Source organism: Schistocerca cancellata, chromosome 5 (assembly GCF_023864275.1).
Source record: "Schistocerca cancellata isolate TAMUIC-IGC-003103 chromosome 5, iqSchCanc2.1, whole genome shotgun sequence".
Classification (NCBI taxonomy): Eukaryota; Metazoa; Arthropoda; class Insecta; order Orthoptera; family Acrididae; genus Schistocerca; species Schistocerca cancellata.
The window spans coordinates 465641224-465929581 of NC_064630.1; the positions used below are offsets into that span (position 1 = coordinate 465641224).

At 40.6% G+C, this 288358-nt stretch overlaps 1 protein-coding gene across 1 annotated transcript; it reads right to left on the reverse strand.

Moving 5' to 3' along the window:
- Nucleotides 1-6254: 6254 nt before the first annotated feature.
- LOC126188156 (glutamyl-tRNA(Gln) amidotransferase subunit B, mitochondrial) lies at nt 6255-136714 on the reverse strand. Its single transcript, XM_049929667.1, has 10 exons — nt 136475-136714; nt 80402-80549; nt 80208-80321; nt 73417-73589; nt 53697-53845; nt 52108-52343; nt 33685-33885; nt 22227-22363; nt 21943-22066; nt 6255-6787 (listed from the first exon to the last, which is right to left on the reverse strand). Exons 1-10 carry the CDS (start codon nt 136588-136590, stop codon nt 6566-6568), a joined length of 1620 nt encoding a protein of 539 aa, XP_049785624.1. The 5' UTR covers nt 136591-136714; the 3' UTR covers nt 6255-6565.
- Nucleotides 136715-288358: the final 151644 nt, after the last annotated feature.

The following is a 288358-nucleotide window of genomic DNA, read 5'->3' on the forward strand; positions in this document are numbered from 1 at the left end:
TTTTGGCTTGATTTGAACTTCATTTGTACCAACTGTACTGAACTTTTGTATAAATTCCTCACACACTTCTTTTGGATCATTTATTTCTTCACCATTATCTTTTAATGTTATGTCGCTGTGTTCACAGGAATTCTTTCTTTATGATTATTTTCCAGGCAGTTTTACTGATACAGCTAGAGTTCCTTATTTCAGAGGTATACTTCTGTGCTTTTAGGTTAATCAAGGACTCTCTGTATGTTTTTCTGAGCAGTTTATATTTTGTTGAGAAATATTGTAGTTTCGTAGCTCTAAAAAGTTTATAGCAATCTTTCATTTTCTCCCTCAGTTCAGTAATTTCAGAAGGGAGATTCTTAGCTTTATGGTTTACAGCTTTATTTACTTTTTTAACTAAGGACAGGTTTCATGTAAAGTGTTACTGAATAACTTACAGAAATATTCCCATTTTTCATTCACTTCAATTGCATTGTAGGTACACTGGTTCCCATTTTTCATTCCCTAGTGCCATCTTAAGTTTAGAATAATTAAATTTTCTTTTATATATATAACTGTATCACTTTCAGTTACATCTATGTTCCCTACATCGATTTCCATAGTAAGGGCTCTGCGATCACAAATTTAGTTTTCTAAGGTGTTTACATTTACTTTCTCTTTTCCTACATTTGTGAGAACATGGTCAATACATGTCTTCATATTTGCAGTGACTCTTGTAGGTTCTGAGTTCATTTGTTTAAAGTTATAACACTGTAATACATCCATATAGCACAAATAATTAACACTATTATTTAATGAGTCTATGTTGATGTCTCCAACAAGCAATTAAGTGTTTTTTTATACACTGCTGTCCCCTCCAAAAAGTCCTTTAGGCAATTTAGAAACTCTTCTGTGTTACTTCCAGGTGGCCTATACAGTGCTGCTATAATAAGGCTGTTGTTTCCATACTTTAGGTTTACTGCTCCAACCTCAAATACCATTTCAGTACTCAGATCATCTATCCATTTCACTTTTTCACATTTTACACCATTTCTACTATAAATGCCTACCCCACCACTTTTTTATGTCTTTCTGCAGTACAAGTTTATAAGTTTGTAATTTTTTAGCCTCTAACCATATGATTCCTCTTCCTTGCATCCCAATTCACTCACTAGGAAGTGGTGTGGCTTACTTTCATTTAGGTAAACATTCCGCTGCTCTATTTTATTAGTTACATACTGGACATTCTGATATGCAAGGGTTAATTTATTATGCTTTCCTCTAAAAAAACATCATTGTTTACTTTGTGACTGAGAATTTCGTTTAATTCGTCTTTTTCTTTGATAATTTCCCATATTTTGTCACACAAGAATTTTTTGCCTTCAAAATTTAGGTTCATACCATGTCTGGTATGTAGGCTTCTGTTCAGTTGGCCTATATCTAATATTTTACATTTGCCAAAACGAGCACACATTTGTTTCATTTTAATGTTTGTTTTTTGAATCAACTTATTTACACATGAATTGTGCATGAGATCATACCTGTGAGGCAGCATTGTAATAATGGTGTTTCGTGATTTATTTGCTTCTAGGAAGTTTTCCAGGCCTGCTAGGCTCTCTTTCTCACGGAGATTCTGGTTCTCATTTCCTCTATACAGCCGCTTTGGATGTTATCAAGATTCCCAAATACTGGAATGACTGAACCTGTTCTAATACCACTCCATCATGTGATAAATTAATTGTGTCATCTTTTTTTCTAATCCTCATCACTTTGGTCTTGCCAATGCTTACTTTCATTCCAAACTCTTTACCCACACTCACAATACTCTCCATCACTACCTGGAGCTCCTCCTCTGTTTCTGCTCGCAAAGTCATATCATCAGTGTACTTGGTTTTCATTCTTTCTCCTCCCACTATTAGTCCTTTTCATTTTTCACAGCCTTATTGGTTACCTTTTCAGTATTGTGAGACTCTAAGAAAACTATGGCGAGCCATCGAAAACAGGAGGCGAGGAATTCTTCTGGGAGGAACTGTGTTTCTTCACAACAATACCCATCTCAAGAATTATGGGATCTATTTGGATGGGAAATTTTTGATCATCCACCCTTTGATCCGGATGTTACTCCTAGCTATTTCCACCTTTACGCTAAGCTGAAAAAGTTCATGGAAAGTAAACATTTTGGGAGTGGTAAAAAGTTGGAGAATGCAGTGACCACCTGATTTTATGAACTGGTGGCAGAAGGGTACTAAGAGGGAAGTCTGAAGCTCAGGCTCAAAAGGAGCTTCATGTATGTAATAGAATTATTCTTTCCAATGAATATTGTGGTTTCCATTTTGTGTAACTAACTAGTCTTTATTTTCTGTATGGCCTTCATACTTCAGGGTTGGAATCTACTCACTGGGAGAACACTGAACAAAATGTGTTATGTATGAACACATCAGAAACTAAGTACTTTTTTTTTACTTATTAAATACATTCTTTCACTGCTGAGCTGAGAAATTTATTTTTTACCCTTGTGTTCACATCCCACTTTTAACCACTGACATGGATGCACTACCAGTTGAGTCCAGAAAGTTGTCCTGTTCGGCTGCAAGGCAGTGAAGAAATGCGCGGGAAGCATCAACTTGTTGCCGCATGTGGTCCTCAGTCAGCATGCATGGCACCCATCTTGCACACACCTCCTGGTAATTCAAAGTTTCCGTTAAAATTCTGTGAGTGGTGCTTCGGGAAACCTCAGGAACTAACGTGCAGAGGTTATCCAGGGTGATCCAACAATCCTCACGCATGCTTTGCTCAACCTTCAACACTGTCTCCTCAGAAATTGACGGTCTCCCGCTCCTTTGTTTGTCATGAATTTCAGTCCAACCAGCTGCAAACTCTCTACACCACTTACAAACATTTTTGACTCCATTCACGACTCGCCACTTCCGTCAATTGGCGACAGATCTCAATCGGCGCAGTGCCCTTTGCATTCAAAAACCGAATAACTGCGTGCAGTTCACACTTGGCGGTAACATCCAATGGGAGCTCCATTCTCAAGAAGCTAAGCCAAGACTGAGCGCCTCAGCGCGGCGTGCGCATGCTTACACACAGCACATGAAGCACTCTTCATAACATTGTCACCAACTGCCACACAAACAGAGTTCTGTACTTATAAAAAAATAGGAGGCCTTACTTTTGAGATTACCCTCATATCACTGTGAAAAATATTGACCTTTGCTCCCTAAACACCCTGTATAATAACAACAGTGCTTTTGTTTTAGCACTACCTCATACACATTTTACAGAACTGGAAAACAAATGTTGGCGATAATTTTGGACCACATAGTCCCAGTGGCAAGGTAGTAAAGTGAACCATTGTCAGGGTTAACTGGATCTCTCAGTTAAATAAATAAATTTCAGCATCCAATACACTGCAAAAATGCTAAAATACACATTTAAGATTATATTTATGAATAAAATAAACATGGAAATAGTGAAGTTAGTAAACATTGAATTAAGTGACATCAATCTGGAACCTTTGCTCCCTAAACACCCTGTATAATAACAACAGTGCTTTTGTTTTAGCAGTACCTCATACACATTTTACAGAACTGGAAAAAAAAAACTTTGGCATTAATTTTGGACCACATAGTACCAGTGGCAAGGTAAAGTGAACCATTGTCAGGGTTAACTGGATCTCTCAGTTAAATAATTAAATTTCAGCATCCAATACACAGCAAAAATGCTAAAATACACATTTAATATTATATTTATGAATAAAATAAACATGGAAATAGTGAAGTTAGTAAACATTGAATTCAGTGACTTCAATCTGGAACCATCTCTTATTCTGAGAGTGAGTCACAGATCTATGTACTGGATTGGGTAGTTTCACAATTATTTCATTTGAAGCAAATGTGGTACCTTCATCTGCAGCTTCAAATTTTGTAATAATTGAAACAACTCTTATAAAATTTAACATCACAGGCATCATCATACACTTTAATCGCTTGAGCAACATTAATTACAATGACTCACAGGTGTTTTCCTTTGTACTTTAATTACAATAATGCCCTTTCTTTACAGTTTAATCATATTCATTACCATCTGTGTACAAATCAGCACCTTGGTAATCAATGTACTGGAAGTGATCAGAATCTTCTGAGTTACTGCTGCTCTTTTCCAATATTTGCTATTCTTTGTAACTGTTTTGACCTTTCGTCTTTTGATGTGTCTCTAACTGTTGTTTAACAGCTGTACTGGTATAGGTAGTTGATTTTCCTTTCTTTCTATCTCTTGTTGTTTCTCTTTCACCAGTCTTAGGACATGGACAAACTTGCACAGGATATCTAATTTTTTCATTTTTTTTTTTTTATTTCTTATGGCTGATGCTCAAGTTTCTTCAACTGCCATCTGCACATGTGCTTGTATCTTCTCCATGTGAGTCATCTGCTGTTTGCTGCTGAACAGCTATAAGTCTGCCCATTACAAAAGATGACAAAAAATCTATGTTAATACATTTGAGGTGAAAGGTGAAACTAAAGAGTTTCAAGATATTATACACTATAAATGCAAAGGATATGCTACACATACAAGGCTTGCACTGTTGTATACAGTAATTGTTGGTGCATTAGCTGTTGTTCCTTTGAAATTACTAATGAGATCAGTGCAGGAAATGTTATATTTAGCCTTTACAGGTCCAAATACAGGTCATCCTAGAATATTGCTCAATTGTGTGGGATTCATATCATATAAAACTAATAGAGGATATTAAAAGCATACAGGGAAGGGCAACATGAATAGTTATGGACTTCAGGGTTTGTTTGACCAATGGGAGAGTATCACAGAGATGCTGAAGGACCTGAACTGGCAAGTGCTTGAAGATAGATTCTAACTATCATGAGAAATCCTATTACAAATATTTAAAAACCAGTTTTAAATGGCGAATCAAGGATGTACTACAAAGCCATATGTATTGCTCCCATAGTGATCACAAGATCAAGATTAGACTAATTATGGTGCACACAGAGGCATTTAAACAATCATTCTTCCTACACACCACATGTAAACAGAATGGGAAGAATCTGATTGGTACAGCAGAAAGTACCCTCTGCCATGCACTTTATTATCTTTCGCATAGAATGGATGCAGATGTAGAAATCTAAGGCCTTGATTTTGTGACCACAATGTAAAAGGAAGGTTAAGAAAACAGTGGCATTATCTTTAGCATAGTTCAAGGAAGCAATCCGAAAGTGTGATTCATGATTGTACAGAATTATTAATTTCAGTTTTTCCTTTGTTGGCTGCTCATGTTTCACACAATGGCTTAACACAGACATGAACAGTTCACTTACCATTAATCCACTTGGACTGGCTCCTACATCTCTTCCAGGTGGGGTACTTTGAGGCAAGTTGTGTCATAAAGAAAAAAAAGTGGTACTACTTTTCTTGCAGCTGCTACAATATCTGTTATAGCTACAAAAACACCTCACAAAGGGTCATTATCTAAGCTACTTGTTTCTTCTCTAAGATAAGACAGACATTCAGTAATCAACTTGTACAGATACATACATGTATTTTTATTAATGAGGTATGTTGAGAAAATATGACACAGTGATAATTGTCATCAGATTTTTAATTGAAATCTTTAGAAAAAACAAAATTACAGATAAGTTTACAGCATTCACCGCATACTGTACAAATCTGAAAGTAAACACACACATACACATACATAAATATTATTTAATTCTAATACTCTTGATCACAATAAAATGTAATTACAACTTGATGATTACCGGTTTCAGTTGACACAACCATCCCCAAAGCTATAGAAATAAACAGAAAAATTCCCTTTCAGATAACATGGAAACCCACCAGTACTTAAAGACATATATTTTTATAAAGACATTAAAACAAACAAAAATAGGAAAAAACATAGCACACTTACACTAGAATGATATTCTGTCGTTAACGCTGTACTGAGGTGGCAGTCTGAGTGTAATCATGATATGATTTTTTTTAACATATGTTTTATTACTTTTATAGTCCGCCCCAGTAGCTGAGTGGTCAACGTGACGGATTGCCGTCCTCCGGGCCCGGGTTCGATTCCCGGCTGGGTCGGAGATTTTCTCCGCTCAGGGACTGGGTGTTGTGTTGTGTTCATCATCATTTCATCCCCATCCGGCGTGCAGGTCGCCCAATGTGGCGCCGAATGTAATAAGACCTGCGCCAAGGCGGCCGGACCTGCCCCGCGAGGGGCCTCCCGGCCAATGACGCCAAACGCTCATTTCCATTTCATTTCCATTACTTTTATAAAAATTTAAATTTTTTAACGATATTGTTAGGTTTCCACATTAACAGAAAGACAATATTTCTGTTTATTTCAATAGATCTGCGGATTGTTGCTAGTCAACTGAAACTGGTAATCACCAGGTTGTAATTACGTTTTACTGTGATCAAGACTATTAAAATTTATTTGAAATAACACAGATCGCTGTGTCTCCATCATCCAACGATGTAAGTTCTTACAAACATACACCTAATTGGAAGTAAAAACACTCTCTCTCTCTCTCTCTCTCTCTCTCTCTCTCTCTCTCTCTCTGTTATAGAAACCCTACTCCTTGTCTAGCATTGTCTTAAGCTGTTGTTCTACTAGGGACATTTTAACTCTTTCATTTGTTGACCTTGCAGCTTCTCCTAATAAAGCTTTCAGTACTTTCTTCTTTCCATTTTTGTACTGTTTTACTAATTTAGGATTTTTTAATATCACATCTCTGCAAATCTTGTTGATTTCATCTGGATGTATTATCTGACTCCAATGATTTAAGTTGACAATCTGAAAGAAAAAATACTGTTTTCAAAAAAATACCCTAAAGAGCTGGGAACACACCAGTATATACATATATTTCATATTAATAAACCATGAGACACAGGAAAATTTAAAACTAAACTGAGTACAAAGTTTAGTTTTTCCCCTCTGTCAAGGTAGTAAACACTGCCTTGTCAAATTCTCAGAGATAAATACAGGCTAACAATGTACAACTACTGCTGATACAACCACATAAAAATAAATATGAGTAAGTCTTATATTTTGGAACGACAGGTTCTTTAACAGCAGAGGAAAGAGGAAATGGTTGAAGATGGGACAGGTTAGGCCAAGATGAATTCAATTTGTGTCACAAAGGTAGGCAAAGATGTTTTCTTCAGGTTACCTGCCCTTGAAGGTTATGTAATGTGTAAAAGTTATGTCCTTCTTAAACATCTATTTACAGAATAAAATGTTCTCACTTTTGGGAGCCTCATATTACATATCTCTCTTTACACAAATGATATTGGATTGAATTCTCCAATACCATACGTGCAATGCACATCCCCGTTAAACTGCAACTGACAATGCTGTCTAACAGGTCTGCATTTTGTTCTTTAAGGAACAAGTTACTCATAAAATTTAATAGTGTAAAGTACACTCTTCATTCTGTTGAAAACACCAGTGTGCAGTTCCTCAATTTTCAAAATATAAACTGTTGTTGTGACACGATAGTGCACATATTTTAGCAGAATGATGTCAGTAGGTACAGACAGTGGACTCTTTTGAGGCACAAATGATTGCTATAGGAATGAGTTCAATTTGGACAAGATCATACAGCCATTAACAGTAAAGGTAGGCTGTGAAAGGAACAGATGATAGTTGGCCAGACAGGTAGATAAATGACCACTGATGTACTAGTGAAAACCACTCTGTCCAGAGCTGCTATTGTAGAATCGATTTGTTATGATCACATGAGCTGACAGCAAGAACAGCCAACTTCAAGGGAAGTCTTACAGAAGGCATTTCAGTCAAATCTCGTAGAAGTTCACAGCAATGCTTGTCGAAGATAGGACATTAGAGAGGTTATAAAGGGATGACATTATGGCACATCTGAAACAAAGTAAAAACTAAAGTCATCAGAATTGTTGTATCTCTCATCACTACCTCTACCAGGTTGTCCACTGCTCCGTCATAGAGGTATGTCAATGTCCCTATATCAAGGCGAGGCCAAGAGTGATGAGAACTTCAGTGGCTGTCTCCAGATGTCACCAGTGCTGATCACATCATTTTGCCACATCTAATCACAAGTGCTAATCACATGCAACAATGACATCACCCTGCTTACAGATTCAATGCGTGGAGCAACCATCATTGCCTGCAGCATCAGCCAAGAGTACAGATTTACTGAAGTGATCAGTTCTGTTTTATACCTCATGGCTCAGTTCACCAGCAATCTAGCAGAGCTCATCATCAGTGGACCCAAGTGTTCAGGATTCCCCAACAACCAGCAGTTTATCATTGGAAGCCAGGAGCCTGTCTTCACTAGTTCTCAGTCAGAGGGCATCAACTACATAGACCAGAGCTCACATTAGCAAAAGTCAGAAGAGCGCTGCCACTGGGACAGAACTTACCACCCACAAGTACACCACCAGCAGAAATAGGGATCACTAAAGCCTGGGCAGTGACACAGTAACTTGTCTCTGGATGGTTGTCTATTTCTGGAAGTGACTGTTCATCTATGGAATTTAGTTCTGCAGCCTGGACAGATTCACAGGTGTTTTATCTGAACTGGATGTATGTTATGTGAGTGTTGCAATAAAAAAATGTTCATGTACTTGTTCTAATTATTTATGAGTAGTGGTTTTGCAGAATGCATACACCAAGAACATAGTTACAACCACTCCAACCACCTAAAAATGCTTGAGCTAAGTCAGAGACTAAAGCAGCAGGATCTATGTTCTCATGCATATAAAAGTGATGATGCATGACCAGATGGGCTGTGGAGAGCTACCTGTGGATTGATGAGCACAGGGAACTGAGGGTCAATAACTCATCAGATTGGAAAGTGAAATCTAAAAACATCAGTATCAGCTGACATACAGAATACACTATACAGTCTGAGAGAACTGTTGCTATCACTACCAGTTTTGCCAATATTTTTATGAACACTGATATTTCTGTGACCAAGCCTGTGACACAGTAATTACATGTGTTGCTCGTAAGCTGAAACTTTGACACAGACTAGAAATATTGCAGACAAACTTCACATTTAAGTAACTTCACACATATGCAGTGATAATAGTCACATTACTACCTCATCTTGTTTTTCTTATTTTTCCTTTTAAAATAATTTAAATGTACTCTGCGTCACTACATCCAGTGCAATTTGATGCCCAGCAAATAATGAATAAGAAGAAAAATTGACACCTAAATATAATATACCGCAATACTGAACTGTTTGTTTTGGCTTTGTGCCATGTTTTTCTGAGCTCACACGATTTGTAAAATCACAGCCTTTCGTGGTGAACATGGACATCATACAGCTTTGCTATACATGTCCACGATATAAAATGAATACCCAATCCAGCATCTGCATCAGTAGAAGGATCCTTCAATACAGTTGATAGCAAACTTTTTGTCCCAAACATGCCATTAGGTTTTCTTTATGGAAAGGAAACATTACCAACTTACAGGCTTGAAATTGCAGTGACAAACAAATCCTTAACTAAATCTGTAAGATAGTATCAAACCCACAACAAAGAAATGGTTCTTCCATATTTGGCAGCTGATGGAGAAGGACAACTACCACTCCTTCTTCAGTTTATTGTTGGGACTAGATCAACAGGCACTTTAAATATTTTAGGTAATAATCTTCACGTCTGGATGTTCTCTTGTTTATCACTTACCACTGCTTTTTTATTAGCAGTACTCAAAACAACTTCTCAAAGAAAAGTGGCAAATAGAGAAATGCCATGAATATCATGTATCAGTATGCTCTGATTCCATAAGTGTTTTGTAGGCACTCTAGTAGCTGTACTGAGCAGAAAAATCACTCCAAAGCATCTGGGACATTTTCTTCCTTTTGCAGCCACTGGGCTATGTGATGCCATTCTGCTGGATGCCAGGCCACTAGGGACTGATAGAAAATGATACGGCAGATAGAGCAGCCAAAGAGGCATGGGTGATATGTATATCTCACTATGCGAACACCTCTACAAACTATGATATCACTGCTGAGGAGACGTTGTGTATCAAGACACAAAGCACTTTAAGGGATTTTCTGCAAGTGGGCAGTTATTTAAATCATGTGGAAAGCTGAATTTGTGCTGGACCGAGATTCGAACCCTGGTCTCCTGCTTACTAGGCAGATGTGCTGACCACTGTGCCATCTACACACAATGATCATCACAACTGCATGGATTACCCTAGCATGCCTACCATCAGACCAAAATTCTCAACTTATCCACACACTACTAATGTATTATCCTTATTACTCACAGTCTTTAGCCAATTCCCCTAAGAGTTTGAGCCTGCTATGCATCCGCACTCAAGGGATCATCAGCTGTCCTCACCTTACTTATGTATATATATGTGGTGTGTCAATCGAGGATGCCAACAATACATCAACATACCAGAAATATTAGTATTCATACATCTGCGTCTACACCCATTTTCTGCAAACTATTGTGAAGTGCACGGCTTAGTGTAAATGCCACTATACCTGTGGCGATGATAGTTCATGTCGGCCATGAAACTTAATATCTGTGACCTCTAAGTGCTCTGTCGAGTCTCCATCTTAACTTTACTTTAGTCAGTTCTTTGCCATACTTCATTCTGTATGGACGCAGTGTCAAGTGTAAATATATACGAGCTATATTAAAAACAAAGATTCCATGACTTACCAAACGGGAAAGCGTTGGTAGATAGACACAATAAAAAAAACACACAAACACATACACAAAATTTCAAGCTTTTGCAACCAACGGTTGCTTCGTCAGGAAAGAGGGTAGGAGAGGGAAAGACGAAAGGATGTGGGAATTAAGTTTTCTATATCCCAATTACTGATCCCATTCCCATAGTGGTGACCCTGCAGTTCGTTCATGTTTCGTGTCTTCTGCACCGGTGTTTATGCAACAGGTTATATGCACTACACAATGACAACAATGCCTTGTTTGAAGATGTGGAAGCACAACTCCGCTCATCGAGTTTCGTCGTTTCTTCGACAATGGCTTATTCATTATTTACGCACAGTGATTCACGTTCTTAACCAACGCCATGTGCTAACCTCATTAGTTTTCAATGGTCGTCAACTACGCTGATAGAGCGTACAATGGACTCAGGCTTCGTGTCACCGGATTATGCCCATCCGACAATGAAATGTGAATTGAACAACAGTTTAAATTGTGTCTCTTCAAATCGAGTGTTTCAAGAACAAAGTGATCCCCACTTGAACACTTGTTTAGCAATCCATCAGGGCCATGTGGAACGCCACCATTACTACAAACTGTGACGGATCCATTCCGCGCATGTGGTGTTCCAGTTGTGTCCAATTTACATGCACAATTCAGTGTTTCGCGTAACATGGACCCCTTACCTCGCCTCACTGGCCCACCGCATGCACTACAGGCATGTTATGCATCAGATAGTCTCCATGCAGGTGGCATTCTCAATCCCTCCCACCCCCTCTCACTTGGGGGGATCCCCGTTTCCGGTCACTCAACTGCCTGCCGCTCCCACAGCACCACCACTGCCTGCCTCACTATTCTCTCGCCCTGTTCCAGAAGTGGGTCATTTCCTTCCAGCACTCATCACTCACGGTCCAGTTTCCAGGCTCCCCTCGTGTGCCATCCATCTGCCTGTTTCCAAAGTACCGTTCGTGCCAGCCGTGCCCTGTTTTCATGACACACAGTCAACTATGCCAGCTGCCGCTACTACAGATTCGCTTGCCTACCATGCCGGCCTCTGACTTAACCGCAGTTCAGCCACTACCCCAGGAGACACCGAAGCCACCGTCGTCATCCCCTCCGGCTGCCCGCTGAAGCTACCGCCCTTATGTGAGGACAGCCCGGTATCGTGGTTCGTGCTCATCGAGCATCTGTTCGAGTTACATCACGTGTCTGACGACAACTCAAAGTTTCTCTGCCTCGTCACAACCCTCCATGACCACTCGGATTTGATTTGTGACCTGCTCCTTTCGCCGCCGCCTGCACCAAAATACGAGTTTGCAAAGAAGACTATAATGGAACGACTTGCCTGCTCACCACAAGAGTTAATAATGAAGATTTTCTATGTGGAGCACCTGGGGGAATGCACCCCCTCCAAACTCTGGCGCCGCCTTCGATTGCTCATGAACAAGCATACCACGCTTGATGCCACGCTATGGGCTGTGTGGTCTGCCAAACTACCTACCGGTCTACAGATCAATCTGTTACCACATACATTCAAGTCCATCAGCTCCCACCTACGCATCACTGACCAGTTGTATTTGCTGCTGCAGCAACATCAGCGAGTTCATTCCACACCGTTTGTCGGCACAGCTGCCCCCGCATACTGAGCTTCAGCTGGCAGTGGCAGGGCTCGCTCCGCCATCACCTCATCTACTTCTCCTGGCAATGTCGGCTCTCTCTCTCTCCACTATCTGAGCACTCCAGGATCGCCTACGCACCTTACATACTGGTCTATTTTCTGGAACATATCAACGAGGACTAGACGCCCCCGCTGTCGCAGTCTCCATCTCCTCCTCACCCTGCTCACCCTTTCTGCTGGTAGCACAAGGTGTTCGGCGACAATGCCAAGAAGTGCAGGTTGTCATAAAACACCCAAATTCCGACCGCAGGTACTAAGAGACGCCAAGTCCATTGGAGAACATAACAGGCGTCCTCTTACATTACACTCCATTCGTTCGTCCACCCGGCCGAGTGGTCATCTCTATGTGCCTGAAATTGCATCAGGTCTAGCTTTTCTGGTCGACACTGGTTCTGACGTGTCGATCATACCTACTTCAATGGCTCCACCCGCTTCTTCACAGACGAAGACACTTCTACGATCTGTCAATGCATTGACGTTACCTACCTCAGGCTCAGTAAAGGTTATGGTGACCCCATCTCCTTCTCTATGTTATGCGTGGACATTCTACATTGCTGACATCGATGAACCAATCCTCAGTATGGATTTTTTGTCTCATTATGAACTATCTCCGAATGCCATACAGGGTTCAGTGCTCCACCATCCTACGAACACTCACATACTGTGCACCCGCACCTATGTCCAACGCTCTGTTTCCACTGCAACATACAATATCATATACGAGTGCTCCGCCCTCATGGGCAACATTGTGACCTGCATTACCGACCTACTCTCAGAATATGACTCGGCAATGCAACTCTGCCAGGACAACAAGCAGCTGAAACAATGTATCACATCCACTTACAGCGAGCTCGTTGTGGCTCATACCTCACTTCTGTGCAGTCCACAGTGCCACCCCCTAAACAAGATTGCTAGGTCAAGCCCAGCTCGAACTGTACCAGGTTAGTCCACAAAGTTTACTTGCGTGTGACGTTCCAACCCCCCATCGCGCTCACCTCATTCAGTGCCGTGTGTTTCAAACAGTGCTGCTAATGACAGTCACACGCACATTGCGACCACGCCCACCTCTCGGACAGCTACCGCGCATGTTGATAAACATTCCCCCTCTTTCACTCACCAGCCACATGACCCAGTGGCCATTGTGGCCCCAAGTGCAACACCAGCGCTGCTTTCGCCCGTGCTGGTTGTCCAGTGCAAGGTTAACTGCAGAGAGTTGCCGCCAGTTCCCCTTTGCTCGGCACTGTGCATGAACCTACTCCCTCCACACAAGTGCACGCCGCGCTCCTGGAAGAGACATGTGACTTTCGTGCTACATTTCCCCACTCGTGCTAACGGCTATGCCTCATTGCCCCTTACTTGTCCGAAGACTCGGCACTGGGACTCTCATGTGCAGTTCTCAGTTTCTTCCGTCACTGATGGAACAACACACAAGATAGTTACCACTGCCGGCCCTCCTATTAGGCATAAGGTTCTATGCCTCAACCCTATCAAGTTGCGTGCGGCCCGGAAGCAGATTAATGAACGTTTGGCAACAGGTGTTCTGCAACCAATCCACCTCGTCCCCAAACACGATGGATGTTTTCAAATGTGTGGCAATTACAGGTGCTTAAATGCTTGTACTGTCATAGACAATTACCCAGTGCCGAACATCAATGACTTCACTCATATGTAACTGGGTGCCACAATTTTCAGTGTTATTGACAGTAAATGTGCCTACCACCAGATTCCCTTGGCGCTGGAAGACATTCTTAAGACGGCTATTGTCACGCCGCTTGGTTTAGTCCAATACCACTTCATGCTGTTCGGCCTAAAGAACGCGGCGCAAACATGGCAACGTTTCATTGACTCTATTTTGCGACAGTTCGAGTTTTGCTTTGCTTATCTGGATAACATTCTCATTTTCAGCAGCTCAGCAGAGGAAGATGAAAATCATCTGTCTACAGTCCTCCAGACCTCGAACTCCAATGGTGTCGAGGTCAGCAAAGGCAAGTTTCAGTTGCGCCAGGTGTCAGTCTCCTTCCTAGGTTACACTGTCTCCGCTGACGGAATACAGCCTCCCAAATCTCATGTGCAGGCTATCACGTCTCTGCCGCCACCGGCTACTTACAAAGAGCTACGCCATTTCCATGGCACCATCAATTACTATTGTCGACATCTGCGTTCCGCCGCTGCTGTTCAGGCACCCCTGGCGGACACGCTATCAGGCAAACAAACTTCCGGTATCAAACCCATTTCTTGGACTGCTCCAATGCTAGAGGCCTTCAAGGCTCTTAAGACTTCTTTAGCTCATGCTGTGACACACGCCAACCCCGAACCCTCAGCCAAGTTATTCATCACTACGGACACCAGCGACATCATGGTGGGGGCAGTGTTGCAACAATGCAAGGGTGACACAGTGTCTCCCCTCCATTTCTTCTCTAAGAAACTATCTACGGCACAGAGAAAATATTCTGCATTCGATAGAGAGCTCCTTGCTGTTTACAAGGTTATCAAACATTTCTGCCCTGATGTCGAGGGACATTCGTTTTTCGTCCTCACCAATCACAAACCACTGGCAGAAGCATTCTGCAACCCACCCCCTTGACGTTACCGCCACTTTGACCTCATTTCTCAATTCACAACAGATGTCCATTACATCACAGGTGCACATAATGTCGCTGTGGATTTCTCCTCGCTGATCAATGCTGTTTCCCACATCACTGATCTTTCCGATCTGGCCTCCCTGCAAGCTTCTGATGAAGATTCTCAGGCTCTCCTACAAGACCCATAAACATCACTTGTTTGCACAAAGGCTAAATTTCCTGACATTTCCGACGAGGTGTGGTGTGATTCTTCAACCAGCACCCTATGCCCTTTGCTCCCACCCGGGCTGCGCTGACAGGTTTTTGACGCCCTGCATAACCTAGCCCACCCGGGTGTTCAAGCCACCACATGTCTCGTGTCAGAACATTTTGCTTGGAAGAATATCAAACAGGACTGTCAAACCTGGGCACACAGCTGCATCCCTTGCCAGTGCAACAAGATCAGCTGCCACACCTCCCCGCCTCTGGACAAGTTTGACATTTCCGCAGGACGAATTCGTCACATACATATTGATCTGATCAGGCCTCTTCCTCCTTTGGAGGGCCAGAGATATATCTTATCAACTATCAACTGTCTGTCTCACTGGGTCGAGGCTGTCCCTCTCCCTAACATTACTGCCAAGACGGTAGCCAAGGCTTTCATTGGCTTGTGGATCGCTCGTTTTGGGTGCCCGACCACTATCATCACCGATCAGCGTCGACAGTTCGAATCCTCCCTTTTCACCGTCCCTTGCAATATCTGTGGTATTAAAAAAATACACGCTACCGCCTATCACCCACAAAACAATGGGTTGGTGGAAAGATGACACTGCACCCTCAAGATGGCCCTTCAATGCCTCTCCCGTGGGTGCTACTTGGTCTACGCTCGACCTATAAACCTGACCTACAGGAGACTATATCCGAATTTGTTTTTGGTGAGAATCCGGTCCTACCGGGGGGAACTTATTCTTCCTCAGGTTAGCAAGGATCTTCCCCCCTCACCATATTTCATTAGTTGGATGTGACGCATTTTCAACAAATGCGTTTGCACCCGCCCATCAGTCACACACCACGCGAGACTTATGTTCCCACCACACTCTCCGACTGCTCCCACGTCATGCTGCATGATAATGCGGTTAGGCAGCCCCTTCAATTTCCTCATCTTGGCCCCTACAAGGTCCTGTGGCATGGGAACATGACTTTTGATATCATAATTAAGGACTGCACACAGACAGTTTCTCTGCATCGCCTGAAACCGGCTTTCATTTACCCTGATGGTCTCAGACTGCCACAGTTGGACTCGGTAGACGATCCATCCTTGATCGAGAGTGATCCATCCTTGATCGAGAATGAAGATGTGCTCTCATCAACCTCACCGCACACCTCTTCCACCGAAGACTGTTCGCCACCATTCGCTGGTTTCCCGACCTCACCCTGCGCAGGTTTTGTGCCCTCACCCACAACATCAGAGACACACACACACCTACTATCAGTTTTTTCTGCAGCGTGCCGCCGCACCGAGTGAACGATATTTCTATAGTGATTTTTGATGACTGAGTGCTCATTCTTTTGACAAATATCGAGGTCCCGTCATCGGACGGTCCCTTACGTGTCAACATTGCACACAACTTCACACTCCCGCACAAGTCTGACCGAGCATCTCTACGTGCTTTCATTTTTATGGATGGCTTGATCAACTTAAGGGCCACACACGCTTCCACCACACCGTCGACTGCCCTGCCCGCTTACTCCCGGGCTGGCCGCCGTCACATCCAGCCACGGTGGCTGACTGACTACGAAGTGGACCTGCCTTTAGCCGCTCCACTTGCACAACCCACCTCGTTTGAAATGGAAGTACCTGTGGTGCGCCTGCCTACGCGCACGATTCCCACCAATGTCGACGCCCACACGCCCTCACCATTGGACATCTGTAGTACTCCTTCTTTTACGTCATCACACTTTTCTTCAATCTCTTCATCATCTGCAGAGCTAGCTGGCATATAAATTTGTACTACTGTCGTAGTCATGGGCTTCATGTATATCTTGGCTACAATAATGCGTTCACTATGCTTACCCGCGCTTCTATTTTTTTATTCATTATTAAACCTACTCCTGCATTACCCATATTTGATATTGTATATATAACCCTGTATTCAGCTGACCAGAAGTCTTGTTTCTCCTGTCACTGAATGTCACTAATTCCCACTATATCTAACTTTAACCTATTCATTTCCCTTTTTAAATTTTCTAACCTACCTACCCAATTACAGAATCTGACATTCCACACTCCGATCCGTAGAATGCCAGTTTTGTTTCTCCTGATAATGATGTTATCCTGACTAGTCCCCACCTGGAGATCAGAATGGGGGCTATTTTACCTCTGGAATATTTCACCCATGAGGACGCCATCATCATTTAACCATACAGTAAAGCTGCATGCCCTCGGGAAAAATTATGGCTGTAGTTTCCCCTTGCTTTCAGCCATTCGCAGTGCCAGCACACCAAGGCCATTGGCTTCCATCATATTAAGGAGGAGCTCACCAACTGCAGCATCATCGATAGAACCGACTGTGGTCCTTTAGTGCAGAGGTGAGTGGAGGGTCTGAATCAGAGGCCCAGGGGGTTCTGTGATGTGTAGGCTGCAAATCCCTTGACTTGTGCCATTGGGTGGTGGGTTACCGGGTTCCACTTAATAGGTCAGGAGTCCACCGCATACAGGAAGCACCCACACAGGTAGTGGGGCTGTGTGGAAGGGACCGGGCAGTTTTTTAGGTTAGAGGGTCTCGGGAAACCACAGAAAGGGTGTCCATCTAAAAGGGGGCAGGTAAAACACAGTATGGTAGTTGTAGCAACAATCAGTATTGTGATTGTAAATTGTTGTAGCTGTGTTGGGAAAGAACCAGAGCTCCAAGCCCTAATAGAAAGTACTGAAGCTCAAATAGTTACAGGTATGGAAATCTGACTAAAGCCTGAAATAAGTTCAGCTGAAATATTTTCAAATGACCTAACAATGTTCAGAAAGGATAGATTAAATACAGTTGGTAGTGGAGTATTTATTGCTCTCACAAGCAGTTTACCTTGTAGTGAAATTGAAGCAAATAATTCCTGCGAAATAGTATGGGGTAGAGGTTTTACTTGACAAAGGGACTAAACTATTAACTGGATCATTTTAGTGACCCCCAGCTCAGAAGATATAGTTGCTGAACAGTTCGAAGAAAACTTAAGTCTCATTTGAAATAGGTACCCCACTCGTACAATTATAGTCAGTGGCGACTTCAATCTACCCTCAATATGCTGGAAAAATTATACGTTTAAATCCAGCGGCAGGCATAAAATGTCATCCAAAATTGCACTGAATGCTTTCACAGAAAATTATTTTGAACAATAGGTTCATGATCTCACTCGAAGCGTAAATGGTTGTGAAAGCATACTTGATCTCTTAGTAAGAAATAATGCTGGACAAATAGGGAGTATCAAAAAGAAGTGCAAAGTACATCTTTTTTTAAAAAAAGCTGATAAAAATGCTCTTAATGCCTTTTTAAGAGGCAGTCCCCAATCCTTCTGATTGATCACGTAAGCATAGAAAAGGTGTGAATGATTTCAAAGAGATAGTATGGGGGGGGGGGGGGGGGGGACATAGCATCCCAAATTTAAAAGAATGCAAAATCCCCAAGATTGTCAAACTTTTGCAGAAGTTCAAAGTATAGCGTGTGCTTCAATTCTGGTCTTACATAAAACACACCAGTGGCAAGACGCAATCAATACCTTCATTGCGCACTAACAACGGTGAAGTCACTGATGACTGTGCCACTAAAGCAGAGTTATTAAACACAGTTTTCTGAAACTCCTTCACAAGAACAACTGCCAAGATGAGAAACATAGAAGTAGATATCCTGAGTGCAGCAATGCAGCCTAAAGCACTTAATAAAGGCAAGGCCTCTGATCCAGATTTTGTACCAGTCAGGTTCATCTACATCTACATCTACATGTCTACTCTGCAATTCACATTTAAGTTCTTGGCAGAGGGTTCATCGAACTACAATCATACTATCTCTCTACCATTCCACTCCCGAACAGCGCACGGGAAAAACAAACATCCAAGCCTTTCTGTTCGAGCTCTGATTTCTCTTATTTTATTTTGATGATTATTCCTACCTATGTAGGTTGGGCTCAACAAAATATTTTCGCATTCGGAAGAGAAAGTTGGTGACTGAAACTTCGTAAATAGATCTCGCCGCGACGAAAAACGTCTTTGCTTTAATGACTTCCATCCCAGCTCGCATATCATATCCGCCACACTCTCTCCCCTATTACGTGATAATACAAAACGAGCTGCCTTTTTTGCACCCTTTCGATGTCCTCCATCAATCCCACCTGGTAAGGATCCCACGCCGCGCAGCAATATTCTAACAGAGGACGAACGAGTGTAGTGTAAGCTGTCTCTTTAGTAGACTTGTTGCATCTTCTAAGTGTCCTGCCAATGAAACGCAACCTTTGGCTCGCCTTCCCCACAATATTATCTATGTGGTCTTTCCAACTGAAGTTGTTCGTAATTTTAACACCCAGGTACTTAGTTGAATTGACAGCCTTGAGAATTGTACTATTTATCGAGTAATCGAATTCCAACGGATTTCTTTTGGAACTCATGTGGATCACCTCACACTTTTCATTATTTAGCGTCAACTGCCACCTGCCACACCATACAGCAATCTTTTCTAAATCGCTTTGCAACTGATACTGGTCTTTGGATGACCTTACTAGACGGTAAATTACAGCATCATCTGCGAAAAACCTAAGAGAACTGCTCAAGAGGTCCCAGGACGCTTCCCTGGGGAACACCTGATATCACTTCAGTTTTACTCAATGATTTGCCGTCTATTACTACGAACTGAGACCTTCCTGACAGGAAATCATGAATCCAGTTGCACAAGTGAGACGATACCCCATAGGCCCGCAGCTTGATTAGAAGTCGCTTGTGAGGAACCGTGTCAAAAACTTTCCGGAAATCTAGAAATATGGAATCAACTTGAGATCCCCTGTCGATAGCGGCCATTACTTTGTGCGAATAAAGAGCTAGCTGCGTTGCACAAGAACGATGTTTTCTGAAACCATGCTGATTACGTATCAATAGATCGTTCCCTTTGAGGTGATTCATAATGTTTGAATACATTATATGCTCCAAAACCCTACTGCAAACCGACGTCAATGATATAGGTCCTTTCAGAGTATGCTGATACAGTAGCTCTATGTTTAGCAATTGTATAAAATTGCTCGCTCATAGAAAGATTTGTACCTAAAGACAAGAAAATGTCACACCAATACCCAAAATGGGAAATAGGAGTAATTCACTGACTTACAGGCCCACATCACTGATGTCAATTTGCAGTATGGTTTTGGAACATATACTGTGTTCGAACATTATGAATTACCTCAAAGAAAATGATTTATTGACACAAAGTCAGCACGGATTCAGAAAATATCATTCTTGTGAAACATAACTAGCTCTTTATACCCATGAAGTAATGAGTGCTATTGACGGGGGATGTCAAATTGATTCCATATTTTTAGATTTCCAGAAGGCTTTCAACACCATTCCTCACAAGCGTCTTCTAACCAAACTGCTTGCCTATGCAATATCGCCTCAGTTGTGTGACTGGATTCATGATTTCCTGTAAGAAAGGTCACAGTTTGTAGTAATAGATGAAAAGTCATCAACTAAAACAGAAGTAATAACCGGTTCTCCCCAACGAAGTGTTATAGGCACTCTTCTTTTGTAATGGATTCCTAAAAAGATGTTGCTGTGGCCAAAATTAATGTTTTGTCATACTTAATTGAATGTCCATTCGAGACACAATGTTTTTTGGAGGTATGTGAATGATACTTTCATAGTGTGGCACCAAGGAGAAGACAAGTTAATGGAGTTTTTACAATCTCTTAACTCCATTCATGAGGCAATCTCTTAACTCCATTCATGAGAACATTCAGTTTATCATGGAATTAGAGAAATATGGTTGTCTCCCATTCCTGGATGTTTTGATTAGATGGAAGACTGATGGCTCTCTGGGACATTCTGTTTACCAGAAGCCCACTGACACTGATGTACAAGTTACCATCACCCATCCCAAACCATGAGTGTGCTTAAAACCCTTGTACATAGGGGCCATACAGTGTCGGATGCAGATAGTTCACCTAAAAAGCTTGCACATTTCAGGACGCTGTTCACATACAATGGATACTCAACCTGGTAAATTATCAGGGCATTCTCAGCTAAAACCAAGAACCGGGATGTGGATAAAGAGGAGAATGCACCAGCAAAGTCCCTAGCTTCTCTTCCCTTCGTTGGTAATATTTCCTTCATAATAGCAAGAATCCTTAGTAATTTTCATGTGAAAGTGCTTTCCCGCCCACTATCTAAGATTTCAGACCTGTTGGGATCAGTGAAGGATAATTTGTTATTGTGGAAAGCAGGAATTTAGAAAATACCTTATCAGTTTGGTATGGCCTATATAGGACAAACAACACGCACAGTTGAAGAACGTTGCACTCGCCTTCTGCAACCCAGCAAGTCTGCAATTGACATTCAATGGAATATGGCAAATCTTTAATTTTGGCCACTGCAATGTCTTTTTGGGATTCCATTATAAAAGAATCCACTGACATACGCATTGCAGAAAATCTAATAAACCATGACAGTGGCTACCAGCTGGATAATGCATGGAACCCTGGCAATGCCAAAGATAGCTGATCCTTGCAATTCCACCAGCAAGGGCACTGCCGCTGGGCAGTGTTGTCTTTCTGTCACCATGAGTCTGACGCATGTGTGTCAATACTATCAGTGTCCTGTATAAGGTGGAGTGGAGAATATCTTCACCAATCTTCAATGGCTCACCTGAAGATGACTGGCAGCTGTTCAGTTGAAACATCATGGGGTAAAGTTTACAATGACAGCTACAATCCTGAAAACCTTTCAAACAAATTTTTATTGGTTGCTAAGATGTATGATCAATGAGAGAAATGTATTAGCAATATCTTTACCTCACTTGGACTGTTTGCTGGACCACTAAGAAGTTCTTCTAGAACTTTCTTTGCCACTTGTAAGTTAATAACATCATTCTGAAGCATATCTATTAGTTCTCCTAGGAAACCTGCTGGTACTTGGCTGTAAACAAAAGACATGGTTCTCTATGACATGTACAAAGCATTATTAACAAAACTAGCAGATTACACCTATTTACAAAATGTGGCTGCTTTATGTGACTTCTTTGTAACTAGAAGAGCTTACAGTTAAAAGTTCAGTGAAGTATAAAAAATTTCCTCACCAATTATCCAGATTCACATCCTTTTTGTTTAAAGCAGTAAGAAAATCCATTATAAGAATCTTTGCAACTCTCTGTGGGTTTCTACTAGGATTTTGTTTCATGATGTCTTCAAAATATTGCAATAATTTGCCTTCTCTCTGAAAATTAAACATTTACTTTGCATTATTAATAATCAATATTGAGGCCATTCTGAGAAAACAACAAAATCCTGTGGTAAAAAGCAAAAACATGCAAATATAGCAACACAAAATGGACATATGAGGAGTAGTCATGAAGCTTTAATCATCACCTGAAAAATATTAAGCTGCAACCATGGAACTTGGTGATGTTGAGTCTTTCCCTACATATTCACCCTTCAATGCAAAAATTTTTTATCTGTGATGGATGACTTGGACTGGATGTAGACGTCTGCATTTTAGCTGTTCAGGTAATGGTCCACCTTGAAAATTGAGCTGTCATCCTAAAACTGCTTGCAATGCAATGGTTTCTTTATCTTAGGAAAGAGGAAGAAATCACAGGAAAACATGTCATGAGGGGCCAATTTCGATATCCTAAAGGAGCAGCATTTGTTACTGTGTCCTTTGCCGACATATTCATGGAGCAGAAACACCCCCAGAAATGATTCATCAGGAAATTTTGAAAGTGTATTCCCCTGACAGTTTGCTCTATACAAGCCCATCCTGTTAGCACTACATGATGGCATTCCTCAAACATACTCAGCATCACTCTACCCGATGATGGTTGGTTCTTCACCTTTCCCTGCAATGGTTCCATTGCTCTTTTCTTTTCTTTTCTTTTCTTTTCATCATAATTACACACCCAACGACAGGTCAAGGGTGATTAGGCAGCTCAAGAAGTCACCTGATTTGGCTCCAACACAATTTTTCATTGCTGTCTCTGTTCAGTGGGTTTTATGAATGGATATGAGCAGAAACAGAACCCAGTGGCCAGCAATGATTATCTAAATGTCATGCAAGATGTTGAAAGCTGATCCATGGCTGATTTTCACTTTTTTCACTATTGTCTGAAGTGTGGTATGTTGGTCTTTGAGCACCAGGACCTCCATTCCTCTCCAGTTGTCAGTTTTTCACAAAAACATCTATATGATTACTCTCCAGTTCACAAATAAGTGCCTGGCAAAGGGTTCACTGAACCACCTTCAGACTATCTCTCTACCATTTCACTCTCAAACGGCACACTGGAAAACTGAACACTTAAATCTCCCTGTGCAGGCTCTGATTTCTCTTGTTTTATTGCTATGGTCATTTCTCCCTTTGCAGGCTAGCATCAAAAATATTTTTTTTGCATTCAGAGGAGAAATTTTGTGACAGAAATTTTGTCAAAAGATCTGACTGCAATAAAAGACACCTTTCTTCTAATGACTGCAATCCCAATTTGTGTATCATACTCATGATATTCTACCCCCTATTTTGCAAAAAAATACAAAATGAGCTACCCTTGTTGAACTTTTTTGGATCCCTTACCATTGGTCAAAGCCTTCTTCAGAAAAGAAAATACATGCACTCCAGAAGAGGACAGACACCCAGTCTCTTTAGCAGACCTGTTGCATCTTCTAAGTGTTCTGCCAATAAAACACAGAGTTTGGTTCACCTTCCCCATAACATTATTTACATGCTCATTCCAATTTAAATTGTTCATAATTGTAATCTCTAAGTGTTTAATTGAATAAACAATCTTCAGATTTCCAACAATGGAGAATCCTGGCTGGAATATCAACAATATTATGCAAAGGCTAGCTGATTACTCACTGTAAAGATGACACGTTGAGCTGCAGACAGGCACAATGGAAAGAGTGTTACACATTTACGTTTTGGCTAAAGCCTTCTTCAGAAAACACCCCCCCCCCCCCCACACACACACAGAGAGAGAGAGAGAGAGAGAGAGAGAGAGAGAGAGAGAGAGAGAGAGAGAGAGAGAGAGAGAGAGAGAACCGCTATGTCCGGCAGCTCTGACCAGAATGAAACTGTCACATTGAATGAAAACAGCAATCTGGAGTGGGGCAGAGAAGAGGAAGGGATAGCAGGGCATAGGTTGGGGCAAAGATGAGGGCTGTCAGGCAGAACGTGCAGGGTCTAGTTGTCCCCGTCACCTCATTGCCCCACAATCTCCTGAAGCTGCATCTGACTATCTTGTCATGCTGGCATCTAGCCCTGCATGCTCTGTCAAACAGTGCTCTTCTCTACCCACAATTGTACCCTGCTGTCCCTCCCCCTTCTCTGCCCCACTCTAGATTGCTGCTTTTGTTTGATGTGACTGCTGTACTACAGTTGGAGCTGCCAGAGATAGCAGTCAGGTGTGCATGAGGTGTGCCTGCTTGTGTGAATGTGTTGTCACATTTAGTGAGCGGTCTAGATGCTCAAAGACATTGGAGACTGGAGAAAGTCTTTCCACTCAGCTAACATGGAGATGGCTGTCTGGAAGGTTGAAAGAGTTATGGAACTTGGTCTGGAAATAAGCAAAGACAAGATGTGAATAACTATAAAATTTAATTGTTTATCTGGATAATGACTTGAAGAAAAGTACACTACTCCTGACTGCAAAATTCCCTGGAGGGAGGTATGTGGCTAAGTATGAGCATGAGCAGAGACAGAGAGAATACTACAAGTCCTGGCCCCTGGTGTGACCTACACAGACATTCCTCCTAGACCACTGTCTGTACTAAACTGTCTTGTGGGTGACATTGCACCTGCCTTTTATCTGTGCAGCAGGCTGCATCACCCCTTCCACACTGGTGCTTTCGGCCACTGCCCTTTGGGGTCTAGTATACGACTATATATGGTCCCCAACAACACCCTGCTGCACCTCGCAGTTTCTCCATGTGAGCTCACGTGATACCCCGTTAGTCGATGTAACATTGCTGACCACTGCCCAAGCCACTGCCTTCCAGGGGTATCACCTTTGTACTCCGAGTACTTTCTAGAAAAACTTATTCTTTCTGACTTCTGTTAGTTGCATTTTCTAAGTAAGCAACACTTCTCCTTCTTAGGGAAAAATTTCATTAATGGGAAAACATACACATTTGCTTTGCAATAGTGTTCAAATGAGACACATAATTGCTTTACAACTGACCATGACAGAAATACGTATAAATCAATCTTTCACTGTAAGAGAAACATTTACATTTTTACATTCCACCCTCAATATCATTGTTACATATTCTAAAACCTGGACTAAAAATAAATTTTATTTTACAATGCAAGACATTTTGTATTATCTTACCAATTCTCTTTTCTGGTTCGATGAGTATCTATATTACTTTACAATCAACTTTACAATGAACTACACTTGATACACTGATGTACACTTCATAACATAATAACAATTTTAGACTTAAAGGAGAAAACATTTTACACTAGTTTTCCACACTTTCTACCACTATTACCATTCTTCAGAATTTGTCCATTTTTAGCTTAATACTTTGGTAAACACCACTTCTAACTCTACTTCTAACATGTCTAGCAGGTACTAGAGATCTGTGAAAAATTGTCTCTTCACTGTCTCTGGAAGTGCTTCTCGTAGGACAGTACCTGATTCTATCTCTCTCTGAGCACTGCACTGATTTAAGATAGTGTTTTTAACACATTAACACATTTTTCTGCAACAATCATTACCAATTGTTTTGCACACAAATTTAAAACAGTCTCAGAAACATTTACAATACCTGTAAAGACAACATAACATCACTATAACTACTACTCAAGAGCCCTTGAAACTCTAGAAAGAGAAATAACGAGAAGTTGCTGAAGGCTCATGGTATTCAACCTCACTTTGTGCCTCAGCCAACATATGTCCTGCTGCAGTTATGTCATCTAACTGCCTAATTGCAAGTTGTATTCACAGCTCCAGCCTATGTTCACTTATATTCGTCCTCTCATTATTCACTATGCAGCTAACTATTTCCATGCAAAAGTTGGGCACAGTATCACTACTGGGAATATTTGTTCATTTTAAATGTATCAAAATCTGAGTTGTATACCCATGACATTTACTTAAAATTTTTATCTTACCTTTGCCTCGGAGCATGATATCTATGAGACTTCTGTGATGACAGATGATGGTAAAGCCTTTGTCTACTGAGGGAAAAACAGCCATTCACTATTACTTACTGGTGCCCACAGACTTTCATTGAACACAGTCAGATTCTGCACACAATTCTTCAGAACTTCTCACACTGTTTCCACCATCTTAACCTCAAACTTCTTATGATCACAAGTGAACAATAGTATCAATCTCTACTTTCGTATTCTAAGCCTCTGATCTACGGTCTTACACTCTAACTGCTCGTTATTTAACTCTGCATATTGATGTTTCACGTCATTATTTATCAGTACCTCTTTCCCTGGGGCAATACACATAAATATATGCCTCATTCTGTCCCCTTCTGATGGTAATGGTAGTGTTTTGTAGAGGTTATACACATCATTCTCTATTAGTGGGACATTTAACACGTAACTTGTAACCATTTGTCAGTACTGTTCTCAAATTCTAGAATGTGTCAGCTTAATTGCTTCATTCCATGCATGGTAATTTCTTCATTTTTTGCTATGGAGCTTACCATTTGATTGAAACTAGTCAAGGGTGCTTCAACTATTGTCACTTGCTCTGTAGTAAGTTGTAGCAGTTGCTTCTGTTCCTTAGAAGAGGAATACCTAGCTTTGTCTTAAAGTACATGGCATCATTTTCATCTAGTGTTCCTAACAAAGTCTTACTGACCTCGCCCACAAAGTTTAAGATTCCTAATTTCTTTATGCATAATTAATGCCTTGCGAACTGTCCTTTTAGCCCCTGTGTCTTTTCAATTTTTCCTGCTTTAAAGTGATACATATGTTCTGCACTTCTGTGCACTGCTGCACTTGTAGTACATGATTCCAACTAGAAAAACTCCTTCAGCCTGCAGGCATGAACTGTGAGGTGTTTATTTCATTTCAGACAGATTACAACATTAGGCCCCTTGTTTGTACCACCATGTATGGACCTCACCATTGTGTATCTAACTTACATGATCTGCCAACCGAGCAAGGTGGTGCAATGGGCAGCACACTGAACTCGCATTTGGGAGGATGGCGGTTCAATCCCATGTCCGGCCATCCTGATTTAGGTTTTCTGTGATTTCCCTAAATCGCTTCAGGCAAATGCCAGGATGGTTCCTTTTAAAGGGCACAGCTGACTTCCTTCCCTAATCCGATGAGACTGGTGACCTCACAGTTTGGTCTCCTCCCCTAAATCAACCCAATCCATGATCCACCTCGTTGTACACTCCCATCAAACAACAGAACCTTACCTCCACAGTAAAACTCCTTTCGATTCTGAGCCCTATCACCGTATTCCTTATTTTTTATTTTACATGTGCATTCTGTGTTCTTGCACATTGTTGCATTTCTTGCATGCCCTTCCGTAGCTCTACCACATAATCATCACAATTATACCTCACTCCAGCCAGATCTTTATGTAGTGCAGTATGACCCTGCTTTTATGTTCCCAGAATTAACATTTTCGTGCCGTTTATGACATTTTTTATCATTCCCGTCAAATTTCCTATGTCCACATTGTTAATTTGTGCCTCCTTTTGCATCAAAATATTTATAATTTTCCCACGATTTACGCATTACAAAAAAGTGTTTGTGGAGAAAAAAATGATGCTGGCATGATGTTGGCCATCTAGTAGTGTTTATAAATACTACGTGGTTAAGTTTCTTTAGACCAGAGCATTATACTTAGTGGATTTGAACCAGTAAACGTGTAATAGTTGCAACAATTCGTGCCGTGTCTCCCGCCGCTACCAAGCTCTACTTGGCATTGTGGCTGATGGAAGTAACTAGGTTCATTTGAATAAATATACACTCCTGGAAATGGAAAAAAAGAACACATTGACACCGGTGTGTCAGACCCACCATACTTGCTCCGGACACTGCGAGAGGGCTGTACAAGCAATGATCACACGCACGGCACAGCAGACACACCAGGAACCGCGGTGTTGGCCGTCGAATGGCGCTAGCTGCGCAGCATTTGTGCACCGCCGCCGTCAGTGTCAGCCAGTTTGCCGTGGCATACGGAGCTCCATCGCAGTCTTTAACACTGGTAGCATGCCGCGACAGCGTGGACATGAACCATATGTGCAGTTGACGTACTTTGAGCGAGGGCATATATTGGGCATGCGGGAGGCCGGGTGGACGTACCGCCGAATTGCTCAACACGTGGGGCGTGAGGTCTCCACAGTACATCGATGTTGTCGCCAGTGGTCGGCGGAAGGTGCACGTGCCCGTCGACCTGGGACCGGACCGCAGCGACGCACGGATGCACGCCAAGACCGTAGGATCCTACGCAGTGCTGTAGGGGACCGCACCGCCACTTCCCAGCAAATTAGGGACACTGTTGCTCCTGGGGAATCGGCGAGGACCATTCGTAACCGTCTCCATGAAGCTGGGCTACGGTCCCGCACACCGTTAGGCCGTCTTCCGCTCACGCCCCAACATCGTGCAGCCCGCCTCCAGTGGTGTCGTGACAGGCGTGAATGGAGGGACGAATGGAGACGTGTCGTCTTCAGCGATGAGAGTTGCTTCTGCCTTGGTGCCAATGATGGTCGTATGCGTGTTTGGCGCCGTACAGGTGAGTGCCACAATCAGGACTGCATACGACCGAGGCACACAGGGCCAACACCCGGCATCATGGTGTGGGGAGCGATCTCCTACACTGGCCGTACACCACTGGTGATCATCGAGGGGACACTGAATAGTGCACGGTACATCCAAACCGTCATCGAACCCATCGTTCTACCATTCCTAGACCGGCAAGAGAACTTGCTGTTCCAACAGGACAATGCACGTCCGCATGTATCCCGTGCCACCCAACGTGCTCTAGAAGGTGTAAGTCAACTACCCTGGCCAGCAAGATCTCCGGATCTGTCCCCCATTGAGCATGTTTGGGACTGGATGAAGCGTCGTCTCACGCGGTCTGCACGTCCAGCACGAACGCTGGTCCAACTGAGGCGCCAGGTGGAAATGGCATGGCAAGCCGTTCCACAGGACTACATCCAGCATCTCTACGATCGTCTCCATGGGAGAATAGCAGCCTGCATTGCTGCGAAAGGTGGATATACACTGTACTAGTGCCGACATTGTGCATGCTCTGTTGCCTGTGTCTATGTGCCTATGGTTCTGTCAGTGTGATCATGTGATGTATCTGACCCCAGGAACGTGTCAATAAAGTTTCCCCTTCCTGGGACAATGAATTCACGGTGTTCTTATTTCAATTTCCAGGAGTGTATTATGAGCAATCACAACAGTCGTTTCCAAACTGTCTCTACTGCACAAACGCATTTTCGTAATTGTTGTGATCATCGTGTCACCTTTGTCGAATCATATTTAACAATTTTCAGCATCTGGCCACTTGTAGCACTAGTTGACACCCTCATTCACTTTTGCATTGCTCTAATGATTTTACTTTTTAGTATAAACACAGTCCGGGTTATGCAAGTTTTTCATGCTGAGCAAAATGTGTTTCGAGAATTTATTCCCTTTGTCAAGTGCAGTATTTAAGTATGTATTTTTTTACGATGTTACAAAAACAGTGTAAGTGATAATTTGTGAGTGAGTTGTTTTCTACATAACTGAGGAGGCACAGAACCTGATAACCTCAAAAAGGAGACTACAGGAGAGACACAAAACAACAACAACAAAAATGTGTGTGAAATCTTATGGGACTTAACTGCTAAGGTGCAAAACAACACATATAAATTCAACACAAAATATATATCTGCATATTTGCCCTTGACAACAAGAAAAAATTCTCGAAACATGCCCTGCTAAGTGTAAAAAAATATGTAACTAGTGCAGTATTTCAGTATTTAAATAAAGGATGACAGCTGCAGGCTTTGAAAAACATCGATTATGATGTATGAAACTGAGTTAAATGTTCCTATTTCCCGGACAGTCATCAGTTCCAGTAACATCAGCAGTTTTTATTCAATAATAAACCTTTATTAGATAATAAACAAGTCCCTGACAAGTCTTTTGATGCCTGTTATGTACATACATCACACATAAAGTGCGAAAATGCAAGGGAGTATCCTATACACAACTTTTACAGCTTAAAACATTATTTCCCACATTTTACATTTTCCTGCATTTTACACCATTTTTTTTGAGGCCCCTTGATAAGTGTAAAAGTGGGGTTTCACTGTATTCCTGAAATGTTGCATGTTCTTCCATACAACAATTCATGTGATATATAACCTGTTGCACTATTTGGTGTTGTATTATACAAAAAAACTGCAAATGGAATCCAACTGTCCCAGTTTGTCTGTGCTCTATTTACATAGTGTCGCAACATCTCCATTAATGTTTTATGCAACCTATCTAATGCTCCATTAGCTTGAGGATAGTAACTTGTCTGTATCTTCTCGATACAAGGCAGTTTACATACTCTTTTCTTAGTCTCATTCATGAAATAATTTCCCTTATCACTTAACAATACTGACAGTATTCCATACCTCAGTATAATGTCCTCAACTAGCACCCTCACTACTGTACTGGCATCTTGCCTTCTCCTGCTTCCATGAACTTCATCAGTGCTTCCTGTAATGTAGGATATACTTGTTCCCTTATCCGTCTGGTTTAATGGACCTACTACATCAAAGTCACACCTTTCGAAAACATGCTCAGTTTTTTTTGTGATCTATAGAGGCATCTTTATGTGTTTCCAAGTGAGCTTATTCTTTTGACAACTTTCACGTTACTGGATATATTCTTCCACATCTTTCTCCACACTGTTCCGTACTCAGTACTTCTTTATTCGCCCATAGGTTCTTCCTATTCCTTGGTGTCATCCAGTGAGAGAGACATGGAACTGTTTTCATACCGCAGTTTTTAAGTCACACTTATTTCTTCTGTCTTTCCTGACTCAGCTGTCTCTTGTTTCTGAATATACTTTTCTATCATGCAGTTTTCACTTTCCTGAATAATATATTTTACTGTTCTAGGATCAGCTGTTTTCGTGTTGCATCTCCTTGCCACTTGCTCATGTGTGCAACCAGTCCCACTGTTGTTGCCTGCCTTGGGTCCCTAACCCATGCCACAGCTTTCGTTTCCACTGTTTCTTGACATAGGCTACTGTCACCTTCCCATCACACACCAGCTGCCCCTATCTCTTTCTCTCATGAGAGGGTGTTGGGGACTTGATTTTGTTTGCCACTCTTGTACAGGATCTGATAGTCATATCCTCCAGCTTTTACCTAAATTTCATCTATCCTGATAACAGATTGGGTATACAACCTACCCATATTAGGCAGGAACTTTCTCCCAAATAAACACAGTCTAAAATATTTCACTGCCCAACAAATAGACAACATCTTCCTCTCAATCATACTGTACCCTCTTTCTGCCTTGTTCAGCATCCTTAACATGTATGTGACAGGTAAGTTGCTTTCTATTTTTCCATGACTTAAAACTGTTCAAATACTTCACTGGCTAACATCTGTGGTAATTCTGAAGTCCTTTTCAAAGTCTGGGTACTGTAGTATAAGCAGACTGATCAGCTTCTCTTTTAAATGCTGAAAAGTGTTTTCTTGCTCCACAACCCAGGTGTAAGGCACTTCTTTCTCTAATAATTCATGTAGCGACTTTGCAATTTTTCTGAAGTTGCTTATAGAATGTCGGCAATATCCCACACAGTGGATACTCCTTTATCACCTTGACCTTCTGTGGATCTGGTCTCAAGCCCTAGGCCAATAAAATATGACCCATGTACCACACTTACTTTCGTAAAAGCTGACACTTGTCGACTTGTTGCTTTAAACTACAGAGTGTAAGCCTTTTGAATACCTCATTCAGCTGCACATTATGTTCCTTTAAGAAGGAGCCAAACATTACCATGTCACACATATAGATCGACAATTTGTCACCTTGTAGCCCCGTCAAAGCCAAGTTCATTAACTTGTGAAATGTACTATGAGCTGTTTTAAGACCCATGGGCATTCGTTTGCACTTGTAATGTCCATATGGCATACTGAAATCCTGTTCGTCTAATAAGACTTGATAATAGCCCTTCAATAAGTCGAGGGTTGAGAAGTACTTTGGCTTCCATAGACCATCAAGAATTTTGTCTATTCTTAACAATAGATACACTGAATTTAGGCAGATCTCATTAAGTCTCCTATAGTCTGTGACTATTTGCCAGTTTTGCTTCCCACTGGCATCCATCTTTTTCAGAATTAAGATCAAGGAAAAATTCCTACCACTTTTACTTGGTACTATAATGTCATCCTCTAACATCTTTTCTATTTCCTGCTGGAGCACTTTTATTGCTTTCAGTATTCTGTAGGGTCTCGAACATATCACCCTACCTTCTGCTTCATGTAGCAATTTAATGTCATGCCTGATACTATTGTTGTTAAGATAATATCTTTCCAGGCAAGTGGGAAACATCACTATATATTGTGCATAGTTCTATGATTTCTGCTTTCTCTTCAGCATTCAAATGACTCATGCAGATGTTCTCCTTTAGTACACTTATTCTTGATTGCATCTGTGGCTTATTTTTACTGACACAGTTCACACTGAACAATTACCACAACCATGTCCACTCCAGAACTGCTTCTGCTACCACCCGTGGGCAGTCTACTGACTCACTTTCTCTGTAGTGTTCAGCACATTCGTCAGGCTTTCTCCTGATTCTAATTTTACTAATTTCTCAAGTAAATACATGCTCTTGGTGATATCCTGTTTCATTTATTTGACACACCCATTTCTCCTGGAGTCTTATTGTTATTGTTGAAACAATCTGTTTGCACTTTTTTGCTTCTCTCTGGCATCACCTGTTGCTTGCCTCTGTTGCATACCTATAGTTAACGAGTTTCTGTCACTATTTGCTCTTGTCTTTCCACATGTTTCTCACTTTGTGCTTAAGAGACTCACTTTGTGCTTAAGTGTATCTCCCAAGAGCCTTGCATTTTCTTTGAATGTACTATGCAGAGTTCACCCTTTAACTCTGTCTTCATTTCCATCCATGCCTTTCACTCTGTGTCTGAGGTTTCTCTGAAAGAGCCTTCCCTTTCTTGTAACTGCATAACTGTTTATAAATTATCAGCAAGAATGTGAGCTCTGCACAGTGCAGATTGCTATTAGAAGTTAGAAACTTGCTAATACGGTTATGCAGCTACAAGAAAGAGAACGCTCTTTCAGAGAAACCTCAGATACAGAGTGAAAGACATGTACAGAAATGAAGAGAGAGTCACAGTGTGAACTCTGCAGTTGAAATATCACACACACACACACACACACACACACACACACACACCCAAACAAGTATTAAATAACACATAATTATTATTCAATTCTCTCTATGAAGCATGAGTAAGTATACAGTCCTTATTTTGTATGCCTATATTTGCAGTCGCATGGATACAATATAGTGTCTTTGCATATTGTGATACATCACTTACCACTAGTATAAAAACTGTCTCCAGTGATAATGCATAGTTCTGAATTAATTTATTTCGTGTTTCTTCAGGCATCTCGGGAAGTTCCTTCCTTAGTTGTTCCACATTTACCAGTTCACGACTGTCAACATTCTCTGGCAGAGGCTTATCATCTATCAACAGCCAGAGAGGTGGTAAATTGGGTTCAGGCATATAACGATAATCCTGCATACAAAAAAGAGAAAAATTAAATAATACCTGTGCACAAGGGCAGCAACAACATTTCCAATGAGTTATAAGAATGTGAACCTCCTGGAAGAAAAGTAATAAACGATGTTTAATTCACATTAGGGCCTATGTAGAATTGAAACGGTGGACATTAAAATTTGAATCTACATTTGTACTGTGCATTACATTCAGATAGTGAATAGGTTAGGCAACTTTCTGCACTCTATTAAAAGATCATGAATTCCTCTAATTTATTATCTACAGCACACTGGAAGTCAAGTATGTCTGTAACTTTATCTTTAATGAAGTAAATGGTTGGAATACCAACATACGTTGCATTAGAAAATCCCATTTACTTATTGATGCTGACTAGTTATGGACTTGCATCCATTATCAAACCATCCTATTGGAACAGAATTATAACAGTTGGTATAATAGTAAAAACAGTACAGCAGGAGTGTGACAACAGTTCATGTTGCAAAATTATACAAACAAGGTTACACACCATCTTTTTAAACGATGGAATATAGCACTGTACGAATGCGTGGAATAACCACAGCAAACAGTCCAAATGGTAATGCAGATACTTCAGCATACAGCAGACAAGATGTAATGAGCAATGGGAAGATAACTAGTGCTGAAGATCACTAGCAGCTACAAAGTAATAGTGCCATATGCCACTAGTGGCAATGTGCGCATGAGAGAAAATGTTTATTATCTAATAAAAGTCCTAATACTGTAATAATATCATTACAAATTATGTGATAATTGTAATATACTGAAACCACCAACAAGGCAAGCAATCCATGCTCAGTCAAAATAATAACAGACTGCATAAGATATAGCACCACATGTGGCATAATTTGCAAGTATATACTCATGTTACACCATAAATCACCAATAGGCAAAACGGATATTCAAAGTATGTACTATGATAAATGAACATTACAAAATAACAAACTGCTTGAAAAAATAGCACCACATGGAGCATAGTTTGAAGTATGTATCCAAGTTACACTACAAAATGCTCAAAGGTGAAACACATTTCAAATTTATGATAAAATAAACAATGAGAAATAATAAAATATATAATTGTCTCCATGTGTTTATACAGGCTTATGATGTCATCAATGGCATGACATGCAGTACGATAACATTTGTAAGATTTACATCCACCACATTTCTCATCATTGCACAATTTTTTTAATGAAATAAAATAGTAAAAATTATTAGCCTACTAGTAATCAATAGAGGCTACTATAATTGTGATCTTGTCACTGTGGTGGCCAGGGGAGATGTGACAATTCATCCTTGTGCTCACAAAACCAGTCTTACGTGATACAATTGGAGTGAACAGGAGCCCTATTGTCTTGGAACACAGCATCACCACTGAGAAACAAATATTGTACCATGGGGTGGACCTAATCAACCAAAACTGGTCACATAATCGCTGGCAGCAATGTGAACTTGCTTAATAACCATGGTACCCATGGAATACTACGATAAGGCTGCCCAATCATCACCAAATACCCACCATGTTTCACTCATGGGATGTAACCTAGGCCAGAAATTGAAAACAGTGTGAAACAAGACTCATCCAACCAAATAACTTCCTCACATACTCCGAAGTTCAGGTTTTATGGCTTCAAAACAATGTTTTCCTGATACAGGCATCTGCATCACTGATGAGTGGTTTTGAAATTCCAGCTTGTCTGCAATTTCCTGCTTATAAAACCTTCTTCATATTTTTTGGTGCTGACAGGGTTTATGAGAGTGAAATTCAGTTCTGCAGTGAATTTTGCAGCTGACATCTTCATATTTTTGTCACAATCCTCTTCAATGACTGTCTGTCATGATCATTCAGACACATACTTTTGTCCACTTTGTGAGTTAGCAGGTGATGCAGACTTACCTATGTTTGTTTATTTGTCCATTTTAGTACATTGTTTATACATGTGATATAGGACAATGGTAAACCTAGTTAATTTACAATGCAGTAGTCATTTTGACTATATTGTTGACATAATCAAAATGCATAATAATGTAGGTTAATGTACAACATTGCTTCTACATACGATAATAGCAGTTATTAAGTGAGCTGACATGATAAGCACAACGTAAATTATATTATGAATTGACAATTAGTACAATTTGGTAAATGAGGTTTACTTATTACGATGTTGCCTAAATCCAGACAAACTCTGCTAGATGGAGCAGATAAGCCATTATTAGCATCTCACTAGACAGTGAATTAACATAACTTAGTTCCAGTAAGATGAATGTACAGGAATTATGGGCAAAGTAAGCAAACTGTACATTGTGGTCTGGAGAGTAATGTGCCTAGTAAGTGTATAAAGGATGTAAAAAACCCACCTTGATTTAATACCGAAATTTGGCACATAATGAGGAAACAGAGGTTGTTCTGCTCTCGATTCAAAAGGGAATTCATAAATGATGACAAGCTAAGGTTAGTTGAGATGCAGCTGCGAAAACATTCATGCGCAAAGCATACCATCATCAGATCTTAGCAAAGGATTTGGCAGAAAATCTGAGAAAATTCTTGTTGTACGTAAAATCGCTAAGCAGGCCTAAGGCTTCCATTCAGTCCCTTGTTGACCAGTCTGGTGTAGCAGTTGAAGATAGCAAAACAAAAGATGAAGTTTTAGATTTCACATTCAAGAAATCACACACAGGAGAATCGTACCAACATACCGTCATTTGACCACCAGGCAGACTCCCGTATGGACGACAATGTAGTAAGCATACCTGGCATAAAGAAATAACTGAAAGATTTGTAAGCAAGTAAATCCCAGTTCAATTTTACAAAGAGTACTCCATGGCATTCGCCCCTTACCTACCTTGTCTATTGTGAATCTCTCAACCAGTGCTAAGTCCTAAGCGACTGGAAAAAAAGCACAGGTGACTCCAGTATATAACAAAGATAAAAAAACAGACCCACTAAATTACAGACCAATATCCTTAACTTCTGTTTGCTGCAGAATCCTTGAACATACTCTCAGTTCAAATACAATATACTTTCTTGAGAATGAGAAGCTTATGTACACAAATCACCATGGTTTTAGGAAACATCACTCATGCGAAACTCAGCTTGCTCTTTTCTCACATGATGTATTGAGAACTATGAATGACAGGCAACAGATAGATTCCATAATCCTAGATTTCTGGAAAGCATTGGCATGGTGTCCCATTGCAGGTTCTTAACAAAGGTATGAGCAAATGGAATAAGTTCACAGATATGTGAGGGGCTCAAAGACTTCTTTAATAATAGAACCCAGTCTCAACTGCAAGTGTTCATCAGAGATAAGGGTATAATCAGGAGTGCCCCAGGGGAGTGTGATAGGACTGCTGTCATTCTCTATATACATGAATGGTTTAACTGAAAGGCTAGGCAGCAATCTTCGGTTGTTTGCTGATGATGCTGTGTTGTATGGTAAGGTATCAAAGTTGGGTGGCTGTAGGAAGATACAAGACGACTTAGACAAAATTTCCAGTTGGTGTCATGAATAGCAGCTGGCCCTAAATGTGAAAAAATATAAGTTAATGCAGATGCGTAGGAAGATCAAACCCATATTGTTCAAATACAGCATTATTAGTATCCTGCTTGATCCAGTCAAGTTGTTTAAATGTCTGGGCACAATGTTGCAAAGTGATATGGGGTGCAACAATCATGGGAGACCTGTGGCAGGGAAGGCGAATGGTCAACTTTGATTTATTGGGAGAATTCTTGGAAAGAGTGGGTCATCTGTAAAGGAGACCACATATAGGGCATTGGTGTGACTTATTCTTAAATATTGCTCGAGTTTTGGGATCCATACCAGGTTGTATTGAAGGAAGACTTCGAAGCAATTCAGAGGTGGGCTGCTAGATTTGTTACCAGCACATTCGAAACAGCACTAAGTGTTATGGAGATGATTTGGGAACTCAAATGGGAATCCCTGAAGGGAAACCGGTGTTCTTTTCAAGAAATACTATTGAGAAAATTTAGAGAACTGGCATTTGAAGCTGACTGCCAAACAATTCTACTGCCGTCAATACACATTGCGTGTAAGGACCACGAAGATAAGAAATGAGAAATTAGGGCTCATACAGAAGCATACAGATAGTCATTTTTCCCTTGCTCCATTTGCAGGTGGAAAAGAAAGGACTCAGGGTACCCACCACAATGCACCGTATGGTGGCTTGTGGATTATCTATGTGGATGTAGATGTACTGAATGTTAGAATAAATGTTGCAATCTTTTCAGTCTTTTCCAATGTGCCATTGACTCTCCCCATATAGTTCTGCACTTGCATGACATCCATATTTTCCCATTCGTTTCATTACTCCTCATGGTACATCTCTATTATATCAAAGCTGGTAACCACATCTTTACAGAAATTAAGGGTCTTATGCAATCCTTCCACAACAGAGTGGTCACCTAAGACCTATCATCCCAGTAGCTTAGATAGCTGGTACGATGTGACAGGTGCAATTAGAAGTGTTCCATTATGAAGTTGTTTAACACTTTTTAAGAACCCAGCAAAGCCCTCCAAAACCTTGTAAATATACACTGATCAGCCAGAACATTATGAACACCAACCTACTATCAATATAAATCCGTCCAGGCAACAGCAGTGTCACCTGGCAAGAAATGACTGCTAGTCAGACACATGCACAGTGCATTTAGTGAGCGTGCTGTCCATGTATAAATGAGGAAGGCATACAATCTATCCAAGTTTGACTGAGGGCATATTGTGATGGCCTGGAGGCTCAGCACGGTCATTTTGGAAACTGCAAGACTTTTCAGTTCTTTGAGGAATGCTGTGGTGAGTGTCATCAGCACATAGTAAAACCAAGGTGAAACCTGTCCAAACATCATGGGGTTAGGTGGCCACCTGTCATTACAGATATCAGATATTGTAGGCTGGGCAGACTGGTGACTGGTAACACAGGCCAGGTGGTGAACTGTGGTGGAACTACTATCAGACTTTAATGCTGGGCAGAGTGCAAGTGAGTGTGAACACTCAGTGCACCAAACATTCCTAATGATGGGCCTCTGCAGCCAATGACCCATGCTTGTGCTAATGTTAACACCACGACGTCTGCAATTATGACTGAACTTGCGACATGACCAATGACACCAGATATTGGTGCAGTGGCAAGGCATTCCATGCTCTTATGAATCCAGATACTTTCCTTCATCATGGCAATGGAAGGGTACAAATCTGTCATCTTCTAAGGGAACAGCTCCTTGACACCTGTAATGCAGGACAGAGACAAGTTGGCGGCAGTTTTATTATGCTCTGGGGAACATTTGCATTCAGCACCCATGAGTCCAGTGGAGCTCATGCAAGGCACCATGATGGCCAAGGAGTATCGTACAGTGGTTGCAGACCATGTACACCCCCTCATGTCAATCATGTTTCTCGATGGCAGTGGCATTTTTCAACAAGATAATGCACCATATCACAAGGCTAGGAGTCTGATGGAGTTGTTCGAGGTACACAGTGGTGTGTTCCAATCGATATGCTAGCCCTCCAACTCACCACATCTGAACCCAATCAATTACATATGGAATGTGAATGAACGTGGTATCAGAGTTCATAGTCCCCTCTCCCCTTGATTTACAGGAATTAGGTGACTTATGTGTGCAGATGTGGTACCAAGTCCCCCCCAGTGACCTATCAAGGCCTCATTGCTCCCATGTTATGATGCATCACTTCTGTTATTCATGCCAAATGTGGACATACCGGCTATTAGGTAGATAGTCATAATATTCTGGCTGATCAGTGTAGAAAGGGAGACCTTGTCAATGGTTCATTCTGCTGTCTTGATCACAATGAAAGTGTTATGGCATACTAGTGCCCTGTTATTATAATTCTGATACATTTTCTCAGGCAGACTGACTATATTTGCTGGGTGGGTGTAGGTACTACCTGATGGTACACTCATCCCATCACAAGTAGATGTGAATTGAGGTCACTCCGTAGGGATCCCACGCACTGTTAGAGAAACAAATGTCAAGTCAGACAGAGCCCCGGATGCCTGAACAAGCCTTATACAACTGGAGGCAGCAGGTGTCCCACAGGTTGCCCTCTAGAGACTGATTTACCTCAACAGCCATTCACCTCATCAGCACTTAGCACACATTGAGGTTGAGAGGTTTTTATAGAGGACTTCCCTCGCAGTCCAGTTAGTGACGTCAATGTCCCCATTCCCTGAAACACACACAGTGTTTCAGTGCTACACATAACAATGGTCTCTGAAGTACACCAAGAGTTCATGGTCGAAGAGGTCTGGTGGCAATGACCAGCCCAGATTCAAGGAATCCAGGGTTGCTGTACCTGCACCCAACCATTGCCAGTAGAACTCTCTATGAAAAAACACAGCCTTCTCTGCCCTAAGTTGTGGGACATTCTTTGTCATGTCCATCTGCTGAGGTCTGTCCAGCTTGGGTGACCCAGCCAGTAGCTATGTCACTGCCGGCATAACCCTCAGTATCACTGAGCAAGCAAAACGTCCTGCCAGCTCTAATGGTGCCTACAGTAAGGCGATGTCTCCCAGGACGGTGAGTGTAGAGTCCCAAGATCTCTTAAGAGGCTTCTGCTACATACTTCATAATCATAATATTTTTATTGCATAATTTATGCAATAAACAAATTGCTAAATCTTTGTTATCATAATATCCCCACTGCAAACCTGTGTACAGCAAACAAATTTTACCCATAGCTACTTTGCTCCACAAGATTATGCCTTAGGCTGATACTGAGTGAAGGCATGCAAAGCTCATAGCAAGCTAGGTGCTCTGTCTGTAGGTCAACACAAGGAGAAAGTCTTCTAAGGACAAAGCACATATACCTGAGCATTTCAGTCCACTCACCAATGCACTGGCACTATATCAATTTGTTACCATCTGGAAGCCTAAGAATTCCACACATAAAGTTTCATTCAGAGTGTGCCAATTGATCTTTACTCCTGGTACCAGCAAGTCATTTTATTTGTTTGGAATATCACAATATAAGTATTAATAGTGGAAGGAGTGAACGTAACAACTCACCATATAGTTGAAGCATTGAGTCACTGACAGGCAAATAGACAAGAACAAAACATTGCTAAAGTGTCAGACAAAAGCAAAGGGTTTTATTGACAGACTGAAGCAAAGAAGGAATATTTATGGTTTAACATCCCATCACCTATGACCCACAAGGTCATTTAGAGACAGATCGTGAAGACCAGGATAGGGAAGGGTAGAGAACAGAATTGGCTGTGCCCTTTACAAGGGAACTAACACAGCATTTGCCTGGAGCAATTCAGGGAAATCACAGAAAACCTGGATTTGAGTGGCTGGGCAGGGATTTGAACCATCATTTACCTAAAGGTGTGTCCAGTGTGCTATCTACTGCTGCATTCTATGAAGGAATAACAATCAACAAGCTGTCTGTCTGTATGAATGGCCACCGACAAACTGTGGCCAAAAAACAATTGGACCACCCTGTTGCTGAACACGCTGCCAAACACGATATCCCTTATCTCAATGACTGCTTCACAGCCTGTGCCATATGGATCCTTCCCACCAACACCAGCTTTTCTGAACTGCGCAGGTGGGAACTTTCCTACGTTCCCGTAACCCTCCTGCCCTCAACCTTCGTTAGTCACTGTCCTCACCCATCCAGCCCCTTCCATGTTCTCATTCCAGCACTACGCACCCATCATTTCACCACCACACCCAGTCTTTTTATTTCTCTCCTTTCCACTACTTACCCCCTTCCCCCTCTGCACCTTCTCTCCCGCCCTCCATCTAAACTGCAACACTTGACTGTCCACCACTCCCACCATACTATCCCTCCCCCTCTCTGCCCCAGCCTCCTCTTTACCCCCACACAGTTGCCACTCCCATCATGCCGCTGCTCACAATGTGGTTTCAGTTCTCTGAGACTGCAGAGGTGTGTGCAAGTTACGTTTGCGTGAGTGTGTGTGCGCATGTGTGTGTGTACTGCTGACAAAGGCCTTTATGGCCAAAAGCTACAATTGTGTGAATCTCTTTGTTGTGCCTATCGCGACTCAGCAGCTCCGCTATATGAAGAGTAGTAACTTTCCTTCTCTGGTATTGATACATTGCATCCTGGATTTTCCATTGTTTGATTCACAAACATAAAAGTAGCATTAAATGGGTGAATATAACATATGGAGACCCACAAGATCATTAACCCGAATAAATAAGCTTTCAGTGACTTTTGCTGGTGATTCTAAATGTTTGTTGATGACACAAAATACTGATCAAGGTCCCAACTCATCCCTACCAGATGCAGCTTACGTGGTAGTAGACCAGGCTGTAAATGGTTTACAGCTCACAGTTTGAATCTTAACCCCACAAGGACTCACATTTATGTGATTTCAAACAAGCAAAAAAGGCCTCTATTTATTATTTACTTATTTAATTTTTCCATGTGATCTGATATTACAGTGTGTGCTACCCAGATGTGAGACAAGACATGTTAATACACTCCTGGAAATGGAAAAAAGAACACATTGACACCGGTGTGTCAGACCCACCATACTTGCTCCGGACACTGCGAGAGGGCTGTACAAGCAATGATCACACGCACGGCACAGCAGACACACCAGGAACCGCGGTGTTGGCCGTCGAATGGCGCTAGCTGCGCAGCATTTGTGCACCGCCGCCGTCAGTGTCAGCCAGTTTGCCGTGGCATACGGAGCTCCATGGCAGTCTTTAACACTGGTAGCATGCCGCGACAGCGTGGACGTGAACCGTATGTGCAGTTGACAGACTTTGAGCGAGGGCATACAGTGGACATGCGGGAGGCCGGGTGGACGTACCGCCGAATTGCTCAACATGTGGGGCGTGAGGTCTCCACAGTACATCGATGTTGTCGCCAGTGGTCGGCGGAAGGTGCACGTGCCCATCGACCTGGGACCGGACCGCAGCGACGCACGGATGCACGCCAAGACCGTAGGATCCTACGCAGTGCCGTAGGGGACCGCACCGCCACTTCCCAGCAAATTAGGGACACTGTTGCTCCTGGGGTATCGGCGAGGACCATTCGCAACCGTCTCCATGAAGCTGGGCTACGGTCCCGCACACCGTTAGGCCGTCTTCCGCTCACGCCCCAACATCGTGCAACCCGCCTCCAGTGGTGTCGCGACAGGCGTGAATGGAGGGACGAATGGAGACGTGTCGTCTTCAGCGATGAGAGTCGCTTCTGCCTTGGTGCCAATGATGGTCGTATGCGTGTTTGGCACCGTGCAGGTGAGCGCCACAATCAGGACTGCATACGACCGAGGCACACAGGGCCAACACCCGGCATCATGGTGTGGGGAGTGATCTCCTACACTGGCCGTACACCACTGGTGATCATCGAGGGGACACTGAATAGTGCACGGTACATCCAAACCGTCATCGAACCCATCGTTCTACCATTCCTAGACCGGCAAGGGAACTTGCTGTTCCAACAGGACAATGCACGTCCGCGTGTATCCCGTGCCACCCAACGTGCTCTAGAAGGTGTAAGTCAACTACCCTGGCCAGCAAGATCTCCGGATCTGTCCCCCATTGAGCATGTTTGGGACTGGATGAAGCGTCGTCTCACGCGGTCTGCACGTCCAGCACGAACGCTGGTCCAACTGAGGCGCCAGGTGGAAATGGCATGGCAAGCCGTTCCACAGGACTACATCCAGCATCTCTACGATCGTCTCCATGGGAGAATAGCAGCCTGCATTGCTGCGAAAGGTGGATATACACTGTACTAGTGCCGACATTGTGCATGCTCTGTTGCCTGTGTCTATGTGCCTGTGGTTCTGTCAGTGTGATCATGTGATGTATCTGACCCCAGGAATGTGTCAATAAAGTTTCCCCCTCCTGGGACAATGAATTCACGGTGTTCTTATTTCAATTTCCAGGAGTCTATTTACAATGGACAGATTATGGTCTACAATACACTGCAACAAATTTAAATAAGCTTTGCATTGCTGAATAGTTTATGTGTTAACTTAAACATAATCAGCACATTTACTGTTATAGGTATTTGTTTTTAGAGAGTAGAAACAGTGGCACAGCAAATAAACTTATCAGAATACCATCATCAGATATAGAAGTTAACCCTGTGTAAAATTCCTTGGGGTCCAGTTGCACAATAAGTTAAATTGAATCAACACAAAGAAAAACTAATTAAGTAACTCACTTCAGGATGTTTTGGCCTTATAATTTATAATTTCTTATTGTTATAAGAGAAGGAAACATTCCACAAAGGAAAAATATACCTAAAAACAAAGATGATGTGACTTACCAAATGAAAGTGCTGGCAGGTCGACAGACACACAAACGAACACAAACATACACACAAAATTCTAGCTTTCGCAACCAACGGTTGCCTCATCAGGAAAGAGGGAAGGAGAGGGAAAGACGAAAGGATTTGGGTTTTAAGGGAGAGGGTAAGGAGTCATTCCAATCCCGGGAGCGGAAAGACTTACCTTAGGGGGAAAAAAGGACAGGTATATACTCGCACACACACACATATCCATCCGCATATACACAGACACAAGCAAACATTTGTAAAGGCAAAGAGTTTGGGCAGAGATGTCAGTCGAGGCGGAAGTATAGAGGCAAAGATGATGTTGAAAGACAGGTGAGGTATGAGCGGCGGCAAATTGAAATTAGAAATTAGCGGAGATTGAGGCCTGGCGGATAGCGAGAAGAGAGGATATGTTGAAGGGCAAGTTCCCATCTCTGGAGTTCTGACAGGTTGGTGTTAGTGGGAAGTATCCAGATAACCCGGATGGTGTAACACTGCGCCAAGATGTGCTGGTCGTGCACCAAGGCATGTTTAGCCACAGGGTGATCCTCATTACCAACAAACACTGTCTGCCTGTGTCCATTCATGCGAATGGACAGTTTGTTGCTGGTCACTCCCACATAGAATGCATCACAGTGTAGGCAGGTCAGTTGGTAGATCACGTGGGTGCTTTCACACGTGGCTCTGCCTTTGATTGTGTACACCTTCCGGGTTACAGGACTGGAGTAGGTGGTGGTGGGAGGGTGCATGGGACAGGTTTTACACCGGGGGCGGTTACAAGGGTAGGAGCCAGAGGGTAGGGAAGGTGGCTTGGGGATTTCATAGGGATGAACTAAGAGGTTTTCTCAGGCTTGTCTGACATTTGGCATAACCCCCAAAGGCCTCACACTTAAAGTTCCCATCTCTGGCTGCAACCCTTCTTTCCATCAGTCCCTATACCAGTTCCAAACTGAACAATCCATTGCCCTCACCCACCTAATTCACCTACACATCAACTCCGCCAATGAACACACCCGTCAACTCCTATCCTTAATAAAAGTCCTCAATCTTTCCTCTCCCACATCCACACCGGCTATTCAGAGCATCCTCCCACAGGCCAACCGCCAATTAGAACACCATGCCACCCTTCACCTCAAAAAACTATCCAATCTCCTGGTTTCCCACCTCCGGAAAGGCAACTCACTCACCCTTCACAACCTTTCCAGCAAACCTCAACCACCTCTCATTGCACACAAACCCAGTCTCTCCCATCTACTCAATCTCCCACTTCCAGCTCCACTCCCTCCAAAACCTCAAAATTCTGATCAAAACAATCTGGCACCACAACACCCTAATTCAGTAGTTAACCTTTCCTCCAAACCTCTCTCCCAATCCGAAACCTCTGTCCTATCGAAAGGCCTCACCTTCAGCCCCACTCCCAGATTCAACCAAACAGCCCTCGTAAAAGATTTACTGTCCTACACTCGTACTCTCTGCTGGAAGTATCACTTTGCCACGAAGAAAAATGATCCTAATCCTACCCCTAATGATCCAACTCCCCAAGACACTATCCAAATTGAACCCTGCCTGGAACAGTTCCGTCCTCCGTCACAGCGGGACCCACCTCCTCTTCCTCAATACACCCTCTCCAAACCTTCCAGGAATTTCTGACTTCCAGCCTTGCCTCTCAATCCTTCTTAAAAAACCTTAATCCTACTCCCAACATCACCACTGCTGAAGCCCAGGCTATCCGTGATCTGAAGGCTGACCGGTCCATCGTCATTCTTCCGGCGGACAAGGGTTCCACGACCATGGTACTTGATCGTCGGGAGTATGTGGCTGAGGGACTGCGTCAGCTTTCAGACAACACCACATACAAAGTTTGCCAAGGTAATCCCATTCCTGATGTCCAGGCAGAGCTTCAAGGAATCCTCAGAACCTTAGGCCCCCTACAAAACCTTTCACCTGACTCCATCAACCTCCTGACCCCACCGACACCCCGCACCCCTACCTTCTACCTTCTTCCTAAAATTCACAAACCCAATCATCCCGGCCGCCCCATTGTAGCTGGTTACCAAGCCCCCACAGAACGTATCTCTGCCTACATAGATCAACACCTTCAACCCATTACATGCAGCCTCCCATCCTTCATCAAAGACACCAACCACTTTCTCGAACGCCTGGAATCCTTACCCAATCCGTTACCCCCAGAAACCATCCTTGTAACCATTGATGCCACTTCCTTATACACAAATATCCCGCACGTCCAGGGCCTCGCTGCGATGGAGCACTTCCTTTCACGCCGATCACCTGCCACCCTACCTAAAACCTCTTTCCTCATTACCTTAGCCAGCTTCATCCTGACCCACAACTTCTTCACTTTTGAAAACCAGACATACCAACAATTAAAGGGAACAGCCATGGGTACCAGGATGGCCCCCTCGTACGCCAACCTATTCATGGGTCGCTTAGAGGAAGCCTTCTTGGTTACCCAGGCCTGCCAACCCAAAGTTTGGTACAGATTTATTGATGACATCTTCATGATCTGGACTCACAGTGAAGAAGAACTCCAGAATTTCCTCTCCAACCTCAACTCCTTTGGTTCCATCAGATTCACCTGGTCCTACTCCAAATCCCATGCCACTTTCCTTGATGTTGACCTTCACCTGTCCAATGGCCAGCTTCACACGTCCGTCCACATCAAACCCACCAACAAGCAACAGTACCTCCATTACGACAGCTGCCACCCATTCCACATCAAACGGTCCCTTCCCTACAGCCTAGGTCTTCGTGGCAAATGAATCTGTTCCAGTCCGGAATCCCTGAAGCTTTACACCAACAACCTGACAACAGCTTTCGCATCCCGCAACTACCCTCCCGACCTGGTACAGAAGCAAATAACCAGAGCCACTTCCTCATCCTCTCAAACCCAGAACCTCCCACAGAAGAACCACAAAAGTGCCCCACTTGTGACAGGATACTTTCCGGGACTGGATCAGATTCTGAATGTGGCTCTCCAGCAGGGATACGACTTCCTCAAATCCTGCCCTGAAATGAGATCCATCCTTCATGAAATCCTCCCCACTCCACCAAGAGTGTCTTTCCGCCGTCCACCTAACCTTCGTAACCTCTTAGTTCATCCCTATGAAATCCCCAAGCCACCTTCCCTACCCTCTGGCTCCTACCCTTGTAACCGCCCCCGGTGTAAAACCTGTCCCATGCACCCTCCCACCACCACCTACTCCAGTCCTGTAACCCGGAAGGTGTACACAATCAAAGGCAGAGCCACGTGTGAAAGCACCCACGTGATCTACCAACTGACCTGCCTACACTGTGATGCATTCTATGTGGGAATGACCAGCAACAAACTGTCCATTCGCATGAATGGACACAGGCAGACAGTGTTTGTTGGTAATGAGGATCACCCTGTGGCTAAACATGCCTTGGTGCACGACCAGCACATCTTGGCGCAGTGTTACACCGTCCGGGTTATCTGGATACTTCCCACTAACACCAACCTGTCAGAACTCCGGAGATGGGAACTTGCCCTTCAACATATCCTCTCTTCTCGCTATCCGCCAGGCCTCAATCTCCGCTAATTTCTAATTTCAATTTGCCGCCACTCATACCTCATCTGTCTTTCAACATCATCTTTGCCTCTATACTTCCACCTCGACTGACATCTCTGCCCAAACTCTTTGCCTTTACAAATGTTTGCTTGTGTCTGTGTATATGCGGATGGATATGTGTGTGTGTGCGAGTATATACCTGTCCTTTTTTCCCCCTAAGGTAAGTCTTTCCACTCCCGGGATTGGAATGACTCCTTACCCTCTCCCTTAAAACCCAAATCCTTTCGTCTTTCCCTCTCCTTCCCTCTTTCCTGATGAGGCAACCGTTGGTTGCGAAAGCTAGAATTTTGTGTGTATGTTTGTGTTCGTTTGTGTGTCTGTCGACCTGCCAGCACTTTCATTTGGTAAGTCACATCATCTTTGTTTTTAGGTATATAATTTCTTATTGTGTTGACATAAAGACAAGTTTTGAATATTCTGCACATATTTACTCTTACTTAAAGTAAATGAGGTGTTTATTCAGAAGATGTGAGCAGTAATATTATTCTGTACATCTTGCAGGAACCTTTTTAAGGATCTTAAGAGTACTTATGCTCACTTTCCAATAAATATACTCCTTAGTTTTTGTTGTTGTTGATAATATAAATCAGTTTAAGGTGAACTGTGATCTATGCAGTTGCAATACAAGATACAAAAATAATTTTTATGTAGACATCACTCCTCATCTAGCTTTCAGAGTGGAGTTATGTACTCCGGTGTAAAGCTGCTGTCTAACAGAAAGCAATACATCTGGAATCTCTACCGGTTAAAAAAAGAAATAAAACCATATCTCATAAGCACTCTTTCAACACATTATCTGAATATCTTGATTCATGGCTTGAAAAGTTCTGTTATGTACATGACAAATAGCAGTGTTTGTTGTAAAGCTATGTGATAAGTAGTGATGTACTGTCAACAAGACCCACTATCTCACTATTTAACAATGTGTGCAACTATTTTCTTCAAAAATAATGTTATCCTGTAAAAATTAAGCACTTAACAGGAGATAAACAGCAGCTATGTAGTAAAACTGAAGTGGAAGACGCTCTTTTCAAAGCAGCAGCTTCCTTACTAACTTACTTGATTAAATTTAGCTTTTTTCTAAATCTAAATTTAAATTTAAATAGCATTAAGCATTGTAGTGATAATTTATTGTTAGTAAGGTTTACAGATCAGGTTTCTATGATTTCTTTGTCTTATGTTAATGTACAGGGTAGTTATATTTAAACTTTTGCTGCTTGATAGGGACCCTCATGAAAAATGTGTGACCTTAGGACAATGAAAATTCATGGAAACATTTGTAAGGACAAGCAGAAGAGAAATAAAAAATAAGCAATTGAAAGAAACACATTATTATTTCCACATGAGAGTGTAACATTTGTTAACTGCATACCATGTTTATGTTACAGATTACAAATGTTGCTCAATGCGATGACTATCTCCATCTGCAACAGCCTGGATACCGTTTCACAATTGTACACAGCATTTTTCAAATGGTGAGCCATGGATTGTTCAGCTGTCATTACACAGCTCATGTAGTGTTTGAAGATCACACATTGTGTTCACCATTTTCAGCTATGGTAACAAGAACTTCTTTGACAATTTGTGACACAATTATCCTTCGGCCTCTCCCAGGAGCAATTCCCAAATCACCTGTTAATTTGAACTTCCAAATCATGTTCTTCAACCCAGGTGCAGAAAGAGGGGCTCTTCATATTTCTTTAATGTGTTGATACTCATGAATAGCAATAGCATTACTGCTTTTGTTTTGACAAAACAGCTTCACAAGTAAAGCTCTGCTCACCTTGTCCAGACCCATGACGACAGTCTGCAAGTGTAATGCACACTGATGCTTATGTTTCAACCTTACATCGCCATGCCAGTACCAAGCCCTAAAAGGAAGTCATGACAATTTAACTCCTAACATCACACAGCCTGCAGCTGACAGATTGAACATCATTCCTAAAAAGTTGGGTACAGTATGTAGTTTTCTGCCTACACTGCCTCAAGTAGCAAAAGTTTAATTATAATCACCCTGTACACCCTGATGTGTTCCACATCTCTGAAGGTCCTTCCTCTTGATGTTATCTACGGAACATGATGACTATATGGATTTATGCAGCATTCTTGTTCTCAAGTTGTTTCACATTTTTGTTGTGCCACAAGCATCTATGTTTTGGCTCAATAACTCTAGAAATATTGTACCTTATCTGTTTTTATCATCAAGTACCCTGTTGCGCAATTAATTTATTCATTCTCCCTAGAAATTCTACGAACACTTAAAGGACTCAAATTTTATGACAACGTATGCTTTAATGGGTTTAAAGATGAAACAGAAACAAGTCATGAGTGTTTGAAACAAAAGAGAAACATCAAATCAGCTGAAAAGAGAAATGAAAATATTACTATAGATTTTGTGAATCAGAATGAGGAGCCAGACTCGATTCCATGTGACAAAGTTGATGGCAGAAGAAAACACAAATTATGAATTGGCCGTTTGCTGGACTGGAAACAAAATACTAGCAATGCTTCCGGAATGAATACAACTACATACAAGTCCAACTCCAGCTACGGGTATCTCCAGTGACAGCTACAAAATTCAAGGCATACAAATAAAATTTTCACACCTTTGTCATTTCCTAAACCAGCTTTCTATTAAAAGTCTTATAATGGCCTGACTTTACAGCCAGTAAGTGGTAGCACAACTGATGAAGTAGTGTGAAGTATATACACACTACTATTAAATATTATGAACAATAAGAATACATAACAAAGATTTAATATGATTACATCCTCCAATGATTCCTTTTGCTTTCTTTAATTTCTTTCAAATTCTCGTAAGAGGAAAATGAACTTTGTTAACAGTAGGAAAACAATGGCTGATTGATATTATAAGGGGAGTCAAATGAAAATAAGACTGTCAGAAAAAAGAAAGTAAACTGTTTATTATTTTGAAAGTAATTGCTATAACTGTTACATTTAGCCTGCTGTGAGACAAAATGGTCAATGCCTTCATGAAAAAATGTTTCTGATTGCCTGCAGAAACAACATTGTACCCAAGCAAACAACTTCACCTGAAGCAAATCAACACCCACAAACATCTTTCTTCAGGGCCCCAAAAATATGGAAATCACATGGGGAGAGATTGAGACTGTGTGGAGGATGTGTAGGCCTTCACAGCAAAACTTCTGCAATGTAGTCAAAACAATTTGCCAACAAAATGCCTGCCCACTAGCTGCCAACAGTGTTTCATGTACAATGCAGAAGATTGCTGGGAAGCCCTTACACACTCTCCACACAGTCCCAATCTCTCCCCATGTGATTTCCATATTTTCAGAGGCCATCAGTTTGCTTCAGACGAAGAGATGCATGCCTGTGTATTATCCTGGTTCTGTAGGCAACTGCAAACATTTTCCCAAGAAAGCAGTGATTATTTTGTATCACAATGGGAGAAATGTATTCACAGTAGTGGTGACTACTTTTGAAATAATAAACAGTTTACTTACTTTTTTCCACATGTCTCATTTTCATTTGCGAAGCCCTTATAATAATCAGTAGATAGTAAGAAAAATGTGTCACCATATTATTACAACAACATATTTATTCATTCAGATTAAAAAAAATTTTAAAAATATGACAAATCCTCTTCTTTCATAATGCTACCCTCATCAGTAACTAAAACAAAATATTTCTCACTAATTGTGGTACAATTTTTCCTTCTACGGAAAATGATGTAATACAAGAGAATTTGCAAGCAAATTACATCTTCTTTCTCTTGCTTCTTTTTTCTGAGCCTTTGTTCCACTTCTATGCAAGGTCAGCAAGATTGTGAAATGGATTTGGTATGATTAATTTTAAGGGTGGCCAGATGTCCTTCCTGTTGCTACTGCATTACCCAAGAAGGGAATATGTGCATCACAACTATCTGCATACAGTGTTATCCATGTGAAAGAGTGTGAATGTTTTCTAAATGTTTATGAATTATGTGAGGTGGAACTTGGGTACCAGCCAATATTCACCTAGTTGGATGGGGGAAACCATCTAAAAACCATATTCAGAATGGCCGGCACACCGGTCCTCATTGTAAATTCCCCAAAGGGATTTGATCCAGGGCCGGCACACCTGTCCAAGTCCTGGCAGTGGTGTGCTAACAAATGCGGCTACTTGTGCAGGTCTGCAAGCAACTGACATAAAAATTAACAATATTAACAGTTACAAACCATTTAAAATGTATATAATTTGGTAGGAAAAACCCTGACTCTGATTATATCAGCATTTTTCAATGCCAGATATGATAAGATCCTTATGAAATGAAGAGGTACCTGTACTTGCTCCTTGTCCCTCATTGACACAGTCTGTTTACTTTCTGCATCCCATGCACGTGTTTCATTCACAATTGTGTGCCCATTTTCCAATTCTCTTCTCTGACGATCTATTTCATATTTAATTGCATTGGCCACAGCTCTAACACTTCCAATGTTTTTAATTTCAGTACGAACACCCAATGGTTCACCACTTTGATGCAGAGACACATTTGCATCAACTCGTAAGGCACCCTCTGTTAGAGAATGAAGCTTTTTATTACACAGTTATTTCAACCATATGCAAATATTTATATCAGAAATGCAAGAGGATCATTTACGTATGGGTGGTTAGAACATGAGCAAACAAATAAAGGCTCAGAAAAGATGTGTAAAAGTACAAAGCAAGGTCAAATGAAACACACAAGGATCATATTAACAATAAAAACATACAATGGACATTAACACCAAAGATTCAAATTCCACAGTTACTTCAAATTCCTGTCTGGAAAGTGCCTTAATTTGAGATTCTGAGAGAAGCTGCTAGATGCAGATGAGTGAAATTTAATGTGTTTTTGTAGTTCCTGCACATGTGTACTTGTTTATGTTTCCACATAAAACTTGTGGCAATTAGAAATTTTTGAAGGGTATTATTAGTCGAAGCATTTGCCTTAGAACCAAGGGAAACCACCTCAAATTTTATCAGAGCTGGGGGACTGGAGCTATTTTGAATTTTTTTCTGGGTCACATTATGTCTCAGATAAAAATACAAATACCTAGTGTGTATAACTGTATGCATAAGAAAGTTATGTCAATGATTTGTCCAATATGAGTAGTGTCTTTAATGTCAACAAAATGCATTCTTCAGTGGTGATGATGATGAGGATGATAATGTGTTGGTGTGAACATTTGACAGCGAAATCTTCAGTGCATGATTCATTCAGACTCATTCAGTGTCATATCTCGAGCTAATGTGTATTTGATGTGATTAAATTTACTATAAAAGTATAATTCACCTTGAAAAAAAAAAACTGTAAAATTACAAAGAGGCCATATAGTAAGCAAGAACTTACCTTCAAGAACACACATAAAAGTAGAAAAAACTATCCAAGCTTTTGGACTGTTAGTTTCTTCCTCAGGTATGAAAGAGGGATAGATTGGAGAGGGTTAGACAGGAGTAACATGTCCCTCAGACCTCAGATTGACATGGACATACCTGTTGACAGGACGAGGGAAAAGAAGGATCATTGCAATGGAGACATGCGTGCGTATGGTGCCCCACCCCCCTCCCCGCCCCCCTTACACACACACACACACACACACACACACACACACACACACACACACACAGAGAGAGAGAGAGAGAGAGAGAGAGAGAGAGAGATAGTATGGCATATTTCATATTTACAACAGAGAATAATTGATTGATTAAACATATTGTTTTATTTTCTTGGACAATTATCACAAAAGCTTTGGAAGAAAAATAAAAGATGTAAAAGACAGCCAATAACAGACTAACAGTGCTCTTATTTTTATTATTAACTTGGTAATTCCCTTAGATATTAGTTTTGCACTTCAGAATGTGTCTGTAAAATCTTTACATTTTGTACCTTCCATCTTGCAGGAGCAAGTTCCTAGCCGCTGCAGTATTAGTACTAGTTCCTGGACTAGTGCAGCTGCCTCTTCACCATCATTAAGGTCTGGTTCAAATACTATTTCCATTAATGGTAACCCTGCTCGATTCAGGTCCACTAAACTCCTGAAACAGCACATTTTTCACATTGTACATAATTAGCGAATGAGAAAAGAAAAATACAAAGCATTTAAGATGAACTGTGAAATTCACAACCACAATAGTAGATGTAAAAATAGTTTCCATACACACTGTGTGCCCTTGTTTAGCATTTAGAGTGAAGTTTTATCTTCTGGCATAAAAGTTTATTGCATGCTGCAGATGGGAATGAGGCATGAAAATGGAAATACCCAAATGTTCAAAACCAAAGCAAAATAGCACATTATTTGCCACTACTGCTACTACAACCTATAAGTATATTTGGACTAAAGGATAAAACCTAGTCAGCACTTAAGATCATATGGAACACGTTTTCCTTCCATATCCAGACAGCTGACTATGATTTCTGAAAGCAGTAGTATTACATAACTGCTTAGTACAAAGTAGGAAATAAAACCAGCAGCTAAGAAATAGAAGAGGAGACTGGCTTTTTATCAGAGTAGCTGTTTTTGTTCTAATGCACATTAACATACCAAAATCCATAAGTAAGTCTCATTCCAACAGCCTTGCCACAGTAACAACACCAGTTTTTGTCAGTTAAGCACTAGCATGATGACATTTATGGAACATTATGTGTGAAAGAATGATATGTGTGAATGAATGATAGTCTAGATTAACTACATAGTCAGAAATAGTTCTTTTCATTATGGATCTACATAATATGATGAATGAATGAGTAATTTGCTTCAGTTTTTCAGTCGTAAGACTTCCTTTCATACATACTTGTGAAGTGCACATTGAATTAAAGATGGTGTGGTATGCAATTTCTTGTTTGGCTTGTAGACTGGGGTGATATGTGAATGTAATGTTAGTTACTATTTATTGTCTACATCCAGATCTACATATACATGGATACTCTGCAAATCATATTTAAGTGCCTGGCAGAAGGCTCATCAAACCACCTTCACAATTTAGTTTCAGGGTGCTAATACTTGAAGGGAGCCGTGTCATGATCATAGCATGCAAGGTTTGAAAGTACTTATGAGGTGGGGAGAGGGGGGGGGGGGAAGAAACCAGATATAGTAAGAGTATCTGTCTGTGAACTAGATTTGTGGAACGAACCAAGAGAGGTAGTATAATAATAAGGACCTAGGTGGTAGACTTATTGTACATCCGGATTATACTGGACAGTCCTAGTTTTTTGTTGGCGTCCAGAGTAATGCTCAGGTTGTAAAAATGTATGGAGTTTGAGGCTTTTATGATTGATGGGTGTTTATTTATTTTAGAACTATATGTTCAAAATTGCTGTTTTAAACATTCTCTCTTAGATGACCTTGGGGCAAGCACTGATATCAATGAAAGACCCATGGCCACTGGTTCTGCCACAACTTTTTGGTCATAGCATGCAAGGTTTGAAAGTACTTATGAGGGGCGGGGGGGGGGGGGGGGGGGGGGAGGAAAAGAAACCAGATATAGTATAGAGTATCTGTCTGTGAACTAGATTTGTGGAAACAAACCAAGAGAGGTAGTATAATAATAAGGACCTAGGGGGTAGACTTATTGTACATCCGGATTATACTGGACAGTCCTAGTTTTTTGTTGGCGTCCAGAGTAATGTCCAGGTTGCAAAAATGTATGGAGTTTGAGGGTTTTATGATTGATGGGTGTTTATTTATTTTAGAACTATACATTCAAAATTGCAGTTTTAAACATTCTCTCTTAGATGACCTTGGGGCAAGCACTGATATCAATGAAAGAGCCATGGCCACTGGTTCTGCCACAACTTTTCACTTAATTATTTGGAAATATGGCAGGTGCAAGATATTTATATTGTTTCATGTATGAAGTAACTCGTCTACATGGTTTTTATCATGTTATCTCTATTCGTTTTTTGTGTCATCATTTAGCAGGACAAAAGAAAGTGTGTATGAGTGTGTTTAATGTAACCTGCAACAGGAATATAACTTCCTCATTGAGAATTTTATATTTTTTTCTGAAAAAAAGTCCTGCCCCATGAAAAATATAACTGAATAAATAAAGTTTCAGTAAAATGTTAAGACTTTCAGTAATTTCAAAAATATGTTCTCAGTTGAAGTCAAAGAAACATTGAAGTATGTCCTGTGATGAATTAAAAAAATGATAATATGTCCTGGGTTGGATCCAAAAAAAATGGTAAGCCTAACTAGGAGCAGTATCTTTGACTACCAATCATAAGTCCCTGGGCCGTAAGTACAAAACTTACCACTACTTACATTTTAAATAAAAATCATTAGGAACGATGGCAATGGACTTCTAGTATAAGGAGTCTTCATCATTCGAGCAATGGTCGTGTCAAAGAAGGCAGAGGTGCAAACAGAGATTCAGTACACCATTTTTGGTTGGGGTGAGAAACTGCTCCTAAAGACAGAAGAATTACTAACAGTCAACAGGGCAGGATAATGCAGAAGGTAATGCAAACTACTGCATTAAAGGCACCTAATGTTTATTCACAGACATGGGCTGTAATTGAGAAAAGTTTCATGATGATCTTACTGGCATAAGGTCCCAGATTAGTCTTCCATTCTGCTCTCTGAAGAAGTACTGACAAGAGGGCAGTGACCATGAGAAAAATGTAGGAAAAAAAATCAACAAAAGGATAACACTCTACCAGTCAGAATGAGAATCATCAGAAGTTTGAATATGGTAGGGAAGCTATAAAATCTGAAAAGGGAACACATAGGCTCAATCTAGCAATATCAGGAGTCATTTAAGTGAAATGGAAACAACATAAGTAGCTTTGGTCAGATAAATATAGGGTTAATATCAACAGCATCGGATAATGGTATAAAAGAAGTATGATGGGTTAGGAATAGGAAGATAGGGCAAAGAGTGAGTTGCCATAACCAGTTCAGACACAGCATTTTTGTCGTCAAAATAGATGGCAAACCAATGCTAGCAATGATAGATTAGGTATACACGAATACATCACAAGCAGAAAATTAAGAAATAGAGGAAACCATACAAGGGCACTGAACAGCTGACTCAGTACATAAATGAAGATAAAAATATTTGGTTGGTGCATAGGTTTGTAGCGTTTTTTCATAAGATTAATAAACACAAAAGATACACACAACAGGGACTTCAATCATCAATAATATATTCTCTTTCATTATTTACAGCAGTCTACCAATACTGGGGTTAATTCTTGATTCCACAATTGTAGAAATGACATGATTTTGAGATGAGGAACTCATCGAGCCATGTTTGGAGCACATTTTCATCTAGAAAGGAAGTTATTCGATAGAGAGTGGAAAGGTGTAAATCTGCAGGCTCAAGTTCAAGTGAAAAAGGTGGGTGCAGAATGGCTTTCCAACCGAACTCCTGTATAGTGTTTTTTGTCAGTTTAGCAGAATGCGGGTGGACTAATCTTGGAGGAACATCACTTCATGCAGTCTTCCTAGGTGTTGTTCTTGGATTGCATCTGCAAGATGTCTCATTTGATGATGTTAAATGTCTCCAGTGACGATTACACCTCAGGGAAGCAATCTGTAGTACACCACACCGTTGTAGCTCCACCAGATGCCTAACATTATCTTTTGTGGATGCGTGCAGATCTTTGTATGAGGAGTTGCTGATTTTTTTGGGCTCAATCATTCCTTTCCTTTCTTTATGTTAGCATTAAGACATCATTTCTCATCACCAGTAATGATACAGGATAGGAATGGGTGGTGTTTCTTATGAGCAAACTGATGATGCACAAGCTGAGATGCACATTTGGCCACTAGCTGACTTCTGTGATTTTGGCTTAGAGCACGCTGTATCCATACACATAATTTTTGAATCTTCCCCACTGCATGCAAAGGATGCATGATGGCGGAATGATTACAGTTCATTGCATTTGCCAGTTCTTGAGAACAACATGAATCATTGTGGATTAATGCATTTAAACAATCTTCATCAAATCCCAAAAGTCTTCACAAATGTGGAGAGTCACTAAACAATCCTCCTTAAAATGAGAAAAACATTTTCTTGCTGTGCTCTGTCCAACAGCGTTATCCCCATGCACAAAGCAAATGCTTCTGGCTGCCTCCACTGTTATCATCCCTCTACTGAAATCAAACAGAAGAATATGTCAGAAATGTTCTGATTTCTCCACTTATCACTCCATTTTCTAGCAGCCACTGCTCAATTCACTATCTCCAAATGACAAAATGACAACATGTAAACTCAAACAGCAACAGTGAACTACAAATAAAAAAATTACAATCGATAAATAAATCCATAACAAATAGAAAACCAACGCGCAAAACAAAAACCTAAAAACTTATGCACCAACCTAAATTGGCAGCCCTGCAGCCAGTCAACTAGCACGAGTTTTGGTGTTCCCGTAAAGATAAGTCATTTTAAATTATAAAAACAAATAGTTTAGTACTAATTATGTGATAAATAGGTGTGTTAGTGTGCCTTTAAAGTGTACCATTAAAGGTTTCATTTTTCTTTAACTAATATAGCAGAAAAAACAAAAAGATCATAGAGTCGTATTTTCTGTTTATGCTTTGCCGCAGCAAATCTATAGAATTTCGTTTAGTGTTCTTTGCTCTCTCCAGCAATTTAACTGTAGTGTACCTCTTCAGTATTTAACTCACATTTCCGCAAAGTAGCATAAAGTTTAAGTTGTTGTTTCAGAAACTTTGCACTGTTGTCTTTGTTTACACACAGTCGCGTGTAGGCCAAATTTTTGGAACCATATTTTCGTGTTTATCTGTAATTTAACTGACTTATTCTTAATAAACTATTACATTTATCATGAGTGAAAAGTGCTTGACTTGCCGTAGAATTGTTAGGTTGGGGCTTTGGTGTGACGGGTGCTGTAGTTTTTTCCATGTGAGTAACTGTAGTGGTGTGGGAATAGGGGAAGTAAATGAGACTCATCAGTGGTTTTGTAGGATATATAGTAGTGATAGGAAGATACTAGAGCAGGAGGGGAAAATTGCTGCCCTTCAGGCTGAGTTAGACAAGGCCAGGGGAGATCTTGACAGGTTAAGGAGGGAGAAAGGTAAAGAGAGGTGGGAAGTGGCAACAGGCAACAGGAGGAACAGGCCTAGAACTTCGTCTGACAGCTTCATGGTGAATGTAGAAAATAGATTTGACCTGTTGATTCCGTTAGAAGCTGGTGAGCCTCAAGCAGTTGCAGGTGTAGACAGGGCACAACAAACTTTCAGCAGCAAATTGAAAAGTAAGAATGTAGGGAAATCAGTAAAGAGAAAGAAAGTGTTGTTGTTAGGTAGTTCCCATGGAAGAGGTGTTAGCCAACTTTTGCAGGATGAACTAGGATCAGAATACCAGGTCACCAATTTTTTTAAACCTAGTGCTGGTTTGGAGCAGGTAACAGAGGATTTACGTTCACTCTGCAAAGATTTACTAAGGAAGACAATGTGGTTATAGTGGGTGGGGCAGGTAATAGTATTGACAGAGATCCTGGATACAGTATAGAGTGTGATCTGGCAAAGATTGCATTAGCATCAAAGCATACTAGTGTTGAGTTTGTATCTGTTCTTGGGTACCATGACCGACCTCATTTGAACTCTTCTGTCAAGAGAGTTAATTTGGAGTTGGAACGGCTAGTTATGTCGGGTGCAGGGCCACACATTGGTGTGGTTCCTGTTGATTCTCTCAATAGGTGTGATTATACTAGGTATGCCCTTCACCTCAACAGGAAAGGGAAGGGCAAACTGGCTGGGAAAATAGCAGGAAAGTTAAAGAGGGGAGGCACTGTTGTGAGTGATAAAATGCCAGTGTTATAGGGTTCAGAAAAGATCCTTTTTTAGGGTAGGGAGGACAGAAAGAAAAAAACATAATTCTAGCTTATTACATCAGCATAAACAGCTATTGGTTAAGAATTTTCAACAGTCAGCAGATATTTCAACTCTACCCAATTTTAAATATAATAGAGGGAAACATACCACGTGGGAAAAATGTCTGCTTGTGTCTGTGTATGTGCGGATGGATATGTGTGTGTGTGTGCAAGTGTATACCTGTCCTTTTTTCCCCCTAAGGTAAGTCTTTCCGCTCCCAGGATTGGAATGACTCCTTACCCTCTCCCTTAAAACCCACATCCTTTCGTCTTTCCCTCTCCTTCCCTCTTTCCTGACGAAGCAACCGTTTGTTGCGAAAGCTTGAATTTTGTGTGTATGTTTGTGTTTGTTTGTGTGTCTATCGACCTGCCAGTGCTTTTGTTTGGTAAGTCTACCCAATTTTAACTCAGTCAATGTGAAATGTCAGCTATCTTTCGAGGACTGAGAAATAAAATTAATGAATTAATTATCTGCATAGATGAATTAGAGTCTTCAAACCCAGCTGACATAATCTCCCTCTCTGAACATCATGTGACCACTGGTACAGAACTTTTAAGTCTTACAGGGTTTAGGTTAGCATTTCACTTTTGTAGAGCAGAAATGGAGAAAGGAGGAGTTGCCACATTTATCAGGAACTGTCATTAATTTAAGAACATAGACATTCATAAATTTTGTCTAGAACAGCACATGGAAGCATATGCAAAAGAAGTAGAATTTCACAAAAAGTCCTTCATAATATTAAGTGTATATCGAACACCTGCAGGAAACTTCAATCTGTTCATAAACCACTTTGAAGCTGTACTGGCCCATTTAACAACCAAAAACAAAGAAATAGTGGTTGCTGGTGATTTCAATGTAGATTTCCTTAAAGACTTTCCCAATAAGAACTTATTTGAGTTAGTAACACTATCATTCAACTTAATTCCCACTGTAAAGTTCCCCACTAGGGTAGCCAATTGCTCACAAACAGCCATTGATAATATCTTTATAGAAAAGTCCAATGAACAAAATTATATTACAAAACCAATAGTCAATGGTCTCTCAGACCATGACATGCAGTTCCTTCTGTTAAATGTTAATACTGGACAGGATATAAAATCTTTTAAATCTGAGCTCAAGAGCTTAATCAATAAGCCAAAAATTGATTATTTTAAGACACTCCTCAGAGACATTCACTGGAATGATGTTCACAGTGCTCATGGCATGAATGAAAAACATAACACTTTTGCTAATAAAGTGCTTACCTTATTTGAACACTGTTTTTGTCCCAAAACTATCCAAGGTTAAAGCAAAGTCTACAAAGAAGCCATGGATTACTCAAGGAATAGGGGTATCTTGTAAAACAAAAAGAAAACTGTATCTGTCAATCCAAAACAGTTCTGATGTTGATGCTATAGCACATTACATGAAATACGGCAAAATATTAAAGACTGTAATACGGACATTAAAGCAAATATATTACAAGGAAAAGATAGTCATATCAGATAACAAAGTAAAGTCTATATGGGATACAGTGAAGGAGGAGACTGCTAGAACCAGACATGAAGAGGGATAAATAGCATTACAAGTAAATGATACATTGGTGACAGATGTGTATAGTGCTGCAGAACTTTTTAACAAAATTTTATAACTGTTACTGAAAAGATGGGGTTGTCAGGTTCTGTAGATGCTGCTATGGAATACCTCAGACCAGACATTTCAAGTGACTTCCATAATATGAATTTGACCCTCACTACCCCAGCAGAAATAATTTCCATCATAAAAATCTTTAAAATCAAAAACATCTAGTGGGATGATGAAATATCAACAAAGTTAATTAAAGAATGTGATTCTGAGTTAAGTAACATATTAAGCTATCTGTGTAACCACTCATTTATCAGTGGAATATTTCCTGAATGGTTGAAATATGCTGAAGTTAAGCCATTGTTTAAGAAGGGACATCAAACTTCCACCCAACTTCACTTATGCCAGAATTCTCAAAAATTTTAGAAAAAGTAATGTACAATCGACTTTATAACCATCTTATCTCAAATAACATACTGTCAAAGTCACAGTTCGGATTTCTAAAGGGTTCTATTGAGAAGGCTATCTACACTTACAGTGAAAATGTGCTTCATTCATTAGACAAAAAATTGCAGGCAACTGGTAAATTTTGTGATCTGTTAAAGGCATGTGACTGTGTAAATCACAATATCTTTTTAAGTAAATTAGAATATTATGGTGTAACAGGAAAAGCTGCAAAATGGTTCAAATCTTATATCTCTGGCAGGAAACAAAGGGTGTTATCAGGAAAGAGACATGTATTAAGATATCAGGCATCATCCAACTGGGAACTAATTACATGTGGGGTTCCACAAGGTCCCATTTTAGGGCCCTTCCTTTTTCTTGTGTATATCAATGACCTTTCATCACTACCATTACCAGATGCCAAGTTCGTTTTGTTTGCCAATGATACAAACATTGCAATATATAGCAAATCAAGTGTAGTCTTAGAAAGATCAGCTAATGAAATATTTGTGGACATTAATCACTGATTCCTAGCCAACTCTTTATCACTAAACTTTGAAAAAACATACACATGCAGTTCAGAACTTGTAAGGAGTGTCCCACGAGTATATGCCTAACAGATGATGACAAGCAGATAGAAGAAGTGGACAGTGTTAAATTCTTGGGATTACAGATTGATAACAAATTCAACTGGGAGGAGCACACCACAGAACTGCTGAAGCATCTTAACAAATCTCTTTTTGCAATGTAAACTGTGTCAGACATAAGGGATATAAAAATGAAAAAGCTGGCATACTATGCTTACTTTCATTCCATAATGTCATATGGGATTATTTTTTGGGGTAATTCATCCAGCCAAGCTAAAGTTTTCCAGGCACAAAAATGTGCAGTCTACTGCTTCCCAATATATTTATTCCTTCATGAAATTTGTCATTAAAAATATATCGCTTTTTCAAACCAACAGCTCAATTCAAGGAATCAGCACTAGAAATAAGAATAATCATCACAATAATTTAAAGTCACTTACTCTTGTACAAAAAGGTGTGCATTATTCAGGAACACACACTTTCAATAACTTGCCAGCAGCCATAAAAAGCTTAACAATCAATGAAATTCAGTTTAAGAGAAGCCTAAAGGATTTATTGGTGGCCAACTCCTTCTACTCTATTGATGAATTTCTCAGTAGAACCAACTGGTTTTTTGTGCGTCTCTCTCTCTCTCTCTCTCTCTCTCTCCCTCGCCCCCCCCCCCCCCCCTCTCACACTCTCCTCACTCACAGCACAATTTCAGTGCAGTAATGTGTTCATTGTAAATAAGTGTGCGTGCATGTGTGTGTGTGTGTGTGTGTGTGTGTGTGTGTGTAAATACAATCTAACTTCCGCACCATTTCAGTGCAGTAATGTGTTCATTGTAAATAAGTATTATAATAGTTCTATTACATGTTTATTACCTTATAAATAAAAAAAAAATTTATTTTTAATTCAGTGCTCTAGTGTTTTGTATTGAGCAAGCAGTAAAGGTAACAAAAGAAAAGTTCGGAGTAGGTATTAAAATCCATGGAGAAGAAATAAAAACTTTGAGGTTCGCCGATGACATTGTAATTCTGTCAAAGACAGCAAAGGACTTGGAAGAGCAGTTGATCGGAATGGACAGTGTTTTGAAAGGAGGGTATAAGATGAACATTAACAAAAGCAAAACAAGGATAATGAAATGTAGTCGAATTAAGTCGGGTGATGCTGAGGGAATTAGATTAGGAAATGAGACACTTAAAGTAGTAAAGGAGTTTTGCGATTTGGGGAGCAAAATAACTGGTGATGGTCGAAGTAGAGAGGATATAAAATGTAGACTGGCAATGGCAAGAAAAGCGTTTCTGAAGAAGAAATATTTGTTAACATCGAGTATTGATTTAAATGTCAGGAAGTCGTTTCTGAAAGTATCTGTATGGATTGTAGCCATGTATGGAAGTGAAACATGGATGATAAATAGTTTGGACAAGAAGTGAATAGAAGCTTTCAAAATTTGGTGCTACAGAAGAATGCTGAAGGTTAGATGGGTAGATCACATAACTAATGAGGAGGTATTGAATAGAATTGGGGAGAAGAGAAGTTTGTGGCACAACTTGACCAGAAGAAGGGATCGGTTGGTGTTCTGAGGCATCAAGGGATCACCAATTTAGTATTGGTGGGCAGTGTGGAGGGTAAAAATCATAGAGGGAGACCAAGAGATGAATACACTAAGCAGAATCAGAAAGATGTAGGCTGCAGTACGTACTGGGAGATGAAGAAGCTTGCACAGGGTAGAGTAGCATGGAGAGCTGCATCAAACCAGTCTCAGGACTGAAGACCACAACAACAAAGTGTTTGTAAAATGATTCTTTCATATAGTGTTCATTAAAAAAAAAAAAAGATCAACTGGGATGAAAGTAAATCTAATCTAATGTAATAATCATGGGAGACTGCAATGCTGTAGTAGAGGAAGGGGTAGAAGACCAAGATACAAGAGAATATGGACTTAGTTGAGGGAATGAGAGAGAAGAAAAACTCTTTGAGTGCTGCAGTAAGTTTCAGGGTAACAGTAAATTATTGTTCAAGAGGCCAGGAGACTTGGGAAGACACATAACAGTAAGAGATTCTGAAATCAGATATTGGAGTCTAAGGTATAGCTAGGAGCAGATATATACTTAGATCACAGTTACATAATGATTAAGAGTAGGCTGAAGTTTACGAGTACTGTCAGGAAAAATCATAATGTGAAGAGGTGGGGTACTGAGATACTGAGGACTAATGGTGTGTATTTGAAATCCTCTGATGCTGTATATTCTGTGAGAATGAAAACCACAGTCCCATCAGTTCTGTTTTAGAGGAATGGACATCCACTAATAGAGCAATCACAGAAGTTGGACTGACACTGAAAGCACAAAGAAGGTAATTGCGAAGAAACTTTGGGTGACAGGAGAAATATTTCAACTTATCAATGGAATATAAGCGGCACAAGTTTGCAGGGAGCAAACTGTCATTGGTAAATGGAGAAAGCTTTTACAGCTAAGACCACTAGTATTTTTATTTTATTTCACAATGATTAGCTTAGAAAGAATCTTGTTGTCATCATCACATCTTCAGAAAATTTTTATTAACAACCATATATTGCAGCAAGAAAGTATGCTCATTATACTGGTGGTATGTATGCATGGTTGGTTCAAATGGCTCTGAGCACTATGCGACTTAACTTCTGAGGTCATCAGTCACCTAGAACTTAGAACTAATTAAACCTAACTAACCTAAGGACATCACACACTTCCATGCCCGAGTCAGGATTCGAATCTGCGACCATAGCGGTCGCTCGGCTCCAGACTGCAGCGCCTAAAACTGCACTGCCACTCCGGCCGGCTGTATGCATGTTAATAAGAATTTTTGGAAGATCCAATGACAGCAAGATTGTGTTGAATCCAGTTATTGTGAAATAAAATAAAAATACCAAGTGATCTCGGCAGCAAAAGATAATCGATGAAAGAAGGAAATCCATGAAATGTTCATGAAAAGAAAGGAATATGGCAATGTAAGCCATTTAGAAATAAAATCAATAGAAAATACAGGGGAGCTAAAGCAAATTGCCTGCAAAAATGTGAAAAAAAACTAAAAGCAAAAGGTAATTTGAAAGACAGATTCAGCATCTAGAAGAGTTAAAATACATTTTATGAGACAAAATGCAAAGCTATCAGCAACCAGAGTGCAAAGCTGTTTAACTGTTAAACACAGATGAGAAAGACAATAGGTGGAAAGAAGACATTCAGGGTCTCTAAGAGTCAGAGGAAGTGTCTGACATAATATCAGTCAGAGACTGGTGACAACACAACCGCAGCCCCAGCCCCTACCTCAGCCAAAAAAACGGGGATACTTCTGGAAGGATGAGAATTTGAATCGCATTCCTCCTTAATGTGAGTCCAGTGGTTTAACCACTGAGTCATCATGCTCAGTGTTGATTACAAGAATTGAAGGCATTAATTATTTTAAAATGAGTATGTCTTCTGAAAGTAGAGGGGGGAATGTTTCAAGTGTAAAAATTGACAATTGTGTGATTGTAAGTACTGTTCTACAGGTTTAACATCTACTGAAGTGCAGTACTGGCAGACAGTAAGGCAAAGGGTGGTCTCCCTGGAAACATACAAGTGAAGAGAGCAAGGAAAAATACCAGCAAATGTGTTACTTGAATCATTCAAGAAAAATTCAAGGGAAGTGCCATATTTTTGTCTTCAGTTCTATCTACGGAAACTGTTCAGAAACATGGAATTGACATGTTTTTGGAAAGCTTGCCATGTTTTTCGAAAGCATGACAATATCAATGAATGCATTTGGAGAGTGTACGGACTGGCAGTTGTGGCACTGAAAACAGAGCAGGTGACTTGGGACGTACAGCTCTGATCTCATGCATTGTGTCACACTAGAATCTTGCCTTAGGCATTCTCTGGCATTCTGTTACTTCTTGGAATGCTAGGTTTGCAAGGCATGGAGGTTCTGTATACTTTTGGAAAGTAGGAAAGAGGTATTGAAAGACCGAGCCTGTGAGGCAGTGAATGAGAAGTGCCTGTGAGAGTGTAACTTATGAAAGGTGTATGGGTCTGTGTGCAAGATTTGGTCCAGTATGCAGCTTTAATTTGTCAGGAACTTTCATAACAGTAAACACTTTACAACAGAATGAAAGAATCATTCAGTGTAAATACTGTCAACACATTGGAACTATGTAATCAGTTGACTATCTACCAATTTCAGACATGTTCTTTCTTAAGTCAATCAACAATAAGAGAATCCAACCAAGTTCCTTTGGGAATATCTCTGAGCTATCCTGCGTCTAACTTTTTACTAAGAAACTGAATAAAGATTATCTACATCTACCTCTACATGATAACTCTGCAATTCACATTTAAGTGCTTGGCAGAGGGTTCATCGAACCACAATCATACTATATCTCTACCATTCCACTCCTGAACAGTGCGCGGGAAAAACGAACACCTAAACCTTTATGTTCGAGCTCTGATTTCTCTTATTTTATTTTGATGATCATTCCTAACTATGTAGGTTGGGCTCAACAAAATATTTTTGCATTCGGAAGAGAAAGTTGGTGACTAAAATTTCGTAAATAGATCTCGCCGCGACGAAAAACGTCTTTGCTTTAATGACTTCCATCCCAACTCGCGTATCATATCTGCCACACTCTCTCCCCTATTATGTGATAATACAAAACGAGCTGCCCTTCTTTTTGCACCCTTTCGATGTCCTCCGTCAATCCCACCTGGTAAGGATCCCACACCGCGCAGCAATATTCTAACAGAGGACGAACGGTGTAGTGTAAGCTGTCTCTTTAGTGGACTTGTTGCATCTTCTAAGTGTCCTGCCAATGAAATGCAACCTTTGGCTCGCCTTCCCCACAATATTATCTATGTGGTCTTTCCAACTAAAGTTGTTCGTAATTTTAACACCCAGGTACTACGTTGAATTGACAGCCTTGAGAATTGTACTATTTATCGAGTAATCAAATTCCAACGGATTTCTTTTGGAACTCATGTGGATCACCTCACACTTTTCGTTATTTAGCGTCAACTGCCACCTGACACACCATACAGCAATCTTTTCTAAATCGCTTTGCAACTGATACTGGTCTTTGGATGACCTTACTAGACGGTAAATTACAGCATCATCTGCGAACAACCTAAAACAACTGCTCAGATTGTCACCCAGGTCATTTATATAGATCAGGAACAGCATAGGACGCTTCCCTGGGGAACACCTGATATCACTTCAGTTTTACCCTATGATTTGCCGTCTATTACTACGAACTGCGACCTTCCTGACAGGAAATCACGAATCCAGTCGCACAACTGAGACGATACCCCATAGGCCCGCAGCTTGATTAGAAGTCGCTTGTGAGGAACAGTGTCAAAAGCTTTCCGGAAATCTAGAAATACAGAATCAACTTGAGATCCCCTGTCGATAGCGGCCATTACTTCGTGCGAATAAAGAGCTAGCTGCGTTGCACAAGAGCGATGTTTCCTGAAACCATGCTGATTACGTATCAATAGATCGTCCCCTTCGAGGTGATTCATAATGTTTGAATACAGTATATGCTCCAAAACCCTACTGCAAACCGACATAAATGATATAGGTCTGTAGTTCGATGGATTACTCCTACTACCCTTCTTAAACACTGGTGCTACCTGCGCAATTTTCCAATCTGTAGGTACAGATCTATCGGTGAGAGAGTGGTTGTATATGATTGCTAAGTAGGGGGCTATTATATCAGCATAATCTGAAAGGAACCTAATCGGTATACAATCTGGACCTGAAGACTTGCCCGTATCAAGCGATTTGAGTTGCTTCGCAACCCCTAAGGTATCTACTTCTAAGAAACTCATGCTAGCAGCTGTTCATGTTTCAAATTCTGGAATATTCCATTTGTCTTCCCTGGTGAAGAAATTTTGGAAAACTGCGTTCAATAACTCTGCTGTAGCGGCACAGCGGTAACAGTAACATCGGCAGTGCGCAGCAAAGGTACTGACTGCGTCTTGCCGCTTGTGTACTTTACATACGACCAGAATTTCTTCGGATTTTCTACCAAATTTCGAGACAATGTTTCGTTGTGGGACCTGTTAAAGGCATCTCGCATTGAAGTCCATGCCAAATTTCACGCGTCTGTAAATTTTAGCCAATCTTCGGGATTTCACGTTCTTCTGAACTTTGCATGCTTTTTCCGTTGCCTCTGCAACAGCGTTCAGACCTGTTTTGTGTACCATGGGGGATCAGTTCCATCTCTTACCAATTTATGAGGTATGAATCTCTCAATTGCTGTTGCTACTATATCTTTGAATTTGAGCCACATCTCTTGCTTGGGTAGCTCAGTTGGTAGAGCACTTACCCGCTAAAGGCAAAGGTCCCAAGTTCGAGTCTCGGTCAGGCACACAGTTTTAATCTGCCAGGAAGTTTCATATCAGCACACACTCTGCTGCAGAGTGAAAATCTCATTCAGAATCATCCTCGTGCCACAGTGAGGGCCATAGGTCTGTCGCCGCTTCCTTCACCTCCACCCTCGGCACCTGTTCCGGCACCCTCATCACGTGTCCTGGCCTCCCTGGGTCAGACCCACTCCTCCTTGTGGAAGTCATCATCTCTTTCCTCTCCTGGGTCCAGCACCCTGACGCATGCTGCTCGCCCTTCCCGTTGATGCTTTACTGCACTTCCACCACCAACTGAGCCTTCACCATTGGGCTCTTCGGCACTGGCAACCCTGGTGTCCCCATCTGAGCACCCTGTGGCCATCACCCTCAGCACACTTCTGCCACATCAAGTGCCAAACATCAAGATGCTGGTAGCACCCTTATTGCTGGTCATCCATTATGGTCTTTGAGGGGGCCGGGGCCACATGGATGTATCATTTATCACCACAATGCCTGCATCAGAGGAGCACTCTTTCCCCAAGAGGAGAGGAGTGTACAACCCTTTACACAACACTTGGATACACGCCATGGCAGGTGTGCTACACTTGAAACAGTCTGGCCACTGAAGGCCACCTGCCGTGGATTGCAAGGCTAGTGCACATGGCAAGACATCCACAGTACTACCGACTGGAGCCCTCCTCCATATAAAGATAGTGCAGCTTCTCAGATTGTACTATAGCTTATTGCACTGCTTCTACATTTGTTGTTTACTTGAATATGAATCAATAAACTTTTGTTCTTAGAGGCCAAATAATTGGTTGTGTCTAGTGTTACACCTCAACTACAGGCAGACAACATCTAGTGACAGATCTGTCTTATTCTTCAGACTGTCTTATTCTTCAGACTTGCTGAGAGCTAAAACTTTTACGTAACAGCTGTACTAGGAAAACATGTATCAAGTGCAGAACATCCATAAGTGAATATTTTATCTCACAAATAAAATAAAAATAATTATTTTGTCATTAGTTCAAGAAATTCTACAAGGAAGTGTGACTGGTAATATTAAACAATGATAACAAATCAAACATTTAGCAGTATTAATCAAGTCCCTTGCATCTGACTCCACTGATATGACACTAAGGATGAAAGAGAGGATGTGATTTGTGACACTGCCATACACAGACACTCAAACTGAGAGCAAGAAAGTATCCAAACTGAATACTATTAAGGCAGTCCCTTCACCTATTATCCTTCATAACATGTCTCATTGGTTTACACACAAACAAATTAATGATATCTTAGAAAATTGTATATTTATGGTGGAGAAGTATTTTTATTAAACAAGCAACAAAAAATTTCTGTAGCTTCAGTACAACTCAAAACATATTTCAGTGAAACACAATGAAGTGATTAAGGTTTTTTCACTTCATTAGACTCAGCCTCAAAGACTGAGGTCATCAGTCAGAAATTTGCAATGTCACACTCAAAATGATTGAACTATTTTATGATAATTCTAAATAAAGACAGTAGGTTAAAAAGGGGTTTCTGTGCCCTCTGCACCAAGGAGAGTTTTCAGTTTTGCCAATGACAATCACTTTTTGCTCTATTATAAATAACTGCTTGAAATAATTCTGCTCAAACTGATGACATAAGTGTTTTATAGAGATATGCCCCAAGCATTCTTTGGAGACTTGATAACTGAATATTAACCATAAATCTCTTCGAACAGTTACTTTTACCAGCAAGATACAGTACTCTTTAACGACTTTGTGCCAGACAATACCCATTAATAAACATTACTGTCTGATATTGTGATAGAGACTGCCCACCACAAGATTGAATGTCACCTGGTGGCACCCTGAGCAAGTGAAGTGACCTGGTAAGGAAAGTACAGGGTGGTCCAAAAGTCTGGAAACACCCTCATAAAATTCAAATGGAGTAGCAAACAAGGAAACAGAGTCCCTACACAAGAGGAATGGGAAGGGGGAAACTTTATAGGCTATGTCAGCAACATGGCGGCCATCTTGAAAGCCGCCATCTTGGATTCAACTCCAAAACTTCAAATGGGAATGTGGACATGTGACATATCAAACACATAGAGAATTTCACCAGAAAAACAATGCCGTTGTTATTTTAAACATAGATTTATTCATTCTCGGATTATAGCCAGTTACATGTGGCAGCGGTGGGACGCTCGGCAGCATTTGTGTTATGTGCCGAAGAGACATTACACTGATGTTACACAGTCCCGAGAGACCACCCACAGTCATAGGAATTGCTCGATATGTTGTCCATTATGTTGGATTGTTAATGCTGTCCTCCGAACCCAGTCCTGACGAACTTTGACCAACACATCTGGCTGAATTTGACCACACGCATCAACAATGTGCTGCTTTAGATGATGCAAATCCCATATTTTCACAGAATAAACCAGTGCTTTGACATGACCACAAAGATAAAAGTCCAAAGGAATCAAATCTGGTGAACGTGGTGGCCCTCCACAGCACCCCTATGACCAGTCCACTTTTGAGGGAACTGCACATCCAGGTATGCTCGCACATTGTGCTCATAATGTGGTGGGGTGGTGGGGCTCCATCATGCTGGAAGAATTCCGGAAATGTCCCAACCTCCATTAACAATGAGGGAAACATTTCTTCATCCAATAACCTCAGATAGCCGTTGGCTGTTGATGTACCATCAATTAAAAAAGGTCCAACAACTTTGGCACCCCACACACCACACCAGACCATCACTTTTTGTGAGTCGACAGTTTTGGAAGCATCAATCCAGTGTGGATTTGTGTCGGACCAGTATCTGTGATTCTGCTTGTTCACTTCACCATTGATAAAGAAATTGGCTTCATCACTGAACAGCACCTGATAGGAGAAACGTGGGTTTATCTGCAGCTGCTGTGGCACCCATTCTGCGAACTGTAGCTGACGATCTGGGTCATCCTTGTTCAGGTGTTCGAGCAGCTGAATTTTGTATGGGTGCCATTTGTGCTGCGATAAAATTCGCAGTATGGAGGTACGGCTAACCCCACATTCATGTGACATGCGACGAGTACTTCGTTGCAGACTCTTGCTAAATGATGCCAACACACTCACTGTTATTGCTTCATCAGTGGCAGATTTTGGTCTTCCAGCCTTAGGGTTATCTGTGACAGAACCTGTTGCTCGGAATTTGGCCAAAAGCTTGGCAACTTCGCTGTGAGTGATGGGCTGTCTGGTTGGGTGACAACTGTTTAAATCCTCAGCAATGACCTGTGTGGTTCTATCTCCTGGTATCAAGATGATTTCAATGCGTTCTTCATGTGTTAAGGACATTTTGTAACCTGTAAATAAGGAAACAATGATTAAAACGTTAGCATGAGTAAATGATACCTAACAGTTAAACACATGTAACATATCAGGCATGGGATAGTCACTTTGCACTGTTTCAGACTTCATTTTATGACTTCTCAGTACGTAATACTCAAGCTGCCGAGCGTCCGCACGTAATTGGCTATAACCTGAGAATGAATAAAGCTATGTTTAAAATAACAACGGAATTGTTTTTCTGGTGAAATTCTCTATTTATCTGATATGTCACATGACTACATTCCCATTTGAAACTTTGGAGTTGAATCCAAGATGGCGGCCATGTCAAGGGTCTTGAAAAGTATGCGGAAGTCTGTATACGACGGGCTAAATTAAAAGAACTAGTAGTGTATATAAAAGGGGTGATTAAACCAAACAATTGGTAGAAATTTTCATTTTTTACTGTCAAAACCCCCTCCCCCATAAGTTGCTTAAAATCCTTCCCAAAGGGGGAGCAATCTGGCAACACTGTTAAGTATAGTGCCTATTAAAACTACACATGATCATGTGCACTCCTTGCTGCTCTCTGCGAGATATACTGCATTTAACACAAATTTCCTTTAGTTTTGCTACATTTTTATTTTGTTGCCAGATAGCTACCAGTTACAGTTTTGCAGAAATTGTCTATTAAATTGGTCAGACTATGCCACTGTGTTTAGGACAGCACAGATCATACCACAAATTTGTTGAGGTTATGTTATAATACTTAGTATCAACAGTTTTTATTTCATAACAATTTTAATACTTTTCATGTTCTTACCTTCCTGTTTTGGAAACATTTCTCTTCCACTGATAAGGATGCCTCTTCCTTTTCCAGAAGGGACTGTCACACAAAATCACTTATCTTCTTCAAAACACTCACACCAATATGTCAACAATATGTCAACAAGCAACCTGCTGATCAGCTGAACTGTGCTTGCCGGCATATATTTCAAAAGTGCACTGGCTGCGTGAGCTTCACTGTTGCATATGTGTTTGCTACAGTGCAACCAACCTAACTCTGAATGTGAAAAATATCTCTTCTAATTATAACAAACTGAAATGTAGCTTTTACTGTCTAGATTGGTAAATCTGATGCCAGTTGGTGTGTTTTTCATCTGGACATGGCATGGTGACCACCATGCCTGTTGAACTTGGCGGGTTATGTAAGCTTTGGACATTTAGTGGGCTTTGCACCTTAAGACAATGTGCAGTTAACAGCTTTTGAAACTGAACACAATTTTCTACAACAGTTTCCAATGGCCTATAGTGGGCTTTGCACCCTGAAACCTATTCCCTCATGTAGGTGCTGAAAAAATCTATGTGACAGTAAGCCCATCTCAAAATCAACAAAAAATGCATTTAGCGGCTTTTGCATTTGGGTTACTCTGAGGATGTGAGTGAGAGATATGGGAGGGGGGGGGGGGAAGAGGGGGGAGGGGGGAGGGAAGGGTGAGGAGGAGGATGAAAACAGATTAATGGCTTTTGTGATACCTGTTCAAAATCTCATCATGAAGAGATTTTCCACTATCTTGTTCAAGCTGCAGCTGATGTATCCTTGCTGTTTTCTTATAAGGCTTCTTATGCACACCTTGGGTAAAAACATGGAAATCTATTTGCCCACCTTCAGCTAGTGGAAGGCGTTGTTGCGTAATTTGGTAGCCAGCCTGAAAATAGAAATGATGCAAATAAGGCAGACAAATGGAAAGGGCAGATGAGGGAGCCTTTTTTGTTATATACTCTTTGTTCTTTTTACACTCAACTACAGGTGAAATAGATGTGACTACTATAATTTTTTTTAATAAATGATGTAAACAGCTAATTGGTTCCATAAAGTTTATAGTAATAAATATTGACCAGGTTTAAATACCACTAGGGCTATCTTCTACAGAAGGAATAATTACATTAAAAATATAAGCATTCATTATGAGCTAAGAAGATCAGGTCAAAGAACAGAAATCATAGATTAAGTCCTTCATGGATCTATGATATCTGTTATTTGCCTTGAGCATTTTAGTTCATAACGTACGCTTATAATTTTAACATAATGTACGTTATGTGTCTTTATTACTTACTTCTGAAGAATATACCCCTTGTAGATCAAAGTTCAGCTGAGTAAATGTGGCTGCCAAGCAAAACAGGTAGTCTGTGACCACATTTTCCACATCTCAGATGTGTCTGACGTCGGTGGTAACTTGAAAGATCAGGTCGAGATGGTGAAAGCACCTGGTGTGGCATTAACAGAGGGGTTTTTGATCACATATGCAAGAGGCTTGTGGTCAGTGTAAATGGTTAGAGGGTGTTCTTGAATGTCATCCTGGAAACAGCGGACCACCTCATTTATGGCCAAGAGCTCTCTACCAAGAGTTGACCACTTCTTCTGAATATTGCTCAGTTCCGAGAGAAGAAATGCAGCAACTGCTTTACACCAGTGATCTCTTGTTGCAGTACTGTGCCCATCGCATGGTCACTGGTGTCTGCGATGATCATGAGGTGTGCATCCAGTGATGGAAGGGTGAGGGTGATAGCCTGTGTGAGGTCGGATTTAATTTTGTCGAGGGCCATTTGCATTTCAGGCATCCATTTCAGGCGTCATCATTTGTTGGTGGTGTTCTTGCCGTGTGGTGGCTCAGTAAGAGGCAAGAGTGTTTCAGCAGCATGTGGGAGATGGTGCCTGTAAAAATTGATGTCTCTGAGGAAATGTTGTAGTTCTTGATAGTCCAAGGACAGAGGAAGGAGGCGGATCTGTTCCCTTTTTTCTGGCGTGGGGCATATCCTCAAAGTGTCAAATAAATGTCCAACGAGGGTGACACAGGGTTGCCATAGTTGGCATTTATCGTTATTAATCATGAAACCGCGTGCTGCTAACTTGTACAACATGGTGCATAAATGAATCTCATGTTCACTGCAAGTCTGCGAGAAAATTATCGCGTCATGTAGGTAAGCATAGCAGAAGGACATGTTAAATAGAAAGCCATCAATAAACCTCTGCCAGGCCTCGGCCAACTTTTTTAACTAAAACAGCATAAATAAAAAATCAAACAGACCAAACGATGTGGTTATTGCAGGTTTAATATACGCTCGTCAGCCACAGAAGTCTGTAAATAGCACCTTTTACAGTCAACAACACTGAATACAGTGGCACCAGAAACTTCATGTGTGAAGTCTTGTAAGTTTGGTATAGGGTGGCTGTCTGTTATAGCCCGGCTCTTGAGATACCGATAATTGCCACAGAATCACCTAGTATTATCCCTTTTGTGGACAAGTTTGATAACAGAAGCCCAGGCACTGTCAGATGGTCATACAATACCAATACTAACACACAAGAGTTCATCCACGTTGGCTTTTGTCGCTTTGAGTTTGTGCGGAGGTAGGTGGTGAGGGTGACGGCGGACCAGTAGGCCAGGAGTGGTGTTGATGCAATGAATTGCCCCGTCATGGACGGTACCAACAGTTTGTGGCCGGAAGGGCTGGCATGAAGTGTGAGCTGAGGGCATAGCAATAGTGTTATTATAACACCATTGTCAATGGATGACTCAGGCACAGAGGCACTATCAATAACATTGAGTGTGGTCAGGCGATCACAATTACGTAATGGGACTTGACTGACCTGTTTTGAGGCCAACGTAATGTCTTCATCATCAGGCAGTGGGTGCAGACATTGCAGAATTGTGAGTTTCTGTTAAGCCGCATGAAGCTCACTAGATGTCTCGGCGATGCACGAGCAGAGTAGGTCGTTGGTCACTAGCATATACAAGTTGGAATGTAGGAGTTTGGAAAGCATGGCACATGTCATGCAGAGCTCATCCAGAAGCATTTGACATCCCTGACTGCAAAGTAGGAGACAGCTGTGTATCTTTAGCAGGTAGGGAGTCACTGATCTTGCCACTGATCAGTCGTTAGCCAATGTGGTGCAGGAGCAAAACATAGTTCAGGCCTGGCAGTAAATAGTAGTGGAAGTAGGCTCCTGTAGTCTGTCTGTAAACTCAAGAGAGTGAGCGCAGCGCTTTTGGTGGGAGGCGTGGCCTTTCCTGCAAGGACCATGCCACTGGCCCTACAGTTGTTGTTGTTGTTGTTGTTGTTGTTGTTGTTGTGGTCTTCAGTCCTGAGACTGGTTTGATGCAGCTCAACATGCTACTCTATCCTGCACAAGCTCCTTCATCTCCCAGTACGTACTGCAGCCTACATCCTTCTGAATCTGCTTAGTGTATTCATCTCTTGGTCTCCCTCTAAGATTTTTACCCTCCACGCTGCCCTCCAATACTAAATTGGTGATCCCTCGATGCCTCAGAACATGTCCTACCAACCGATCCCTTCTCCTAGTCAAGTTGTGCCACAAGCTCCTCTTCTCCCCAATTCTATTCAATACCTCCTCATTAGTTATGTGATCTACCCATCTAATCTTCATCATTCTTCTGTAGCACCACATTTCAAAAGCTTCAATTCTCTTCTTGTCTAAACTATTTATCGTCCATGTTTCACTTCCATACATGGCTACACTCCATACAAATACTTTAAGAAACAACTTCCTAACATTTAAATCAGTACTCGATGTTAACAAATTTTTCTTCTTCAGAAATGCTTTCCATGTCATTGCCAGTCTACATTTTATATCCGCTCTACTTCGACCATCATCAGTTATTTTGCTCCTCAAATAGCAAAACTCCTTTACTACTTTAAGTGTCTCATTTCCTAATCTAATTCCCTCAGCATCACCCGACTTAATTCGACTACATTCCATTATCCTCGTTTTGCTTTTGTTGATGTTCATCTTATACCCTCCTTCCAAGACACTGTCCATTCCGTTCAACTGCTCTTCCAAGTCCCTTGCTGTCTCTAACAGAATTACAATGTCATCAGCGAACCTCAAAGTCTTTATTTCTTCTCCATGGATTTTAATACCTACTCCGAACTTTTCTTTTGTTTCCTTTATTGCTTGCTCAATATACAGATTGAATAACATCGGGGAGAGGCCTACAGGGGCACCCAAAATTATTTGCCCAAAACCGGACTAGCAGTGTAGATCAGTGTGCAGTGATATAAGTTGCTTCTGTTCATGGGACCTTAAATGCCAGCATTAGTCAGTTAACTTTGTATACTTACTGATATACTTCGGTATCCAGAAGTGAAGGATAATCATCCTGTATTACAAGAAAATGTGCAGAACAGGAAAAAGAGGTATTTGTGGAGTAATGAGCGTTTCATTGTCCCTAATCATATTATACTGAATGTTAAAGAGGCGACATAACAAGAGCTCTTGGCTAATATTACCAGTCCCAATCAAAGAGATGCAATTTATGCAAATGTCAGTCTTGTCACAATAGGATTCGTGGGGAAGGACTGTGAAAATAAACCACACTGTTACTGGAATCGCCATGAAGGAAAACTAACAATTTTGGGAGGAAATTTGACAAATGATGGAGGACTTTTGCATAAATCAAAAAATAGTGCCAACATTAAGGAAATTACTTACTGCCATAAAACAAAAGATCCATTTTCGTTCACAAAAAGATGTTTCACACAAGACACTGCGTGAAATGGGATTTATCTGTAAAAATCTGTACATAAATGAAAAACTTTGGTACAGAGAATGGATATAATTGACTGGTGATATAAGTACTCGATGCAAGTGAAGAAATTAAGGGAGCTACGCAGACACTTTTTTTTACATTGATGAAACTTGGGTGGACAACAACAAAATGTTGGCAGGGTCCTGGTGTTGATGGCATTATGGACAATGTTAGTGGAAGCAATAGGATCATTGTAGTCAATACTGGATCAAAAGATGGGTTTTTACGCAATGCACAGTTAATTTATTAAGTGGATAAAGTGGGATGTGCAACTGGGGACTATCATGGGCAAATGAACTATGAAAATTATTCAAATTGGATATCGACTAAAGTAACTCTGAATCTACCAAACTGTGTTGTTGTTATGGACAACACTTCACATCACAACAAGGAGCATAACAAACCTCCAACTATGTCCTCGAATAAAAGGTAGTAAAAGTGCTAAACTGTTTTCCAAAAATATGTCCCAAAGCAATAATGTAAGAACTTCACAGGAAAATTAATTAATTTTTTGATAATAGAATATGATCCCATGGAACAGCAGCATTTGAATGTATTCTGTCACTAAATCTCTATCTCAGTTTCTACTCACCTAATTCTAAGATGTATTTTTAAAACATATATGCAATAGCTGTCTTAAACACTGCTGAAATTTCCTTTGAAACACGTACACCGATTCTGAGCTTCTATAAAAATCTTGATGTACGAGGTGTATTCACGGATTAATTTGCATTTTTTGGTAAGAACTTTATTTTTTAATCTAAAGCAATGCTATCCTTTTTTAAATATTCCCCATTACATACTATACAGTTATGCCAGTACTTTTTCCAATTCCCAAACCACTTGGAACTGTTTCTTCGGGATAGTTTATAGCTCTCTCAACTATCCATTTTTAATCTCATCCATTCTTGTAAAAACACTGTTCTTTAAGGCCTGCTTTGAAATGTTTATACTACTTGTATGGCCTTGTTTTACTCATAGCAGACTCGCCAAAAGCAATATTTAACATTCCTAAAAATTTAAAACTTTATTCCATTCTTATAAAAAAGTTTAATAAAGATTCTCTAATCTATTTATATGCGAAACAAATAATTGTTGATACTACCAAAACATATGTAACCTTTTAGGCAGCTGACAATAGACTAAATACCCAATATGCATAACACTTTATGGCTACTTTTCAGACATTTCCATGAAGACTGTGACAACAAAAGTAGTGTGAATAGGACTAATGCAACATGTGAAATTATAAATTTCTTGCACTTTGAAGAAACCTTCTACTTTTTAGTAGAAACACATAGTAAGAACAAGCCTTAAATTCTACAGATTGATTGCACTATATGGGGTTCATTTTACAAGTAGCAGTAGAGGAAAGTAAATTCAGATGGACAGACATTCGGTTCTATGTCTTAATAGAATCCCGACTTCTATTCCTTCATTAATATTTTTTACTCTATAATGTTGTATTTCAGAATAATCTATTGTCTTTTGTTTCCTTATGGTCTTAATCCATTTATCTAAAAATAAACATTGCCAGAATGTATCTGTACACGGTGTTGCCACAGATTTAAAGCACACGCCATGGCAGGGGCAGTACTATGTTATGAAACAGCCTGAAGAAGCACCTTTTGATGTACCTGGGTAGGCAGAGTGGGCACTTGTTTGCTCGCTCTTGAGTTTACCAACAGACTATATGACAGGTTCCACTGTTTCAGCCACCAAGAAGATCCGGGGCATAGGTGTGTGGTTGCAACAATCAAGAGTGATCAATGCAGTGTCAGTCACCAGTATCACAGAGTCATTGGATGTGTGGAACTGTGAAACTGTAGCAGGAGCAAAATACAGTGGAATCATGCTGACATCGGCTCCATTGTTGGCTAGAAGGTAAGATTTTAGTTGCACATCATAAACAAAGAGGCGAGAGCCATCCGATCGTACATGAGACGTGCAGGCACTATCACAAAGTGGTAATCTGTGGCAACTTGAAGAGGACAAGCAACCTGGTGCACCGGTACCAAGCCATGAGATCAGTTTGCGCACGAGCAAGTCTGAATGCAATGTAAGTGCGTCACAGCTGAAGTGAGTGTGAAATCTGCAGAGGCAATCTGCATGGTCAGGTGTAGTGCCCAGCTGACTCACATTATTTTGACTGGCAGGCCCAAGTTGGTGACTGGGCAGAGACGCACTGGTGGTAGTCTGCACTGTAGGTATTTGTTTATATTTGTCGCCCTCCAACCACCTTAGGAATTTGATGATCTAATGCATCACATGGACAGAATTTTGCACCCAATCCCTCAGGAGGACATCCAACAACTCCATCAATCAGTGCCAAGCCAAATAACATTTGTGTAAGAGCCATAGGTAGACCAACACATTATTAACTTGCTCAGTTTATGATGCTCTTTCTCTTGAATAAATTATCCAATTTCTTTAAAGTCAATTCTGCCATTAGACTGCTGTTTATTTACAGCATTACATTACACTTACACAATCATGATTTCAGCTTCAAAGTGCCAGTATCAAGTGTTTTAAGTGGTATAAATTGCCTAAGATAGCATTCTGCCATATTAAAATACACTATTAGACACATTGTCTAAGAGTCGATATTTCTGGCAGAGCCTACTGCTTTGTTTCGTTACTGAGTACACCATCTTGACACTTAAAAATGCTAACATGCATTAATGTCAAAATAATTAATAAATTGATATATCTTACTGGAAGATCAGAGTAAAAGTAATGTTTACGATCAAACAGTGACATCGCATTTATCCTGCATGATAAGGATAAAGCTGTCAGTACACCTGCTTCAACACATCTGCGATTCAGTACCTGCAAAATTACAATTGGACTATTACTGACAATGAAAATATTCTCATAGAAGTATATAAAAAATTAAAAGTATTTCTTACTGGAAGAGTTCCTGGAATAGCTGCATCAAACAGTGAAACACTTGTATTAACTGGCAGCCCAAATTCAGTTCCTGCTCCAGAGAACAGCTTTGAATTTGATAAAATTTGAGCATGAATTTCCAGTCCAACAACAGATGTCCATTTAGACCTAAAAGAGAGATAACACTAGTTCATAACTACTGCAAAGTATGTTCTGTAGCATTAGAATGTATACCAAATATCCTGGAGCATAACAATAAACAAGAAAAGAATGTGTAGAACTCTGGTACACGTTGATAGTGAATGATAGACGCCACAATGGTACGAGTTCACAAGACATTTCATTTTATAGTAACTCAATATAAACAAGGATACACGACATAAGGGAGACATAAGGACATGGGAGATACGATACTGCATGAAGAGTTTGACAGAGCACTGAAAGACCTGAGTGGAAACAAGGCCCCGGGAGTAGACAACATTCCATTGGGAGAGCCAGTCCTGACAAAACTCTACCATCTGGTAAGCTAGATGTACAAGACAGGCGAAATACCCTCAGACTTCAAGAAGAATATAATAATTCCAATCCCAAAGAAAGCAGGTGTTGACAGATGTGAAAATTATCGAACTATCAGTTTAATAAGTCACAGCTGCAAAATACTAACGCGAATTATTTACAGACGAATGGAAAAACTGGTAGAAGCCGACCTCGGGGAAGATCAGTTTGGATTCCGTAGAAATGTTGGAACACATGAGGCAATACTAACCTTACGACTTATCTTAGAAGAAAGATTAAGGAAAGGCAAACCTATGTTTCTAGCATTTGTAGACTTAGAGAAAGTTTTTGACAATATTGACTGGAATACTCTCTTTCAAATTCTAAAGGTGGCAGGGGTAAAATACAGGGAGCGTAAAGCTATTTACAATTTGTACAGAAACCAGATGGCAGTTATAAGAGTCCAGGGACATGAAAGGGAAGCAGTGGTTGGGAAGGGAGTGAGACAGGGTTGTAGCCTCTCCCCGATGTTGTTCATCTGTATATTGAGCAAGCAGTAAAGGAAACAAAAGAAAAGTTCGGAGTAGGTATTAAAATCCATGGAGAAGAAATAAAAACTTTAAGGTTCGGCGATGACATTGTAATTCTATCAGAGACAGCAAAGGACTTGGAAGAGCAGTTGAACAAAATGGACAGTATCTTGAGAGGAGGATACAAGATGAACATCAACAAAAGCAAAACAAGGATAATGGAGTGTAGCCGAATTAAGTCGGGTTATGCTGTGGGAATTAGATTAGGAAATGAGACACTTAAAGTAGTAAAGGAGTTTTGTTATTTGGGGAGCAAAATAACTGATGATGGTCGAAGTAGAGAGGATATAAAATGTAGACTGGCAATGGCAAGGAAAGCGTTTCTGAAGAAGAGAAATTTGTTAATATCGAGTATAGATTTAAGCACCAGGAAGTCGTTTCTGAACGTATTTGTATGTAGTGTAGCCATGTATAGAAGTGAGACATGGACAATAAATAGTTTAGACAAGAAGAGAATAGAAGCTTTCGAAATCAGGTGCTACAGAAGAATGCTGAAGATTAAATGGGTAGAGCACATAACTAATGAGGAGCTATTGAATGGGATTGGGGAGAAGAGAAGTTTGTGGCACAACTTGACTAGAAGAAGGGATCGGTTGGTAGGACATGTTCTGAGGCATCAAGGGATCACAAATTTAGCATTGGAGGGCAGTGTGGAGGGTAAAAATCATAGAGGGAGACCAAGAGATGAATACACTAAGCAGATTCAGAAGGATGTAGGTTGCAGTAGGTACTGGGAGATGAAGGAGCTTGCACAGGATAGATTAGCATGGAGAGCTGCCTCAAACCAGTCTCAGGACTGAAGACCACAACAACAACAACAACAACACGACATAACAAACCCGAGTCACAGAGCGTACTGTCCTGCTACCGTCAGCCATCAGAGATAAGAATGCAAGTTATTTTTTCTGGTTAGCGATGCTCACATTCCCACAAATGCTTAAATTATATTTCTACTGAAGTAGGATATTTTAAAATCACAGTTCTAAAAGCTGTAGTAATTAATATTTTAGTCTCTATTTATGTAACTGATACTGGAGTTCATAACTGACATTTCTAGTATTGTGTGTGTAATTATTTCAATTCACAGTATAACATGTGGACATGTGTGTTGAAGCTTAGACCAACATCCTAAGTTAAATCCTAAATAAACTTTTCTGCACTGTTCCATGGAGTGAGATTATATGCAAATCAGTTGTAGAGTTTACACTGAGTAGCTTCCATTGCGTTAATTGGAAAGAGCAAGCTGTGTGCCAGCACCAGATTTCAGCCTCCACCATTTCTTTCTCATCATTGTTAACAACCCAAACAAGACATTAAACTTTCCGTAGCATTCAAAATTGGTGAAGTGAACGTGTCTACATGAGCAAAGGAGCAAAAACATTCTGTATCAGTAGTCTGAACAGTCCCTCCAGATCCTTCTTAAAGTAATGACTTACAGTTTAACCATAAATTTTATTTTATTTGTACTGTTCCTTGGAGTCCTACACTTCATCAATTTTTCATTCAAATATAATCGTAGTTCATGTTGGGATAAAAGTTGATTGCTGCTGGGTTCAGAAGCCACATTCATTTCCTTTAGATGGCTGGATGAACTGGTGCAAGCAGCCAGCCTTGCATGTGGGGTGGAAGTGCCGCTTATGATATGCAGCACCATACCCAAAGACTGTAACAGTTGTGGTTTTGGGCCAAGTGAAGGGCATAAATTTATGGATTTCTTGACCTCTGCTACTGGGTGGATAATTACAGTGGCCTTCTCTGAAGTCAGGCGTATACTAAGTAGAGGAAGGAGCTCCTCATGTAGAATAGTATGTGTGGCTGAATGATTAATTATGTGCAATCCTCAGAGACAGGAGTATGACGGGTAAATAATTGTAGCAGGGAACATCAATCCTTGTAGATTAAAAACTAAGAATGTTAATGTAATACTAGTTAAATGCAGTCCATGACAAATACCCAGAATAAGTCTCATAATAACACAGAAAACTGGATGAAATGAGAAATTATTATTGGAATATATATTCCAAGGATAGGCTGAACACCTTAGGTATGTAAAGATTTTTATAGTATGTATTGAGATTATAAGCTATTCCAAATGCTAAATAATCTGATTGTAGGTAAGCATGGAAGGCAGGTCAAACTTAGTTATCAGGTGCTTTTATAGAGCATTCACTTCAGAAGCTGCGATGAAAGATGGCTTCAGAGAAAACCTGTGGAATACTGCACATAAATGTCCCAATCAGGTTACAGTAATTTCAGCTTACCTGCTATGGACTGGATAGCTATTTGAGTGATATTGTACTAAACATCTTTACTGAAATTTGCCTTGAGTAGTATGCAAGAGAACTGAATCATGAGAGCAACATTTTAGATGTAGTAGTTAACAAACCCAAACTTGTCAATTCAGATAACATAGGAGATGGGATCTGTGACTGTAAGGCTGCTATAGCATCAATTACTACAGCTCATGAGATGAATGTTAAGAAAAGTAGAAAAATATTTGTGATTATGCACAATGCCAAGAAACAAACTACAGATTGTCTGAGCAGTCAACACCAAACAATTTCAGTGGCAATATCATTGGTAACATAGACACACTGTCACAAAGTGCAGGTATTGACTATTTTTCACTGCAGGTATGCTTTACATGAGACCAGAATGTCTTTGGATTTTTTGACACATTAAAAGATAGGGTTTCATTGTGGAAACTATTAGAAGCATCTCAGACTGATGTCCACACTAACAAGGGAACCTCCCCATCGCACCCCCCTCAGATTTAGTTAGAAGTTGGCACAGTGGATAGGCCTTGAAAAACTGAACACAGATCAAGCGAGAAAACAGGAAGAAGTTGTGTGGAACTATGAACAAAATAAGTAAAATATACAAACTGAGTAGCCCATGTGCAAGATAGGCAATATCAAGGATAATGTGAGCTCAGGAGCACCGTGGTCCCGTGGTTAGCGTGAGCAGCTGCACAACGAGAGGTCCTAGGTCCAAGTCTTCTCTCGAGTGAAAAGTTTAATTTTTTATTTTCAGACAATTATTATCTGCCCATCCATTCATCCGATGCGAGATAACTGTGCCTTAGTATGGGGACGCTAGACCTAAATGGAAAAATTTGAAAACATTAAAAACATATGTTTTGACAGAGCACAGGAAAAACTGTGTGACTGTGAAACTGTTGCATTTATTTGTTGCAGTTTATGTGACAAACTCTTATGTTTTCATCACTTTTTTGGGAGTGATTGTCACATCCACAAGAAAACCTAAATCGGGCAAGGTAGAAGAATCCGTTTACCCATTCGCCAAGTGTACAAGTTAGGTGGATCGACAACATATTCCTGTCATGTGACGCACATGCCGTCACCAGTGTCATACAGAATATATAAGACGTGTTTTCCAGTGGAGGAATCGGCTGACCTGTGACTTTGCGATCAAATGTTTTCGGTTCCCATTGGAGAGGCGTGTCCTTTCGTCTACTAATCGCACGGTTTTGTGGTGCGGTCGCAAAACACAGACACTAAACTTATTACAGTGAACAGAGACGTCAATGAACGAACGGACAGATCATAACTTTGCTAAAATAAAAAAAGTAAACTTTTCACTCGAGGGAAGGCTTGAACCTAGGACCTCTCGTTGCGCAGCTGCTCACGCTAACCATGGGACCACGGCGCTCCTGAGCTCACATTATCCTTGATATTGCCTATCTTGCGCATGGACTACTCAGTTTGTATATTTTGCTTTTTTTTTTTTCATAGTTCCACACAACTTCTTCCTGTTTTCTCGATTTATCTGTGTTCAGTTCTTCAAGGCCTATCCACTGCGCCAACTTCTAACTAAATCTGAGGGGGGGGGGGGGGGGCGATGGGGAGGTTCCCTTGTAAGTATCAAGCAACTGAACACCATTGCCATTCTTGGAAATTTTGCATTCCTTCTTGAAATGACCTCCTTAACAGTGTCTCCACATGTTTTCTGTACTAGATGGGGTCTGTTCTGTTTCTTATTAATTTACTCAATTTCTTTGAATCTGAGTCACACTTGGCCGCTGCTTACATAGTTAGTCCCAAAGGAAAGGAGACAGTCTCTTAGGAAGGCATTAGGTGAATTTTATCTGCTTCTTTAAATAGACATATTTGCATTTATTTTTGGTGGGTTTGGACGGTAAAGTATTCAGTCATGATACAATGGCCTCAAAGTCATTAATTCATGTATCCATCATCACTCTCTTATTTACTCTTGACTGTTTGTCACTAAAAGGTCTAGTATGCTATCATAACCATTTAACTCCACGAACTAACTGCTCAAAATAATTTGTGGAGAAAGCATTTAGTACAACTTTGGACAATGTATTATGCCGACTACCAACTTTAAACATGTCTTTATCCAAAATATTAAGGGTAGGTTGAAGCCACCATTAACTATAATTGTATGAGTCGGATACCTGTCTGAAATGCAACTCAATTTTCCTCGAATCTTTCCTCAACTATATCACCTGATAAAAGAAATAAATCATTAATTTATTTCAGCTGCAGAGCATAACTTCCAACTGTACTAACTCACAGCAACCATCTATTTCACTTTCACTTCAAGATAAACTACTTATAACAGTGACAAACACTATCCCAACATCTGAATTTAGTCTATCCATTCTGAACACAATTAGATCTCTAGCAAAAACTTAAGCTGAACTTATTTTCAACTTCAGCCAGCTTTCATTACATACACTGATTTTTGCTTCAGTGCTTTCTATAAGCACTTTGTGTAGTGTTGGCAGAAGAGCCAACACTGTGTTGCAATAGGAGGCCGAAATGCACGCATTTAATTCACGCCGGTGGCGCTAGGTCTGAAACAGGATATGGAATGAATGCTATAAAGAAAAGTACGTAGCTGCTGGAATACTTAACTTTAATCCATCATTTGTATACAGCATTCTTGATGATACAAGTGAGACTCTCTCTAGAAATGGTTAATGGCGCCTTGCTAGGTCGTAGCCATGGACTTAGCTGAAGGCTATTCTAACTGTCTCTCGGCAAATGAGAGAAAGGCTTCGTCAGTGTAGTCGCTAGCAAAGTCGTCGTACAACTGGGGCGAGTGCCAGTACGTCTCTCTAGACCTGCCGTGTGGTGGCGCTCAGTCTGCAATTACTGATAGTGGCGACACGCGGGTCCGACATGTACTAATGGACCGCGGCCGATTTAAAGCTACCACCTAGCAAGTGTGGTGTCTGGCGGTGACACCACACTTTGAGCTATGGTTCCTTCCCAACACATCTACAACAATTTATAATTATAGTACCAATGTTTTAGGTCATAATATTGATGTTTTCTAAGTCTACCCTCATCTTCTGCTGTGACTGCACCCCTGTTTGAACATTCTGAGAACCTCTAACCTAAAAAACTTACCCAGTCCACACCCAACAGCCCCTGTTACTTACATATCCACATCCCATGTGTAGTAGATACCTGATCTATTAAGCGGATCCCAACACCTCTGTACCCTAATGATGCAAGTCAAGAAATATCCAGTTTATACAGTCAAAGAACCATCTGAGCCTCTGACTCAGACCTTCTGCTGAGCTCCGTACTGAAGGTCTACAAGGACCAAAAGGATCCATTCCACACTCAGAGTGCACGTGGAGCACAACTGGATTTCTTCCCATTCTTGAAGCTAGCAAGGGGCTCCATCACATATCTAACACTGTTCTCCCAACTGCCAACCCAGACCATGCATTTCATATTGGTTTGCAACAATATGCCTAGTTATTTAATTGATGTGACTGACTCAAACAGCACACCATGATTATTGTATTAAAACATGAGAAAGGATTGTTTTTCCTACTCATCTTCATTAACTTACATTTTCTACATTTCAAGCATGTTGCCATCCATCACACTGAATAGAAATTCTGTCTAAGTAATCCTGTATCATCCTAAGTCACTCAATGATGAAAATTTCCCATACTCTATGTTGTCATCAGAAAAAAGTTGCACACTGCAGCTCATTCCATCAGTGAAATAGTTTATTTATACAGAGAACAAGAGCAGTGCTATCACACATCCCTGGGGCACTCCTAACATTACCCCTGTCTCTGACAAACATTTGTTGTCCAGACAAAGAATTGGTTTCTATTACTTCAGAAGTCTTCCAGCCAGTCACCTATCTGAGAATCTGTTCCATATATTTTGACCTCCGTTAACAATCTGCAGTGGGTACTGTATAAAACACTTTCCAGAAGTCTAGGAATATGGAATCTGCCTGTTGCCCTTCATCTATGGTTCAAGGATAGTATACGCGAAAAAAGGGCAAGATGAGTTTTGCACAAGAAATGCTTTCTAAATCCACGTTGATCTGCGGACAGAAGCTTCTCTACTCAACGAAATTTATTACACTCGAACTTAGAATATGTTCAAGAATTCTGCGAAAAACTGATGTTAAATTATATTGGTCTGTAAGTTTGCAGCTCCATTCTTTTATCCTTCTTGTATACAAGAGTCATCTGTGCTTTCTTAAAGGTACTGGGCAAGAGATTCACAACAAATGCAAGCTACGTAAGGGGCCAATGCTGAAGAGTATTCTCAGTAAAACTGGATTTGGATTCCATCTGGACTTGGTGACACATGTTTTCTACTCTTTCAGCTGCTTCTCAAAGCAAGAAATGCCTGTTTCTATGTCCTGCATACAGGAGTTTGGATGATGGTCAAATGGTGGTATGTCTATACAATTCTCCTGCATGAATGATTTTTAAATGCGAAATTTGAAACTTCAGTTTACCTTTTGCTGTCTTCTATTGGCACAGCAGACTGTTCAATGAGTGACTTAATAGTGTGATGGTGGAAGGTGTTGTATGCCTCGTAAATCCATCTTTTATACATGCATGAGTTTCTACTAACTTTTGCCTGTCGACATTTCCATGTTCTTTTTTGAACTGAGAACGCAACATCCTTGTTTCCTCAGTATTTTCCATATTTTGTTGTTAAACCACAATACCGTATTTACTCGAATCTAAGCCGCACTTTTTTCCGGTTTTTGTAATCCAAAAAACCGCCTGCGGCTTAGAATCGAGTGCAAAGCAAGCGGAAGTTCTGAAAAATGTTGATAGGTGCCGCCACAACTAACTTCTGCCGTCGAATATATGTAGCACTACACAGGCATCCTTTGTAGGCACAAAGATAAATACTGGCACCAAAACCTCTGTGTCAGTAAATAAAATTAAAAAAAAAAATTAAAAAAAAATTGGAAGACGAGCATTTTTCTCCGCCCGAGTTTCGACCACTGCATTTTCATACATTATCCAACGAAGTAAATACAAATTCCGTATTGTTCATCTTCGAATTTCAATGTACTACAAAAATCCGACTGGTAATACTGGGATTTTTGTCAATATGGCCAACTCTACGTTCTGAATTTTTTCCTACCTGTGAGAAGAGATGGTTGCTAATAGGAACCTGATGAAATGTGAATCACATGCAGTATTCTCTTCACCACAAGAATAATACGAATATAAACATTTTGCCATGTATTCTTTCGTGTTTGCTTCTATCTCATTTAAATCCTGCCTGCCAAATAAACTATGAAACTAGAGTGAGACAACTGCAAACGCGGAAGAATATACGTATCGTGTCATGTTTATATTCGTATTACTCTTATGCCTAATAGTGATACAGTCAGAAATGAAGCACAGCAACTGACTAGATTTTTAAATCTAAGATGAGTAATTTCTGTGCAGAATTTGATGTACTAAAGAAGCGGCCACAAAGATTTTCAAACGGAGAAAAATTTTCGCCAAACTTTCGTTCAGAACATGTTATATCATACGCAGTCTATTATTTGGTTCTTGTTGATCATTATAAAAAAAACAGCAGTGTAAGTAACAACAAATAGCAGTCTCTTGCCATTGTTTCGCTAATGTGACGATTCCTCTCTTTTTTGAATTGTAGGCGGCGGTAGCGTGCACAAAAGCAAGCCATGCCGCGAGCAGCGACAGGCCGTAAACACGCACTATCAGAATGCGACAAACAATGCATGACACAGTATAGTAATGCATTTTCAGCTTACAGTGACTGACGTAAACACCTATAACATTGAAAACGGCACTTATCAGATCAAAGCAAAATAAGCAATCGATTCAAACCAGACGAAGCACGTGAAAAAGGAAGGGTATCCGTATAAATACGGACGGAGCGCCTGACGCATAGCAATGGCTACCTGGTAAAGCTTAACTGCTAAGCTTTCGACTCGAACCAAACTACTGTAGCTGTATCGTCATTCATTCGACCTAAATTGTGTCTCATATTACAATGGACCAACTTTGTTTTGATTTGGAGGTGCGGCCTAAAACTTTTCTCTCCCCTTTAATTTCGAGTCTCAAATTTCAGGTGCGGCTTAGATTTGGGAATCTTTTTTTCCCCTTATTTCGAGTCTCATATTTCAGGTGCGGCTTAGATTCGAGTGCGGCTTAGATTCAAGTAAATACGGTAGGTCTCTTTTGTACGTAGACCACTTACTTGGCACGTAGCTCTCCAGAGTATGATTTACAATCAGTTCAAACTTTGCTCATAATTCCTCTACATCCATCATACTGGAATTAAATGATTCCCATTCACTGACCAAGTAGAATGCTAATAACTACTTATATGCTCTTTTGAGCACAAAACTCTCCTAGCCTTCCCAATGGATTTATTAACTTTAGTAGCCATCGTTGCTATGATAACTTCATGATCACTATTAGTGACAGTGTCAATAAGGTCAGGTCAGTTTGTAAGCTACAACATCTAAAACATTTTCATTCTTAATCAGACAAAACAATATGACGTAAAACTAACTTTAGGTATACACTGATGAAGTGTAATAGGGCCATTGCCATTGATGATAAAACACAAATTTTCTGTTGGATAAGATTGGAAGCTTCATAAGGCTGTTTGAAAGATGATGTCCTTGTACATATAAAAGTCTTTACACCATAAAACTATTTCAAAATGCAGGAAGATCTGTAGAGGATTAATGCTTTGTGTGGAGATCCCAACATAAATAAATGAAATGTATTGTGCATAAATATGTGAAAAGGCCAATCAAGGTGACACATGTTTTCTACTCTTTCAGCTGCTTCTCAAAGTAAGAGATGCATGTTTCTATGACCACGCCATTTTAATCTTTTTCCTCATACTCACCAATCAAAAGAAATTAACACAACTAATCGAAATATCCATACCCAATACAACAAATATACAGAAGAAAACAGGAGAAAAAATTGAAAAATACATCCAACTGGCTGAGGAAGTCAAGGGCATGTGGCATCAGGATAAAGTTGACATTGTTGTTGTCATTGTGGTCTTCAGTCCTGAGACTGGTTTGATGCAGCTCTCCATGCTACTCTATCCTGTGCAAGCTTCTTCATCTCCCACTACCTACTGCAACCTACATCCTTCTGAATCTGCTTAGTGTATTCATCTCTTGGTCTCCCTCTATGATTTTTACCCTCCACACTGCCTTCCAATACTAAACCGGTGATCCCTTGATGCCTCAAAATGTGTCCTACCAACCGATCCCTTCTTCTAGTCAAGTTGTGCCACAAACTTCTCTTCTCCCCAATCCTATTCAATACTTCCTCATTAGTAATGTGATCTACCCATCTAATCTTCAGCATTCTTCTGCAGCACCACATTTCGAAAGCTTCTATTCTCTTCTTGTCCAAACTATTTATCGTCCACGTATTACTTCCATACATGGCTACACACCATACAAATACTTTCATAAACGACTTCCTGACACTTAAACCTATACTCGATGTTAACAAATTTCTCTTCTTCAGAAATGCTTTCCTTGCCATTGCCAGTTTACATTTTATATCCTCTCTACTTCGTTCATCATCAGTTATTTTGCTCCCCAAATAGCAGAACTCCTTTACTACTTTAAGTGTCTCATTTCCTAATCTAATTCCCTCAGCATAACCTGACTTAATTCGACTATATTCCATTATCCTTGTTTTGCTTTTATTGATGTTCATATTATATCCTCCAGTCAAGACACTATCCATTCCGTTCAACTGCTCTTCCAAGTCCTTTGCTGTCTCCGACAGAATTACAATGTCATCGCCGAACCTTAAAGTTTTTATTTCTTCTCCATGGATTTTAATACCTACTCCGAACTTTTCTTTTGTTTCCTTTGCTGCTTGCTCAATATACAGATGAACAACATCGGGGAGAGGCTACAACCCTGTCTCACTCCCTTCCCAACCACTGCTTCCCTTTGATGTCCCTGGACTCTTATAACTGCCATCTGGTTTCTGTACAAATTGTAAATAGCTTTATGCTCCCTGTATTTTACCCCTGCCACCACCAGAATTTGAAAGAGAGTATTCCAGTCAACATTGTCAAAAGCTTTCTCTAAGTCTACAAATGCTATGAACGTAGGTTTGCCTTTCCTTAATCTAGCTTCTAAAATAAGTCGTAGGGTCAGTATTGCCTCAAGTGTACCAATATTGCTACGGAATTCATACTGATCTTCCCCGAGGTCACCTTCTACTAGTTTTTCCATTCGTCTGTAAAGAATTTGTGTTAGTATTTTGCAGCCGTGACTTATTAAACTGATAGTTCGGTAATTTTCACATCTGTCAACACCTGCTTTCTTTGGGATTGGAATTATTATATTCTTCTTGAAGTCTGAGGGTATTTCGCCTGTCTCATACATCTTGCACACCAGATGGTAGAGTTTTGTCAGGACTGGCTCTCCCAAGGCTGTCAGTAGTTTTAATGGAATGTTGTCTACTGCCGGGGCCTTGTTTCGACTTAGGTCTTTCAGTGCTCTGTCAAATTCTTCACGCAGTATCGTATTTCCCATTTCATCTTCATCTACATTCTCTTCCATTTCCATAATATTGTCCTCAAGTACATCGCCCTTGTACAGACCCACTATATACTCCTTCCACCTTTCTGCTTTCCCTTCTTTGCTTAGAACTGGGTTTCCATCTGAGCTCTTGATATTCATACAAGTGGTTCTCTTTTCTCCAAAGGTCTCTTTAATTTTCCAGTACGCAGTATCTATCTTACCACCAGTGAGATAAGCCTCTACATCCTTACATTTGTCCTCTAGCCATCCCTGCGTAGCCATTTTGCACTTCTTGTCGATCTCATTTTTGAGACGTTTGTATTCCTTTTTGCCTGCTTCATTTACTGCATTTTTATACTTTCACCTTTCATCAATTAAATTCAATATTTCTTCTGTTACCCAAGGATTTCTATCAGCCCTCGTCTTTTTACCTACTTGATCCTCTGCTGCCTTCACTACTTCATCCCTCAAAGCTACCCATTCTTCTTCTACTGTATTTCTTTCCCCCATTCTTGTCAATTGTTCCCTTATGCTCTCCCTGAAACTCTGTACGACCTCTGGTTCTTTCAGTTTATCCAGGTCCCATCTCCTTAAATTCCCCCCTTTTCACAGTTTCTTTAATTTTAATCTACAGTTCATAACCAATAGATTGTGGCCAGAGTCCACATCCGCCCCTCAAAATGTCTTACAATTTAAATCTGGTTCCTAAATCTCTGTCTTACTATTATATAATCTATCTGAAACCTGTCAGTATCTCCAGGCTTTTTCCATGTATACAATCTTCTTTTATGATTCTTGAACCAAGTATTAGCTATGATTAGGTTGTGCTCTGTGCAAAATTCTACCAGGTGGCTTCCTCTTTCATTTCTTACCCCCAATCCATATTCACCTACTATGTTTCCTTCTCTCCCTTTTCCTACTGACGAATTCCAGGCACCCATGACTATTAAATTTTCGTCTCCCTTCACTATCTGAATAATTTCTTTTATTTCATCATACATTTCTTCAATTTCTTCGTCATCTGCAGAGCTAGTTGGCATATAAACTTGTACTACTGTGGTAGGCGTGGGCTTCGTATGTATCTTGGCCACAATAATGCATTCACTATGCTGTTTGTAGTAGCTTACCCGCATTCCTATTTTCCTATTCATTATTAAACCTACTCTTGCATTACCCCTATTTGATTTTGTGTTTATAACCCTGTAGCCACCTGACCAGAAGTCTTGTTCCTCCTGCCACAGAACTTCACTAATTCCCACTATATCTAACTTTAACCTATCCATTTCCCTTTTTAAATTTTCTAACCTACCTGCCCGATTAAGGGATCTGACATTATTGACATTATACCAATTATACTATCAACTGCAGGAGCCATACCACACAATATCCACCAGTACATCAAAGCAATACAGCTACATCCAAGCGTATATATACAACTACAGAAATCTGTAATTATTGATACTTGTTCAATTACTCGAAAGTTCCTAAATGCAATGTAACATATACCGTACAGTTAAAAGGAAGTTGCGCTTGATCAAGGTCCGCGTCACTTTCCATTTTTAACCAGACATAATGTCTAAGAAAGGAAAGAAATAATGATAATGATAATAATAATAATAATAATAATAATAATAAAACCCATGGAAGTCCGGGAAAAGAATAGGCCTCCGGTATGTTCTGCCAGTCGTAAAAGGCGACAAAAAGAACAAACCACCAATAGGGCTAACCCCCCTTTTAGTGTGATTAGTTGGTTCAGGACAGAACTAATGAAGCCTCGGACAAGTGCTGTCATGGTCAGGGACGACGCTTGAACCCTATGCCCTTCCACAATTTTAACAACCATGCTAGCCACACTGAAAATGATTTAAATCCAAATAGAGGTGTTTTGCAGGATATTCTTCCTGCAACCACTCTAGAAGGAAAACAAAGACAGAGGATGAGATGGTCAGATGAAGTTAACCGACACCTCATGTTCTGTTATTACCAAGCAACAAACTTAGGAGCCAACACAACTGGATACAGATCACAAGTATACACAATATTTATTACCAGATACCCAGACTTAAAATTTTTAACAGAACAACGACTAGCTGATTAGATCCATGTAATAATCAAAAACAACAGGATACCCCAGTCAGAATTAGAAAACATCAAACAACAAGTACAACAAATACTAGAACAAAATAATGTGCAATCAGAAGAAGAAAAAAATACAGTAATGGACTCAAACATCCCAGAGCAAACAAACAAAGAACAACACGCATCAATTAAACAACCAGAGGAAAATGAAATCTTAAGACAGCCACCAGAACAAGCACAAATAGAACACAAAGTGATACACATGTTAGATATAAAAGAAAAATTTCAGCTGACATATATAGAATACAAAGACACAAATACAGACATTAGACCATTCTTGCATAGACCACCAAATAACCCACAAGTCGAAACAACAATAACAACTATCAACACAATCATACATAACAAAATAAATGAAAATACAACTATGGAAGAGTTACAACTACTGATTTATATAGGAGCACTCACTACACTAAATATACACACTAGGCAGAGATCAGAACCAACCAACACACAGAAGAAACCCACAAAACTAGCATGGCAACACAGGCTACAGATCAGAATAGAAAAGCTGAGAAAAGACATCAGACAGCTAACACAATTTATAAGAAATGAAATATCAGACAAAAAATGAAAAAGGTTAGGTAAAATCTTACAACAAGAAGCGATAGAGCGATTAGATGAAAAGAAGCAGAAATTACAAGCATTGACCAAACGACTTAGAAGATACAAAACAAGTGAAAATAGAAGGAAACAAAACCAAACATTCAACACAAACCAAAAGAAATTTTACCAGACAATAGATAACACACACATTAAAATAGACAATCCACCAAATATAACAGACATGGAACACTTCTGGAGCAACATATGGTCAAACCCGGTACAACATAACAGGCATGCACGGTGGATACAAGCAGAAACAGACACATACAAGATGATACCACAAATGCCTGAAGTGATAATTTTGCAACATGAAGTCACCAAAGCAATTAATTCTACTCACAATTGGAAAGCCCCTGGAAAAGATAAAATAGCAAATTTCTGGCTAAAGAAGTTCACCTCAACACATTCACATCTAACTAAATTATTTAACAGTTACGTTGCAGACCCATACACATTCCCTGATACACATGGAATAACTTATCTGAAACATAAAGATCAAGCAGACACAGCAAACCCAGCTAAATATCGCCCCGTAACATACCTACCAACAATATACAAAATATTAACTTCAGTCATTACACAGAAATTAATGACACAAACAACACAGAACAAAATTATAAACGAAGAACAAAAAGGCTGTTGCAAAGTAGCACGAGGATGTAAAGAGCAAGTGACAATAGATGCAGAGGTGACTTATCACGCTAAAACTAAACAAAGGTCGCTACATTACGCATACATTGATTACCAAAAAGCATTTGATAGTGTACCCCACTCATGGTTACTGCTCTGCCTTGCTCTGAACTCACTATCCAACATGCTAAATAATACAAATTACCGTATTTACTCGAATCTAAGCCGCACTCGAATCTAAGCCGCACCTGAAAACTGAGACTCGAAATCAAGAAAAAAAAATTCCCGAATCTAAGCCGCACCTTAAATTTGAGACTCGAAATTCAAGGGGAGAGAAAAGTTTTAGGCCGCACCTCCAAATCAAAACAAAGTTGGTCCATTGTAATATGAGACACAAATCAGGTCGAATGAATGACGATACAGCTACAGTAGGTTCGAGTCGTAAGCTTAGCAGTTAAGCTTTACTAGGTAGCCATTGTTATGCGTCACGCGCTTCGTCCGTATATATACGGGTACCTTTCCTTATTCACGTGCTTTGTCTGGTTTGAATTGATTGCTTGTTTTGCTTTGATCTGGTAAGTGCCGTTCTGTTTGTTATAGGTGTTTACGTCACTCTAAGCTGAAAATGCATTACTGTACTGTGTCATGAATTGTTTGTCGCATTCTGATAGTGCGTGTTTACGGCCTGTCCCCGCTCGCGGCATGGCTTGCTTTCGTGCGCGCTATCGCCACTTACAATAAAAAAAGAGAGGAATCGATTCATTAGCAAAACAATGGTAAGAGACTGTTATTTGTTGTTACTTACACTGCTGCTTTCTTTGATAATGATCAACAAGAACCAAATAATAGACTGCTTTTGATAGAAGACCTTCAGAACGAGAGTTTAGCAAAAATTTTTCTCCGTTTGAAAATCTTTGCAGACGCCTCTTTAGTACATTACATTCTGCACAGAAATTAGAGTCATCTTAGATTTAAAAAGCTAGTCAATTGCCGTGCTTCATTTCTGACTATATCACTATTAGGCATAAGAATAATACGAATATAAACATGACATGATATGAATATTCTTCCGCGTTTGCTGTTGTCTCAGCCTAGTTTCGTAGTTTATTAGGCAGACAGGATTTAAATGAGATAGCAACAAACACGAAAGAATACACGGCAAAATGTTTATATTCGTATTATTCTTATGGCGAAGAGAATACTGTATGTGATTCGCAATTCATAAAAGTTCCTATAAGCAACCATCTCTTCTCACAGGTAGGAAAAAATTCAGAACGTAGGGTTGGCCATATTGACAAACATCCCAAACAGTCTTGCCAGTCGGATTTTCGTAGTACATTGAAATGCTGCTACATTCGAAGATGAACAATACGGAATTTGTATTTACTTCATTGGATAATGTATAAAATGCATGCAGTGGTCGAATTATTATTTTTTTTTTTACTGACCCGGGGGTTTTGGCGCTAGTATTTATCTTTGAGCCTGCTAAACATGCCTATGCAGCGCTACATGCGTATATTCGACGGCTGAAGTCAGTTGTGGCGGCACCTACCAACATTTTTCAGAACTTCCGCTTACTTTGCACTCGATTCTAAGCCGCAGGCGGTTTTTTGGATTACAAAAACTGGAAAAAAAGTGCGGCTTAGATTCGAGTAAATACGGTATGGATACAATATTACTGGAACATACCAACACAAAACCACACATTTGCTATACATGGATGATCTAAAACTACTGGCAGCAACAAATCAACAGCTCAACCAATTACTAAAGATAACAGAAGTATTCAGCAATGATATAAATATGGCTTTTGGAACAGACAAATGTAAGAAAACTAGCATAGTCAAGGGAAAACACACTAAACAAGAAGATTACATATTGGATAACCACAGCGACTGCATAGAAGCTATGGAAAAAACAGATGCCTATAAATATATAGGATACAGACAAAAAATAAGAATAGATAATACAAATATTAAAGAAGAACTAAAAGAAAAATATAGACAAAGACTAACAAAAATACTGAAAACAGAATTGACAGCAAGAAACAAGACAAAAGCTATAAATACTTATGCTATACCAATATTGACCTACTCATTTGGAGTAGTGAAATGCAGTAACACAGACCTGGAAGCACTCAATACACTTACATGATCACAATGCCACAAATATAGAATACATCACATACATTCAGCAACAGAAAGATTCACATTAAGCAGAAAGGAAGGAGGAAGGGGATTTATCAACATAAAAAACCTACATTATGGACAGGTAGACAATTTAAGAAAATTCTTTATAGAACGAGCAGAAACTAGCAAAATACACAAAGCAATCACTCATATAAATACATCTGCTACATCACTGCAATTTCATAACAACTTCTACAACCCTTTAGATCACATAACATCAACAGATACGAAGAAAGTAAATTGGAAAAAGAAAACACTACATGGCAAGCACCCGTATCATCTAACACAGCCACACATCGATCAAGACGCATCCAACACATGGCTAAGAAAAGGCAATATATACAGTGAGACGGAAGGATTCATGATTGCAATACAAGATCAAACAATCAACACCAGATATTACAGCAAGCATATTATTAACGATCCCAATACCACTACAGATAAATGTAGACTTTGCAAACAACAAACAAAAACAGTAGATCACATCACAAGCGGACGTACAATACTAGCAAATACAGAATACCCCAGAAGACATGACAATGTAGCAAAAATAATACATCAACAACTTGCCATACAACATAAACTAATAAAACAACACATTCCGTATGCACCACAAAATGTACTGGAGAATGATGAATACAAATTATACTGGAACAGAACCATTATAACAGATAAAACAACACCACATAACAAACCTGACATCATACTCACCAATAAAAAGAAGAAATTAACACACTAATCAAAATATCCATACCACATACAACAAATATACAGAAGAAAATAGGAGAAAAAATTGAAGAATACATCCAACTGGCTGAGGAAGTCAAGGACATGTGGCATCAGGATAAAGTTGATATTATACCAATTATACTATCAACTACAGGAGTCATACCACACAATATCCACATGTACATCAACGCAATACAGCTACATCCAAACTTATATATACAAATACAGAAATCTGTAATTATTGATACATGTTCAATTACCCGAAAGTTCCTAAATGCAATGTAACATATGCCGTACAGTTAAAAGGAAGTCATGCTTGATCAAGGTCCGTGTCACTTTCCATTTTTAACCTGACATAACGTCTGAGAAAGGAAAGAAATAATAATAATAATCCTGTACAGTATACTGCCACTGACAGGGTCTGAATACAAACCTCTCCAGCTTCCATGGCCTCAAAACCTCTCTGTTTCATCTCTGACCCAGTCTTTACCTCTCTTCTGAGCACTTCCTTCCACATCTTTTAGCATTTTTCCTTTGGCCTTTTCCTTGGTCTTGTAGCCCTCAGTCTTCACCTCTCTTCTGAACATTTTCTTCCACATCTTTTAGCCACTTTTCCCTTGATCTTTTTCTTGGTCTTGTGGCCACCATTTTCACCTCATACATCTTCCTAGGCACCCTCTTTTCATCAATTCTATTCACATGTCCACATCATTTTAATCTTTTTCCTCAATCTTGTCCTGTAGGGGTACCTCATGTGTTACCATCTTAACCGTTTTGTTCCTCATCTTTTCCACTTTTGTTACACAGTGGAAACAGTAACAACCATAATATGTGAAGGAGTATGTATTCAGAATAACCTGCAATGAGTTCGCCCAAAGAATTAAGACACACACCTAGGACTGTAGTATTACCCCTTTGAAAGTGTAATATGAATGCACAGTGAATTTAAAGTATGGTCCTTGGAATAAAGACGACACATTGCAAGATGACATTGGAGAAAGAATCTGATTGTGATCCTCAATGGAACTTTGTGGTTTAGAGAAACCATCAAAAATCTTAATTTAAATAGTGAGAAGAGCAATGGAATCCCAGTTCTCCTGAATGTGATGCCAGTGTGCTGACCACTGTGTTATCTTCCTTGTCTTAAAGAAGAAGTTCTCAAGACAGACTGTGTAGCAAATATATTGCCTTGATTATATTTCTTTCTTAGTTATTATGAAAATAAGAAAGAGTAGAGCATATTTGGGAGCATGTAAATGTTTTCCATTTTTTGATCAGTTTAAGGAACAACCTATTTTCTGCAAACTAATTACAGCCTGTTCAGCTGTCATCTGGGATATATGTTGTAGGCCTGAGGTAAAGCTTTTCATTAATATTATTATACTGTCAACAAAAATTACAGATTTGGAATAATTCTTCAAAATCTTTTGAATGCTGTTTATGTATGTTCTTAACAAGAGTAAAGTCTCTGTGAGTTTAGTTTTACTGCAGAGGAGCAGTTTGCAAAGTGTGATGCCATCCATGAAAGAAAGATGCTGTTAATGCCATAGCATTGTGGTTTCGCAGATAGAATTGCACTCTCACACATCAATGGCCTTGGCAATATTAAAAAATATACCAATGTCCAGTTCTGCCCAAACTTCATTTGGTATTCTCTATCAAGAGCCCTTTAGAGGAGCCAAATTGAGATACAGTCTGTATTGTTGATAGTGTCTTCATTAACTGCACTCGGCACACAGAAGAAAAATTAAATTGGCCACGACAAGGCACTTCTAGGTAGAGCTTGCCAGACACTGCCACATGGTGCTACACATGCCAGCAGAGGATGCTGAATTCACATCACCTCGCTGTCTGTAATGTGAAATCCACCACAAATTATTATCAGACTGAGCCCAGGGATGACAGTGCAGTGAGATCTTATGAACTTAGCACAAAGTTAGTGTGTAATTTATGAACCTACCTTGGCACCAGTGCTACTATGACTACCAGTGAATACTGACAACTGGAGTAGCAGAACAGATCATCAGAACACTCTCTAATCACACCGAGCCCATGGATGACAGTGCAGTAAGATACTGCAGAGACACTCTGGGATACAGAGTTATGTATGCTTTAAATTGAATATATTGTAAATAAATACATTTATATTTTAACCCTTGTATAGTGTTTTATGTGTTCTAGAGTGTTCATGCATCAATTGATATAAGAGACATTTCGGGTGACAAGTTTGTGATTTGTGACTACTTGGCTTCAGGGAAATAGCTCTAACATCTTTGTATACTGAATCAACTAAAAGTTGAAACTACAAGACTCTGCAGATATTGACTTTAATGTGCCTATTGTTGCAACATTCACCAGGCATAGATCAAAATGGGCTCTGCCCAATGTAGCTTGTGTTGATAACAGCTGAAAGCCACAGTAAAACTCCGAAGTTTCGTGACAAGTGTTATGTCACGTGTGACCACAACAGTGTTTCCTCCACCAAGAGGAATGCCAGCACTGACACAAGTCAGACAAACACAACATGCATGCCTGCAAAAGACGCACAAAGCAAACTCTGTTCCACTTCCGTCCTCTTAGCAACACTCACAAGGACTGTGTGTGGATTGCAAAGCAAAGCACGCATTAGTAAACTTGGCTAACTCAAATCAGTTCCCATCACATGGACAAACAGCAAAAGGCTCGGTCACTTGCAAAACAGACAAAAGCAGCCTTCCAAAAATTAGAAATGACAGTCATATTCAGAGAACAAACCTCAAACTATTCATATCTTTACAGATTTGTAATCACTCTACACCATTTCAGCTAAATAATGGTTCCTTAGCAACACTGATTAATCAAACAACTTATGAGTAACTGGGACACCCTCAGCTCCAAAAACAATGTCTGCATCTCACTGCCTACAACAGTGAAAGTATCTTTGTTCTTGGGATGTGCACTTTGCAAGTAAAATATCGAAATACCATTGCATCAGTGCCATTCACAGTAGTTCAGTCACACTCAAATCTCAATATTTTAAGCATCAATGCATTTGATTTGTTTGAATTAGATATTCAAGACGATGTGCATACTATTGATGCACAAGTTTCCCATGGCAGCATTCATCATTTGAGTGAACAATACAGACATTTGTTCAATGGCACATTGGGTCACACAAAGAATTTTCAAGTGCATATTATGCCCAAAGACAATGCTCAATTAAAGCATTACTGTGCACATCCGGTGCCTCGTGTCATTTGCAAATGAAGTTGCATTTGAACTCAACAGATTAGAACAAACTGGTATCTTGAAACCTATTTCTGCTAGTCAAAGGGCATCTCCCCTGGTTCATTTTTAGAAAATAGAATGGGAAAATCAGGCTCTGCACCAACTTTAAAGAAGCAACTAACACTCAAATGGTTATTGATTCTTTCCCGTTTCCACATATTGAGGAGTTTAATGTCACCTAGTAGCTGGACGATTATTTCTAAAATTTATTTGGCCAATGCTCACCTTCAACTTCCCCAGGACGAGCAAACAAAACCAGTTATAGTGGTCAACACATATGTCCCTTCAAAAGCACATCTGCTTCTACATTATTCCAATGATCTCTTGAAGAAGTGAGATTGAAAGTTCTGTCATGTTCAAATTATTTGGATGACATCACTGAGTCCAGACAGTCACTGGAAAACCATCTTCAAAATCTGGAGTCTCTTTTTTAATGTGTAACAACCAATGCAGGGCTTAAGTGTAATTTACAGTAGTGTACATTTTTTTCCAATATTGAAATTAAATGCCGGGGACATCTCATTGACACCCACAGTGCTTGTTCCTTAATTGATCATTTAGAGGCTATCTGGAGATTTCTTTATTCTCGAAATCTATGTGAACTACAGACAATTCTGGACAAATTGACTTACCATATCAAATTTATTCTGAATGCAGTACTAACTGCTGCTCCTTTACATAGTGTCTGGTGTGAAAATGTATCTTTCCAATGGACTGGAGAATGCAAACAATCATTTCAAAAGTTGAAAGATGTGTTGCTTAGTTGCCTTATTCATTTCAGTCTACAAAAACCAGTAGCACTTGCAGTTGATGCACTGTCACTTGGAAAGGGACAGTTTAAACTCACAAGGTTAGCAACACTGAATGCCCCAACTGTAGCTCCCCAACACACCGAGTGTACTGATGACAGTGCAGTAAGATTTTATGAATGTAGCACTAAGCCCCTTTACTAGTGAACACTGATAACAAGAACCAGTGAACAGAGAGACCCCAGGATACAAACTGTGTATGCTTTATATCCAATATACTGCAAATAAATACATTTATATTTTAATCTTTCTATACTTTTTGGTGTGTTCTACAGTATTTATCCACCTCATTTACAAATGGACACAAAACAGTTAATAAATTCTGTTCTTTAAAAAGGCTCAATATTTTACTGGTAGCTACTTCCAAAAATTTTTCAAAAGATTGGAAGGAGTGCATCTACAATTAGAGGCAGTTTAATGACAAGTGTTTTCTATACTTTCACTCTATTTGTATTTAACTTTATGCTCCTCTGCTTTAGGAGAAATGGTATTAAAAATGATATAGAAAAATGTTACACAAAAAATAAAAAGTTGCAAATACACTAAGTGTTTTGTAAACTTCTTTTCACTCTTCTTTCCATTATTTGTCTTTGAGGATATTGACTGAATCGCTGGTGACATAAAATCACTTTATCAGTCTGGAAGTTCAATTTTGAATGATAGTAGCTTCTCAAATGTGACTTTAATCATATTCAGGTTTGTATATTACAAATACGAGAGGTACAAAACCACATGGACATACAACAGTGTAAAAGTTGAAAATTCCATAACAACTTTAGTAGCCCTGCCAGACACAAATATGGATAAAACTACAGCAACCTGTGCAAATGTAATGACATCTGGTGGGGATTTGGGATGATGTGAGCCACCTAGAATTAGGTTTGTGGTAGCATATCATTTGTCTGTTGCCTTGGGCGATAAAAGGTTGGTTACAGCTTGCTGTAAACAGTTCAGTGTTTTCCCATGCTATCATTTTACATTGATCTCTTTGAGCCTTATATGATAAACTGTGTTTAGCTTGCTACTCAGACTTTTCCTACATCTGCTGATGATTTATTTCATGTGCTTGTGCCAAGTTGTATGTGGAAAAAAATACTGATAAACTAACATTGCAGTGTTCTTCTTTGGCATGTCAGTGCATACGTGTGTGCAGAATCAGCTAAGTAAAAAATCTGTGCCATACACACATTTATTTAGATATAAAAGCTGACTTCAGAATTTTCCTTTGTGTGAGACCACATGTACAAGAACCATGTGTCGATTTGAAGGTCTAGATTCACTTATTTTACTGATCACTTTGCTCCTGCATAAGCAGTAGCCATTTGTACTGTGATATACTGTGAAATATAGAACATTTGAGAGTGCCGCAATAAACTCGTACTGTTATTGTCAATTATAGGCTTAAACTTCATTGCGCTCTTTTAAAATTTTTGAGAATGGTAGGCCCATCCTCTCAAAACAATCACTCTCTAATTTCATTGTACAGTTACATGAGAAGTAGGTTATTTTTGAAAATTCTTAGACACTTACAAAACTATATTTTCGTAAATTATCAGTACGAGTGTTTTGGATACGAAATTTATTTTGTAGCACATCATTGATTGTGGTTCACAGTTCTGCAAAGAATACATAACCCAGAATTTCATTGTGTATCAAAGCAAATAAACATGCATTTTTGTGAATTTTCGGGAGCTACCACTGTTTTTTGCATAATCCATGAGCAATCCATAGTAATTCAGTGTTTGTGATTTAGTTATTGTAGCAGATATTCTAACATATTGTGATCGTCTAGTTTTCCCTTAAAGAGGAATAGACCTATACATCATCTGAAATTATCGCAAATTAGTTTTTGAATTTGTTGACAACTATAATTAACCTAAAAATGTTTTAAGAAATTAGTAATTTTTACCATAGAATTTTGTGATGACTTAATAGACATCTCGTCTTATGTTTTGCTTCAATTTTTGTAGAGAATTAGTAACTTCTTAGCTCAACAGATTAAAAGATAATCAGTGTGCTTAATTTAAAGTTATTTTTTCATGTCTTGTAATGGATTGCATCAGCCAAAATGCAGCCCACTGTGAATGCTGTTCTTGAACAGGGGATGCATTAGTTGACATTCGTAAGCAGCTGGAAATTTCCCTGACTACTGTCAAATGATTGTCAGTTGCTGCGAATCAGTGTATTGGAAGAGTTCCAATTCCCAAGAGTCCTGAGCCAGTGGGACTCACTTCACCTGCTCTGGAGAAACCTGGTGTCAAAAGGAGGCAAACACAAAAGGATATTAATAGTAGGCAGTTCAAACATGTGGCACATGATTGTACCCCTGTGGGAAATGGCAGCAAGGGACAGCAAAAGTCACCATGTGCACTCAGTGTGTATGCCTGGGGCCTCATTCAACACATTGAGGAGGCTATTCCAGCAGCCACCGAGGGAACAGGATGCAACCAACTGCGGATTGTGGCACATGTTGGAAAAAATGATGCCTGTTGTCTGGACTCCCAGGTCATACTTGAATCATTCCAGTGACCTTCAGAGACAGTTGAGAAAACCAGCCTTGCACAAGGAGTTTCAATGAAGCTCACAATTTGCAACATTGTTCCCATAATTGATTGTGGCCTTTTGGTTCTAAGTCAAGGGGAAGAACTGAACCAGAGATTTTGAAGGTTCTGTGACAAGCTAGGCTGTGATTTCCTGGCCTTGCGCCAAGGTAGTTGATCGTGTGTGGGGTGCACACAAGGTTTTTTTAGATTAGGCAACTCCCCATCCAATTCAGATAACAATAGCTGTAGGAAACCCAGAAGTATCAATAAAAGACTGAAAGAAATGCCTCATACATGTGAAAGTATTAAAATCCTAACGGTAAACTGCTGAAGCATTTGCAAAACAGTGCCAGAGTTTGAAGTGCTCATGAAAATCACATAATACTTGGTACAGAAAGCTGTTTGAAACCTCAAAATGATAGCAGCAAGATTTTTAGGGGAAATTTAAATGTATATCAAAAGGATAGGCAAATGGGAAATGGAGTTTGTGTATATGTCACAGTAAACAAGAAACTCAAATTCACCCAGATAGAAATCGAAGCTACATGTGAGATTGTCTGGGCAAGACCTAGTATCATGGGTGGGAGTAAACTGATAATTGGATCCTTCTGTCACCCACCACAATTATCTCCTGATGTAACCAAAAACTTTGGAGAAAAGTTCACTTGTATGTTAGTTCCCCAACCATCATGGAGACTTTAATCATTCAACAGTTAATTGGGAAAATTACAGTTTTGTTAGTAATGGGCATGATAAGACATCCTATGAAACAGTACTAAATGCCTTCTCTGAAAACTACCTAGAACAGATAGTTAAGAACCCCACTCATGATAGAAGCATGCATATTGGTTCTAATAGCAACAAACAGATCTGACATCTCTGAGGATGTCCACATAGAAACTGGTATCAGTGACCATGACATGGTTGTGGCAACAGTGATTACCAAAGTACAAAGGTCAGCTAAACTACACAGAAAGATATATATGTTCAGTAAACTAGATAAAAAATCAGTAGTGTCACATCTCAATGAGGAACATCAAACTTTCAGCACAGAGCAGGATCATGTAGAGGAACTATGGATCAAGTTTAAAAGAAAAGTTGACCACACACTGGATAGATATGTATCCAGTAGAACAGCCCTTAATGGGAGGGAACCTCCATGGCACACAGTCACTGTAAATAAACTTCTAAAAGAAACAGAGACTACTGCATAATAGGCATAAAATAAAGCGGAGGGCAATAGATACGGAGATGCTGTGCATTTGGCTGTTAAAAGAGCTATGTGTGATGTTTTTAATGACTACTGTAACAGAATATTGTGAAATGATCTTTCACAGACCCCAAAGAAATTCTGGTTGTTTGTAAAGGCTGTTAGTGGCACCAAAGTTAGTGTCCAATCCCTAGTGAATGGGACAAGAACTGAAACTGAGACTAGCAAAGCAAAAGTTGAAATGCTTAACTCCATTTTCAAATGTTCCTTTACAGAGGAAAACCCAGGAGAATTGCTCCAGTTTAATACTCATACCACTGAAAAGATGAATGAAGTAAGTATTAGTGTCACTGGTGTCAAGAAACAGCAGAAATCATTTAAACTGAACAAAGCTCCAGGGCCTGAAGGAATCCCTGTCATATTTTATACTAAATTTGCAGCTGAGTTAGCCCCTCTTCTAACTATAATCAGTCACAGATCCCTTGAACTAAAACCTGGGCTCAAGTCTTGGAAAAAATCTCAGGTCACACATATCTACAAGAAGGGTAGTAGAAGTGATCCACAAGACTACCATCCAATATCACTGACATCAACTTGTTCTAGAATCTTAAAACATATTCTGAGCTCAAACATAATGAGGTATTGTGAACAGCATGATCTCCTCATATCCAACCAGCATGGATCGTGTCAAACCCAATTTACACTTTCTTAAATAATATACTGACAGCTTTGGCTCAACGCAATCAGGTAGATGCAGTATTTCTTGATTTCTGAAAAGCATTGGACTCAGTACCACAGCTACACTTGTCAAAAGTTCAATCATATGGGGTATCAAGTGAAATTTGTGACTGAACTGAGGACTTTTTGGTAGGGAGAACAGAATATGTTATCTTGGATGGAGAGACATTGTTAGATGTAGAAGTAACTTCATGTGTACCCCAGGGAAGTGTGCTAGGACCCTTGCCGTTCATGTTGTATATTAATGATCTTGCAACAATATTAATAGTAATGTCAGACTTTTTACAGATGATGCAATTGTCTATAATGAACAACTACCTGAAGGAAGCTGCATTAATATTCAGTCAGATCTTGATAAGATTTCAAAGTAGCGCAAAGATTAGCAACTTGCTTCAAATGTTTAGAAATTTAAAATTACGGACCTCACAAAAAGGGAAAAAAATGTGGTACCCCAAGATTATAATATCAATGAGTCACTGTTGCAATCATCTAACTCATGCAAATACCTGGATGTAACACACTGTAGCGATATGAAATGGAATGATCGTATAGGTTCAGTCATGGATAAAGCAGGTGGTAGACTTTGGTTTGTTGGTACTGGGGAAGTGCAATCAGTCTTCAAAGGAAATTGCTTCCAAGTCACTAATCGACCCACTGTAGAACATTGCTCATTGCAAATAGGACTAACAGAGGATATTGAACATATACAGAGAAGGGCAGCACAAATGGTCACAGGTTTGTTTAATCCATGGGAGAGTGTCATAGAGATACTGAAAGAACTGAAGTTGAAGACTCTTGAACATAGACATAAACTATCCTCAAAAAGCCTAATAACAAAGTTTCAAGAACTGGCTTTAAATGGTGACTCTAGAAACATACTAAAATCCCATATGTATCACTCTCGTAGTGGCCATGAGAATAAAATTAGAATAATTACCGCACGATCAGAGGCACTCACAAAATGGAATAGGAAGATACCCTAATAACTGGTACAATGGAATGCACCCTCTACCAAGCACCTCATGGTGGTTTGCAGAGTATAGTATAGATGAAGACGTAAACAATGTTCTTAAAATTATTACTGACTAGTTTTCTATGAATGGTCTCACTCTCAATTTTAAAAAGACAAAACTTATTCAGTTCTGCACATCTAGAGCAACTACATCAATGATATGTGCAACACACGGTGAGGAAATAATAAATAGGATGAAAACTTTGAGATTATTAGGTGTCCAAAACTTATTCAGTTCTGCACATCTAGAGCAACTACATCAATGATATGTGCAACACACGGTGAGGAAATAATAAATAGGATGAAAACTTTGAGATTATTAGGTGTCCATATTGATGAGAATTCAAACTGAAAAAAGTACAGCTTGGAACTCTTAGTTGGAACAACGTAGTTCAGCCACATTTGCATTTAAAATCATAGCAAATCTTTTAAAAATTCTGCATGTAGCCATATTCAGAAATCAGTTGAGTTGTGAACATAAAATGCTTCATTCCACAGCATTACGATTTAACATACAAATGATCCACTGAGCATGAAACTAACTAACTAACCAAAACTCAAACATGCTGCTCATTAATACATTCACCAGAATAGTGAGACAGAACTGTGTTTGCTTGAGCAAGATTGTTTCTTTCAAAGCTGCACGCTCCACAACTGTAGACTTTTGCCAAGTAGCTCAACTGTTCAGTGAAGCATTCACAGTATAATACCCCCACTCTGAAGCTATCTGCCATACTTGGTTCACAACAGGACATATTACAGAAGTTTGCGATAGCCAACCTCATGGTCCTACTGAATGGACATCCTATCTGAGAGCCCAAATAAGCAATATTCATCTGTTTAGCCATAGTGACATTCTCTCCCCAAATAAATTTATATTGTCAACTACTTCTCAAGAGACATTAGTTACTTTTAACACAGTGATCCTTGTAAACCAGACTACATACTTTAGCAACATAATTTAACCCTTTAAAATCAAAACATTAGAGATAAGGCCACCTTGAAACTCTGCTCCTTGAGTGAGTATTGTATCTCCGATATGAATGAAGGTGACCCGTGCCATCACATTCTTAGTGATGGAAAATCGTACTGTTGAAGTTCGGATTTACCATTCAAGAATCTGTTCATATCATCCAGATACTTATTCCTTGTACTGAAACAGACACAGCATGTGAACAAACTGCCTCCTGGCTTCGATCTTTGGTTCTTTGGCCAATGTTTGTTTGATGATTTTTCTGGCATTTTGCCAGCACTAGTGGCTGGCACTGTCAAAGCTTCACTCTCCTGCCAGCCACTCGTGTTGATGAAACATCAGAAAAATCATCAAACAAATGTCAGTCGAATATGATGAAACAAAGGCCAACAGACAGTTTGTCAACATGCAGCCACAAAAGCCTTAAAAATTTTGTACAGCATAGGAAATATGATGTACAGTTTGATAAGGGCCTAGGAAATATAACAGATTTTCGGGCTCACATTACACTTAAAGCTTACTCATTTGCATTGCCACAGGCAATATCAGTTAACCCAGAGACAAAGGCTGAAGCACAAAGCATGTCAGTTAATCACGAGTTGATCAGGCCTTCAGCACATAACGACAGCATCCACCAAATGAGAATATGCATTCGGCAGAAAAAAAAGCTGTGACAGGACACCAAGGGAGGTGAGACAAGCATATTCATTAGCTCACAAGACACAGTGCAAGACACTCTATCTCTACACGAGAACATGTAGTGAGGACCTGATACAGCAGTTAACAGCCTATTAAGTGAATATGGCAGAATAAGGACAGAAGCTATCACTACGATCAGGTTTCACATAACAGTCTTGCGCTAGCTCTCTTTAAATACGCCAGTTTTCCAGCTCTCATCAGTTGATCATTGAGATCGATAGTATTCACAGCAACAGAACTTGATTCTATGCTCACGATAGTGACTCTATGTCCTAGAGTTCCAGCACAGTCTACGAACTGGCCAAAGATTTTCTCGAGATTCTTCACCTTATGAACTTCACACTGCTTGCTGCCTAGCATCTACTGATGGAGGAACTGACTGTCTTCCGACAATATCATATCGTAGTGTGCTGCTATCACTTAATTTCTGTGTGGAAGCCAGCCATATGGCCTCTTGGGGTCACTGTTCCTGTTAAACATCCAGGCACCTCTGGGCGCTAAAAATTACCAGGCCATTAGGTAGGAGATCAAGCAACCACGCAACTACAGGTACATCGCTGATGGGTCATCAACAGTCACTGTAGAATTCCCAGTGGTACCGTGAACACTAAACAGCCAGTGTGAGACCAAACATCTGCACTGGGCATGGCCACTGCCTGCCAACTAACAATCTGTCATGATGCAGAGATCGTTCACAACATTACCTGGGTGAACAGAAGTTGAGTTGACTAAACTAAGTCAGCTAGAATTCAACATGCAGCTCAATGAAGCATCAGCCGAGACTGGTGCAGGATAGCAACGAATTTTAAACACAGTGAATAAATGACTGAATTTTACTAGTACTGAAAATGCTTCACAGGTTTTCAACAGCTATCCTAATTGGCCCCTCTGGCAACCAATACCACTGGTCCATCATGCTGATCTCAAAAAATAACTAGATGACCTAGAGCATAACATCGATGTTTTCTAGTTCTACCATCTCACACTGTGTTTGATCTACTCCTTTTGCAGCTCTGTCCCTTCCTGAATTTTTTTGACACTCTAACCTAAAAAACCACCCAGCCACTCCACACAGGCCCTGCTACCTTTTATCTGCCTCCTGTGTGATGTGGATCACTGATCTATTATTATATGCTTTCACGCCTATAGCCAACAATATATACCATTGATAGTCAACACAACCAAGACTAAGTTGTACCTGTATGATGAGTAAACACAAAAGCAGAAGTACTCTCATATTCTTTAACTAAATCCAGTGAATTGTTTGAACTGCTTTCTGGAGGACAAAAGTTTTTCAAATATAGATTTCTCTTACACTTATTTTTAGCTCCCATTAGGCCAAGAATACCAACAAAGCCCTCTCATCAAAAACCCTTCTGGACTGTATCAATAGAACAATTACAATTTGGGATTGCCGGTGCCTCTGCAATATTTCCAAAGACACTTAGAACAACTTATACAAGCCATTACACAAATTGTAAATTACCAATACAGTATTATTGTCATAAGTAAAACAAATGCTGATTAATGTCATAAAAAACTAACCAAAAATTATTTTGAAGCAAAAAGAAATTGCCTTCTCATTAAGCTTAAAGACTGGCAACTGTTTCAGGTCAAAATAAATTATTATGTTCAATTCATACATTGAGTGGCTAAAATCTCTCAACTTTTGAACTTCTGATGATGAAATGGCACAAAACTTCATTGGTTCCAGGCCTGTCAACAGATGTTTTAGCAACTAAAAACAAGCTCAAATCAGCACCCTGTCTAGCAACATATCCACCATGTCTGCCTATAGCTTAAGCAACTGACGACTCTGCACAGGAAATCAGCAGTCTTATAACACAAATTTCCAGATGGGTCTGGTGAGGCCTACAATTTTTTATTGAAACCCTTAATCAATGCTAGCCATATCCATTTACAGATTTATGATGCTGCATTTATTTCAACTACTTTAATTGAGGTTAATAAGGGAATTAATTTTAGTGTTGTTTACAAAACTATGTCATTTGGATGCTCAACATTACACTTCTTTGAGTTGTTACGAACACAAAAATTGTTATGCTTGCCTAAGTTTTCTTGGCAATATAAAAGTATACCCTATACAGTAGTTGGGTAGATCACATAACTAATGAGTAGGTACTGAATAGAAATGGGGAGAAGAGGAGTTTGTGGCACAACTTGACAAAAAGAAGGGACCGGTTAGTAGGACATGTTCTGAGGCATCAAGGGATCACAAATTTAGTATTGGAGGGCAGCGTGGAAGGTAAAAATCATAGAGGGAGACCAATATGTCCCAATGGACATATCAATGGATTACTCAGTATTATAATGCGTAGGGCTAGTGGGGTCTCTAGGTGCAGCACGGAAAGGTACATCTGTCAGTGCCAGCTTATGTTGCAAACCACCTGGGGTACATTTAAGGGCTGCTGCAGACTGCCATGCTCTCATTTGTCAACCAACCGACATTTTCAGCAAACTCTCCAGTTTATCTACTGTCAACAACACTGTGCTATATGGTTTTCACCTGGACTGTGATTTGGACTTGGTTTTTACCTACTGATGGCATCTTGTTAGCACATGGATTTGCCTGTACGCCTAATGTGAGACCATCTTTACTCACCATTCAATCAGTCATTGTGTTTTCAATTAATGATCTGGCAGCATATGGGGGCACGGAAAGTGTGGTTTGAATCTGTGTATTCCCTGGTTGAACCTACAAACAGTGTTCTCCAGGACTGATGTGAGAGTAATTCAATCAACATTCAGAGTACTGTATTGATCATAAGATATCCACCTCCAGAAGTCATTTGTTTTGTGTGTGTCTCCAGAAGAGTTAGGAACTACTACTTTCTATAACCTAATTGTAAATAAGTTGCTCTAATAAAATTAGTGTTTGTTGGAGAAGCAGACCTATAACAATGACAAGGAAGACTTTTTATTACTGCAACCCTCTCCATGCCGGAATGGTACTTGCACACTGTTTTGGTGAGTATTTCATCCAGGATGGACCAGCAGTTTCTTGAGTTCTGGAAATGACAGCTCTAACAGCAGCACCTGCTCATACAGAAGCTCACAGATCTAGCACATCTAAAATAATTTCTGGCAATGCTGGTTTTCCAGTCATTCAATGAAGCTCACGAGAACTGGGTAGCATATCACAAATATTTAGCACTTCATTTCCAGGCAAGTGGCCAACAGCCTTGCCACATGGTAACACTGGTTTCCATCAAATCACTGCTGTTAAGTGCTGTCGGACTTGACTAGCACTTGGATGGGTCACCGTCCGGCTGACCACATGCCCCTCAGTATCTGCATCTAGTGACACCTAAGGACTGAGAATGACATGCCGGCTGGTCGGTGCCATTGGGCATTCAAGGCCTGTTCGCACAGTGTTTTTTTTTTTTTTTTTTTTTTTTTTCTTTTTTCCGGGCAAGTGATATTAAGTACCCAGAGCCTTTCTATTATCTACAAACCCACGGATGTATTATCTTCTGCAAAAGTTGGCCTCTTTATCTGAGCCATCAGTGCTGCCCCTCATCACTATTCAGTCACTCTTATGAGAACGTTTGGTACAATAATGCATGTGGTGGCCACTCATTTACAAGTCCTTCGATATCAAATGGCAGCATTAGACAACTATGCATCATGAACTGCATACCTAAAAGACCTGAGTAGAAAATGCAAGTTAACATGTTCTTGTGGACAACTGCACACAGAATTATTACTTACTAATGTAGTACAGTAGCATCAAACGATGAAGTGTATGCTCCAGGTCATGGCAGTCATATACTTCTTTAGCTGAAGTTTTGCATACTATTACAACTTTTGAGATTTCTCAAGCAGCTCAGGCTACCATTTCCACAGACTGTGAGATATCAGACCTGTCATCTTGGTTGGCAACTTTGGGGCTACCTTGTCTGTATGATGGTGAAACTACAAAAATGTCATGCAGTCCAGGTGGCAGTGGAGAAGCTCCCATTCAGTGATCAGGAAACAAATCCAGCACCATAACAGATTTTTTCACACTGTCAAGTTGTCCTGATACTTTTTTTTCCACATGTAGACACAGTTGCCCAAATTATAATAAAGTTTGTCAGCAATATTTTCAACATGGTCACACAGCAGCGATTATCAGAGCTGGCTGTGCCATCAGCAGTCAAGTACACCAATGCAAATGAACAATACAGTGGCACCATGCCACCTCATACTGTCAGTAATGAATCATCGTATTCTCATTTTATTGTTTTTTGATACAGGAGCCTAGGTATTGATTGTTAATTAGCCTACATGTCTCCTTAAAATCAGTAGCAGCTAAGAGCTGTGGACTTGATGCTCAACCTGAAGATCCAATACTAGGCCACTAATTCTGGAATTAATGTATAAGAAAGTAACCGGAACCCTCCCTTTCCTTGTGGTAGCAGAGCCCTCAGTGGAAAATATCGTTGGGCTGGATGCGTATGAAGCTACTGAGTTTTCTATCCAGCACCCAAACCATGTAACTCAGAATACAGTGCCATGTGCAGAAGTGGATTCTTTGTGTCTTCAACATGCTCCAACTTTCAGGCCTGGCAATCACTTCTAATTTTTACACCCACAATGCATTAAATGAGTTAGAAGCACTGAAATATTTCAAATCCTGTGCCATTCCTTTATCCTTGTAGTGTGAAGTTAAAGTAAAACTGGATCATTTAGAGGAGGTGAAAGTGCTGTCCCTGATACCTTATAGCTGATGGACATCGCCTTTAACAATGTTAGGAGGACACTGTTAGGAGGAAGACACACTGGTTGGTACTTACTGTAAAGATCCACTACACTGCAGCTAAGAGCAAAGTAGACCATCTTATGGCACAATCTGCACCTGAAAGTAACATGCTTGATATCAATGGCTGCTTCATAACCCAGACAATCTGGATCCTCCCCTCCACCTCCAGTTTTTCTGAACTGTGAGGTGAGTTATCCTTACAACACATTCCCTGTATCTGAAATTCTCCCAGCTCAACCTGTCCCCATCCACCAGTTTCTGTCCCTATGTCCTACCTGTCCCCACACCCTCCATCCAACAGTTTCTGCCCCTATGTCCTATCATCTCCTCCCTTTTAATACGTCCCCCACTCTATTGTGTGTCACTCTCTGCCAACACACCATCTACTTTTACCTCTTCTCTGCACCACAGCCTCCCAAGGTTGCGCCTGGTCCCTGCATGCACCACCAGAGAGTGCTCTTCTCTCTCCCCTTCCCTGCCCCATTCCAGTTTGCTCCTTTTGTTCAACGTGACAGCTGCAGTGTGGTCCGTGCTGCCGCAGATAGCGGTAGCGCATGAGGTGTGCTTGCTTGAGTGAATGTGTGTGTGTTTTCTTTTCTGAAGAAGGCTTTGGCTGAAAGCTAAATGTGTAACAGTAATTTCATTATGTCTGTCTGCAACTCAATGTGTCATCTTTATGGTCACTGGCAATCTATCCTTTTCCAAATATTGTTGATATTCCAACCTGGTCTTTCCATTGTTTGGACATTACCTATAGTGACTGTTCACTAACCAGGTGGTTTGTTATGCCCAGACTTCAGAAAAACAGTAAACACTCAGCCAATTGTAGACTCATACCTCCTTCCATGCCCTGATAAACTATTTTCAAAAGTGGCAGGGGCAGTATTTCTCTGAGATAAACTGTTTGGAATTTTAATTTCAACTTCCTACACATATACATTCCAAAACCATTCTAATATTTATACCACAATGTGTCAATTAACTGGATGATATAGCAGTGACAGGAAGAAGTCAGAAGAACATATATAGAATGTCTGCAAGATTTTCAGTCGTCCTGAAAGCTGAGTTATTGTTGAAGTTGTCAAAATGCTCATTCTTTCAGTCTGCTATTGTGTATACAGGATACATCTTAGCCAGGAACGTGTTCAATTTATTTCAGAGAAAGTGAGATCCACATCCCAAATCTATTACCAAAGACTGTAAAGGTCCTGCAGGTTTTTATGATGCAGATTATCTATTATTCCCAAAATTGCAACAGCCCAACCTTTCAATTGATTGCATACAAAAGGGATCCTTTTCAGTGGTATGTGGATAGTCACCAAACATTTCTTAAGCTGAAGAAATGTCTCAAAATTGCTCCTTTCATGGCATTGTATTAGTCTAATTTACGTCAGTGCTGGCCACTGATGTGCCGCCCTACGGCATCAGGGCTGTTCTATCACTAAGTACCCAAAGATTCAGAACTCCAGATAGATAAGAAGGCACTGGCAATAATCTTTAGTATCCAGTGCATTTTCCTGTATGGCCTCAAATTTGTTCTGCTCGGAGACCATATTCCATTGTGTTCATATTTGGCCCTAAGTCAAAGTTGCCTGAACAGACATCTCAGAGATTACAACACTGGACTCTCTTTTTATCAAATTACCAATATTGCATACATTACCATACACTGGCCCAGCATGTGAATGCAGACATGTTGTCATAGCTCCTTCTTTGGAAGCTTCCCCAGAAATTAATTGTTTCTTTTCATGACACGACACACTCCATCTTTTGAAAGGTGTCCGATTATTGACTCAAGATGATCGTCAGAGTCAAGTGTTGATTCTGGAGGTACTGCTCTTCCATATATCACAATTCTTGCATCTGTTCTACTTGGGCATTTTCGGAAAAGAGAATCCGGGCAGCAATGCGTATTTGGTTGCAGGGCATTGAGGATACTGTGTGTGTGGCTCAACAATGCCAAGCTTCTCAGACACAGCAACCTGCACTGCCAAAGGTCTGCCAGCTGTGGTCTATGCCACCCACCCATGGAACTAGGTGCAAGTGGACTTCGCGAGTGCATTCCACGCTGTCACAGGGCTCTAAGGCTCTGGTCTCTGTTTCTCCTATTGAAGGAGCCCCATGAAATGCTGCCACTGATAATGAATTGCAGCTTGAGTCTTGCATATTACTGTACCTCCATTTCATTCTATCTAATGGCATGACCGAATGTTTCGAGCACACGTTGAAGCCTGTCTATTCTGTGTTGTTTTCTTTTTTTTCCTCTTACTGGAAGCTGCCAATCAATGACTGAAACCCAGTGGACATTCATATGTACACCGTCATCTTTCCTCATTAGATCTGATGCAGCTTTCAGATCTACAAGAAGATGAAGCAGCCACATTTTTTAAGGTGGCCACAGCTGTCTGAGCATGCATGTTTGGACACACCCCTGGCTATATGAGTGGCTGCATTATCACCCAGAAAGACCGCAAGGTGATCCTTCACTGGCACCAGAAGCAGTATCATTTGTGCCATCCAGAGAAAGCTTTACCCCCTGGATTCATCATATCAGTGGGGCAGCCCTATGGATCCAAACCCTAGCAATAAACAGAAAGAACCCCCCCCCCCCCAGTCGATATTAGGTCTGATGCACGACTCAAAGCCTTCTCTGGAAGCAGCAGCAAGCTACAAATACAAACCATGATCACCATCTGACTCTCCAGCCCGGGACTTTGAGTTTTTCTCTACCACCAACAGCATCCAAGGCCGCAATCCAGCCTTCGCTGCAGTTCACACCCAACTCATCTTCCCCCACTCACACACTGGTCAGGATCATGTGCTGAGAGGCACAACAAAAGGACTATCAAATAAAGCTTGCAGCCAAACAAGTCTTCATCAGAATTACACAACATGCACAAACTAATGCAAACACAACTCACACACACTTGACCACAATCTCTGGCTGCCACACTCTAGCCTTGGCAGCTAGAGGCCATGGTCGTGTGTGTGTGTGTGTGTGTGTGTGTGTGTGTGTGTGTTTGATTCTGATGAGGGCCTCTACGGAAACCAAACTGATCTTCCCTGAGGTCGGCTTCTACCAGTTTTTCCATTCGTCTGTAAAGAATTTGTATTAGTATCTTGCAGCTGTGACTTATTAAACTGATAGTTTGGTAATTTTCACATCTGTCAACACCTGCTTTCTTTGGGATTGGAATTATTATATTCTTCTTGAAGTCTGAGGGTATTTCGCCTGTCTCATACATCTTGCTCACCAGATGGTAGTTTTTTGTCAGGACTGGCTCTCCCAAGGCTGTCAGTAGTTCTAATGGAATGTTGTCTACTCCCGGGGCCTTGTTTCGACTCAGGTCTTTCAGTGCTCTGTCAAACTCTTCACGCAGTACCGTATCTCCCATTTCATCTTCATCTACATTCTCTTCCATTTCCATAATATTGCCCTCAAGTACATCGCCCTTGTATAGACCCTCTAAATACTCCTTCCACCTTTCTGCTTTCCCTTCTTTGCTTAGAACTGGGTTTCCATCTGAGCTCTTGATATTCATACACGTGGCTCTCTTTTCTCCAAAGGTCTCTTTAATTTTCCAGTAGGCAGTATCTATCTTACCACCAGTGAGATAAGCCTCTACATCCTTACATTTGTCCTCTAGCCATCCCTGCTAAGCCATTTTGCACTTCCTGTCGATCTCATTTTTGAGACGTTTGTATTCCTTTTTGCCTGCTTCATTTACTGCATTTTTATACTTTCTCCTTTCATCAATTAAATTCAATATTTCTTCTGTTACCCAAGGATTTCTACTAGCCCTCGTCTTTTTACCTACTTGATCCTCTGCTGCCTTCACTACTTCATCCCTCAGAGCTACCCACTCTTCTTCTACTGTATTTCTTTCTCCCATTCATGTCAAGTGTTTCCTTATGCTCTCCCTGAAACTCTTACAGCCTCTGGTTTAGTCAGTTTATCCAGGTCCCATCTCCTTAAATTCCCACCTTTTCGCAGTTTCTTCAGTTTTAATCTACAGCTCATAACCAATAGATTGTGGTCAGAGTCCACATCCGCCCCTCAAAATGTCATACAATTTAAAACCTGTTTCCTAAATCTCTGTCTTACCATTATGTAATCTATCTGATACCTTCTAGTATCGCCAGGATTCTTCCATGTATACAACCTTCTTTCATGATTCTTGAACCAAGTGTTAGCTATGATTTAAGTTATGCCCTGTGTAAAATTCTATGAGGCGGCTTCCTCTTTCATTTCTTAGCCCCAATCCATATTCATCTACTATGTTTCCTTCTCTCGCTTTTCCTACTACCGAATTCCAGTCACCCATGACTATTAAATTTTCATCTCCCTTCACTACCTGAATAATTTCTTTTATCTCATCATACATTTCATCAATTTCTTCATCATCTGCAGAGCTAGTTGGCATATAAACTTGTACTACTGTAGTAGGCGTGGGCTTCATGTCTATCTTGGCCACAATAATGCGTTCACTATGCTGTTTGTAGTAGCTTACCCACACTCCTATTTTTTTATTCATTATTAAACCTACTCCTGCATTACCCCTGTTTGATTCTGTATTTATAACCCTGTATTCGCCTGACCAAAAGTCTTGTTCCTCCTGCCACCAAACTTCACTAATTCCCACTATATCTAACTTTAACCTATCCATTTCCCTTTTTAAATTTTCTAACCTACCTGCCCGACTAAGAGATTTGACATTCCGCGCTCCAATCCGTAGAACGCGTTTTCTTTCTCCTGATAACAACGTCCTCTTGAGTAGACCCCGCCCGGAGATCTGAATGGGGGAATATTTTCCCTCTGGAATATTTTACCCAAGAGGACGCCATCATCATTTAACCATACAGTAAAGCTGCATACCCTCGGGAAAAATTACGGCTGTAGTTTCCCCTTGCTTTCAGCCATTCGCAGTACCAGCACAGCAAGGCTGTTTTGGTTGGTGTTACAAGGCCAGATCAGTCAATCATCCATACTGTTGTCCCTGAAACTACTGAAAAGGCTGCTGCCCCTCTTCAGGAACCACACGTTTGTCTGGCCTCTCAACAGATACCCCTCCGTTGTGGTTGCACCTACGGTACGGCCATCTGTATCGCTGAGGCACGCAAGCCTCCCCACCAATGGCAAGGTCCATGGTTCATGGGGAGGAATTCCACATTACTGAATCTAAATTTGAAGACTTCCTAGTGGCGCACTCCTTTTATTCTGTCTAGGAGTTCCTTACGTAGTTTAGGGCCTTTCATTGTAATACGTTATTCATTTGCATCTACTACTGTTTCTTAAAAAAATCCTAGCAGTGTTCCACAAATCATGCTATTACTTGTTCTGCATCAGTAACTTTTGCTCACGTGGTTCCATAGAACCTAAGAAAAACTAAATAGAAATATATCAATATTATGAAAAGGATAGTTGCTACTCACCATGTGGAGGGTAAAAATCGTAGAGGGAGACCAAGAGATGAATACACTAAGCATATTCAGGAGGATGTAGGTTGCAGTAAGTACTGGGAGATGAAGAAGCTTGCACAGGCTAGTGTAGCATGGAGAGCTGCATCAAACCAGTCTCAGGACTGACAACAACAACAATCTACTGCAGGTGGAATCTACAGAATAGTAGAAACATTTCTGTATAACACTTAAAGGATGTTTATTAAAGCACGAATTATTTTGCATTATCCAATTACAAATTATTTTTCTGTTGAGTGTTCACTAAGTAAATCCTGATGTCTCTTTCAAATGTTATAGCCACCTACATATCATTCTAACACAGACCATGATGGCAAGAGTAGACTTATTACAGCATACCATGGATGACCATTTGTCCACAAGTCTGGTGGCAATCTGGGAAGAGAACCCATTCTTCCGACTTTTCGGAGGGACACAGCGGTGTTACTCAAGGCATCAACTTTGACTTCAGGCCATGGGTGATAATGGCAGAGGGAACTGTGATGGTACAACAGTACATCACGCGAATCCTGCATCCTCATGTGTTACCTCCCATGCAACAATATTTTGGCACCACTTTTCAACAGGACAATGTTCATCTATGCATGGCACATGTCCCTATGAACTGTCTGTGTGATGTTGAGGTACTCCCACGGTCATTAAGATCCCCAGATCTGTCTCTGACAGAACATGTATGGGCCATTTCAGACATTAACTCTGGCCCAGTGCCAGTATCCTGGATATCAAGGACCAGTTACAACAGTTGTGGGCCAGACTGCTTCAGGAGAGGACACACTACATTTATCACACCTTTTCAAACTGAATCAGTGCATGGATCCAGGCCAGAGGGCACACTACATCACACTGAAAGGTGGACCCATATTGCCAAGTTTCTGTAAATCTGACTCGACTTCGTAATCAGTAACATCACATAGCCTTTAAACCCACAAAATCTCATTTTGTTTCCTTCTTCCTGTCTAAATGCTTCACTTTTTTTGTCAGGCAGTGTGTATCAAGAAAAGCAGTGAGCCTAGGACAGAAAATGGTGGTATCCCCACTTTACACCCCCTTAGCCAGATTCAAATTCATACTCGGTTTACTCTGGAAGACAACCTTCTACTCCTGTTAGCTAGATTTGATTTACCATGAGTAAGTTTATCTTTATTCTATAAGGCTGCGACTTATGCAGAACTCTAGCACAGCCCACAACATCAAATTATTTTGTTAAATCAAAGATGATCCCAATGTATTCACCTTATCATTTAGCTCTATAAGTTTCTGGTACAGAAATAACTTGCATATTTTATTGACATTCCCTTCCAGTTTCAAAACTCTGAACTTTGACAAGAATTATTTAACAATTATTTTTACTATGGCCTGTATGTACTGATAACACTCACTTTTATCCAATGATTCCCAAAAAATTTTCAAAAACAATTGTAGAAACAAAATTGGCCCCTAATTGTCTTCATTATCTTTCCCTCTTTTTACAAAGAGGTTCTGCCAATAACTATTTTTAATCTACATGGGAACCAACAGCACCTGAAATACACATTATGTTAGAAGACCAATTGTACATAAAGTGTACTGTTTTTCACTGGGAATATCATATTTCATTGTACTCATATGTGTCATAGCTGTTCAGTGATTTAATTTATCATTGTGTTTTTCCTATAGCTACAAGTGACATACCTGCCTTAGAATACAAGCTTTCAAAATTCTGCATAGATGTCTGTAACAATAAAACTTTGGTTTTGCCAGCTACTGACAGCAAATGTTCATTCCATATGTTGAACAACTCTGGTGGACCATTAATAGTTTGATTGCCCAACAGAAAAATGTAACATTTTGGGTGCCCACTTGTTCCTAGTACTTTTTAAGTTTGCTATGAGAGCCACCTATACTCTTCATGTAATGTATTGTTTCAGCAACTCTTGTGTCTTGTTCAGAAAAGTTTTTCATTCTTCAAAGAACATTTAAAACCCAGAATTAGCATCAGCTTCTTACAAATATTTTTTTCACACTTTTTCCCCCAACACAAAATCCCACTGGCTTCTAATGTTAGTCACTGTCAAGTGTTCTTGAAAAATATGCTGGGTTTGCTTTCTACACTTTGCCTTTCTCATGGGTGATTTTATTCACATATTTCATTTATCTACAGCTCCATCATTGGCAGTCTACCTGCATATAACTCCCTTACACTTTTCACAGTTAATACTTCCAGTTGCCTATCACTATCACCATCTACTGCACAGGTTAGGACTGCAGGTGCTTTCCGATCCACTTCTTCTTTGGTCTTCTAAAACATCTTTCTCTAGTCAGTTGTTATTCAATGGTTTGCTTTTGATAACTCACATGGGTGAGCCATTTTCGCCTGTATTCTTTAATTTTTTTCTGGCATTGAGGTCTTCAGTTCTCTTCCAGTGTCTTCTTTGTAAATGTCCCATCAATTCTAACTTTTCATTCCTCACATAAACTTAAATTTATGTGGCTTGAATTCACTCCTGTTCTCGATCTTCAAGATCCATATTTCACTGACATACAAAAGAGTTGGGACTGCCATTGTCTTAATGAATTTCATCTGGGTCTCTGTGTGGCAGGTTTTCTCCTGATTATGCCGCTCAGCCGTGAGAAGCTAGCTAACGTCATCCATTTGGTCACGTTCACATGTAATATTGCAGCCTAGGTAATTAAGTTTGATACTTATTCAAGACAGGTGCTATTTAAGTGTATTTTTTATAATTTTTTCCCCTTAAGGGCTACAACTTCACTTTTCTTTTTTGAGCGTTCATATTTGCATATTTCAGCTATGCTATGCGGCAGATGGATGGCAGTCAGTAAGTCATCCTCAGAAGTCATGATGATAACAGTCTGGTCATCAGCAAACAGTAGGGTATTAATGGCTTTATGTTGTTCGATTTGAATGTCTGCTGGAGGTATTACTTTCCACTGCTTCACTATGTCACTTAAATGGAAGATGAGTAATACTGGGAACAGGAAGCAACCTTATCTGAAACCATGATTGCTTATCAGAGACCTTAAGGTGGTGGTGGTGGTTAGTGTTTAACGTCCCGTCGACAACGAGGTCATTAGAGACGGAGCGCAAGCTCAGGTTAGCGAAGGATTGGGAAGGAAATCGGCCGTGCCCTTTCAAAGGAACCATCCCAGCATTTGCCTGAAATGATTTAGGGAAATCACAGAAAACCTATATCAGGATGGCTGGAGACGGGATTGAACCGTCATCCTCCCGAATGCGAGTCCAGTGTGCTAACCACTGCGCCACCTCGCTCGGTAGACCTTAAGGTCTCATCCTTGGAACTACCTAAAAAAAATGGAGCAATTGTACAGGCTTTTTAACAAATTGTCCAATTGTTTTGGATAGCATATATTTTCCACAGTCTACTCCATTTCACCCTCTCAAATGCCTCTGTTGAGTCAGTGAATGCAATGTGAATTAAAAAAGTTTGTATATTTTATAAAGACTGCATTTACACATGTGTGGCCTATAAGGAAAACATTTCTTTCTTTTTCGAAAAGGTGTTCAGCAATCTGTTGAACTCTTGTTGTTATGGTCTCTGAATATATTTTACACTCAGCATTCAATACGCTAATACTTCTGCAGTTGACCATAATGAACTATTCTCCTTTCTTTCCTTCTGTTTCTAGCACATGTTTGTTAAATGCAGGTGTCTAGATTTTTAAGAGCTTACCGTCACATTTGGCGATATCTAAATCAATAATGTTTGTGACAATGACCTTCATATTTTTCAGTTGGGCTAGGACATCATGACACTCTTCCATGTAACGCTGTTATCTTCAGTTTTGGTTATATCTTTGAACATTTCTTTCTCGCAGTGATCATACTACAAGGTTTTTTAGCATGTTACCCACTCGCTATTGTCCATCACATTGATGTAAGTCCTTTCTTTCTCGTGTTTGCTGCAGTGCACTTATTCTTGCTTTCCATGTGCATAATTTTAATAGCAGCAACATACACTTTCCACTTCCTCTGTATGGTTTTCTGGTTAAGTTTTTATCTTGGTTTCTTTTTGCTCTGGCATGCCTTCATTTTGCACTGATTTGTTTCTCAGCTTGGTGTTATATGCCTGTTGCTTCTCTTTTAAAGCTGTTTCAGTTACTTCATCCTGTAATTCTTTCCTTTTTTTTCCTATTGCCAAGACGACTGTAAACTGCTCTCTGGACCAAGTCTGCTTAATTGTTCCATTCAGTATTAACACTGTTGCTCTCTTTGTACTCTTCTCGATGCCTCTCCTCATAAAGATTCTTGATACTGCTCATGTTTAAGTTTTTGCTCACTTCTACCCAAGGAAAATTGACTGTTATCTTGCTTGTAATCACATTATGATTTGATCCAATATAATCTCTGTACATGTGCGTGTCCACAGTTACAGAGCTTGTTACTGATAGCGATATAGTCTATTACACTTCTATATCATCTTGATGTCCACATGCATTTATGTATTTCTCCGTGAAGAAAGTAATTGTGATTTTTTAATGTGTTAATGCTACAAAATTTCTAGGCTTTGCTGTTTTCATGTAATGTTTGTTCCCTTGGCAACCTACAGAACCTGGCGCCAGTCGTTCACCTATCCATGCACTAAAAATCTCTTGCAATAATTATATAATTGAACTGATTCACAGAGTTGTGTGTTAATTGTACTATATTACAAAATTTATCTGTTTAATCTTGCATGTTTTCTTGAGTATATTATTATGTCTTCTAGTTTTCCTCTAGTTGCTTTCAAATGTACCTCTTCCAGAATATTACTAATGTAATGAACAAATGCAATCACTTATCATATATAGGAAATATTGGGCATAGAATAACTGATTTCCTCATATCAGAACTCCCAACACCATACTATAAATCCCCACCATTATCACTACACCACAATAAAGGGTCATTTTTGTCTTTTACAACCATTTTCATTATTTCTGTAGCTCTGTTGGCATGATTATTATATGTGTTGCAATATGAAGCTTAGATTTTGGGATCCAAAGGTAATAACAAAGAAAGTCAGAGAAGGAATTGCACAGGTTGAGGTACAAGATGTTAGCTTAAACTAATAGCTTCAGTACATATCAAATGCTTGCAGCTCTCTCACTAGTTACTTACGATATGCTGCCAAAGCAGCAATTTGCATGTCCATTACACCTTGTGGTGGGTGCTGCCATCATTGCTCTAGGAAACATGTAACGGCACTTTTAAGGTGATGTCTATAACTGATCATCATGTGACAGCCAAGATGGCAATGCTGTAGTATCCCATGTTAACTGTCTTTATAAGTATTTTCTATCAGAGTATAGTTGTCTTTACATAGCACAATATTTGTATTACAGCCACAAAATATCCATTATTATACTGATTTTCCTGTGTACATATTTTAGAGAACTAACAGAAGGAGTAAGATTTGTGTTGCAGGCTGTAAGAGTGAGAATTATTCACTAGTGACACTTAACTTCCTTTCGATTATGACGACTTGGTGAATGATGTTGGGAGGAGAGCTTTTTTTCACATTCTGCCATTAGGTTTTGTAATTACTTCTTTCCCTCATCTTGCTTAGGCATTATGTCAATAACCTCTGCCCCCCCCCCCCCCCAAACAACAACAATAAGAAATTGGAAAATGATTCACTGCCTCACATTAAACAATCTTTGTATGATGTGTAATGTAATCAGTTCAAATTTGAAGATCTGAAGTTGAAAAATATGATACCCTCACTCAAAGATAGTGCACTTATTAGAGCAATATCACCACTTTCTCCATTTATTTCCTTTTTGCTGTATGCCTTTGGCCATTTCATTCAACATTTAGTTACAAAATTGTTTCAAAACTCTAAACCACTGAGATACAGCGCAAACTACTGGGTATCAACACCTTCTAAGTAACACGCTAAAATTTAATTTCCTCATTGTCTTACTATTTCTCCACCACACTGAATAAGGAAAGAGAAACTTTAGATTGCACAGAAAAGAGAAACTTGTTCCTACTGCGATGAAAACTAAAGAACTTTTGTAGATGGCAGTTATTATCACCTGTGTTATGCCCATCCTCCAACCTTGCAACTATTCAGTAGTTGATCTCTTTTGAATCCAACAACATATTTTCATTATTCTTTTGGCAAACCATATATGTTTAAATATTATTTTGATGTTGTTATCTACCTATTGATATTAAGACAGCACAACATTTTGAAGTTTGTTGTTTAGAACCTGGTCAAAATTTTGAAGCTTGTTGCTTGGAGCCTGGCAGTCATGTTAATTGATTTAGGAAGAACACCAGAAAACCAAAACCTGACTAGCTAGATGGGGATTTAAACTGCTTTTTTCCTAAATGCAATTCAAGTATGCTAATCACTTTGTCACTGCACTCGGTTTGTCACAAATGGTGCATCTTCAGGAAAAAAAAAAAAAAAAAAAAAAATACTGTGAACTGACTAGTGTAACTGTCCTCGATTTTCATTTCATTTCGTAGCATCTACACAAATGCATACACCTGGACACCTAAAATGTTAACATACTCCTTGGTGATTGTACATTTATGGCAGTAACAGCAGAACAAAAGAAATAACAACAAACTGCAAAGCCCTTATCAACCAAATGCCTCGGTCATGTATAAGAGCAAGAAATAGGCCATATGTAGTAGCAGTAATAGTAGTAGTTTTATTTATGCTTAGATCTCTTTTACAGGGATATTGTACATGTCGCAGTATTAAAATTTACGAATAACAAAACTAAAATAATTCATATATACAGAATTTACAGACTTATTGGTGTAGAATGACAAGGATGGGACAATAGTTACCTATGGCCTTACAGTATGAATCATCCCAGCATTTGCCTGAAATAATTTACGGAAACCACAAGACATCTAAATCTGGATGACAGGTAAGTTTTTCTGGAGATGTGCCATATTTATTTATTTATTGCAAGTTTAAAGACCTGTTATGCGATTTTTAAAATAGGTCGTACACATTACAGTTTTCGTTTGTCACGTTTTTGAAAGTTTTTTTGTTTTGTTTTCATCAGCAACATTTGACAAAGAATAACACTTTTTCAAATAACAATAATCTGAAGTTGAAATACAAATAACTTTTTTTGGTTTTAAGAAGAATGTAAAAATATGATTAGATAGAGGAAAGATTTGTTAGTGCTATCACCGATGGCACTAGTATCTTGGAATGGTTTCTCTGAGATGTTGACCACCAGTCACAAACAGTTTTTGGTTTGTAGCAGAGAAATCATATTGCTAATCCTATGCTTTCTGTCAGGTACTCATACATGCACAACATTATGTGCTTTCTAGGCTACACTGTCAGCACCTTACACTACTTTTACTCTAGAATTTGCTGACCTTAACTATTATTTGACTGATATGTACACTCATGTTCAGAAAAAAAAACATAACACCTCGAACAACTAGAGATAGAACATTCATATTCACAGTACATAAATGTGTTTCGCAGAAATCATTAGCATTTGAACCATGTCTGCCGTGGGTTCACGGTCAACATCGATATCACAGCACAACAGTGCCTACCAGTTAAATGTGTCCGCGGCTCTCATTTCACCATAAATCAAATGTAATGGATCAGTGTCAGATGTGCAGGGTGCCTCACAGACATATGCACGAACCAACATGAATCAGTGAGTTTGAAAGAGTTGGCATTATTGGCATGAGAGAAGTGCTGCATCCATCTGGGAAATTGTTACTCATATGGGACGAAGAGTTTTGGCAGTGCAACAGGTGTGTGCAGAATGGTTCACAGACGGCTGTATAATGTGACAAGATGGATTAGGTTGTTCCCATAACTAGTGGGGTTTTTATCTTCTCTGTCAGTATTTTGTATGGTTCACCTCACATATTCTGCTCTGTTTGTGTTGTTACAAATTGTTCTCAGTGCTGTTTATGCTTGTTATTTAGGGACTGTCTGTATAAATCTTGTGCATGTCTATATGCCTCAAGTCTTATGCATCTGTCTCTATCTAGTATCGGCTCTATAGTGCAATTTTCTTTCGCATTTGGCATCCTATTTGAGTCTCATGAGTTTGTTGGACCACAGTTTTGGTGAGCTTTTTGTGTTCTTTACTATTAGTATTGATCTGTTTTGTGCATGTTGTATCACCTGCGTTAGCCTGTGTGCTCTGTAATCAATGCCTCTACTGACATTTTCCAGGTTGTGTTGTTGGATAATTTCCATTGTTTGTTCCAGTCTGCTCTGTGGATCAACAACTGTCTGGTATGTGGCAGTTGTGTTCCGAGTGTGTGTTACCTGCATATGTTATGACACTGGAGTCACTAGTGGTTACACTGTCATGTACGGTCCAGTTTGTTACAAATGCTGTTGCTGCATTACTTGCTAGCGCAAAGTTGATATTAATGCTCATACCATTGAACCCTGCATATGTTAGCAGAGGTCCCTCTGTGTTCGTTACATGTAATCGTGTTTCTTGTATTAAGTCGGCGATTATGCGCCCTCTCTCATCTTTTGTGTCTAAGTTCTGGAGGGTGGATCTTGAATTAATGTCAGCACTCATCAGTAGTTTTTTGCCTTTGGCATACATTTCTGGGTCTCTGATGAGGTCTGCTATTTGACTGCTGAAAAATGAAATGATCGTATGGCATTGTTGGCTGGGAGGCCCCATTTGGGGGAGTTTGGCCGCCGTATTGCAAGTCCTTTTTAGGTGACGCCACATCGGCGACTTGTGAGTCAATGATGATGAAGGACACAGAACACCCAGTCCCCTGCCGGGAATCAAACCCTGGCCCCCTGCGTGGTAGGCGGTAACGCTACCATTACACTATGGAGGTGGACTATTTGACTGCTGTATAGGGAGTACACGGATGCAATCACCCATGTAACATTCCCAATGGTAACCTTTATTGTAACCAAGTGTCAACTGTATAACTGTGTTACCTTACTTACAATATAAGCTCTATTTCAAATTACTCTAGCAGCCTTACAGTCATTGCTTCCTGTTATTAGCATAGCATGCGTTGGCAGACATGTCAGTCGCGCATTTCTGTTATAAGGCTCTTGTAAGCACATGATATCTGCCTGCAGGTCTTGTGCTATGTTCAGGATTTCTACCCTAACTGTAATATTGGTCACGTCCATGTGTTATGGGTGTTTTACATGTACAAAGCATTTACTACCTGTCAGTGTGTAATCGAAATACGTTTGTCCACGTGCTCTTGCAGGATCTGTATTCATTTTGTCCAAGTCAAATGATTTTGACACGCACAGACAGACCTGGAGTGTAAAGTCAGACAGTGGCTCTGCATGATGTAGGAATATTTTCTGACCTTAGGTTGATTCTGTCTCTCTGCTCAGTTACTGGAAAACAGACAAAATCACCCTTTGGATGGTGCAATCTAAATGGCATCCACTGCACTGCACTGCTTTAGTCTACTTAAAATTAAGTGAAATTCTTAATTATTATAATTAGGTGTAGCTGGCTTCTTGCTGGTGCTGGTTTCTGTTGCAGTTTCTGCAGTGGTGCAAGATGGATTGTAGTTTGGCACTGGCCACTGATTGGGAGATATTAAAATATCTTTTTGAGATGTCACACGACTACGCTGCATTTCTTCACATGCTTCTTCAATGCCTTTTGCCTTCACAAGTCTTTCACTGGTGTTGGTGGTGCTTGCTGATGTGGTATTTGCAATGGTGGCGATTTGTGCAGGACTGATTGCATGTGTTGTGGCGTCTTTGTTGATGTTTGCGGTGAGTTTTGTATCTAGAAACATGCTGATATTGATCAGATTCACTGTCATCTCATTTATCTACTTTTATAAGCCTGGATTCGGTTAGTCTGGGTTTTGTATTGGTTTGTGGTCTAATTGTTTCAACGTCTATTGATTCAGGCACTATGTAACTGTTGATTACTTCTTTCTTTTGTCTGGGGTTGAGAATGTCTCCCGAGGCAAATTTGACTGGTTTAATGTATCATTCTCATTTACACATGTCGTAGGGCTTTCCATGTGATAGTGATTCCGGTTTGTATGCGTCCTGCATATGTGTGATGTGATGTACTTCAGTTGGGTTAAATTGTGTATGTGTGTGTGCATTTTCTTGTGTTCAATACAAGTAAGCTCATCTTGCAACTCATTTATCCTCTGTGTTAATGTTATTTGAAAGTTTATCCAGTGATGTATTTATCTTTTGATTTACTTTGCCACCTTTTATTGGATACAGCCACTGACTGTAATGTCATCTACATATTCTATCACATTAATATAGCTATCCTGTAACATAATTGCCTGTGTTAGGGGTGGGATGAGTTCATTTCTGTCATAGTTCTCTCGAAGACGACTCATTTGTCTTCTCCAGGAAATCTCTCTTTGGGAAATCTTTCTTCAATAGCTTCTCTGTATTGTTGATGGTAACTTGTATTTATGTGTTTTGGGTGACTGACTTTAGATATGCATGCATGTTGCATGTGTGTGGATCTTAGCTGCCATAGTCTATGCTGTCATGGAGCTGCTCATGAAATTATTTACAGGTTTGACAAGCATACCCTTTTGTTTTGTTGCAGACACAGACTCTATTTGCAGGGGTGCAAACACAAGTCTCAATGGACATGCACTCAATGTGGTTGCGTCCTTGATTACCACACTTACCACACACTATGTCAGCCTTTCTGTAGGTTTCTGTATGTCAAATGTCACAACACTTAAAACACTGATTTACTACAGTTTAGTCTTTCACAGACAATGATTCGAAGTCCATGTAGACTCTCTGCCTTTGTGTTAGGAGTATGTACAAGTTAGAGCTGAACTCCAGTACCTGATGGTTGAAACTCCTTGCCTTAGGCCCTACGTAGAAACATCTTTCGACTACTCTGTCGAAGTCATCTTTTGCGGTGTCAACACTCAAATTCTGCTGATACGCTACCGGACGAGGTGGCACAGTGGTTAGCACACTGGACGCGCATTCGGGACGATGGCGGTTCAAACCCGCGTCCAGCCATCCTAATCTAGGTTTTCCGTGACTTCCCTAAATTGCTTCAGACAAATGCTGGGATGGTTCCTTTGAAAGGGCACAGCTGATTTCCTTCCCCATCCTTCCCTAGTCCGAGATCATGCTCCGTCTCCAATGACCTAGTAGTCGACGGGATGTTAAACACTAATCTCCTCCTCCTCCTCCTCCATGTGATACACTGTCATGAGTGGCTTGCATTTTCGTCACCCTTCACAGGCAATGATGTGCAGGTCTTTTGTTTTTCGAAAATCCTCTTGTGCTGTCATTACTACTACAACAGCAGTCTGAGTGGTTCTGATTGATTTGACATGTCGAATCTCTTCCCTGGGGTTTACCTTCTTGCTAATAGTCCGTCATACAGTTTTGATTTTCTGTCAATTTGACATGTAACACTGTGGCCTGTTTTGTTTTACCCTGTTTTATTCTTCGCAGCTCTTTCATTCTGGGCACAATTGTTAAGGCAGAAGTTTATGTGCTTGTTCTCTGACTTTATTAGTTAATTCCCTAATTTGTTTTTGAAAGTCTTGGTCCACTACACTGAATTCCCTATTTTCAGCCTCTAATCTTTCAGCCTTCTCTTGCTGAGTCTATATTTGTATGTCTTTAAATGGATTAGATGCTCTCTGTAGTTCAAATCTTAACTGCCTGTTTTCATCTTTTTGGCAGGCCAGTATTGTTTCAAGGGTATTTATTTGGAAAGCCGAAGGAAATACTCTGCCTTTAATGATGGTTAGCAAAACAGATTAAGCATGCTTAGCTTTTAGACCACTCCTATTTCACTCAGTATTTTGCTTATGGCTGTGATCTTTCGATTGGGGGCCATGAGCACTAGTTCTTCCATCATGTGAACTGGGGTATGATGTTGATGGCTTGAGCTAGCGTCTTACCCCATGCTGCCCTCCTTCTCCTGCTGGCCTCTGGTGTGGTGGTGGTGTTGCTTCAACTGCTGGAATCTGGGGTCGAGCATAGGCAGGCAGTTGTTTATCAACAGCAGGGAACACAGATGGTGGCCGCTGCTGCTGTAAATTGTAGGGTGTGGAGCAGCTGATGGCTGCTGACACATCTGATTCCAGTGCGGCTGGTGAGGGGCCATAGCACATAGCGTGGCATGGTGTGCTGCCACACAAGAACCGACACTGCTGAATCGCGAAACCAACATGCGCTCAACCAGTGGAAGGGCGATGATCTCTCAGTACAAACAGTGAAACAGTGGCACCGCACAAAAACACTATGAGTACTTTAATCACTCTCTCTGTTTTATATGCTGTACCTAATGAGTAAACAAGAAAGCACTATGCAAGAGAACACTCCTGGTACACATGAAGTAAGTACCACTGTCCATAATCAAATTTTTATCTAAGAAAACTGCATCGAAATGTGGAGCCACATCACTCTGTGACTGGCTCAGTGGCCATCTTGGCAGGGATGTGATATACATAAATCTAACACGAAACTGAAATACAGAGTGACAAAACATACACAGCACATATTTTTCAATTCCAGTTGTCATCAACCTCTGCTGTTATTGTCTCAGCATCACGTTAACACATTTTTCGCAGTGATTAGAGGTTGAGGTTAGTATTTGCCTGTAAATGTTCATTTTAGGCAATCTGCATTTAAAAAGGCACTGATTTGGCTCTGACATTGCCTGGTACATATTAGGTTTATGGTTCCTTGTAAGCACCCCCTTAAATGATTGTTGTACTCAACCAGTGGGGACATGATTTTTTAGAGCATTAGGCTTTATATCTTGCCATCTATAGTACAAGTTGCTATTTTTATCTATGTATTTAACATACAGGAGATCTCTATGCACTTTTTCAGCTAACAGCAATTCAACGGTCCTCACTAAAAGTCAGACAGCCCACAATTTGCTTCTCATCTTGTTTTCTCAATGAGGCTACTTGGACAAACAGCAGAACATGCTGAAGGCAGACTTTCTTCACTGGCGCATCAAATGATGACACAGTGGACAAATAATGATACCATTTTGCAAAGATGCTGCAATTCTTTGATAATCATCCGAAGTTCCTAGTGGATTTTCCTGCAGTAACTATTCCATCTGTCTCATGTCATTTAATTCATATTTTAACAGCTCAATTCAGTTTTACCCAAATGAGTTTGTCTTATAGTTCACCTGTCAAATGCAAAGTATTAGCTACAGTTTCCTTTCTACTTTATATACTGACTGATATTAATAAGAGCAATAATTGGTTAAAAAATTAGCCACTTCTCCTAACAAGGCTGCTGCAGCTGCTCCTTTATTTCTCACATTCCACTGAAACATCACACACAAATCACTGAGTAGTAGGATAAGTAAACTGCTAGCCACTAAAATTTAAAATTTACAACACCAGGAATGATATTTATAGCAAATAACAAAATTTTACTTATCATATAGCGGAGATGCTGAGTCGCGATAGGCACAACAAATAGATTCACACAATTATAGCTTGCGGCCATTAAGGCCTTTGTCAGCAGTAAACACACACACACACACACACACACACACACACACACACACACACACACACTCACGCAAACACAACTTGCACAAATGTCTGCAGTCTCAGAGAACTGAAACCACACACAGTATCTCCGCTATATGGTGAGTAGCAACTTTCCTTCTCTGGTATTGTTACAATCCGTAGTGGATTTTCCATTGTTCGAAAATTTTACTTATTTTATTATTACAGTATAGTGGGAAAAATACAATTAAAATTTTAGATGATTTGTGTGCATACAGGGTGCAATACGAAACACAAAATGCTGCAACATCTGACAAACTGAGCTGGGGCGCCAGCTACAGTCACATCATTTCATGCCACCTGAGTTCATCACTCTCAGTGGCTGGAAAGTGGTGGCAGGCAACCTATGATGAAATGTTTTCAGTGGGTTAGAGAGCTGGAAAAAGGGTTGGCTAAGGCTACATTTAAACACCCCCTGTATCAAGTTTGTTCAGGAAAGCACAGCCAACAGGTGAAAGTGCAGTTATGTTGTTGAACGTGTCACAGACCTCAAACCTAGGTCACATCCACTAGACTTATCAAGTCAGAAATGTAGCAGTCACTGTCCAAATTACCGGATATGTGAACCACAAGTGATTGTGTTGTGAGCCCAAAGACACTATGTGCTGGGGCCACACGTTTATGACGAATGCAATCTAGGAACGTCCAATCTCCAATGAGCCTTCATGCACAGATACAGATATTATTATGCAGTACAAAGACACTATGTGCTGGGGCCACACATTGATGATGAATGCAATCTAGGAACGTCCAATCTCCACTGTGCCTTCATGCATAGATACAGATATTATTATGCAGTACAAGGAACTGGGACTCGTTTAAGATGATGATGCGGTACCACTCCTGTGTCCCAATGTCGTCACTGGGCGCACTACTGTTCGTAGGTATCTCTCTGCTGCTATGTGAAGGGAACCTGATACAATGGTCACTGTGCTGACAGACCGTAGTGGCCCAGATGCTGTCACATTGTTTCTAAGAATACTTGTCTAGCTACAAATGTGTCCATTTCCTGAATCAAAGTACGTGACATAGCTGTACTCTCCTTCACAGCTGAGCAACAATGCACCTCTCTTTTCGGGTACTAGTTGCTCGGAGCCATTAATATCTTATGTGGTGTTGAACACAACCCTTCTAAACCCATGAATTCTATATCCTTATGGTGGTTGCAAGAACCTGCTCAATGCGACCTTCAGTATCATGGAACAACAAACCGCACCCTTGACAGGTCTCAAGCCTGCTGCTGCAGAAGTCCAACATATGCTGGTAGAAGTTCTTCTTTCTTACAGATGGTGTAATAAGATCTTCTCACAAACAAAACAACATTCAAATGAGATTTCTGAATGAGAAACCCACTGCATAATCAATCTTATACAGTGTGAGGAAAAACTGTGTCACAAAATTTTAAACCTGGATAGCTGATGCCAGTAGGAACCAAAATTACTAATGTTGTGTACATTGACAACACACCATTTTTAAACTACAGAAACTTGGTGCCACCCACTCCGACTGGCCATGGGATTGACCTGTTGTTGTTCGTTAGTTGATGGGCACCACTATGGCGGATGGTTCACACATACAAACGTCCCTCGCCCCTTCACTGCCCCAATGTGATATGCACATATGTCGAATAGGTCACAGAGCAATCTCATGGCCAATCAGTGTGTGTGGCGGCAAATTTCTGTAGTTTAAAATGTTGCATTGTCGACATAAACAAAATTAGTAATTCTCGTTCCTACTAGCATCAGCTATCCAGGGTTAAAATTTCGTGACACAATTTTTCTCCACCCTGTATACACATTGTAGATGGCATTACTCTTACCCACCCTGTGCAGTTGTGCTGTAATGCCTGTGCAGTTGTGCTGCAATGCTTATCATTGTGATATCCTAGCAAATAGTAAATAGGCTAGTCCAGTTTCTGCCAGTTTGAAGTTTCATCTTTCTAAAAAGTAATGAAGAAATTTCTTAAATTCTGTAAAAGTGAAATGTTATATATTGCTACAAGTTCTTTTGTTAAGGCAGCCAGAAGTAGCAACCAATGGATTAAGTGAAATATTTAATATGATCTGTGACACAACAGGTGTGAACAACCTGGTAACTGAAACATAACATCAGTGGCAATTTTTTCAAACACACTAAGCTACAGATCACTCTGTCACCGTACAATTATGTAACTCACAACCAGACTGTCACCTACCATCCTAAACTAGACCTAGGGCTACATTATAGATCAATATGTCAGCAGAACCAGGAGTCTTTCCTTTGTTTTGCTTTCGCATTGGCCGACTTCTTTAGCTACAAACAAAGCTGTGAACATACGCACCAATATCTGACGTCGCGACACCTATTAACATTACGTCACTTGTCACTGGTATCGAATGTTCCTCTTGACCCCAACAGACTGTCAACAGTGAAAATGTGCTGGCAACAAACTCGCATCATCTGTCCTAACCATATGACCTCCTTATCGTACTACATCAAAAGTATCCAAAACACAAACAAACACATCGGCGAATTTAGCCTAACCCACATAAGCAGAGTTTGAGAACCGATGTTATCAATTACATTAGTTACACCTCTAGACAAACTATCTTACGAATTAATGGTCAAAAAGCGATAAAAACTAAAAACAGATTTTCCTTGGGACCTGTGATATTTTATATACAATTGAAAGTCTTGCACTTTTATGTCACAAATGTTGTTTGCACAACGGCTCTAAGCATGCACAATAGTTTTATCACTAGCTGTAGATTAGGACTATTAACTATAGCACCAAAATTTCAGAATCATGTAATTACGATGCCACGGCTACAACGGCCTCATTAAACTTTTCACGTTGTTATATCAATAATAAGCAAATTATTCATGCTGGGAAAATATCATTTCTTACACAGACAGAGAGGTCGCCGTTGTACAAAGTTTATTTTTCAAAATCACACGGCATTTTTTCGCATAAAATTTGTGCCATGCATTGGAGAAAGCTTGACGCTCCAAAAATACAGCCATTAGTTAAATGACCTTACATCAGATGCTTAAATCTAACAACACTGTACCACCACAAACATCCAAACTACACAAGCACAATAAACATATAATTGTTGACAAACATCTAAACAGATGAAGCCATAGATTAAATTGTCGAGACATGCAACCCAAAGATGAAACTTTCATAGGGTCTCACGTGCACTTGAAACTGGCACTTGCTGTTTAACGCCAGTTACCTTGCATATAAAAACATGTTATAGTAACTGATACAAAAATGATAAAGGGTTAGTGTCGACATCAATTGTTCCAGTTAAAATTAGAGTTTAATTCCTTATAAACACCAGGTCTTGGATTAAGGTCGATCCACACTAGACGTCAACGGACTGTCACGTCACGTCACCGTCCCATCAGGGTGTAGTCACACTTGACATAACGCTACGTCACTTCAGTACGCTGAAGTCTAGGACCGAACACTGAGATGTTCCATCCGCTCCTAGAGGAGTGAGACACGATGAAGTGAGACATACGCGTTGTCTGTTTATTACAAGAACTAAGCTTAATACAACCTCTGAGAATAATGTCTGCGAAACTTGACGTAGCAGTGTTTTGAAGACGGGGGAAGATTAACAACAACTCAGTCCCATGAAGCCTGTAACTCATAGGCACTCTCCCAATGAGCTGTAGGTGCTGTGACGACATGCTTTTATGATGTTAAGAGCTCCTATGCAATCTACTGGAAATGTCACAATTTCACAGTGTGATGAGGTTAGGTAAGGTTAGTGTTTAACGTCCAGTCGACAACGAGGTCATTAGAGATGAAGCGCAAGCTCGGGTTAGGGAAGAATTGGGAAGGAAATCAGCCGTGCCCTTTCAAAGGAACCATCCCAGCATTTGCCTGAAACGATTTAGGGAAATCACGGAAAACCTAAATCAAGCTGGCTGGAGACGGGATTGAACCGTCGTCCTCCCGAATTCGAGTCCAGTGAGCTACCACAGCGCCACCTCGCTCGGTACAATGCGATGAGCATGTCATAAAAAACACTATGGAGCGATGCCCTAGGAGAGGCTGGTGGAAGTGGAGATTGGACGAGGCTCAGGATGAGGGTGAGATGGCATCCTGGTGGGCAGTAAAGTGACAGCACCTGGCAGTGTCTGGAGCAGAGATTTGACGCAGCTGTTTGTTGCTCGGAGCTCAGAACATAACTGCCTCTCCTTGGGCTGAGCGCCGGCTTAAGTACACGCCTGCAGAAGGATATATGCGTAGTATTACTTGAGCATGTGATGGTTGTTGTTGTTGTTGTTGTCTTCAGTCCTGAAACTGGTTTGATGCAGCTCTCCATGCTACTCTATCCTGTGCAAGCTTCTTCATCTTCAGAAACGCTTTCCTTGCCATTGCCAGTCTACATTTTATATCCTCTCTACTTCGAACATCATCAGTTATTTTGCTCCCCAAATAGCAGAACTCCGTTACTACTTTAAGTGTCTCATTTCCTAATCTAATTCCCTCAGCATCGCCCGACTTAATTCGACTACATTCCATTATCCTCGTTTTCCTGTTGTTGATGTTCATCTTATATCCTCCAGTCAAGACACTATCCATTCCATTCAACAGCTCTTCCAAGTCCTTTGCTGTCTCTGACAGAATTACAATGTCAGCGGCGAACCTCAAAGTTTTTATTTCTTCTCCGTGGACTTTAATACCTACTCCGAATTTTTCTTTTGTTTCCTTTACTGCTTGCTCAATATACAGATTGAATAACATCGGGGACAGGCTACAACCCTGTCTCACTCCTTTCCCAACCGCTGCTTCCCTTTGATGTCCCTCGACTCTGGTTTCTGTACAAATTGTAAATAGCCTTTCACTCCCTGTATTTTACCCCTGCCACCTTCAGAATTTGAAAGAGAGTATTCCAGTCAAAATTGTCAAAAGCTTTCTCCAAGTCTACAAATGCCAGAAACGTAGGTTTGCCTTTCCTTAATCTATTTCCTAAGATAAGTCGTAGGGTCAGTATTACCTCACGTGTTCCAACATTTCTGCGGAATCCAAACTGATCTTCGCCGAGGTCGGCTTCTACCAGTTTTTCCATTCGTCTGTAAAGAATTTGTGTTAGAATTTTGCAGCTGTGACTTATTAAACTGATAGTTCGGTAATTTTCATGTCTGTCTGCACCTACTTTCTTTGGGATTGGAATTATTATATTCTTCTTGAAGTCTGAGGGTATTTCACCTGTCTCATACATCTTGCTCACCAGATGGTAGAGTTTTGTCAGGACTGGCTCTCCAAAGGCTGTCAGTAGTTCTAATGGAATGTTGTCTACTCCCGGGGCCTTGTTTCGACTCAGGTCTTTCAGTGCTCTGTCAAACTTTTCACGCAGTATCGTATCTCCCATTTCATCTTCATCTACATCCTGTTCAATTTCCATAATATTGTCCTCAAGTACATCGCCCTTGTACAGACCCACTATATACTCCTTCCACCTTTCTGCTTTCCCTTCTTTGCTTAGAACTGGGTTTCCATCTGAGCTCTTGATATTCATACAAGTGGCTCTTTTTTCTCCAAAGGTCTCTTTAATTTTCCAGTAGGCAGTATCTATCTTACCACCAGTGAGATAAGCCTCTACATCCTTACATTTGTCCTCTAGCCATCCCTGATTAGCCATTTTGCACTTCCTGTCGATCTCATTTTTGAGACGTTTGTATTCCTTTTTCCCTGCTTCATTTACTGCATTTTTATACTTTCTCCTTTCATCAATTAAATTCAATATTTCTTCTGTTACCCACGGATTTCTACTAGCCCTCGTCTTTTTACCTACTTGATCCTCTGCTGCCTTCACTACTTCATCCCTCAGAGCTACCCATTCTTCTTCTACTGTATTTCTTTCCCTCATCCCTGTCAAGTGTTCACTTATGCTCTCCCTGAAACTCTTACAGCCTCTGGTTTAGTCAGTTTATCCAGGCCCCATCTCCTTAAATTCCCACCTTTTCGCAGTTTCTTCAGTTTTAATCTACAGCTCATAACCAATAGATTGTGGTCAGAGTCCACATCTGCAACTCGAAATGTCTTACAATTTAAAACCTGTTTCCTAAATCTCTGTCTTACCATTATGTAATCTATCTGATACCTTCTAGTATCTCCAGGATTCTTCCATGTATACAACCTTCTTTTATGATTCTTGGACCAAGTGTTAGCTATGATTAAGTTATGCTCTGTGCAAAATTCTACCAGACGGCTTCCTCTTTCATTTCTCTCCCCCAATCCATATTCTCCCACTATGTTTCCTTCTCTCCCTTTTGCTACTCTCGAATTCCAGTCACCCATGAATATAAAATTTTCGTCTCCCTTCGCTACCTGGATAATTTCTTTTATCCCATCATACATTTCATCAATTTCTTCATCATCTGCAGAGCTAGTTGGCATATAAACCTGTACTACTGTAGTAGGTATGGGCTTCGTGTCTATCTTGGCCACAATAATGCGTTGACTATGCTGTTGGTAGTAGCTTACCTGTATTCCTATTTTTTTATTCATTATGAAACCTACTCTTGCATTACCCCTATTTGATTTTGTATTTATAACCCTGTATTCGCCTGACCAAAAGTCTTGGTTGTCCTGCCACCAAACTTCACTAATTCCCACTATATATAACTTTAACCTATCCATTTCCCTTTTTAAATTTTCTAACCTACCTGCCCGACTAAGAGATCTGACATTCCACGCTCCAATCCGTAGAACGCCAGTTTTCTTTCTCCTGATAACAACATCCTGTTGAGTAGTCCCCGCCCGGAGATCCAAATGGGGGACTATTTTACCTCCGGAATATTTTACTCAAGAGGACGCCATCATCATTTAACCATACAGTAAAGCTGCATGCCCTCGGGAAAAATTATGGCTGTAGTTTCCCCTTGCTTTCAGCCGTTTGCAGTACCAGCACAGCAAGGCCGTTTTGGTTAGTGTTGCAAGGCCAGATCAGTCAATCATCCAGACTGTAGCCCCTGCAACAACTGAAAAGGCTGCTGCCCCTCTTCAGGAATCACATGTTTGTATGGCCTGTCAACAGATACCCCTCCGTTGTGGTTGCACCTACGGTACGGCCATCTGTATCGCTGAGGCACGAAAGGCTCCCCACCATCGGCAAGGTCCATGGTTCATGGGGGTAGGCATGTGATGATGTGGACGTAAATTAGTATCCATGACTGCATGCTGTGTGCTGCAACTTTCACGCCACTTAGTGGCGAGATGGACACCTACAGGCGCTGTGGCGACTGCTGGCGGCTTGATTGTACACACTGCTGTTTGCAAAAAGCCTGTGAAGCATACACGTAAATGTTGTGATCTGAATATGCAGGGTGCAGCTCTGCAGACTCAACAGAAAGTGAAGTTATGAGACTCAAGTGATAGAAGGCCTACGGTATCGGAATTGAGGAACTAACTACGATAAAGAATATTAATATCCATAGAAAAATCATCTACATCTATGTACAATTTCTGCTAACGACTATGAAGTGCATGGTGGAGGGTACATCCAACTGTAGCATTTATTAGCACTTTTTCCTATTCCATTCACGCACGGAGGGCAGTAAAAATGATTGTTTATTGCCTCTGTGTATGCTATGATTAATCTAATCTTCTCCTCATGATCCCTACGAGAGCAGTAGATAAGGGATTCAAATATATTCCTAGAGTCATCATATAGAGCCAGTTCTTGAAACTTTACTCTGAGACTTTCTCAGAATAGTTTTCATCTATCTTCAAAAGTCTCTCAGTTCAGTTCTTTCAGCATATCTGTGATAAATCCAGTTCATGTCATTACTAAATGCTACACCCGGGTATTTGCATGAGTTCACCAATTCCTGCTATGACTTTATGATATTATATTCATAGGATACAAAGCGTTCTTATTTTATGAATCGCACAAATTTACGTTTCTTGGCATTTAAAGCAAGTGGCCAATCTTCACACCACTTTGAAATCTTCTTAAGATCTGCTTAAAAATTTGTGCAGCTACATTCAGACTGTATGTCACTGTAGATAACTGCACCATCTGCGAAAATTCCGAGGTTGTTATCAATATTATCCACAACATTAACATACAAAATGAATAGCATGAGACAAAACGTATGTCCCTGTGGTACACTTCCCTGTGGCTCACATGCAGTTGTTTCTATATATATATATCGAGCACTCTCCATCCAAGATAACAGGCTACGTTCTCCCTAGCAAGAAATCCTCAATCCAGTCACGAACCTTGTCTGATACCACATACCATCGTACTTTTGACAATAAGTGTAGGTGTGGTACTGAGTCAAATGCTTTTCTAAAATCAAGAAATACTAAGTCTACCTGACGGCCTTGATCCACGGCTTTTAAGGTGTCATCTGAGAAATGTGCGAGTTGGGTTTCACATGATCGATATATTGAAACACATGTTGGCTGGCATGGAGGAGATCATTCCATCCGAGAAATCTCATTATGTTTGAGTTCAAAATATGTTCTAAGATTCTACATCAAATAGGTGTCAAAGATTTGAATGGCAGTTTAGTGCATCATTTCTGCCATCCTTCAAGCAAACATGTGTGATTTCTGTATTCTTCCAGCTTCCGAGCTTTACTCGAGGGATCTACTTTAGATCCGCCACAAATTGTGTATAGACCCTGATAGGGATTCCATTCGCATTTACTGTGAATGGTTTTCGTTGTTTCTCAATACCCCTGACACAAACACTTATTTCAGTCATGTTTGCAGCGCTATGAGGATTAAATTGGGGCATTTAAATGGAGAGTTAAGCATGTCTGTCTTCACTTTGCTGAACTCAGTTTCAGTTCCTGTCTCATTTGCAAGTAACTGGACACTAAGTTTGGTGCCACTGAAGGCTTCACATACGACCAGGATTTCCCTGGGTATTGTATAAGATCTTTCGACAATATTCTATATGGTAACCATTGAAGGCATCACACATTGCTCTCTTGACTGTCAAATGCGTTTCATTCAGTATCTCTCTATGTATAGCTCTAGGCTTTGTTTTATACCTATTGTGCAATTGTCGCTGCATCTTTAGAAGTTTCTTTAGAGGGACTGTGTACCATGGAGGATTCCTTCCATCATGAACTATTCTGCTGGTTACATAGCACATGTTATTGATCAGTTTTTTATGGTAAACTGCTGAGAAGTAAAAAACATTTCAGAACACCGACATTTATTTGCTAGTGAAATGTACAAATACAAACACATCAAACAATATTTATAAGGGAATAAATAGAGCCTGTTTACCTCATTCATTACGTTTTTTGTTATTAACAGATTACAACATAAACAACCATGTTTTTCTCCTTCATTAAAGCTAAATTTTTCATTTACAATGTTATTAAATAAAAATGGTTTCATCACTTTACATTCTTATTTATACAGTGCAGGCATCAGCTCTGCCCGGTTATTGTAAAAGCTACATCTTTTGTCGTTTTCAAATATTTGATTTCGGTATTGAAAGGACACTCAGTGAAAAAAATATCCAAACCAGCATGGAACATTTGGAGTTGGACCGAAAATAGGCAAAATAATAAAAATAAACATTAAGAAGGGCAAAAAGCACAAAATAAACTACTATAATAGGTGTGAGAGCGGCGAAAAATGGTCAACTTCCGATTTTAGCTGATGACGACACCGTCAAAGCTTTCTTCCTGATAAATCTTGACAGTGACGGCCTGTGTGAATGACGCCATTTGAAATGCATTGCAGAATGTTTTGATGTGGCATAATGTGGCGTTATGGCAAACATGAATTGGTCCTTAAGCTTGATATTTATTTTGCAATAATATTGTGTCATTATACTATGTATGAGGCCAAGAATGCCACAATATTACTGTCCAGTATTTATGTACGGGACATGTGTGTAGCCCAGATGTGAAAGCCGCTAACCACATGACAAGAGAACCAGAGATAATCGCGGAAAACTCGTCCCAGCCAAAATATTAAAGTCAAAGACCTCATTTCTTTTTCAAGAAACAAGTAAATATAGTTAATTACTCGGAGTTAATGGCTGCGATTATGTCTTATACATTAAAATTTTAAGTGAAATATTGACTTAGAAGTTTTTTCACACTATTTATGTAGTTAGCAGGTTTTGCAAACGTATCGATCCAATTACGAAACAAACATTCGGTTGCCAAAGACGCTATTCGGTGATGTTTTGGGAATGACAGGAGAATGGAATTTTATTGTTGAAATTATAAACAGAATACGTTTGATTTCAAAGAGAAATCTGAAAGTCATGCAAAATTGGCATTGAACTACGATGGTGACTTTTACTACTTTATTGGATTTGGGTCATAGAGCAGAGTTTTGAGCTGAGATACATCACAAAGTATTTGGACCTTAGCCCCAGCTACTGTCATGTGTAGATTGGTGGAATGACTGTTAAGTAAGTCCATAATGGTCACAGCATGGTACAACTCTTCCACTAGTTTATCATAATCTAGTTGTAGTGAAATAACACTGACTTGTGACAGGTGGTCTGTGACTATGTTGTCAGTAACATGTAGATGATGGACATCTGCCACATATTGCAAGATGACAGAAGAGACGAGGACTAACGCCTTTTGAGGGGTGCATGGTGTCTTACCCGTGGCTTGTGATCTGTATAAATAATAGTGTGTCTTCATTTAATATCTTCTCTAAAGTATTAGACTGCTCCATTGACAGCAAGTAATTCACTATTGAACATGGACTATTTTGACTGTGAGGCCATGAACTTTTTGATGAACAGTGAAAAGGTTGTGCTTCACTTGCCACTGTTTGTTGTAAGACCTATGACTGAATCACTAGCGTCAGTTGTGACAATGAGTTGTGCATTTGGGTGTTGGGTGGGCCAAAGTGGTCGCTTTTGTGTGACAATCCTTGGCTAGTGTGAATGGTTCATGCATTTCTTTTTTTCCTTGCAAATTCAGCCCAGTGAGAACATCAATGAGGGGAACTTGTATTGCTACTGCCTGTGGCAGTAATGCCAGTAAAAATTTACAGTGCCTAGAAAGCAATGTAGGTCATTATAATTCTGTGGAGTTGGAAATTGCTTAATTAGTTCGGTTCATTCTAAGGTGGGTTTGATCCCCATGGAATTTAATATGTGCCCGAGAGAGGCCACTTTGGCTTTTGCAGTCATAATTTATCCTTGTTTATGACTATGTCTCCATACTGGAGACCAGTGAGAACTTACTCAATCTGCTGTTCATGGCTGAATGGAGTTAAAGAAAACATTGGAATATCATCTAGATGAGCATAACAAAAGTCAGATTTGAACAGAACACCATCAGTGATCTGCTGTCAAGTTTGAACTGCATGAATAGTAATTCAAAAAGTCTGAATGGTGTGATTATTGTGATCTTAAAGATGTTGTCCAGGCTAATAAGTATTTGGACATAAGATTTTCAGCAGTTGATGATGCCAAAAATATTGGCACCCATGAGGGAGTGTGTGAAGACTTGAATATTTGGAACTGAACAACTGTTGTGGATCATTCGAGCATTGAGAGCACTGTAATTCCCGAATAGTCTCAGGGGACTGTCCTTTCTCGGTACAAATTTTATTGGGGAAGCCAACAGGCTGCCTGAAAAGTGAATTATCCCTGACTAATAGATCATAGATTAACGCTTTTGTGGCCCGTAAGTATGGTGATGGCAGCCAGCATGCTTATTGCAGATGGGCGGACCGAGGTTTGTGAGAATTCTGTGCACTGTACTGTGTTACAGATGGCACATTGTTTAATTTCCACTTACTAGCAGTTGGGTGGGGCATAGTAGACTTGTTTGACATGTGATAGACGTGGCCGAGTACACCGTACTGACCTTGTTTCGGATCGGTGTGCTTAGGGTTATTGACTGCATAGCTGTAGGTTGTAGTGAATAGTGAGGCATGGTCGGCCAGAGTAAGCACGGGAGAAGTAGTGCTAACATCAGCTGGGTGGTGCATGAATAAAAGAGTCTAGCATTGTTGCTTCATGTGTGTGACTGCAGTGGACATGTCATTTATGCACTGATGTAGTGCTGTGTTGACTGTGCACAGTGCATCAAATGCTTTGCTGGTGTCCAGATAAAGCTCGTGTGTCATCATTAGGTGTTCCATTGTTGTAACCAATCCTGCAGCGTGTTAGAGTGTGTGTCACTGTCATGCCGATACTCAAAAGGGCATGAGGTAGATTCCAATGGATAAGGAGGCACTGAGGTGAAGAGCTCGGGATGAGTCGTCTTGTCTCATGATGTAGTAGCACTGTGTTTTGAAATTCCGTGAAAGGTGAAAGTGACATAGGATGTCGATTCGTCCAACTGACACTGTCATGCAAAATGATATAACTGATGATGAATCATGGAACACTTGTGGTGTGACTGTGAGTCTGGTAGTAATGTCTGGGTAGTACACTCCTGTTGCACTCCGTCATATGTGGCAGTTGTATTTCCCAATAGCATTCACGACACAGTTGATATGGTTGGCATGGGAGTCACATTATTGTTCATATTTAGTCTGACCCATTCTGCTGAATCGTGAACTGACACACTTGATACCAAATCTTGTACAAAGTTCAACACTCACATCTTTAATGAAGAAGGTCCATGTAAACTGCTGATCTGAGATCAGTTCTAAGGTCCAGTCAGTGGTTCTGTGCATGGTGATATGCGAGTCATTTGCAGTGTGGAGTTGTACGGATGTTGTGCCTGATAGTGATGCATTTGTATCCTCCAGCACCATACTAAAGTCTGACCCTGCATTGACAAGGAAGTATTTATGCACGCTTTCATCAGTTATATAGAGCCTTCCAGCTGCCAGAGAGAGCAGCACAGGGAATGTTCATCCCATGGGAATGTTCATCCCATGTGCTGTAGGCATTGGTGGCTTGATGTGTTAGTGTGGGCTAGTATGCATCCCGAGGCCACTGTTTGCCAGCTGCAAGGAGGCTGGCAGTTAGGTGAGGCGGTGCCAAATCGGATTTTATACCAACAATTTGATCATGAAACTGAAGTGGTGGTGGCGGTCAATGCAACACTGCCAGCTAGGAGAGTGGTGATGTGTGTGATAACTGCAAAAAAAAAATTGCTCTGAGCACTATGGGACTTAACTTCTGAGGTCATCAGTCCCCTAGAACTTAGAACTACTTAAACCTAACTAACCTAAGGACATCACACACCCCTGCCAGAGGCAGGATTCGAACTTGCGACTGTAGCGGTCACGCGGTTCCAGACTGTAGCGCCTAGAACCGCTCGGCCACCCCAGCTGGCTGTGATGCCTGCAGGTCAGTGTCCTGGTTGGTGTAATCTCCCCACGGAAAATTACCCTCTACCACGCAATAATTAATAATGGTCAATCAAATCATCCACATTTGTTTACGTATGAAAAGTATCTGAGCAGATTTTCTAGTAATATATGCGCCGACAGCTCGTCGACGCCAAGGTATTTTTCGAGTACGTTTATTCTTTGGAACAACAGAGGTACACAGGTGTATGCTCCATGGTCAATATAGTTATGGAAAGAGAGATAGAAAGAGAGAGAAAGGAACAGCTTCGGAAAGTATCGGTTGGAAGATTTTCGTACTGCAAAAGGAGATTTATTTACTCTTCTTCGCGATAAAGCGAGGCAGGAAAGTTTGTGCCGCTAGCGGGGTAGACAAAGAGAAAGAAGGACTTGTAAAAGTAAATTTCATGAGACTAAAAATCCACGGAAACGGAACATGTACGGAAATGGATTCAATATACAATTTTCCTCAGAAATAAGGTTTGTGACCATTTCATTTTAGAGTGAATGACGAATGCGTTCTCTGTCTGAATTGTTGATGATTGTCTGGGGCCTGTAATTAATTGGGAAGTTTCAGCTGTGACGAAGAGAGCCTGCAATCTCTGAGTTTTATTGAAATCGTCCAAAAAGGCTTCGTCCACATCTGAAATTTTAGATCTGTCGTAAACTGAACGAAGTGTTCAAAACGATCGATTTTTTCCCAACTGAATGCAGCGCTTAATAATAATAACGTATGTGAAGATCTTTTCTAGCAAGCCAGCCGCTGAATATTAAGAAGAAGGGCTCCACCAGAGATTTTAATAGGCTGATTTCATGTAACTTAAGACTTTCAGCAAAATCGATTTAAGTAGTAAGGGCATTCAATTAGATTGGGGCAGCAACATCACAGTCATCTGCTTTCAACATAGGTTGAAACAGTTTGGGATGCATGGTATTCAACTAAGATTTAGCATTGCATGATGTGTCATTGTCCATAGCACTGATACATTGTCTGTGCTATAGCACAGTGAGCAGTCTGTCCTTCAGACTTAGTTTCTTTTCTAGCAGTTCTCTGTCATAAGGAATCATGATGAGTTGTAGCTTTGTAAGAAGCTTTACAGTCCAAAGAGTCTGTAGTGCCGAGGTTTGTGTTGCATAATGTATGTGTGCCAAGCCTCTGAACTGAAGTATGACGTAACTGTGGTTGCACTGATGCTGTCATGCAAAACAGTATAACTGACAGTGTATCATGGAGCACTAGCAGTACGGTTGTGAATCTGGTAATAGTGTCTGGTAGTACATGGCCTGTTGTATTCTGCCATACATGGCAGTGATATTTCTTAATAACTTCATGATGCAGCTGATGTGGTTGCCATGGGAGTCAAATTATTGTTCATATTTAGTCTGACCCATTCTGCTGAATCATGAACTTACACACTTGATGCCAAATCTTGTACAAAGTCAAACAGTAGACTGTTTGCTGTCAGTGGTTATTGTGGCATGTCAAAGGATGCATCATTTTGAGAAACAACACCTATAGTTGTATTTAGTTCGTATTTGCACACTAGTTGACAGTTATTACGCTGATAATGTCCGTCAGTCACGTTAATCCTTAAGGTGCAGACTTGAGGAGCTAGTGACTGGTGTAATCAATGCAACATGGCCGCATTTTTACTGCCTATTATTCCGATACAGAAGAAACCTTCTCCCTGTCAAATTACACTGTTGTCACAGGTGACCAACGAGGTTCACCACTGGTAATGGAAAAGACATGTTGAGAACTGCTTTAATATCATGGCATGACAGTACAGGGCTCTAAACTGGACTGACTTCTTATTTTACTTATTTATTTACACGTCAAGTTCCGTAGGACTAAATTGAGGAGCAAATCTCCAAGATCATGGAACGTGTCAGTACATGAAATTACAACATAAAAGTAATAACAGATAAAAATAAAATGTGTATGAACCCGAAAAAAGTCAATCCATAATTTTAAGTAAACGCAGTCAACAAGATAACAAGAATCAGCCTAATTTTTCGAGGAACACCTCGACAGAATAGAAGGAGCGACTCATGAGGAAACTTTTTAGTTTTATTTGAAAGTGCATGAATTACTGCTAAGATTTTTGAATTCGAGTGGTAACTTATTGTAAATGGATGCAGCAATATACTGCACACTTTTCTGCACAAGAGTTAAGGAAGTCTAATCCAAATGCAGGTTTGATTTTTGCCGAGTATTAACTGAGTGAAAGCTGTTTATTCTCAGGAATAAGCTAATATTGTTAACAAGAAACGACAATAAGGAATATACATACTGAGAGGCCAATGTCAAAATACCCAGACTCGTTAATGGGCGTTGACAAGAGGTTCGTGAACTTACACCACTTATTGCCCAAACCACCCGTTTCTGAGCCAAAAATATTCTTTTAGAATGGGAAGAGTCGCCCCAAAATATAATACCATACAACATAAGCGAATGAAAATAACCAAAGTAGACTAATTTTCATGTCGAATGATCACTCACTTCAGATACCATTCGAATAGTAAAAATGGCAGCATTAAGTCTTTGAACAAGATCCTGAATATGGGTTTTCCAACACAGTTTACTATTTATCTAAACACCTAGAAATTTGAACCATTCAGTTTCACTAATTATATGCCCATTCTGTGAAATTACAACGTCAGGTTTTGTTGAATTGTGTGTTAGAAATTGTAAAAAACTTACTGTGATTAAGCGTTAGTTTATTTCCTACAAGCCATGAACTTAGGTCATGAACTGCACTATTTGAAACCCAGTCAGTGTTGCACACAACATCCTTTACTACCAGGCTAGTGTCATCAGCAAACAGAAACATTTTAGAGTTACCCGTAATACTAGAGGGCATGCCATTTATATAAATAAGGAACAGGAGTGGCCCCAACACTGATCCCTGAGGCACACCCCACTTGACCGTACCCTACTCAGACTCCACAACACACCCATTCTCAACATTCTGAATAATGACCTTTTGCTGCCTGTTGCTAAAGTATGAGGTGAACCAATTGTGAGGTATTCCCCGTATTCCGTAATGATCCAACGTCTGGAGCAATATATTGTGATCAACACTATCAAACGCCTTTGTTAAATCAAAAAAACATGCCTAGCTTTGAAACCTTTTGTTTAACCGATTCAGTATATCATATAGAAAAGAGAATATAGCATTTTCAGTTGTTGAACGAATTCGAAAGCCAAACTGTACATTTGATAACAAATTGTGTGATATAAAATGATCAATTACCATCACATACACAGCCTTTTCTATAACTTTAGCAAACACCAATGGCATAGAAATAGGTCTAAAATTGTCTACATTATCCCTTTCTCCCTTTTTATAAAGTGGCTTTACTATTGGGTACTTTAATCGTTCAGGAAACTGACCATTCCTAAAGGAAAAACGACAAATATGGCTAAATGCAGGGCTAACATGTGCAGCACAGTACTTTAATATTCTGCTAGGCACACCTTCATAACCACGAGAGTCCTTAGTTTTCAGTGATTTAATTATTGATTCAGTCACCCCCTTGTCTGTTTCACAGAGGAGCATTTCAGACATCAATCTTGGAAAGGCATTTGCCAGGAAAGTTATATGATTCCCTTTAGAAACTACATTTTTCACCAGCAATGATTGTTAAATATTGCACATATATCTTATTTTTATGAGTAACAGAAATATTTTTACTATGAACCAACTTTATATCGTCAACTTTGTGCTGCTGACCAGACACTTCCTTCACAACGGACCATATGATTTTAATCTCTTGACCACATATTCTACTCAGCCCCATGAGTTATATGGTCAGAGGCGTTACCCATGCTGCTGGCCTCAGAAATTTATGACAGGAAGAGATAAATGTTCTGTTATATACTCAAGATGATTTGTGATGACACTGAAAAGCAATATTATAAATACTCTGCACTACTTCAAACAGATTCAGCAAAACAGACATCCGTCCATTAACCTTCAATGACTGTCATTTAGCATATGTGTCAAAGACAAACACAAATTTTAGAGTAAGATACTCTGAATACCTAAAGCACTACAAAGTGGAACTGCATAAACAATATTTGCAAACCACTGGTATAAGAATGCAAGTAAGCAGTAATAACAATTTATAGGCAGCAAATGCCTGCCTACCACAACTCAAGAAAGACACACTGCAGTAACTTCAAGCATAAGATATGTTACCCTTCTCACTTGAACAAATTATTTTTTGAGGTTATAATTTACACCTACAATTTCTGATAAAGATTTTGGCTATTTGTGATGTCCATAATCCTGCAATTTCAGTCAATAAATTCCTAGCTGTTTCCTGATGTTAATATTTTTCATTCTTACTTACTGTATCATTTTCTCACAGCCCATTGTGTTTACGTATGTTGTGGCATACTGGCACTTATTTGAAAAGATTAGCCATCTTTGGCAGTTGGCAGTAGTTGGTTGACCCCACTGATATGGTGCCACTGAGACTACAGGCTTAGAACTCTGCCTTCATAGTGAAAATGTGAGTTAACATTAGAGACAGACATTGTCATGGAGTTCCAGGCTGAATGCTAGTGGGAATAGCTAAACTGCTGTGATTTACGAAGTGACATGCCTATCTTGTCTGCTATGGCTCTTGCTACCTGCTCCACAGCTCCACTGGAAATGCAGGTTGAACAGGGTATTTCAGTGGTTCAAAGCTTTAGTCTTCACACATTTCCAGTTGCTTGAGATTGTACAGGGCGAAGAAAGAAGTTCTGGCAGCTTTATGTCATTTCAGTTTGAGTGTCCAGTATATGGGAATGGGAAAAAACACAAAAAAATCTGCAGAAGCATTTTTCAGAGGCTTAATGACATCATGCCACGTCTAAAGTGTTAGGAATCTTTTGCACATAGCTGTCAAATCTGTGTCAAGAATTTGAGTTACAAGTACAATTTTAAATGGCATCAGCAAGGTCATCATGGTGAGTCACTGACTGAGACAAGATCAGGGAAGTGAAGCATATGTAGTTATGAAGTTCTTACAGAGCATAATTATTTTGAACAGTTAAAATTGGCACATGATAGACAACTAAAGTCTGAAGAGCTGTACTTTATATCATTGCATTCTTTTAAAAAATGCAAACTGGAAACTGAGAAGTCTATGCAAGTGATGATTGTAAAACATTGCTGCTCACATTCTTGCATTCTGCCGCTGACAAGAGTGAAAGACATTGTTATGCATGTCAAAAACTACTAAAAATTTGTAAGGAAGCTTATACAAAAAATACTCAGAATTAATAAGAAATGTTATTAAAAATCAAAGAACATGCACTTAATGTCAGAAATATGTAAGTTGGACAACAGACTTAAGCCTATATGGACTGTAGCGAAACAAGAGACAGGACAACCAGCCACAGAACAGAATAACATCACTATTGTACTGAATAGAAGGGCCATAAATGATAGTCACAGGTAGCAAATATATTTAATAATCCTTTTTTAAATTTAATAGAAAGTATGGACAAACAGTCCAAGCAAAAATCACAGCAGTATTGTGAGAAAAGTAATTCTCATAAAATTCATTCGTGTGAATATATCATCAACTTCTCCTTCTGAAAATTACAGAGTCTCTCAAAAACAAAGGCTCATCTGGTTTTGATGGTATTGCCAATAGAGAACAAAAGATTTGTTCCCTTATAAAAAGCCTGGTCTTATCTGAAATATGTAATGCATCCCTAATTGTAGGCATTATTCCAGAGAGACTGATAAGAGAGATGGCAATAGCTACCAACCTGTTTCATTACTGACATTATTTTCCAACGTTTTTAAGAAGTTGATGCATTCTAGAGTAGTATCTAACTGTAGCAACAATAACATCCTCAACAAATCACAGTTTGAGTTTCAGGAGGGTTTCTCTACAGAGAATGCCACTTACATATTCACTCACCAAATTTTACAAACATTAAATAATAAAATAGCAATATTTTCTGTGACTTATCTAAGGCATTTTACTGCATAAATCACAGTATTCTCTTAGATAAATTGAAGTTTTATGGGATTGACAGCATAGCTAACCAATAGATAAAATCATATCGAATTAAAGAATGCAGAAAGTTATACTTAGGCATAGTCCATATCAATTCAGGCGAGCTGGGAAAAAATCTTAACCTTCTTAGTCTTGGATGTTATTAAATTTAGCATTATGTTAAAAATGAAGGACTAAGTAAGGAACACATATTTTTTCGTTTTCCCCCAAAAAATTTCTGCCCCCCAGATACAGCCCTCCAAAGATGACACTGTGGATACCATTTTGAAGATGCGAATTTTGGAAAAAATTTTAAAATGTTGTATCTCAGGAGCAGTTCTAGATATTTTGTTGGCTTTTTTTTTTATTTGAAAGATAATTGCTTTGTGATTTCAAAGAAATTCCCCATTTGAATGTGTGGTTCTCACATATTGTAGGGGGGTAATAACACACTTTAGATGTTGAATATACATTTATTTAGTACTGAAGTAAGCGAGAACAACATGGCATTACAAAAGCTGTGTGCTGAGTCAGCATAGAACAAAGGTATTACAAAGATGCTAGAGTCCAAAGATATGGCACTTTACGCCAGAGGTGCCACAGAGTCCCCAAGCGGCAGTGTGGGGCACAGCGGAGGTAAGCTTCCTCACACAAACTCATAATTGTCGTGCCATCAAGGTAGTTGAAGATGGTTTCCAGTGCAAGAAGTGAGCGCATCGGAAACAGAGCTGCAAACGTCACATGCAGTGGACTGCTGCGTAGGCAGAGGAACGCCGCTCGAAGTCACGTCGGCGACATCAGGAGGTGTAGCGGCAGCGACAGCAGGCAGATAGGGAGCATCAGAATGCATGTCGGAGAGGGACCACGTGGGTTTTAAGCAGTTACCGGAAACTGTTTGAGGTCGTCCATTTAGAAGAATTACAAATGTGTTCACTCCATGATGTAAGATACTGTGCGGGCCTGAATAAGGTGGTTTCAAGGCCGCTCGTACAGAGTCATCATGCAGCATCACAAATTCACATGATTCCAGGTCCTTGTGGATGATCACCGGTGGTGTGGAATGTGGGAGAGGCGGGAGGAGCTTAGGTGAGTGACGTGCACACGTGTCCATTCCACAAGGGCCAGAATATCAATGGCATCAGCCAACGGAGCGTCCTCCATGAACTCTGCTTGCAGGAGGAGGGGCTCTCTGTATAGAATCTCTGCCAGCAATGCATTCAAGTCTTCCTTATGAGCGGAGCAGATGCTGAGTAAGACCCAAGGGATGGCCTCAGACCATAACCCACCATGGCACATGAGTGTGGCTTTGAGAATTTGGTGCCACCGTTCGACCAGGCCATTCACTTGGGGTGATAGGCTGTGGTGTGGAATTTAGTTACACCACACAGCTTGCACAGTCGAGCAAAAAGCGTGGATTTGAACTGTCGTCCCTGATCAGTAGTGAGGGAAAGAGGGCAGCCAAAACTCGTGACCCACGCAGATATGAAAGCATGAGCGATAGTCTCCACTGTGACATCAACAAGAGGAACCACCTTGACCCAATGAATTATGATCATAGATAATATGTATTTGTGCCCCTTGGAAGGGGGGAGTGGACCGACCACATCAATGTGGACATGCCAAATGCGACCTTTTGGAACATCGAACTTGCCTAATGGAGGCTGGGTGTGTCTGCCAACTTTACAACACTGGCATGGGACACACGGATGGGTCAACATACGGAGGTAATGCCGCACACCAGGCCAGACAAAGCATTCAGTAACTAGTCTCATTGTTGCCTGTGTTCCAGAGTGGGCCAAGTTGTTAAGGCGTTGAAGTATCTGCACTACAGAGCAGGCGGTACCAAGGGATGAGGAATGCCCGTAGAAGTGTCACAAAGGACCGGGGTCGTCGACCCGTGCAGGACAAGAGGTTGGATAGCTAGCGAAGACTCGTTGTCCAAAACTAATCGCTGAGTATCAATGTCCTTGGACTGGAGTCACACGAGGTTATCTAATTTCAAGGATGCAGAAAGCACGGAGGTACCAGATAGATAGTCAGCAACAACATTCTCCATGCCGCCGATGTAGCATGCATCTTTGGAATGCTGACAGATAGATGATGATAGATAAGGTGGCAGGGGTAAAATACAGGGAGCGAAAGGCTATTTACAATTTGTACAGAAACCAGATGGCAGTTATAAGAATCAAGGGACATCAAAGGGAAGCAGTGGTTGGGAAGGGAATGAGACAAGGTTGTAGCCTCTCCCCGATGCTATTCAATCTGTATATTGAGCGAGCAGTAAAGGAAACAAAAGAAAAGTTCGGAGTAGGTATTAAAATCCATGGAGAAGTAATAAAAACTTTGAGGTTCGCTGATGACATTGTAATTCTGTCAGAGACAGCAAAGGACTTGGAAGAGCAGTTGAACGGAATGGACAGTGTCTTGAAAGGAGGATATAAGATGAACATCAACAGAAGCAAAACAAGGATAATGGAAAGTAGTCGAATTAAGTTGGGTGATGCTGAGGGAATTAGATTAGGAAATGAGAAACTTAAAGTAGTGAAGCAGTTTTGCTATTTGGGGAGCAAAATAACTGATGGTCGAAGTAGAGAGGATATAAAATGGAGACCGGCAATGGCAAGGAAAGTGTTTCTGAAGAAGAGAAATTTGTTAACATCGAGTATTGATTTAAGTGTCAGGAAGTCGTTTCTGAAAGTATTTGTATGGAGTGTAGCCATGTATGGAAGTGAAACATGGATGATAAATAGTTTAGACAAGAAGAGAATAGAAGCTTTCAAAATGTGGTGCTACAGAAGAATGCTGAAGATTAGATGGGTAGATCACATAACTAATGAGGAGCTATTGAATAGAATTGGGGAGAAGAGGAGTTTGTGGCACAACTTGACTAGAAGAAGGGATCGGTTGGTAGGACATGTTCTAAGGCATCAAAGGATCACAAATTTAGTACTGGAGGGCATCATGGAGGGTAAAAATTGTAGAGAGAGACCAAGAGATGAATACAATAAGCAGATTCAGAAGGATGTAGATTGCAGTAGGTACCGGGAGATGAAGAAGCTTGCACAGGATAGAGTAGCATGGAGAGCTGCATCAAACCAGTCTCAGGACTGAAGACCACAATAACAACAACATAGTCCATATGACGGAAACATCTCAGAGGAAAGTCCTTAGCCAGGTTGCTTTTTTCAATGAGGGGCTTGTGATCTGAGTAGATCATGAAAGGTCACCCCTCAAGATCACTCTAGAAGTGTTTAATTGCCTCATAAACTGTGAGAAGCTTGCTGTCGAGAGCCGACCACTTACACTGGCTCTTTGTGAGTTTCTTTGAAAAGAAGTGGAGTGGCTGGGCTGGGTGGAGTCGGTGATGTGCTGTTGTGAAACAGCACTCACAGCTGAATCACTTGCATCAGTAGTGATTGAAACACGACCCTTAGGAGCAGGGTGGACAAGTGTGATGGCTTTGGCGAGTGCAGTTTTGAGATTACCAAATCTGTCGAGGATGGGTTCGGTCCAGTCCAATTGCTGTTTCCCCGTGGTATTTTTGCTAGAGAGGGCGTCAGTGAGGGCTGATTGGACAGAGGCAGCCTGAGGGATATGGCGGCGGTAAAAGTTTACCATACCCAGAAAAGGACAGAGTTGAGCATAATCTTCAGGAAGAGGCAGGGCAAGAATGCTTTCGACATGAGAATCCGTCGGTCGTAGGCTGTCGACCAAGACAGTATGCCCTAGGAACGTAACTGATGTGGAACAGAGTTGAGATTTATTGTGGTTGATCACCTCACCATTGGCAGAGAGGGCCGAATGGACTGCATTCAGGTGAACCTGGTGCTCCTGAGTAGAGGAGGAAAAAATCAGTATGCCGTCCAAATAAGCAAATGCAAATCGCAGAGGCAACAAAAGTGAATCAATGAACCACTGCCACGTCTGTGCAGCATTTTTCAAGCCGTAAGGCATGTAACAGTATTCAAATAGGTCAAAGGGTATCATGGTGGCCGTCTTCGGAATATCTGGCAGATGCATAGGGGCTTGCAGACATGTAATAATTGCGTGAAATCCTGGATAAGATGAATGGGATAGTTATCGATAACTGCACTAGCATTAAGGAACCTGTAGTCCCTGCACATGCTTAAGGAACCATTCTCCTTAGTAACAAGGTGGATAGGTGAAGACCAGTTACTGTCTGATGGTTGGAACATGCCAGAAGCCAATAAATCCTGAATGTTTTCTTTCGCGCACAGAAGTTTGGAAGCATTAAGTCGCCAAGCCATATAACGTACAGGTGGGCCTTCCCTGGTGCAGATTCTATGACATTACTAATGGCCGATACCTGCAGAGGACGGCAGGCAGGGAGGGGGGTGGGGGGGGGGGGGGAGACGAGCGGCAGTTGCGATGATGGTTCACTGGCCTGCTGGGCTGGGATGGAGTGGGTGGGACATAGACTGTAGACGACGAAGGAAGGCGTGGCGCAGTATCCTCGTGACGCAAGGAATCCCACTAAGTGAGAACAGGTGTGCCCTGGAGCTTTATCTGTGATGACGTGGAAATGGCAGCAGGCGGAAGAAAGCTCAACACAGGAGAAATGCAGTGAGAAGACGCCATAGATGGGAGTGTTGGTTCACCTTCCTGCAGCTCTGCAGACAGACCGCGAATTTTACTCTGTGTGTGTGACAATTCAACGGAGGTGCTGACAATGTGGGCGCATAACGCCTCATTCTGGGTGCGGAGCTCGTCAATTTGTATGCGCACGTCTGACAAATCAGAGAACCGTGCAGCAATACGCTCAAGCAGAGGTTCACATCTGGAAAGTATAGCCAAGGAGGTGGAGAGCAAAGTTGTGCTGAACTCGTTTGAGCATGGAACAGTAGAACCATATGCATGGCAGGGCGTAGTCGCCTGCAGGTCTGGCGATAGTTTGTAATGGTGTAGAAAGTCCAACCTGATCACAGGTTTATCAACGTTGGTGATGTGGGAAGTCCAAGGGCAGGTGGCGACTGATGACAGGAAAAGCAACATTGGGATGGAGCCAAGGACTTCAATAGGAGAATGATTTGCAGCGATCAAAGCAAGGTTAGCAGGAGAAGGCATGTTACCTGCATGCTTGGCCGGGATAATGCTGACATTGGCGCCAGTGTAACGGAGTAAGTGAGTGCCGAATGACAAGTCTGTGACGTAGAGGAGTCACGCTGCTGGAGCAAGCCATTCGGCATCAGATGGTAAGTGCCTTGGGGGATCGTGGTGGGTCGTGGCACCTAAACGTGCCCACCGGAATCGTTTCGGTAGGCGCAAGATGCGTGACAGTTGCGTGGGGCGTCCCCATAAGTGGCATGGTACTAGCATAGTGGGTAAACGTGGAGGCGAGATAGTGTGGAGTGGGAGGGGGATGCAGCTGACTGCGTCACTGCTTGAGGCCACTTGGGCTGTTACTCGGGCTGGGTAGGCTGCTGTCGAGAGGCCGCGGCAGTACCTCCTGTAGGCTGCTAGGTGGCAGCTCCTGACAGGCCACTGAGGTGCTGAGGCAAGCACGCTGACCTCTCCCAGCAGAGTGCAGAACTGGAGGAGCAGGCATGCCAACTGAGTGTGATGGAGATGTCGTCTGTGACAGGCAGTGTAGATGACAAATGACAGTGTAGGCTCGATTGGCCACGCACATGCAAGAGGGCCGGCGAAGTGAGATAGCAGATGGAGTTGTAGGTCCGAAGGCAGTTTGACCATCCACAAAGTCCAAAGCACAGTGTCAGATAAAGCTTGATCATCAATTAATGCATGAAGGTGCCACCAAAGCTGCGAAGGTGTGCAGTTGTCGAGGTGCTTGTCATGAATAATGTGGTGGATAGCTTCTGCCAGTGGGCGAGAAAGGCTCTTGATGAGCTGAGTTTTCGCCATTAAATACTTGGGCGAGGCGGGCAATCAGAGGAGCAGATCACTGATGAGGTCTGGATGAGCATGGAGGTGACTCACCAGGCAGATGAAATGTGCGTCGTCATCCAAAATCCTGTTGATATCCAGTAGGTGATCCACGAATATGAACCAAGTCTTAGGGTTGTCCTGTTGCAAAGCAGGCAGCTTAGGAAACCTGCCGGGTAACACATCTTGATGCAGCACTGGCAGGCGAAGATCTGTGCATGCGGGTCAGGGAGACCCAGACACCAGGAGTGTAGTAGCGGTGGACAGTGTATTGCCTGAGGTCTGCATGGGGGGGTGACCGCATGCAGCACGGTGTGAAGTGAGTAGGTGCAACCGATGGCACAATGTGTCCCAACTGCAGGCCTGACAATGTACACAGCATGGATGTAACAGCCGGTGCCATTGCGACAGCGGGTGGAAGGCAGTCGCGGTGGAGCCATGGAGGGGCTGATCCGGTAATTGTCACGGCCTCAAAGCAGACAAAAGACAATCATGGTGTAACCACAGAGCGACAGTCACAAACTGGCATGGTTGAGGGGACCAGCATCGCCTAGACAGCATGTGGATGGGGTGTTGCGATGTTAGGTACATAAGAATGTGCAACCCCATGCATTGGAAAGTTCAAATTACAGTTCTCAAACTTTGTCGGCACATCGAACCAAACCAAAGGAGACTGCATAGCTGAGGGGCATACCACAATGTCCTTGACTGGGTTATTATTCACAATGTCATTAGGCGGCATGCACTGTCCATGTAGTGGCCGTTACAGCGTAGTTGCACTTGACGGTGGCCATGTTGAGCCGGTTAAGGTTATGTGACTGCCGGCATGGCTGGGCATAAATAGTTCTTCACTTTTAAGGGAACATTGTACATGAAATTCGTTGAAGTTTGACATTTTCTGTTTTCTACTCCATACTGTAAATTGGGCTTTCCTGTACATTTTAGTATATAATAAATTAAAATCAGACAATTGTGATACCTTCAAATAATATTTTGAATTTTGATGTGTGACTGTCAAATTGCGCAGCTATGCATATACTGCCACACTTGAGCAGTCATACCTTGGGAATTACACAGTCTAGAAAGCTGTGAATTGCTTTGTTTTCTGCCTACTGCTGTGTCTCAGAAGTTAGCATTAGGAATAAACAGATCAGTCCTTTGTTCCCCATACTAGTTGTTGAAAGTAGTGTGATTATTGGCTATTTTTGTAGTAAGCTAACTTCTATTGCTTTTTATACATAAATAAAATGACTAAGCATAAAAGTAACTTCAAGAAACGCAAATTTGCGGGCAACAGATATGTGAAACCTGCATTTTCTTCTGAAGTACTTGAAAACACGTGTGCTAGCAGTGAAGGAAACCAAGATAATGTTTCTGAAGTGACCACACCCCCTAGTGCATCGAAAAGGAAAGTAACTTTAGAAATGGGTGATAGTGGTAAAAATAATGATATTATGGACAACATCATTAGTGATCTGCAAATCCTTGCACAAGTTCTTTTTGAAACTGTCTCTTGCTGTCTTTGTGGTGGTGAAGTTAAACTTTATGAGGATACTGGAGCCAGAGTAGATGTTGTGTCTGAGTTAATTACTAAATGTCAGAAGTGCAAAAACGAAAAAGCATTTCATACTTCATCAAAGTGTTCAGGTAATGAACTGTATGAAATTAATGTGAGACTGTTCTATGGCCTTAGATGCATTGGTAAAGGTGCAAGGGCTGGTAATGTTCTCTGCAGTGTGTTGAATTTGCCAAAACCACCTTCCAGGTATATGAAATATGTAACAGCAATTGGGGACTCTGTATATTCTGTGGCTGAAGATTCAATGGTTGCTGCTACATCAGAAGCTGTTGAACAAAGTAAGGGTGACACAGTAATCAGCATTGCTGTGGATGGATCCTAGCAAAAGTGTGGGTTTATTTCTAAAAATGGTTTTAAATCTGCAATAAGTACTGATGCTGGAAAAGTTTTGGATTTTGAAGTTCTCAGTAAGTACTGCCAAGGTTGTACAGTGAACCGGAACAGATAACATCATAAGCAGCAGTGTATAAAAAATTATGATGGCACAGGTGGAGGAATGGAGGTAAAAGGAGCAGTTAACATTTTCCAGTGTTCACAGAAGGAGAGAGGTGTCAGATAAGTGAATTACGTAGGTGATGGAGACAGAAAGGCTTTCATTGCAGTACAAAACAGTAAGCCATATGATGTCCCTATACAAAAATTTGAATGTTTAGTACATGTCAAGAAATGGATGGGAAAATGTCTGCGTAACCTGAAAACCAAGCTGGGTAACACAACACTGTCTGATGGGAGGACAATAAAATGTGCTGGAAGACTAACATACAAAGTAATTGATGAATTACAGGAATATTATGGGAAGACCATTAGAGATAACTGTGACAATTTAGAGAAGGTGAAAAGAACTGTGTGGAGCACTTTCTTGCATCGAATATCAACCGATGGAAAGCCGTGTCATGCTTTGTGTCCACTTCCACCAAACACTTGGTGTAAATATAGGGAAGCTGAATTTTCTGGCACCCTTCATGAATTTACACATAAACATTCTCTTCCTTTGGCAGTAAGAGAGGCAATCAAACCTATTTACAGAGATTTGGCAAATCCTGAGTTACTAAAGAAGTGTTTACATGGGAAGACCCAGAATGTGAATGAGCCCTTCAATAATGTTGTGTGGTGCCGTGTGCCTAAAAATGTATTTGTTGGCCTTATGACTCTAAGGTTAGCAGTGTCTGATGCTGTAATAACTTTTAATGGTGGAAACTATGAAAGACTTAAGGTTCTGGAGAAGTTAGGGGTAAGATTTGGACAGAACACAGCTAAAGGACTGTGGGAACTGGATGAACTTCGTGTACATGAAGCAGAGTTAGCTGCTCAGCAAATGACAAAAGAAGCAAGAAAGAAAAGGAGGAGGCAAGCACTGGGCTGTTGTGACACTGAAGAAGACATAGACTATGGGCCAGGGCAATTATAGTGCATAAAAGACATAGAAATGTAAGCCTGTATAAGAATTTGTAATAAAAAAAGTTTTAAACCTCAATATCTCTGAACTACATTTTTTTGCAATAAATGACCTGTTTTCTTAAAAAGTACTGCTGTTAGAGACATGTAATGTTCACAGCATGCCAAGTGTAAGATTCAACACATATGGAAGTAGGACAATTAAAATATCCTGAGTTGTTTTGTTTTTATGTTCATTTATTTACAAAATTCTGTCAAAAAATTGAGTGTTTGAAAAAAAAAAAAAAAAAAAAAAAAAAAAAAAAAAAAAAAAAAAAAAAAAAAACATGCCCCACAATACAATTTTAGTAATAATTCCAGTTCAGCGTATCTAGAAGGGTGCATTCAATAATTATGGAAAATTTTAAGGTGGTGTCTTAAAAATTTTCCAAGATAATGGATCACAAAATTCGATAATTTAACATTGGCAGCGTAGGACATACAATGTCCCCTTAAGGCAATGCTCCTATGCCAACACAATAGCGGTAATAACACACTTTAGATGTCGAATATACATTTATTTAGCACTGAGGTAAGTGGAACAACATGGCAGTACTAAAGTTGTGCGCCGGGTCAGCACCGAACGAAAGTAGTCATGTCCTCCTCAATGTGTCAGGCGGCAGAGACTCCGTCAGTCGTTTAATCCGTATTGTGACAGGCTCGGATGCGGCTTGCAAAACTGAGCTTTGCTTTGAAGATCCGGTTGCACAAAGTGCAATACAGTTGCTCTGTGAAGTTAGATGTATAGATGTAATTAGGCTTGGGCTTAGATATGCGGAGCTTTCGTTTATCATCCAGGTTCTTTAGGCGGATATGCTCCACTTGTTCCACACTCTTGTGTACAGTTGAGCACCACTATGATCAGTGCAATGCAAGCTCTTCCCAACATTTGCTCCGAATGCCACAGACTGTGAGGTGGCGTTTGATGGTGTCTTTATATCGCAGGTGTTGGCCACCTTGCTGCTGCTTTCCACACGAGAGCTCTGAGTAGAGCACCACTTTGGGAAGTCTACTGTCATCCATGTGTATGATATGGCCACTCCATCTCAGTTGGTGTTTCATTAAGAGAGCTTCAATGTCAAGCAGTTTCAAGTGACACAAAATCTCCATGTTTGGAACAGGGTCTTCCCATTTCATGCGGAGAATTGATCTCAGACAGTGAAGATTAAATATGCCTAGCCTCCTAATGTCAGATTTATAACAGCACCAGGTTTCTGAGGTGTAGAGTAAAGCTGCAATATTATTGCTTTGTAGACCACAGTTTTAGCTTGTAGTCCGAGATCATGTGATTTCCATACTTGGTGATTCAGTTTACCAAAAACTGAGGCTGCATTGACTATACAAACTGCAGTTTCTGTTGTCAGGCTGTTGTCACTTCTAATTTGGCTACTTAGATATTTAAAGTGTGACACGTTTTCCAAATGTTTGTTGTCCAACTTAATACTGCAGTCATCTGTATTGGAACCCCTAAGTGGTTGTTGAAGGACTTGCCTCTTGGTGATGCTTATGACTAAACAAATCTTCTGCAGGAGTCATTTAGCAGGTTCATGTGTGTTTGGAGAGATTCAGGAGAATTAGCTATCATGCATACATCATCTGCATAAAGAATTTCTAAGAGAGATATTTTATTTATGCGACATTTTGTTCTGAGGTGAGACATGTTGAAGACACTTTTGTCTGTTTTCTAGTCAAGACCCATTTGACCACTGCAGGCTTTGGTTGCGTCTCTCATAACAGCTATGAAATAAAGTGAGAAGAGTGGGAGCCAGTACACAGCCTTGTTTTACACAGCATGACACAGGAAACTGGTCTGAAAACTCATTTTTATGGCGGATTTTTGCCATCATGTTGTCATGAAACTGTCTAATCAAGTTAATAATTTTGTCAGAGCAGCCGGTTTTCTTTAGTATAATCCAGAGCGCTTCCTGTGGGACTCGGCCAAATGCTTTTTCCAGGTCTACGAAGCACATGAACAGAGGCTGATGTTGCTGTAAGCTTTTCTCTTGCATTTGTTTGACAACTAATATGGCTTCCGCTGTGCCTCTGTTCGGGCAAAAGCCACACTGGGTCTCTGGTAGCACTTTTTCTGCAAGGTGTGTTAGCCGGTTGTTGAGTATGTGAGCCAGGACTTTCCCTGCTGCTGAGAGAAGAGAGATTCCCCTGTGAGAACTGCAGTCAGAAATGTCACCATTGCCTTTGTAAATCTTGCAAATGCAGGCATCTTTCCAATTCTTGTGGGATTATTTCACACTCACAAATCTTTGAAATTAGAACAAACAGTGGGTTCATAATGTTTGGTCCACCATATCTATAAACTTCTGATGGTTAGTTGTCTAATCCTGCTGATTTGTTATTTTTCAGCTTAGCCAATGCTGAAATGAATTCACTGAATGAAGGGGCATCAGCAAGTTGTTTGTCGACTGGCAGGCCTTCAAGTTATTCTGTATATGGAATATCAGTCATCTGATGGTTCGGGTTAAGAATGTCATCAAAAAGTTCTGCGCACCAAGCAAGGATATCACTCTCTTGCGTCAGCTGACAGGTTTTATCTTTGTCATAAACAGGTGTTATCTTCCTTGATTTTGAACCAAAGATAGTTTTCAGGCACTTGAAGAATCTGCCTGTATGGTTTGTGTCAGCCTATGATTGCATTTCATTGACTTTATTCAGCCAACATTTGTCTTTGAGGGTGCATACCTTCACTTTCAGGTCGTAGTGTGCTACTTTATGATTGTCAAGATCAGGACTGTGAAGAGACGCTCTGAAATCATTAACAAGCTGTTTGATCTCTGCATCTGAATCATCAAACCAATCTTGGTTCTTTTTCTGAGGTTTTCCCAAGACTTCTGTGGCACATTTGTGCAGTTTGAAGCATATACAATCCAGTGCTCAACTACAGGGGCAGACTCGGATATTGAAAGTCCATCAGAACTGAATGCATCGTCCAGTTTTGCTCTCATAGTCTGATCGTGGACCAAGATTCTGCAGGATAATTTTGATGGTATTTTGTATGATGATCAGTGTGGTGTTTTCAAAGCTATGTTTAATTTGAACCTCACAAGTCGATGGTCTGTCCAACCCTGAACACCTCTCATAGCATATGTGATCAGTACTTCACCGACATCTTTTATGCTTACGATGACATACACTGCTGGCCATTAAAATTGCTACACCAAGAAGAAATGCAGATGATAAATGGGTATTCATTGGACAAATATATTATACTAGAACTGACATGTGATTACCTTTTCACGCAATTTGGGTGCATAGGTCCTGAGAAATCAATACCCAGAACAACCACCTCTGGCCGTAATAACGGCCTTGATACGCCTGGGCATTGAGTCAAACAGAGCTTGGATGGCGTGTACAGCTTCAACACGATCCCACAGTTCATCAAGAGTAGTGACTGGCGTATTGTGATGAGCCAGTTGCTCGGCCACCATTGACCAGACGTTTTCAATTGGTGAGAGATCTGGAGAATGTGCTGGCCAGGGCACCAGCTGAACATTTTCTGTATCCAGAAAGGCCCGTACAGGACCTGCAACATGCGGTCGTGCATTATCCTGCTGAAATGCAGGGTTTCGCAGGGATCGAAGGAAGGGTAGAGCCACGGGTCGTAACACATATGAAATGTAATGTCCACTGTTCAAAGTGCCGTCAATGCGAACAAGAGGTGACCGAGACATGTAACCAATGGCACCCCATACCATCACGCCGGGTGATACGCCAGTATGGCGATGATGAATACACGCTTCCAATGTGCGTTCACCACGATGTCGCCAAACACGGATGCGACCATCATTATTCTGTAAACAGAACCTGGATTCATCTGAAAAAATGACGTTTTAGCATTCGTGCACCCAGGTTCATCATTGAGTACACCATCGCAGGTGCTCCTGTCTGTGACGGAGGGTCAAGGGTAAACCGCAGCCATGGTCTCCTAGCTGATAGCCCATGCTGCTGCAAACATTGTCAAACTGTTCGTGCAGATGGTTGTTGTCTTGGAAATGTCCCCCTCTGCTGACTCAGGGATCAAGGCGTGGCTGCACGATCCATTACAGCCATGCAGATAAGATGCCTGTCATCTCGACTGCTAGTGATACAAGGCCATTTGGATCCAGCACGGTGTTCCATATTACCCTCCTGAACCCACCGATTCCATTTTCTGCTAACAGTCATTGGATCTCGACCAACACGAGTAGCAATGTCACGATACGATAAACCACAATAGCGATAGGCTACAATCCGATCCTTATCAAAGTCGGAAACGTGATGGTATGCATTTCTCCTCCTTACACAAGGCATCACAACAACATTTCACCAAGCAACGCTGGTCAACTGCTGTTTGTGTATGAGAAATCGGTTGGAAACTTTTCTCATGTCAGCACGTTGTAGGTGTTGCCACCAGTGCCAACCTTGTGTGAGTGCTCTGAAAAGCTAATCATTTGCATATCACAGCATCTTCTTCCTTTTGGTTAAATTTCATGTCTGTAGCATGTCATTTTCATGGTGTAGCAATTTTAATGGCCAGTAGTGTAATTTACAAGGTGCCAGTGCTTAGATCTTGGGTGCATCTACGTCGCTTTATATTTATCAGGCATCTGAAAATATGTGTTTGTCAAACAGAGTTCAAATTCAGCACATAAAGTTAAAAGATCAAGACCATTGAGTTGCATTCCATGGCGACCAATGACTCCATTCCAGGCATTGAAATTGCTGCCAACCCGAGCATTGAAATCTCCGAGCAACAGGACTTTATCCGCAGAAGGAATGCCGTGAAGTACGTATTGGAGATCTTGTTAGAACTTCTACTTCTCTTTATCAGGAGATGGCAGTGTAGGTGGGTAGACACTGATCAGGTGAATGTATTTCTTAGATGTTGGTTGAAGTCTGAGTGTTACGATTCTGTCGTTGATGCCTTTTGGAAGTTTCATCAATGAACATGCCAGTTTATTGCATATGGCAAAGCCTACACCACTTTCCACCATTTTAGTAGATAGTTTCCCACTCCAGTAGTAGGTGTAACCTCCGAGCTGTTCACACAGCTCTCTGGAGTCACTAAGATGTGTTTCACTTAGGGCAGCAATGTTGATGTTATATCTAGCCAACTCTCTAGCAATAAGTGCTGTCTTTTTCTCTGTACATTGATTATGGTCATTATCCAGTAAAGCTCGGACTTTCCATGTATCAGTCATAAAGTGTTTAATAATTATTTTTTCAACTGCATATTTTGGTGAATAAGTGACTGCGGTTTGCCAGTTGCACTGAGCTGTGACAGGCTATGTTTAGGCCACCTTTTCTAGGCCCCTCCCTGGATTAGGGAAAGCAGAGCTATCCTAAATAGGGCTGCTTTGTTGTCTTATGAGCTGCCGAACCAGTCCTTCCATCCCTGTCAAGTGCCAGAATGACCATCACTGTCTGACCACCTAATGTGCAGAGCACCAACTGAGGTTCAGGCACACCAGACTCTTGACTCACTGCCGCAGGACTTTCTTTAAAAAAAAAAAAAAAACCCTCTCTTAGCCCATGAAACTTTGCCGGAGTCATCTGCACATGGATGTATTTAAGTGGACAAGCAGTTGTGCAGGTGCAGATCCACTAACTCATCCTCAACCTTGGTTGGCAGTGGATCGCAAGGCCAATACGACTGCCGAGAGGCAGAGGATGCAGTGAATGACCGGATGCCAGTAGGATTGTCCTGACATACACCCTTAAATCATATCACAGATGCCTTGCCTCATCAATACAGGAGCCGTGAGTATTTGCCTGTCGATGTTACCTGCCTCCTACACTGATGATTTAGGACAAGGAATGGTAGGAAAAAGGACAAGGCTAGGACAGGATGAGGATAGGAAAATGGGGATAGATAGGTCGTTGTGGGACACTGTCTGTCTCCTCCCCTTCAGCCTGTCCGGCTTGGGTGACCCTTCTGGTAGCTAAGCTACTGCCGGCATAACCCTCTGGATCCAGAGCACACAAACCTTCTCCCCCGCACAGACAATGCTTCATTAAGGCAGTGTCCCCTGAGGTAGTACAGAGATGCTAGAGTCAAAAGATGTGGCGCTTTATGCCAGAGGCACCACAGACATAGCTTTTACTATAGCATTCTGAAGTTTTTTTATAATTTACGGATTTCTTTCTTTCTTTCTTTTTTTTTTTCAAAAATACCAATCCATAAAATTCTGATTTTTTTCCCTATGAATTAGTACTATATAGTTCTACATTCCCTGAAAAGGGGAGCTTTCACTTTTAGGGTGAACAGGTTTTATAAACAATTGAAATTTTTGCCGTACATAAAACCTGTTTTATTACCACATTATCACATAACAGGCTCATAAAAACCAAAACCTAGCCTTGTTTAAAATAATTTTAGTTTTGAAAGATGATTAAGAGAGTCTTCTTGCAAGCATTTTAAATGGTTCCAAATGTATGTGAAAGGTCCAAAGACTTAAAGGTTTCAATTTATACAACTTCTGTAAACTTTGTTTTGTACTGAAATTAGCCAGACAATGAACTAAAATAGTGTTCTGCTGCTTCATTATCTTCCTTTGATATAGAGTGATGCCTTCCTGTTGAAACAATAGGATCTGGAGCACTTACAGTCTTCAAAACATTGTGAACAAAAAGTGAGCACTGATGGCTTTGTTGCTGTCCTTCAGCTGGAAACCTATATCCAGCAGCTGTAGCATAAAGTTCACTACAATTTCGTGTAGCTCATAACTGGTGCCTATAGTCCCAGTCACAGTCACACACACACACACACACACACACACACACACCACAAATATCCCCCTTCTCAGGTTGTGAATCTGAATATTATCCTGCTGTTTCTGAGGTGTTGGCTGAAAGAACAAAATTTATTCTTTCTTGCTCTTTAAAGTGCATGCAATATGAGTTCTCCCATCAGTTTCAGTCCAAAAGATGTGTCTTCTGAATTCCTTTCACAGGTGTAGTTTGTTTGGATCATTCTTGTTTTTTTCCCGCTGATGGAATTCTTTGATTTCCTCTTTGGGCAGAAGAATGAGAGCTGTGTATGTGTAAGATTTTAGAACTCTCATAAAATCCTCAGCATTCTGAATTGCAGCTGATTTGGTCTGGAAAGATTATGTTTTGTAGCATGATGCTTCAGCAGGCCTCTTACACCATCACAAGGCCCCTTCCCGTGACCAGTAACACTGTATACCCAGTCAGTTGGCACAAGCGACTTACTCACTTCAAACAGCTGGTAATGATTTTTAAATTGATGAGGAGCACCATCAGAAATAATGACGGTCTTCTCTGCCCCTGTTTGCAGTTGAAGAGTTTTTCCATTGCTAGCAAAGCATGTGCTGACTCATGTCCTGTGCCACCACTTATAACTGCAACACTTGTGGTCTTGTATTGAAAATATGTCACTCCTGTAAAAAGCGAAATCTGGTCATTACTCCAATGATACCTTTGTACTTCTTGTGGGAGGATACAGACCAGGTCTCAGCAAAATCACAGTGAAGAACTTAACATAGTTCTTCAGCCTGTACACACTCTTTCACTTCTGCAATGTGTTGTTGTTGCAATTTCTTCAGATGCTGGTGTGTTACTGCTTTCACTGACCATTTACCAAGTTCATCAATGAAACTGTCAAAGGAAACAGTTTTCTTAATTAGTTTATCTTCCTCCCATGTCATATATGTAATTTCTGCAGAGTTATCTGCTACATCTTCCAGGACAAGTGTTTGTAAAGATAGTCCTCCCTTTACAGGGCAATCACCACAATCTTGAAAGAAACAAGTCTCTCACTTTATGTCACAGACTACTAATGACTTCACATGCCCAAACAAGGTGTCATATGTCACATGCTCCAGTAAGTTCTTTAAAGTTACCACACCAAGTTCAAAATTTGCGCAGTACACACATAAACAGACATCTCTAGGTGGGTGTGGAACTACCCACTTAGGCTGTAGTGCATAAAATTTTGATCTTCCCATAAGTAAAGTTGTATAGGTACTCTTATAAATTGCAAAAGTTTCTTTAATACTGCAAGTCATGTACCTCTTCACTTTAACAATTTTTTGACATTCAACTGTTACAGTTAAAGTGCCTCTTTTGTTTGCACTTGGGCGAGAACAGCCCCATTTATCTTCCAGATAAATTGACTGCACTATTTGAACTGGAGCTGCTTCTACAGGATGACCATACTAGGGATCTGGTCTTCCAAAGGTTCCTTTTACAGACCTCACACTTCTTGATTTGTCTACTGTAGTGGACTGACCCAACAGCCAATCCACTATGACTTGTAGCCGAATATCATGCGTTTAAGCTCACGCAGGCTGGCGTGAGGTCTGTAACAGGTCAGAGAAATAACACTAGCCAAACAAGAGTAACTGGTAGAATACTTAACTTTAATCCACAATTGGTGAACATCGCTCTTGTTGATGCATTATATAATCTCAATATAAACTGGTCATGGCGCCTTGCTAGGTCGTAGCAAATGACGTAGCTGAAGGCTATGCTAACTATCGTCTCGGCAAATGAGAGTGTATTTGTCAGTGTAGCTTCACTAGCAAGTCGGCTGTACAACTGGGACAAGTGCTAGGACGTCTCTCTAGATCTGCCGTGTGGCGGCACTCGGCCTGCAATCACTGACAGTGGCGACACGCAGGTCCGACGTATACTAGCGGACCGCGGCCGATTTAAAGGCTACCACCTAGCAAGTGTGGTGTCTGGCGGTGACATCACATTCCTCCCCTGCAAATCGACGTACGGTTGTATTATAAGTCTTCCGCCCACCGTGGGGAGGACCCCATGTTGACGTATGCGACGAGGTGGTGGGCCTAACAACAGGCGAGGCTGTGCCACCCGCACCCGGCCATTCGGCCCGAGGGGAGATAGGAAACACCTGAAAACCTAGTCCAGGGTGCACGCCAACATGCGGGGTATGTGCCCTAAGATAGTCAGGAGGGGCCGAAGGGTCGACCTCCATCGAGTCGGAGCACCTGACGGGCGAAGACGACAGACTGTCCGGAGCGGGCAAGAGTTCCATGGCGGAGGACAGCTGGTCACGGGAAGCGATCGGCGGCGCATGACCCAGGGAGGTGCACGGGGGTTGCAGCGACGCGTCCACTGCGGGCGTCACCAGCGGGAGAACAGGCGGCGGCGGCGGAGGCGGCGCGTCGCCATGGGGCAAAATGGAAGGCAGCGTCGGTAACACCTGGGGATGAGGCGAGCCAGTAGATGGGTCCCCAGGGCGCTGACTGGATGGCACCGTCGCTGAAAGCAGACGACAGAGGTGCAGCTGATAGAGATGCCGACGCACCTCGCCAGAGGCCCCCAAAACCAGATACATAGCGCGGCCGAGGCAGCGAAGAATGCACCCTGATAGCCAACGCCGTGAACCGCGATAGTTGCGAAAGTATACAATGTCGCCTGGGGCAAAAGCAGGTGTCTGCCGCTGCACAGGAACCTGATGCGGTGGATGCAGCAAAGACATCAAGGTTCGATGAGGACGACCATGAAGCAACGCAGCCGGCGAGCGACCATCTCGGGGCTGAGAGCGATACGAGGACAAAAAGAGCAATAACACGTCCTCCCGAGAATGCGACTCTTTCAACTTCAACATCTGTGACTTGAAAGTCCTGACCAAACGTTCTGCGGCACCGTTGGACTGAGGCAAAAACGGCGCGGACGTCAGATGTTAAATACCATTGGCCTTGCAGAATGACTGAAATTCTGCGGACACGAATTGTGGGCCATTGTCGGAAACAATAGTCTGTGGAAGACCTTCAATGCAAAAGATAGCGGATAACGCTTGGATGGTGGCAGATGACGTGGAAGACATCCGGACAACAAAAGGAAAATTACTGAATGAATCGACCACAACCAACCATCGAACATTCCAGAATGGACCAGCAAAATCGATGTGTAAGCGTTGCCAAGGGGAAGTGGTTTTTGGCCATGCAAAGAATTTCCGCGGTGGTGCAGATTGTTGTTCGGCACACGCCATGCAAGAAGAGCACATTTTCGTAATCGCAGCATTGATTCCGAACCAAGTACAGTGCTGACGAGCAAGTTGTTTTGTTCTCACTATACCCCAGTGTCCTTGGTGGAGAAGCTTTAAGACAGAGGACTGTAACGAACGTGGGACCACGACCCTGGACTGATCATTATCAGAATGCAACAGCAAAACACCACGTCGTACAAAAAGTCTCTCCTTGTGAGCAAAAAATCGGCGAACCAACGGATCCTCGATCTGTGACTTGGACAAGGCCATTGCGTAGCAACAAAACGCAAAACGGTAGCAAGGACAGGGTCGGCAGCTGTGGCTGTAGCTATACGACGAAAATCAATCGGAAACGATTCGACCACGTCATCGGTTTCCGCATCAATGAACATGCAAGCAAGTTTGGAGGAATCGAATGCTCTATCCTCAGCAACAGGCAAACGGGACAACGCATTGGCATTTCCGTGCTTAGCAGTGGACCGATACAAGATATCGTAGCGGTACTGCGAGAGGAAAATAGACCAGCGAATGAATTTCTGCGCTGTATGTGGAGGTACAGGCTTGTTCGGATGAAAAAGCGATGTCAAAGGTTTGTGGTCTGTGATGATGGTAAAGTGACGACCATACAAGAAATCATGAAAATTAGTAACACCAAATACGAGAGCCAAAGCTTCTTTCTCGATCTGAGAATAATTTCTTTGTGCAGATGAGAGCAATTTGGACGCAAAGGCAATAGGGCAATCGTGCGATCCATCTATGTGCGCGAGCACAGCACCGATCCCGAAATCCGATGCATCTACCATCAACAAAAGGGGTTTCTGGGGATCGAATGGCGTAAGGCAAGTATTTGAAAGCAACGCCGATTTCAACTGACGAAAGGCGCATTCACATTCCGTCGTCCAGATGAACGGAACACCTTTACGGCATAAGCGATGAAGTGGAGCTGAAATGGAAGAGGCATGGCTTATATATTTATGGTAGTAATTTATTTTACCCAGCACACTCTGTAGCTGCTTCAAATTCTGCGGCGAAGGCAAGGCCTGTATGGCAAGGAGGTGCTCGGGACGGGGATGTATGCCTTGGGCATTGAGTACATGTCCCAGATATGGCAAATCACGAGCAAAAAACACACATTTGTCCTTCCGCAAGCGAAGACCATTTTGTCACAAGACCTGAAACAATGTTCTGAGATTGGCTAAATGTTCTTCTTCTGTCTTTCCGGGGATCACAATATCGTTCAGATAGTTTCCTGCCGTAGGGACCGATGCACAAACAGGCTGTAGATATTGCTGAAACAATGCAGGGGCGAATGCACACCCGAATGGCAGTCGTTTGAATTGGTACAAACCAAGATGCATGTTAACCACCAAGATGCGCTGGGATTCTTCGTCCACCGGTATTTGCAAGTACGCATCTGCTAGGTCCAACTTCGTAAAATATTTACCCAGGCACAGTTTGTCAAAAAGATCTTCCGGGCGGGGTAAAAGAAAAGTTGCAATCACTAGTTGTGGATTGACTGTTGCCTTGAAGTCCACACAAAGTCGCAATTTTCCGGAAGGTTTTTGCAAAATTACTAAGGGTGAAGCCCAGAGAGAAGCCTGCACACGTTCAATGACACCTTGTGATTCCAATTCGTGTAATGTTGTTGTGACCTCATCACGCAATGCGTGGGGAACATTGAGCACTCTGAAAAATTTCGGTTGCGCGTTTACTTTCAGTTCCAAATGTGCTTCATAGTTCTTAGCGCAACCAAGGCCCGGTGCAAAAATGTCTGCAAATTCTTCACATAGACGAGAAACACTGGCTGAAGGCACAGTCTGGTTCACTGATAGGACCTGATTGACTATAGACAAGTTAAACAACTGAAATAAATCTAAACCAAACAAGTTCACAGCAGAAGAAGAACGAAGAACGTAAAATGACACAAGTTTTGTTTGTCCCTTGTATGTTGCAAGAAGCACTGTCCTAACACAGGGATTGCTTGTCCTGAATAACTAGTTAGCTTAACATTTGTGGCACGCAACGGAGGTTTGCCCAGCTGTTTGTACATGACGTGATTGATTAGGGAAACTGCAGCTCCAGTATCAAGATGGAATGGTATTACTGTACCATGAATGTCCAAGTCAACAAAAAGTTTATTGTCCTGGTGACGACAAGAGCGACTGTCTCGTGCAACGTGAACTGACACTGGTACAGAATCACTTGCGACCTGACGGGATTTCATCTACATCTACATTTATACTCCGCAAGCCACCCAACGGTGTGTGGCGGAGGGCACTCTACGTGCCACTGTCATTACCTCTCTTTCCTGTTCCAGTCGCGTATGGTTCATGGGAAGAACGACTGTCTGAAAGCCTCTGTGCGTGCTCTAATCTCTCTAATTTTACATTCGTGATATCCTTGGGAGGTATAAGTAGGGGGAAGCAATATATTCGATACCTCATCCATAAACGCACCCTCTCGAAACCTGGCGAGCAAGCTACACCACGATGCAGAGCGCCTCTCTTGCAGAGTCTGCCACTTGAGTTTGTTAAACATCTCCGTAACGCTATCACGGTTACCAAATAACCCTGTGACGAAACGCGCCGCTCTTCTTTGGATCTTCTTCACCTCCTCCGTCAACCCGATCTGGTACGGATCCCACACTGATGCGCAATACTCAAGTATAGGTCGAACGAGTGTTTTGTAAGCCACCTCCTTTGTTGATGGACTACATTTTCTAAGGACTCTCCCAATGAATCTCAACCTGGTACCCGCCTTACCAACAATTAATTTTATATAATCATTCCACTTCAAATCGTTCCGCACGCATACTCCCAGATATTTTACAGAAGTAACTGCTACCAGTGTTTGTTCTGCTATCATATAATCATACAATAAAGGATCCTTCTTTCTATGTATTTGCAATACATTACATTTGTCTATGTTAAGGGTCAGTTGCCACTCCATGCACCAAGTGCCTATCCGCTGCAGATCTTCCTGCATTTCGCTACAATTTTCTAATGCTACAACTTCTCTGTATATTACAGCATCATCCGTGAAAAGCCGCATGGAACTTCCGACACTATCTACTAGGTCATTTATATATATTGTGAAAAGCAATGGTCCCATAACACTCCCCTGTGGCACGCCAGAGGTTACTTTAACGTCTGTAGACGTCTCTCCATTGATAACAACATGCTGTGTTCTGTTTGCTAAAAACTCTTCAATCCAGCCACTCAGCTGGTCTGATATTCCGTAGGCTCTTACTTTGTTTATCAGGCGACAGTGCGGAACTGTATCGAATGCCTTCCGGAAGTCAAGGAAAATAGCATCTACCTGGGAGCCTGTATCTAATATTTTCTGGGTCTCTTGAACAAATAAAGCATGTTGGGTCTCACACGATCGCTGTTTCCGGAATCCATGTTGATTCCTACATAGTAGATTCTGGGTTTCCAAAAACGACATGATACTCGAGCAAAAAACATGTTCTAAAATTCTGCAACAGATCGACGTCAGAGATATAGGTCTATAGTTTTGCGCATCTGCTCGACGACCATTCTTGAAGACTGGGACTACCTGTGCTCTTTTCCAATCATTTGGAACCTTCCGTTCCTCTAGAGACTTGCGGTACACGGCTGTTAGAAGGGGGGCAAGTTCTTTCGCGTACTCTGTGTAGAATCGAATTGGTATCTCATCAGGTCCAGTGGACTTTCCTCTGTTGAGTGATTCCAGTTGCTTTTCTATTCCTTGGACACTTATTTCGATGTCAGCCATTTTTTCGTTTGTGGGAGGATTTAGAGAAGGAACTGCAGTGCGGTCTTCCTCTGTGAAACAGCTTTGGAAAAAGGTGTTTAGTATTTCAGCTTTATGCGTGTCATCCTCTGTTTCAATGCCTTCATCATCCTGGAGTGTCTGGATATGCTGTTTCGATCCACTTACTGATTTAACGTAAGACCAGAACTTCCTAGGATTTTCTGTCAAGTCGGTACATAGAATTTTACTTTCAAATTCACTGAACGCTTCACGCATAGCCCTCCTTACGCTAACTTTGACATCGTTTAGCTTCTGTTTGTCTGAGAGGTTTTGGCTGCGTTTAAACTTTGAGTGAAGCTCTCTTTGCTTTCGCAGTAGTTTCCTAACTTTATTGTTGAACTACGGTGGGTTTTTCCCGTCCCTCACAGTCTTACTCAGCACGTACCTGTCTAAAACACATTTTACGATTGCCCTGAACTTTTTCCATAAACACTCAGCATTGTCAGTGTTGGAACAGAAATTTTCATTTTGATCTGTTAGGTAGTCTGAAATCTGCCTTCTATTACTCTTGCTAAACAGATAAACCTTCCTCCCTTTTTTTATATTCCTATTTACTTCCATATTCAGGGATGCTGCAGCGGCCTTATGATCACTGATTCCCTGTTCTGCGCTTACAGAGTCAAAAAGTTCGGGTCTGTTTGTTATCAGTAGGTCCAAGATGTTATCTCCACGAGTCGGTTCTCTGTTTAATTGCTCGAGGTAATTTTTGGATATTGCACTCAGTATGTTGATGCACACTTTTTGTGGGATGAACACAGTCACTGTTAGAGAGTGTGGCACTGGGCAGAGTGGAATGAACTACCTGAATTTCCATGGGCGAAGGTTCACGAGCCTGAATATTCTGAGTTCGGTTCCGGTTCCGGCGTGAAGCAAAGGGCCTGGAATGGTTGTGTGTGTCTGTTCTGAGCTTTTTCTGGCAAACACATTGAACATGACCTTTTTTATTACAGAAAAAGCAAATAGCCTGGCGTGATGGGCAATTCTCACTTGAATGTCTAGTAGCACACCGCGGGCACGATTTCACTGCATGTGCTTGCTGGCGCGGGACTCGTGGCTGCGCAGACGGGCGCGAGGGCTGTTTACTGCCCGGCAGGGCAGTTAACGTGACACATGGGAGGTGAAGTTTCAAATGATTCCTGAGCAAAGTCAAGTGTGTCCTGCCTATCCAATATGTCCATCACTTGTTGAAGGGAGGGATTGACTAGTTTCAAAATCTGTTCCCGTATACGAACATCAGAAACGTTCTGTGCAATTGCATCACGCACCATAGTATCTGAATAAGAGAGTCCACATTCACACTCAAAAGCACAAGCCCTAGTAAGGCCTTGCAAGGTTGCAACCCACTCCCGATTAGTTTGACCTGCCATACGTTTTGTACGAAAAAAGGTATACCGCTTGGCAACTACATTGACTGATTCTTTGAAATAGCCACCTAAAGAAGACAAAATTTCTTTGTAGGACAGAGTTGCTACGTCATGTCGGGGAAATAATTTCACTATCACACGGTACGTCTGCACCCCTACACAAGAAAGCAAAAAAGGCTGCCACTCAATACCTTGAATTCTGTAGGCGGCGAGATGGAATCCAAATTGGCGTGACCACTCCGTCCAGCTTTCCAGTGCTGCGTCAAAAGGATGAAAAGGTGGTGCAACTGCGTTTTGTGGCTGCGGTAGCGGTGAAGCGGCGGCAGCCGCATCGTTTTGCATTGCACGTTGACCCTGGACAAGCTGTCCAAGGGCATCCAATAAGGCCTGCGTCTGCTGATTCTGCAAGCAATAAAATTCGGACAGTACATCTGGAGATTGTGGCGAAGCCATGACACAAGTAATTTTTAGCAAGTATAAAGAAAAAGACCGGTTTTACACTCGTCGCCAGCTGTAGTGGACTGACCCGACAGCCAATCCACTATGACTTGTAGCCGAATAACACGCGTTTAAGCTCACGCAGGCTGGCGTGAGGTCTGGAACAGGTCAGAGAAATAAGACTAGCCAAACAAGAGTAACTGGTAGAATACTTAACTTTAATCCACAATTGATGAACATCGCTCTTGTTGATACATTATATAATCTCAATATAAACTGGTCATGGCGCCTTGCTAGGTCGTAGCAAATGACGTAGCTGAAGGCTATGCTAACTATCGTCTCGGCAAATGAGAGCGTATTTGTCAGTGTAGCTTCGCTAGCAAGTCGGCTGTACAACTAGGACGAGTGCTAGGACGTCTCTCTAGACCTGCCGTGTGGCGGCGCTCGGTCTGCAATCACTGACAGTGGCGATACACGTGTCCGACGTATACTAGCGGACCGCGGCCGATTTAAAGGCTACCACCTAGCAAGTGTGGTGTCTGGTGGTGACACCACATCTACCATGTACTTTGATACTGATGGAGTGTGTTTCAAAATTGCTTTCTTTGAAAATGTCTCTTGCACGTCTTCACTGTAGGATGCACAATATTCAATATTCGACAGCTGATTTGATATTTGCGAAAAATTCCTAGTGAAAGGTGCAAGAGTGCTTTGGTTCATTTTCTTTTGAAGATGGAATTTCTACTATGAAGAGTGTGGTCAGTTTTGCTGTGGTGTATTCAGCCATAGCTTTAGTAATTTCTCTGCACTTTCTTGATGCATAGAGCTTATGACTCAATTTCACTGACCACGGTTTCTTAACAGGACTAACACCTCCTCTGTAGTTGACTGATTCAGGGTATTTAATTCTTCCTCTATTGATGCAAAATCTTCATCATCTGCACTATGGGAGGCTTCACCTTGTTCAGGTACTACCATAGTTGTTATTCTGTCAAAACATTTAGAACGAAAAAAGTCATCACTGGAACCATCTTCACTTTGAAACAGTCTTCAAATGAGAACACTTATTCCCAACCTGAACAAAGTCTGTTTTTTTGGTTTGTCTTATATATATCACTCTTTTATGGATATGCAAATAGTAAGCACACTTCATTCTCCTGTGACCCCAGTCAGGAGACACTTCAAACAGTCCTTTTCAACTGTGTCAACTGGAAAATTCCTCACAAAAACACAGAACTCACTGGGTGGTCTCAGATTTCTTATAAGCCTCTTCAGTAAACAAATAAGCACCGAACAACTACAACACAGAAACCTGCAATGAACAACCACAGCAAAGAAACTGACAAAAAACTACATTAAAGTGTAAGAAACATCTGAAACAATGAAAGTGAAAAGAAATAACTGCAACGAAGAAAGTGATAAGACACAACACAAAGACTCCACAAAGACAACAGAAATAACCATTGTAAGAAAGAAATTAGTAAGAAACAACTTCAATGAAGACATACATTACCCTTGAAAGTAAAAAAAATGATTTTTTAAAATAAAACCTGTCCAGCTTAAAAGTGGAAGCTCTTGTTTACAGAGAACTACATGGTACTAATCAACAGAAAAAAATGTAACTTTTCTGGATTTGCAATTTTTGGAAAAATAATTTTTTTTTCTGTAAATTATAAAACAAAATTCTAAAAGTGACAGTAAAATAACTTTGACAGATATGTCCAAATGGAGGATACCATTGTAATCATAAAGCAACTGTCTTTAAAATAAAAAAACTCTAACAAAATATCTAGAACTGTTACAGAGATATAGCATTTTAAAAATTTTCCTAAAAGTCGCATCTTCAGAATGGTGTTCACAGTGTCATCTTTGGAGGCCTGTTCTCATGGCAGAAATTTTTTTGGAGGAAACAAAAAAATATGTGTTTCTTACTTACTACTGAATTTTAACATATGCAAAATTCAATAAGATGCAAGACTATGTAGGTAACCCCCCTGCCTGCAGTGATACAGATTACGTCCTTAGTAATTAAATGAATATAGTCCGGGGCATAAATTCTGACAGGGGAGGAATCATGCATGGAGTTCCACAATGCTCAATCTTAGGTCCATTATTGTTCCTCATATATGTAAACAATCTATCATCTAACATACAACGAGCAGAATTAATTCAATTTATAAATGACACTAGTATTGTAATCACTCTAACAAGGGAACATCCCCATCGCACCTCCCTCAGATTTAGTTATAAGTTGGCACAATGGATAGGCCTTGAAAAACTGAACACAGATCAATCGAGAAAACAGGAAGAAGTTGTGTGGAACTATGAAAAAATAAGCAAAATATACAAATTGGGTCGTCCATGCGTAAGATAGGCAATATTAAGGGCAGTGTGAGGCGAGGAGCGCCGTGGTCCCGTGGTTAGTGTGAACAGCTGCGGAACGAGAGGTCCTTGGTTCAAATCTACCCTCCACTGAAAATTTTGCTTTCTTTATTTTCGCAAAGTTATGATCTGTCCGTTCGTTCATTGACGTCTCTGTTCACTGTAAAAAGTTTAGTGTCTGTGTTTTGCGAGCGCACCGCAAAACCATGTGATTAGTTGACGAAAGGACGTGCCTCTCCAATGGGAACCGAAAACATTTGATCGCAAGGTCATAGGTCAACCGATTCCTCCACAGGAAAACACGTCTGATATTTTGTATACGACACTGGTAACAGCATGTGCGTCACATGACAGGAATATGTTGTCGACCCACCTAACTAGTACACTTGGCGAATGGGTGAAAAGTTTCTTCTACCTTGCCCGATTTAGGTTTTCTTGTGGATGTAATAATCACTCCAAAAAAAGTGATGAAAACATAAGAGTTTTTCACATAAACTGAAAATAAAAAGTTAAAATTTTCGGTCGAGGGAAGATTTGAACCAAGGACCTCTCGTTCCGCAGCTGTTCACGCTAACCACGGGACCACAGAGCTCTTCGCCTCACATTGCCCTTAATATTGCCTATCTTACACATGGATGACCCAGTTTGTATATTTTGCTTATTTTTTCATAGTTCCACACAATTCTTCCTGTTTTCTCGATCGATCTGTGTTCAGTTTTTCAAGGCCTATCCACTGTGCCAACTTATAACTAAATCTGAGGGGGGTGCGATGGGGATGTTCCCTTGTAAGTGTACATACAGAAACAAAAGAAATGGTGAACAATGTTCTTAACAGTATTATTGACTAGTTCTCTGCTAATGGAGTCACCCTCAATTTTAAAAAGACACAGTATATTCATTTCTGCATATCTAGGTACTAAACCAATTGCTGCACTCTGAAAAAGTATGGCACATGAATTGTATATTTTTTGAAGTTTAATTGCAGCCATGGACAGGCAATGGAGGGCAGGCTGGCTGACATGCTAATTGGGTAAACCACTGGATGCAGTTGTTGACATTATGACAAAACACTCGGGGCAGACAAGAGTTTGTGACAGCTGTCAACAGTGGAGTGCATGGAACAGCTAACACAGTGTAACCAAGAGTGCAGTAATTTTTTATAACTTTCGCACTTGAGTGTTACCAAGAAAGTCACCCACTGAAAATTCAACTTGGTCGAGCAACATCCACTTGGGGCACAGCAAGCTAGGAAAATCTGATAGGACATGTACAATGAAGCAAACTTACTCTTCCTTCAGTAGGACCTTGTCAGAAGTGTAGCTGCAAGGGTATAAATAATCTGTCTTAAAAGCTGAAAGAATTCAGCTGTGCCATAATTCTCTCTGAAAACTCGAACTGGAGTGAATGACAGGCTTTTGAGTTTCAGAGAAACCACGACCCACTATTGGTGATGGAATTTGGTTGACTACTTGCCACTGACTAACTCACTGACTTCCAGCACGAGGCATCCCATACCTGTAGTGTGGCATCTGTGGGAGTTATGACTTTGGACACCATTCTGGCCTACCCCTAGGAGGTGACTGGGGCATCGCTGCTCAGCATCAGGACATTTATCACTGGCTAATGCACATAAGTGCATGACATAGGGAAAGTGAATATGCATTGGGGTGTTTAACTGACAAGACTCCAGAGGGCTTTGACAGCCCACACTTCTCTTTGCAGCTTGCAACCCACTGCCACTGCAGCAGCAGCCATCATTACGCAGGACAAAGGTGTCAAAGGCGTGATTGAGGCATCAGTACATTCCACAGTCAGCTGCACTTGCATGCACATAGTGTGACTCTGAGATGGGGTGGAGTGCTGTATAAGGCTTCTTGAATAAACATCTGTCTATGGTATTACTGCTTCACTGCACATCTCAGTGTGAATCTACCTGTTCTGTCATAATTTATTTCACCCATCCTGGCGTATAGTGATCCGGAATAGGCTGGATTGTTACACAGTGAAAAGTGCGTCACACAGTGGGGAAATAATAAATAGGGTGGAACCTTTAAAATTCTTAGGTGGCCATACCAGTGAGAATTTAAATTGGAAAAATCACATTTTGGAACTCCTAAACCAGCTCAGTTCAGCCACATTTGCCCTTAGAGTCATTTCAAATCTTGGTCAGAGACAAATCCCTAAGTTGACATATTTTGCATTTTTCATTCAGTAATGCATATGAAATAATGATTTGGGGTTACTCATCTTTAAGAAAGAAAGTCTTTGTTGCTGTAAACCATGCTGTAAAAATAATATGTGGTGCTCACCGACAATCATCTTGTAGACATCTGTATAAGCAGTCAGGTATTTTGACTAATGCTTCACAGTATATGCATTCCCTCATAAAATTTGTAGTAAATAATCCACTGAGACTGAAAAGGAACAATGATGTATATAATTATAATACTATACAATACCAAAAGGAAAAATGACATTCATTACTCCAAAGTAAGTTTGTCTTTAGCACGAAAAGGGGTGCGCAATGGTGCAACAAAAATTTTTGTTCACTTACCCAGTGATATAAAATGTCTGACAGACAAAAAGTAAAATTTGAAAACAAGGGCTTGTGTTATTGTAATTTGTAAAAAGTGGTAGGTAGGAATTAACTCACATCTGTATACTTAAAAAAAATAAATAAATAAAAAACCATAAATGTTCAGCATGTAGTCATTTTACAATTTAATTTGGGATGTGAATGTAAAATGACTTATTCAACATCATTATGATGTATTGTGTGAAATGATCCATGAAATCTGAAACTAAGAAACTAACTGTCATCAATCAAGAAATTTTGTGTCTCAAAGTAAAGGCATTACACTAATCAAATTACAGGCAGCAATAAAATTCGTAACTGTCCAGCAAAAATAAAGGTCACTCATGCCATAGATACTGTATATCATAATGTGTCAAATTTTTATCTGCTCACGTTGGTCACACACATGATACATGTCGTTTGCAACTGACTGAAAAGAGAAGTACAGCTGTGGATATCACCAGTGAAACCCCTTTCTGAGCTACACTAGGTGAAATATGAGATTCAGTTTCTGACTCTCAGCCTGAAAGAATTCAAGTGTTAACAAGGCAAGATTTCTATAACGTTGATTGTTACTACAACCAATCCTCTGCATTGGCTAGGCATCATAATAATACTACCAACATAGATGGATGGGTGCACAATTACAGCTGAAACTGAAAAGCACAGATTTTGTGTCAGTTATAATGAACACCCCCCCATGAACCATGGACCTTGCCGTTGGTGGGGAGGCTTGAGTGCCTCAGAGATACAGAGGCCAGACAAATATGTGGTTCCTGAAGAGGGGCAGCAGCCTTTTCAGTAGTTGCAGGGGCTACAGTCTGGATGATTGACTGATCTGGCTTTGTAACACTAACCAAAACGGCCTTGCTGTGCTGGTACTGTGAATGGCTGAAAGCAAGGGGAAACTACAGCCGTAATTTTTCCTGAGAGCATGCAGCTATACTGTATGATTAAATGATGATGGTGCCCTCTTGGGTAAAATATTCTGGAGGTAAAATAGTCCCCCATTCTGATCTCCGGGCTGGGACTACTCAGGAGGACGTTGTTATCAGGAGAAAGAAAACTGGCGTTCTACGGATCGGAGCATGGAATGTCAGATCCCTTAATCAGGCAGATAGGTTAGAAAATTTAAAAAGGGAAATGGATAGGTTAAAGTTAGATATAGTGGGAATTAGTGAAGTTCAGTGGCAGGAGGAACAAGACTTCTAGTCATAGTGAATACAGGGTTATAAATACAAAATCAAATAGGGGTAATGCAGGAGTAGATTTAACAATGAACAAGAAAATAGGAATGTGGGTATGCTACTACAAATAGCATAGTGTACTCATTCATGTGGCCAAGATAGATATGAAGCCCACACCTACCACAGTAGTACAAGTTTATATGCCAACGCTCTGCAGATGACAAAGAGATTGATGAAATGTATGATGAGATAAAAGAAATTATTCAGATAGTGAAGGAAGGCGAAAATTTAATAGTCATGGGTGACTGGAATTCAATAGTAGGAAAAGGGAGAGAAGGAAACATAGTAGGTGAATATGGACTGGGGGAAGAAATGAAAGAGGAAGCCGCCTGGTAGAATTTTACACAGAGCATAACTTGATCATAGCTAACACTTGGTTCAAGAATCATGAAAGTAGGTTGTATACGTGGAAGAAGCCTGGAGATACTGGAAGGTCTCAGATAGATTATATAATGGTAAGACAGAGATTCAGGAACCAGGTTTTAAATTGTAAGACATTTCCAGGGGCAGATGTGGACTCTGACCACAATCTATTGGTTATGAACTGAAGATTAAAACTGAAGAAACTGAAAAAAGGTGGGAATTTTAGGAAATGGGACCTGGATAAACTTACTAAACCAGAGGTTGTACAGAGTTTCAGGAAGAGCATTAGGGAACAATTGACAAGAATGGGGGAAAGAAATACAGTAGAAGAAGAATGGATTGCTTTGAGAGATGAAATAGTGAAGGCAGCAGAGGATCAAGTAGGTAAAAAGATGAGGGTTAGTAGAAATCCTTGGGTAACAGAAGAGATGTTGAATCTAATTGATGAAAGGAGAAAATACAAAAATGCAGTAAATGAATCAGGCAAACAGGAATATAAACGTCTCAAAAATGAGATTGACAGGAAATACAAAATGGCTAAGCGGGGATGGCTAGAGGAAAAATGTAAGGATGTAGAGGTGCATATCACTAGGGGTAAAATAGATACTGCCTACAGGAAAATTAAAGAGACCTTTGGAGAAAAGAGAATCGTTAAATCTTCAAGTTTAACACATATATTTCGGACAACACAACAACACATATAAGTCACTGAGTAAGTTGACCTGTGTACAAGTCGGCATTCGATTAAACACTGAGTCTCAGTCTAGTGGCTGCTGCTCGGCTGGCCGTTTAGGTGGCGCAGCTGCTGCACGGCTGGCAGACAGTGCCGTACGTAGAGGACGTGCGTAATTGCGCGGCGGCACTTTGAATAATCGGTGAGTCACAACACTTTTCCCCCCTTTGAAATTGTTGCACTGGTCTCGATGGAGGTGTCCTGGAGATGACTAACGTCCATAGGCGTTGTTTGACTCGCCATAGAGTCTCGAGGAGGAGGCTTCCCGTACGGACGGAAGTGTCCCCGATGATAATGGGTCGAGATGACAGGAGACGTAGGGGTCGAATCTGCTGGGGCCCCATGCACCAATCTGCCCGTTGCGGCAAGTCCAGTTGATATGACAGGAGACATGGGCGATGTGTCGGCATCCGTTGGAGGAGGAGGCGAGTAGATGTACTCTGACAGAGGATGGTCCTACGGTTCCTGCATGGGCACGTCTCCTGGTGGCATCCGTTCTGGTGCAGGCATCGCGATGACGGTGAGAGGGCTGCGTTGTGAGTATTGAGAGATGCCAAGATTCTGAGCATCAGGTAGAGCCAAAGGTGGTGTGGCGGCATTCGGAACAGGCATTGCTGGCACCCTAGGCCGAAGCTGGTCCGAATGACGCACTGCAACACCCGTGTCCATCTGGATTTCATACAGGCGTCTGCCACGGTGTCTTAAGATGCGGCCCGGGCTCCATTTTGGCTGCATGCCATATCCCCGTACCCAGACGAGGTCATTGGCGGTGAACCGGCCAAGTGAAGGCACCCGCGGCCGTGAGGTGGGAGGCCGCAGAAGATGAAGGAGCATGTGAGGCTGTCAGCCATGTAAGAGCTCAGCCGGGCTGTGAAACGGTAAGATGCCAGGAACTGGAGAAGTGCATCATCAGCAGCAGAAGAAGTCAGAAGTTTCCGCATCTGAGCCTTAAATGTGCGGACCAGTCGTTCAGCCTCTCCGTTGGATTGTGGATGGAACGGCGGGGCCGTGACATGCGTAACGCCGTGATGAGCACAAAAAATCCGCAAAGTCGGAAGAGGCAAATTGCGGACCATTATCAGTAACAAGAGTAGAGGGGAGGCCTTCCAAAGAAAAAATGCGGGCGAGAGCACTGGTGGTTGCCGCGGTGGTAGGTGACGTGCAACGGACAATGAAAGGAAAGTTAGAGTAGACGTCAATTACGAGGAGCCAATAAGTACCTAAAAAGTGTCCCGCAAAGTCAGCATGAATGCGCTCCCAGAGCTTCTCAGGCGAAGGCCACAGTGACAAAGATGACTTCTGGGCAGCGGCCTGTGACGCACAAGGGCCGCAGGCAGTGGCCATGTGTGCTATTTCAGAGTCGATGCCAGGCCAGTACACATGACGGCGCGCCAGAGATTTTGTGTGAGACACACCCCAGTGCCCCTGGTGAAGGAGGCGCAAGACTGAAGCACGCAAAGACGCAGGTACCACAACACGCGGCGAAGCATTGTCAGTGGAGAGGAGGATAACACCATCCCTAGCCGTGAGGCGGTAGCGCAAAGTGTAGTAGTTCTGCAACAGATCAGAAGTCTTAGCGGATGGGCGATCTGGCCAACCCTTCTGAATACAGCATAAAACCTGGGAGAGGGTAAGGTCAGAGCCCGTAGCAGCCGCCAGCCTGTCCCCAGTGATGGGGAACCCGTCCACAACCCGCTGCTCGGCAACATCCAGGTGGAAACACAAAAGTTCGTCCCTATCGAATGCCTGATCAGGACCCATAGGAAGGCGAGACAAAGCATCAGCATTCGCATGTTGAGCTGTTGGCCAGAAATGAATCTCATAATTGAAACAGGACAAGTAAAAAGCCCAACGCTGGAGGTAGTGTGCAGCCTTGTCAGGAAGTGACATTGATGGATGAAACAAGGAAACAAGTGGTTTGTGATCCGTAACAAGATGAAATTTTGAGCCATAGAGAAAAACACCACACTTATGAAGAGCATAAATGATGGTCAAAGCTTCTTTCTCAATTTGAGAATACTCCTGTTGGGCATCCGTGAGCATTTTGAAGGCATAAGCGATGGGTTGTTGCGAACCGTCAGAAAAACGGTGCGCAAGGACTGCACCGACCCCGTATTGAGAGGCGTCTGTGGCAAGAACAAGATGTTGGCCAGGTCGATAAGTAGCCAGGCACAGGGCCTGTTTCAGCATAGTCTTTAATTTCCGGAAAGCCGCGTCACATGACGTGGACCAGCAAAAAGGCACATTTTTATGCAACAGTCGATGCAACGGCTGAGCCACTGACGCCGCAGATGGTAAAAACTTGTGATAGTATGCTATTTTCCCCAAGAAGGCCTGCAGTTCCTTAACAGATGTAGGGCGAGGAAGGGCATCGATCGCAGCAACAGTGTGTTGAAGCGGACGAATACCATCCCGAGAGAGTTGAAACCCCAAGTACATGATAGATGCCTGAAAAAATTGTGATTTCTGAAGATTACACTTAAGACCGGCAGTCTGTAAGACATTAAAAAGTGTGCGGAGATTTTGAAGATGTTCTTCAGTGGTGGAGCCAGTGACAACAATGTCGTCCATGTAATTGATACACCCCGGGACAGGGAGCAATAATTCTTCCAAGAATCGCTGAAAGAGAGCAGGGGCGCTAGCAACCCTGAATGGCAAGCATTGGTATTGATAGAGGCCGAAAGGCATGTTAAGGACCAGAAACTGCCGGGAAGCAGCGTCGAGAGGAAGTTGATGATAAGCTTCCAACAGGTCAATTTTGGAAAAATACTGTCCTCCAGCGAGTTTAGTGAACAGTTCTTCAGGATGGGGCATAGGGTAAGTGTCGATGAGGCATTGAGCATTTACAGTGGCTTTGAAATCGCCACAGAGACGAATATCACCATTGGGCTTAGCAACTACAACGACAGGAGAGGACCACACACTGGAAGTGACAGGAAGCAAGACCACTGAAGCAGTGAGACGATCTAACTCCCGTTTTACCCGATCACGAAGGGCCACAGGAATGGGCCGAGCCCAAAAAAACTTAGGCCGGGCAGTGGGTTTGAGCGTGATATGAGCTTCAAAGTCGTTTGCATGGCCTAATCCAGGAGAAAAAAACGGACGAAAATGTCGTCGACAAGGAATCCAGTTGAGCATAAGGAATAGCGTCAGAGACAATATTGACAGAGTCATCTATGGAGAACCCAAAAACGCAAAAGGCATTGAAACCAAAAAGATTTTCTGCGTTGCTCTGGTCGACCACAAATATGGGAACAGTGCGAACAACGGATTTGTAAGATACCTCAGCATTAAACTGTCCCAAGAGAGAAATCTTCTGCTTATTGTACGTCCGTAATTGCCGAGTGACAGAGGACAGGAGTGGAGAACCCAGCTGAAGATATGTCTGAGAATTAATGATAGTGGCAGCAGAACCGGTATCGACTTGCATGCGAACATCTCGACCAAGGATTTGGACAGTGAGGAATAACTTCCCTGAAAGGGAAGAAGTGCAATTGACAGACAACACAGAATCAGAATCAGCGTCATGTTCATGAGCATCATGTATGCAGTCGGATTTACAAACGGAAGACACATGACCTTTCTTTTTGCAATTGTGACACACAGCCCAACGTTGGGGACAATCCTCGCATGAATGTTTCGTAATACACCGCGGACATGAAGGAAGTTGCCGGGGATTTTGCTGCAGTTTCTTAGTGGGTTGTTTACGGCTAGGCTGAGGCTGCGCGTGGGAGCGTACTGCGGCCACGTCGGCCGGCGGGGACGCGCCGCACGCGTCGTCAACAGCGCACAGAGGTTGTATTTCCCCGACGCCACCCCACGCATCTATTTGCGCCCCAGCGGCGCAAGAAATCTCAAAAGACTGCGCAATGGAGAGAACTTCATCTAGAGTCGGATTCGCCAACTGAAGGGCACATTGCCAAACTTCTTTGTCGGGCGCCGACCGGTTAATAGCATCCCGTACCATGGAATCGGCATAGGATTCTTTGTGAACGTCAGTGACAAATTGACACTTTCTACTGAGGCCGTGAAGTTCAGCAGCCCAAGCGCGATAGGATTGATTTGGTTGTTTTTGACAACGATAAAAGGCAACACGAGAGGCTACCACATGCGTTTGCTTTTGAAAATAGACAGACAGAAGTGAGCACATTTCAGCAAAGGACAAAGACGCAGGATCCTTAAAAGGAGCCAATTGCGACAACAACCGATACATTTGAGGTGAAATCCAGGAAAGGAACAGAGACTTCATGGTTGTTCATCTGTGACATGAAATGCCAAGAAGTGCTGTTGAAGACGTTTTTCATAATCAGACCAGTCTTCCGTCGTCTCGTCGTAAGGTGGAAAAGGAGGTACAGCCAACGACGAGAAATGCCCCACATTTGAGGCCGCGACGAAATCACGAATCACCGCTGTTAGAAGCATTTGCTGTTCAAGGAGATTTTGCAAGAGTTGTTCGACAGTAGCCATGGAACCCTGTCAGTCAACGGTGAAAAGTAAAAATCCACTGCCTCGTCGCCAATTGTTAAATCTTCAAATTTAATACATATACACTCCTGGAAATGGAAAAAAGAACACATTGACACCGGTGTGTCAGACCCACCATACTTGCTCCGGACACTGCGAGAGGGCTGTACAAGCAATGATCACACGCACAGCACAGCGGACACACCAGGAACTGCGGTGTTGGCCGTCGAATGGCGCTAGCTGCGCAGCATTTGTGCACCGCCGCCGTCAGTGTCAGCCAGTTTGCCATGGCATACGGAGCTCCATCGCAGTCTTTAACACTGGTAGCATGCCGCGACAGCGTGGACGTGAACCGTATGTGCAGTTGACAGACTTTGAGTGAGGGCGTATAGTGGGCATGCGGGAGGCCGGGTGGACGTACCGCCGAATTGCTCAACACGTGGGGCGTGAGGTCTCCACAGTACATCAATGTTGTCGCCAGTGGTCAGCGGAAGGTGCACATGCCCGTCGACCTGGGACCGGACTGCAGCGACGCACGGATGCACGCCAAGACCGTAGGATCCTACGCAGTGCCGTAGGGGACCGCACCGGCACTTCCCAGCAAATTAGGGACACTGTTGCTCCTGGGGTATCGGCGAGGACCATTCGCAACTGTCTCCATGAAGCTGGGCTACGGTCCCGCACACCGTTAGGCCGTCTTCCGCTCACGCCCCAACATCGTGCAGCCCGCCTCCAGTGGTATCGCGACAGGCGTGAATGGAGGGACGAATGGAGACGTGTCGTCTTCAGCGATGAGAGTCGCTTCTGCCTTGGTGCCAATGAAGGTCGTATGCATGTTTGGCGCCGTGCAGGTGAGCACCACAATCAGGATTGCATACGACCGAGGCACACAGGGCCAACACCCGGCATCATGGTGTGGGGAGCGATCTCCTACACTGGCCGTACACCACTGGTGATCGTCGAGGGGACACTGAATAGTGCACGGTACATCCAAACCGTCATCGAACCCATCGTTCTACCATTCCTAGACCGGCAAGGGAACTTGCTGTTCCAACAGGATAATGCACGTCCGCATGTATCCCGTGCCACCCAACGTGCTCTAGAAGGTGTAAGTCAACTACCCTGGCCAGCAAGATCTCCGGATCTGTCCCCCATTGAGCATGTTTGGGACTGGATGAAGCATCGTCTCACGCGGTCTGCACGTCCAGCACGAACACTGGTCCAACTGAGGCGCCAGGTGGAAATGGCATGGCAAGCCGTTCCACAGGACTACATTCAGCATCTCTACGATCATCTCCATGGGAGAATAGCAGCCTGCATTGCTGCAAAAGGTGGATATACACTGTACTAGTGCCGACATTGTGCATGCTCTGTTGCCTGTGTCTATGTGCCTGTGGTTCTGTCAGTGTGATCATGTGATGTATCTGACCCCAGGAATGTGTCAATAAAGTTTCCCCTTCCTGGGACAATGAATTCACGGTGTTCTTATTTCAATTTCCAGGAGTGTATTTCGGACAACACAACAACACATATAAGTCACTGAGTAAGTTGACCTGTGTACAAGTCGGCATTCGATTAAACACTGCGTCTCAGTCTAGCGGCCGCTGCTCGGCTGGCCACTTAGGTGGCGCAGCTGCTGCATGGCTGGCAGACAGCGCCACATGTAGAGGACGTGCGTAATTGCGCGGCGGCACTTTGAATATTCGACGAGTCACAACAAGAACCACTTGTATGAATATCAAGAGCTCAGATGGAAACCCAGTTCTAAGCAAAAAAGGGAAAGCAGAAAGGTGGAAGGAGTATATAGAGGGTCTATACCAGAGTGATGTTCTTGAAGACAATATTATGGAAATGGAAGAGAATGTAGATGAAGATGAAATAGGAGATATGATACTGCATGAAGGGTTTGACAGAGCACTGCAAGACCTAAGTCAAAACAAGGCCCAAGGAGTAGACAGCATTCCATTAGAACTATTGACAGCCTTGGGAGAGGCAGGCCTAACAAAACTCTACCACCTAGTAAGCAAGATGTATGAGACAGGCGAAATACCCTCAGACTTCAAGAAGAATATAATAATTCCAATTCCAAAGAAAGTAGGTGCAGACAGACGTGAAAATTACCGAACTATCAGTTTAATAAGGCATAGCTGGAAAATACTAACATGAATTCTCTACAGTTGAATGGAAAAACTGGTAGAAGCTGACCTTGGGGAAGATCAGTTTGGATTCCACAGAAATGTTGGAACACGTGAGGCAATATTGACCCTACATCTTATCTTAGAAAATAGATTAAAGAAAGGCAAACCTACGTTTCTAGCATTTGTAAACTTAGAGAAAGCCTTTGATAATGTTGACTGGAATACTCTCTTTCAAATTCTGAAGGTTTCAGGGGTAAAATGCAGGGAGTAAAAGGCTATTTACAATTTGCACAGAAACCAGATGGCAGTTATAAGAGTTGAGGGGCATGAAAGGGAAACAGTGGTTGGGAAGGGAATGAGACAGGGTAGTAGCCTATCCCTGATGTTATTCAATCTGTATATTGAGGAAGCAGTAAAGGAAACAAAAGAAAAGTTCAGAGTAGGAATTAAAATCCATGGAGAATAAATAAAATAAAAACTTTGAGGTTCGCCGATGACATTGTAATTCTCTCAGAGACAGCAGAAGACCTGGAAGAACAGCTGAATGGAATGGACAGTGTCTTGAAAGGAGGATATAAGATGAACATCAACAAAAGCAAAATGAGGATAATGGAATGTAGTCGAATTAAATCGGGTGATGCTGTGGGAATTAGATTAGGAAATGAGAATCTTAAAGTAGTCAATGAGTTTTGCTATTTGGGGAGCAAAATAACTGATGATGGTTAAAGTAGAGAGGATATAAAATGCAGACTGGCAATGGCGAGGAAAGCGTTTCTGAAGAAGAGGAATTTGTTAACATCGAGTATAGATTTAAGTGTCAGGAAGTCATTTCTGAAAGTATTTGTATGGAGTGTAGCCATGTATGGAAGTGAAACGTGGATGATAAATAGTTTAGACAAGAAGAGAATAGAAGCTTTCGAAATGTGGTGCTACAGAAGAATGCTGAAGATTAGATGGGTAGGTCACATAACTAATGAGGAGATATTGAATAGAATTGGAGAGAAGAGAAATTTGTGGCACAACTTGACTAGAAGAAGGGATCGGTTGGTAGGGCATTCTCTGAGGTATCAAGGGATCACCAGTTTAGTATTGGAGGGCAGTGTGGAGGGTAAAAATCGTAGAGGGAGACCAAGAGATGAATACACTAAGCAGATTCAGAATGATGTAGGATGCAGTAGATACTGGGAGATGAAGAAGCTTGCACAGGACAGAGTATCATGGAGAGCTGCATCAAACCAGACTCTGAACTGAAGACCACAACAACAACAACATAATGAACAATGATCAGGGAGAAATATTGAGGTATGGGAATGACTGCATTAGTATAGATAGGACAAATGTACTCAGTAATTATGATTTCATGCTGACAACGTTACTGGTGTTGGATGATATGAGGCAAGTATTTCCATGTGCCTTCCTCATATCAAACAGAAACAATCCACAAGTATTGTCCCTATTTTTGACTATGCGAAAGCTAAGGCTGGAGGCATTTCATTGAAAGTCAGAGATGGCAGAAACTTTCTTTAATGCATGAAAGCTTTTGATGGAAGCTTGGAAAATTAGGTTCTATTGTACATGGCATGTAGGCAAGGCCTGGAGGAGAAACATAACCATTAAAGTAAGAGGTTGAGAGGAAGATGCTGGGGTGTACAAGATCCTGAGGACATTGTTACAGCAGACAAATATTGCTGCATTTCAATTTATGCTACCTACTGTAATAGCAAATGTAGAATGTGATTTACATACAGCAGAGTGTAGGGCATACTTTCAGAAGAACTATGTTCATAACACACTTTCATAACATACATTCCTACAGATTGTATGCCAGACTGAACACAAATAAGCATATAGAAAGAATGCATCATACTTTGAAATACGTCTGGTTGGAAATGAAGCATGTTAAGCATGTGGAGAGAGCTCTTTCTTGCACTTGTGTGTTTTGTCAAAGACAAATTGTAGGACCAAATAATAGTGATGACAAAAGGAAAGCTCACCAGCAAGATGGAAGATATTCATCGTCAGGCAAAAAATCAACTGCAGAAACAAGCAAGGACATCATTGTAGAGGAGAACACTGGTTGGAAAGTGCCATCTGACTCAGAAGTCATGGAAGTTCCTTTGGTCAAAGACACTCAAGTGGAATGCACTTGAAAACTGAAGTGTCCCAACTGCAAAACTTGCATCTACAGCTATTCGTGCTCATGTGCCAATTCGAGTTTAAAATGGAACATATGCTAGTATGTAGACAGCGTATGCCAAGTGACTGCCACTCATTCTCAACCTGTGGCTTTCTCAAAAAATGATGACATTTCCTAGTCAGTGATGATCTTTCTGGCCTGAACAACAAGGAGTAATACAGATGCAAATCAGTAAACATCACACATCTAATGATCCTGTGCCCTTGGAGGAATGAAAGAACACAATTGCTTCTGAACTACTGGGCTTTGATTAAGCCTACAGACGTGTATAGCTAGTTGACTAGATATTATCGAAAAACATACAGCTTCCATAAGAGCTGTGTTAACTGCAGTTCATAGCCAGAATGATAAGCGCTTCATTCCAAAAATGGAAACATGTCAGAAGATAAAAATCATTCCACAGTGGAGATTTTTTCAACAAAAAAGAAAAGAGCAATTCACTACATCCTTTTGGAGAACCTCAAAATTGTGATGTCTTTATTGAAAGCTCGGAATGAGACAATTCATGTTTTGTCAGATTATAGCACAGAATCAACATGAGAAAAAGGACAGTGGAGGAAATAAAGTAGTGATATAACATGTTGGAACAATATAAAGACTGCTGTAAACAGTATTATCAATCGTTTTGTATTTTAATTTCATACTAGCCTTTTCTCCATGGCTTCATCAACATATGTATTTGACACACAAACTGGACACACCTACTTTTCCCCCCCTTTTGGGTCCACCTTTTCCTCCCTTTGTTTGTCCACCACATCCTCCCACCTCTATTTGTCTATCTCTTCCTCTTCATTCTCTTCATCTCTTCATTTACTCATTCCCCTCTCTTTGTCCATTTCCTCCACCCTCTATCTCTGACTGTATCTTCCTCCACCCTCTATCTCTGGCTGTATCTTCCTCCACCCTCCCTCTGACCACATCCTTCTACCCCCTCCCTCTTTCTGTCCTCACCTCCCCTTCTTCCTTTTTCACCTGCCCACCATCTCTCTTAACCTTTCATGTGCCTCATGCAGCTTCCCCTCCATCTTCTTTCTGTCCATCTTCTCCTCCCCTCACTCTGTCCATCCCCTCCTCCATCCATCTCAACTTGTTCACAGTCATACTCATTGGCACATGACACCCATGCAGAACTTTTCAGTAAAGCAGGTGGATTCTACCGTCACAACATGTCTGTATGCAAAGCGTACTACATATCAGGGGCTTGAAGATCATTTATTTCTCCTGATGTACAGGCTCAATGTAAAGCAGGTCATTAAAGCAGGCAGATACTACTCCAACACAACATGCATGTCATGCAGGGCAGTCTACATGTTGGGGCCCAGAAAACTGTTTTCTACCCCTGAAATGTAGGCCACCATGCAAAGCAGGTTGATTTGGCAGGCTGATACTGTTCCCTCACAACATGCCTATCATGCATGGCAGCCTATACACCAAGTTCACGCCTTAGAAAATGGACATCGAATTCTATTCGACAAAACACCTGTCGTTATGAGGATGAAGGGATTTTACGATAGCATCATAAAAGAAGCTATTGAAATAAAAACCTCTGAAAACACCATCAACAAGGACAGTGGTTTGCAGCTCAGCACAGCGTGGGACCCAGCCATCACTAGGTTAAAATGGGCACGATGGACGCTGGATGAAAACATTACCATATATGGCGAGGAAGAGAGCACTAGTGACATCACAGCCAGCAGTGCGGCTATGTAATGATGTGGCCATGGCAACACAGCAGTCATTCATACCACTTGACAATGACTGAGGAGAGCTCAGTCAGAAGCTCATAGGATTTTAACTGCCTGATGTGGCTGGAAGGCTGAGAAAATTTTTTTAGTCTGTGACAAGGTTGTCAGCACAGTTCACAAGGCAGATGTTGGTGGTGAACTGAGATATAAAGTCTAATTGTCTGAACCTCTGCATCAAGCAGTTGGAGGACGGGTTGGCAATTGACTCTGTCAGCAGATGGTGATTGGTAAATAAGGTTAGTTGTCATCCTTCTAGGTCTTGTGGGAAGAACTTGATGGCCTCATGGGCCATCCAGAGCTACTGGCCATATGCTGATCACTTTTTTTGAGAACCTGAAAGATTTTTTGAGAAGAAGTGGAAGGGGTGGAGGTCTACATGAGCTTGCTGGAGAACAGCTATGATGGCAGTATTTTTTATGTTCGATGTAATAACAAGGTGAGCCTGATGATATGGTAGCAGGAGAGTGACAGCTTGTTGGAAGCACTGTTTAAAGTCATAAAAAGCATGCAGCATGTGGGATGTTCATGGGACTGCCTTTTTTCCAGATTTGTCTTTGGCAGTGAAGGACTGAGTTACCGGAAGCTGAATGTTGGCAGTATGCAGTAGGTGACTGTCATAGAAATTTACCATTCTCAAGAACCTGAATATGCTAGATGGCCAACATTTTGGTAGTGGGTTAGTGTCTAATCCATTCATATTACGTACACTCCTGGAAATGGATAAAAGAACACATTGACACCGGTGTGTCAGACCTACCATACTTGCTCCGGACACTGCGAGAGGGCTGTACAAGCAATGATCACACGCACGGCACAGCGGACACACCAGGAACCGCGGTGTTGGCCGTCGAATGGCGCTAGCTGCGCAGCATTTGTGCACCGCCGCCGTCAGTGTCAGCCAGTTTGCCATGGCATACGGAGCTCCATCGCAGTCTTTAACACTGGTAGCATGCCGCGACAGCGTGGACGTGAACCATATGTGCAGTTGACGGACTTTGAGCGAGGGCATATAGTGGGCATGCGGGAGGCCGAGTGGACGTACCGCCGAATTGCTCAACACGTGGGGCGTGAGGTCTCCACAGTACATCGATGTTGTCGCCAGTGGTCGGCGGAAGGTGCACATGCCCGTCGACCTGGGACCTGACCGCAGCGACGCACGGATGCACGCCAAGACCGTAGGATCTTATGCAGTGCCGTAGGGGACCGCACCGCCACTTCCCAGCAAATTAGGGACACTGTTGCTCCTGGGGTATCGGCGAGGACCATTCGCAACTGTCTCCATGAAGCTGGGCTACGGTCCCGCACACCGTTAGGCCGTCTTCCGCTCACGCCCTGACATCGTGTAGCCTGCCTCCAGTGGTATCGCGACAGGCGTGAATGGAGGGACGAATGGAGACGTGTCGTCTTCAGCGATGAGAGTCGCTTCTGCCTTGGTGCCAATGATGGTCGTATGCATGTTTGGCGCCGTGCAGGTGAGCACCACAATCAGGACTGCATACGACCGAGGCACACAGGGCCAACACCCGGCATCATGGTGTGGGGAGCGATCTCCTACACTGGCCGTACACCACTGGTGATCGTCGAGGGGACACTGAATAGTGCACGGTACATCCAAACCGTCATCGAACCCATCGTTCTACCATTCCTAGACCGGCAAGGGAACTTGCTGTTCCAACAGGACAATGCACGTCTGCATGTATCCCGTGCCACCCAACATGCTCTAGAAGGTGTAAATCAACTACCCTGGCCAGCAAGATCTCCGGATCTGTCCCCCATTGAGCATGTTTGGGACTGGATGAAGCGTCGTCTCACGCGGTCTGCACGTCCAGCACGAACGCTGGTCCAACTGAGGCGCCAGGTGGAAATGGCATGGCAAGCCATTCCACAGGTCTACATCCAGCATCTCTACGATCGTCTCCATGGGAGAATAGCAGCCTGCATTGCTGCGAAAGGTGGATATACACTGTACTAGTGCCGACATTGTGCATGCTCTGTTGCCTGTGTCTATGTGCCTGTGGTTCTGTCAGTGTGATCATGTGATGTATCTGACCCCAGGAATGTGTCAATAAAGTTTCCCCTTCCTGGGACAATGAATTCATGGTGTTCTTATTTCAATTTCCAGGAGTGTATTTGCGGTGAAAAACGGAATCCACTAATGTTCGTGTTCAGTTAGTGAGTGCATGTGATGGTATCAATTCTGCTGTGAGTGACTGTAAACCTTGTGGATTTTATTGTAATAAGAAAAGACATATCAGTACTCTTCAAATATTTGTTTGTGTGTAATAGTCATTCTCTTTGGCCTGTGGTGCATTGCACCACACTGATTGTGAAGTGTCAGCGTTCAGGTCAAGTGAAGTTCAGCTTACATCAGCAGCAAAACCAGCACCAGCTGTCATTCTGCCAGCCACTGGGGCATTGGCTTTGGCCACAGAGGAAGTGTGTGACATTAGTGACTGAGAAGACAACAAGGGCGTCAGTAACAGCAGCATCCGTACATATACATGAGTGCTGCCACAAAAGTGTTAAAGTTGAAATACAAACTCACTCATTGGGCAAAATTACATGCTTAACTGACTGGACATGTAGAAAAATTTGAGAAAGAAAATTCCAGGCATAGGGCAGAAAACAAAAACAAGACTTCCGTTCATTTTCTAATTAGGCAGCCATTGCTGTGCTCATTCAAACAGTCACCACAAAATCAAATATTGAGGCCACAAAAGCCAAGCAATGTAGCACACTATTCAACAAATCCAAGGACAGGAAAGATGCAAAGAATGTAGACATGTCTGACAGAGTAACTGACCTGAAGAAACAAAAGATAAGAATCAAGAAAATGAAGACAGCGATCAATGTGGTCATAACTGAAAGAGAGGAAATCAGGAAGATGTAACAAAATTCGGAGCTAAATAAATAAATGTTATATGAGCCACCTAGGAAGCATCAGCTGGAAGTGACAGTATATGACATCCCATCCACCATGCCAGAAAGTGAATTAATTGAGTCATTATATGTACAGAATTTCAAGGAAACAACAGATAGGAAGCAGTTCTTAGAAGAAACAAAAGTCAGGTTTAAAACAGACCCACAGAAGCAGTTGAAAATAAATTATTTTCTGGAGGTAAATCCAAAAGTCAGAGCACAATTAGTTACACAGAAAAGAATAGACACTGCCACCAAATGCTATAACTGACACGATTACAGGAATATTGCAAAATACTGTAAGGGAAACAAACTGATATGCTCCAACTTGGAGAAAAGACCATCTCAAAATGAACTCTAAAAATGCCAAGCGAGCTCCAGTATGCTTTCAATGCGCGGAAAGGAAGAAATAATGCAACCAAAGAGCCCACTGATCAAACAGATTATAAAATTACCTGTCATCATTGCAAGAAACAGAAACATCCATTGAAAAGAAAGCAAGATGCAGAAAGAGCCAAAATATTTTGGTCCACTGTGGAGAGTATAATGAGAAGAGACGTTGTGACACAAACTGAAAATGTGATTGGCCATATAGACAAGCCTGATAACAAGACAGACAATAAAAAGGCCGATAATAAGAATAATGGGGAGAAGGACAGGAGTTCTTGGACATCAGTAAGATGAAACGGAAGCAAGGAATGGGCAGCATGATTACCTCTAGACTTGGAAGACACAAAGAAAGACATAATCTGAAATTCAGAAAAAGTTGAAAGTGCAGTGAATGTAGGGTGTGACAGCATGCAACACATTATGGTAGTGGAGTGTGACAGCACACTACAGCTAATAGAGGAAGGTTATGAAAATACATGGATCATAGAACCTGCAGATGGCAATGGGAATTATGAGAAGGATACAGTGACAGACATGACATGAAAAATGAAGGAAGTTTATGGCTGGACCTGTGGCCTGTTTACAAAATGTGTGAAAATGCAATAAGATTAGCTAAATTGGAGGATGTGCGTGTGTTAAACATATCAGTAAGACACAGGTTAGGCATATTCATACATGAGGATGTACCTTTCCTGTCATGGATGAAGTTGATCATGTTTAGCTCATTGTCAATAACTTGCCTACAAACACAAAGAGGAATCAGAAGCCTCTTGATAAGGAGCATCTGCACAGGTAATTACAGCTATAGCACAGATTATAACATCTGGTCATCACCCAATGGCTGCAGCTATATTGCCGTATAAAGATATAATGGTGACAAAGGTACTTCAAGAAGACATGGCCGAATTACATGTGATTACAGGTTAGACTGGCCCCATAGCTACATGCTCACCAGATTCCCATAGCGTTCACTTGGAATCAAATCACACCTAAACAGCAATGGAACCAAGACAAATGATTAAAATCACTCAGCTAAATATGATGCGCACTGTCATGGTGATGCAAGAATTTGAGAAAATGTTAGAGAAGTTGGACCTACACATACAGAGTGTACCAAAAAGAATTGTCCAGTTAAAAAATCATAATTATTATTTTATTTGAGACGTGTGAACAACATACTGTTGGAAAGAGCAAACTCACAAGTTTTACATGGTTCCCACAAAGTAGCAGTGGTGTGTGCCCACATCAGTTGCAGTAAAAATTGTGTTGGAACAACAGAAAGCATTTTGTGTTCTGTGTTTTGTGCAGTGCATATTGGTAATAACTGTTCAGCATGACTTTCATACTAGGTATCATGAGGATCCTCCTGCAGCACAAGGCATTAGGTGATGGCATGAGCAATTCCAAGAAACAGTTTGTTTGTGTAAAGGCAAATCACCGGGCTGTCCCTGAGAGAGTGACACAGACGTTGAATGCATCCATCATAGTTTCACAATGAGTCTGCAGAAATCTGTTTGCTTTGCAGCTTGACAGCTCATCATACTCTTGCTGTCCATCTGGTGGTGTTGCATCAACATTTACACATGAAACCATACAAAATTCAGCTACTGAAAGCTCTTTTGTGAAGGTGACAGTCAACAACGTATGGAGTTCTGTAATTTTGTTTTCTTCCATGCTTAGTGTTTAGTGACAAAGCAACATTCTATTTAAATGGATAGGTGAACCATCACAATGTGATAATATGGGGTACATAACAACCACATGAAGTTGTACAGCATGAGAGGGACTCTCCAAAATCTAATGTGTTTTGTGCAGTTTCATGGGAAAAGGTGTGTCATTCATTTTTCTTTGGCAAGAATACTGTTACAGCAAGCACATATTTCGATGTGCTTGAGAACTTTGTTTTTCCACAGTTGGAGACTGATTTGAATGAATTCATTTACCAACAGGCTGGAAGTGCAGAAATCTTTAAATCAAAGGATTGCTGAATGATGGATTGGTCACACTGGACCAAATGATTCAGCCTTACAGTATTGGCTTCCAAGGTCACTGGACCTGGCTGTATGTGATTATTTCTTGCAAGGATTTATAAAAGACTCTGTTTATGTGCCTCCATTACCAGCAACAATGAATTAACTGAAACATTGCATAACAGCAGCTGTGAAAGCTGTAACTCAAGACATGCTTGCTGCAGTATAAGAACAATTTAAATAATGCATTGATATATGCGGTGCATCTCAAGAGGTCATATTGAACTTCTATGAAATGGTACGAAAAAAAGTTTTTGAGTTACCAATTCATCAAAAAACAAAATTCATTGTATATGTTTATTAGTTTCAGAAGTATAGACATGCCAAATTAGGTGATTCTTTTTGATACACACTGTACTATGTATAAGAAGCCATATTACAGAAATGGGCCATTACCCCACAGGCCAGTTACAGAACAGATTATAACATCAGGTTTCATCCAATGGGCACAATTATGTTACCAGATAAAAGACTGAAATGTCTCAAAAATACATCAACTCTGTGATGAACACACAGCGACAATAAAAATAATGACTGCCTTGGGAAAATTTTACATAACTAATCAAAATTTTCAGTATAGTCAATAAATATAACCACATACAGAAAACTTAAAAACAACACCAATACTGGGTCAACACATTTTTGTAATGGACACAAACATGAAATTAAAATTGTGGCATAGCAGAATAATGGGTGAAAAAGGACTATGCCTTCAGGATGCTGTATAAGAACTCGGCCTTCATTTCATGAATAGGCCTTAAAAACCCAGCTACTTTCCAGAATTGTATAGGTGTGGCAACAAATATAGGTACCACCCTCGCAAACTTGAAAGTCAGTGACCACATTGCCAACTTGAAGGTCTGTGGTGGACTTACAACAAGTGACCATAATCTTGTTTACTTCACAATTACAAATGTGGATAATTATTTAATGCTAACAGCCAACCTGAGTGACAACACAATCTATGCAATGCAAATTGGAAACTTTTAAATGCAGAATTCAAAATACAGCTGCTGCAAGGAAGAGGATTTGATGTTGATGCAAAGAGGATGAATTGGTGCAAGCATTGCAGGTGGTGCAAGACAAGGCAATCCCAACATTTGTTAGGAAGTCAAAATGGTTTAAAATTCCTGGGTGTCCTGTCCTAAGGTCCTTAAGATGCAGAGCAAGGCAGGCGAGATGGTATTACCAAAGATCCTTAGGGCAAATAGAATGACAAATAAGGCTGAGTTCCTATTGAACAGTTGAACAACAATATAAAGGGTTACTACACCAAACAAGAGTAGAAACATGGGAGGCATATGTTAAGGACCAAATGGTGACAGATGTTTGCAACAAACAAGGTTCGATCACCCACTGTATCATAAACCCTGAGATGATCTGATAGCACAATTATGACAGATTGGAGACATCAGTGCAGTACCTACTCAGAACTTTGTTGCCAGATGACACAATGATGGACAACACAAACTACTCAGCACCTTCCCTCTGAAAAACTAGGGCAGCACATGAATAACAGTGTTGTGATTCCATTTGTCCAGGAGAATGCAAGACTGGCAATAATGAAGTTAAAGAAGAAGAAAGTACCAGGACCTGACAGAATGCTGGGAGAAGTATTGTATCAGCTAGTGGACCAAATTGTGCCATATATAACAGTGTATTAAAACGAATGTCTTTTGCAGGGTTGGGTGCCCAGAATCTGAAAATCTTGAATATCATTATACTAAAAAGAGAGGAAGACAAAAGACTCAAGAGAACATAAATCTTACAAGCCAATTTGTTTGGTAAATGCTCTAGCCAAAGTACAGGAAAAGCACCTTTGCTGCCACCAGAGGGGGCCCAAACAGGTAGTAGGCATGAGTCCCCAGCAGTATGATTTCAGGAAAAGGAAATACACAGTGGATGCAATAAATCATGCAATGAATATTGTGAACACCTCAGATGATAAGTGTGTTATAGACATAATGACTGATACAGCTGGGGCATTTCATAATTTGTGGTGGCCTGCTCTGTTCAAAAGACTGAAACATATGAACCGTCCGAAGTATCTCTATGACCAAAAATACCCTTCCTCAGTCCTCATTATGGTTCAAAGCTAATGGCTTCTTGCTAAATGAAAACAAAACCCAGACACTTTACTTTAGCCTCAGAGAGATTCCTAACTACCAGGAATTAGAAACTGTTAAATTTTTAGGTGTTACTATTGACAATAAATTGACGTGGGAACCACACATTAAAAATATATTGGCTAGGCTTTCAAGAGTTATTTATCTAATTAGAAATTTAAAAAGACATGTTCCCAATGACTATGTGAGATCAGCATATTTTGCCTTCTTCCAAAGCATCATCTCTTATGGAATTTTACTGTGGGGTAGTAGCTGTCATGTAAATGACATTTTACTTTTACAGAAGAAAGTAATAAGAATAATAATGGATTCTGACAAAACAGAACATTGTAAACCTCTGTTTATTAAATTGCAGTGTCTTACAGTAGTAAACTTATTCATCTACAATGTTTTAATGTACATTAGAAAAAATGTGTCTAATTTTGTGTTGAGAAGTGATATTCATAGCCATAATACTAGAAACAGAACATCTGTAGACATACCATATCATAGATTATCAAAATTGCATAACTCTTACCTAGTTCTTGGACTAAGGATGTTTAATAGACTAAGTGCTGACTTCAAAGAACTGCCTGTAAATATCTTTAAAGCTAAATTATACAAGCTACTAGTGAACAATCCATTTTACTCCAATGATGAATTCTTCGAAGATGAAAATACTGTATTCTAACATGTACCTATTTTATGTAAACCAATTTACTTCAATATAGTAGTTTATGTAGAAATATATGCTCTTGACTTTGTTTATTGCTGTAATCAGCTGAACGACAATAAAATTATTATTATTATTATTATAACAGTCTATGAGGGTATTTCACAGACAGGTGGGTGCAGTTTGAATGTCCTGGCGAAACAAATATCGAAGACATTGCCAAAGGCTGCCCAAAGGGCTCTGTTTGGGGTCCAGAGTTCTGGGGTGTTGGCAAAGAGTCATTACTCAACCAGTTTCACAGAATAACAAACACTAGAGGGTACAGTATCTGTAGGGACAAGCTCTGGGATGTGCTGAACGCAAAAGGGATAGATGAAGAGATAACACGAAAAGTCAGAAAAATGTATGAGGGAAGTGAGAGTTGTGTGAAAGTTGGGAGGGAACGTACTGCATGGTTCAAGCTGGAAAATGGGCTGCGACAGGGAAGTGCACTTTCACCTTTATTGTTTATTATTGTTATGGATGAAATCCTACAGCAAGTATCAGATGCAATTGGAGATCATAAAATGAAAGCAGTGCTTTTTGCCGATGACCTGATGTTATGGGGAAATTGCGAGAAGGAGGTGCAAGAGCAGTTAGATGCATGGGAGGCAACGGCAGCACAATATGGAATGCATTTCTCTGCAAAGAAAAGTGAAATAATGTCACAACAAGGAAGAAGAATAGGCCAAATGTGGATATAACTTGTGGAGGGGAAAAACTACAAGTGGTAGAGAACTTCAAGTACCTGGGAAGCGTGATTGAAAGTAAGGGGGGAAACGCAATGGAAATAAATGAAAGGTGCAGAAAAGCAGGGCAGTTCTACAAATTCATTAGGGGGCTTATTTGGAGCAAGGAGGTGCCACAGAAATCCAAGGGAATTATATACCGAACCTACTTTGTCCCCATATTGGCATACGGAAGTGAGACATGGGTAATGCACGAAAGCGACAAAAGTAGAATACAGGCTAGTGAAATGAAGTTCCAGAGGAGCAGGTTGGGTGTAACAAGACGAGACAGATTGCGAAATGTGTATGTGAGGGAAAGACTAAAGGAGGAACCAGTACAGGACAGGATAGAAAAATCAAGACTGCAGTGGTATGGACACATGAAGAGAATGGATGAGGGAAGAATTCTAAAGAGGATGTTTGATCTGCAACTGGAGGGGAAGAGGCCCAGAGGAAGACCAAGGGATAGGTCGGTGAAGGGAGTGAAGGAATGTGTGATGAGAAGAGGAGAGAACTGGACGAAGGTGGAAGAGGGGGAATGGTGGAAAGACAGAACACAATGGAGAGGCTTGTGTTCCCGACAGACCCAGCCAGTGGCTGGAAACTGTCCAAAATGAAGAAAAAGAGGGTGCGTCACATTTGAAGATGATCTGCTAGTTATAGTATCTTCTAACACAAGGACTAAATTAGAGGAAAACAGAAGGCTAGTCATTGAAAGACTAAGCAACTGATACATAGAAAACAAACTAATGATAGCAATGCACAAAACAGTTTATACGTTACTAAAAGGAACATTATCAGGAACGAGAAATTCCCCAATCTCAATAAATGACCATCCTGTGAAAAGAAAAGAAGTATGTAGGTACTTTGGAATTAACGTTAACAAAAAGCAAAACTTTCATGGACATGTAGAAATCATAAAATCCTAAATAAAATAGCAACAATTAACCAAAGAAATTTACAGCTACCACTGAGTGCAATAAGAATGTGCCACAATGCAATCTAGCTGATGATCTGCTAGTTATAGTATCTGCTAGCATCAACTGAAGTGCTGCTGGTGATATTAATCTTCCTACCTCTGGACCTAACAGTAAGAAAGAGAGGTTCTCATTACTGGCTCAAAAAGTCCAAATATGGTAAGGTACAGGAGATGCTGGGTGCAATAGCAATTTTGAATAAGGAATTAAGGCATGCATTAATAGCAATGGCAAGAAATCTGGGAAAGGGCAGAGACAAGGAGGAGAACCTACCAGCTCCTACCTAACAGAAAAGAAAGAACAAGAATGACATACTTTGTGACGAAGCAAGCTGGGATATTTTTACTTCCCCTCTTGTTTTGCCATCTGCCTCCTTAAAATTCATGTTTTCTCTTTTAACTAATTATCATTAACATACATGAGTATAATCTGCATTTTCATAAAAGAGAAAGCTTGGCCCTCAGTTTTAAAGAATATAACACCAGATCTAATTCTGTGCTTAGTTTCATGTACGTAATTGATTTTGTAACTTATTTCGACTATTCCTAGTTAATACTTTCATTATAGGATGAAATCAGTTACAGTTTCATAACTTAAATTATGTTGTTGACATATAAACAAATATAAATGCCGGAATAATTATAGACTTTGGGGGAACAACTACTAGTATTTTTAAAGGATCTATTTGGCTCTATTCGAAAACATGTTAGCAAAGCCAACCTTTAATTAATTCTGAAGAAATTAACAGTTTTGTCAAAAGTATTGATTGCATAACTATATATGTTAATTTCATCATTTAAACAAATAATTCAGCTTAACCCTTGTAGTAGAAGAAACTGTTAAAAAGAAAGGATTTTTTCCATATTTTCAGTTAATTTAATGAGTTAAGTTTTAATTGTAATTTCTGTAAATTAAACACCAAACAATGTGTAGTTTCAGTGCCTATTATTGTGAGTATATATATAAGGGCCCAATTTTTGGAATCGAGACAGTCAGTCCACATCTGAGTTTCAGACAAGGAACCCGCATTGCTTAGATCAACACCAATACATCAACTAAACTGTGAAATAAGTGTAACACAATTAGACCATATGTTAAAACAATGACAGTGTCTGTTCCATACGTACATTTTTATTCTTCAAGAATTGTGAAATGTGTGGTTAGGCTTGTACTGATCACAGATGTTCAACATTAAACTACTGAACTACTGTAGCAGTATGTGGATGTTTGCCTGCAACCTATTAATGAGGCTTATCGAAAGTTAAACAATAGTTAACTGGCCATATAAATGTGTAATATGGGGGGGGGGGGGGGGGGGGGAGGTGAACAGTGAAAGTAAAGAACTGTGAAATGAAACTGTGCACCTGTCAGTTACATCATTTACAGTAGTCAGTATCGCACTTCCACCCCCTATTTTTTCAGCTAGTATCACAATGCATTACGTTGACACAGAGGACCATCAAGGAAGAAATAAAGCAGGTGAATGTCACAACTTCCCTCCAATCAAGGGAAGTATATAGTGCCTGTCAGGACACAGTCCACATCCCGGCTACTTACTAAAAATATGACAGTGTGGTATGGACACTTGTGAATGTGGAGCAAATGGCATACCAGATCACATCATCCGGGAATGTGGAATTAGACAAGCAGCACAGACCAGGACAGGAATGCATTTGGAAATGCAATAGTTTACAATATAGTAAGAAATGAGAAACTATGACATAAGCTGAAATTGCTGACAGCTAAAATATCGACTTATGAATTGCAAGCCTAAATGGCTGAGAAACAAAGAAGAAGAGGCCATACATCATAACAAGATGTGCCATGGCAAAAACCTCCACCTACAACAACCTTCTGGAATCAGTGAGGAAATGAGTCACAGGAAGTACTAGGAAGGATTTCCTGAGACCCTGACAGCCATTTTACAATCTCTACAACTTGGGTGGCACAGCAGCACAGCCCTGTGAGTTCCAAGTTGCAACTCAGCGCACTGGGGGCTAGACATTCAGACAAATGAGAAATTCAGTTCGGCTCTGGTACCACAGTAGTGTAGTTAGTGTTATGTACTGTAGTGTTGTAGAGTAGTGTAGTCAAGAATTATAAATTACAAAGTTTGTGATCACCAATGCTGCATATAGTTTAATAGACCGATAGTGCGTCTCTTCTAGATTCTGGATGAAAAGATGTCTGTGCACCAGATGGCCAAATGGTAATATGTAGACTTTATTTTATTTTAGCTATTATTATTATTTTTCTTCTTAGTTAGATATTCTATGTCAATTTTTCCCATACACAGCTTAATGCTTAGTTATTACCAACACATCTGAAATTACGTTAAACTATATGTGCTATATTCATAACAATTGAAATGCAACATTCAGTCTGTTCTTTTATTTAATTAACAGACTAAAATAAAATAGCAAGTAAATAAATAATAGTTCTTGTGACATTTGAGGAGGTGGCAGAGAACTGAGAAGAGCAGTGTGATCATCAGTTGGCTTGTAACTGTTGGCACTGAGGGAATGTCTGAGGAAAGTCTCCGTAGGCTTGTAAAGAGTGCACTTCTCTTCATTAACATTTACTTACATCTGTTTCAAAGCCTCAAAAACTCATTTGAGGTGCAGTTTATGTTTGTCTGGAGAAGCCAAAAAAACTAGTATATCATCCAAATGAACGTAACACAGATCAATATCATGAAGTATGCCATCAGTGAATTCTGCCAGGTCTGAGCAGCGTTTTTTAAACCAAATGACATCTGTAAGAATTCAAAGATCCCAAATGGTGTAATTATATCAGTCCTGATGATGTTCTCAGGGTGCATGGGTGTCTGTAGGTATGCCATCTGATAGCTTATTACACTAAAGACTGTGGCACCTGCCAGGATATGTGTGAAGTTTTGGTTGGGCCTGAGTAAGAGTCTGGAATGATCCATAAGTTAAGGTGCTTATAATATCCACACAGCTGGAAAGTACTACTCTTTTTAGTTATGAGATGAATCAGAGGCATGAAGGGGCTATCAGGTGAGTGGACTAGTTGAACATCTAACATTTCATTCATGTGATCCTAAGTCAATTAGGAGCCAAGCAGTGTGCTTTATGCTGTGCAGGGGACCTGGGAGTGATTATGGCGTAGTGGAGTGTACCATTATTAACAGCGAAGTGTAACAGGTTTGAGGGTGGCGAAACATCACACACAACCAGTTCAGGGGCACCCACTGTACTGAATACTATACTAACCTCTGTCTGGGTGAGTGCGGGTGTGGCCATAGCGAGTGTGTGGAGTCATAGCGTGCAATGACATTGCATGCAGCATTGAGTGAGGCTTCCACTGTGGAGCAGGGTGAGGCTCTGCGGAAGTTAACATGAGCTGCCACAAGACTGGAGGACTTCCCACACATGGAGAAGCAGATGCTTGGTGACCAGAATGGCAGAGAAAAAGTTGATTTCAGAGGCACCACAGAAATCCACATTATACATCATGGACCCATGCCAGGTGAAGATTTTTCTGCATGTCCAGTGTGGGTGGCATCCAAACTTGCAGGCCCAAACCAAAGTGCCCACAGAGATGTCAAGGCCTTTTCAGTGACAAGCAGGAGTAGGGGCAGTGTGTCACAGAGGGTGTGATGGGGGTGGCCATGAAGCCTCTCCAATGAGCTACAGCCTTCTGTCGTGGTGATGTTATAAGTTGCTAGAAAACCACAGGGAATGGAAGGTGCAGTGTTTGGCATCATTTCCTTCCACACCTGGATCTCGAAGGTGTAGATAAAACATTCCACATCCACATGGCTGCTGTGGTCTAGGTCAGTGGGTGTGATATAGAGGTGTTGAATCTTGTTACAGACACAAAATTGCTCAAAGTCATGGGAGGTGAATGCTATCCTGTTATCTGAAACTAAAGTGCATGGATGAAAACATTTTTTTCTGAGATGGGGATAATAGTGGTAGAAGTGACCTGGAACACAAAAGTAAATTGAGAAAAGTAGTTAGTACCAACCAAACACAAACAAAAGTCCCAAAAATAAGCGAGATACAAGCTGTTGATCTGGCAGCTGAGAGCAGAAAGCAAGCAACCTCATCCACTCAAACTCTGCTCATGTACCTTAGAGCTACACATGACATCATTCCTACACTTCCTATTGGTTACTGCAGATACTGCTCACAAAGCTTGACTTGCCAGACATTCTTAATTGGTGTAAACCACTTCCGGTGTAAACCAGTTCTGCACATAAGCTATGGTAATGATACTATGAGTGGGCAATAGTTTTGAACATGAAAGAAAAATTTTAATTTCCAATAAATTGACAGTAAATCACTCCCAGAAATTCTGATGAATGTGTGGTGACCTGTATGACCCTTTACTCATCTGTGGGAGAGGTGGCTATGGGATTTCTTCTTCTGTTTTCTTCTGTCATGTCATCAGATAAGTCTTCCCCTTCATAGGGGCTTCAGTGTACCCTTTCCAGCTGTCCACTGTCGACTCTGCATTTAACAAAGGAATTCCCATTGCACTCTTAATGTTGTTGTCCTTCACCAAAGGTTGCTTTGACTTTTCTATATGTTGAGTAAGTCTGCCTGATGATCATTTCTTTCTTGGTTTCTTCACATTTTTACTGCATGCATTTTGCCTTAATTTCCCTGCACTTTTCATCATTATGAAATTGTGATCTGAGTCTATATCCACTTCTGGGCAGGTCCTACAATCCAATATCTGGCTTTGGAATCTCCGGCTGACCATGATGTAATTCGGCTGTAATTTTCCTGTACATTCAGCCTTTTCCACAGATACTTCCTCTTCTTGTGACTCTTGAACTGAGTATTCACTATCACTAGCTCAGATTTATTGTAGAACTCAATTAGTCTTTCCCCTCTCTTTTTCCTGGGTGTTGCCATTTAGCATCATGTGAAACAGCATGGTCCAAACTGATCTGCTTAGTCTCAGAAGGCATGAGCTAATCCAGTGTCTGTAGCAGGTGAATATCAGTGAAGTTAGGCAGTGCTGTTGAATTGTCTTGGCCTCTCATCTCAAATGCTAAATCTGGAAGGTATAAAAAGGGAGTGTCAGCTTGTATTAAAGCTTTATTTCAGTTAGCAGAGAGTTTAAGGATAGCCATGATGTAGTGTGCATAGGTCATGAGATAATAGTGCATCATTTGGAGATGAATGTTGAGGCATATTGATGATAGATGAATGTTGAGGCATATTGATGACATTCCACCAGCATGGTAGCCCATGATAAATGTGCAGATCTGCTGTTATGTCAGAATGGCAGGGCCTGGCTTCTGGGTAATGGAGGGAGGGGTCTCATGACATCATGGAAACATAATGGCTGCTTATTTGGAAGCATGTGGGAAAAGTAGGAGGAAAAACAGTAGTGATAGCAGCCCCATAGGAGCTCTACATGTTGTACAGTTCATGTGTTTAGTGCATGGCACACACACTCGAATAGGGAGAGAGGGGAGAGGTGTAGGGGAAGTGGAGTTGGAAGCACACAACTGCCTGTGTAATTCACAACACTATCTTAAAGAAACAAAAATTTATGCACTATTTTTGGACTGTATACTTTACACAGAATTGCTATCAGGAGACCTAGGATAGATATGTGGAGAGGTATAGGCACATGTATTTCACTCTGTGGTGTTTATAACAGATGACTGGGCCATATGACCACATGAGCCTGTGTGCTCCTATTACATACAGGAATGTGTGAGAGATGGACTAGATGCTGGTTAGTTGTTCCCACAGTACTCCTCGGCCTGGAATCTCTGTAGTACTTCGTAAGGAAAGGTATGAAAGCAAAGGACATTCATGCTGATTTACAAAATACACTGGGGGACTCTGCTCCTTCATATTTGACTGTTTCTAAATGGACAAATAAATGGGAGTAAGATCAGTCAATGAGAGGTTCACTCAATCCCTTGACAGAGGGGGCATAGGAATGCCCAGAACATAATGTATACTGATGGAGTGCCAGAGAGACAGTTCTCTTATGTGGCTTAACCACTACTGATTCTTGGCCTGTCATTCAGAATCATGGCTAGGAGTGGTGCTACTTCGCCATGACAGGGTTTCAACTTACCAAAGTGTAAAACTACAGTGTGACCTGCCAACCATATCTCAGCACTGATTGGGACTGTCAGGCATGTAATTTTGTATGGCTCTTCATAGGTTGAGGAGAATTTTTTTGTTTTTTTCCATTATAATCACCAGGTTTCACAACAAAATCCAGTTGACTGGTCAATAAAGTGTTAACCCTGTTCATTTATTACCTCTCTGCATTTGTTTAGCAGTGGCTTTGAAGTCGCACTTTTGCACCTTTTACCAGATCTTTTTAAGTTTTTGGACCAGGCTGTTTCTCTTACTTGAATTGATATCTGTAGGCAGTTTGTCTAGCTAAAATGGAGAACACACTGATGGAACATGTACCACCTTGTAGGGCGTATTCTCCCTTGATTAGTGAATGTGACTGTTGTAGGTGGACAGAAAGTACATTAAGTGGTAGTCCCAATCATTTTGTGTCTTGTTCATGTAATAAGGTAGTATCTACACAGTACTACCATATTATGGACTCATTTCACTCTTCCATGGCCTTTAAGGTGGAAGTGGGAAGTTCTAAAATTTTTAATTCTTAAAAGCTTGCATACTTGAACACTAAGAATGGGTGAGCCTAAGGTGAGACAAATACTTTGGCTGCTGTCTTGGTCACCAGGTCAGCAACTGTTACCAGAATTAGGGAATGTGACAAATGATCAATAATGGACAATATATATTTTTTCTTATCTTGCATCTATGGTAAGGGTTCCAAATTGACTAAAGCTACAATCTCCAAAAGCCTGGAGGCTTTGGGCGAGGTTCATATTAGGATTTGTAGTTTTGTCTATTGCTCTCTTTGTGCACTTGGAATGCATGCTCAAATATTGTCCTCAATATCATGCTGACAGCCCTTTCACCAGTAAAGCATCACAACTTGTACATTAGCAGCATGCTTCCAGATGTGACAGGCTCGCATGCTATTGTGCACGTGAGATAAGTAGTGTAACAAATTTCATAACACCTCACCAAAATGTTCAATCTAAAATAAACAACAATTATGATCTTAAAATTTTATATCTGAATGTTCAAGGACTAATAGATCGAGAATTTATTGTAAACAGTTTTGGACTAGATAACAAATTTGATATTTTCTGTCTGAGTGAACATTGGGTTACTGAGAGTGTACTTCCAGTTGTCAAACTTGATAACTATAATGTAGCAAATAGTTACTGTAGGAAATTGCATACAAGAGGTGGTGTGGCAATATATATTAACCAGTCATTCAGCTGATCCATTGTTAAGTTGGACCTAGATTATTTGTGTGAGGAACAGAACTTTGAAGCCACTGGTATAGTTATGGACAGTTTTAAGTTAGTAATAGTATCCCTTTACTGGTCACCTAAGGGTATCATCAATGTATTTCTAGAAAATTTGACATGCAGTTAGATGTACTAAGAGGGACCAGATGTTTTCATTATGACATAGTAATTGGTGGAGATCTGAAAGCAGAGTTTGATATAACAACACATAAACATACTGTGACTGAGTTGAAAAACCTTCCAAGACAGTGCAATTTGCACTCAATCAATAATGGGCCCACAAGAGATAAAGCATGTCTTGACAATATTTTTGTCAACTTTAAAACTATGGAAGAATCATGTGATGTTACAGCGTTTCCATTTTCAGATCATGACTCTGTATCTTTAAACTATACAAGTAGGTTCTGTATTGATAAGAGTAATATTCCTAAGCCTGCCCCAAAAATTATAATCACCAGACCTGTCACAGATGACAAAATTGTTCAGCTCTGTAAGTCCCTTGCTGAGAGAGACTGGTTCAACCAACGTCATGGTGACACATGTTATAGACTTAATGCTGATTTGTCAGGGAAACTATTATTTGAGAGATTTTTTAAAACATTTCTGATGCAATTTAATGACAACATCCCCATAAAGAAATGCAAATTAACTGACAAAGGCTTTACAGACAGGGCTACAAATAGGCAAAATCCATGGTACACTAAACGATTATCAAATATGAAAAACCAAGTTATGGTGTTGCACAATATATGTAGCAATCAGAAACAGAACATGCCAGATTAGCCTATATAAAATGCAGGAATGAGTATAAAAAAGCCATTGTGGAAGTCAAAAAAGCACATAATTTCAATACCATTGATAATTCCACAAATAAGTGCAAAGCTGCATGGAAATTAATAAATGGTGTTGCTTAATATGTAAGAAGCAAAAAAATTAATATAAGTCCCCAAAATTTCAATGATTTCTTTATTAAATCTGTTGAAGATGTAGGAAATACTATAATCAAACCTGATATCAGTTTATCAGAGTTACTTTCTAAAAATGTTTGCAGAACACCAAAACACACAGGCACGTTTATGTTCTCCGAGGTCTCACCTAGTCTTGTCCCAAGCATTGTAAAATGGTTCAAATCTTCAGACAGTGTAGGTATATATAACATATCCTGTAATATACTAAAGAAAGTAGTAGACTATATTGTGTACCCCTTAACATTCTGTGTAAATAAATGTATATCTGATGGATATTTTCCTGAAGAACTCAAAGCAGCTAGGGTAGTTCCAATATATAAAAAGGGAGATATAGACTCACCTTCCAGTTACAGACCAATCTCCATAGTCCCAGCTTTTTCTAAAATACTGGAATGTGTAATTTACCAACAGCTATCTGTTTATTTTGAAAAATTAGGAATAATTAGTGAATCCCAATATGGTTTTAGGAAAAAGTTGTCTACAGTGGATGCTATAGACTTTGTAGTCAAATACTTACATCAGGTGTTTGAGGATAAGGGCTATGCTCAACTCACATTTTGTGATCTGAGAAAAGTTTTCGACTGTGTAAAGCATAAGTCACTCCTAGAAAAACTGGAATTCTCTGCATTAGACATAACAACCTTAAATTAATAAAATCATATCTTCAGAATCGTAAGCAGGTTGTTTGTGTAGGGAAAGAAATGTCGAGTATAGAACAAGTCAAGGTAGGTGTTCCGCAGGGATCTGTACTGGGCCCCTTTCTGTTCCTAATAATGATAAATGATCTGCCATCATTTACCAAGTCCACCACCGTGTTGTATGCAGATGACACAACATTTCTTCATGCTAGTGATGATTTCAATAGCCTTAAAACTTGTGCAGCAAAGACAACTGACGAAGCACCCTATTGGTTCAAGGCAAATGGATTCCTGCTGAATGAAAACAAAACACAGCAGATAGTTTGTAGCCTTAGAGATAAGCTTCTGTCAGATGATCCAAGTTATGTCAAATTTTTGGGGTCTACATAGATGATAAATTATCTTGGGGTCAACATGTACAATATATTAATGGTAAGTTGTCATGAGTTATTTACCTGTTAAGGCAGCTTATGGATTGTGTTCCTGAAAAATATGTCAGAACATCCCATTTTTCATTCTTTCAAAGTATAATAACATATGGAATTATTTTGTGGGGGAACTCTAGCTGTGTACATGACATATTAATACTGCAAAAAAAGTTATTAGGATAATTACTGGTTCTGCATATAAGGCACACTGTAAACTGTTGTTCTGTGAACAAAAAATCATGACTGTTATAAACTTGTACATATACTATGTCCTAATTTATATGAAGAAGAAATTACCAGAAACAAAAACCAGAGAAAATGTACATAGCCAAAATACAAGAAGGAATAGGTGCCTCTGTATTACTTACCACAGATTGTCAAAGTCACTCAACAGCTATGAAATCATGGGATACAAATTACTTAATAATCTTCCTCAATCTGTTCAAGAATTACCTGAACAATTATTCAAACAAACAATTCATGACTGACTAGTTCTCCACCCATTCTACGATATAAGAGAATTTATTAACTGTAATATAATACTATAAAGTTAACAACAAACCTGTTGTTTCTTTCAAACTATTAATTGTATTTTAGTATGTATATGACATTGTCTATTGCTGTAATGGCAGAATGAAAATAAAATTATTATTATTATTATTATGTGACACTGAAAGAAGATACAGCATTGCGGCAACTTTGGTATCACCAGTTGGTTCTCTTGGGGGTTATACAGTATAAAATACCATCTTCAGATGTGAAATCTCAGAGTAGCATATTGTTGGCACTCTGCATCCTATTCTTATGCCTCTTGCAGTTCTGCAATAAGCACCTCATCTGCCTGCAATATTCAAATCTTTTTTCTCGGTGCATGAGTGTATGGGTGTATTTTCCCTGGTTTATGATATGCATAGTAATCACATTCACTTAGTTTCACAGCTCATTATGCCATCTGGCTACCTGGATCCTTTAAATTCAGTAGTCACAGTAAAGCTTCATGATCAGTAACTGCTGTTAATAGCTATCATTTAAAGTAGTTCACCCTAAACACCAAAACTAACAACTCTTCTCCTGTTGTGCTGTAGTTCCCACAGCAATGTTGCTAGCATAACAAAATAAAATAAATGACTTTTCAAAGTCAAGGGGAATCAGCAAGGAAGTTCTCATGAAAATATTTTTAATCTGTTGCATTGCTGTCTCATATTCTGTGGCCCATTCAAAAGCCCTTTTTTCAATAGCGTAGTCAAGAGTTTGGTCACTGTAGCATAATCTTTGACAAATTTCTGATAGTAACTGGTCTACCGAAGAATGATTGCAATTATTTCATGCTGCAGCAGTGGCCAGAGGTAATGGTCATGTGTTTGTGAGGCATGCTTGCTTGTGTGAATGTTTGCATGTTTTTTTTTCTGAAGAAGGTGTTGACTGATAGCTCGATGTATAGCAGTCTTTGCATTGAGCCAGTCTGTAACTCAACATGTCATCTTTATGATGAGTAGCAAACTATCCTTTTCATAATATTTTTGATATTTGAACCTGGACTTTCCATTGTTTGACACTCACACTTTATCACTTACAGTATCTTCTGAATAGCAGATGGAAGTGTATTAGGCCCAATATTGTTTCTTATCTACATTAACGACTTCCCACAAAGTATCAGACATGGAGAAAAAATACTTTTTGCTGATGACAGCAACATAGTAATAACAGATGAAAATCCAACACAACTGTCAGAAAGAGCAAACGAGGCTCTCAATGATGTCCACAACTGGTCATTAAAAAATAAAGTAACCCTAAATGTAAAGAAAACTAGCTATATTAACTTCCAATTGAACAAAAAACACAATGCCACTAGAATAAAAGTTAATAATAATGAATTAAAATGTGTAACAAGTACCAAATGCTTAGGTATGAATGTAGACAGCCAACTGAAATGGGCAAACCATGTCAACATTTTGGCAAAGAAATTATCCACAGCATGCTATGCTCTTAGAATCCTTGCACCGGTATGCAATAATACCTGTCTTAAAATAACATATGACGGATATCTACACTCAGTCCTCAGCTATGGGATCATGTTTTGGGGAACAAGTGCCAGTAACATACAAACTGTGTTCAAAGTACAAAAAAGAGCCATAAGGATAATAACAAACAGCAACAACAGGGCCCACTGTCTAGAATTATTTAGAAAGCTAGGAATTCTAACTGTTTTTTGTGAGTATATCTTTCAGAACATAATGTTCATTAAGAAAAATCTCAACATGTACAACACAAACAGCCTAATACATGACCATGAAACAAGAGCTTGTCACCACCTCCATCTAGATAGAAAGAACAAGGCAAAGACGCAAAAAGTATATTTTATAATGGGATAAAACTGTATAACAAATTACCACAAGAAATTAAAGAAATAAATGAGCCCCTCACTTTCAGACAAAAGCTTAAAACCTTTTTAGTAAGTAAAAGTTGTTATACTGTAAAAGAATATTTAACATAGATGTAGATTATTAGCAACATATGACATTATCACCAAAATATTATGTAATTATAAATGTGTGTATGACTAGTTTTAAAAACTACACAAAATATGAGAAACCTGTTTCATTGTAAATGTAAATGTGTGCTCATGTGTTGTAAACTGACGACATCCATACAATATTTATTGTTCCGCGGATGAATAAATAAATAAATAAATAAATAAAAGTGAACAAGTAGATTAGATTAGATTAGTACTTGTTCCATTGATCATGAATACGACACTTCGTAATGATGTGGAACATGTCATTGATGATATTTTGGTTCTGCACTAAAATCTCTTATGAGATGAGTGGGTTTAGAAGTGATAAAACAATAAAAAATTTCAGAAGAATTAAAATCTCATGTGTGCATATGTGAGCTATAGTGTGTTATTCAATTGTGCAATGCCTGCTGAAGGCTAACATCCAAAATTATATGATTATTTTTGATGAATACTAAAAAGTCAGTCAGTAATAAGTGTTCAAGAAAAGAAACAAATAATAATATTTTGAACTTTACTTTTATTAAATCTGAAAAATATTATAAGTGCTTTGATCATAAACATTCTGTGTCACAGAATAATTATTATTAGAGTTAGATTAATCTAATTCTAATAATAATTGTTCCATGACACAGAATTCCACATTAAAAGACACTGTATCATATGATGTTTTATGATCTTCATATTTAATGATTTGAGCTTCTTCTCATGAACATTATGGAAGTTGCTATATAAAAGCTATTTTCTGAATAATAAATAGAAGTTAATTCAGCATGAATGTGAAAAAGAATATGAATTGTAATGTACTGCTGCTGCATGTATATCAAGAACATAGCTGCAAAAGAAAGAAAATTATGTTTCGCCCTTCTCATTAAGCAATTCTGAGAAGAAAAGTTCATTGTTTCAATATCTACATGACACAGTGAAGAAAGAAGAGATAAAAAATCGTGACTATTAAAGATGTTGGAAGAGTTTTCCTTTTGCATGGAATAAAAACACTGCAGAAGGACTTGAAACTTTGAAAACCTTTAATGAAATGTGCAGATTCCAAAAGTGGATACAGGAATCAATTGCAATGAACTTTCTTAGGTCAGTCACAGTTACTATACAAATTACAATATTCTCTCTCTCCCTCTTTCTCTCTCTCTCTCTCTCTCTATCTATCTATCTATCTATCTATCTATCTTGCTTGCTTGCTCTCTGTTTATGAAAGCTGGTGGTTGCATGGACTTAAATGCATCTCTCTCTCTCTCTCTCTCTCTCTCTCTATCTTGCTTGCTTGCTCTCTGTTTATGAAAGCTGGTGGTTGCATGGACTTAAATGCATTCATTCTCTGCCTCAGAGCATGTGACATGTTGCATAATCATTACCTCCAAGAAGATCTTATTATCTTTTTTTCAATTTCTTCTCTCATACTTTCTTGTTTAAGGTCCTTTCTGATTTCTATGTTCATTAGTCTGTCCATTCTTGTTTTTTCCTTAACTGCTCTGAGAAATTTCATTTCCCCTGCTTGCAGTCTGCTCCAGTCCCTTTCTGTCATTGTCCATGTTTCTCCTCCATAGGTGATAATAGGGAAGTAATATTGTCACCTACGGGGGAGAAACATGGACAATGACAGAAAGGGACTGGAGCAGACTGCAAGCAGAGGAAATGAAATTTCTCAGAGCAGTTAAAGTAAAAACAAGAATGGACAGAGTAAGGAACATAGATATCAGAAAGTACCTTAAACAAGAAAGTATGAGAGAAGAAATTGAAAAAAAGAGATGAAGATGGTACGGGCTTGTTAAGAGGATGTGTGGCAGAGACTCCCCAAAATTATGGAAGAACTAAAGATGGATGGAAAAAGACCTAGAGGGCGCCCAAGAACACGGTGGAAAATGGGAGTGAGAATATCTGTGGAAAGGAGAGGTGTGACCTGGCAGCAAGTGGAAGAAGAAAAGCGGTGTGAGGACCGAGCCAAATGGAGAGGACTCGTCAGCAGCCAGACCCGGCAGTAGCTGGAGCGTGATCCAGATATAGATAGATAGATAGAGTTTAAAATAACGTCAGGTATGCTGAAACAAGACTACTTATGTTCTCAATGTTCACAAAGAATTTTATGAGATATAAAAACCAATACATTCAGATTGTCTGCTCATGATATTGTTGTCCACAGGAAATTATTTAGCTTTGATGATTTATTTATTTATTCATGACTATGATCTGAAAATTTCTCAGCCTGATAGTGAAAATGATAGTTTATGCCTTCAAAGAGTTTCATTTTTCAACATAATCTCATCTAACATCAACACATTTCATCCTGTGGTGTTCCAGTGCCATTATCACCTCTCTGTAGTGTTCCTCTGGAAGTGCTGCAAAGTATCCATCTACAGCCACAGTGGCTTCTTGACTGGGAAAAAAGCACTGACCACTGAGGAATTTCTTTAGTTATGAGAACAGATGTAAGTCCAAGGGAGCAAAATCTAGGGAATAGGATGGATGTTCCAGCACTTCACAGTGCAGATTCTTTGATTTCACCATTGCCAAGACACTTTTGTGCAATTTCCTGATGGAAGATTTTTTTTTCTTTAAGCTGGGGTTGTTTTCATGAAATCTTGCATACAGTTTCATTAGAAGTTGAAAGTAGTGTTCTCCAATTATGGATTTACCATTTTCAAGATACTCAATCAACAAAATTCCTTTCGTATCCTGAAACCCTGATGCCACGACCTTTCCCACTGATGGCCCCTTCCTTGCCTTCTTTAGAGGTGAAGAACGGGCCTCTATCAACTGCACGAACTACTGTTTGGATTCCATACTTCATCCACTGTCATGTATTGATGCAAAAAGTCACTTATGTTTTTTTTAATGAATCAAGCACATTTTGGAAAGTGTCATGCAGATACATTTATGATCTGCTGTGAGCACAAGCGGCACCTATCTTGCGCAAAACTTTCCCAAATTCAATTCCCGGTGTGAGATGTGACAAACATGTATCTTTGATATCCCTAGAGCATTTTCAGTTTCATGCATCTTTATATGCTGATCTTCTAAAATCATATCATTTCTAGTGAGCTTTCTCTTTTTGGATGTTCTTTGTGTGGATCATCTTGGACTCTTTCATGGCCACATTTGAACTTGGTTGCCCATTTCTTCATGGTGTAAATCAAATGTGAAGAGCTGACACACATTTACAAGCTATAAATGAATTTCAGGCAGTGTTAAATCTTCTTTTACAAAGAATTTCATTGCTGCACGATACTTGATTTTTTTCCATTATCAACATCACGCACACCACAACTGTTGAAAACTACTGCCTACAGTCAACAACTGCCTGGAATGGCTTGCAGTTTTATGTGGTGGCTACTAAAATGTGTACCAACAAAAGGGGAAAAAATCATCTGAGTAGTGCTGCAATCTCTGGGCAAGGCCGAGAACTTTTCGGTTATTTTTCTCATGTTTGGATATATGTTTCTCAGTTTTCGTGCTGTAATAGATTTTTTTAGGCACTCAAGCTTTCAATGATCTCATCTGCCACTATTGTCAGGAATTTACTGTCATACTTATAGGTCATGTGGTATTTTCATGTGTAGTTGGATGAGTTACATGATGGAGACATCATGAAGTCTTGGAATTTCCTTGTGTTACCAGAGATTATGTTGATGTCTGTGGTGTAGGAACATTAATACTGATGTTGATTTTGTTGTTATTTCTCTGTAGCTCTTCAGGATTGAGTAATCTTTTTCATGCCCCACTATGGATACAGCTAAAGTTAAAGTTGTTGACCATTCTAGTTTCTGTGGCTTATTTGACAACACAGTCTCAGAAGGTAAAGGCATGGTTTAAGATTTTTGTTCCGTCAGCCATAATTGTATGTTTGTTTTTGAGGCTGTGTTCAGTAACATCAGATTTGCCAAAAAGAATGAACGAGTTAATGAATTCCACTTCTTTGAAATTGCATTACTATTTGAGAGATTAATTGGTTGTGACCCAGTAATATGTCTTTTCAGCTATAATCTTAACTGGAGTTTTGGATCTCAGATTGCATGTGTAGTGAACAAACACTACAGTCCCTCAGTACTGGCCTTCAGAGACACTGAATAGTCATGACTGTAGGTTAAAAAATGGAGAAAAGCCCAGTACCAAACTGTATGTAACTCCATAGTTTGATTCCCTATTCAGAGTCACTGTTTTATGTATGTATGTTTTTGTCTGTGAAACTGGGATGCCTTTAAAATCGTAACTTATAGTTTCTGAAATACTTTACTCTCAGATAAAGTATAGTTTAAACAGAGTTTGAAAGACTTTTTGGTAGGCAATTCCTTCTACTCTATAGATGAAAATCTTAACAGGAACTGTTAGGCCAGTTTAAGTAAAAATATCTGTTAGATTTCAGTTATGACAGCACTTGGTCACAACAATCAAGATTAGTTATTTTGTGTACTTTATTAAAAGTGGTGCATAACTGTGTTTCATTCTGACAGTGTATCAATTCTGTAGATATTAGCAGTTCCAGTTTTCTGTAATGTAATCACCTATTTTGACCATCTCCTGACAAATGATCAGGGTAGTGAGTATTATATTCAAATGTTTTATGTTTTTTGTCTTATACTTTCTGACCTTTTCCACACCGAAGAGAATAATCTCATTTTCTGGGTCTACAGGATGAAAACTGAATGTAATCTAATCTAATCTGGCCCTGCATCTCTATGTGGGCAGGTTCATCTAGGAATACTGCTGCTCATTTGACATGTGGAAGTCTCTAACAATGATGGGCTAAACACCAGCAGTCACATTTAAGTCTGCTTGGGGTTGTGTTCAATGGGTTTGCCTCTTTACTGTCAAAAACAAAATAATCGAATAATAAGGAAAATTGTACCATGTAACACGTAAGAACATTATTTGGTTATGGTGGGCAAAACAACACTCCACATAAAACAACTTCAGTAGGACACAAGTTGGCTCACTCTAATACTGATGCAAACTTTGTACAAAAAACAGAATATTGGGTAAATGAAAGCTTATGGACAGCAGTACATATTGAAAGTCTTGAATAACTCCTCTAGGTGAAAATTTGACACATTAAATCTGCACAATGAAACTGTAATCTCAGACTACTGACACTTTGTTTTAATGACTCATAACCTTGTCAACAAAAAAAGTAGAGCTGAAATGAACTAAATTTCTAAATATCATTGTGGAATCAGCAAAAAAGAAAAGAAAAAGACAAGAATGGTATATAGAAGCAATGAAGAAATTCTAACACATATAATACCAAAAGAGAAACCTACCTATCTCCTGGATCCATCTTATACAGTCAAGTACATACATTTTCAATAGCTGAAACACAAATGTAAGATTGAAATGGTAGAAATCAAGATCAACTTATCACAACAGACATCTATGAGTTATCCAGTCCAGAAAACTGTGAAATTTTTATGTGGGAGAGAAGGAGGTCCATGGAGCCATCTGCATTTCATAGTGCCCCTGAGAGACAAAGATAAAATAACTGATCTCACTGACAGCAAAACATCATGAGGAACTGGAAAGAACACTTTGAGTCACTATTCCTCTGCTGCAGAGAACTTTCTTCAATATGTATACAACATCCTTCAAAACTATGGATGGTTGCACCACTACCATTCACAGAGTTTGTAATTGTACTAGCTTGGCTGATGATGGTCAACACAGTTCCTCCATCCTCAATAACACTAAAATATTAATGTCTCACTAACTGAAACTGGTTGAGTAAGCAATGAAAATGTTATGCACCGTTGTCCAACATGTTATATATTGATCACAACATGTTTTAAGACTATGTTATCCCATTATCAAGTGCTTAAAGCTTCTATGAGGAGGGACCCAAAAGAAACCGGATTGTTGTCATAAAAAATTTATTGATGAACATTTTTACAAAATTACTTCAGTCACCTTCAAAATACTCTCCATTACATGTGATGCACTTGTCAAGTCTCTTTTCCCACTGTTGGAAGCTTGTCTGGAACTCTTCAAGTTTGATATTGTCCAGTGCCCTTTGCGAAGCTGTTTTTACCGCCTCCACATTGTCATAACACTCCCCTTTTAGCGATTTTTTCATTCATGGAAATAGGAAAAAGTTGCATGGGGGCTAGGTCCAGCGAATATGGAGTGTGGGGAACGACAGACCACCTCTGAGATGCCAAATAGTGGGTCACTCGTAAGGCTGTGTGTGCTGGAGCATTGTCGTGATGCAGAAACCAGTCACCTGATCACCAAAGTTCCAGGCGTTTCCTCCTCATATCCTCTTGCAGATGCCGTAAAACATCCAAGTAAAAGTGCTGATTAACAGTCTGGCCAGGGGGTACGAATTCCTGATGCACAATGCCACCAACATAAAAAAAGACAAAGATCATCGTCTTCACACTTGACCTCACTTGTCTTGCTTTTTTTGGTCTGGGAGAGTTGGGAATACTCCAGTGGCTTGACAGTTGCTTGGTTTCTGGGTCATACCCGTAACACCAACTCTCATCCCCTGTAATGACTTTGTTCAAGAAGTTTGGATAACATGCAATCTCTGTTTTCAAGTCCTGACACACATTCATGCAGATGGTTTTTTGCTCCTGTGTGAGAAGGCGTGGAACAAATTTAGCAGCAACACGTCTCATGTGCAAATCCTCACTCAAAATTCGCTGCCACAAGCTCCAACTGATTCCTGTCTCTGCTGAAATTTGGTCAATTGTTTGGCGACAATCCTTGTTGATCTTTTGGCGGACCTTTTCAATGTTCTCCTCATTTTGCGATGTTGAAGTGCGTCCAGAACGAGCTTGGTCTTCAACACACAACTCACCATGTTTAAAGCACCCAAACCACTCAAAAACCTGTGTGTGGCTCATAGCGTCCTCCTGAAAAGCTTCCTGAAGCACTTGGTGTGTCTCCATTGCAGTTTTTTTAAGCAGGAAACAAAATTTCACACACACTCTTTGTTCTTTTAAAGTTTCCATAAAGACTTCGAAGAGGTAACCCCCAACAGTCAGAGAAACACAATACCACACTTGCATGTTCAGCTCTACACTGATGCTGTCTGCACAGCTGTTTCATGAAGGTCTCTACTAACACCATCTGCATGAGAACTGTGCACTACGTCTACGAGTGGCAGCGCCCTCGGAGTCCGGTTTCTTTTGGGTCCCACCTCGTATGCCACTTGCCACTATCAGAAGTAAAAAGCCAGCAGTAAACATGCATTGTCAAGCATAAAACTCTTCCTTGAACATCTTATGTTGATATGTTTACAATTGAGCCTTGTGACAGTGTGATGCACCAATGTGCGATGTTGAGTCATGAGCCATGAGGCAAGGAGTTGGAAACAGGGTAGGACTAGGGACAGAAAGGGTATTGTGTAGGCCTTGTGGGTGGTGGAATACCATTGTGGGAAGTTATGTGCAAGGAAGCTGGCATATTTCTATGCAAAGAAGACAATTATTAGAAGACAGACCAAGGAAGAACACAAGACAAACAGAGTGAGGATATTATCTGAGGTACGTGGTTCATCAGAAATGTCTTAAAATACTAGTAATAACCAAAATAAAACCAACTTTCTCTCTTTTCATATAATGTACCATAATGTTCAATCCCTGGTTTTCCCCTAGGCAGTTAATTTTGCAGATCTCATTATAAACAAGGTGGAAGAGCTATCTTTGCAAAGCAGAATCTAAGGTACAAAGAAATCCAAATACGTTCTGCTTTGATAAAGGAGAAGGTATTTGAAATGGCAGCTGTTGAACTTACTGACATCCATCTTACCACTGTAACTGAATACAGAGCACCTGATGGTGATTTTGAGAACTTCCCTGTTAAATCTGACGTATTATTAAATAGTGTAGATCCAACAAAAAACAAATTCATTTGTGGAGACCTTAACAATGATTTTTTGAAACCCTCAAACTGCAGGGATGAATTACTGGACATGGCAAAGAGTTTCAGTTTAATCTCCATTGTAAGTGCACTAATAAGAATCTCTAACCATTGTAAAACAGCACTAGACCAAATTTTCATTCAAGAAATCCACTTACCATATAATAATAAGTTAGTATCTATGGGCTATAATGATCATGAGGTTCTGTTGCTAACATTGGAGTAATGTATAGTGAAAATATCATCCATAAAATGATTGAGTGCAGGGATCTCAGTGATGGTATTAAGGCAGGAAACATGGGATGAAAGTTCAACAAAACACATGTACGTAGGATAACTTTCATGGAACATATCAATACTATTCTGAGATAGCCTTCCACATAAGCAATGCAAATTAAAGCTAGTAGAAACATAAGCTGGATCATTACAGGTATAAAAATCTTCAGTGCAAAAGAAAAGATCTCTGCATTCATAAAAAAAAACAAAATACTTTATCATTAGAGATGCAAAATTATATCAAACAGTACAGTAGAATCTACAACAAAGTAATTAAAGATGCAAAGAACACATCTACAGATCAAGAAACAACACATGGGTCACTGGAACATCATCCATTCTGAAACAGGCACCAAGCTAGTGGCAAAGAATATTAGCCTATTTCTGGAAAATGGACAAGTATCTAATGCCACTGAAATAGCTAATACCTTCAATGAGTACTTAAGCCAAATAGCAAATGATCTCATCCAAAGCAACTTTCAAACTCTTGGTATGCACCACACTGAAAACTGCAAACCCCCCACTGGGTCTGTGTTTCTCAGACAGGTCACAATCAGTGAGCTCATACTGGAAATTAGATCATTAAAGAAACCTCCATGTGGTTTTGATGATATTCCAGACTGTTGTAAACAAAACAGGACATTTTATTGTAGGATTCAATGCTTCTCCTCCAGCAGTGCATTTCCAAATCTCCTTAAAATTGGCACAAAAAGAGAGCCACAGGCAATGTTAACAATTACAGGCCTATAACTGTGGCTTCTCAAAGACCTTTGGGAAGCTTTTTTAAAATAGATTGCTAGAGTTTATTGACAAAAACTCCTTGCTGTCAAACCATCAGCATGGTTTCAGGAAATCAAGATCCACAGCCACAGCAGTTTAAGAATTCCTGCTTGCTATAGGTGAAAAGGAAACGGCTACTGGAAGCTTCTTGGACCTGTTCAAAACATTTGATATTATAGATCACACTATTCTATTACATAAACTGGAAAGAAAGGAAACTAGAGATATTCCAAATGAGTGGGTTAGGCCCTATTACATTAATTTCCAGCAAAAAGTTGTTCTTAAACAGGAAAAAATCACTGGAAATATTATAAGAACAACAACAGACACATCAGAAGAAGCTAAATGAAATATGATGTGCCACAAGGATCAACATTAGGTCCAATCCTCTACCTTTTGCATATAAATGACCTGAATGAAACTGTCCATGCCAAACAGAAAACTTTATTTGCTGAGGATACCAGTATTTTGATTACTGGTTACACCAAAATGACTATCAAACATGTACAGACATATCATTACTGAAACCAACACATTGATTTGAAAGAAATAAACTCATCATAACCACCAAACCCCCCCCCCCCCCCAAACCATGGACCTTGCCGTTGGTGGGGAAGCTTGCGTGCCTCAGCGGTACAGATAGCCCTACCATAAGTGCAACCACAATGGAAGGGTATCTGTTGAGAGGCCAGACAAATGTGTGGTTCCTGAAGAGGGGCAGCAGCCTTTTCTGTAGTTGCAGGGGCAACAGTCTGGATGATTGACTGATCTGGCCTTGTAACACTAACCAAAACGGCCTTGCTGTGTTGGTACTGCGAACAGTTGAAAGCAAGGGGAAACTACAGCCGTAATTTTTCCCGAGGGCATGCAGCTTTACTGTATGGTTAAATGATGATAGCTTCCTCTTGGGTAAAATATTCTGGAGGTAAAATAGTCCCCCATTTGGATCTCCAGGCAGTGACTACTCAAGAGGACTTCGTTATCAGGAGAAAGAAACCTGGTGTTCTACGGATCGGAGTGTGGAATGTCAGATCCCTTAATCGGGCAGGTAGGTTAGAAAATTTAAAAAGGGAAATGGATAGGTTAAAGTTAGATATAGTGGGAATTAGAGAAGTTCGGTGGCAGGAGGAACAAGACTTCTGGTCAGGTGAATACAGGGTTATAAATACAAAATCAAATAGGGGTAATGCAGGAGTTGGTTTAATAATGAATAAAAGAAATAGGAGAGTGGGTAAGCTACTACAAACAGCATAGTGAAGGCATTATTGTGGCTAAGATAGACACGAAGCCCACACCTACTACAGTAGTACAAGTTTATATGCCAACTAGATCTGTTGATGACGAAGAAATTGAAGAAATGTATGATGAAATAAAAGAAATTATTCAGATAGTGAAGGGAGACAAAAAATTAATAGTCATGGGTGACTGGAATTCAGTAGTAGGAAAAGGGAGAGAAGGAAACGTAGTAGGTGACTATGGATTGAGGGTAAGAAATGAAAGAGGAAGCCGCCTGGTAGAATTTTGCACAGAGCACAACTTAATCATAGCTAACACTTGGTTCACGAATCATAAAAGAAGGTTGTATACATGGAAGAAGCCTGGAGATACTGACAGGTTTCAGATAGATTATATAATGGTAAGACAGAGATTTAGGAACCAGGTTGTAAACTGTAAGACATTTCCAGGGGCAGATGTGGACTCTGACGACAATCTATTGGTTATGAACTGTAGATTAAAACTGAAGAAACTGCAAAAATGTGGAAATTTAAGGAGATGGGACCTGGATAAACTGAAAGAACCAGAAGTTGTACAGAGTTTCAGGGAGAGCATAAGGGAACAATTGACAAGAATGAGGGAAAGAAACACAGTAGAAGAAGAATGGGTAGCTTTGAGGGATGAAGTAGTGAAGGCAGCAGAGGATGAAGTAGGTAAAAAGATTAGGGCTAGTAGAAATCCTTGGGTAACAGAAGAAATATTGAATTTAATTGATGACAGGAGAAAATATAAAAATGCAGTAAATGAAGCAGGCAAAAAGGAATACAAACATCTCAAAAATGAGATCGACAGGAAGTGCAAAATGGCTAAGCAGGGATGGCTAGAGGACAAATGTAAGGATGTAGAGGCTTATCTCACTGGTGGTAAGATAGATACTGCCTACAGGAAAATTAAAGAGACCTTTGGAGAAAAGAGAGCCACTTGTATGAATATCAAGAGCTCAGATGGAAACCCAGTTCTAAGCAAAGAAGGGAAAGCAGAAAGGTGGAAGGAGTATACAGAGGGTCTATACAGGGGCGATGTTCTTGAGGACAATATTATGGAAATGTAAGAGGATTTAGATGAAGATGAAATGGGAGATATGATTGTGCGTGAAGAGTTTGACAGAGCACTGAAAGACCTGAGTCGAAACAAGGCTCCGGGAATAGACAACATTCCCTTAGAACTACTGACAGCCTTTGGAGAGCCAGTCCTGACAAAACTCTACCATCTGGTGAGCAAGATGTATGAGACAGGTGAAATACCCTCAGACTTCAAGAAGAATTTAATAATTTCAATCCCAAAGAAAGCAGGTGTTGACAGATGTGAAAATTGCTTAACTATCAGTTTAATAAGTCATAGCTGCAAAATACTAACGCGAATTATTTACAGATGAATGGACAACCTAGTAGAAGCCGACCTCGGGGAAGATCAGTTTGGATGCCGTAGAAATATTGGAACACGTGAGGCAATACTGACCCTAAGACTTACCTTAGAAGCTAGATTACGAAAAGGCAAACCTACATTTCTAGCATTTGTAGACTTAGAGAAAGCTTTTGACAGTGTTGACTGGAATACTCTCATTCAAATTCTGAAGGTGGCAGGGGTAAAATACAGGGAGCGAAACGCTATTTACAATTTGTACAGAAACCAGATGGCAGTTATAAGAGTTGAGGGACATCAAAGGGAAGCAGTGGTTGGTAAAGCAGTGAGACAGGGTTGTAGCCTCTCCACGATGTTACTCAATCTGTATATTGAGCAAGCAGTGAAGGAAACAAAAGAAAAATTCGGAGTAGGAATTAAAATCCATGGAGAAGAAATATAAACTTTGAGGTTCGCCGATGACATTGTAATTCTGTTAGAGACAGCAAAGCACTTGGAAGAGCGGAATGGATAGTGTCTTGAAGGGAGGACATAAGATGAGCATCAACAAAAGCAAAATGAGAAAATGAGGGTAATGGAATGTAGTTGAAGTAAGTCTGGTGGTGCTGAGGGAATTAGATTAGGAAATGAGACACTTAAAGTAGTAAAGGGGTTTTGCTGTTTGGGGAGCAAAATAACTGATGATGGTTGAAGTAGAGAGGATATAAAATGTAGACTTGCAATGGAAAGGAAAGTCTTTCTCAAGAAGAGAAATTTGTTAACATTGAGTATAGATTTAAGTGTCAGGAAGTCGTTTCTGAAAGTATTTGTATGGAGTGTAGCCATGTATGGAAGTGAGACATGGATAATAAATAGTTTAGACAAGAAGAGAATAGAAGCTCTCGAAATGAGGTGCTACAGAATAATGCTGAAGATTAAATGGGTAGAGCACATAACTAATAAGGAGGTATTGAATGGGATTGGGGAGAAGAGAAGTTTGTGGCACAACGTGACTAGAAGAAGGGATCGGTTGGTAGGACATGTTCTGAGGCATCAAGGGATCACCAATTTAGTATTGGAGGGCAGTGTGGAGGGTAAAAATCGTAGAGGGAGACCAAGAGATGAATACACTAAGCAGATTCAGAAGGATGTAGGTTGCAGTAGGTACTGGGAAATGAAAAAGCTTGCACAAGATAGGGTAGCATGGAGAGTTGCATCAAACCAGTCTCAGGACTGAAGACCACAACAACAACAACACCAAAAAGAAAAAAAAAAGATAGCCATGAACTTTCATATATCCCACCTTAAGCAACAAAATGACCTCTCACTGAAAATAAACAACAAAAGTTTAAAATTGGTTGATGATGTGAAATTCCTAGGAAGATATTTCCAGAGTGAGATAAAATGGGACATGTGTATTAAAGTTCCTACAGCTAAACTGCCATCACTCTCTCACATGCTACAGATATTTAACACAAGCTGTAACAGAGAAACAGTAATACCAGAATTAGACACACATTTCTAGTCAGCAATGAGATATGGAATAGTATTCTTGGGGAAATGCAGCTTGTAGTCAGTATTCAAAACCAAAAAATGAGCTATCAGAATCTTAGGCAACATAAAGATACAAGATCTGTGTCGCTCTCTTTTCCCAACCCCTTAAAGGTACTGAACATTACATGCCTATAAGCATCTGAAATGATAGTCTTTACAAGAGAATTTTTAGGAACCTCCAATGCATATCAGCAAAACAGCTGTATGCGCAATCATAGAACAAGAAACTGCAATAATATTCATGTCTCCTCTCCCAGTACATTAATCTATCAGAAAAGTGTTCTTCATAGAGGCACAATTACATAATCACCTTCCTATCAACATCAAATTATTAAAGGAAAAAAGCTTGTTTAAAAAAAAAGCTTAAATTATTTCTGATGAATCACAGCTTCCATACTCTAAAGATGAATGTGTGAAAATTACACTAATTGTATCAATACAATGAAAAGGATAGTTGATACTCTCTTTATAGGGGAGATGCTGAGTTGCAGAAAGGCACAACAAAAAGCCTGTTTGAAAGTTAGCTTTTGCCCAACAAGGCTTTTGTCAAAAATACACAAAACACACACACACACACACAAATGCAACTCACACACATGGCCACAGTCTCCGGCAGCTAGAGTGACTGTCAACGTTAATTGTATGTATGATATTGTATTAACAAAGTCCTTTGCATTTATGTCGAACTTGTAATAAATTCTAATTTGCATTTACATCTATTTCTACATCTACATGGATACTCTGCAAATTACACTTACCAGGTGTACCGGTATGAAAAGAGTGTTAAGATACAAATGTGTCAATAGGGAACATTTGTTGTGAATGAGCCTTAATTTTTTTGTTTGGTTGGTATGACATCTGTCAAAGATATTTAGTATACATCAAGTCATGGAACAAACAACATCATATGTTTTCATCGTGTTAACAATGTCGAATTTTGTACCAGAAAGTGATGATTTGTGCAAAGCATTAATTTTTTGTTTTCATTTGAAAAAAAAAAATGCTGCATTGTTGCATTGAATGCTTGTCGAGGCATATGGTGATCATGCTCTATCAGAAGCAACATGCAAAAGATGGTTTCAATGGTTCAGAAATAATGATTTTGATGGAAGAAATGAGGAACGTGGAAGACCACCAAAAAAGTTTGAAGACGCCGAATTGCAAGCAATATTGGATGAAGATGATACTTTGAGTCAGAAGCAAATGGCAGCAATGCTAAATGTTGCACAACAAACAATTTCTGGCCGTTTGAAATCTATGGGAAAGATCCAAAAGTGTGGAAAATGGGTGCCACATGAATTGAATGAAAGACAGATGGAAAACTGAAAAACCATTTGTCAAATTTTCCTTCAAAGACATGAAAGAAAATCAATTCTGCATCGAATTGTTACTGGCGATGAAAAATGGATTTATTTTAAGAGTTCTAAACGGGAAAAATCATGGGTTAATCCAGGACAACCATCAACATCGACTACAAAACCAGATCGATTCGGCAAGAAGACAATGCTCTGTGTTTGGTGGGATCAGAAAGGTGTGGTGTATCATGAGCTTCTAAAACCCGGTGAAACTGTGAATACTAATTGCTACAGACAACAAATGATCAATTTGAACTATGCATTGATTGAAAAAAGACCAGAATGGGCCAGAAGACATGGCAAAGTAATTTTTTTACATGACAATGCACCTGCACACAAAGCAAAACTGGTTCAGGATACAATCAAAACACTTGGCTGGAAGCTGCTACCCCACCCGCCGTATTCACCAGACTTGGCCTCTTCCAACTACCATTTGTTTTCATCAATGGGTCATGCATTGGCTGAGGAACACCTTGATTCCTATTAAGAAATCGAAAATTGGGTGTCTGATTGGTTTGCTTCAAAAGACGAACATTTCTATTGGCATGGTGGTCACAAATTGCCAGAAAGGTGGTCAAAATATATAGAAAGAAATGGTCAGTACTTTGAATAAATTGTTTTTACTTTTCAATTCAAAATTAGTGTTTCATTCAAGCTCGAACGGCGTGGGGAAAAAATGAACTCCTATACATTTCTGTGTGAGCTCTGATTTCCCTTATTTTATCATGATGATCAATTCTCCCCATGTAGATTGGCATCAACAAAATATTTTCCCCTTTGGAGGAGAAAGTTGGTGATTGGAAATTCATGAGATTTCTTGCAACGAAAAACGCCTTTGCTTTAATGATGCCCACCCCAAATTCTGCATCACGTCAGTGACTGTGTCTCCCCATTTGTCGATGATACAAAATGTGCGGCCCCTCCATTTACTCCATGTAGCCTATCTGGTAAGGATCCCACACTATGCAGCAGTACTCCAAAAGAGGACGGACAAGTGTAGTATAGGCAGTCTCTTTAGTAGATCTGTTGCAACATCTCAGTGTTCTGCCAATAAATCATTGTCTTTGGTTTGCGTTCCTCACAACATTATCTGTATGTCTATCCATTTTAAGTTATTCATAATTGTAAATTCCTAGGTATTTAGTTGAATGTACAGCATTTAGATTTGATTGATTTATTGTGTAACTGAAGTTTAATGTATTTCTTTAAGGACTCATATGGATGACCTCACAAATTTCATTATTTAGGGCCAATTGCTAGTTTCCACACCATACAAGTATCTTCCCTAAATCATTTTGCAATTCGTTTCGATCTTCTGATTGTGATGAAGCAAGCAGGGATCCCTTTACTTCCTCTCTTTGTTTTGCCACCTGCCTCCTTAAATTCATTTTTGACTAATTACCATTAACATATGTGAGTATAATCTGCATTTCCATAAAAGAGAAGGGTTGGCCCTCAATATAGCACCGGATCTCATTTTGTGCTTAGTTTTGTGTATGTAAACAATTTCCTAATTTATTTTGACTATTACTAGTTAATATCTTTTTGTTATAGGGTGTGAAATCAGTGATTGTTTCATCACTTAAATTCTATTGTTGACTTAAAAACAAATATAAATTCTGTACTAATAATAAACATTTTAAAGAAGAACTACTAGTATTCTTAAAGTATTTATTTGGCTCTACCCGAAAACATATTAGCAAAGCCAGCCCTTAATTAATTTCAAAATAATTACCTGGTTTGTCAAAAGCATTGTTTGTGTAACTATATCCGTTAATTTCATTATTTAAATAAATAATTTCGCCTAATCTTTGTGATTGAAAGAACTGTTCAAAAGGAAGAATTTTTTGATGGACTCAGTTAATTGAATGAGTTGTGTTTTTTAACTGTAATTTCTGTAAATTAAACATCAAATAATGTATAGTTTCAGTGCCTATTATTGTGAGGCTATATGAAAGCCCAATTTTTGGTGCTGAGGCAGTCAGGCCATGGTCAATTTTCAGACGGGAAGTCTGTGCCAGTTAGAGTAACAACAATTCATGAACTTAACAGTGGAATTAGTGTAACACAAATAGGCCATGTGTTAAAACAATGACAGTGTCTGTTCAATTTATTTGATAAATGATGTCACACATACTGTATTATTCTGCAAGAACTGTGAACTGTGGGGTTAGGTTTTTACGGCTTATAGATGTTCAACAGCAAACTATCAGAGCAGTATGCCGATGTGTGCCTGCAAATTATTGATGAGGCTTATCAAAAGTTACAAAGAGTGAACTGGTCATATAACTGTGTAATATGGTGCGGTTGTGAACAGTTAAAGTAAAGAACTGTAAAACACAACTGTGAAACTGTCGGGTACATCATTTACAGTGGTCAGTGTCAAACTTCCACCCTCCGTTTTTCAGCCAGTATAACAATGCAGCAACGTCAACATCGAGGACTATCAATGAAGAAATAAAGCAGGCAAACATCACATGATGACTGTTCTAGATGATAAATGCCAGCATCATATGCAAACAACCTAAGATGGCTGCTCACATTGTCTCCTAAATCTTTTATGTAGATAAAGAACAGTAGAGGGCCTGTAACACTACCTTGGGGATTGCCAGAAGTAACTTCTGTTTTACTTCATGACTTTCTGTCAGTTACTACAAACTGTGACCTCTCTGACAAGAAATCATGAATCCTTTCACATAACTGAGACGATATCCCATAAGCACGCAATTTGATTACAAGCCGTTTGTGAGGTACAGCGTCAAAAACCTTCTGGTAATCTAGAAACAAGGAATCAATTTGAAATCCATTGTCAGTAGCACTCAACACTTGATGTGAGTAAAGAATTAGTTGTGTTTCACAAGAATGATGTTTTCTAAATCCTTGCTGACTGTGCGTCAGTAGACCATTCTCTTTGAGGTAATTCATAATGTTTGAACACAATATATGTTCCAGAATCCTGCTGCATATTGACATAAATGATATGGGCCTGCAATTTAGTGTATTACTCCTAATGCCTTTCTTGAATATTGGTGTGACCTGTGCAACTTTCCGGTCTTTGGGTACAGATATTTTGTTGTGCGAGTGGTTGTATATAATTGTTAAGTATGGAGCTATTGCATCAGCTTACTCTGAAAGGAACCTAACTGGTATACAGTCTGGACTAGAAGACTTGCTTTCTCTCAGTGATTTACGTTGCTTCACTACTCTGCAGTTATTAAGTTACTCATGTAGGCAGCTGTTCTTGGTTTGAATTTTGGAATATTTATCTTGCCTTCTTTGGTGAGGGGAGTATAATAAGATGGTGAGCAGACAAGTTTTACTATTGTTAAAAATAAATAATGTTTCATCTGTGTGAGGTTGTTTGGTGATAAAAGATCCAAATGAAAGTTTAATTTTAGAAATGGATTGGATCGTAAAGCAAAAGTTGGGGTGACATGAAATTATTATTCACAGATCCAAAAAATTAAATTTGTTTGGAAACTGATTTATTAATGAATGATTAACACAGCAACAGCAGTAACCAAACTGGGGGGAGGGGGGGGGGGACAGTTGGACAAAAGGGGTCATTATTAGGAAGATTAGAGTTTTTGAAATGATGACATGGCAAATGAGTCATATAGTGAATTAATAGCAGATAAGGTAAGGGGAGTAGAGAAACTGAATCCAAAAGAAAAAGAAGGACTAAAGAAATACAGGCTTCTCTGGAATAAACAATTCAGTTTCAAGGCTGCAAGAAGTACACATTCAGATATAGCACAGTAGGTACACACTCAGTTATAGCACAGTTTACTAAAGTCATGCTCGAGACTCTATAGAAGGGCAAGAATGCAACAGGTATTCTTTAGGATCTATCAAAGGCATTCAACATTGACCACAGACTTTCACTACACAAATTAGAACTATTAGGAATAAGGGATATGGCACAGAATTGGTGAAAGTCATACTTGGAAAACCAGGTGCAAAGCATTGAAATCTCACATACTTCTGACAGACTAGTAGTAAAATACTTATCAGATATGAAATATATTAATAAATACATTCCCTAGAACAGTGTATTTTGTCCAGTCCTGTTCCTTATTATTATTATTTGCTTTTATGGCCTCATTGAACCACTTTAGTCAATCATTTCCTGGTCCTCTTCTTCAGTAAGCGCATCTTTCATTCTTTCTTAACTGCTCTGTATCTTTTCATTCTTTCTGATCTTTCCTGTCTTTCTTTGTCTGTAAATACCCTTTCCATTGTGTGTCATTTGTCTACTTTTGGTTTAAATATTATTTTCTTGTCTTTCAGTTTCTTGAGATTTTTTGTCTTGTTTTGCAGATCATCCAAGGTTATATCTGGTTCTCCCATATCCTCTTTACTTTTCTTGATCCATCCTACTTGTTGCTTCAGATTCCACAGATTTTTTTTGCTAATCTGGTTTTTGGTGTCCTCATTATGTGGCCAAAGAAAGAAATTCTCTTTTTACGTATAGTATCTGTGATAGGCTCCTTTTCCCTGTACACTACTTCATTCAGCACTATCGGCCTTTGTCCTTCCTTCTGGTATTTTTTATTCATGCATGTTCTAGGTATTATTCTCTCTAATTTTAGTATTTTGTCGACTCTGTTTCTCTGAGTGACTTTAAAAAGTGTTTTACTTGCATATATTACCTCTGGCTGAACTACCATCTTGTAGTGTTTTAATTTTGTTTGAATTGCTAGACATTTCTTGTTGTATGTAGACTATGTTAGTTTTTGAGCTTTGATCGTTTTATTGGTTCTTTCTTGCAAAGCAGGTTTTTCATCCAAGTTGTGTGTTATAATCTCTCCAAGATATTTAAGTTGCTTCACTATTTTAATTTTTCTGTTGTCTACTGATAGATGATCTATTACTAGCGGGTCTGTTACCATCATCTCGGTCTTTTTGAAAGATATCTGGAGTTCTACTTTTTGCACTATATTTTGCAGGCTCATTATTTGATTTCTAGCTTCTTGTACATTGTGACTCTTCAAGCTTTCCTGGCAGATGTGTTGTAAATAGTCTTCACAGGTTTGCCGCTGGATCACGTTGTGCAAATTCCGCAATATTTCCTCAGAACACCAGTCAATAGGGTGCAGTTTCTCCTAGACTCTATGGCTTACCCAAGATCCATAAGAATGGGGAGCCTCTCCATCCCATTGTAAGTAACAGAGGATCACCTACTTATTTTGTTGCCAAATACCTGACATCACTATTGGGACCTCTCGTAGGCAAGTGCGACCATCACATTTCAAACTCTGAAGACTTCATAGGTCGCCTGAAAACCCTTAGATTGCAATCATCAGATCTGTTAGTAAGTTTTGATTTTGTGTCTTCATTTGCAAAGGTGCCCTTACAGAACTCTTTGGAGCTCATTAGCAACAAGTTTGAGGAGGACATAGTAGTATTATTCAAACATGTGCTTACTTCAACATACTTCTTATCTCAAGATCAATATTTTGAACAAGTGGATGGTGTCGCCATGGAAAGCCATCTGTCTCCTGTGGTGGTCAATTATTTTATGGAGGACTTTGAAGAAAAAGCACTACAGCCAGCCACTCTCAAACCCTCTCATTTTCTGCACTATGAGGATGATACATTTGTGGTGTGGCCACATGGACTTGATACTCTACCTATGTTTCTTCAGCATCTGAATTCACTCCATCCGAATATAAACTTCACAATGGAAGTGGAAAAAGATGGTACTTTAACTATTCTTGATGTCTTGGTATGAAGGAAAGCAAATGGAACGTTGCGACACAGCATCTACCACAAGCCAACACATACAGATCTATATCTGTCCACAAGCTGCCTTCATCCTGCAAATGTGGTAGTGCATTATGTATGTTAGTTTATAGAGCACATGTGGTTTCTGATCCTGAGAGCCTGTTGAGTGAAATACAACATTTGAAGACAGTGTTCTGAGAGACAGATACGTAATGAATTCAGGCCCAGGTGAGTTCAAACTATGGAGCAGACTAAAGATACGAAGACACCCAACACATTGGCCTTTTTGCCATACTTTGGTGCCATGTTGTCCAGAATCGGAAGAGTCCTCGGAAGATACGGAATTAAGTATGTTTCTCAACCATCTGCAAACTGAGAAACCTGTTGGGTTTGGATAAGGATGACCTTGGACTGAGGAAATGGGGTGTGTACAAGATTTCTTGTCAGTGTGGGGCGGCGTATATAGGCCAGACATGCTGCACAGTACAAGAACGCTGCGATGAACATCAGCATCATACACACCTTCGTCAACCGTAAAAGTCAGTAAGAAATTATTAGCATAAGCTAAGGTTGAGTCCACATGATCCATTCTTCATGAAACCCTTTGGGGCACCAATTTGTAAAAGAAAGGTAGTAGAAAGTGAACTGCAGTTATGAGAAAGTGGAAAATTTCCTCAAGGGGACGCACTCTCTATTGTGTATCATGCAGGTGGCAAGTGCAAGAGACCCATATCCATATGACATTATCTTCCATTTTTCATTCTTCTGAACTCACTTTTTTTTCAAATTACTTTGTGCCTACTTTACAAATGTATTCAACTCAATGTATCTGTCTACTTGTGTGTTTGGTTATGCACAAATCATTGAGAGTATCACATGGGTTATGACAATGCCTGGATAAGTTTACAGAAATGAGAATGAAATGTTTCCTTAGTCCACCAAGTTACACAAAAAAATTCTTAAAATAAAAGTGTATATTAATTAAATACTTACCATAAAGAACACATGTCAAGTTGCAGACAGGCATGATTAAAAGACACTCACATAACTTTCAGCCACAGCCTTCACCAGTAAAGAGAGAGACACACACACAACATTCATGCACTCACAAGCAACCACAAGTCATGCACAGCCAGCCGCCAACTGCAGCATCTCGGGCCAGAATGTAAAATCATGTGAGATGCAAGCAGCAACTTGGAAGGGTGGGGAAGGGTAAGGGATAGCAGTGTATGGGTGGGGAGAGAGACAAACGCTATCTGGTGGACTGTGCAGGGACTAGACTCCCAACAGGCACAGCATCAGGAGGTTGTGAGTCACAGAGGTGAGGAAAATAGGAACAAAAAAGAAGAGCAGTAGGGAAAGGCGTGCAGATGCATTGGCAGAGGGCTTCAAATAAACAGGATGGGAGATAAGAATGGGGAGGAAATGATAGGACAGAAGGGGTGGAAACTGTTGTGTGGAGGGTGTGGAAATTGTATGTAACCATAGGTTGAGGCCAGGATAATTATGGGAGCAGAGAATGCATTGCAAGGATAACTCCCATCTGCACAGTTCATAAAAGCTGGTAGTGGAGGGAAGGATCCAGGTGGCTCAGGCAGTGAAGCAGCCATTGAAATCAGGTGTGTTATGGTCAGCTGCATGTTGTGCCACAAGATGGTCTACTGTGCTCTTGGCCACAGTTTACTGGTGGCCGTTCAACCTGGTGGACAGCTGCTTGGTAGTCATACCAATATAAAAAAAAACTGTGCAATGATTACAGCATAGCTGGTGAATGACATGGCTGCTTTCGAGTTGGCGAGGTCACTGATGTGGTAGGATAAACCTGTGACAGGACTAGAATAGGAAGTGCTGGGTGCATGGATTGGACAGGTTTTGCACCTGGGTCTTCCACAGGGATATGACCCTTGTGGCAAGAGGTTGAGATTCGTAGAGGCATAGGGATGGACTAGGATGTTGTGGAGGTTGGGTGGGCAATGGAAAATCCACTTTAGGAGGTGTGGGAAGTATATCGGGTAGAATGTTCCTTATTTCTGGGCATGATGAAAGGTAATCAAAGCTCTGGCAAAGGATCTGGTTCAGTTGTTCCGGGTTGGTACTGGGTGACAAAGGGATACTCCTTTGTGGCTGACTTTTGGGGGTGCTGGGAGGATTGGTGGTGTGAGGGAAAATGGCATGGGAGCTCTGTTTGCAGACTACGTCTGGGGGATAGTGCCTGTCTGTGAAGGTCTTGGTGAGACCCTCATCATACTGGATGAGGGTGCCCTATCACTGCAGATACTCCATCTCTGGGTGGTAAAGTCCGCCGCTCGTGGTCTCGCGGTAGCGTTCTCGCTTCCCGAGAACGGGGTCCCGGGTTCGATTCCCGGCGGCGTCAGGGATTTTCACCTGCCTCGAGATGACTGGGTGTTTGTGTTGTCCTCATCATTTCATCATCATCCAGGAAAGTGGCGAAATTGGACTGAGCAAAGGTTGGGAAATTGTACGGGCGCTGATAACCACGCAGTTGAGCGCCCCACAAACCAAACATCATCATCATCATCTGGGTGGTAAGGCTGTATGGGAGGGATTTTTTGGTGTGAAAGGGATAACGGTATGTCAAAATTCAAGTACTGTTGGTGCTTGGTGGGTTTAATGTGGACAGAGGTGTGGTTGCAGCCATCCAAGGGGTCCAGCCATCTAGGATGTGCCTGTCTGCAACTTGATATGTCTACTTCATGGTAAGTAGCAATCTATGTTTTCCTACATTGTTGATATTCCTACCTGGAGTTTCCATTGTTTGATATATCAGGTAAATGTTATTTACATTCATGGGTCAATTAAAGTGAATGTACTGGTAATTAGTCAGTTGGAATAACGCAAAAATAGCAAGAATACTGAAAGTAATGCACAGTTAAAGGTTTAGAAAAAATGTCAACATCAGCTACGTAGTAGGGAACAGAATTCTGCATTAGTGTCTGGAAAACTATCTGGAACACCTATATGACATGAAATTTAGCCATTATTACAATATTCCATATTACACTTTCAAGTATTTTATCTTTTATCAACATAACATTGTGTCAAGGTACAATATATGGTTGTCTTAATGCTTATTGAATGATCTTCCCATATTGCCATTATCTCTCTATTAAAGTCATACTCGACACTTTAGAAAAGGGCAAGAATGCAACAGGCATTCTTTTGGATCTGTCAAAGGCATTCAGCACAGTTGACCATAGGATTTCACTACACAAATTAGAGCTGCTAGGAATAAGGAATATGGCACAGAATTGGTGTAGGTCATACTTGGAAACCAGGTGCAAAGAGTTGAAATCTCACATATTTCTAAGTAGTTGATACTGAGTTTCAATGTGCTTTTATGTGTTTCATTGTATGTTCTCTACCTGATGTTTCTTAATGTGTTGTCATGTTTTAAAAGGCGCTTGTTGTCACATGTGAACAGTTAGAAAATGTTTTGTATAGTCAGAATATGACACAAGTACCAATTGCTGTATTAACTGTTGGTAGCAAGAGAATAATAAAGATTTGGTTTTTTAAACTCAATTTTACTGGGTTAGGGTAAGAATGATTTGGGGGAAAGAGACCAAACAGCCAGGTCATCAGTCTCATCGGATTAGGAAAGGATGGAGAAGGAAGTTGGCTGGGCCCTGTCAAAGGAACCATCCCAGCATTTGCCTGAATTGACTTAGGGAAATCACAGAAAACCTAAATCAGGATGTCTGGAAAGAGGATTGAACCATTGTCCTCCTGAATGCAAGTCCAGTGTGCTAACCACTGCACCACCTCACTCAGTAGTTGAGTCAGGCTTACCTGTTTCTGTACATAACTGTAGTTAATACTGAGTTTCACTGTATCTTTATGTATTTAATTGTATGTTCTCTACCTGATGTCAAGTTTTAAAAGGAGCTTGTTTTTTCACATTTGAATGGTTAGAAAATGTTTTCTTGTACCGTATTTACTCGAATCTAAGCCGCACTTTTTTTCCGGTTTTTGTAATCCAAAAAACCGCCTGTGGCTTAGAATCGAGTGCAAAGCAAGCGGAAGTTCTGAAAAATGTTGGTAGGTGCTGCCACAACTAACTTCTGCCGTCGAATATATGTAGCGCTACAAGGGGATGCTTTGTAGGCACAGATATAAATACTGGCGCCAAAATCTCTGCGTCAGTAAATAAATTAAAAAAAAAAAAAGGTGGAAGACGAGCTTTTTTCTCCGCCCCGAGTTTCGACCACTGCATTTTCGTACATTATCCAACGAAGTAAATACAAATTCCGTATTGTTCATCTTCGAATGTAGCAGAATTTCAATGTACTACGAAAATCCGACTGGTCAGACTGTTTGGGATGTTTGTCAATATGGCCAACTCTACGTGTTGAATTTTTTACTACCTGTGAGAAGAGGTGGTTGCTAATAGGAACCTGACGAAATGTGAATCACATGCAGTATTCTCTTCACCATAAGAATAATATGAATGTAAACATTATGCCACGTATTCTTTCGTGTTTGCTGCTATTTCATTTAAATCCTATCTGCCTAATAAACTACGAAACTAGAGTGAGACAACAGCAAACGCGAAAGAATATACGTATCGTGTCATGTTTACATTCGTATTTTTCTTATGCCTAATAGTGATACAGTCAGAAATTAAGCACGGCAACTGATTAGATTTTTAAATCTAAGATGACTAATTCCTGTGCAGAATTTGACGTACTAGAGAAGCGGCCGCAAAGATTTTCAAACGGAGAAAAATTTTCGCCTAACTCTCGTTCAGAACATATTCTATCATATGCAGTCTATTATTTGGTTCTTGTTGATCATTATCAAAGAAAGCAGTGTAAGTAACAACAAATAGCAGTCTCTTGCCATTGTTTCGCTAGTGAGACGATTCCTCTCTTTTCGTTTTTTTTTAATTGTAAGCGGCGGTAGCGCGCACAAAAGCAAGCCATGCTGCGCGCGGCGACAGGCCGTAAACACGCACTATCAGAATGAGACAAACAATGCATTACACAGTACAGTAATGCATTTTCAGCTCAGAGTGACGTTAACACCTATAACAAAGAAAACGGCACTTATCAGATCAAAGCAAAATAAGCAATCGATTCAAACCAGACGAAGCACGTGAAAAGGAAGGGTACCCGTATAAATACGGACGGAGCGCCTGACGTATAGCAATGGCTACCTGGTAAAAGTTAACTGTTAAGTTTACGACTCGAACCAAACTCCTGTAGCTGTATCGTCATTCATTCGACCTAAATTGTGTCTCGTATTACAATGGACCAACTTTGTTTTGATTTGGAGGTGCGGCCTAAAACTTTTCTCTCCCCTTGAATTTCGAGTCTCAAATTTCAGGTGCGGCTTAGATTCGGGAAAATTTTTTTCCTCGATTTCGAGTCTCATTTTTCGGGTGCGGCTTAGATTCGAGTGCGTCTTAGATTCGAGTACGGTAGTCAAAATAATGACCCAAGTACCAATTGCTGTTTAAGCACGAGAATAATAATGATTTGGTTCTTTAAGCTCAATGTTACTGGGTTAGGCTTACCTTTTTATGTACATAACTATAGCTGATACTGAGTTTCACTGTATCTTTATGTATTTCATTATATGTCCTCTAGCTGATGTTTCTTATTGTGCTGTCAAGTTTTAAAAGGCGCTAGTTGTCACATATGAAAGGTTAGCAAATGTTTTCTTACAGTCATAGTAATGACACAAGTACCAACTGATGTATTAACTGTGTGTAGCAAGAGAATAATAAATGACTCAGTTCTTTAAAGTTTCTATAAATCTTCATAATCCTCAGGCCGGCATGAGTCTATTGACTTTCAATATTATATGTAAAATTAATTATTATTATTTTTTGTATTCTGGTCATGCCAGGACCATTGCAGTCTAATTGTTTGTTTAATCAAAACATGGTTCACATTTGTTATGCCTTACTTAAAAAGTTAACTACTATTTTGGCCTTTATAAATGAGAAATATCATATTGTTCACATCTATGTGAAGCTTATACAAGAAATATGACTGCTAATCTTAACTGTGCCAGAGGTTCGCAATTCATACTACCTTGAAATTTCAGTATTATTCATTTCTGCTCACTCTGCCACATGTGTAACTTAATCAGTGTGAATCACTGATCTAAAAGGTATATATGGATGGAAGTGAAAGGTATGTAGTTTGTCTAGATAACCTAAACTGTACCAGGTTCTTACCACTCAATTCATTGTGTGCACTCAGAAAAGATAATTGCTTATAATCAATAAGTTCCACATTTGATAAATTAATCTATACAGTGAAAATTGCAAAACAATGTAAAGTCTGTTTCTTATTTAGCGCTGTCACCTGTAGAAGAAATTATAGTATATGCTCTATAGATTGAGTAAGACTGATACAATACTTTAATGTATATACAGTGTTTACTCAATCAGTAAGTTTTTAGATGCACACATTCTATTAAACAGCTTGTTATTATCATATAACTAATTCATCTTAAGTTTTAAGTCAATTTTGTACAGCACATGTCATTGCACTAATGAGATACTATAGTGTTGACCAATCAGCACATTCATTGCAGATGATTGATGATGAGAAGATAGATTACATTGCAGAAAGGAAAGCATGATGGCATATCATTGAGTCATTGACAATAAGTGTAGCACATGTAACTGCACCAAATGTGTGACTGAAAGTTACTATAGAGATTCAGAACAGAGGTAAGTATGTTTAGTATAGAATGGAACTAAGTACAATAACTTGTTGAAGAAAAATGTTATGTATATATTTGCGTAAATGCTTAATTGTAGGTATAACACTCTCTATGAAAGAACGTTCAATGTTACTGGGTTAGGATTACCTTTTTCTGTACACAACTGTAGTTGACACTGAGTTTCACTGTATCTTTATGTATTTCATTGTATGTTCTCTGAAAGATGTTTGTTATTGTGTTGTCAGCCACCTACAAAGAAATATGTTGTTCTACATAAATGCTCTGGTTGATAGAAAAAGTGATCAGATTTGTGTGATTTTTCCAAGACTAAATGACATATAATATTGGTTCATTGATGATATCTTCATGATCTGGACTTACGCCAAGACAACCTTTCTTCGTTCTTTCATAACCTCAACACCTTCTCAATGAAGGAATTGTTTAAAAAGCTATATAAGAATGGAAGTTGGTTCGCTGGACATCATGGTCGATCAGAAGTTTTATGACAAACCACCTACATGACTTTGTACAATAAAAATGCAATGAAATGTACACTCCTGGAAACGGAAAAAAGAACACATTGACACCGGTGTGTCAGACCCACCATACTTGCTCCGGACACTGCGAGAGGGCTGTACAAGCAATGATCACACGCACGGCACAGCGGACACACCAGGAACCGCGGTGTTGGCCGTTGAATGGCGCTAGCTGTGCAGCATTTGTGCACCGCCGCCATCAGTGTCAGCCAGTTTGCCGTGGCATACGGAGCTCCATCGCAGTCTTTAACACTGGTAGCATGCCGCGACAGCGTGGACGTGAACCGTATGTGCAGTTGACGGACTTTGAGCGAGGGCGTATAGTGGGCATGCGGGAGGCCGGGTGGACGTACCGCCGAATTGCTCAACACGTGGGGCGTGAGGTCTCCACAGTACATCGATGTTGTCGCCAGTGGTCGGCGGAAGGTGCATGTGCCCGTTGACCTGGGACCGGACCGCAGCGACGCACGGATGCACGCCAAGACCGTAGGATCCTACGCAGTGCCGTAGGGGACCGCACCGCCACTTCCCAGCAAATTAGGGACACTGTTGCTCCTGGGGTATCGGCGAGGACCATTCGCAACCGTCTCCATGAAGCTGGGCTACGGTCCCGCACACCGTTAGGTCGTCTTCCGCTCACGCCCCAACATCGTGCAGCCCGCCTCCAGTGGTGTCGCGACAGGCGTGAATGGAGGGACGAATGGAGACGTGTCATCTTCAGCGATGAGAGTCGCTTCTGCCTTGGTGCCAATGATGGTCATATGCGTGTTTGGCGCCGTGCAGGTGAGCGCCACAATCAGGACTGCATACGACCGAGGCACACAGGGCCAACACCCGGCATCATGGTGTGGGGAGTGATCTCCTACACTGGCCGTACACCACTGGTGATCGTCGAGGGGACACTGAATAGTGCACAGTACATCCAAACCGTCATCGAACCCATCGTTCTACCATTCCTAGACCGGCAAGGGAACTTGCTGTTCCAACAGGACAATGCACGTCTGCATGTATCCCGTGCCACCCAACGTGCTCTAGAAGGTGTAAGTCAACTACCCTGGCCAGCAAGATCTCCGGATCTGTCCCCCATTGAGCATGTTTGGGACTGGATGAAGCGTCGTCTCACGCGGTCTGCACGTCCAGCACGAACGCTGGTCCAACTGAGGCGCCAGGTGGAAATGGCATGGCAAGCCGTTCCACAGGACTGCATCCAGCATCTCTACGATCGTCTCCATGGGAGAATAGCAGCCTGCATTGCTGCGAAAGGTGGATATACACTGTACTAGTGCCGACATTGTGCATGCTCTGTTGCCTGTGTCTATGTGCCTGTGGTTCTGTCAGTGTGATCATGTGATGTATGTGACCCCAGGAATGTGTCAATAAAGTTTCCCCTTCCTGGGACAATGAATTCACGGTGTTCTTATTTCAATTTCCAGGAGTGTATAAAGGCACATTTGTTCCTTAATGTATATAGTACAGTGGATGGATCTTAACTGTGAATCTAATTTCCAGGACAATGAGTGGATGTCAAGTTAAGTATCCTAAGATGCACCATCCATATAGACAGTTCTAGAGAAGGAAAGTTGCCACTCACCATATAGCGGAGATGCTGAGACGTGATAGGCATAACAAAAAGATTCACACAATTATAGCTTTTGGCCATTAACGCCTTTGTCAGCAATAGACACACATACACACACACACACACTCATGCAAACACAACTTGCACACATGTCTGCAGTCTCAGACAACTGAAACCACACTGCAAGCAGCACCAATGCATGATGGGAGTGGCAACTGGGTGGGGGTAGGAGGAGGCTGGGGTGGGGAGGGGGAGGGATAGTATGGTTGGGGTGGCAGACAGTGACGTGATGCAGTTTAGACGGAGGATAGGAGAGAAGGTGGGGAGGGGATGGGGGGGTAAGTAGGGGAAGGGGAGAAGCAAAAAGAAATTAAAAGACTGGGTGTGGTGGTGAAATGACGGCTGTGTAGTGCTGGAATGGGAACAGGGAGGGGGCTGGATGGGTGATGACAGTGACTGACGAAGGTTGAGGCCAGGAGGGTTATGGGAATGTAGGAAGTATTGCAGGGAAAGTTCCCACCTGCACAATTTAGAAAAGCTGGTGTTGGTGGGAAGGATACATATGGCACAGGCTGTGAAGCTGTCATTGAGGTAAGGGATATCATGTTTGGCAGTGTGTTCAGCAACAGGGTGGTCCATTTTTTTTTTCTGGCCACAGTTTGTCGGTGGCCATTCAAGCGGACGGATAGCTTGTTGGTTGTCATGCCTACATAGAACACAGCACAGTGGTTGCAGCTTAGCTTGAAAATCACATGACTGGTTTCACAGGTAGCCGCGCCTTTGATGGGATAGGTGATGTTAATGACCGGACTGGAGTAGGTGGTGGTAGGAGGATGTATGGGACAGGTCTTGCTTCTAGGTATATTACAGGGGATTGAGCCATGAGGTAAGGAATTGGGAGCATGGCCACTGACAAACTGTGGCCAAAAAACAAGTGGACCACCCTGTTGCTGAACATGCTGCCAAACATGATATCCTTCAATTCAATGACTGCTTCACGGCCTGTGCCATATGGATCCTTTCCTCATATGGATCCTTCCCACCAACACCAGCTTTTCTGAATTGCACAGGTGGGAACTTTCCCTGCAATACATCCTACGTTCCCGTAACCCTCCTGGCTCAACCTTCACTAGTCACCGTCCTCACCCATCCAGCCCCTTCCCTGTTCCCATTCCAGCACTACACAACTGTCATTTCACCACCACATCCAGTCTTTTAATTTATTTTTATTTCTCTCCTTGCTACTACTCCTCCCCCCTCCCCACATTCTCTCCAGGCCTCCGTATAAACTGCAGCACTTCACTGTCCACCACCCCCACCATACTATCCCTCCCCCTTCCTGCCCCAGCCTCCTCCTACCCCAACCCAGGCACCACTCCCATCATGCAATGGTGCTGCTGCTCACAGTGCGGTTTCAGTTGTCTGAGACTGCAGACGTGTGTGCAAGTTGCGTTTGCGTGAGTGTGTGTGTATGTGTGTCTATTGTTGAAAAAAGCCTTAATGGCCAAAAGTTATAATTGTGTGAATCTTTTTGTAGTCCCTATCGTGACTCAGCATCTCTGCTATATGATGAGTGGCAACTTTCCTCCTCTACTATTGTTACATCCCATCCTGGATTTTCCATTGTTTGATTCATATAGACAGTTCGAATTTCGTGAGCTTTTAACTGCAGCAAGTTTACATAAATTCATTTTTATTTAAAGAAGGAGGTGATACATCACAAAATGGTTGGAATATAAGAATTAACTAACTGTAATGTCTCAAAAGGTGAGAACACTCCCTAAAGCTTATCCTTTGTCCACTTAACCCTGCTTGGCCTCAACCTAGCATCTTTCCTGCTTCCACTCCAGTACTACTCATGCCTTCTGTTCTGACATCAAAACTACATAGTCCTTTCCCCATCCCTACTTCCCTCCCCCTCCCCCCCCCCCCCCCACTCCCACTCCCTAGCACAGCATCCTGATGCGGCATCTAGCAGCCCTGTCCTGTCCCCATCCTGACCTTGTGTACCCCTACAGGCGCCACTAGTCATTTCCCTCCACCTCGACCCTGATATTCTTACCCCTCGACACCCAAGACTCTTCCATACCCACCCCAATTAGCTTGCTGCTCATGTCTGACACAGTCACAGTCAAACATTATCACCCAAAGACAGTGGCCGTGTGTGTGTGTGTGTGACTTGTGTTTGTGTGAATGTGAGTGAGTTTTCTACTGCTGAAGAAGGACTTCATCTGAAAGCTGTAATATTTCTAGAATTCTTTTTTATTGTGCCTCTGCAACTCAATGCTTCCTCTATGTGGACAGTAGCAGTCCATCCTTTCCATATTGTTGTTATTCCATCTTGGATTTTACATTGATTGATTTTTAACTAGTTATCCATTACAAAAGTAATCTGAATCAATAAATAAATGATGTCATTTAAGAATCTGTTTTAAACCTGAGTTAACACTTTCTTTATGATAGAAAATTGCACATTATTTTATATATAATATATAATTATCACTAATACAAGATCACCTACCTCTTATACAAGTGGTATAATTGTCCATTTATTTAGTAACTTAAAGCACATAATTATATTTCATCTAAAATACTTTATACATAGATTTTGTAACTATCATCACAGTAAATCACACACAGTATTAAGACTGAAATAATTCTGCAACATCTTCTCCCACGTCCAGTTATTAAATATTTTAGTGTTTCTTCCACAACATTGGAGGCGTTGTTAAAAGAACTGTTATATTTTTGCGTAATACATTGGATCTTTAAAAATGTTACTCCAGGTTACTGACATTTATAAAATATAATATATGCCAACACTATCATTATTGTTGTACATGTAGAACTGTATATCTTTGATGAACCTCGTAATGCATATAACGTCAGCCATTTGAAGGTTTTCTAGTTTCTTTTGGCTTCTTTCTGGAATAAAGAAAAAAATACTTGTTGTATGTCTGTAATTACAATGAGAATGAAGAAGAAAACTAAGTTATTGAAATACCAGAAATTACAAGATCTTATCAGGTTTCTTGCCAGAATTCACAGAGAGTCAACGACATTTCAAAAGGGTTTTCAGAATTAACTGCAACCAAACACCTTCTGTTATGGGTCAGTTTTTATCTTACAATGACCAATTTAGAGTCACCTAGTGACTCATCATCAGCTCTTTAAAATATGTGTCCCAAATTGATCTTCACACCAGGATTAATCCCATGAATGCTAATAACTCTATACAGTGACTGCCACAAGGCTATAAAGCATCTTTAAAAATTGTTTACCACTGGATGATGAGTTGCTAGGTAACTTGAAACCGGTCATGGTAAAATAAAAATAGACCATAACAAAATGTGACTGGTTGCAGTTATTTTGGAAAGCCTCTTAATAATCACAGTTGCAGTGTTTCACATCCATAAAACAATAAAAGGTTTATTTCAAAAGTGTGTCCTTTCAGCTTCTGGCACAGTCTGAGACACCAGCACCTCGCTGATCATGGAAGGAGAGTACCTGCTTCCCAGCTGTCACTGACACACTACATATTTATGTAGCAAGAAAGGCAAAAATATTTTATTACACTGCATGCCACAAAAATCTTCATTTGGTTACTAGATGTTGCTGCTTAGATACACTGTTTCTACAACTTCACGTCATATGATTGGTAATGAAAAATTGATGTTAATTTAACGTACAATTAAGAAGCTGAAATTTTCTTGACATTATACCTTAGCATTAATGTAATATATGACATTGTTATATTATTATAATATTCAATCAACTTAAATTGGCACACAGATCTGATTCATTTTGCCTTGTATCGCAAAACTTTAGTTTCATACAAACAAGTTTCGGGTTGTAAGCTCATTTCCCAGTACACAACTGATTCCAAAGATGAACATATGTCAACTGATTTAATCTAAAACTTTTTTGCTTTAGGCTGTAGTGGCTACAAATAAATATGTGGAGACCAGCTGATGGTGTGCCATTCTCCCCAGGACTTTCCTTTAATTTGCAGTTACATCTGCATTGCACACCTCATAAAATCCATCAGCATAACATCCACTTTATTAACAGACATATATTGGAATATACCTATGTGCCAGGAACTATGTGTCATTCATGTAAATGTAAAGCTGTGTAATTACCTGTTTATGAAAAGTGGCTCCAGGGTTCCAAAACTATTATGAGCATCTCTCCTATGTAATAGTTACAGGGGTGAATAACTGCAGCGATTCTGCTTGTGGGAATAAATAGTATTTTCGAAAGCATACATTATGTTTTCCAGAGCAGTGCATGCAACAAGAATAAAAACTGTGAGTAATACCATCAAATTAATCTTACAATCTTAATATTCTTCCCACATTCAGTGCTCACTTTTTTGCCTCTATATTTGCCGCAGATGCACGACCCCCACAATACTCCAAACTAAATTGTATCATCTAATGATGAATTGCCTGGTGATTTGAAACTGGTGATGAATAAATAAAAATTGAAGAAAAAACAGCGATTGGTTGCATTAATTCCTGAAACCTTTAACAAGACAGTCGCAGTGTTCCAAATCCAGAATGGATAAAAGATATTTATATATAGAGTCAACTTTGCACCTTTTCCCTCAACGTGTAGCACTTCTGCTTGTATTACATATTTGTGGTTCTGGTCTCAGCAACGTCCAGCAAAGGGTGAATCTGGCTTCTTTAATCTCCAGTTTCTGAAAAATTACCTGGATGCAGCTCAGGCTGATCACCCAGTCTGTCTTGTACAGCAGGACTGACATGCTTGAGATATGGTTTTATGAACCACACTTTTCATGGTGACAGGTTGTTGACCCTTTGAGTTGGAACATCATCTACCTAATGGTTGTGGAACACAGAAAAACACAAAGAAATCCTTCACCTTCAAAATGTCACTTATTCTACTGAAAATTTTATGTATAAAAGACAAACGGAATCATTTGCTTTTTGGTTCGTCTGTGTTGTTCAGTGGATACAACAGAGCTCTTGCTTGATTATCCAGTATCTTCTATAGAGAATGTTGAATTTAAATTTATTATTTGTAGCTACTGTTTTTTATTGTATAAAGTTCTTGGGTAAAGTTTTCTTGAGGCATGGGGGTGGAAAGGAGACAGTGGATAATGTGGTGGAAGCTGCATGTTTGTAAGCTGTTGGGTGTAGAGAGGAATCTGCAACAAAAGTGCCAATAAGAAAACTTTCCAGAAAATTTTTAATTTATTTTGTATTTGTAAGCTGACAGATATTTAGGAACCAGGTTTTAAATTGTAAGACATTTCCAGGGGCAGATGTGGACTCTGACCACAATCTATTGGTTATGAACTGCAGATTAAAACTGAAGAAACTGCAAAAAGGCGGGAACTTAAGGAAATGGGACCTGGATAAACTTACTAAACCAGAGGTTGTACAGAGTTTCAGGGAGAGCATAAGGGAACAATTGACAGGATTGGGAGAAAGCAATACAGTAGAAGATGAATGGGTAGCTCTGAGGGATGAAGTAGTGAAGGCAGCAGAGGATCAAGTAGGTAAAAAGACAAGGGCTAGTAGAAATCCTTGGGTAACAGAAGAAATATTGAATTTAATTGATGAAAGGAGAAAATATAAAAACGCAGTAAACGAAGCAGGCAAAAAGGAATACAAACGTCTCAAAAATGAAATCGACAGGAAGTGCAAAATGGCTAAGCAGAGGACAAATGTAAGGATGTAGAGGCTTATCTCACTGGTGATAAGATAGATACTGCCTACAGGAAAATTAAAGAGACCTTTGGAGAAAAGTATGAGTATCAAGAGCTCAGATGGAAACCCAGTTCTAAGCAAAGAAGGGAAATCAGAAAGGTGGAAGGACGGTCTATACAAGGGCGATGTATTTGAGGACAATATTAGGGAAATGGAAGAGAATGTAGATGAAGATGAAATGGGAGCTACGATATTGCGTGAAGAGTTTGACAGAGCACTGAAAGACCTGAGTCGAAACAAGGCCCCGGGAGTAGACAACATTCCATTAGAACTACTGACGGCTTTGGGAGAGCCAGTCCTGACAAAACTCTACCATCTGGTGAGCAAGATGTGTGAGACAGGCGAAATACCCTCAGATTTCAAGAAGAATATAATAATTTCAATCCCAAAGAAAGCAGGTGATGACAGATGTGAAAATTGCTGAACTATCAGTTTAATAAGTCACAGCTGCAAAATACTAACACGAATTCTTTACAGATGAATGGAAAAACTGGTAGAAGCCGATCTCGGGGAAGATCAGTTTGGATTCCGTAGAGATATTGTAATACATGAGGCAATACTGACCTTACGACTTACCTTAGAAGAAAGATTAAGGATGGCAAACATACATTTCTAGCATTTGTAGACTTAGAGAAAGCTTTCGACAATGTTGACTGGAATACTCTCATTCAAATTCTAAAGGTGGCAGGGGTAAAATACAGGGAGCAAAAAGCTATTTACAATTAAAGGGAAGCAGTGGTTGGGAAGGGAGTGAGACAGGCTTGTAGCCTCCCCCCGATGTTATTTAATCTGTATATTGAGCAAGCAGTAAAGGAAACAAAAGAAAGGTTCGGAGTAGGTATTAAAATCCATGGAGAAGAAATAAAAACTTTGAGGTTTGCCGATGACATTGTAATTCTGTCAGAGACAGCAAAGGACTTGGAAGAGCAGTTGAACGGAATGGATAGTGTCTTGACAGGAGGATGTAAGATGAACATCAACAAAAGCAAAACAACGGTAATGGAATGTAGTCAAATTAAGTCGGGTGATGCTGAAGGAATTAGATTAGGAAATGAGACACTTAAAGTAGTAAAGGAGTTTTGCTATTTGGGGAGCAAAATAACTGATGATGGTCGAAGTAGAGAGGATATAAAATGTAGACTGGCAATGACAAGGAAAGCGTTTCTGAAGAAGAGAAATTTGTTAATATCGAATATAGATTTAAGTGTCAGGAAGTCGTTTCTGAAAGTATTTGTATGGAGTGTAGCCATGTATGGAAGTGAAACATGGATGATAAATAGTTTGGACAAGAAGAGAATAGAAGCTTTCGAAATGTGGTGCTACAAAAGAATGCTGAAGATTAGATGGGTAGATCACATAACTAATGAGGAGGTATTGAATAGAATTGGGGAGAATAGGAGTATGTGGCACAGCTTGGCAAGAAGAAGGGACCGGTTGGTAGGACATGTTCTGAGGCATCAAGGAATCACAAATTTAGCATTGGAGGGCAGCGTGGAGGGTAAAAATCGTAGAGGGAGACCAAGAGATGAATACACTAACCAGATTCAGAAGGATGTGGGTTGCAGTACGTACTGGGAGATGAAGAAGCTTGCACAGGATAGGGTAGCATGGAGAGCTGCATCAAACGAGTCTCAGGACTGAAGACCACAGCAACAACAAGCTGACATATAGAAAAAATTAGTGTTGGAACCCCCAGCTCCATACTGACTAACTGGCTGTATGATAGCGTGTAACTGGTTCATATTTTACAAGAATTTCTGGAATTGTCTAGTGGATTCCTTCCACATACAAAGAATAGCAGCTTATTTGTACTGATACACTACATGTTTGTTAGTGGTTCACTTTAAGAAATTCTAACTCCAATTTGTCCGTGATTACCTCTGCTAGGCTGACTGCTTCTAACAGTTACCTTCAAAGCAGAAATAATTTGGATTTAACCAGCATTCTACTGTACTGACAATGCTCGCCCCCGAATGCTAGAATAGGCTGTGTGAGTCAAAAGAGATCAATCTGGCATTTGTTGGAACTTTTAACATCTGATAACTTGTTTAATAAATCTAAACTGTTCTTAATACTATTTTTCTCTTTGAAGTTCAGTGTTTTCTTGATGACGATAGTGAGTCTTTTGTATAAAGTTCCTGGGCAAAGTTTTCTTGAGGCGTGGGGGTGGAAAGGAGACAGTGGATCAAGTGGTGGAAGCTGCATGTTTGTAAGCCTGCATTGGACTGGAACTTTTGGCATATGGAGTTTGTGTAAGCTACATAGTTGTGAAGCCCAGGTTAGTTAGCTTCATGTTCCATGGATCATTTGTACAATAAATTGTAATGATGTAGAACAATTTATTTTACATTCACATCACATATTAATTTGTAAATATGGCAATGTGCTGAAGTTTTATAAACCTTTTTCTACACAATACAGTAACAGAAATTCTTCAGAGTTCTGTTGGAGGAACTTTCCCCAGTTAGTTTTTAAATTTTACTTTGCTGTCTGTCAGACATTTTGTATCACTGGGTAAGTGATCAAAAATTTAAGTTGCAGCATTGAGCACCACTTTTTGTGCTAAAGATAACCTTAATGTGAAGAAATGAATGTCATTTTTTCCTTCTTGTATCATAATTATGTACATCATTGCTCCTTTTTAACGGCAGTGGATTATTTACAACAAATCTCATGAGAGAATAAATATACCGTGAAACAGTAGTCAATATGCCTACTTCATCTATGGAATATTCTTACAACCATACTAAGAAAATATAGTAGAGCACTTATTTACTAACTGCTTAACTTGAGCATGATATTTAAATGTTAGATCATTCTGCAGTTTTAGTAGCTGCACTGATTGGAAAAATTCTTCTATTTTCTTTGTGTAATCTGTTTTATTTAACAACACCATGGTCCCTCATTGCTTTCAATCCTAGTTTCAGTTTCTTCATCACCAGTAACTCACTGCTTTTCCTATATCGTAGTAATTGTTATAGTTGTACCTTTGAACCTGTATCTTCCTGGAAGACACTCATTTCAGTTATTCACCCCTTTCAAATAATGTTGTAACTTCTACATAGGAGTGAAGCTGATAATAGTTTTGGAACATTTAAGCCAACTTCCAGATATGGGTAATTACACAATATTGATACGACTATCAACAAGCAACGCAGAAGAATGAAGGGCCACCACCAAGCTGTGACCAAGAGCTAAGTAAACCACACTGTGGCACAACATACAGCTGAAAATAACATGCTTGATTTCAATGGCTGCTTCAAAACCTGGGCCATCTGCACCCTCCCTCCATCACCAGCTTTTCTGAACTGCGCAGATGGAAATTACCTTACAACACATTCTTTGCGCCTGAAATGATCCCGGCCTCAACTGTCTGCACACCAACCACACAACAGTTTCTTTCCCTCATCCTATCATCTCCTCTTTTTTCACATTCCCTCACCCTCTTTGTGTGCTGCCCTCTGCCAGTGTGCCTGCCCATCCTTTCCCTGTCCCTGCTCATCTTTTTTCTGCTCCCCAGTTTTTCCCCCCACACTGCACCTCCCAATGCTGAACCTGGCAGTCTCTAGTCCCTGTATGCCCCATGGACAATGCTCCCCCCCCCCCCCCCCCCCCACTTCCCCTTTACCATGCTATCTTTCCCCCTTCCCTGCCCCACTCGAGAGCTATTTACATGATACTCATATTCTGGTTGGAGCTGCTGGTGGTAGTAGTCATGTCTGAATGAGGTGTGCTTGCTTGTGTAAATGTTTGTATATTTTCTTTGCTGAAGAAGCCTTTGGTGGATAGCTATAATGTGTAACAGTCTATTCATTGTGCCTGTCTGTAACTCAGTGGGCCATTTTTATGGTGAGTAGTTGTCCACCCTTTTCCTAATATTGTTAATTACAAATGGCTCTGAGCACTATGGGACTCAACTGCTGAGGTCATTAGTCCCCTAGAACTTAGAACTAGTTAAACCTAACTAACCTAAGGGCATCACAAACATCCATGCCCGAGGCAGGATTCGAACCTGCGACCGTAGCGGTCTTGCGGTTCCAGACTGCAGCGCCTTTAACCGCACGGCCACTTCGGCCAGCTGTTAATTACGCAAATACCCATTTATGTAACCCACATCATGATTCCTGTGCGCATAGTTCTATTCCTGCATATGTTCACTAACAGTTAGAGTAAATGTTATGCTGATGAATGTTGAGAGATTTTACAGTATAGATGTAACTGGTTCACAATGAAAATAGTCAAGAAGTGGTAGGTTAAAGAAGTTGACACTTGGTCATCTTTGCTTGCTCGTCATTTTAGTTGCATACTGGACAATGGGCTTACAACCCTAAATTTATGTCATACAAAATTAAAAGTGTTGTGAACCAAGTCAAAAACTGTTTTGTTTAGTTTACATAATGCACAATTTGTCACCAAGAACCCACAGTTGAATCAATCAAAAAAAGAAATGAAGGGAATTTGAGAGTTGTTTTCAGATAAAATATGTACACTTCTCGCGCATTGTAGCCCACAGTGCCATTGGTGATGATACGGGAAGAAATCGGCATTGAATTCCAACTCTAACCCTATCAGAAATTCATAACAATGTTTATGAAAGGCAATTGCACACACCATGCGAAGTGTTTAAGTTCATTTCTATATTGCCTTGATGCAAAAGATATTATTGCTAAGAAACGTGCTGTGACCAATTAGTACACAGCTGCTTTTTAGCACTGTCCTTAACCTTTGAGTAGTTTAATAAAACCATTCAAGTCTGTAAGAATGGACAAAGTTTTCTACAAAGGGTACTCCACTAGAAAATGCTGTGTACAAGGCCCACCCAACAGGAAACATAGTAGCAGTCACATTAAAATTAGGACTCATTTGCAACCATACATTTATTCCTTACAATAATGAAAACATTTCTGTGTTTCATTTTGTCTGAGGCTGCAAGAGATTTCCACTGATTTTGTCTTCTGCCACAGTGCAGGAAAGTGTCTACAGTAAACTGCTCATCCTATACTGATCTTGATCAATTCTGATGAAACATATCATTGTATCAGTACACAGTTTTGAGTAAAATCAGCCAAGATACAATGTCTCCATTCTAAAAGCTGAGCTGTGTTATTTCTGTGTTGGAGGAACTTCCACATGTAAATATTTGGCATGTAGTAGGATCATTAAGTAAATAAGGAACTTTTGATGGTCAGGAGATATGTTTGGATAACCTAATGATAAGGTAAATGGCCTTAAGGGCTGTAAGGGGTACAAGTTCTGGTTAATGGCACAAATTCTGAATTGTCTCTCTCCAAGTAGATATATATAAATGGGTTAGTCACAATAATATACAGCAGAATAGTGTCTGCTTTGAAGCCATAGTACAACTGTATCATGGTACCAGTATGGAAAACATGGAGCATCAGCTCGCCAGATGTGTGATTTATTGAATTTAAAAACACATGTTTCAGGAAAACATGCCCACTATCAAAATCTTAAAAGTGAATAGGTTATAAGTCCCAAAAAATATTATGCCTTCTTACTAATTAATTTATAGGTGGCCTATGAGTCTGATTAGGTATGACAAAATTTTACCATAATGGTCACAAGTAAACATGATGATAAATGAAAAAAGTATGAGGAAATTAGGTGGTAGTGCGCTGTTTTTCTCTAGGGTTTTCCTTTACATTTTCCTTGTGGTTTTTTTCACTACAGCACAATGTCTATGTTCTCTAAAGAGTGTTATACTTATCATCTTTAATATAAAGGCTGTATGTTCTGGATTGAGGGGTCAAGCTCAGAAACCACTGGCATCAAAGTTGAAAAAATGTCCTGTGTATACTTGTATTACTGGCCTGCTCCATAACATTCATGTTTGTGTATTCAACGAATCAAATAATATTCAGTACATTTCAGCATCACATTCACGTTTTTTTTATATTAATGTTGTGCCTGCAAGTTATTCATCTACATATGTCTGCAAACCATTGCGCGCACAATGTACGGTGGAGTGTAATTCATATTAATATGCAGTGACATTCTGTCCTGTTCCATTCACGTAAGTAGCAGGGAAAAGGAGCTCCCTGTATGCTTTGGCAGAAATGCTCATACCTCTTTATCTTTCTCGAATGAATTTTCACCTGTGTACTGGGCCCGGGCTCAGACCCAGAATCTTTGACTCTCTCCTACCTCCCAAACTTCACAGAAGATCTTCTGCATACTTCTCTAGAATAACACTTCTGGAAGAAAGTATAAGGCAGAGAATTTCTGGCTTAGCTAAGCCTAGTTGATTGTTCCCAAACCAAATTTTCACTATAAATGGGTGGGTGTGTGTCGATGTGAAACTAACTGGCAGTACTTGCCAACAAAAGGCAAAAGTTCTGGGTTCAAGTCCAGGTTTGGCACAGAGTTTTAATCTGCCACGAAGTTTCTGATCATTGTACAGTCCACTCCAGAGTGAAAATTCATTTGGGAAATAATTCACTATGCTATGGTTAAGCTAATTCTCTGCAACATCCTTCTTCCAGTAGTGCTAGTCCCACAAAGTACGCAGGTGAACTATGAAGTTTGGAAGGTACTTGCAGAAGAAGCTGAGAGGGTGGGTCATCTGTTATGCCTGGAGAGCTCAGCCGGAAGAACATTTGCTCAAAAAAGGCAATAGTTTCAGATATGACTTTGTTATGTTATGATCAGGATCCCTAAGCAAGATATACAATGAAAACTGTGTAATTGTTGCACATTATGCCTCGTACACTGGTTAACTTCAATTATCTAACATTGTTTTGCCACAGTCATGTAGCAGAGATGCTGAGTCGCAGATAGGCACAACAAGAAGTGCGCTCCTTGTCAACAAGGCCTTCGTTGAAAATAAATCTCAGAGTAGCACATGCCACGTACACCTTCAATTATCTACATCTACATCCATACTCCGCAAGCCACCTGACGGTGTGTGGCGGAGGGTACCTTGAGTACCTCTATTGGTTCTCCCTTTTATTCCAGTCTCGTATTATTCGTGGAAAGAAGGATTGTCGGTATGCCTCTGTGTGGGCTCTAATCTCTCTGATTTTATCCTCATGGTCTCTTCGCGAGATATACGTAGGAGGGAGCAATATACTGCTTGGCTCTTCGGTGAAGGTATGTTCTCGAAACTTTAACAAAAGCCCGTACTGAGCTACTGAGTGTCTCTCCTGCAGAGTCTTCCACTGGAGTTTATCTATCATCTCCGTAACGCTTTTGCGATTACTAAATGATCCTGTAACAAAGCGCGCTGCTCTCCATTGGATCTTCTCTATATCTTCTATCAACCCTATCTGGTACAGATCCCACACTGCTGAGCAGTATTCAAGCAGTGGGCGAACAAGCGTACTGTAACCTACTTCCTTTGTTTTTGGATTGCATTTCCTTAGGATTCTTCCAATGAATCTCAGTCTGGCATCTGCTTTACCGATGATCAACATTATATGATCATTCCATTTTAAATCACTCCCAGATAATTTATGGTATTAACTGCTTCCAGTTGCTGACCTGCTATTTTGTAGCTAAATGATAAAGGATCTATCTTTCTGTATATTCGCAGCACATTACACATGTCTACATTGAGATTCAATTGCCATTCCCTGCACCATGCGTCAATTCGCTGCAGATCCTCCTGCATTTCAGTACAATTTTCCATTGTTACAACCTCTCGATACACCACAGCATCATCAGCAAAAAGCCTCAGTGAACTTCCGATGTCATCCACCAGGTCATTTATGTATATTGTGAATAGCAACGGTCCTATGACACTCCCCTGCGGCACACCTGAAATCACTCTTACTTCGGAAGACTTCTCTCCATTGAGAATGACATACTGCGTCCTGTTATCTAGGAACTTCTCAATCCAATCACACAATTGGTCTGATAGTCCATATGCTCTTACTTTGTTCATTAAACGACTGTGGGGAACTGTATCGAACGCCTTGCGGAAGTCAAGAAACACGGCATCTACCTGTGAACCCGTGTCTATGGTCCTCTGAGTCTCGTGGACGAATAGCGCGAGCTGGATATATTCAAATCTCTGTCTTCCACTACAGTTTTTGCCCTCTACAGCTCCCTCTAGCAACATGGAAGTCATCCCCTAATGTCTTAACAGATGTCCTATTGTCCTGTGCCTTCTCCTTGTCAGTGTTTTCCACATATTCCTTTCCTCTCTGATTCTGCACAGAACCTCCTCTTTCCTCACTTTATAAGTCCATCTAATTTTCAACATTCGTCTGTAGCACCACATCTCAAATGCTCTGATTCCCTTCTGTTCCAGGTTTCCCACAATCTATGTTTCACTACAATACAATGCTGTGCCCCAAATGTAAATTCTCAGAAATTCCTTCCTCACAGTAAGGCTAATGGTTGATAGTAGTAGACTTCTCTTGGCCAGAAATGCCTTTTCTGTCAGTGCTAGTCTGCTTTTGCTGTCCTCCTTACTGTGTCTGTCATTAGTTATTTTGCACCCTCGCTACCAGAAATTCTTAACTTCATTCTACTTTGTGACCCTCAATCCTGATGTTAAGTTTCTTGGTTTTCATTACTTTTGTCATTCTTCAGTTTACTCTTAGTCCACATTCTGTACTCATTAGACTGTTTATTCCATTCAGCACATCACGTAATTCTTCAGTTTCACTCAGGATAGCAATGTCATCAGTGAACCATACCATTGATATTTTTCACCTTGAATTTTAATTCCACTCCTGAACCTTTTATTTTCATCATTGCTTCTTTGATGTTTAATCTGAGCACTTCGTTCTTGGTCATCCACTCTCATTATTCCCTCTTGACTCTTGTACATATTGTATCTTACCTGTCTCCCCCTATAGCTTAACCCTATTTTGCTCAGAATTTCAAACATCTTGCATCATTTTACATTGTTGACCACTTTTTCCAGGTTAACAAACCCTATGAATGTGTCTTGCTTTCATTATCAACCACAACATCAGAATTGCCTCTCTGGTGCCTTTACCTTCCCTAAAGCCAAACTGATCATCATCTAACACATCCTCAATTTTCTTTTGAGTTCTTCCGTATACTATTCTTGTAAGCAACTTGGATGCATGAGCTGTTAAGCTGATTGTGTGATCATTCTTGCACTTGCCAGCTCTTGCAGATATTGGAATTGTGTGGATGATATTTCTTCGAAAGTTAGATGGTATGTTGCCAGACCCATACTTTCTACACACCAACATGACTAGTCGTTTTGTTACCACTTCCCCCAATGATTTTAGAAATTCTGATGGGATGTTATCTATCCCTCCTGCCTTATTTGATCTTAACTTCTCCAAAGCTCTCTTAAATTCTGATTCTAATACTAAGTCCCCCATCTTTTATAAATCGACTTCTGTTTCTTCTTTTACCACAACAGACCAATATTTTTCTCATATAGGCCTTCAATGTAATCTTTCCACCTATCCGCTCTCTCCCTGCATTTAATAATGGAATTCTCATTACAGTCTTAATGTTACACCTTGCTTTTAACTTCACCGAATGTTATTTTGACTTTCCTATATGCTGAGTCAGTCCTTCTGACAATCATTTGTATTTCAACTTCTTCATATTTTTCATGCAGCCATTTTTCCTTATCTTCCCTGCACTTCCTATTTATTTCATTCCTCAGTGACTTTTATTTTTGTATTCCTGAATTCCTCTGAACATTTTTGTACTTCCTTCTTTTATTGATCAACGAAAGTGTTTCTTCTGTTACCCTTGGTTTCTTTGCAGTTATCTTTTTTTGTACCTATGTTTTTATTTTCAATTTCTATGACTGCCCTTTTAAGAGCTGTCCATTCCTCTTCAACTGTACTGCCTACTGAGCGATTCTTTATTGATGTATCTGTAGCCTTAGAGAGCTTCAAGCATATCTTGTCATTCCTTAGTACTAACATATTTCACTTCTTTGCATATTGATTATTCCCAACTAATCTCTTGAACTTCAGCCTACTCTTCATCACTGCTACATTGTGATCTGAGTCTGGCACATCTTATAATCCAGTATCTGATTTTGGCATCTCTGTCTGACCAAGTATATCTCCTTCTCTTGTGATTCTTGAACAGAGGATTCACTGTTACTACCCGAAATTTATTACATAACTCAATTAGTCTTTCTCCTCTCACATTCCTTGTTCCAAGCCCATAATTTCCTCTAACCTTTTCTTCCCCTACAATTGCATTCCAGTCCCCCAAGACTATTAGATTTTCATCTCCCTTTCATACTGTATTACCCTCTCAATATCCTCATATACTTCCTCTAGTTCTTCATCTTCAGCATGATGTCGGCATGTATAGCTGAAATATCGCTGTCGGTGTTGGTTTGCTCTTGATTCAGTAAGAACAATCAAATCACTGAACTGTTCACAGCAACACACTCTTTGCCCAATCTTTCTATTCATAATGAATACTACTACCGTTATACCATGTTCTGATGCTGTTGATGTTACCTTATACTCATCTGACCAGAAATCCTTGTCTTCATTCCATTTCACTTCATTGACCCTCCTATATCTAGATTGAGCCTTTGCATTTCCCTTTCAGATTTTCTAACTTCTCTACCACATTCAAGCTTCTGACATTCCACACCATGACTCGTAGGAAGTTATCTTTTTGTTGGTTACTGAACCTTTTTCTCATTATCACCTCCCCGTTGGCAGGCCCCCTTCTGGAGATCTGAATGGGAGACTATTCCAGAATCTTTTGCCAATGGAGAGATCATCATGACACTTTTTCAGTTACAGGCTAAATTTCCTGTGAATACACGTTATGTGTCTTTAATGTATTGCCTTCTGCATCCTCATGCGGTTGATCATTGCTGATTCTTCAACCTTTAGTGGCAGTTTCCCCACCCCAAGGACAAGAGAGTGCGCTGAACCTCTGTCCACTCGTCAGCCCTCGTGGAAGGCCATTGGCAGACTGAGGGTCAGTTCTTATGCTGGAAGTCTTCTGCCGCCATTGCTCATTATTAATCAAAATTTAAGCAGTGCCAGGTTTAGAACTCGGGACTGAGGACATTTTGATTACTAACCAAAGATGCTATCCCTAGACCATGGGTGACTTAAGAGAACCACTGTTGAGAAAACTTAAAGAAGCAGCATTTGAAGCTCACTGCCAAACAATTCTACTGCTGCCAACATACATTCGCATAAGGACCACAAAGATAAGATACATACGGAGGCATAAAGGCAGTCTTTTCCCCGTGCTCTATCTGTGAGTGGAACAGGAAAGGAAATGACAAGTAGTAGCAGAGGGTACCCTCCACATACACAGGTGTGGCCACATAGAAAAAAAATAAATTGGAGAGTTCCTGGAAAAATAAGGCCAGCTACCTTTCCTGGATTTATTAGTTAAGATAAGACCTGATGTATCCCTGTGTTACAGTGTATAAAGACTTAGTTTACTTTTTCGTGTCTGGAAATTCCTTTCAAAGTTTTTCAGCCCAATATCGGGCCATGTCCTGTGCTTCTTTTTCATCAAGCCATAAGTCATCAAGGGTACACCTCATGGACCAGTTGAGACATTATAGAAGATGATCCATGTCCTGAAATAGCATTCCAAAGGAATGAGTACTCACATCATCAAATCAAGGGGGTGTTTTAAGTTTAAATCAAGAATGCCTGAGAACGAGGTTGACACCGAGACAGAGGAGGAGAAGCCAAGATTTTCTTGTCTACCTTATATGGGCCCAGTATCCAGAAAGATAGTTAACTCATACAGAAACGTGCCACTTTATATATTTTGCTCACATAAACAAAGGTAAAAAGTCTTCTTTATAATGTTAAAGATGATCTAGGTCACCGATTGCAGAATGTTTACTACGTCCCTTGGAATGTGGCATGCCTTATGTGGAGCAGACTTTTCAGAAAAGGTGAGGAGACATGCAAGGAACACTAACGGCACACCGGACTATAAGAACCAAGAAAATCATCTGTCACTAAGCACTGCCTCAAGTATAATCATGACATGAAATGTGATGAGATGGTGCAAATGCCAAGTTTCCGGGATAGTGTAATTAAGGGTCTATTGAAATACATATCTCAGAAAACCTAATAAACAGAAATGGAGATTTCGGTTTAAACCAGGCTTGGGGTCTGACATTCTATGTATTGAGATCTTGCCAGCATTCACAGCCATCAGACACAGAAATCCCTGTGAGAATGTACATTTTAAGGAATATCAGTAAGGACCCTGAAAAACCAAAAGGCAGTAGTGGGGATCGAAAGTCAAGCTCATGATGAGGTATATAACAAATAATGGCATGAGACCAACAATAGTTCATGGTCTAGTTGGAGTTCAGGCAGCAAGTACACGTAACAGTATAACTTGCAGTGATTGAAGAAGAAACACCTGTGTCAGTGGTCAAAATACTGTGCAAAAATGGAATGCAAACTCAGCTGAACACTCATAGATATTTAAAAGATATGACATGCTCAAGAAGTTCATTAGTGATCTTTTGATCAGATTCTATTGGGTTCTTTCTCTTTTTTTTATGAATATTACTTTTTCTGCATCTACATATAGAGAGAGCTGTCATCCAGTACACCATGTGTAAATACTATCCATATTATTCTGCATTTCTTTACAATTTTCCATTGACAATACTTTCCTGTAGACAACAGCGTCATCAGCAATCTTACAGTGCTGGTGATCCTATCTAATAAAACTTTTTATGTATGTTTACAATTCTGTTATGCTTCCTTTGGGCACAATCTATGTTATTTCATTTTTCTGTTCAGTGTTTGCTCTCCAGTATAAGATGCTGGGTTTTAACAATAAAAAATTATTTCAGCTAAATACTTAGTCCGATTGTATCTTGTTTATCAGTTAACAACATGGTGCAGTGCTGAACACCTTTTGGAAGGAATAGAGAATCTATCTGCATCTGCTGCTTGTGAGATATCATGTACAGGTATGGAAAGTGATGTTGCACTTTTCATGAGTGGTTTTCCTTTTTTATAAACAGGAGTGACCTGGTCTATTTCCCAGACATATAATTATTTGCTGTACAGGAGATTTTCAGTAAGTATGAGCTAGGAAAGGGAGTAATACCACAGTGTATTCAATGTAACATGTAACAGTAAATATGCCAGGGCCTGGTATTTTGTTAATTTTGAATTGTCAGTCATTTTTCAATACAGAATTTGTTTATTTCAACACTTATTTGTGAGTGTGTGCAGTGGTCACACAACAATTACCTATAAGTCTGTTATACTAAGTTTGACAGAATCTACTCAGAAAATGATCAAATATCTTAAGAGGTGGTTTTATCCACATTCTGGACTTGTCTGTTATTAGTCTGCTCGTCATACAAGAACCTAAAACTGGTGTGACACTGTCAATAGCTGCATCTCACAATCATCTCCTTAGAAGTATTTTAGAAGCTTTATGGAAAGCAAGAAGGGAAACTTGAAATGGAAAAACACTTAAAACAAAGGATGTAAGGTCGTGGTCCATGAAACTCTTCAGCTCCTAACGTTTCGTCCAGAGCTGCGCTGGACATCTTAAGACGGGTGTTTCTCCTCCGGTGAGTCTTGAGCAAGACTCACCGGAGGAGAAACACCCCTCTTAAGACGTCCAGCGCAGCTCTGGACGAAACGTTAGGAGCTGAAGAGTTTCATGGACCACGACCTTACATCCCGGAAGCTTTACCAGAAGATATGTCATCTGGTCGTAAAAGCCTTCATACTATGACTTAAAACAAAGGCCATTAACTGATGAACCATTTTACAGGATTCTTTTTATGACCTGAGATAAAAACTATCTCCTGCAAAATTAATGACATTATAACAGCAGCACTAAAAAATAAATATATATCTTCTTCTGTGCATCCAACGGCTGGCACACCTTTCTCACAAACAGCACTGAGTGTGGAAGATTCATTTTACATGAGGCCACATTTTGTGAGTATCCTAAGGTAGTGCAGTACATGTACAAGTGAACAATAGAATTGGAAATACAGTACCAATCCCTGCCCCTGCCCCAATGTAACAACTTCTCTACTGTTTTTAACCGACTCAAATTTTACTCCCCTTTCCCTTCTTACTATCAAGTTTTGCTACTGTGAAGTGTCTCTTTCCAAATAGTACTATCTGCTCAAATGTCTGTATTAGTAATTTATCTAACTGTGTCATTGACACACAACTGAAGTCAATAGAAATGTAAATAGTAGTAACTGGAACACCTAATTACATTAAAAGTCAAAAAGTATCTATTTTGTCACTTACCCTTCTGTTTCTACCACTTCTTTCACTTTTCTTTCTGCAGCTAGCTATCAAAGCCCTATATTCAGAGTTTTTATCATTTTGTATACCACTAATGAAAGTTGCTTTCTTCTTCCTTACCTCTGCATGATCAGTGACGTGCTTTTGTATTTGAAATGTTTCACTTAAGATAGTAATAAAATGATTTGATATTATGAAACTCTCCTTTGAAATGTTTTTGACCAGCAGAGTTTCTGACATTTCTTAAACAGAGGGAAGTGGTCATTGTGACCCCACATACAATATTTTCATATTTGACAAACAAGTACTTCTAGTGTTTGTTAATCCATACCTTTTTTCCAGTAATCACAACAATTATTCAACACAATAATGAATAATTTTATTTCACCATCAAAATATCTTACAGATTTTTTCCTGCTAATGCTAATAAGTTTCCTAAACTGTAGGTTTTCATTTATTAGCTATTTGTACAACCTTCTATACACATTTAGTATATTTGGTCCACATTACTCTCACATGTGTTCTACACACAGTCTTGTATTACTTTTCATTCAAGTCAATTATCTGCTAGATGCACTTAGCATATGCAATTTCCGTTTTACACATACATTTTCCACACATGGTCTTGTGGCACCTTATACAGTTTTCACTGGTCTCGTTGCCTTTGCAAAGGACGATTTGGCACTTCCTCCACTTTCTAGGTGATTTCAGTCCTGCATTCTCTTCCTCTGCTTGATATACTCGCTCTTTCATTCCCTTGACTTTATATGCCAGCTGAAGTATGAACTACTTTCTTTCCATTTTATTGTTTGTTACTATGTTGTAGATGACCCGTGCATTTATTGCAGCCATGTCTGAGACGTTGTAGAAGACATGCACTGGCCATCTATGTCCAACCTTCATAGTATATTTAAGGATCATTTGATCAACCACATTCATTCCATATCTGTCGCACTGTAGAATGTTATGGTTTCAGGTTTCTTCTTTGCTTGCCTGCTTATAGCTACTTCAGCATGCAGTGTACTCAGAAGAACGACATTTTTATTCTTCTTTCCTTACTATACAGTTCTGGTGCAGTCTGTGTTGCTACTATGGTGTAGGATGGTGGTGAAGTGTGTTTCTGCTTTGGGCTTCCTTAGTTCATCAGGGTTTCCATGACATTTTTAAACGTACCATCTACTGAAGTTTTCTTTTCTTTGAGTTTCTTAGCAATTTGAGACACCTAAATACATTGTTGTCACAGTCCTTGCTTAGTTTACCTATGGCTCCATGAGATGCGGAATGACGTATTCTCCAAGTGATTGACTTGCTCTATACGTGTCCTCTCTGCTGAGGCATGGGAAAGCATTACCTATATATACTTTGTCGTTACATCAACAGGCAGTATCTGAGACCAGATGTGTGTGGTTTGTTGGACATTAACTGAGTGAATTTGCACTTTGTTCTTTTTATTAATAGTTGCTCATAATTTGTTATATTTTCTCCAGCGCAATAAGAATGCATTCTGTTTTTGATGAACTTTCCCCCAATTTCAGATACAAGAGAAAATTTGTTGGCTGTCAGATGTTAAGTTCAGGTTGACTTGTCCAAACGGAGACCCTAGAGTGTGAATAGACATCATCCCTCTTATACAAACGTACCCCAAGCATACATGATGGTTATAGTTTCTCCAGTTCCTAAAGTGACACAGCCCAGTCATTTTTCTTTAGCACTTTTCGAGCATTTGATTCTGTGTTTTTCTTCACGAGGCATAACACTGATTTGCCAAAAATTAGATGCAAGGCACTGGTGACAGGCTCACCTACTCATCAGCAGGCACAAGCAGTGGGACCTCCTTTCTCCTGCAGAATGCTCACAGCTGAACTGCTTCCAGAAAATGAAAAATTGGCAAACTCTCACATGGTTCCATCCCTAGCAGCCATCTTCGTAGACCCAACGGTGCTTGCTGTGATGAAAGATGTGATGAGTGGTGACGTATATCAGCATATGAATCCTCTTCCACTAATCTCTCCTTGTTCACAATATCTTCATCTTCACTTGTCTCAGGTACATAATCATCTGCGTCAGTGAAGTCAATTTCTGATCCAGCTTCGGAATTCTCTAAGAGGTATAACGCTTCATCAGGAAGTCCACACTGACAATACACGTTCGAAATAGTGTTTCACAGATGACTGTTATCTGACTGACATGATGTAAACTGTAGTAGACTGGAATGTACACATGCCAAGCTGCAACAACGAGCAGCAACTGCTCTGCATGACTGCAGACTGTTGCCATTTCATTGCTGATTAATTTACATATAGTCAGAAGAGAAATTTCAGCGAGGTCAAACTGACTCCTTCCACCTTTCTACGTATATCAAATGAAATGTTGAAGAAAATATAAGTATTTGGCAAATCCTAATACATAATAAAGAGGAGACAGAAATTAGGAAAAGTCATTATTTCACTAACGAAATAAGTGACATGGATGACAATGAAGGGAAAAAATATGACAAGGATCATTTTGACCACTTCATTCAAGTGTTAATGTATGCTTGTGCATCTTCAGTACATAACAGTATCATTTAAAGTGAAAAGAAGGAAAGTACTTTTTCATGAAGTTCCTTTCTGAATATATGGTGCAGTAATCGTGCTTGTTTCAACTACAGCACAATAAACTAGTCAGTTGAAAATTGGGTAACATAACCAACAAACATTCCATTAACACATCAACGATATCAAGCAATAAAAGATATAATATCGAACAATTCCAATTGTGATTACTATATGTCTATTCGATGATAGTGTGCAAACACAGTTTTGCATTTATTTACGACCTGTGTGTGTAAAAACTGATATGTGGTGTCGATAGGTCACATCGACCACACAAATTACAATCTTTGGAATATTAACAGAATCCCACAGAAACATTTTTGTGTAGTAGCAGCAGTCACACCTATTGTGAATGATTTTTGGTAGCAATATGTTGCTATGATTAACTGCGCTCAGTGTAGAGCGCACACAAAAAAAAACTTCTCACTGCTCATGAGGGTTGTGGGATTAGTAGAAAAAAGCAATTACTGACTTGTTTTTGGTCAGTGCCAATTTAGTTATCAAACAATATTGTTCAAGACAGCATTGTGTAACAACATTTTGTAGTCCATAGCATATTTCTGTTTCCAATAGATAAAATATTTAAATATATTTCACTTTCACTTTTACTTTCATGGAAACCATGTGATGCCAGCTGAAACTGGTAACTTTGTTAGAAATAAAAGTGATTGTGCCATAAAAATTATTTTCAAAACAATTAATCGCCATGATCTCCAGCTCGGTAGAAATGCATTTCTTCCTTTTGTGACTAGCATGAAGGTGGTGATACACAGGGTATACAAAAAATTCCACACTTGGTGGTCGGCATACAATTCCTCATCCCAATTCAAGACAAAAGTGTATTTAGCAAAACCTAGTCTTGCAAGTAGTTCAACAGAAATGCAATTTTAAAAAATGAGGCTCTGTGTGCAGTATGGTCAATAACAGGTAGTGTGAATAGTGTCTGTTAGACCATCAGTGTGAGAGCACCTCGAGTTCCTGCTGATAAGGCGAGTACACTGTTCATTTGTTACATATTTTTGCGAACTTCAAACAGGGGCGACTTATTTTCAGTTATCTGTGTAGTTACTAGTTTATTTTTGTAATTTCTTGCACATTTGAGTGATTACTAGGCAGAACCTTTAATTTTAATAACAGTGTAGAGTACAGTACCGCCATTTTCATCGACCCTTGTATCAACCCCCATACCATACAGACCTTTTTTTTTGTTTTTGTTTTGGTTAGAACAGCTTAGGTCGGTTAGACCGTCAGTGACAGAGCACCTTGAGTTCCTGCTGCTAAGTCGATACACCGTTAGTTTGTTACATATTTTTACGAGCTTCAAACAGGAGTGACTTCAGAAATGGATAGAAACTGTGATTGCTGTGTGTAGATGCTAGCTGAGTTAGTGACCCTTTGTTCACAGCTCCAGGCGGTGTTGGCTTCTATCACACAGCTTGAGGCTGCTGCCAAGGGGCATCACTGTGGGGGGTCGGACGTGGGGATACAAGGGATGTCGAGTATGTCCCACGTGTCCACGATTGGTCCACTGGGTACTGCCTGCACAGAGGTTGACCCCTCGCCCATGGTCGAGTGGGAGATCATTCCAAAGTCTGGCAGGCAGCGAAAGACTTTCCAAGGGGCCAATCCTAGAGCCTCCCAGGTTCGTTTGACAAAAAGGTTTCGGGCGTTATCTGTGTGGCCAACAATGTCTCTGAGCCAGATGCAGTCGTCATCCTGTTCCAATGGAAGCTTCTCAGCCCGCAGGATCTGGGCATTCACAGTGGGCGTGTTTGCTGGTTGTTGGGAGCTCCAACATTAGACATGTAATGGGGCCCCTTAGAAACAACACTGCCAAGGAGGGGAAGGAAGCCAGTGTGCACTGTGTGTAAATACTGGGGTGTCATTCTGGATGTGGAAATGGTGCTTCCAGATGCCATGAAGAGTATAGGGCGCAGCCAACTGCAGGTGGTGACTCATGTTGGTACCAATGAAATGTGTCGCTTTGGACTGGAGGAGATTCTCTCTGGTTTCGGGCAGCTAGCAGAAATGGTAAGGACTGCGTCTTGTTTGTGAGATTAAGGCAGAGCTCACCATCTGCAGCATCGTTGATAGAACCGACTGTGGTCCTTTGGTGCAGAGCTGAGTGGAGGGTCTGAATCAGAGGCTCAAGTGATTGTGTGACCGTGTAGGCTGCATATTCCTTGACTTGCACCATTGAGTGGTGGGTTTCTGGGTGATGCTCAATAATATGTCAGGAGTCCACAACACACAGAAAGCGGCTACACGGGTAGCGGGGGTCTCTGTGGAAGGGACTGGGCGATTTTTCAGGTTAGAGGGTCTCAGGCAACCACAGAAAGGGCGCCCGTCTAAAACGGGGCAGGTAAAACACAGTAAGGTAGTTGTAGAAACAATCAGTATTGCAGCTGTAAATTGTCATAGCTTTGTTCGGAAAGAACCTGAGCTCCAAGCCCTAATAGAAAGCACTTAAGCTCAAATAGTTATAGATACAGAAAGCTGGCTAAAGCCCGGAAATAAGTTCAGCTGAAATTTTTTCAAATGACCTAACAGTGTTCAGAAAGGATAGGTTAAATACGGTTGGTGGAGTATTTATTGCTGTCAGAAATAGTTTACCTTGTGAAATTGATGTAGATAGTTCCTAAGAAATAGTATGGATAGAGATTGTACTTGACAATCTGACTAAACAATTAATTGGATCGTTTTACCGACTCCTGACTCGGACGATATAGTTGCTGAACAGTTCAAAGAAAACTTAAAATCACATTTCAAATATGTACCCCACTCATGCAATTATACTCAGTGATGACTTCAATCTACCCTCGATATGCTGGAAAAAATAATATTTTTACAGTTGTCGGCAGGCATAAAGTGTCATCCAAAATTGTACTGAATGCTTTCTCAGAAAATTATTTTGAACAATTAGTAGATGAGCCCACTCGAAGCACAAATAGTTGCGAAAGCATACTTGACCTCTTAGCAACAAATACTCCTGGACAAACAGGTTACAGAGATTAGTGACCACAAGGCAGCTGCTGCTAGGCTGAAAACCGTAACACCCTGAACCATCAAAAAGAAACACAAAGTACATCTATTTAAATGCCTTTTTAAGAGACAGTCTCCAATCATTCCTATCTGATCATGTAAGCATAAAAAAGATGTGAAATGGTTTCAGAGAGATAGTATCGATAACAAATGAGATATATGTACCCCGTAAATTAATCAGTGATGGTACTGATTCCCCATGGCACACAAGACGGGTCAGATCGCTGTTACAGAAGCAACGAGAAAAACACACCGAATTTAAAAGAACGCAAAATCCCCCAAGACTGGCACTATACTGACACGTTACAATTTTAGACGCGTGTTCCCGAGTTCATCCAATGTTAAGTTTTGCAGAAATTCAAAAGATAGTGCGTACTTCATGCAAGATGCTTATAATAATTTCCACAACGAAGCTCTGTCTTGGAATCTGGCAGAAAACCCAAAGAGATTCTGGTCATACATAAAGCACACCAATGGCAAGACGCAATCAATACCTTCACTGTGCAATAACAATGAAGTCACTGATGACAATGCCACAAAAGCAGAGTTATTAAACACAGTTTTCCGGAACTCCTACACTAAAGAAGACGAAGTAAATATTCCTGAATTCCAATCAAGAACAACTGCCACGATGAGAAACACAGAAGTAGATATCCTCGGTGTAGCAAAGCAGCTTAAATCACTTAATACAGGCAAGGCCTGCGGTCCAGATTGTGTACCAGTCAGGTTTCTTTCAGAGTATGCTGATAAAATAGCTCCATATTTAGAAATTATATACAACCGCTCGCTCATAGAAAGATTCGTACCTAAAGACAGAAAAACTGCTAAAGTCACACCAATAACCAAAAAGAGAAATAGGAGTAATCCGCTGAATGTCATTTTGTAAAATGGTTTTGGAACATATACTGTGTTCAAACATTATGAATTACCTCAAAGAAAACAATTTGCTGACACATAGTCAGGACGGATTCAGAAAATATTGTTTTTGTGAAATAACTAGCTCTTTACACTCATGAAGTAATAAGTGCTATCAACAGGGGATGTCAAATTGTTTCCATATTTTTAGATTTCCAGAAGGCTTTCGACACCGTTCCTCACAAACGTCTTCTAACCAAACCGCGTGCCTATGGAATATCACCTCAGTTGTGCGACTGGATTTGTGATTTCCTGTCGGTAAGGTCACAATTCGTAGTAATAGACAGAAAGTCACAGAGTTAAACAGAAGTAATATCCGGTGTTCCCAAAGGAAGTGTTATAGGCCCTCTATTGTTCCTGATCTATATTAATGGCATAGGAGACAATCTGAGTAGCCCTCTTAGATTGTTTGCAGACATGCTGTCATTTATCATCTTGTAAAGTCATCAGATGACCAAAATGAATTGCAAAAGATTTAGATAAGATATCGGCATGGTGTGAAAAGTGGCAACTGACCCTCAACAAAGAAAAGTGTGAAGTTATTCACATGAGTACTCAAAGAAATCCACTAAATTTCGATTACATGATAAGTCACACAAACCTGTAGGCTGTAAATTCAACTAAATACTTAGGGATTACAATTACAAATAATCTAAATTGAACAATTACATAGATAATGTTGTGGGTAGATTCCAACCAAAGACTGCAATTCATTGGCAGAACACTTAGAAGTGCAACAGGTCCACTAAAGGGGCTGCTTACACCACACTTCTCTGCCCTATTCTAGAGTATTGCTGTGCGGTGTGGGATCCGCAACAAGTGGGACTGACATATGACATTGAGAAAGTTCAAAGAAGGGCAGCTCTTTTTGTATTATTGCGAAATAGGGGAGATAGTGCCACAGACATGATATGCAAATTGGAATGGCAATCATTAAAACAAAGGCATTTTTTGTTGCGATGGGATCTTCTCATGAAATTTCAATCACCAGTTCTCTCCTTTGATTGTGAAAACATTCTATTGGCACCCACCTACACAGGGAGGAATTATCATCACAATGAAATAAGAGAAATCAGGGCTCACACATATTTAAATGTGCCATTTGGGAGTGGAATGGTACAGAGAGACAGCTTGAAGGTGGTTCATTGAACACACTACCAGGCACTTTATTGTGAATAGCAAAGTAATCACATAGATGTAGATGAACTCTATGCTGTACCTGAGTTGCCCATTAGCACAGTAAGACGAGGCAATGCCAAGGGAAATGGATATGCAGACACTCCAATATTTGAGTAACATTAGCCGCACTGAACCACCTGGTGTCATGAACCCTCAGTCCAAAGGGAAGCGGGACTCCATGTTTGATCATCATCCGTTGACAAGTAATTCATAGGATATGTTCCAGGAACCTGGGTAGTGTGTCTCCGATAAACACTGGAGCATTTAAGAAACGAGGATGAAAAAACAGGCTAGTACATAATCACTAACAGTGCCTGCCCACATGTTGACTGATAATCTGTGTTGACAGCTCTACAGATCTGTAGCGTCGGTATTCATACTAGCACAAACGTGAATACACCAACTATTTAGCAATCCGTTGGCGAAACAGGCTGAATCTATGAAAAGTACACACACAGAAAAGTTAGGACCTACTTGAATGTGTTGCAGAAACCATTGGCTGAACACGACAAGGTCCCAAAGTCAGCAGGTGTCAAAGCATGCAGCTTCTGTGAATGGTACCGGTATGCATTTCACATGCAACTGATCAAGTGCTGACTGCAGGTGCCTCATCCACTTGAGCAAGCACTGCATGATCTAAGTTGGCAGTCCATGTAGTTTGTCGTCTTCATTGTTATATTAAGGTACCAATTGCCCTATTTCACTTAACTGGTGGAACAGTGTTGGAAACATGGTATGACTAGTTGTGTTCTATGCGATATTTGGTCTCTTGTAAGCTTTCGTCTTCTCTACCACTTCCATTTGCTCATTCATAAATGACAATCATGTTTGCAAGCTCCATCAGCAGGTACTACTCCACTTGGTTAGGCTTGATTGATGTTAGTATTTCAATTTGTAAACACAGAGTTGTCTACTACAGTAAGGACTTTGTACATTAGGAACTGCTCAGGACAGGACACCCTATGCCACCTGCATTAAATTATTGGAGTTATCCCGACCCCTACCTCTAAGTGCTCATCATGATTGTCCACCTAACAATCTTAGCAACAGCCATAATGGTAACCATCCCACACTTTTCATTGGCCCCTGTACAGAGGAATGTTGGGAGGGAAGCTTACAATCAACTAGTAGTGCACTGGATGCTTGGATAAACCTTTCCTCCTCCTCCTCGCACACAGCTAACTTACAGTTTATTAAAGAAACAAATGTGTAATAGGAGAATGTGTGACAGGCAGTTTGATGGCAAGTTGCTAGTACCAGGTACCAGTAAAGCCTCTTCACCCACATTTATAAATATTAAAAATCACTAGGCACAACATTGCAGACAAATCACATTAGTCATGTAATGGCTACTTATTGCTACAGCACACAATACTAAGTAGCTAACGTTGGCAGTGACCACAAACATTCCAGAGCGACCTAAAGTCAGCCACCTTTCATTGATTGGAGAGGGGCCAATGTAAAAGTCTGCAATTATACATGTATTCCACACTCAAGAGGTATCAGCATGATTTTTGCTGATTAATTTTGACACAGTCATTTATGGACCACAGTACCCTACCTGAAATTGATTGATATACCCTTTCCCATCATCCCTGAAAGTCTGTAATATCACGGAATCAATTGTAGCAAAAGTCGGTGCAAACAAAATATTATGTAATAACGACAAGCAGACTCATATGTGTCTTAAAGATGGTATTACTCAGGAAGAAGTTATGCATCTGCTTCAAACAATTTACAACAACACATGCAGTGCTAAAAAGGCATATTTCCCAAAATTGAAACTGCTTTGTTGTATGTTCTTCCCATATTTGTAAATGCAAATGTGGAGTTTCTATAAAGTGGTTAAAAAACACAGTGAAATGGAACAGTATGCACACTTGACAAGGGGAACACTTTCAGTGTATCACTCTGCAGTAATCCAGTATCAAAAAGTCATAGTGATCACATAATCCTGATCTATGTCACATACTCTTCCACTATATTTTGTTTTAATCACTTCAAATTTTTACCATGATTTTCTTGTTGTTATCTTCAGTCCTGAGACTGGTTTGATGCAGCTCTCTATGCTACTCTATCCTGTGCAAGCTGCTTCATCTCCCAGTAATTAGTGCAACCTACATCCTTCTGAATCTGCTTAGGGTATTCATCTCTTGGTCTCCCTCTACAATTTTTACCCTCCACACTGCCCTCTAATGCTAAATTTGTGATCCCTTGATACTTTAGAACATGTCCTACCAACTGGTCCCTTCCTCTTGTCAAGTTGTGCCACAAGCTCCTCTTCTCCCCAAATCTGTTCAATACCTCCTCATTAGTTATGTGATCTATCCATCTAATCTTCAGCATTCTTCTGTAGCACCACATTTCTACATCTACACAAATACTGTGCAATCCACTATACGGGGCTTGGCAGAGGGTACCTCTTACCACAAATAGCATCTTCTCCCCCTGTTCCACTCCCAAACAGAACTAGGGAAAAATGAGTGCCTATATGCCTCTGTACGAGCCCTAATCTCTCTTATCTTTGTGGTCTTTCCGCAAAATGTAAGTTGGCGGCAGTAAAATTGTACTGCAGTCAGCCTCAAATGCTGATTCTCTAAATTTTCTCAGTAGCGATTCACGAAAAGAATGCCTACTTTCCTCTAGAGACTCCCACCTGAGATCCTGAAGCATTTCCGTAACACTCGCGGGATGATCAAACCTACCAGTAACAAATCTAGCAGCCCGCCTCTGAATTGTTTCTATGTCCTCCCTCAATCCGACCCAATAGGGATCCTAAATGCTTGAGCAGTACTCAAGAATAGGTCGTATTAGTGTTTTATAAGCGGTCTCCTTTACAGATGAACCACATCTTCCCAAAATTCTACCAATGAACCGAAGACAACTATCCGCCTTCCCCACAACTGCCATTACATGCTTGTCCCACCTCATATCGCTCCGCAATGTTACGCCCAAATATTTAATCGACGTGACTGTGTCAAGCGCTACACTACTAATGGAGTATGCAAACATTACATGATTCTTTTTCTTATCCATCTGCATTAATTTACGTTTATCTATATTTATAGTTAGGTGCCATTCTTTACACCAACCACAAAATCCTGTCCAAGTCACCTTGTATCCTCCTACAGTCACTCAACGACGACACCTTCCCATACACCACAGCACATAGCTATCCACCCTATCCAAAAAATCATTTATGTAGATAGAATCCAACAGAGGACCTACCACACTTCCCTGGGGCACTCCAGATGATACCCTCACCTCCGATGAACAGTCACCATCGAGGACAATGTACTGGGTTCTATTACTTAAGAAGTCTTTGAGCCATTCACATACTTGGGAACCAATCCCATATGCTTGTACCTTAGTTAGGAGTCTGCAGTGGGGCACTGAGTCAAATGCTTTCCGGAAGTCAAGGAATACGGCATCCGTCTGATACCCTTCATCCATGGTTCGCAAGATGATATGTGAATATAGAGCAAGTTGTGTTTCGCAGGAGCGATGCTTTCTAAAGCCGTGCTGATGCATGGACAGCAACTTCTGTCTCAAGGAAATTAATGATATTCGAACTGAGAATATCTTCGAGAATCCTGCAACAAACCAATGTTAAGAATATTGGTCTGTAATTTTGAGGATCTGTCCTTCTACCCTTCTTATATACAGGCGTCACCTGCGCTTTTTTCGAGTCGCTCTGGACTTTACGTTTGGCAAGGAATTCACAATATATGCAAGCTAAGTAAGGAGCCAATGCAGTAGAGTACTCTCTGTAAAACCGAATTGGAATCCCATCAGGACCTGGCGATTTATTTATTTTCAACCCATTCAGCTGATTCACAACCCCAGAGATGTCTATCACTATGTCCTCCATACAGGAATCTGTACGAGACTCAAACGGCGGTATGTTTGTACGAACTTCCTGCATGAAAGATTTCTCAAATGGTAAATTTAAGATTTCAGCTTTCGATTTGCTGTCTTCCATTGCCAGGCCAGACTGATCAGTGAGTGACTGGATGGAAGCCTTCGACCCGCTTACCGATTTTACGTAAGACCAGAATTTCCTTGGGTTTTCAGCAAGATCTTTTGCTAAGGTATGACAGTGGTAGTGGTGGTATGCTTCGCGCATCGCTCTTTTTACAGCAGCACGAATCTCTACTAACTTTTGCCTGTCCTCATTCTCTCGATCTTTCTTGTACCGCGAGTGCAACTGTCTTTGCTTCCTGAACATTCTCCGAATTGCGCTGTTAAACCACGGTGGGTCTTTTCTGTCCGTAACCCACTTTTTCGGCACATACTTCTCCAATGCGTGATTTACAATGTGTTTAAAATTTGCCTATAATTTCGAAAGCTTCTATTCTCTTCTTGTCCAAACTATTTATCGTCCATGTTTCACTTCCATACATGGCTACGCTCCATACAAATACTTTCATAAACAGCTTCCTGACACTTAAATCTATACTCGATGTTAACAAACTTTTCTTCTTCAGAAACGCTTTCCTTGCCATTGCCAGTCCGCAATTTATATCCTCTCTACTTCGACCATCATCAGTTATTTTGCTCCCCAAATAGCAAAATTCCTTTACTACGACTCTTATAACTGCCATCTGGTTTCTGTACAAATTGTAAATAGCCTTTCGCTCCCTGTATTTTACCCCTGCCACCTTTAGAATTTGAAAGAGAGTATTCCAGTCAAAATTGTCAAAAGCTTTCTCTAGGTCTACAAATGCTAGAAACGTAGGCTTACCTTTCCTTAATCTTTTTTTCTAAAATAAGTCGTAAGGTCAGTATTGCCTCACGTGTTCCAACATTTCTACAGAATCCAAACATATCTTCCCCGAGGTCAGCTTATGCCATTTTTCCATTCGTCTGTAAAGAATTCGCGTTAGTATTTTGCAGCTGTGACTTATTAAACTGATGGTTCAGTAATTTTTCACATCTGTCAACACCTGCTTTCTTTGGGATTAGATTTACTGTATTCTTCTTGAAGTCTGAGGGTATTTCACCTGTCTCATACATCTCGCTCACCAGATGGTAGAGTTTTGTCAGCACTGGCTCTCCCAAGGCTGTCAGTAGTTCTAATGGAATGTTGTCTACTCCTGGGGCCTTGTTTCGACTCAGATCTTTCAGCGCTCTGTCCAGCTCTTCATTCAGTATTGTATCTTCCATTTCATCTATATCCTCTTCCATTTCCATAACATTTTCCTCAAGTACATCGCCCCTGTATACACCCTCTATATACTCCTTCCACCTTTCTGGTTTCCCTTCTTTGCTTAGAACTGGGTTTCTGTCAGAGCTCTTGATATTCATGCAAGTGGTTCTCTTTTCTCCGAAGGTCTCTTTAATTTTCCTGTAAGCAGTATCTATCTTAACCCTAGTGAGATAAGCCTCTACATCCTTACATTTGTCCTCTACCCATCCCTGCTTAGCTATTTTGCACTTCCTGTCGATCTCATTTTTGAGATGTTTGTATTCCTTTTTGCCTGCTTCATTTATTGCATTTTTACATTTTCTCTGTTCATCAATTAAATTCAATATTTCTTCTGTTACCCAAGGATTTCTACTAGCCCTCATCTTTTTACCTACTCGATCCTCTGCTGCCTTCATTACTTCAGCCCTCAGAGCTACACATTATTGTTCTACTGTATTTCTTCCCCCGTTCTTGTCAATTGTTCCCTTATGCTCTTCCTGAAACACTGTACAACCTCTGGTTTAGTCAGTTTATCCAGGTCCCATCTCCTTAAATTCCCACCTTTTTGCAGTTTCTTCAGTTTTAATCTTCAGTTCATAACCAATAGATTGTGGTCAGAGTCCACATCTGCCCCTGGAAATGTCTTACAATTTAGAACCTGGTTCCTAAATCTCTGTCTTACCATTACATAATTTATCTGATGCCTTCTAGTATCTCCAGGATTCTTCCATGTATACAACCTTCTTTTATAAGTCTTGAACCAAGTGTTAGCTATGATGAAGTTACGCTCTGTGCAAAAGTCTACCAGGCGGCTTCCTCTTTCATTTCTTAGCCCTAATCCATATTCACCTACTGTGTTTCCTTCTCTTCCTTTTCCTACTGTTGAATTCCAGTCACCCATGACTATTAAATTTTCGTCCCCCTTCACTACCTGTATAATTTCTTTTCTCTCATCATACATTTCATCAATCTCTTTGTCATCTGTGGAGCTAGTTGGCATATAAACTTGCACTACTGTGGTAGGTGTGGGCTTCGTATCTATCTTGGCCACAATAATGCGTTCACTATGCTATTTGTAGTAGCTTACCCACATTCTTACTTTCCTGTTCATTTTTAAACCTACTCCTGCATTACCCCTATTTGATTTTGTATTTATAACTCTGTATTCACTGTGACCAGAAGTCTTGTTCCTCCTGCCACCGAACTTCACTAATTCCCACTATATCTAACTTTTAACCTATTCATTTCCCTTTTTAAATTTTCTAACCTACCTGCCTGATTAAGGGATCTGACATTCCATGCTCTGATCCGTAGAACGCCAGTTTTCTTTCTCCTGATAACGACGTCCTCTTGAGTAGTCCCCGCCCGGAGATCCGAATGGGGGACTATTTTACCTCCGGAATATTTTACCCAAGAGGACACCACCATAATTTAACCACACAGTAAAGCTGCATGCCCTTGGGAAAAATTACGGCTGTAGTTTACCCTTGCTTTCAGCCGTTCACCGTACCAGCACAGCAATGCCGTTTTGGTTAGTGTTACAAGGCCAGATGAGTCCACCATACAGACCATTGCTCCTGAAACTACTGAAAAGGCTGCTGCCCCTCTTCAGGAACCACACGTTTGTCTGGCCTCTCAACAGGTACCCCTCCGTTGTGATTGCACCTCCGGTACGACCATCCGTATTGCTGAGGCACGCAAGCCTCCCCACTAACGGCAAGGTCCATGGTTCATGGATGTATGAAGGAATAATATGACTTACTACTGCACGTGTTATATATTGTTTCAAGAAAGAGTATAGCTTTTTGCAAAGTACTGAGAATACAACTATGACCAGCGAATCTGCTGCTCATAAATGTTACGTTGCCTTCATTTCTTCAGGGACTTGTGCACCAGTAATCTTAAAGTTTCTAGACAAAGATTGGTTGAATGAGGGAACTTTGAACAGCTAGTTATACATTTTATGGCAGGACAGGTAACTTTCCCTGAATACTGCGTTACACTTTAAAGTGACACAGATACATAGCACTATTTTTCAACAGTCGCCATGTGTCCCATTTGAGAACCACCATGTTATTGTCATTGGAAGATTGTTTTACCCAAGATGAATTTCCAGCTTGCTGAAAACATGGAACTCTTATTATGCAAGATCTAGATTTCCAATCACCATTACCTCATTAAGCAGCCTTCATTAAATTGTTATTCTATTTGGTCCATATACTGCCAGACTTTCGTGGATAATGTGTGTGCAATCTATGTTTTGCACACAAGAACCATACCACCCCATGTTCAACTTTGGAGTGTGTATACAAGTTTCCACACCATTACAATTGAAAATGGTGATCTATTATCTGTACTGCAGCATAACTGCCTCTGCTGGAAACCTTGAGAATATGTCTTCTAACAATGTATCACTTTTTTGCACAATTGTCCACTGTGGGTAATATACTTCTTGTAAACAAAAGTAGTTTGACAGATAAATGACTGATGAGTAGTAGAACAGACACTCCAATATTTTAATATTTTATTTGGTTTTAGCTGTGATACTTCTCTGGTAAGAAAATTAGTGGCAAGAAACATGCTTGAAGATTACAAAAGATATATGACAAAAATTTGCAGGGATGGGGATTCAAAGACAGTCACTAGAGAGATCTCTGTATATAGATTCAAACAGAAACAGATTTGATTCTTGAAGTTTTCCTGGTGGAATTAATGTTCCATCATCATTCGGGCGTGCACTCGGGTCAGCGACAATTCTTCTTGCGATATTTCAGCTAGAAACCTCCCAGCCTTCTTCAAGGCGAGCCAGAGACTGAGTTCATAGCGTTTGCGTGTGCCTATTTATACGGAGAGTCACGTGACACAAAGCTGTTGAGGATTGAAAGCGCATGCGTCAAAGTCGCCACTACTGCGCTAGTCATAGATAAGATGTATATAGCAAAGATAAACATATAAGTGCAGAGTGCAAACAAAATAGTGCTGCTGCGAATCCACTGTGCTTGTAAATAAATAATTAATCTTTAAAAGTGGTAACATCTATCGGAAGTGAAGATGCAGAAATTCTTTCCGAACGAAGGTGTGAAATAAGCGATTTCCAAGCATTGTCAAGATGAAATCCTTCGTCACGGTTTAGCAGGTTGCCGGCTAGTTGTATTTCTACAGCTTCCTTAACAACTGAGTCCCAGAAAGATGAAGCAGTAGTTAAAATCTTAACATCTTTATAATCCATGGCATGGCCAGTAGAAATGCAATGTTCAGCAACTGCTGATTTGTTGCACTGAAGAAGACATGTGTACCGCTGGTGTCCGACACATTGTTCCTGTACAGTGCGCATGGTTTGCCGTATGTAACGTTTGCCACACTCACAAGGAATTTCATAAACTCCCGCCTTTCGCAAGAGCAGATCATCCTTGACGGATCCCAACAAGGCTGCAGTCTTAGCTGGTGGGCGGAATATCACATCCACTTTATGTTTCTTCAAGATTCTAGCGATTTTAGAAGAAACATTACCCACGTATGGGAGAAAGGCTGTAGATTTCACTTCCCTTTCCATTTCCTCATCCTTTTCCTGTGATTTTTCTGCAGTTTTTATTTGCAGGGCTTTCTTAATCTGCTGTTGCGAATAGCCATTTCTCCTAAAAACTGCCTCCAGGTGTACAAGCTCATCCTGCAGGCTGTCAACATCAGACACTACATGAGCCCTGTGGACCAAAGTTTTCAGAACACTCATAATTTGCGACAGATGGTGGCAGCTAGACGCCTGCAAATACAGGTCTGTGTGTGTGGGCTTACGGTATATGCAATAACCTAGGGATCCATCATCTTTCCGGCGAACCAGCACATCCAGAAATGGTAAACAGCCATTCTTCTCTCGCTCCATAGTGAACTTGATGTTTCCGTGAATGGAATTAAGATGTTCCAAAAACTATCAGTTTATCCTCTCCGTGAGGCCACACTATAAAAGTGTCATCCACGTATCTCCAGAAGACCGTCCGTTTTAATACTGCTGAATTGAGGGCTTTCTCTTCAAAATCCTCCATAAACAAATTAGCAACCAGGGGAGAGAGAGGGCTCCCCATAGTGACACTCAATTTGTTCGTAATATTGTTCATCAAATAAAAAATAAGTGGAGGTTAATGCATGCTTAAACAAAGCCGTTATATCATCCTCAAACTTGCTGCTAATGAGATAGTCAGCCAGAGGTACTTTGGTGAACAACGAGACAACGTCAAAATTAACTAATAAATCTGTGCTATTGAGCTTCAGACCTTTCAACCTACTGATAAAATCCGATGAGTTGCGGATATGATGTTCACATTTCCCCACAAACGGTCTCAACAAAGAGGCTAAAAATTTGCCAATGAGTATGTTGGTGCACCTATATTGCTAACTATTGGTCGAAAAGTCAGCACTTTTAAAATCTGCTCCAAACATGGATTAAGATTTTCAGTTTCTTCTGAACTGGACGTTCGTAGAGCTTTGTGTACCTTGGGGAGGCCATATAATCTGGGGGGCACAGAACTGTGTCCCTTCAGTATGTTGGAGACTTCTTTAGGTACAGAACTGGAGTTCAGAAGCGATGCAGTTTTCCTCTCAACCCGAGATGTGGGGTCCTTGTCAATCTTACGGTATGCAGACTCATCCAGTAAGTTGTGCATCTTCTCAATATAGACATCTCTCGGAAGCAAAACTGTGGCATTACCCTTGTCTGCAGGAAGGACCAAAGACTGGGAATCATTCTGGAGATTACGGAGTGCAGCTCTCTCAGCTGAGGATAAGTTGCTTTTTTGTGGACGAGATCTTGTAAGAGTTCGGCACACTTCACGTCTTATTTCTTCGGCGGAATCACCAGGTAACTTTCGGACAGCTTCTTCAATACCTGAGATAAAAGATGTTAACGGCAGGGGCTTTGGCGTGGGATCGAAATTCAGACCCGTTTCTAAAACTGACATAGTTGCATTGTCCAAGTCCTTATTTGTAAAATTAAAAACTGAAAAACTGAAGATTTAAAACACACATCTTGCTGCGACTGAGTAATCAGACGGTCGAATTTCGCCACTTGTCTTGCAGTGGAATCTTGATGAGTCCAGTCCGATTTTGCCCATGTTATGCCATCAGTCCATTCCCAAGAAATAGGTGGGAGTTTAGTTGCTATCTTCAGATGTAAAAGATACAACTCTGCCGAGATCAAATCCAACTTCCTGCGAGTATATCTAATTCTCTCCTCAACCAATGCCAAACTCTCTTTACGAATAATCTTATTAGCTGCAACAGTCTTGATAAAATGTACCACTTTCGCAAATTTAAGTATAATATCATGGCTCTGGCATCTTTGTAAAAAGCTCAAGGAACTCAATAGCCTTGCTCTTAAAGTTCGTACCTTGTCCAACCTCCAGACATTTAAAGCCATCTCCTCCCCGAAGAGGACTGCGATGTGATTCTTGCGAATGGCGGGAGTTTATAAAATTCCTTGTGAGTGTGGCAAACGTTACATAGGGCAAACCACGCGCACTGTACAGGAACGATGCGTCGAACACCAGCGGTACACATGTCTTCTTCAGTCCAACAAATCAGCAGTTGCCGAACATTGCATTTCTACTGGCCATGCCATGGATTATAAAGATGTTAAGATTTTAACTACTGCTTCATCTTTCTGGGACTCAGTTGTTAAGGAAGCTGTAGAAATACAACTAGCCGGCAACCTGCTAAACCGTGATGAAGGATTTCATCTTGACAATGCTTGGAAATCGCTTATTTCACACCTTTGTTCGGAAAGAATTTCTGCATCTTCACTTCCGACAGATGTTACCACTTTTAAAGATTAATTATTTATTTACAAGCACGGTGGATTCGCAGCAGCACTATTTTGTTTGCACTCTGCACTTATATGTTTATCTTTGCTATACACATCTTATCTATGACTAGCGCAGTAGTGGCGACTTTGACGCATGCGCTTTCAATCCTCAGCAGCTTTGTGTCACGTGACTCTCCGTATAAATAGGCACGCGCAAACGCTATGAACTCAGTCTCTGACTCGCCTTGAAGATGGCTGGGAGGTTTCTAGCTGAAATATCTCAAGAAGAATTGTCACTGTCCTGAGTGCACGCCTGAAAGATGGTGGAACAGAAACAGATTTGTTGTTCAGTGAATTTGGAAAAGCTAAGTATGGTGATGACAAGCTTTACATGTTACATCACAACATGGTGACTGCCATGAGGCCACCGGGGTACATAGCAACACACTGCACAGCGTTTAATGTGTAGTGCAGTACTGGGCATTACTCTGTATTTTTTATTCAGCTGATGCCTGTGTACAGGAAATCGGCTACAATATCTTGATTAACATTATGAACTTTTTGTGCAACACTGCAGACCATCCAAAGATACACTGTACTGTACTACACAGAATGGAACATGCAGTTGCAGATGGACACACAGTGTCGGTTGTGAACCTCTTGTGTTCATCAGTAGCTTCAGACCAGTCAATGTATTAATATTGATTTTATTCCTTTTACATTCCCATTTTCATTGTTTTGAAACTAAAAAAATGATTGACAACTTTTCAAATAATTCAGAAGGCAAATGAAAGTTTCTGATGTATGAGTATTGTACCCCCCCCATGAACCATGGACCTTGCCGTTGGTGGGGAGGCTTGCGTGCCTCAGCGATACAGATGGCCGTACCATAGGTGCAACCACAACGGAGGGGTATCTGTTGAGAGGCCAGACAAACATGTGGTTCCTGAAGAGGGGCAGCAGCCTTTTCAGTAGTTGCAGGGGCAACAGTCTGGATGATTGACTGATCTGGCCTTGTATCATTAACCAAAACGGCCTTGCTGTGCTGGTACTGCAAACGGCTGAAAGCAAGGGTAAACTACAGCCGTATTTTTTCCCGAGGACATGCAGCTTTACTGTATGATTAAATGATGATGGCGTCCTCTTGGGTAAAATATTCCGGAGGTAAAATAGTCCCCCATTCGGATCTCCGGGCGGGGACTACTCAAGAGGACGTCGTTATCAGGAGAAAGAAAACTGGCGTTCTACGGATCGGAGCGTGGAATGTCAGATCCCTTAATCGGGCAGGTAGGTTAGAAAATTTAAAAAGGGAAATGGATAGGATAAAGTTAGATATAGTGGGAATTAGTGAAGTTCGGTGGCAGGAGGAACAAGACTTTTTGTCAAGTGATTACAGGGTTATGAATACAAAATCAAATAGGGGTAATGCAGGAGTAGGTTTAATAATGAATAAAAAAATAGGAGTGCGGGTTAGCTACTACAAACAGCATAGTGAACGCATTATTGTGGCCAAGATAGACACAAAGCCCATGCCTACTACAGTAGTACAAGTTTATATGCCAACTAGCTCTGCAGATGATGAAGAAATTGATGAAATGTATGACGAGATAAAATAAATTATTCAGGTAGTGAAGGGAGATGAAAATTTAATAGTCATGGGTGACTGGAATTCGTCAGTAGGAAAAGGGAGAGAAGGAAACATAGTAGGTGAATATGGATTGGGGGGAAGAAATGAAAGAGGAAGCCCCCTTGTAGAATTTTGCACAGAGCATAACTTAATCATAGCTAACACTTGGTTCAAGAATCATAAAAGAAGGTTGTATACCTGGAAGAATCCTAGAGATACTAAAAGGTATCAGATAGATTATATAATGGTAAGACAGAGATTTAGGAACCAGGTTTTAAATTGTAAGACATTTACAGGGGCAGATGTGGACTCTGACCACAATCTCTTGGTTATGAACTGCAGATTGAAACTGAATAAAATTGCAAAAAGGTGGGAATTTAAGGAGATGGGACCTGGATAAACTGAAAGAACGAGAGGTTGTAGAGAGTTTCAGGGAGAGCATAAGGGAACAATTGACAGGGATGGGGGAAAGAAATACAGTAGAAGAAGAATGGGTAGCTCTGAGGCATGAAGTAGTGAAAGCAGCAGACGATCAAGTAGGTAAAAAGACGAGGGCTAATAGAAATCCTTGGGTAACAGAAGAAATATTGAATTTAATTGATGAAAGGAGAAAATATAAAAATGCAGTAAATGAAGCAGGCAAAAAGGAACACAAACGTCTCAAAAAAGAGATCGACAGGAAGTGCAAAATGGCTATGCAGGGATGGCTAGAGGACAAATGTAAGGATGTAGAGGCTTGTCTCACTAGGGGTAAGATAGATACTGCCTACAGGAAAATTAAAGAGACCTTTGGAGAGAAGAGAACCACTTGTATGAATATCAAGAGCTCAGATGGCAACCCAGTACTAAGCAAAGAAGGGAAGGCAGAAAGGTGGAAGGAGTATATAGAGGGTTTATACAAGGGCGATGTACTTGAGGACAATATTATGGAAATGGAAGAGGATGTAGATGAAGATGAAATGGGAGATACGATACTGCGTGAAGAGTTTGACAGAGCACTGAAAGACCTGAGTCGAAACAAGGCCCCGGGAGTAGACAACATTCCATTAGAACTACTGACGGCCTTGGGAGAGCCAGTCCTGACAAAAAACTACCATCTGGTGAGCAAGATGTATGAGACAGGTGAAATACCCTCAGACTTCAAGAAGAATATAATAATTCCAATCCCAAAGAAAGCAGGTGTTGACAGACGTGAAAATTACCGAACTATCAGTTTAATAAGTCACAGCTGCAAAATACTAACGCGAATTCTTTACAGACGAATGGAAAAACTGGTAGAAGCGGACCTCGGGGAAGATCAGTTTGGATTCCGTAGAAATGTTGGAACACGTGAGGCAATACTAACCTTACGACTTATCTTCAAAGAAAGATTAAGAAAAGGCAAACCTACGTTTCTAGCATTTGTAGACTTAGAGAAAGCTTTTGACAATGTTGACTGGAATACTCTCTTCCACATTCTAAAGGTGGCAAGGGTAAAATACAGGGAGCGAAAGGCTATTTACAATTTGTACAGAAACCAGATGGCAGTTATAAGAGTCGAGGGGCATGAAAGGGAAGTAGTGGTTGGGAAAGGAGTAAGACAGGGTTGTAGCCTATCCCCGATGTTATTCAATCTGTATATTGAGCAAGCAGTAAAGGAAACAAAAGAAAAATTCGGAGTAGGTATTAAAATTCATGGATAAGAAGTAAAAACTTTGAGGTTCACCGATGACATTGTAATTCTGTCAGAGACAGCAAAGGACTTGGAAGAACAGTTGAATGGAATGGACAGTGTCTTGAAAGGAGGATATAAGATGAACATCAACAAAAGCAAAACGAGGATAATGGAATGTAGTCTAAGTAAGTCGGGTGATGCTGAGGGAATTAGATTAGGAACTGAGACATTTAAAGTAGTGAAGGAGTTTTGCTATTTAGGGAGTAAAATAACTGATGATGGTCGAAGTAGAGAGGATATAAAATGTAGACTGTCAATGGCAAGGAAATCGTTTCTGAAGAAGAGAAATTTGTTAACATCGAGTATAGATTTAAGTGTCAGGAAGTCGTTTCTGAAAGTATTTGTATGGAGTGTAGCCATGTATGCAAGTGAAACATGGACAATAAATAGTTTTGACAAGAAGAGAATAGAAGCTTTCGA

What these genes read in the sequence shown, in the direction of transcription:
- LOC126188156 (XM_049929667.1), bottom strand. Translation starts at nt 136,590, where the DNA reads ATGGCTGTATTTTTGGAGCGTCAAGCTTTCTCCAATGCATGGCACAAA. An exon ending in ACTTTTACTCTGATCTTCCA is followed by an intron (nt 73,590 to 80,207) that starts GTAAGATATATC and finishes TTCTATTTTCAG; the next exon opens with GCTGGCTACCAAATTACGCA. An exon ending in CATGATGAGATTTTGAACAG is followed by an intron (nt 53,846 to 73,416) that starts GTATCACAAAAG and finishes GTGCTGTTTCAG; the next exon opens with GAGTTTAGTGGACCTGAATC.